This window comes from Schistocerca americana, chromosome 3 (genome assembly GCF_021461395.2).
Source record: "Schistocerca americana isolate TAMUIC-IGC-003095 chromosome 3, iqSchAmer2.1, whole genome shotgun sequence".
NCBI classification, from domain to species: domain Eukaryota; kingdom Metazoa; phylum Arthropoda; class Insecta; order Orthoptera; family Acrididae; genus Schistocerca; species Schistocerca americana.
This window is the reverse complement of record NC_060121.1, coordinates 714,296,796-714,585,153: the sequence shown is the minus strand read 5'-3', so window position 1 is coordinate 714,585,153 and position 288,358 is coordinate 714,296,796. Positions and strand designations below refer to the sequence as shown.

The window sequence follows — 288,358 nt, the reverse complement described above, 5'->3', positions numbered from 1 at the left end:
GGTGCAGTGGTGACATAGGGCTCTAAGGCCAGCCCTGATGTGTCGTAACGACAGCTAGACTTCAGCCTTGCCATTAGTAGTGCTAGGCCTCATAACTGGTGAGACCCTCAGGATCTTTGTCTTTATTTTGTTTGTCTCATGCCATCATTTTTTAAGTATACTGTTAATGTCCCTCTGTCCAGAATACCTATGTAGTTCACGATCTTAAGAATTGATATCTGTAGTCTTAATAATTTGATTCCTCTTGCGATATTTAAATTCACATGCTGCCTTGTTTCTTGCATTAAATGTAGAATAATGGGGGCGTAAGCCACGACCCTGTCATAGACGTTTCTCAACACAAACCTGTCTTTCCTCATTTTCAGATAAGATTTGTAGATACCTCACATTGCTCGTCTACTAAATTTTCCAGGAAACACAGCTGTGTCCTGTACATGTCCCTATTTCTTACTATTCTCTTGTATTCTTCCCGTTTTTTTTAATACTTTCAGCGTTTCCTATTTCCAACCCACAATTGCTGAACCGTATATCTGACTTTGCAATAAGAGGGAAAGAAAGAAAGAGCATCAATTTATGTGCCTAGCTCGATAAGTTGGAAAGAAAACTAACAATGTGACTCAAAGAAACTGTATGGCCGTGTAAACTGTAAGAAAGACTCTAACGTAAATTACTTAAATCAGTAAATTATTTCCACTGGCAAACGAATGGTTGAGAACCCATCCAATTTTATCTTGCAACATTAATTAAAATTTATTGGCCAACAGTTCACGACTAACAAAGAACAATGCACAACATCCCTTACTTAACATAAAAGAGTAAATTTGTACTCTCAGAGCTCCGTTGTAATCTGTCAACACCTGAAGCGTAATCTGTGCATTGTTTTCAGTGAACAAAGCACTTCAGTGGTTAAGGGAATCTGTTTTAAGTTAATATCTGTTAATTCACCAGTGCTTGTGAAAGAAATGAGACTACCTCCCTACCTTGACATTAGTTGTCAATCTATTCCTAGCTCTCAATGTTTACGATTGTGATAAAAATTTCTATACCTTCCGGCGTATGGAGTGATTCACTTATTACTTGTAGAGCTGTCTGTATTATTACAGTACCTACAGTGATCCATCGTGGATCTTGCAGCACTTCTGCCATATATTTTGTAACCTTCTTTAGATTATTTAATCTGCTTACCTGTAACATCTATTGTTGCAGATGTTGCATTCATAAGGAAATAAGAGGAAGATAGAAACCGAAACTATAGAAACATTCCCGTATAAATAGTGTTCAAACAGTTTCATTATATCACTTAGGATATAATGTGATGAAATGTGATGAAATGTGATGAAATGATCATCTTGTAGAAAACATCCTACATAAATGTTATACTTTATTTATTCGGCACTAAACATCACATTTACCCGGTCTTTGTTAACACGCCAATAAAGGGGGCAAATCGATGGCTCTTGTTTATGTCTCGTATGACGGACCCGTCTGTAAAAAGCTTTATATAGGGATGGGCAAAAGATTACAGGATCCTCTCGCTAACTTGTACAGCCATCCGTTTATCCTCGATGGCGATGACACGTGTCCAACATCCGTATATGATATCGGCCTCAAGTAAGACTGGCCTATCTCCAAGCCAAACCCACGTGACTGTAACCCTGAGGAATCGATTGGTAGCTGGCCGCCTACGTACTCATCTACACTGATCATCAAGCTTCAACATCCTGCACTCGTCTCAAGGGAAAATATCTGATGCTACTTACAAACATCCCATTACAACTTTTCCTTTGCCCAACTTCTCTGCATAACTCCGAACTTTCGCAAAACACGCGTGAAGGTAAAAGTCATTGCTACACCTCCCGACCACAAAACACTGATTGCGGAACGCTCCTCTTCTGTGGTGCAAACAGAGAGAGGCGCGGCCATCATTACATCGCAACAGCGGAAGCATATTGATGCGATTAAGCAGCAACCTACCACCGGCGAAGGCAAAGGTGTGTCTGGGTAGATATAGAAATCCCAGTGTTCGCCCCAAATGCTACGTTTTGGGCTACAGTTTGCAGTTAATAACCATTATCTGTTGTTACTGACTGCGGGCGATATCTACGATGCAGATTTTCAGACAGTGATAAGTTTTCGAATGACATTGCTGTGTTGCCCACCATTCCGGTGGGCTACTTTCCATAATGAAAACCGTGTTTGCTGTAGAGTGACAAAGTCTCTACTAACCGCACTTCGAAGAACCTTCCAGATCCTTAAAATGCAAAATTAAGAAGGCATACTGGTTACTGGAAGTAACATTCGTATCCTACATTCTTCATAAAATACTGTAATGTCCGCCTGTATTGTAGCTAAACTTCGGCTACATGGGCCAGTCTAACATACCCGATTCTAAAGCAGATATGACAGTCACCTGTAGTGATACTAAAATAATGTATAACAAATATGTACTAGAAAAAGTGTGCAAGTTTATAATCGATTAGTGGAACACTTTGATTACTTTTTGTATTTAAGAAAGCTAAAGACCAAGAATTTGTGGAAAGGAAAAAATTAGAAGAGAATGAAAATGAAGCTGACATGAAACGTCCTCTTAGAAAAATTATACAAGACTGTGCTTAAACTGACACACAATATTTTTAGCGCAACGCCATCTGACTTTCAAAAATCCCTACAAAAGAATGGCCCTGACTAACATTAACCAATACCTATCACAAATCACTTACCTCACAAAAATCTTCGTTACTCGAACTACTGCAATACAGCGAGCGCCACTACTGCCAGCTTAATAAAAGATTCAAACTACGGAAGCCACTAACTACTGATATGCATTGTTAGCAAATGAAAGATTTTAATAGAGAACGAACAATGTATTTACCTTAATAGTGTTGAAAAATCATAATATACATAGCAGCTCATGACATCCAGTCTTACAAATTTCAAAACTCCGCCATTTCTCTCCCCACATCCACCACTGCTGGCGGCTCACCTCCAACTGCGCAACGCTATGCGCTGTTAACATCCAGCTGCCCAACACCACAGTGGCCAACAACAATGCAAACCAGCCACAGACTGCACACAGCACAGCCAGTGATTTTCATACAGAGCGCTACGTGGCGTTACCAATATAAAAAGCTGAACAACCTACTTACATAGCCCCATGCTCCCCACAAAAAATTTTACAAATTGTTTTGGGCAGTGGCCAATAATGATTTGATAAAATTTTTCATAATTACAATAACAAAGATATGAAATGCACAGCCGGCCGAAGTGGCCGTGCGGTTAAAGGCACTGCAGTCTGGAACCACAAGACCGCTACGGTCGCAGGTTCGAATCCTGCCTCGGGCATGGATGTTTGTGATGTCCTTAGGTTAGTTGGGTTTAACTAGTTCTAAGTTCTAGGGGACTAATGACCTTAGCAGTTGAGTCTCATAGTGCTCAGAGCCATTTGAACCATTTTATCAAATGCACACACTTATTGATTCAATGTTGGTCAAAAGCTAAAATTTTCTCACAGTCCATAAAGACAGTCCTGATTATTCATCACAGTAAAATTGCAGTGTTTTTCTCAAAGTCTGAGCAGTAAAAGAAAATGCACATGGAAGTAGTGGATTTCCATGCAGTCTTGAAGAAGTAGTGTTGTCCTTCCAACGGAGAGACAGTGCTGACTCTCGACATGCAGACAGGTAATGGGCCACAACAGAGCAAACCCACAGCAGAGTCATTCGAAGTTTTGAAGAATATTTGTAGGTAGGTCATCACAGAGTAGACCCACTGTAGTCCTGGTAGAGATTGTGGTATTGATGGGCCACCAAAGGTGCAGACCCACTGCAGTCCTTGTAGAAATAATGGTATTGATGGATCATCAAAGGTGTAGACCCACTGTAGTCCTTGTAGAGATGGCCAGCAGCCATCTGCTGCGACTGTGCAGGTGCACAATCACCATCGAAAAGTCTTGCAGACAATATAGCAAGTCCATAACCACCACTTGTGCCCTCACAAAGTTTTTGGAAACGTCCTTAGAACCAGCAATGCTGTTATCCAGTCCCTTGCTGAATTACTAAAGCACATGCAAACGCTAACAGTCCCTACTTCTCACATATTGTCCATATACTACGACCAACAGAAACGTGTGCAGTGAAATGGAACTTACAAGTTCATAATATGATGAACTGGTGTCAATTACAATTTTATAACATTAGAACACAATTACAAAGGTACAAAATACATCATTAAAGAACATAACAATACAGATAACATTTGTAGTATACGCTTTACAAAAGAATCGAAATAACATATACATCAGTCTTACAGGAATTATGACATAAGTAGATACATAAAAAATCAGAATAACTTTTGAAACATCAACCTCACACATGAGCAACAAAACAGAACAGATAAATAATGTCTAAACATCTTTACAAAGTAAATAACATACTATTAATACAAATTATATTTGAGGATGACAGTATTCCTCATCATAGTGAATGTAGCTGAGTATTAGAAAAATTCTACAACATAAATCGTATCAGATAAACACATAAAGACAGGATGAACACAAATACACAAGGGTACACAAACATATAGCGGAATAATACAAAAGGAAAGGACGGTGTTTGTTTTACTGCAGTATTTTGCAAACAAAACTTTCTTTGCTTCTTGTAGATCTCAGTCCTATCTATACCTGCTTCCAGTATTCTATTCATATTTCTTTCAAAATAATTATTTCTCAGTGGACAATACTCATTTTGGCCCAAATCTTTTTCATATAACTTCTCAATGCATTCTTTCCCTATTGTCCATAGTCAGTTTCTTATATAGTCTACCCCCTCTTAAGCTAACTTAAATCTACTGAACTCAGATGCATAAACTAAGGGACGAGGCAATGCAGCAGCACAAAACAATTAACACAAACAGCAATGACAAAAAATGCAAATTGCCAAACCAAGCAGCTGTAAATCTAAATTAACAGAGAAAATGCAACATTACAACTATTGTGAGCCAATGTGGAGCAACAAGAAAAATAAATCAGTAGTAAAACTGGCTTAACAGAGTAATACAAAGTGATATTCAGAAGCACTATGCCTGGCAAATAGCAGCAGCAAATGCAATAGCTTATATCTAATCATGACAGAGCTCAAGCACAAAAAATAGTAGACTAAAGACAACAATGCAGATAAGAGAAATGTCTATTCACATCTTAATATCTATGTCATTAAAGTGGTGCACCACAAAAACTTATTCTATAAAATAAATTACCAAATACTTGAAAAGAAAATTATGTATGCAGTTCCTGTGAAGGGTAATGTCTTTTTGTGTTTCCTCATTTTCTTTTGGAAGTATCACAAAATTATTATTTACTGGATCTCTAGACAGAAAATATCTATATTATTACATCTATAAAATTTTATTTTAACCAATGCTGCAGAGCAGCTAGAAACTAGATATTAAACAAAATAGGCAAAGCAAGGTGTGAAACGTCATTCACTAGCCATATGGCATTTCATAATGCAGTAAACAATCTTTCAACTAGCAAGACAATAGACATGAAATGTTTCTCATCATTTCATTTCAGTAAATATCATAAATTAAGAACTCTACAGTGTAATCATGTTTTCAAGTTTGAGGGTGTCGTATTTACGATGCTTTCTACAAAGGAATGTCAATAGTGAGGATAATGGCCTCTTTTTTTTTTTCTTCTCCACCTGTGCATCTGAAAGGCACATACTAATGGCTTTTTTCCAGGTGTCTGTTGCGCAGCTGGGTGCCCACCACGCATTACGTGAAGGTGGTCACTTAACTTTCTTACCGAAATATTAACGACAGCAGTTTCCGCTACAGTGACAGTCTCACATAAAAATATTTCACAGGTCAAGAATTTGCGTTACAAATCTGTAGAAAGAAAATCCTATTGATATAACAGTGTCCAAAAAATTTTTTTCGGCATTGTAATACATTCACACATTTACATACATTTCATAACTCTTAAAGTACGATTCTTGGTTTCCAACAACCTTTTTCACAATCCAGAGTCCCTAATCACTACTCATTATTCCTTACCTTATTCGTCAACACTTCGTCAATATTTCATCATAACAGATACGTAGCATAATCAAATAACTCATATAGCAGTAGCTTATTGATCATAAACATACCTCAACAGCATAATACACATAGTCATCGTACTAATAACATCATAACACCTCAGTCAACTCTCAAAATCGTCATAGCTTTCTCCAATAATTTCAAAACCAAAAAAAATTCTCTGCTCATGTCAAAAGTGTCATCTGCCTCAAATGTACTTTAAAAATCGTGATCCCATACCAAATGCATCATTCAAAGCTCTCATAGTATCACAATGGTTCCGAAAAAATAAGAACATTTCACAAAGTACAGACAAAGTACATTTTCATAAGTGTGAAGTTATCCAACCGTGTAATTACGTAAACATCTGTCACTGATGTAGAAAAAAAAATGTTTGTTTCTCTGTTAAATAATCAGGTAACTGTATAATTCTGTGTTGGAGAAATATGGTACCGATGTGTAAAGTTCTATAAGCAAACACCATATTAGCTAGGGCTCCTTGTGCTTGCCAAACATATGGTACACAAAGTAGGTGTGTACCCCCTGAGGATAAATGAATAATACCCTCAGGTGTTACAGATTACAGCAATGGAACGAAATGTACCACGGAAAACCTTTGTATCATTGTACTTCAAATATCTTTAAAAATGTTTTAAGTACAAAATTAATCACTCAAATACATGTACTGTAGCGCTAAACTGTGCGTCTTGTAAGATAATCTCTTTGGAAGTATCGTAGTTATCCTCCTCCAAAAGCTAAGTTCCGCAAAAGTCAATGTACTTACCTCATGATAAAAGTGAAATGCTTTGCGCATAGATATCTTAGTTATTACGCTTATTGCCGTGGTGAAGAAAGTACTGTGATGTAACATATTGTTGTGCTATGGAAAAGTCTGTCTCATTGTAGCTATACCACAAAAGTTACTACTGAAACATGTTTTACTTTCCAGAATAATACAGAAAAACTGTGCAGATATAAAACAGAAACACTGCAAAAGCAACATTGTAAATTGTCACTCATTAGTAGCATCGTGATACAATCGTGTAGCTGTCACATAAACTAACCACTGTGTCATCTGGTATCTCACAGAAAGTACTTTAAATCCAGAATGTATTTTCAAGTAAACCAAAATGTTGCATTAAAATCTCATTAGCAGTACCAGTGTATGTTCTAAGTATGTAAGCCTTATAGTCGTTACGTAATCGTGCAACTAACAATCAAGAATTTACACACACAATAACACTGTGACGTCTGTTCACTACAACAATGCATTCGTAATTTCTGTTTAAATAAGTTCTCTTGGTTCTCATTGGATATTTAACTTCAAACATTGTTGCATGGTAACAGTTTCTAAGTCTGACAATGCATACTATAAATGTGAAGTGAAAAGTTTTGTGGCAAAGACAAAGTTAAAAAGTAGATTATCTTTCAATAAACGATTTTACATGTGAAATGTGGTGTAAACCTTTACTCTTCTTAGTACGCAGTGTTTCAACTTCAACGTAATTGTCATGTGGTATACGTCGGATTCTGTAAACTAGAAAGAATTTGTGACTCATATGTTTCTTCTTATGTGACAATGAATGAGCTTTAATGAGAACTTTCTGACCAATATATAACTTCTTTGCATTTGCTTTACCGTGTAGTTTTCTCCTTTTGTCTGCTGCAGATTTTATATTTTTAAGGGGCAAATCAATTATATCTTTGTGTCGAAGTTTACGTGTATTCGGGAAAGGTACAAGCTCTCTGATTCTGTTCGGTGGTTCTTTATTCTTCAGTACAAGAGTAGGTGGGAAAGCAGTGGAATCATGAGGCATTTCATTCAGCACATTTTGAAATAAGTGTAAATATATGTCCCAATGCAGATGCTTTCTGTGACAATAAAGTCTGCAAAGCTTATTGATTTCTTTCACAATCCGTTCAGACGGGTTAAATGTGGTGAGTACAATGAAATAAAAACAGGTTTGATTTTATGATTCCAAAGCATGCGTGACCAAACAGCAAATCTGAATTGCGGTCCGTTATCTGAAATGACTTTACTAACGTGTCCAACTTCACGTAAGAAATTTTTAACAATGGCGTTGGATACTGACCGTCAAGTGGCTTTACGTATCGGTGTCAAAGAAACAAATTTTGAAGTAGGTTCAACAGCGACTAGAACGTACGAAAATCCATTAGATGTTCTGACAAACGGTCCCAAGAGATCAACAGCAGTAAATTCCTTTAATTTAGAAGGAATAATAGGAAACAACGGAGCACGATGTGAGACAGTAGATGGTTTCGCCTTTTGACAAAGTTTAGAAACAGACAAGACTCTTCGAATTCTCTTTTCCATATTGTTAAAATAAAAAGTCGTTCGAAGAATATGATAACGTTTTCGTAGACCAAAATGTGCGTAGCTGAAATGAATGTACCAAATGAGCTTATTAACATAATCGTCTGGAATGCAAAGTACCCATAGCTCGTCATCAACAGTGCAGCGTTTGAAGAGTATATTGTTTCTAACCAGGTAATAATGCTGAATCTGAGTGTGTGTCTTTTCATGCCATTTACTTTTGATGTCTTTCCAAATCGGATCTTTATCTTGTTCATGAGCAATGTCCTTTAAAGATGCGGTGATGAAGTTTTCAAAGGCGACTTTCTGAATGTAAAGAATACTGAAATTTTTCTCGAGGTTGCTTTCTGTGTTACTTTTCTCAAGCCCAGCCGGTGCACGTGATAGTGCGTCCGCAACAATGTTTTCCTTGCCGGGAATGTAAACTATTGTGAAGTGGAATTCTTGCAGAAATAAAGCCCAACGTTTTAACCTGTCATGATTTAATTTTGAAGACATAAGAAATTGTAATGCACATTGATCACTGTATACTTTTACGTGCTTACCAGTAAGAAAGAAACGGAATTTGTTAAATGCCCAAACGATAGCTAAAGGCTCTAATTCAGTAACGGAATAGTTTTTTTCAGATTTTGTTAGCACTCGGCTAGCAAAAGCAATGGATTTCTGAACGGCAGTGTCATTTTCTATGGCTTCTTGAAATAAATGGGCACCAAGACAGACTTAAGAGGAATCCGTACTAAGGCAGAAATCTTGTGACAGATCTGGATGAGCTAGTATTGGCGCGTTAAGTAGCGATTCTTTCAAAGAATAGAATTCCATGTGTGCTTGTTCGTCCCAGTTCCAAATAGTATTTTTTACAGTGAGAGAACAAAGTTTTGGTGTAACAAAAATTTGCATATTCTGAAAACGACGGTAAAAACTTACGAGACCTACAAAACTGCGGACTTGTTTTTCTGTGGATTGAACTGGAATGGCTCTGATTGCTTCTAACTTTTCAGGATCCGGCTGAATGCCTTCAGAAGAAATAATATGTCCCAAAAACTTCACCTTTTCCTACCGAATTCAGACTTTTCCAAGTTAACTGTAATTCCAGATTCTGCAAAAATATGTAACACGCTGTTGAGGATGCGATTATGTTGTTGCCATGAGGCTTCTGCTATCAGAATATCGTCCACATATAAGGTGATGTGACGTTTTAAGAACTCAGGTAATATGGAATTTAGCCCGCGATTGAATGCTGCCGAAGAAATCTTCAAACCAAAAGGAAGTTTCCGAAACTGATAACAAACGCCGAAACAAAGGAAAGCTGTGTATTTTCTACATTCTGGATGAAGTTCTATCTGATAAAAGCTGGATCTGAGATCAATAGAACACAACACTTTTACACCATTAAAGTTTTGAAGAAGTTCTTCTAACGTTTGCGGCCTGTCTGTTTCAGGAATGATGATAGTATTGATTTGTCTCGAATCTAAGACAAGCCTGATCGATCCATTTTTCTTCTCAGTATCATGTAATGGATTGATGTATGAGCTTACTGCAGGCTCAATAATGCCCTCGTCAAGCATAGATTGTATTTCTGTTCTAACACGGTCCCTATAATGTGCTGGAATTACGTATGGTCTAACACGAAGTTTAGTATGCTCACGAACACGAAATTGGTATTGAAATCCCTTGATTGTTCCTGTTTTGTGAGTAAAAACTGTGGAATGTGCTTGTAAAATCTCAAAAAGGTCTTGCCTATCACTGTCATTACAATTCTCAATTGTTTGAATTTTATTCTGAATTAACTCATTAGTGTCAAATGCGCCGTCGATATCATCCCTATCAGTACTTGCAGAGTGATTGTTAGTGTCAAGTTCCGTCGAAAATTCCGAATTGTTGTCTAACAGGAGGTAAGGCCGATTAATTTCTTCGTCATGGTTTGAGAGCCAATCTTCAAATTTCAAAGCTATTGACCTACCTTCTTTCTCTAAACTTATTTCAGCATCGCGAAAGTTTAAGATTAATTTGTATTCATTCAAAAAGTCTACTCCCAATATAATTTCCGTCGCAATAATGGAACAATAAGAAAGTTCATACACAAGCTGTGGCTTTGACAAAAGAATTCTAAGTTGGTTTGTTGGCGTACATCTACACTTTTTCCAAAGGTTGCACCTTGTAATTTAATCTTACGTAACGGAAGTGTGGGACAATCGTTCGATTTCTTGCATTTGCTAAAGGCTGTTTCACTAATTACTGAAATGGGACTGCCAGAGTCAAGTACTGCCGTAAATTTTACGTCATTTACTGTAATGTGAATCACAGGATATGCAATGTTGTTATGTTTTACGTCGTGCTCCTGGAGTAAGATGTCCCTAATGTCTTCCATTTTTACGTAATTACTAGCTACGGCAGCTGCGTCGTCAGTTTCATAAGTACGTTTTGTGGCAGCCAGCGATATGAGTCATTGCCTATTGTGTCTTTGTTGGCGCGCATCGTTATTGGAATTTGGAGACCTAACTTCTACAAATTCACCTTGTCGAGAGGGCCCTGCTCTGTTTGAATCCCGCCAGTTCTGATGCAATTCAGGTCTGTCGTTACGATCATATCGTCTGTCGTCATGTCGGTAGATTACATAGTATTTTTCTTGTCTGTCACGTGGTGGAGAATTTCTCCCTGAATCACAACTGCGCGCTGGACCATTGCGTCTAAACTTATTCTGTCTACCTTGGTAATATTTATTTTGGTTCCCAAATTGTCTGTTTCTCTGATTGTCTCTGTGATAGTCACTACTCTGCCAACGGTTGTCATATGGGTGGTGTCTGTTTTGGTCACGATTTGTGTTGTGAGAATAGCCTTGTCGTGTCCAGTTATTATTTCTTTCATCGCGGAATTGCGACGGATGTGACCTGTAATTGTTGTGTTCCTGTTTTCCCATTCCGCAATTGTCAGTGTCAATTTCTAATTCTTGTAAGAGTCCCTGAAAAGCTTCAATGTCGTCTTTGCAACGTCCTGCCAAAATAATATGTCGTAAATGTTCAGGTAATTTGATTAAGCAAATGCGGATGAGTTCTGAGGGGCTGTATGGGTTTGACACGTACTGATTCTCGTGCAACATGTCTTCAAAATATTTCACACGACTGGAAAATTCAGATTGTTAGAAATGTTTCATCATTATGATGCTATGTTTTACTCGGTCTTGTGTAGCTTGAGTCCAATATGCTGAGAGGAAGGCATGGTAAAATTCTCCTTCACTGTGACAATCGTGAATGACCGATCGCATTCTTACAGCTGGTTCATTCTCTAAATAGCCAAACATAAATTCTAATCTGTGCTCTAATGACCAGTTGGGAGGAAAACAATGAGGGAATTGATGAAGCCACGCTTGTGGATGAATGTCGTTGCCAGAATTCTTAAACGTTTTAAATTTACATGTAGTAATGAACAGCTTATAGTCAAAATCGTCATGTCGGCGAGTCGCATATCGGTCACTGTTACGTCGTTTCGGCGGTTCCATCCTAAAGTATGTTGTACCTTGCCAATTTATTTCATCATTTCCGAAATGCCCTGTGTTATTGTTCTGTGGTTGTTCCGTATTTCTATGTCCCTCTTCCCATATTGGGGCGCGAGTGTCGTCTGAATTACGTAATTCTTGTATTACCTGTGTCAGCTGATCTTGTACTTCCCGGATTTCTCTTTGGTGTTGCGTATTAATTTGATTCTCATTTTGTTTGAATTTCCTAATTTGTTCGCACTCTTCTGTGTCATTAAAGACTACCGGTTTTGTGTCATTCAGATTATCATCTACCTTCGTAGATAAATTATTTAGCTGATCCGAAAGTTCAACTACTTTCTCTGATAATGAACTAATTTCCTCCATGTGTCTTTCTGAACCAATTTTCAGAGTATCTACTGTGTCCTTTAAGTTTTCCTGAGTTTTTGCAAGTTGTGTAACCAAATCGGTAGATGCAACTGAGTCAATTTTAGCTTGCAAGGTCTCATGATTTTCATGAACAATAGTTTGCAGTTCTTTTATGGCTGCTTCGTGATTCTGTAATGCATTCTCATGACGCGAAAAAATAAGTTAAAAATGCTCACAAATTTGTGTTTTTACATCATTACAGACTTTTTGACATTTCGATTCGATTTTATGTAACTCAGTAGTTAAATCTTCACGTGTTTGTTCAAGCGTGGTGCGAAGATTTTGTTCCATTGCGTCTAATTGTTGCTGTGTTTGTCTCTGGTGTTGTTTTATTGTGTCTAACTTTTGAAGATTTTGTCCCATTTGTTTCTGATTTTGTTCAAGCGTTGTGTCTAACTTTTGTAGCCTTTGTCCCATTTGTTGCATTAACTGTAATAACAATGCACTGGTGTCTGAAACATGTTCCTCAGTGCTTTTCGGCAGCGAAGTAGCACCGACAACATTCACATTTGGACAAGCAGAAAATGTGTCTTGACTTATTTGAGAAAACGGTGAGGACACAAAACCTGAATCTACAGTATTTGCAAGATTGTGTCCTGTCATTTCGGATTCCTGACGCGAGCTCTTGCCGACCGATCGATCGATAATGCTTCCCTGTTCACTAATTATTTCACTGCCTACACCATTATTTGCAACCCGCTCCATTTCCCTATGCACAATTACCAAATCACTTTGAACATTAGTTAATTCATTACTCGGCGGCGCTAACACACTGCTTTCGTCTTCACTGTCATTTCTCAGTTTACTTTGGTGCCTAGTATTACGATTTTCACACGCCATTATTGTCACAATATTTCACACGACTTCACAGAAAAGCACAATTTGAAGAGCAAAATGAGAAAACACATTAACATAGCACTGAAAATAATATCTAGTTAATTGCAAGCGCAGCTGCGAAATACTTGGTGCAAATCTACATGCATGCCACAACAACAATGAAAGACTGCAACTACAAAGGAGATTCTCTCCACAATTACGCGCTAGCAATAAACAGTAGCTACACTAATTACACAAACTACAAGAAAAAAATCAGAAGATTCCAGTGAGGTATCCTCGGCTAAGGGTCGACATATGAAACGTCTCCTTAGAAAAATTATACAAGACTGTGCTTAAACTGACACACAATATTTTTAGCGCAACGCAATCTGACTTTCAAAAATCCCTACAAAAGAATGGCCCTGACTAACATTAACGTATACCTTTCACAAATCACTTACCTCACAAAAATCTTCGTTACTCGAACTACTGCAATACAGCGAGCGCCACTACTGCCAGCTAAATAAAAGATTCAAACTACAGAAGCCACTAACTACTGATAGGCATAGTTAGCAAATGAAAATCTTAATAGAGAACAAACAATGTATTTACCTTAATAGTGTTGAAAAATCATAATATACACAGCAGTTCATGACATCCAGTCTTACAAATTTCAAAACTCCGCCATTTCTCTCCCCACATCCACCACTGCTGGCGGCTCACCTCCAACTGCGCAACGCTACGCGCTGTTAACATCCAGCTGCCCAACACCACAATGGCCAACAGCAACGCAAACCAGCCACAGACTGCACACAGCACAGCCAGTTATTTTCATACAGAGCGCTACGTGGCGTTACCAATATAAAAACCTGAACAGTCTACTTACAACCGGTCTTAGAAGAACCCTTCAGATCCTTAAAATGCAAAATAAAGAAGGGATACTGGCTACTGGAAGTAACATTCGTATCCTACATTCTTCATAAAATACTGTAATGTTCGCCTGTATTGTAGCTAAACTTGAGCTACATGGGCCAGTCTAACATACCCGATTCTAAAGCAGATTTGACAGTCACCTGTAGTGATACTAAAATAATGTATAATAAATATGTACTAGAAAAAGTGTGCAAGTTTATAATCGATTAGTGGAACACTTTGATTAATTTTTGTATTTAAGAAAGTTAAAGACCAAGAATGTGTGGAAAGCAGATAACTAGAAGAGAATGAAAATGAAGCTGAGAGCCATTGATGCTCAAAAATTATGTTTCCTGATGATTCTACAGTTAACAATCTGTTTGTGTTAACATTTTTTACTTATGTCAGTGAAAAGTGGACATTTAATGAAAAAATGACTAAAATTCAAGGATAGCCAGATAGTAAGGGTAGCTACATCTTTCAGATGAAAAGCAGTAACAGGATAACAAGGAATTGGATCAGGGAGTTTGAGATATGGTACTGATGTGCTATCACATTGACCACACTCAGTTCCTAACGCGAATGTTACATAATCAAATCAATAGAGATTGAGAAGAATGACAGTTGAATAGAGCCTCTTTGTGTGCTCTGTTTAATGTAACATTGATTGATGCATACCCTATTAAACCCAATCTTTGAATAAGATGACATTTGAATTTTAATTTACGTCCGCATCAGAATTTCTTGGAGTGCCCTACAGCTGTGTCCTACAGTTGCTGAGCGCCGCCGAGCGTCTGATAAAATGCGTGTATATCCATGGCGGGAATAGAGCGAAAAGTTAGGATGTCTCTATTCCCGTAGGGATAGTACCGGCTGAAAAAAAAACTAAAAGTATGTTGCTGTTTGGTAGAGCGCACATCCCTTAGAAACAGGCCGTAATCGCAGGTACTAAAGAGAGGGAAAGCATACAGAAAAATACGTTTTTTCAAGAGGTAGTGAACACGTTAACTACGTTCACAGGCTCTGAAAGGGACATCACTATTGACTGACCGCCGTGTCATCCTCTACCAACAGCGTCAACGGATGCGGCATGAATGGCCGTGGGTTCAGCACATTGACGTTGTTATGGTTCTTTATCACGAATAAATACTCTCTCCAGTATAATCTTTGTATATTGACGTGACGACTTAATCTACAGGGTCTAAATTTTAAGTTGAGAAACTAGAATAACTCGAAAAATAAGCTTCACTCGAAAAAATGTGTAGCATCCAAAGTTGATTATTTTCGAGGGGGACATCTGCTGGTGATAAAATTGCCCACCACCCCAGCCCCCTGGGTTTGGGGCGGGAGGCAACTTTAAAATTTCAAATAGGAACGCCCATTTTTTATTGAAGAATCAGATTCTACATAAAAAACTACGTACATTTTGTATTAAATTTTTTTTTCTTCATAGTTGGCACTGTAATACAAGAAAATCTTTGTTCTACTTTATGCATGGAAAATGGTTACGGATAAATAAAAAATAATTATTTACTTCGTAAATTTTGATTCGCTAAAACGAAAACTCTCCCTCTCTCCCCATAGGGTGGCGTTTGAGGGAGAGGACTTAGAGTTTTACAAATGTTGACCCAAATATTATTTTTTTCTGTAGATTCGGATAACTTTTGTTTGTTTCGTGGTCATGAGGCCACACAACTTTTAATTATCAAACAAATCATCTGACAAGCTAATTAACTAGCCAAACGAAGTAAATAAGTATTTTTTATCTATCCGTAACCATTATCCACGCAAAAATGAGAACATGGATTTTCTTGAATTACAGCGCCAACTACCAAGAATCAAAACAAATGTTTAAGACAAAATGTACGTAGTTTTTTACGTAGAATGTGATTCTGCAATAAAAAAATTTAACTTGCCTCCCGCCTCAACCGCAGGGGCCTAGGCTGGCGGGCTAATTTTAGCGCCAGCAGATATCCCCCTCGAAAATAATCAACTTAGGATTCTACACATATTTTCGTGTGAAACTTATTTTTCGAATTATTCTGGATTTGTCAACTTGAAAAGTACACCTTGTATAATATGATATTATAGCAGTGTATTATTCATGGTTTTATCATCTGAGGATAACTACTTTATGTTTCGTCTAACATGGTACTGTGAGTACTTTTATGAATCTGATGATGGCCAGACGACTGAAACTGGTTGTGTAAATAAGGTGTTCTACCACTATGTCAAGAGAGTAAAATGGCATTTTTCAATGATTTTATGTTCGCTATTGACGTAAAGAGCTACAAAAAAGAACTATGTACACTGGTAATCACTAGTTGCTCTTTTCGTTCCAATAACGGCAGGTTAAGATGAAAACTTAGTGAAAACCATAATTAGTGGATTCGTCTTCTTGCTACGGTCGCAGGTTCGAATCCTGCCTCGGGCATGGATGTGTGTGATGTCCTTGCGTTAGTTAGGTTTAAGTAGTTCTAAGTTCTAGGGGACTGATGACCTAAGATGTTAAGTCCCATAGTGCTCAGAGCCATTTGATTCGTCTTCTCCGCACCAATTTTACCAGTTCAAATATTACCAGCTGTAGAAGTCTGAAACCGGAATTTGGCTGCAATATTAACACGTCTGTCGTTTAAAACTGGTAAACAATATTTTATTCAAAATAATCTCTATTGCTATTTATATATTTCTCCCACCTCTCCGGCAGACTATGAATGTCACTCAAAAAAAAAAAAAAAAAAACAGTTCTTCTTTTGAAGCGAACCAGTCAGCGAGCCATCCTCGTACGTTTTCATACGAATTGAAGCGTTCTGCGAGAGCGTGTCCCATTCATCCAAAACTGGAGAATAAGCCACATGGTCTAGTATTTCCCAACTGAACGCCTCGATCGTTTCCCTGATCAGTTTTTCTGCGAGTGATTGGGCGTTATCATGGAGGAATATGACTTTGTGTTGCCGTTTTCCATATTCCGGTCGTTTTTCACGTAATACTGGGTTTAAATCGATCATTTGCTGTTGGCAGCACTCAGTGTTAACGGTTTCACCAGGTTTTAGCAGCTCATAATAGATGACACCCTTCTGGTCCCACCAACACAGAGAATTGCTTTTTTTTCCAAAGCGATTTGGTCTTGCAGTGGATTTCGATGGTTTGCCTAGGTTCACCCATGTTTACGACTCTTTGGATTCTCAAAATATATCCCTTTTTCATCACCTGTACTATTCGATGGAGAAACGATTTTCTTTTGTATCTGGCGAGCAGCATTTCACAAGTGGTCTTTCGACTGGCTTGCTGTCTTTCATTCAGATCATGCGGAACCTATTTTCCCACTTTGTGCATCTTTCCCATAACCTTCAGCCGACGAGAAACGGCTTTCTGCGTCACATTCAATTGCTCCGGGTGTTACTGTTCAGTCTAAGTATCATCTTCATCCTATAATGCTTGCAATTCATCGTCTTTGATCATTTTCGGTGGTTTCCCGCGCTCGTCGTTTCTCAAGTCAAAATCACCACTTTTGAATTTTAGAACCACTCGAAACACTGTGTTGTCACAAGAGCATGTTCACTGAACGCTTCGACGAGCATTCGATGCAATTCTGCAGTATTTTTCTTCAAATGATAACAGAAAACCTACACTCTCCGCAAATCGTAGTTCGTAAGCACAAAACTCGACATGTTTACGGGTTTGCAACAGATACCGATATGTGAAACTAGGATTACTATGTGCTGACATACGTTGTCATCCATTACAGGGAACAGATGGCGCTGCAGAGGCGGTCTCACAGGCCCTATAGAGACGGCTAGCACTATCTATGGGGACGTTCCGGTTTCATGCTTCTACACCTGGTAAGTTTCCATTTGTAGCTTATTCCTGTATTTAACACTAATTATTTAACACTAATGGATCATGAAACGTAAGATTACATCTTCTCTTCCAACCTTTGTCTAATACTTCACGTAGCTACATGTCATATGTATCGCCTGTAGAAATAGCAAAGCTGTAACAATATAACTGGCAGTAGTTAACCATCACGAAAGTAGTCACTATAAATAAATGCTGCTGAAAATGCACACTTTATCGAACAATATAATAAAAGTGCTTGGGTAGACATTATACCAGTAAAATATAATTAATTCTAAAAAAAGACTCAGTAGAGTTTTCCGAGCTCACCACTGGAAGAGAACGACAACTGAGGAATTATGTTCACATTCTTCTCGCATAGGAGGAATTAACTGAGACACAGGCTTTGAGGTCCATCAAGCCAGCCTAACAGGAATTCAGTGAAAGGCTAGGCCTCAGGTTATGACGGCATTCATTATTTGCCAAATGAATCACATTTATTCAACAATATTTTTTTCAGAAAAGGAACAACATTAAAACACAAAAAATCTTTTAGAAATCACCAGTTCTTAAAACAGTGAGTGTAATGCTTTGAATTCAAAAAGCACAATATCTTAATCAATTGAACAACGATAGCTAAACGATACCAGGCTAACACAATGGTTTTAAATTACAAACACAAGATTTAACCCTGTCCTTGAAGAGGCTTGACAGATTTAAAGCAAGATTTCTAAAATTCAAGATTAACAGAGACTAGCACAAATTTGGTAACGTGTAAAATGTTTAAACACATTTAAGTGTACAAGTTAACAGAGTGGTTTTAAATTACAAACCAAAATTTAATACTGTTCTTTTAGAAAGTTGACAAATTTCAGAACCACTAGTGCCAACAAATGACGCTGCTGACTACGGAAAACCTGATACAGAAGAGCACGGCACCAAAATGCATCCAAGCCAAAATACAAAAGTACGGTAACTCAGCAAACATTTAGGACCACGCGAAACAATGAAGAAAAATTTTTAATTTATACAGCAGTTGCCGTGCCGTAGATCTGCTTCACACAAGGTACGGCAGCGACGATGATGGTGTTTGCTTCGTGGGGCGCTAAACTGCGCGGCCATGTGCGCCCGTACGAGGTCTCAATTCATACACAGTCCAAATTCTTCCACAGTCCAATCTAGCCACTGTCACGAATGATGATGATGATGATGATGATGATAGAACGATGAGGGCAACACAAACACCGAGTCCCCGGACAGAGAAAAATCTCAACCCGGCTCGGAATCGAACCCGGGACCCCGAGATCCGGAGGCAGGAACGCTAGCTACTAGACCACGAGCTGCGGACGGCAGCATCAAATCTCATGTGCTAAACTGTAAATTCATATCACTCGTGCCCTCGTCCTTGTCAGTCCAGGCCAAATGACGCATAGACTACAGAAACAGTAGCTGACCCCCATCAGGCAGCAGTAGGGCCCTCATAAAATAAGTGTCAAGAAGATGGCTAGAAATACCAGCAGGTCAATTAGAACGATAGCACACCTTCGCCGTCTGAACAAGCTATCCAGAATTAGTCACAACAACCAGCAAACTGCTGTCAACAGGCTACAATAAGAATTACAGTAATAGTACTAAAGAACCAAGAAAAAGTATTTTAATATTACCAAACTAATGACATAGTGAAATTCGATTTTAAATAACAATTTTGAACTTCCCTTCCGGCTTGAAATGCTTGTTCTGTCAGTAATATAATGTTCAGTTACCAATACAAGACGGACCGTAGACCCAGTCAGCCTCCTAGAATTAGATAAAGAATCTCGCCTTACAACACCCAAGCGTGCCAATATAGAACGTTACACAGCTCTCTGGCAGCGCACCCCGTATACTTATATATCAAGCCAGATCAGAATCTAAAACGTAATTAAAAGAGCACGTTAGTCATAAAGGTTCAAGACAGCATCAGCAGCACCTGCGACCGTCGTCACATGTCAACCCCTTGCACAAACAGAGGAATAATTTTAGCCATAATGCGACAAGGATAACACTATTAAAATCAAATAATAAATAAAACTATCACCACAATCGTCACACACTGGGATAACAACTAAGTCACTTTTCAGGAAAGCAACACAAGGTGCTCAGCGTACACCGCGGTGGTAAGGCTCAAACAGTTTCTGTAGGCGATAAAAACTACACTAAGTGCGGATTCAAACGTCCTGGAAAACACAAAATTAAAACTCATCGAAGGATCGCACAGGGCAGGCCGCCAAACTGGACCACACAACACGGCTCAACAACAGGATAGAGGTGCCCGTTGAGCGCGAAGAAATCAGCTAATCGTACTCAAAGTCGTTCCGTTGCAACTGTCCTCTCAGAGTGAGTCGGTCAAGACACAGATTACCGGCGCGTTACAACACACGTTTTCTCCAGTCTTCCTTCCTCCTCGTCCCTGGTGACAGTCCGTTCCACACTCGTCCGCGACGGGAACATTGCAAACAGTAAGACAAAGCGCAAGAGCGCCGCTCAACAACCAGAGGGTAAACGAACCAGAGATTCGATGTACAGACTGCAATCGATACGAGTTGATACGGCTGAGGTTTAATGTTCCATCAACGAAGCGAGGCCATGGAATATGTCGCAAGATCATATTCGAAAGTCTGGTAAAATAACTTTGTCATCTATATTTGAAAGGAATTACGCCAACATTCGTTTTATAGAACCAATAGAGGACGAAAATATGGAACATCATAGCATACGCAAACGGCATACCGAAATAGAACTCGAATCTAAATCTTCGCCTTTCGTCGCAAGTACGAATATGAATTAAAAATAAATCGAAGATAATGAGAAGTAACAGAAATGAGAACGTCAAGGAACTTAACATCAGAATCGGGAGTAACAAGTAGACGAATTCTGTTGCCGAGTCAACAAAATAACCCAGGAGAGACGGAGGAATGAAGATATAAAAAAGTATAATGCCACTGGAAAAAGGTATTCCTGGCAAAGAAAAGGTTAGTAGTATTAAACATAGGCCTTAATCTGAGGAAGAAATTTCTAAGAAGGCACGTTTGGAGCACAGTGTATGGTAGTTACACATCGACTGTAGGTGAACCTGAACAGAGCAGATGTATTTGAGATGTGGTGCTACAGAAACATGTTGAAAATTAGTAGAACTGGTAATGTATGAGGAGGTTCTCCACAGAATCGGCGAGGAAAGGAATGTATGGAAAACACTGACAATAAGAAAGGACAGGATGAAAGGACATGTGTTAAGACAGCAGGGAATAACTTGAATGGTGCCAGTGAGAGCTGCAAAGACTGTAGGAATAGACAGAGTCTGGAATATATCCAGCAAGTTGCTTCTCTGAGACGGAAAGTTTGGCCCAGGAGACGAATTAGTGACGTGCCGCATCAGACTAGATAGAAGAAGCGCAAGTGCTTTACTGACAAAGCTCTCCAGAAACGATTCCCGTTCCCCAAAGCTCGACTTCTATCAGTACCTGTCTTCCAACATTCGAAGCAGCGGAAGTAAAGCTGCGAGGGCGGGCTGTGGATAGTTTAGTTAGTAGCGCAGTTGCATATCAAAGGCAAAGTTCCCACATTCGAGTCCCAGACTGGCATACAATTTCCACCAGGAGTTTCAAATCACACTTGTTGCAGTCTGAAAATTCATTCCGAAGATATAAATATGGATGGTTGGATACGTATTCGAGCTCTGATATCGCAGAATGCGTATCCGTTATGTTACCCACTGGGCCACATCTCTGATTTTCTCAGGTGAGGAAACTTACAAGTACATGAGGCGATAACTGCACTTTTCTTACCTACAGGTTTACTCACAAAGTATTTAACGTTGCTTCATATTCGATCTTTTCTAAGGTGACCTAATTTTCCCCACATACGATGTTTGGAAATGCTGTACAGAAACGTAAACTCCTTAAAGTAGTACTGCTGCAACTAGATTAAAATTAAACTGCAGCCCTCACCGTCTCTTCAAGTCGGCATAGTAATATCTGATGCTGTACGATGCAGCGGTATAGATTTATGTCGTATTCTGATTTACCAGGCACGATGCGAAATCGGATCTACTGCGAAGCTTTGACGCGCACTATCTGGCTCACCCTTTCGACTGCGCGGCTCCAAATCAGCCGGCTTCCTGAGGATTCCTGCGGCGGGGTCCCTCGTCATGCTCAATTAAGGGCGCACTTAATTAGGCGCACTAGCTCCCTCCCATCCTGCGCTCGGGGCGCTCCATCTGGCGATAGCTCCACTGGTTTAGGTCACACACACGTGCACCTGCCTGGATCTGACGGGATCAGATTGCACGTGCTAGCAACATGCCTCACCTAATCCACTTCAGACTAATTAGTCTCGTGCTGGGCAGACCAGCACACGGACAGGCTGTTTAACGTATGAGGTCTCCTGGCACAGCAACAACCCGTTCGGTGTACATCATTCACAGGTGCAGCTAGTAGGAAAGGGGTGTGAGACGGATTCGACACAAAATATGTTTTTAAATACATTTGTCAGTAATGGAATACCGAATTAAAATAGACAGGACGCATTTCGAATACATCTCAATACATAAAAGGTCAACGTTTTTGCAACTGTCGATATATAAAATCAACTAATGTTTTTCAAACAGGTAATACGAAGGCAGGCTGCGTTATGAAATGTCTATTACGCTGTAAGTAGCAGTGGTTTGGGCGCGTGGACTGTACAAACCCTTGTACGCCTCCCAAAAGGCTCAGTCACTTCAGCCTAGTTGTTCCACTTCATGCCTACGTCAGGTCTACTCACAAACAGAACTTAGGCGTCACCGTATTGGATTTCTTTCCAATTATTTGTTGATCATATGTGCGTGTCTTATATAAATTTTACGCTCTGTGAATATATGCTGTTTCAAAGCACCAGTACGTAAAGGATCTCTTAAAAACGTGTCCGCCCCTGGTATATGAGTGATCAGAGCGACGAAATGTCATGCCTAACGGCCCGGGTTTGATTCCCGGCTGCGCTAGTAGTTAAAGGCTGTGAGGCGGATTCGACGCAAAATATGTTCTTAAATACACATCTCAGTAATGGATTACAGAATTGAATTAGACAGGATGCATTTCGAAAACCTCTCAATAGATCAAAGGTCAACGTTTTTGCAACTAACGACATCTAAGATCAAGTGATGTTTTTTAAACAGGTAATACGTAGGTAGGCTGCGATATGAAATGCCGATTAAGCTCTAAGTAGCAGTGGTTTGGGGGCGTGGACTGTACAAACCCTTGTACGCCTCCCAAAAGGCTCAGTCCCTTCAGCCTAGTTGTTCCACTTCATGCCTACGTCAGGTCTACTCACAAACAGAACTTAGGCGTCACCGTATTGGATTTCTTTCCAATTATTTGTTGATCATATGTGCGTGTCTTATATAAAATTTACGCTCTGTGAATATATGCTGTTTCAAAGCACAAGTACGTTAAGGATCTCTTAAAAACGTGTCCGCCCCTGGTAGCTGAGTGATCAGAGCGACGAAATGTCATGCCTATCGGCCCGGGTTCGGTTCCCGGCTGGGTCGGAGATTTTCCCTGCTCAGAGGCTGGGTGTTGTGTTGTCCTTATCATCATTATTTCATCCCCAGCGACGTCCAAGTCGCCGAAGTGGTGTCAACTCGAAGGACTTGCACCAGGCGACCGGTCTACCCGACGGGAGAACCTAGCCACACGACATTTCATTTCTTAAAAACGTGTCGCTATTGGTAAGATTTGTTTTATAAATTTAATGGGAAACATAACATTGATGGTTAAAGATTCTTCATATTTCATTGTTACCCTAACTTGAGTGCTACGAAAGTGTGCTCTTTTAAGGCAATGATGTGTTGAAGAAGAATCAAAAACGAGTTATTATTGGTACGATTTGCTACAGTTAAATGCCAGTTAAAGACATAGCAGTGGTTAAAGCCTTATTATGTACTATAAGGCACGAATGCGTGGTTGCGTGTGGCAGACTAGTACATAAACAAGTGATTTTTGATGTAAAAGTGAGATTTGTTGTGTACTCCGTTCTCCAGTTTTATTTCGACTCGCCTTTGTGGTCTGTTAAAGACGCTTGGACTTCCTTACTGATGTAAAAGATTTATGTTCTATAATGTTAGATTTATGGAAATATAAGGTCTCTATCTCTGTAGCGAGTTTGTTTCATTGCGTAAGTACTCCAGGGAATGTGGACCACCGAATTGTAAGATTAGTCTCTACGTCACTGCATGATTCGATCGATTTTAAATACATTTATTTCTCCAAAAACGACTATCGCCTACAGCACCCATGGCGTGACGGGAATGTCACTGTCTCGACGTGTGATTCTAAAGGCTGCTGTTTAAACAAACAGAAAACATTAAACGTCTCGAGCTTGGAGTATTGAAAACAAGAAAAACGTTAAGCATTCAGTGAAGCTAAGACATACAGCATTAAAGATCTCTCCAAAACGCGTCTTTTAACTTGTTTTCTTGTGATATTCGGCAGGATATGAGACGTCGATGGATACGTATGCTACCCATAGATCTCATCTTGGAGTTGGAATTTGGTGTCACTATGTTAATAATTATTAAATGGAACTTTTGCCTAGGGTGTGATATTGGTTTTGGCGAAAGATTGATCTGTAGCGTAGCCCGATGTCTACGTTAGTTCCGATCGATAAATGCCGCAATTTTCCCCCATGCGGAATACAAGAGATGCGCTTGTTCATTCGGACTATTTTCGCATCATTGCTCCTCCACCAGTGCTTTGTGGCGAAAAACGGCTAATCCCTTCATTTGGGGAAAGTAATAGACGAAAACATTTAAGATGAACCGACTAGCTAACCTCACACTATATGAAGCAGCCGGAAACTAGGTCTGAACTAAACCATCTTTACAATTTAAACAGAGAAACTGGCAAAACATTAATAGCTATGATCGAATTCACTAAATAGTAGGTTGCGAATCTTTGTAAGTAGATTTCCGCGGTTTAATCTGAGTCAATCGTCAAGTGTCTGCAGGATCATTTTTTTTTTCAACATTTCGGCGAGTCTCTCACGTGGGTCAAAAAATCTGTGACTGTGGGCGCCGCCTTTCTTTGTGTACGCTCGCTGCCGATGTGTCCGATCGGTTCTAGGCACTACAGTCTGGAACTGCGCGACCGCTAAGGTCGCAGGTTCGAATCCTGCCTCGGGCATGGATGTGTGTGGCGTCCTTAGGCTAGTTAGGTTTAAGTAGTTTTAGGGGACTGATGACCTCAGACGTTAAGTCACATACTGCTCAGAGCCATTTGAACCATATTTTTTTTTTTTTTTTTTTGTGTGTGTACGTTCGGTATTCCATATTTAGTATGTGCCCCACACACATGAATAATGTTTTACAATACGACCCAAGTTGTTTGTAAGCAGTCTCTCGTCTGTACGACCATGTATACATAAGTTAGGAGAAGTAGGCTACACAGTGCTGTGGCGACTACCGTCGTAGAAAGCTGAATAAGAGCAGAAACGATTAGTGAGGAAGTAACACAGCAAACGAAAGATTTACTTAACCTGTATTTCTCCTAAGGCACGAAGTCTCCTCCAAATGATGCAACAAGATATAGAGCTCAGCTATCACGATGTCCTCAAGGGATATTCTCTCTGTACTAAAGTACGAACGATAAAGACACAGCCACGACCAGGAGTAATTTGCGTAGAACCGTATTGCAAAGTGGCTCCCAGCGCGAGTGTGGCCTCCGAGTGCGAGTGTGGTCGTTCTGCACTGTGGCGGCAGGGTGGTACAGAGCCGCTGGATGTGTTACTAAGCTGGCGCGCACGGTTGGGTACGCCAGATCCCGCACGACAGCCGTCGTCGTCAGACGGAAACTAGCGATTCAGTTGCTACGACGCCTGTGGAGTGGCATCGACACGTGATACCACAGTCTCTATTGTAGTCTGCATTCTGCCAATCAAACTGCCATCCTTTTGCTCTACCTTCGACTAGGCCCATGTCCTCATTCTATTTCACATCCCTCGAAACACGTAAACCCAAGTATTAGCTGACAGTTGAGAATCGCTGATATTATAGTCACAGAAACGTAGCGTTTTATGTTCTACGAAGTGAATACTTTTAAAATTATGTATAATCGCGAGGAAACTGCCATTCGTTTCACCGCTCTGAAATCTTATCAAAATCTTACTGAAAATTTTTGTTGTATTTTACTGACAACACTGGGGCGATCAATAAGTTTCCATTGAGGGCGTTGTTGCATCGTACATGCAACCTAGAGTGAAATCGATGTGAGTAATGTGGTGTCACCGCCAGACACCACACTTGCTAGGTGGTAGTTTTAAATCGGCCGCGGTCCATTAGTACATGTCGGACCCGCGTGTCGCCACTGTGTGATCGCAGACCGAGCGCCACCACAAGGCAGGTCTCGAGATACGGACTAGCACTCGCCCCAGTTGTACGGACGACTTTGCAAGCGACTACACTGACGAAGCTTCGCTCCTTTGCCGAGCAGATAGTTAGAGTAGCCTTCAGCTAAGTCCATGGCTACGACCTAGCAAGGAGCCATTAGCCTTACATAGCAATTGATACTTATCGTATAAAGCATGTCTCATCAAGAACTATGTATACAACAAGGGTGGATTAAAGTTAAGTATTCCAAAAGCTACGTACTTTTCTTTATAGCATTCATTACGTATCCTGTTTCAGACCTCACGCCATCCTTCGTGTGTTTATAGCGTGCATTGCGGTCCCCTAAAATCACACTGTGTCGGCACTTCTGTCGACACATCAAGTACACTCCTGGAAATTGAAATAAGAACACCGTGAATTCATTGTCCCAGGAAGGGGAAACTTTATTGACACATTCCTGGGGTCAGATACATCACATGATCACACTGACAGAACCACAGGCACATAGACACAGGCAACAGAGCATGCACAATGTCGGCACTAGTACAGTGTATATCCACCTTTCGCAGCAATGCAGGCTGCTATTCTCCCATGGAGACGATCGTAGAGATGCTGGATGTAGTCCTGTGGAACGGCTTGCCATGCCATTTCCACCTGCCGCCTCAGCTGGACCAGCGTTCGTGCTGGACGTGCAGACCGCGTGAGACGACGCTTCATCCAGTCCCATACATGCTCAATGGGGGACAGATCCGGAGACCTTGCTGGCCAGGGTAGTTGACTTACACCTTCTAGAGCACGTTGGGTGGCACGGGATACATGCGGACGTGCATTGTCCTGTTGGAACAGCAAGTTCCCTTGCCTAGGAATAGTAGAACGATGGGTTCGATGACGGTTTGGATGTACCGTGCACTATTCAGTGTCCCCTCGACGATCACCAGTGGTGTACGGCCAGTGTAGGAGATCGCTCCCCACACCATGATGCCGGGTGTTGGCCCTGTGTGCCTCGGTCGTATGCAGTCCTGATTGTGGCGCTCACCTGCACGGCGCCAAACACGCATACGACCATCATTGGCACCAAGGCAGAAGCGACTCTCATCGCTGAAGACGACACGTCTCCATTCGTCCCTCCATTCACGCCTGTCGCGACACCACTGGAGGCGGGCTGCACGATGTTGGGGCGTCAGCGGAAGACGGCCTAACGGTGTGCGGGACCGTAGCCCAGCTTCATGGAGACGGTTGCGAATGGTCCTCGCCGATACCCCAGGAGCAACAGTGTCCCTAATTTGCTGGGAAGTGCCGGTGCGGTCCCCTACGGCACTGCGTAGGATCCTACGGTCTTGGCGTGCATCCGTGCGTCGCTGCGGTCCGGTCCCAGGTCGACGGGCACGTGCACCTTCCGCCGACCACTGGCGACAACATCGATGTACTGTGGAGACCTCACGCCCCACGTGTTGAGCAATTCGGCGGTACGTCCACCTGGCCTCCCGCATGCCCACTATACGCCCTCGCTCAAAGTCCGTCAACTGCACATACGGTTCACGTCCACGCTGTCGCGGCATGCTACCAGTGTTAAAGACTGCGATGGAGCTCCGTATGCCACGGCAAACTGGCTGACACTGATGGCGGCGCTGCACAAATGCTGCACAGCTTGCGCCATTCAACGGCCAACACCGCGGTTCCTGGTGTGTCCGCTGTGCCGTGCGTGTGATCATTGCTTGTACAGCCCTCTCGCAGTGTCCGGAGCAAGTATGGTGGGTCTGACACACCGGTGTCAATGTGTTCTTTTTTCCATTTCCAGGAGTGTATATAAGCACCGACATGTTGACCAGATCTTAGTGTGGCCTTAAAACGGTAAACTTTTGATCGCCCCTTATAGATAAAGTATAATCAGTGAATAGTCTAAGGCTGAATTGAATTAATTAATTCTGAGCGAAGATGCTAATGGAACTCTGCGTCTCCATCGTTACATCGTCCGGCAATAATGTTCTGAGTATTTACTGAACTGATATTTCGCAGTTTGTGGCCATCGTGCCGTTGGATCTTCTCATGGTTGGTAATACAGTGGGTGATAGAACCTTATTTCCGGCAATTTTGTATGGAAAACCCGAAACAGCTGTTACCATTTGGTCTTCAATGTATGCTTCCCATTTCTCTATTCTTCTTTGGTGTTGAAGTTCTCTATATTGTTGTTTAACAGTAAGATAGTAAATCAGCCTTCTTTGTCGTTCTGTTTCTCCTAAGGATTTTTGGTAGTATCTCCTCACCAGCGTTGCTCTACATCTTAAAGACTGTAGGACGGGACTCCAGGGAATTTTAAATCATATGGACTCCCTAACAATTGCTGGGATCGCCTTGTCTTGCGCCATCTGCAGCCATTGCACCAATTCGTCCGCTTTGGAGTCAACATGAAATCCGCTCCATTGCAGTGGTAGCACCTTGAATCCTGCCTTTAAAAGTTCCCAATTCGCACTGTGTAGATTGTATAGTCGCTCGGGCTGGATGTTAGCGCTAAGTCATTATCTGTGTTTGTAATTCTGAAGTAAATGACTTTATGGTCACTTATTGTAGGTCCGTCACAGACCTTCCAGTTTGGAATGTGGCCAATAACTTTCGAGTTTACGAGGGTAATATCTATATTAATTGATGCACCTCCGCAATTTGGGAAAGTGAGTGGCCCATTCATGACATGAAGGTAAAGCTCTTGTATAATGACCTGAAGGCAGTGTCCTCTTTCGTCGGTTACTCTGATATGCCACAACGTTTGATTTTGCGTCTGCGTCCACTACGAAAATGTGTCTGTCGCGTAAACCCCTATATCCTGACTGTATTGAAAATATTGATCAGTTACGTAAAATTTTCTTAAGGCAGTCATTATTTCTAATGTCACCGCGTGTTCGTCACAGAGCTGATGTACCTTCGCCATTTTTTTCCCTTTATCTGGTACCGCAATCGCATCATTTCATGTTGAGCTGATATTGTGATATGTGCTATAAATGAAATTTGGGCTAACGTCCAGTTTCCGAAGTGTGGCTTCTGTATACATAGAACGTGCAAGTCCTACTCCTCTAATAGTTTCCCTGGTTCTTGCAGCATCATAGAACTGCGGATTTCATTTATCAGGCTGATTGTAACCATTTGTCTCTGTTCCATTGCCGTTGGGTTGCGATTTCATTGCAAGTGAATGCAATGGGAATCTAGTGAGCACGTAGCTATGGGGTCAGTGTAATTTATAATCACATATAATTGGACTATGAGTCATCACTATTTGCCTGTACAGGTGCTCTGTATCCAGCGCCTTCTGTCTCCTCTTAAAGACAATATCACGTAGACAGCAGTTACTTCAGATTTATAGGCAAGTTGTTGACACTGAGCTGAGTACGATCAACTTCCTCCATGACACGAAAATTTATGGTACAGCCTTTTGGATGAATGTGCCTAACCAGGTGTCTTACTACTGTGGTTAACACATGCATATCTTCCAATTTAGCTAATATTATTGTGTCTTAATGCATTTCGTATATAGGCCGCTGGTCCGACCATAAACGTCTTTCATTTTGCGTGTCATGTCCATCACTGTTTGTATCCTTTTCGTAATATCCGTTGCCACCGGTAGGTTCTATGATCAGTGTATTTTCATAATCTTCCTCTATTTGCTGTCGCGTTCTCATACTCCACTACCGCAAACTGTTGCACCTCACATTTATTGGTCTTTCAGCTTTTTCTGAATTTGATGTTTTTCTTTGTCTACAGGTAGGCATGCTGTCCGCTTAGCTGCATCTCGCTTTCCTTTCGGTGGAATTGACGTTTCTTACAAAAAAGACACGCTATGTTATACTCCTTTTGGTAACTGGGCTAGGGTTTAGTGATTTCCATCCTGGACAGTGTTTCATCTTTTTCGACTGCCGACGAGATATTTACTCTATTGATTCCTCGCTAGCGGATTACAAAGTGGTTCAGAATCCGTATTCGGTTCTTTGAATTTCCCGCTCCAAGAACATCTGGTACGTCGCACAGTCTTTACCTCCTTGGCTACATGCCTTATTCGATTGCGCAAATAGAATGCACACTGGAGCTCGCTTGATATTTTTACAGTTCTTTCTTAGATGATCACACGGCACATATTGGGAGCATGTCGTTTCCTTTTCCTTGCGGTATTTGCAAATTGCACGTTGTCGTGGCATTTATATCATTTACTGAATGCAACGCAGTCCTTCACACTGTTTGATCGAAATAAAATGTGTATGTTTTTCTGCGTACCTATTGTACTCACAGTTTTAGGTGTGCCTCCAGTACATAATAAATTTAGTGTTAGTTTCTCCCGTGAGCCTGTTATAAACCCAACTTTAGTTTCTTCTAAGAATTGCTTCCTATCCTTCATTCCCTTCAAGTTGTGTTCGTACAATTACTCAATCAATTGACTTTCTGGTATGGTATCTGGGAGTCATACACTTTGACTTTCAGCCTCGTATAACATTTCTTTATTTAGCTATGATTTTTGTTTCAGCTTCGTGATTTCCTCATCAGTTTCTGTTCCAGGTATGAAGACATTGTCTGCTGTCTTCTTTTTCTTGATTCTTACAAATTCTTTTTTCGGGTCAATTAGCTCCGTCAAATGCGTCGTATTTCCTTGGCGTCTTTCTTGTCCTTGGGTATGATGAATAGTGTGTTACTTTTCTTGGACTGTGTGGCCTCAATCTTTGATTTTGTGGGGACATTCTAAACGAGTGGAGCAGTTGCTCTCACACTAGCAAACATTGGACCACCTTGTTTTTGTTTTCTTCCCAATGCCTGGCATTTTTCTTTTCTGATTGTTCCATACGCCAAATCAGTTTTGCGTGTGATATTGCTCAGTGAGTGAATTTGTGTCTCAACTCTAGTACTTTTTCGGAATTTCTCATCAATGTGTTGTACACACATCAAAAGAAGTTTTCCATCACCTCGGTTCCGAAACTTCCGTAACCTGTACAGAAAACTGGCATAGAGATCAACATAAACTCCATTTCCGCCCTTTCTATTGCTCATGAAAACCATACATTGCATACCATACAGCGAGACCTTCAGAGGTGGTGGTCCATACTGATGCGCACACCAGTACCTTTAACACCCAGTAGAACGTCCTCTTGCATTGACGCATGCCAGTATTCGTCGTGGCATACTATCCATAAGTGCGTCAAGGCACTGTTGGTCCAGATTATCCTACTCCCCAACGGCGATTAGGAGTAGATAACTCAGAATGGCTGGTGGGTAACGTCGACAGTAAACAGCCCTTTTCAATCTATCCCAGGCATGATCGGTAGGGTGGCACTCTAGCCGAGCGATATCGTTATCCTGAAGGAAGTGATTCACAAGATATGCACGATGTGGGCGCTAACTGTCGTCCATGAAGACGAATGCCTCTCCAATATGCTGCCGATATGGTTGCACTATCGGTCGGAGGATATATTCACGTATCGCACAGCCGTTACGGCGCCTTCCATGATTACCAGCGCTGCAAGTCGGCCCCAAAACAGCAGGAAACCTTCAGCTTCCGGCACTCGATGGACAGTGTGTCTGACTGGGTTGCCTCCAAACACGTATCCGACGATTGTATGGTTGAAGGCATACGCGACACTCATCGGTGAAGCGAACGTTATGCCAATCCTGAGCGGTCCAATCGGCATGTTTTTGGGCCCATCTGTACCACGCTGCATGCTGTCGTGGTTGCAAAGATGGACCTCGCCATGGATGTCGGAAGTGAATTTGCGCATCATGCAGCCTATTGCGCACCGTTTGAGTCATAACACGGCGTCATGTGGCTGCACGAAAACCATTATTCAATATGGTGGCATTGCTGTCAGAGTTCCTCGAGTCATTAACCTTAGGTAGCGGTCATTCACTGCAGTAGTTGCCCTTGGGCGGATTGAGCGAGGCATGTCGTCGACAGTTCCTTTCTCTCTGTATCCCCTTCATGCCGCAACAAAGTCGGTTTGCTTCACTCCGAGACGCCTGAACACTTTCCTTGCTGAGAGCCTTTCTTGGCACAAAGTAACAATGCGGACGCGATCGAACCACGGTATTGACCGTCTTGGCATGATTGAACTACAGACAACATGAGCCGTGTATCTCTTTCCTGGTGGAATGACTGGAACTGGTCTGCTGTCTGACCCCCTCAGTGTAATAGGCGCTGCTTATGCATGGTTGTTTACACCTCTGTGCGGGTATAGTGACATCTCTGGACAGTCAGAGGGACTATGTCTGTGATACAATATCCACAGTCAACGTCATCTTCAGGAGTTCTGGGAAGCGGTGTGATGCAGAACTTTTTTTTCATGTGTGGAGTATGCCCACAAGTTTGTCCGATTGTACTTTACTTGAGTGCTCGGAAAATTTTTCAGGGCTTTCTTGCACTCTCTATATTGCTTTTAGCCTCATCCATTTTTCATAATGTGTGGATGACATACCTGCGCCTACCTGTGTTACTCAGGTATAGTACGGACGCCGTTGTTGCTGAAGCTTCTGTTGTCGCTGCAATCTCCGACATCACACGCCTCCTACGCCGCCGAAGACGATGTCCCCGATGGCCAGCGGTGTGACAGCTGGTGTTGCTGTTGCAAGCTGTGCTGCACTTGGCCTGAATGCAATCTTACGCGGCGTGAGGCCGCTGCCGCTGAGAACGACTGTTACACTCAGGCGAATACACGAAGAGTATTTATTCCTCTCTTATTATCACAGTAACCACCGCACGGATTATAATTAGCCACAGCGAAACTGATGCCGTACTCTCTAACGGAACGCGAATGTTAGTGAATTCCGTTTCTCCACCGAAAGCAACAAAGCCCAGTGTTGCAATTTGGGGGGGGGGGAGGGGGGTTGCATGTAGGAACTGGATTTGTCGGATGAAACAAGGACTGCAAAGGTTTGCGATCTGTCAGTAAATAGAACTTCCGACCATACAAATAGTGAAGAAATTTTGTCACACCATACACGATAGCGGGAGCCTCTTTTCAATTTGACAATGTGTTTGAGTGAGCAACTCAGTGCAAAAGCAATGGATCTGTATTGCGCACCAGTTCTGTGTGGAAGCGCAGAGCCGATTCCGTAGGAAGAAGGGTCGACGTGCAAAACCACTGGCTCGGCAGGCTCAAAATGAGCTGAACATCTGTCACTAAGTAAAGCGTTTTTCAGTACCTGAAATGCAAAGGCGCTACAGCCTGGAACCGCGCGACTGCTACGGTCGCAGGTTCGAATCCTGCCTCGGGCATGGACGTGTGTGATGTCCTTAGGTTAGTTAGGTTTAAGTAGTTCTAAGTTCTAGGGGACTGATGACCTTAGAAGTTAAGTCCCATAGTGCTCGGAGCCATTTTGAAGTACCTGAAATGCGTCTTTACAGTCTTTAGTCCACAGAAGAGGTAGGTTTTTGCGACACAAGTGATGCAATTTAATCGCGATTTGAGGGGCATTCGGTATCAAACGAATGTAGTATGTCATCTTCCCTAGTACTGACTACAGTTCAGATACATTGCGAGGAGCAGGCAAGACACGGACTGCAAGCAAATGAAATTGGAGGGGCTACACACCCTGACCCTGACAATTTATCACGTGAAGTAAGTACTGTAGTTCAGTTTGGAAAAAGTAACACATTTCGAAACGACACTTGAGTCCTGCTTCTGACAACGCTCGGAGAAATAGTACGCAGCCGGGGGTGGGGGGTTTGCCGAGCGGACTAAAGCGCTGCAGTCATCGACTGTGCGGCAGGTCTCGGCGGAGGTTCGAGTCCTCCCTCGGGAATGGGTGTGTTTGTCCTTAGGATAATTTAGGTTAAGTAGTGTGTAAGCTTAGGGACTGATGGCCTTAGCTTTTAAGTCCCATAAGATTTCAAAAAAAAAAAAAAAAAAAAAAAAATACGCAACTTGCCAATGTGTTCCTCTGGCATACGACCTGAGACGACAATATCGTCAAGGTAGTGGAACAAAATGGCACTTTTGCAGCCTGCTGAACCAAGTAACTTTAAAAAATGGATGGTGCCGCAGGGCAAACGCAATTGCTTGTACAGTCCTCAGTGTGTATTTACAACATCCAATGGAATTTGCAAGTGTGCCTTAGAAAAGTGACGTCCTGCACCAAGCCTGTCCATGAGATCCTCAGGGCAAGGTAAATGGCAATTGTCAACAACTGTCTGTGGGTTGACTGTAGACTTGAAGTCAACAGGAATGCGAATGTTACCAGAAGGCTTAAAGCGAGAGGATATGCCCATTGACTAGCTTGAATGGGAGCAATTAAACCATTATCTTGCAATTCTTTCAATTCACTGGCTACTTTGTCTCTTGAACCAATTTGAACGGGGTGGACCAAGATAATCTTAGGCTGTGCATTCTCTTTTAATGTTACATAGAGGGTGTTACAAACAGGTACGGCCAAACTTTCAGGAAACATTCCTCACACACAAAGAAAGAAAATATGTTATGTGGACATGTGTCCGGAAACGCTTACTTTCCATGTTAGAGCTCATTTTATTACTTCTCTTTAGAATCACATAATCATGGAATAGAAACACACAGCAATAGAATGTACCAGCGTGACTTCAAACACTTTGTTACAGGAAATGTTCAAAATGCCCTCCGTTAGCGAGGATACATGCATCCAACCCCCGTCGCATGGAATCCCTGATGCGTTGATGCAGCCCTGGAGAATGGCGTATTGCATCACAGCCGTCCACAATATGAGCACGAAGAGGCTCTACATTTGGTATCAGGGTTGCGTAGACAAGAGCTTTCAAATGCCCCCATAAATGAAAGTCAAGAGGGTTGAGGTCAGGAGAGCGTGGAGGCCATGGAATTGGTCCTCCTCTGCCAATCCATCGATCACCGAATCTGTTGTTGAGAAGCGTACGAACACTTCGACTGAAATGTGCAGGAGCTCCATCGTGCATGAACCACATGTTGTGTCGTACTTGTAAAGGCACATGTTCTAGTAGCACGGGTAGATTATCCCGTATGAAATCATGATAACGTGCTTCATTGAACGTAGATGGACGAAACTAAAATGAGCTCTAACATGAAAATTAAGCGTTTCCGGACACATGTCCACATAACATCTTTTCTTTATTTGTGTGTGAGGAATGTTTCCTGAGAGTTTAGACGTACCTTTTTGTAACAGCCTGTCTACTACAGAGTTGTTAGCTTTTCCCATTCCTTCTGAAATTAGTTCAGGAAATTCTTTAAGCAAGCTAGCTACATTGTCTTCTGGGTCAAAAGCCGATACTGAAAGTGCGTTGTCTTGGATACTAAGGCCAAACAAATCAAAGGCATCTCACTATCTCTTGATTCAAACACAGAAAAATTCACTGTCCTAGTGTGATATTTGCAAGTGGCAGGCACAATACAATATCCAAGCACTGGAAATGTTTGTTGTAAGCAGTGATGTACTTGCTAGATTTAGAAAGCCATGGTGAGCCTGACTGTTCGTACGTGGCACGATTAAGCAAGGTTACTGAAGCGCCTGTGTCTAACTGAAAGTTCACACGACGGCAAGCAATTCGTAACGTGACAAATAGCTTGTTAGAATGTCGTTTCACAGCAGTAGGGCGAGAAGGAGGCGCAACCTTAGTCTTACTTTTCTCAGAACCTGTTGTAGGTTTCTAAAACACAGCGTTCACTGCCTGTGCACGAGCCTGTTTTTTCTGGGAGCGAGAAAATTTGGCATTTTTTAGTAGTTCCAGACAAACTGCTTGTTCATGGCCCTTCCTTCCACACGTGTAATATGTTGCGTTAAATGAAGGGCAATCCTGCCTCTTATGGCGAGCAAAACATCTGGGGCAAGACTTAACTAAATTCACAGATCTGTTTACATGTCTACGTGTCTGTCCACGCGCCTGTGTACGCGCTCGTTGTTGCGGCTGCTTGGGTCGGTAGCGAACAAGGGGTGCCTAGACCAGGCAAATCTGGGCCTGGTCAAACTTATCGGGCGCTATGGCACCGGAATCATATTGCTCTAACATTTGAAATACCTCGGGAGTGACGGATCAGAGCGCTTTAAGACTTGTTTCTGTGTTTTACTGCCTGTCGCATTGAACGTTATAGCATTCCGAATCATTAAATCACTGCAAAAGTTGCCCCAGCTACACTTAAATTTAGGCATCCTAGTTACGCACGTCAATTCTGTGCACCACTGACGGTACGTCCGTTCCGGCTTTTTCTATAAACGACAGAACCGATATCTAGCTGCAGCTACTTGCACTTACTGGTCATAGTACTGAGTTAAAGACGCGATTAGTTGGTCATAGTTGAGTTTGTCGAGAGATGCGGCTGGGAATAGTTTTTGTTTCAACCCAAACACTGCACACACCACAATCGAAAGAATTGTAGCTTTACAGTACCTAGAACACGATGAATTTGACAATGTGCTTGGAATTGAGGTATTCGAACCTTTCTTCTTCTGTGTCGTTAAATTGCCGGAACGTTAGTATGCTGGTCGGCTGCTCTTGTTGGGCTGGTTGGTTGTGCGGCCGGCGCAGCTTAAGCAGCCGGCAGTTGTTGTACCGTCGTCAGCAGGATAGCAGTTTGTTAGTCAAAACTGAAAATCTCGTGTTAGATCCATCACATTTTCCGTCTGCGGCTGAGGTGCGGAGGCAGGGGTGGAGGGAGGTGACAGGGAATTTATGGTTTACACATATACCCTATAACAAAAAGCAAGAAAAGCCTCTGAAAAGAGAAATTTGGTTAGTTTTGCGGCTTCCTTCCTGGAATACATGCAAGCACATAACAGCAACTGAGCAAATAGAAATGAGCATCCTTGCAAGCTAAGACACAAGTGAAACAAGCAAAATCTTCGGCAAAGTTGGTTATCTTCGATGTGCACTGAACTATCTTCGTCGCCATTGTCGTGTGCTTCGCAGTTACTGTTGTACTCTCGTCACCAGTGTAGTCTTGTATCATAGTTCGGCCTCTCTCCTGACAAGTGCGCTTGATCCAGCACCTACTATCGATCTTCTTGTTACATCTTTGCCGACTGGTGCGCTGGAGACAGCTTACACCACCACAGAAGTGAACCCTTCACTCCTGGAATGTTAGGCCACTCACGATACACATTTGCTGTGGTGACATGTGCCGTCTTGCTGTGAAAATGATAGCGGCCTGACAACACTGTAGAATAGTCTAGTAACACTGCAATACGTGAGGTAGTTCCTGGAGTGACAGTCAGCCTTCTAAACTCATTTGACATTTTCATGATGTGTCATTTAATGTTATGAAAGAATTTCAGCCGGCCGGAGTGGCCGTGCGGTTCTAGGCGCTACAGTCTGGAACCGCGTGACCGCTACGGTCGCAGGTTCGAATCCTGCCTTGGGCAGGACCTGTAGTAAATTATCTATGAGTTTCAAACAGACCATGTGTGTTTTACTAAATCCTAGCAGATAGCGCAGGGCAGTAGCTCAAGTGGGAGAGAACTATTTCTGCGAAAACTTACATCTCCAACAGTTTCAGCTACATGTCTAGATGGCCGTTATGTGATTTTATTGCTATGACTACAAAATCGAGTGCAATTTTGGCATTATAGTGTCTGAGGCAGCTGGTTAATAGTGACTGTGTCAACAAGGAAATGAATGCATTGAATAGGCTCTAATAGGCTATAGGTGCGAAGGAGTTATAATTCTCATCCAAACATACAACATAATTACCAAGCCACATGAGCAGTTGATGGTTTGATGTATCGATGGTAAGTTTGTATACTTAGGCTGTGGTTTCGATTCCCACCATAGGCGAGGGTACTTAATAAATCCTCTTCGCCTCTGGTAACGTCAAGAGAAGAATATAATGTTCCGTGATTGCACCTTGATGCACATTCCCTACCGACTAAATGTTAAGCTCGGCTATTTCACAAGTGGAAATGCCAGCATGTAGAAACTCTAACACTAGTAACGCTACTTAAATTTATTCAGTGAACCAAACGCCGCGTCTAGGGTCTATTTTAGTATTCACTACTGGAGGATTAACAGGTTTAGTATCAGCAAACGCATCACTTGGTATTGTACTTCATGACATTTGAGCTGAGATTTTGGAAGTATTGTTTATGTGCTGCGATTCAAGTCCAGATCTCCCCTTGTGTAAGATTTGATCCCCTGGTGATGATACAGTTTCTTCAGTTCTTTGCTTACTCAAGTTTCCAAACTCTTGACTGTCTTCACGGAGATACGTGGTTGGGTTCCAATCTTGGTCCAGTGCAAAAATTTTCATCTTGAAAACTTTTCGTCACGTCGTTTAAATCTCAGTTATTGTTTGTGAGTTATAAGTCTCCTCCTCGAATTCCTCTCCTGCGCCAACCTCTTGATCTCAGAGAAGCACTTGCAACATACATTATCTGCTGGATGTATTCCAATCTCTGTCTTCCTGTACAGTTTTTGTCTTCTGCAGCTTCCTCTAGAACCACGGAAACCATTCCTGACGTCTTAACAGATGTCCTATCACCCCGTCCCATCTTCTTGTCAGTTGTTTTTAACATATCCTTTTCCTCTCCGATTCAGCACAGAACCTCCTCATTCCTTACCTTATCAGTCCAACTAATTTTTAATATTCGTCTGTAGTACACATCTGAAATGGTTAGATTCTCTTCTTTCTGGTTTTCCCACAGTCTATGTTTCACTACCATACAATGCTGTAGCCCAAAAGTACATTCTCAGAAATTTCTTCCTCAAATTAAGGCCTATGTTTGATTCTAGTAGACTTCTCTTGACCAGGAATTCCGTTCTTGCCATTGCTAGTCTGCTTTTGATGTCCTCCTTGCTCCGTCTGTACTGGTTATATTGCTGCCTGAATTCATCTACTTCGTGACCATCAATTCTGATGTTAAGTTTCTCGCTGTTCTCATTTCTGCTCCTTCACATTCCTTTCGTCTTTCTTTGATTCATACTCAGTACATATTATGTACTCGTTACTCTGTCCATTCTGTTCAGCAGATCACGTAATTCTTCTTCACTTTCATTCAGGATACCAATGTCATCAGCGAATCGTATCATTCATGCACTTTCACCTTGAACTTTAACTCCATTCCTGAACCTTTCTTTTACGTCCACCACTGATTCATCGATCTACAGGTTGAACAGTAGGGGCGAAAGACTATACCCCTTTCCTACACCCTTTTTCATAAGAGAACTTCGTTTTTTGTCTTCCACTCTTACTATTCCCACATGGCTCTTGTACATATTTTATATTACTCGTTTCTCCGTAGAGCTTACCACTACGTTTCTCAGAATTTCGAACAATCTGCACCATTGGACATTGTCGAACCTTTTTTCCAGCTCGACAAAACCTACGAAAGTGTCTTGATTGTTTTCTAGTCTTGCTTCTATTATCACCCGCAACGTCAGAATTGCGTCTCTGGTGCATTTACCTTTCCTGACGCCTAACTGATCGTCATCTAACACCTCCTCAATTTTCTTCTCCATGATTCTGTATATTATTCTTGTCAGCAACTTGGATGCCTGAAATTTTAAGCCCGATTGCGCGATAATTCTCGCACTTGTCAGCTCTTACATTCTTCGGAATTATGTGGATGATATTTTTCCGAAGCCAGATGGTATGGCGCCAGACTCATACATTCTACACACCAACTAGAATAGTAGTTTTGTTTCTACTTCCCCCAGTGATCTTAGACATTCTGAGAGAGTGTTGTCTATACCTTCTGCCTCATTTGATCTTAAGTCCTCCAGAGCTCTCTTAAATTTTGATTCTAATACTGGATCCCCCATGTCTTCTAAATCGACTCCTGTTTCTTCTTTTATCACATCAGACAAATCTTTCCCTTCATAGAGGCCTTCAGTGTACTCCTTCCTCCTATTCGCTCTCTCCTTCGCATTTAGCATTGGAATTCCCATTACGCTCTTAATGTTACGACTCTTGTTTTCATTTCACCGAAGCTTGTTTTGACCTTCCTATATGCTGAGTCAGTCATTCCGACAACCATTTCTTTTTCGATTTCTTCACATTCTTCATGCAGCCATTTCGTCTCAGCTTCTCTGAATTTCCTGTTTATTTCATTCCTCAGCCACTTGTATTTCTGTATTCCTGAATTTCCCTGTGTATTTTTGTTCTTTCTTTCATCTATCATCTTAAATATTTATTCTGTTACCGATGGTTTCCTCGCAGTTACCTTCTTTGTACCTATGTTTTTCTCTCCAAATTCTGCGACTGCCCTTTTTAGAGATGTCCATTCATCTTCAACTGTAATGCCTACTGAGCTATTCCTCATTACTGTATCTACAGTGTTAGAGAACTTCAAGCGTATCTCGTCATTCCTTAAAACTTCCGTATTTTAATTATTTTTTCACATTGATTCTTCCTGACTAATCCCTTAAACTTCACCCTACTCTTCATCACTACTAAATTGTGATCTGATTCTATATCTGCTCCGGGGTAAGTCTTGAAATACAGTATCCTATTTCGGAAACTCTGCCTGACCATGATGTAATCTAACTGAAATCTCCCTATGTCACACTGCCTTTTCCTAGTACAGCTTCTGTTCTAGTGACTCTTGAATAGAGTATTCGCTATTACTAGTTGAAATTTATTGCAGAACTCAATTAGCCTTTCATCTCTCTCATTTCTTGTCCCAAGCACATATTCTACTGTAACTTTTACTTTTACTCCTTCCTCTATAAGTAGATTCCAGTCCTCCATGACTTAGTGTGCAGTAAACGATTACACGTGCGTGGTTCGATTCGCAGTGAGCACGGAACTCTTAGTTACGTTATTTCCAGATAAAACATGCGTACATCTCGATACCCCTGAAAGAAATCTACATATAATGTCCACATGCGCCAGAAAACAACGCTGGTAGGTACCTCGTTCGAATGATATGGAGGTAAAAATTATTCGCTCATGTCCGCATTTCAAGTACAGAAATCTCAGTACCGCAGAAAAATATTGATAACTAGTTTTTGATTTGTTAATAATTGGATTAGGTGCTGGGTTCAATTCCTCGTCCACCACAGTACTTTACGTCACTTCATTTCAAGTTTGTTACTTGCGAATGAAATGATATTTAACATCTATCGTCGACAGTTAACAGGCACAATAGTTGCTGCATAGGAGTCACGGCCCACGTAGAAAGATTTTCGTCACGTTTTTCTAGTTCTGATTTACTAACTAATGCTACTTAAAAATTATGTTATCATGTCTCTTTATGTCTAGTAAGGAATGAAGATCAGTCCTATGTTCGAGTCTCGGCCACACTCGAAATCTGTGGTTAGCCTACACTGCCTACAGGTGCTGCGTTTGAATGAATATCCAAAAAAAGTTGATCATACCTTTTATAATTCAAAAATACTCACAACGTGCTGCTCATAATTTTTAATGTCACTTTCTGTTGGATAACAAGGCCGGTGGATGATTTTCGTAGGACATAGATTGGATTAATGTGTAAGTTCGAAGCGTTTTTTGGTAATTTTTATAAACACAACAGATATACGTAACAGACACTTTAGTCATCAGCATATTCTCCTATTTACCAAAGAGTGCCAATGCTAAAGAAAAGTTTCGATTCTGCAAGCAAATGACGTGGTTTTGAGGCAAAGAACTTGTCTAACTGTATTCGGTGTGTGTTTTCATCTGGAAAGGAAGTTCGTCGAAGGTTGTTCAGTAGAGAGTGGAAAAGGTAAATATATGATGGCGTAATATCAGATGAATTCGGTGGAAGCGAAATGACTTCCGAACCCGACTCCTGTACAGCGCTTTTTGTTAGTTTAGCAGAATGCAGGCGGACGTTATGGCGGAGGTGCGTCACTTCTCACACTATTCCTGTCTTGGACTGCGTCTGCAAGATGGCTCAGTGGTTGACCATAAATGTCGACAGCGATGGTTACAACTCGGGGAAGCAAGCCGTAATATACCATGTCGTCGCTGTTCCACCTAATCCATAACATTGTCCTTTATGGATGCCTGCAGGTCCTTTTACGGAGAGTTGATGCTTTGTTTGGGCTCAACCATTCCTCTCTTTTCCCTTATATTTATTTATTTATTTATTTATTTATGCATTTATTTTACCTGGCAAGATTAGGGCCTTCAGGCCCTCTCTTACACCTAACCAGGCATACTCAGATTCAACAAATATCAGTGTCTACAGAAAATTAGGACATATAACATGTTATACAGTATTAATGTTAAAGAAAAAAAATAGAGATTATAAAAGTAGTACAATGATAATTATAACAATCAAAAAATAATTATAACAATCAAGAATAATAAAAATAATAATAATAATGATAATAATAATAATAATAATGACTATGTATATGAAAGTAAACATAATTTTCTTATATGAGTGTCAGTCCTATTGCTAGTTGGGAATTTTCTCGTTATATTCTTGCAGCTTGTGAGTTATTCTCATCAAGCAGAGACATAAGACGATGGAATGGGGTGAAAGAGATATAGAAGAGGTAGATAGGTTAGAGGAAGAGAAATAGATTGGTAAAATTCGAAGCTATGATGGAGAGGAGAAAGAAAAAGATGAGGGGGGGGGCACAACAATGGTGGCTATACCGTCCCTAATATGTAAGTCTTAAGTTCCCTCTTGAATGTTGAGTGGTTTTGGATAAGACGCAGATCACAGGGGAGCGCGTTCCATAGTCGTATGGCTGAGATGGAGAATGACACGGAGAAAGATTTTGTGTTATGTAAAGGTACAGCCAAGATGCTAGACGTATCCGATCTGGTATTGCGGTTGTGGAATGATGATGGGTGTTTAATGTGAGAAGATAAGTATTGGGGGCACCAGTGGCTAAGAAATCGATGAAGTAAGCACATCGTGTGGAGATCGCGTGCCTTATGTGGGCGTATCCAACCTAGCTGGGAGTATGAAGGACTGATATGATCATACAACCGTATGTTGCATACGTATCTAACACAAGCATTCATCACTAGCTCGAGGCATCTCGAATTTTCATTATTTGTGCCATGTTGAACTACATCACAGTAGTAAAGATTAGGGAAGACTAGTGTTTGGACTAATTTTTGTTTAACATGGGTTGGAAATATTTTTCTAAATTTTTGAATTGCATGTAGGGAGGAGAGCGATTTCCGGCAAGCTGTGACTGTTTGTTCTTCCCAGTTTAGGTGTTCATCCAAGATTATTCCAAGGTCTTTTACTGTTTTTTGGTATGGTAGTTGGGTTCCATTGAGGAGTATTTGAGGGACTGTTTCGCGAAAGTACCGACTGATTAACTTTGGATGAGATATAAGTATGACCTGGGATTTCTTGGGGTTTAGTTTAAGACCTAGGTTCTGTGCCCATCGAGAAACAGAGCAAAGATCTGCGTTCATACTCGCTACTGCGTCAGCAATGTTCTTGGGGCTTGCACTTATGTACAGTTGGATGTCGTCGGCGTATAGATGGTAGTTGCAGGAGTGAATCACTGAAGAAATATCATTAATGTACAGTGAGAAGAGTAATGGACCAAGGACGGAGCCTTGGGGAACTCCAGAGCGCACGTTTTTCCATGATGACTTTTCCGACCCACAAATGACTTGTTGACTTCTGTTTTTGAGGTAGCTGTCGAACCAGTGTATTGCGCTGTTTGAGAAATTCAGCTGCTTCATTTTAATTAGTAATATATCAAAGTCAACTGTATCAAAAGCCTTGCTAAAGTCAAGCAGTGTTAGGATGGTAGCTTCACGTCTGTCCATAGCATGTTTAATGTCATCAGTTACTTTGATTAATGCAGTTGCTGTACTATGGTGCTTTCGAAAGCCTGACTGATATTTGTCGTGCATGTTATGAGTTTTGAGGTAATCCGTCAGCTGTTCATGGACGATTTGTTCTAGGGCTTTAGATATTGCAGGAAGTATGCTGATCGGCCTGTAGTCACCTGGCTACTTAGGGTTGTCAGTCTTGGGTATAGGTTGAATTAAGCTTTGCTTCCACTCAGTAGGATATGTACTACTGACAAGAGACAGGTTGAAGATGTCTGTGATAACTGGAGTAATAGTGTTTACGACGTTCTTAATCATGCCAGTGCTCACTCCATCATTTCCTACTGCCTCGGAAGAGATTCTCATAATTGCCTTGTGTACTGTGCCGGTAGTGACATGTTTTAGGAAAAACTTGTCTCTCGAGAGATTGATATCTTGGGGCTGGTAATTTGTCGCTGCGTGGCAGTTTACGGCTGTTGAGAAGAAATCGTTTAATTCTTCTGCAGACGCTTGATAAACAGCGTCAGATCTTCGCTTTCCTATACCGAAACTGCGCAGCTTTTTCCACAGTACAGCAGGTTTTGATATGCCGCATACGACAGAGCGGGCATGTCTGATTTTGGCATTCCTCACGCTTTGCTTCGTTCTATTTCGGAGTTTCCTATAAGCTTCGTACGCCTCGGGAGTTGGGTTACGCTTGAAGGCCCTATGTGCAGCATCACGTTCATTCATTAACTGGCGTAATGCAGTGGTGAGCCACGGAGCGGGAGGTCTCTTTACCTTGACAGTGCGTTGAGGAGCATGTTTATCATACAGTGCAATAATTTTGCGACATAATTCCCGAATTTTTCCGTCTAAAGTCGGTTCATTGCTTATATCATGCCAAGGGATGTCTGAGCAATCCTTTTGAAGAGCGTCATGGTTAACATTTTTTAGGTTTCTGTAGGTTACCAGGTGAGATTTTTCTTTGGTAGTATGTACTGAGTAATTTAAGAAAATCACGTCATGAGCAGAGAGTCCTGGAGCGGATGTCTGATTGGCGCGAATTATCTTATCTGGTCGCTTTGTTGCTATTATATCTATGAGTGTATGGCTGTGTGGCGTGTGATGAGTTGGGTCCAGCGGTGCTAAACTCATATCATTGGAGTGGAACAGTCTCCTAAGTTTTTCTGCAGAGGGAGATTTTAACTGTAAGTCGATGTTTGTGTCGCCCATAATGATTATGTGTTCATACAGTGTCACGAGCGAGGACAGGACAGACTGAAAGGAGGACATAGCACCGACGTTTGGAAGTTTATAGATTACTCCAATTAGCAGTTTCTGATTTGATGTATTTATTTCGAAAAACAAGAACTCTGCTTCTCCTTCGCCCTTTGCATCCGATGTGCATAGTATAGTAGGTCTCAGATCAGAGCGAATATAGGCACCCACACCACCCCCGCGTCGTGTTTCACGATCTGCCCTTAGGAGAGAGTAACCAGTGATTCGGATAGCGTCGGAAGAAATGTTTGGTTTCAACCAAGTTTCAGAGACGAGGATAATATGGAACAGCGATTGGCAGAACAGGTCACAGAACTCGTCGAAGTGAGCCGTTAGCGACTGAGCGTTCGCGTGGGCCACAAAGAGCCCGCCGCCGGAACCGGTCCGTCCCATTGTGGCCGCCTGTAGGACCGAGCGCGCTCCGTCTACCTGCTGGCCGGAAGAGGGACAAAAGCTGGATTTCGCGGGGGAAGACATATTTACAGGTGTGTCCAAGGTCGTGACTGACTCAAGCGTCTGTGGGCTAAAGGTGAAAGACAGGCTGGTGGTATCGGAGAAGGGAGCGAAAAGAAAGATGGAAAGTGGCAGTAGTGGTTACGATAAAGATAATAGTAGTAGTAGTGGTAGTGACGAGGATGAAAATAACAGATATAGAAAGGCGGTTTTAAGGAGATTCCTGTTAATGGAGAATGTTAATTCCCGTTTGACTGACAATATGAATATAAATGAGCACTTATGATAGGCAACTAAAGAAGCAATATTTATGTGAAACAATTGACTGATTTTAAATAGAGTACTTATGGTACATATAGAAATAACAAAGCAATATTTACGTAACAAAAAAAAATGAAAAGAAAGAATAAAAATTAACTTATATTAGACAGAGTAAAATATGAGACTGTGTCTCGCGAGATTTCGCTCAGTCTTTCAGTTCGGACATGTTCGTCACCGTTTTCCTCCCTCCTTCCGTCTTGACTATGATCCTGCCATCCTGGGTCCATACATTTTGAAGGCCGAACTGTGTGATCGCAGTGTTCAAAACTTTTAGTCTTTCGCGTGTCAGATCTTCCCTCAGGGTAACCCCACTCTTGGCGAGTTTTCTTTTCTGAGCAAACACTTCAGCTCTTATCCGGTATGACACAAATTTAATTATTATGGGCCTGGGTTTCATCGCACCTGGTATCCTGCGCCCAACACGGTGGCTTCTGTCAATATCGGCCACGTCGATCTGCACGCCAAGTTTCTCACGCACAAGGCTAATGGCCAGGTCGTCGGTGTTTTCTCGATCGTTTTCAGCTACCCCGAACAAGCGCAAGCTGTTCCTTCGCTGATACTGCTCAATTTCATCGGTGGCCGCAGACAGTTTAGCTTCTAGGTCGGCGGCTTTTTTCTCTTGTGCGGCCAGGGACTTTTTAAGAGACTGGATTTCGGTGCTGTTGCGCCCGACAGACTCTTGCAGTTTGTCCATGACCGCGGCCGTCACAGAGTCCGTGATGGATTGCACTATTACGTCTAGCGTGTCTTTACTGTGCAGCGCCGCACTCACCTGGGACCGGACGAGCTCCCCGATGTCGGGAAGCGAGGCCTCACCTGCCGCCGGAGACCGGGCGCCCGCGCTGCCTGCGCCCCTGTAGCCTCGCCTGCTGCCGCTTACTCGTGCTCTTCCCATTTTTCACTCACTTATCACTTATCACTTGTGGTAATCAACGGAGAACAACACACCACGGCAAGTAACACTTGTTTAGTCGGGTGTACACGTTGTGGACTGCCGCACTTCTCTGTAACACCTTCAATGAGCGGAAAAACTCGCGAGCCAAAGAAACGCGCGTCACTCAGTGGCCGCCATGACAAAGCTACAATTTATCCTCATCATTAGCGATATAGGGTAGAAATATTTGATGTTTTTCAAAAGCCAATTGACGATGACCAAGCAGAGATGCAAACATGGCCAACCGTTGATTTTTGGGGTTTTGGCTTAGAGCATGCGGTGCCTACACACCAGAGTTTTTAATTTTCACCATTGCATGCAAATGTCACCCGATGGTTAAAAGGTGACAGGTCACCGAATTTCCCAATTCTTGAATACACTGGCGAGGATGATTGTGGATTAATGCGTTCAAACGATCTTCACGAGACCCGGGATGACTTCCTGAGCGTGGAGAGTCAGTAATGCCAAAGTGGTCGTTCTTACAACCAGGAAACCATGTTCTTGCCATGTTCTGCCCAGTGACGTTATCCTCATGCGTGGTGCGAATGTGTCTGGCTGCCTCCGCTGCTGTCACCCCTCTACTGAATTCAGACAAATGAATATGTCAGAAAAATCCCATTTCACCACTTGGCACTAAATTTTGTAACGTATGACAATATGTAACCTCAAATAGCAACAGTAAAGTACAATTAAAAGTGACAATAATAATAAACCCATACCAATTAAGATACCAATATGCAGAACAAAACGTTACTAACGATCCCACCAAGTAGTAGAACCACATGCAATTATTTATACATTGAAATTACTAATGCTATTTTGTTGATGTTGAAGTGTCTGTGGAGCACCTGACACTGTAAATTGCCATTTTCTATCTGCTTAGTTCATTGACCAGTTTACGCAAAGGAACGCTAATAGGAGGTTGTAAAGCGTTTTAGAGAGCAAGAATACTTCGATTTATCATGTAACTACGAGAGTCCACGTGTTCTTGAATAACCTCTTATTCGCAGTAAGGTTTAGTATCAGGGAAGAATTACGGAATACGCAGTATCCTTCGACGTGCACACATTAGGGGTCAGTAGAGGGATACTTATTCGTAGATATCTTCCTACAGTAAGTCACACAATCGCCTCAAATTCTACCGAGCGAACAGTTTCTGGTCGAGAGCCATAGCTCTCTCTCTGTGCCTTGGACGACTCAGATTCTGGTTAGATGCAGTCCTTCATGTTAGGACACTGTCCTTAAAATAGTTGTCCAGTTGTCTGAGCAGGATTTACTACTGCATCGGAATATGTTTTTATAAATATGAATTTTCAGTCTTTCAGAATGTGTCATTAAATGTAAACAGCCGTGTACTCCACCATGAACACACGTAAGATAAGTGTTTACTGTTTTTCAGGTATCGCCACCGTCGACATGACACGCAATTGTTTGACATGATATATAAAGAAATTAGACCCAAGTACCTCAAACGTGATCATGATTCAAGACCTTGCCCACTATGGAATATTCGTATACGAACATTGAGCCACATCAAAGCAATCATTTTACCCTCATAACGTCTGATACGGTTGAGCTGTGTAGTACCCGATGTGATCGCTGAAGTTTCATTAGTTTTGGTCAAAAATTAAATTTCATATTGATGGTATCGATTGCTAGCCATTAATCCTCAGATTTAAAGAGGAATGAAGAAGGAAATTCCATCCATATCTGTCTAAAAACACAGGATATAAAGAACAAAGAAATAGTAACATTAGGAATGCCATAAAACAACTCTGTTATGATAGATGTAACTTCTTCTGCAATGTACAGGGGACCCACTTTAACTAAACGCATTGAAATATCTAGAGAACTACACATCGGATGACAAAAAGTTTTATTTCCAAATTTCTTTGTGTCGGAGAGGGACATCCAACGATACCACAATCGACCAGCCACCCCACCCGACACATCAGACACAGGACCACTAGTCACACTATGCTGGCTGTGTAGCGAACTACAATGGATCATAGCAGGCAGTACACAGCGACCCGACCACACATATCGTCCAGACATAGAACAGATAGCGGCTCTAAACATTACAATGCTTGCGCAGTATACGTTGTCTGCACACCTGTCGTTCGAAGAGCAGACGTGGAAGCACAGAAGAAACAACTCTAATGTTCCTGATTTACAGAGAATGTAGGAGACATGTTAAGACTGCCGATGCCTTGTATTTCGATCGTTTTCCAGACGTAGCTCACTCTAGTTCGTTCTTTTATGGGGTTGTGAATGCCTTTATGTCTGATGGCAGTACACAGAGTGGCAAAAGGAAACGAAGCAAACCTGTTATAGGAAAAGCTACCGAAATAGCTGTACTAACAGCAGTGCTCTACAACCCATGGATAAGCGCCCGCTCATTGCATCGCTTCTCTGATATGTCTGTGGGTAATTTTGTCACAGTAATGCACCTTCATAAGTATCATACATACCATGCGTAGCGGCAACACCGTTAAGATAAGAAAAGGTTAGCTTCGGTGCAAAATATCTGAGCACACCAGTTAGAGCCAGGCATGGGCCTGGTGACAATAAATTGCACTACCAGCGGTTGCGAAGTAGCATGGAGGCCACAGGGCCATAGATCCGCTGAAAAGAGTAAACGGAGCGGTTTGCATGGCGCAAGTTCAGGCAGAAGGGGCCCAATGGCCTTCATAGATGTTATGAGTACATGACTCATAGCGGCGCTTTAGCAAAGCAGAGGCACACATCAGCGTATAAATAGGCGCAGTTTAACTAACAAGGCATTCAAGTGTGGCAGCTCTCTTGGATGGTGGAGCGTGCCGTACCACTGGTTACATGCAGCAGCAGACGGGGCGCCAGCGTTCTAGTCCATTGCAGGTCGCTGGTTCGACTCTCTGAGGCCAACGCGAGATCTGCAAGCAGCCTGCAGCGGGCCATGCCATGGCTCACTAGCACGGGCAGTCTTGATGGTTTCCAACTCACGCCAGAGGCATCACAAGGCGAGGGCCGCAGATTCGGACGCCGGATCGTGGTTCCTGGTTGTCGTCGCGATCTTAGCCACGCCAGTGAGGAAGCATGCCCCGGGCCTCATTGCAGCTCCTAACGGGCGGTGCTGAAGCAACAGGGGCGATGACCTCTGAGTCGACTGCAGACGCTTCCTGACGTCATCACAACTCCATGGCTGTAGAAGGCCGACACATAGCAGGGTGTTGCATGGGTCACTGAGGCAGCCATTCTGTACCAAGCTGTTTCGCAGACTGCGAAGTGGTGACCTCAGCATTGCGGGACCCAGTGACGCAGACTGAGAGGAACAGGGGCACCGTATCTGGAAATAATAGATCACTTGGGACACTCGTACGAGTTTTAATACGGTGCACCCTTACGGTTTCCATCCTCATCCAACACACCATATACACATGGGTCATTGCATCAAGAACTTCGTGGTGCTAATTTCCATTACTGGGTAGTGTTATGTGAATGGACATATCAACAAATGCAAAATCCGATGTGTTTACTGAGTTACTATTTTCATATTGGATTTTCGAGGGCCATTGAGTAGCTTGTCGTACATTACGATTGTGTACCAATTTTTTTTTCCTCCACTTACATGTCTGAGGCAATATAAGGAAAGTGCTTCAAACAAGTGTCTCCTGACCTAAGCACTTTTGCAGATATGAAGGTCTCTGTGCATGAATTCCTCCACATCCTCAGCAAGATTCATCCACTTTATCTAATAATCATCAGTTTCACCTTAGAGGTTGAAGAGAACAACTGCTTTCAGATTTCTGGATGTCCACATGCAGATGAAAAGTGACGCCGATCTGGTACATAAAGAATATAGCAAACCCATACAAACTGACCAGCAACTATGTCCCATACCCTGGACAGAAATTCTATTGTCTCACGTCAATGAACACAGACTGAAGACAATATGTTCTGATAACAAGTTAGTGATGGAGCTGTGTCTAAGAATGCTATCAAGCCCACATTTCTAACACCTGCAGAAATAAGGAACCTTCAGGGCTGTGGAAAGCTAACCTCGGACTTCGACTTAGGCACATCTTAATCCAGGTGAATGTGATACATCTTATTCGGACAGTTGCGCGCGGTATCTCCTTGTGTTGAGTATATATGCAATATAAAACTCGGTCAGGAAAATAAGTCTGCACTGACGGAACACTGTTTGACGGAAAAGCACACGTTTGATTTCGAAATGACGACTGCGCAGCTAATGGTTTCGGGGGCAGCATTGTTGTTAATTTACAGGGTACATCTTTCAAAGCATATTGGCTACCAGCCTTTAAAGCGATAATAGGGAGAGGCAGTAGCCTTTATTACAGAATTTTAGTGTTCCTCTTATAGGGCAGAGATGGATTGCGGATGTGTGTTGCCAGCTGCCTAACACTCGATTGGATCAGCTGTAAAACTGTTGTGAAACGGTCGTTGCGAGATTTAAATGTGCACCGCCAGTACCTATAGAAAGAGACGCCCTGTGATACATCTTTCCAAAACATAGCCCGCATGCGTGATCTCATGCAGCAAGATATCTGTGAAGATATCATTGTATTACTCTGTTTAGGATTCTCAGTCCTCCGCTAAGTTATAGCCATAAAGTGAATTTGACCTAAAGCGTCATATCAAAGAGCAAAATTTATTCTGCCAAACCTCCAGAAATACTGCTATGTGTAATAGTTTCATGGAATGTAAGTTTGTACCAGATCTGGAAGACAGAAATAGTCTCATGCAGCCAACCAAACGAGATACATCGTGAATGAGATTTTTACTCTGCAGTGGAGTGTGCGCTGATGTGAAACTCCTTGGCAGATTAAAATTGTGTACCTGGCCGAGACTCGAACTCCCGACCTCGAGTCTCGGTTCGGCACGCAATTTCAATCTGCCAGGAAGTTTCAAGGTAGATCCCTTTTTATGGCTCTTCAAAATATTAAGCCTTAAGTGGAAGAGCAATCACAATACAAAATTCGGTTTGTCTACCAAACTTGAATGAAACTTTATTTAGGAATAAAAGGAATGGAGAATTATTCGAAGTGGTAAGCAGGATTTTCTGAAAACATGAGAAGTGGTGGTACTTAGAGAGTTTTATCTTCAAATGAAAGTAATGCAGACTTCGTGTCAGAAGTGCATTAGCACAGTATCACTTATATTTTCAGTATTTTATTTAATATGGGACATCTCAGACAACGTGGCCTTTAATATGACGTTGAAGGAGACCTTAAATGAGTAGTTCAGTAGGAAAGAGCCCAATGGGGGAATGGAAAATGAGGGGGGGAGGAGTATTCAGCAATGTCGCGTTTTTCAAGAAAGCTATTCGGAATTTGTAGGTGATAAATGAAAATAAATGAGAACTTAAATCTGAATAGTCTACAGGAGATCTGAAGAGTCACTCTCCCAAATGAAAATTCATTGTCACACTATTGCGCCAAGTATCTCGGAACAAGGACATCATGCGTCCTATCACTAGTACCGTGAAGAGTATATGTAAGTACGCCAATATTATTGCCTGACTGGACAAAAGTATTTCATAACGAACACATATTGCTCAATGCAGTGAACACCAGCGACGGATTTTCGGAGACTGTCTTATTATGGACAAATTATAAACGAGACGGATGAAAAAAAAACCAAGTAAATTTTCATTTCAAAGGAACTAAATTGTCAATTAGGTTATCCCATTGTGAGACGGTCAATACCGTCTGGGAAAAATTTTTGCAGCTGCCTATAAGATGCACTCTTCATCCGAAGCAAATCGACGGTCATGAATGTCTTTCTTCAGGGCTCAAGAATATGTAAATCGAATGGGCAGGGTTCGGGACTGACGGGGTAGTCCCGCCCACTTATTACCAAAGTTATTTTGTGTACGATGCAGAAGTTTCGCTGGGGGCCCTAACACACCCTCCATCCAGTTTCCGATTTATTGCAATGCGTTTTCCCTATTTTTGGAGCCCTTAAGAAAGACATTCGAGGTCAGGTGCATACCTGGGTACAATCGTGATTCCTTAGGCAACTGCATGAAGTCACTGACCGTCTTGTCTCACAGTGAGACAACTTTATTACAGTTATGGCGATTACTATTGAAATAACTTCGTTTCTTCCATCTGTCTCGCCTTCATTTGACTGCCCTTGTACACCGAGATGACAAAACTCATGGGATACTTCCTAATATCGTGTCGGACCTCCTTCGGCCCAGCATAGTGCAGCAAGTTGCGTGGCATTGACTCAACAACTCGTTAGAAGTCTCCTGCAGAAATATTGAGCCATGCAGCCTCAATAGCAGTCCGTAACTGCGAAATTGTTGCCGGTGCATTATTTTGTGCTCGAACTGACATCTCTATTATGTCCCGTACATGTTCGATGAGATTCGTTTCGGGCGACGTGGGTGGCGAATTCGTTCGCTCGAAGTGTCCTGAATGTTCGTCAAACCAATCGCGAACAACGCTGGCCCGATGACATGGTGCAGTGCCATCCATTAAAATTTCATCGTTGTTTGGGATCATAAATGGCAGCAAATTGTCTCCACGTAGCCTAAAATAACCATTTATAGTCAATGGTTGGTTCAGTTGGACCAGAGGACTCGGTCCTTTTCATGTAAACACAGCCCACCCAGCTTTCGAAGTGCCTTGGTCACAACGTGGGGTCTACAGCACACGCGACCCCTACCATCAGCTCTTGCAACTGAAATCGGGACTCATCTGACCAGGTAACGGTTTTCCAGCTGTCTAGGGTCCAAACGATATGGCCACGAGCCCTGGAGAGGCGCTGTGGACGATGTCGTACCATTAGGAAAGGGGCTCGCGTCTATTGACTGCTGCCGTAACCATTTAACTCCAAATTTCGCCGCATGTCCTAACGGATACGTTTGTCGAGCGTCCCACAGTGGTTTCTATTTCACACAGTTTGCTGGTTTGTTAGCAATATAAATTCTACGCACACTTCGCTTCTCTCGGTCATCACCACTGCGTTGGCTGTGGTTCAAATGGTTCAAATGACTCTGAGCACTATGGGACTTAGCTACTGAGGTCATCAGTCCCCTAGAACTCAGAACTACTTAAACCTAACTAACCTAAGGACATCACACACATCCATTCTCGAGGCAGGATACGAACCTGCGACCGTAGCGGTCGCGCAGTTCCAGACTGTAGTGCCTAGAACCGCTCGGCCACCCCAGTCTGCGTAGGCTGTTGTGAGAGGCAGTACCTGGTATTTGGTTACCACGTCACACTTTTGACAAAGTAGATATCGCGATATTGTATTTCCAAACGATTTCCGAAATAGGATGTCCCATGTTTATAGCTCCAAAACCATTCCGCGATCAAAGTCTGTTAAATCCCGTCATTCTACCACAATCGCGTCGGAAATCTTTTCACATGAATCACATGAGTACAATAGATAACTTCCCCACTCCACCATTCTTTTATACCTTGTGTGAGGGATATTATAGACCTCTGTATATATGAATATAGCTATCATATGACAATAGTCACCACAGTGTATAAGAGCGATCATAGAGTTTCCGTTTGAGGGTGTTCCTGCAGCAACATGCAACGTAGCGTGACTCCGATGAACATATACACTCCTGGAAATAGAAAAAAGAACACATTGACACCGGTGTGTCAGACCCACCATACTTGCTCCGGACACTGCGAGAGGGCTGTACAAGCAATGATCACACGCACGGCACAGCGGACACACCAGGAACCGCGGTGTTGGCCGTCGAATGGCGCTAGCTGCGCAGCATTTGTGCACCGCCGCCGTCAGTGTCAGCCAGTTTGTCGTGGCATACGGAGCTCCATCGCAGTCATTAACACTGGTAGCATGCCGCGACAGCGTGGACGTGAACCGTATGTGCAGTTGACGGACTTTGAGCGAGGGCGTATAGTGGGCATGCGGGAGGCCGGGTGGACGTACAGCCGAATTGCTCAACACGTGGGGCGTGAGGTATCCACAGTACATCGATGTTGTCGCCAGTGGTCGGCGGAAGGTACACGTGCCCGTCGACCTGGGACCGGACCGCAGCGACGCACGGATGCACGCCAAGACCGTAGGATCCTACGCAGTGCCGTAGGGGACCGCACCGCCACTTCCCAGCAAATTAGGGACACTGTTGCTCCTGGGGTACCGGCGAGGACCATTCGCAACCGTCTCCATGAAGCTGGGCTACAGGGCTACATCCCACAGGACTACATCCCGCACACCGTTAGGCCGTCTTCCGCTCACGCCCCAACATCGTGCAGCCCGCCTCCAGTGGTGTCGCGACAGGCGTGAATGGAGGGACGAATGGAGACGTGTCGTCTTCAGCAATGAGAGTCGCTTCTGCCTTGGTGCCAATGATGGTCGTATGCGTGTTTGGCGCCGTGCAGGTGAGCGCCACAATCAGGACTGCATACGACCGAGGCACACAGGGCCAACACCCGGCATCATGGTGTGGGGAGCGATCTCCTACACTGGCCGTACACCACTGGTGGTCGTCGAAGGGACACTGAATAGTGCACGGTACATCCAAACCGTCATCGAACCCATCGTTCTACCATTCCTAGACCGGCAAGGGAACTTGCTGTTCCAACAGGACAATGCACGTCCGCATGTATCCCGTGCCACCCAACGTGCTCTAGAAGATGTAAGTCAACTACCCTGGCCAGCAAGATCTCCGGATCTGTCCCCCATTGAGCATGTTTGGGACTGGATGAAGCGTCGTCTCACGCGGTCTGCACGTCCAGCACGAACGCTGGTCCAACTGAGGCGCCAGGTGGAAATGGCATGGCAAGCCGTTCCACAGGACTACATCCAGCATCTCTGCGATCGTCTCCATGGGAGAACAGCAGCCTGCATTGCTGCGAAAGGTGGATATACACTGTACTAGTGCCGACATTGTGCATGCTCTGTTGCCTGTGTCTATGTGCCTGTGGTTCTGTCAGTGTGATCATGTGATGTATCTGACCCCAGGAATGTGTCAATAAAGTTTCCCCTTCCTGGGACAATGAATTCACGGTGTTCGTATTTCAATTTCCAGGAGTGTATAAGCATCGACTTGTAAACAACGGAGCAGTGTGGCATTCATGTGTTTACGAATTGCGTGCAAAGAATGCGGAAATGGCAAAGTCATTACAGGGTGACAATTATTGAAGTATATGAAAAAAAAATCGTCGTAACTTCTAATCTGTTTGGGCTAAGACGTTCAAAGTGCACTGTTGGCCAGAGGCCATGATGGGAATTAGTGCGCGCATGCACCGTTTGATTCAGTGACAAAGCCCACTTTTTTGTGGATGGGTTCGTCAATAAGCAAAATTGGAGCATTTGGAGGACTGAGAATCTATAGTTCGCGGTCGACATGTCTCTTCACCATCAACGGGTGACTGTGTGGTTGCTGTCCAGTCACGGAATAATCAGTGCTATATTCCTTGAAGGCACGGTGACTACCGAACGGTTCTTGAAAATTTTGAAAGATGATTTCAGCTCCATTATCCTAAGTGACTCTGATTTTTATAACATTCGGTTCATGCAAGACGGAGTTCGAAACATCGAAGCAGCAGAGTGTTAGATGTTCTGGAGAAGCGCTCTGGGGATCGCATTCTGGCTCTGGGATACCCAGAGGCCACTGGCATGGGTCTCGATTGGCCGCTATATTCTCCACAATTAAACACATGCGACTGCTTTTTGTGGGGCTATATTTAAGACTAGGTGTACGGCTGAAAACAGCCATTCAGAAGGTCATCGACTACATTGATGTTCTGATACTTCAGCGAGTCGCCGGCCGGTGTGGCCAAGCGCTTGTAGGCGCTTCAGTCTGGAACCACGGGACAGCTACGGTCGCAGGCTGCAATCCTGCCTTTGGCATGGATGTGTGTGTGATGTCCTTAGGTTAGTTAGGTTTAAGTAGTTCTAAGTTCTAGGGGACTGATGACCTCAGATGTAAAGTCCCATAGTATTCAGAGCCATTTTAACTTCAGCGAGTCACACAGAAATTCGCTATTCGTCTACGCCACACCATCGCCAATGGTGGCAGGCATATCGAACATGTCATAACATAAATCCGAATATGTGTAGTGACGTTTACAAGTTAAACGAAGTGTGTGCACACCGCAGTTTGTAAATAATTTAAGTTTTTTTCATACAGTTCAGTTATTGTCACTCTGTATTAGATGCATCCAAACAGGATCAGCGTGCTGCTATACTTTTCGTGACTGCCGAAGGACAGGCACTACTAGACATTCATCGGCGAATGAACTACGTGTATGGGGCAGCACATCTGTCCGAAACCGCCGCTATGGACAAGGCGTGCGGCTGCTTCAAGATAACGGCACGATCCCATGTTTCAAATGTCACAACCGGCAACTTACGTGATCTCAAGTGACAGACACTCAGCTAGGGTCGTATAGTCCTCTCCCTAAGTGATTATCACACCTTCGGTGACGTAGGAAGCGCATTGAGGGGTCGACGATTGTGTCGGACGTGAATGTGCAACATGAAGTTACTGAGTCCGTAAGGCAACAGGACACGGTGTTCTACCAAACGGGTATCTTCAAACTCGTGCACTGTGTAATGTTTGCCTCAGTGCTCATGCAGTTACGGTAATTGCTGTTGATAACAAAAATGCCTGCTTTACTCTTCGCCTTCATAATCCGCCTGGTTTCTGGCTTATTTTCCTCGCTCTGTTAGTTATAAATTAACAATAACAGACAGCAGTACGCATAGTTTTATTGATGAAGAGTTGGCCAATGTGCATATCGTGTACGAGTTCACTGTGTGTGATGTAAGAAGAGCATAACGATCTTACGCTAACCGGTTTCCGCAGCGATGGCAACTATGTCGCAATACCTGTCTATCTCTTCACAGACGCCTGCGGGACATCGGAGACCTTCATGTTGCAATTCCAGATACTCGTTCTTGACGTGCTAGGTAGGTCAGAACACTCGATCTGGAGAGGAATGAGTTACACGGGTATTGTGAAATTCGCGCATGAGCTCTGAGCGCAAGCCAAAAAAATATTTTGAAAATCTTATGTGAACAACACTTGTATCATCCATGGCAGGTGCAGCGGCTACAGCCAACGTAATTACTCTCTGGATTGGCGTTTTCAAACACATTCTTACGTTAAAATGCAGATAATCACAGTTTCCTGGTTTGGTTCAAGTGGCTCAAATGGCTCTGAGCACTATGGGACGTAACATCTGAGGTCATCAGTCCCCTAGACATAGAACTACTTAAATCTAACTAACCTAAGGACATCACACACATCCATTACCGTGGCAGGATTCGAACCTGCGACCGTATCAGCAGCACGGTTCCGGACTGAAGCGCCTAAAGCCGCTCGGCCACAACGGCCGGTCCCTGGTTTGGTGCTCTCTGCAAACGATGTTACGTTTAACAGTATGAGGGCATGTTTAACAGTCGAAATAGCAGTGAATGGGATGACTTACAGGTGGTGGTGCGTAGATCCCCGTACGTACACAAGATCGTTGTGTATCTGTTGAATAGTATTGACAATATTAAACTTATTTTCCGTCATACTTCCGGATAAAGTGAACGTCGTCATGAACAAAACACACGTTAAAATGTCTTCCCACTTTTCGAAGAATACATTGCGCTAAGGAATCCCAACGTAAATAGTTTCATCGTGCGGGAGAGCAGCCGGAGTTTGCGCCACATTAATATACAGTTCACTTGTCATCAGATATGATGCCAGTGGACATCTCCAAGTGAAGAGCATAATTTATGAAACTCAGTCAGATATTCACATGAAGTTAGAAGTTTCGTAGTCACGAAAGTAATTTGCCAAAATCCTGGGGTTGCTCCGAATGTGAAACTGTCAATGATGTGGCGCTGAACGTACTGCCTTCAAAATGAGCAACACCTGTAACAGAAAGCTCTTCATTCGCTATGTGCTGCACTGTACACTGTGCTGAACAGACTGAATACACTGTGAAAAATGTCTACGAGTTTCTTCTGCGCTCTGATACATTATTCTATGATCTGTATTGTACATTATGTGATGACATGTGGCAGAATTTTTCTCTGTTGTGAAGATATTCCCAAAAAACAAGGACCATTTTGACAACAGAGTGAATAATTCAAAATTACTTAAGTGCTCTTTAGCGAACCATAGAGTTTCTTCTTTATTTTCTTTCTGCAATGTAAAATCTATAAGACAATCAGCGCCTTTTAAGTTAGTGAGAGCGTGTGGTCGTCCTGTGCAGCACCAGAGAGAGAACATTATAGTTCCGTTATTATCGTTCCGTAAACCTGGCTGTATTTTGTATGTGACTTATAAAATTATTTAGCAGTTTCAATTGTTTATTTTACATTTGAGGACGGTCGATTGTGACGGAGAGAGCTAGTTATGTGAAAATATAATTTTGATTGTTAATTAAATAAAAATTAATCTAAACGTTATATAAGTTGTATTGGTATTTCCACTATCATCCTACAGTCAATTAGTCGAACTGAGACTTCTAACGGACCTGAGACAATCGGCAGGCGTCCTTTCTAGTCTACATCGTATTTGTTATATAAATGCTAGTAAGAGAATTACTTCATATAAGAATTAAAATCATAGAACTGAGATGAAAAGAAAACTCTACGAGAACTTCCTAACCTTGCAGTCCTCTCTTACTGAGCCTAAAACAGAGGTGTTTGTTACAGTGCAACAACCTATTTAAGCAACATAGACAGGCCAGGCGCCACCATATTTGAATCGAACTGAAAATTCGTCGCCACGTTTTACAACGTCAGGCTGGATGATTGTAACTGTGTGGTAGTACGAAACCACTTGTTTGTTTTTGTTACACAACAGGATTTGCTGTTGCTGGCGACAGGAGCGAGGAGTTTCGGTTATCGATTACTACTATGAAGTGTGTTTGTCGTGTATTGTGCCATCTTAAGCATGATATTTGTGATGTGCCTCATTATTTTGGTGACTTTACTGCACTGTAAATGAGCGTATTTTTGCAATTACTCATGTATCTTACACTATTAATACATTTGGTTATTGTACTTGTGATTCGAATGCCATTTAATGCTCGAAAGTGCCATCTTACATAGTTATCGGAAATAAATTTAACAGGTCTTTGGTATTTATAGTTACGGTAGGCTCTGAACTAACATTTAAAAACATGGTTCGAAGGCTTAATGATTCTTGCTGTTGATAATTCCTGATATGTAGACAAGAATTTTTTTATTCCGGTTTTGTCTTATTTTTGTGTGGCTTCGAGCAGTTCTAATGGAAGTCAGGATAGTCATGTTTTACGTCCTTCTGATTCACGATATCTGTTTCTCGGAAAAGAGCATTTACTAGATCCCTTAAGATCAATTAACTTAGGCCGAATATTTTTACTTTTATGTAACCTGCTGCATGATGACAAATACTACAGGCCACCAAAAAACTGATGTCAACCTGCTGCTGTCATTATATAAAAGAAATTGTTACTGTTTAACAAGCTAACCCATTGTTTTTACAAGCGCAGGGTTTTAAAAGAGTGTGGTAATATGTGAAATAAAGCTGAGTGATATTATTGTACGTTTTTCACTGTTCTAAAACACAAGCCCCTAATGAAAATTTGATATTTGTTGTAAAGCTAGTAGGAATGAAGAGAAATGAAATAAAACACATGTATGGTATAGAGCAACTGTCAAGTTTAATAATAAATTGTCTTTTGTTATCTAGGCTTAGATTAATTCGACAGCTAAATGTACCCGAGACTGTATTTCTGCATCACGTAGGCCAATTTCAGGATAGGCTCACTGTTTTCCTTTAAACAATATGAAGTTAGTGTACATTTGTCTGACCAGTTTCCCTCCGTCAGTCAATGATTTAGATTTGCACAAACGACGTACTGAAACCTAGAGGTGAAGTAATGATTTAACAACAGTTTTATCATAGTAAAATAAAAACATTCCGCTTCAAATTCAGAGGAAACGATTAGATGATCAAACACAGTGAATTAACTCAATCTACGTTCGAACATAATGAATATACACTCTTGGAAATGGAAAAAAGAACACATTGACACCGGTGTGTCAGACCCACCATACTTGCTCCGGACACTGCGAGAGGGCTGTACAAGCAAAGATCATACGCACGTCACAGCGGACACACCAGGAACCGCGATGTTGGCCGTCGAATGGCGCTAGCTGCGCAGCATTTGTGCACCGCCGCCGTCAGTGTGAGCCAGTTCGCCGTGGCAGACGGAGCTCCATCGCAGTATTTAACACTGGTAGCATGCCGCGACAGCGTGGACGTGAACCGTATGTGCAGTTGACGGACTTCGAGCGAGGGCGTATAGTGGGCATGCGGGAGGCCGGGTGGACGTACCGCCGAATTGCTCAACACGTGGGGCGTGAGGTCTCCACAGTACATCGATGTTGTCGCCAGTGGTCGGCGGAAGGTGCACGTGCCCGTCGACCTGGGACCGGACCGCAGCGACGCACGGATGCACGCCAAGACCGTAGGATCCTACGCAGTGCCGTAGGGGACCGCACCGCCACTTCCCAGCAAATTAGGGACACTGTTGCTCCTGGGGTATCGGCGAGGACCATTCGCAACCGTCTCCATGAAGCTGGGCTACGGTCCCGCACACCGTTAGGCCGTCTTCCGCTGACGCCCCAACATCGTGCAGCCCGCCTCCAGTGGTGTCGCGACAGGCGTGAATGGAGGGACGAATGGAGACGTGTCGTCTTCAGCGATGAGAGTCGCTTCTGCCTTGGTGCCAATGATGGTCGTATGCGTGTTTGGCGCCGTGCAGGTGAGCGCCACAATCAGGACTGCATACGACCGAGGCACACAGGGCCAACATCCGGCATCATGGTGTGGGGAGCGATCTCCTACACTGGCCGTACACCACTGGTGATCGTCGAGGGGACACTGAATAGTGCACTGTACATCCAAACCGTCATCGAACCCATCGTTCTACCATTCCTAGACCGGCAAGGGAACGTGCTGTTCCAACAGGACAATGCACGTCCGCATGTATCCCGTGCCACCCAACGTGCTCTAGAAGATGTAAGTCAACTACCCTGGCCAGCAAGATCTCCGGATCTGTCCCCCATTGAGCATGTTTGGGACTGGATGAAGCGTCGTCTCACGCGGTCTGCACGTCCAGCACGAACGCTGGTCCTACTGAGGCGCCAGGTGGAAATGGCATGGCAAGCCGTTCCACAGGACTACATCCAGCATCTCCACGATCGTCTCCATGGGAGAATAGCAGCCTGCATTGCTGCGAAAGGTGGATATACACTGTACTAGTGCCGACATTGTGCATGCTCTGTTGCCTGTGTCTATGTGCCTGTGGTTCTGTCAGTGTGATCATGTGATGTATCTCACCCCAGGAATGTGTCAATAAAGTTTCCCCTTCCTGGGACAATGAATTCACGGTGTTCTTATTTCAATTTCCAGGAGTGTATAAAGAAATAGTTTAAACAGAAAATTTTGTGTGACGTTTGACAATGCCTTATACCCTTTGAACATACACTGGGCATGATTTACGATTCAGAATAAATACTTTTACGGTAGATTTCGAACACAGAGTTTCTCCTGTCTCAAATTTACTAACTTGTTAAGTGTCCCGACGCTATAAAGTATAGCGCCCAGTGTTGCTTGTTACTGCCACTAGGAGCGCTGTTCACACATAGGTGCCTCCTTATGTTAATTATATGCCTGTTTGTTCCAGGCTGTAGATTGATTGAGAAATATTTCCACTAGCGTTTTTAATCCATCTCTGCTATGTCGGAAACAGTGTCACGTCTACCTGACATCATTCATCTCTTCGCGAATCTTGCCACAGATGTGACTGCAGTACCAAAATCACAAGCCAGTGAACGCCTTACCCATCAGCCACACGAATTTCGTAGACGAATCCGTGCCTAAATGTATTACGTGGAATAATTCCGTTCCTCTGCTGTGCTCTGCATACTGATCGTCGGCCGCTGTGTGAGAGAGAAACTCTATCAGCTTAAAAGAACCTTCAGTAACTGTGCCGTCTAATGAGAGTATTACACACACTTTTCTGAGTTGTCAGATCTGCAATTTGAGCCGGCCGCGGTGGTCTAGCGGTTCTAGGCGCTCAGTCCGGAACCGCGCGGCTGCTACGATCGCAGGTTCGAATCCTGCCTCGGGCATGGATGTGTTTGATGTCCTTAGGTTAGTTAGGTTTAAGTAGTTCTAAGTTCTAGGGGACTGATGACCACAGATGTTAAGTCCCATAGTGCTCAGAGCCATTTGAACCATTTTTTGCAATTTGAGCCATTGCTCAGAGTAATTCAAATACTGTTTTCCCCACGTAAAATGCCGGATGTTTTAATCTGGTGCACCACATTTATGGGAGTAGCTTGAACTGCCAGAGCGCTACCGAATTTACTAAGGTAATTGCTACAATAGTAGCAAACTTCATGCTCCATTCCTTGAATGTTAGATTCAAGACTAGTGTTTTATAAAGTCACTGAAATTAGTTGAAGCATGTATAATAATAAAGTGATACCAGTACATCATCGCAAAATACTGTAGATACTGTAGTATGATGCCGTACGCTACATGAGGTAGCACGCACAAATCGGTATGTATGAGATAAATAATGGATTATTTTAACAAGGTGAGGGAATAACGTTACTGGAATATTGAACTAAGCTATTTACCACCAGCTCACTAACACCTGACACGAGGAGAACACTGTCAAAGCACGGTGCTCAGATAACTGCCAAGAAAGTTTTACATCATGTTAGTGGAAAAGTAGACACCATTTTGAAACGTAACCACAGCAGCTGTTGACGTTATTCTACTCGAGTAGGTCACACTGGAAGGAATATTAAAACTAAACAAATCGTCGGCACCAATGAAGGGAAAAATGGCTGCAGCCTATTTAGGGGAATTTGTCCTTAACTGCAGTACCTCTGGAGATACACCACATACTACTCGTAGATTAAATGTAAAATTTGTTTTTCCCCCACTTTGCTGACAACAGCCGATGACGGGTTCCGTTATTGTTAGCTCTCGAAGGCACGCAACATCCTTTTCTTGTTATCAGTTTCCTGCCTGGGTTGAAGCGATCCGTTACGATTTTTTCTCCTGTGTCAACCTGTTAGTCACAGAGTGACATTCAATTATCTGTTGGATATATTGAGTCTTCGTCTTCCCACACATTTTTTACCTTCTACAACTCGCTCAAGTACCATATAGTATCCTTAATGACTTAAGAAAGTCCTGCCATCCTTTACCTCCATCTTACTAATGTTTCCCACGTGTCCTGATGAGAGTCTCCACATTTCTTATCAGTCAAGCTAACTTTAAACATTGTTCTGCAAAACCACGTCTCAGACGTGGTCTCCACGTTTTGACTAGAGTGATGTAAATCCTTCGCAGCCGTCTGGCAACGTTCTTTGTCACCATTTTCCTGTTACATAGTGCCTTCTTTTCTTGTTATCACTTCCATAAAATGCTGTGTTCCAAACGTACATTCTCAGAAATTATTTCCTCAAATTACATCTATTGCATGGGACCTGTTGAAGGTGGCCATTGAAAATCGTCCGAACTCATGTGACAGTATTCAGGACCTCATTGAAGCTACCACTGCGGAGTGGGAACCCCCCCCCCCCAGATAAACTTGATGATTTTACGCAGAGCATGACTCGCAGAATGGAAGAACTCACCCGTCTGCGGGGGCAACATACTCACTACGAAAGACCGATAATCATCGTTATGAGATAAAGGTTTTCACTGTTTTTGTTTTCAAGATGTACGCCTAGGAGAGGGACTGCTTTGTTTTGTAACGATTTTTTGTAACCAACCGGAATCGTTCTTGTTTTAAGAAGGAATTATATTTGTTTTTTTAGTAAGGTATTGTGCAAATCTCAGCGGATTTACTATAAGAAGCCATTGTAGTAAACTCTATGATAATCCAAACTTTCGTCGAGGTGTGTAGTAGGCATTTTTGGCCACGAATTGACTCTTTGATGTGCTAGTTTGCGTTGAATGTCCTCCTTGCTTCTTCCGTCATGTATTATTTTACTTCCTGATTCACAACTCCGTAATCAACATTTTCGGTGTTAAACTTGTCGCTAATCTCTTTACTGCTACTCATCATTACTTTTCCTTTCGTTGCTTTACTCTCAATTCAGATTCTGTGTTCATTATGATATTCGTTAGTTTCTTGTAACTCATGCTCACTGTCGTTAAGGATAGAAAAATCATTAACGAATGTTACCACTGACTTGAATCTCTGTATGTGCTCGACTTTCTGTACGCCCCTCTTTTCAGAGATGGTTGCGGAACTCGGAACGTCGCTACAAGATGTGAAATCAAACACCTTACAGCCGTCTAAATTCCTAACCGTTATTTTATTTCGCTATCACTTTCGGCGGTTTACTACGCCATCTTTAGGTCCCTGACCGACCTCGGTTCCGGCCAAAATAGGGGCTAGCATTCAGATACTGGTATCTGTAGATCACATACAGCGATCACTTCAACTGTTTTTACCAGAACCGAGATCGGTCTTCCTACACGTCGGTCAGGGGCCTGAGGATGGCGCAGCAAATCACCGAAACTGATAGCCAAATGAAATAACGGTTTGGAAGTTAGACGGCTGAAAGGTGTTTGGTTTGACGTCCTTTCTTCTTATAGTTTACTCCCATTCCTGAAATTTTACTTTCGTAACTTCTTCTTCGATGTATGATTTGTACAGCTGGGGAAATTGGTTTCAGCAGCGTCTTCTACCATTTCTATTCCGAACATATCGTTCTTTTACGTTTTTACTCGTCCTTCCTTACTGATAATCCCTGTTTTCCTCAGAATTCCGACTACCTTGCAGCATTTTACATTGTCTAGCGCTGTCTCTAAACCCTGAATCCGTCTTGATTTTATTTGAACCTCACTTTCAGCTTTAAGTGCAAAATCAGAATTGGAGAACTTAGCTAAAGGGAAACTGATCATCATATAACCTACTCTGTTTTCGTTTCAGTTCTTCTGTACATTATTCTTGTGAGGAACTTGGATATATGAGCTGTTAAGTTGATTATACAATGATGGTCACACTTACCTGCATAGCTACCTTAGGGGTTACGTCGATATTATTTTTCCGAAACTTTGATAGTACGTCTCCAGACTGCTGATTCTAGAAACCATCTTCCCTACTCATTAGGTGCATCCTCCCCCAATTATTTTAGAATTTTCAAGAGCATGGTACCTACGCTTTCCGCTTTATTTGATTACAGCTCTTCTAAAGTACCGTACTGTTAAACCCTGGCTCTATTACTTCATCCCCTACGTTTTCCATATGGGCTGTTACATCCTATTCAGGGACAAAATCAGTTCCTCCCCCTCGAAGAAACTTTCAGTGTGCTCTTTCCATTTATCCGTTCCCTGCCTTTGTTTCAACAGAGGAATTCATATTGCTTTCTTTATGTTGAAGCCCCTGCGTGTAATTTCACCGAAGGCTGTTTTGACCCATCTGTATGCTGAATTAGTCTTTGTGATGGTCACTTCTTTTTCGATTTCTGTTCATTTGTTCACTTCATATCTGAATATCACATGCAACCTACGTCCTCAATTATTTGCTCGATGTATTCCAATCTCTGTCTTCCTCTACTGTTCTTATCCTCTACAGCTCCTCCTAGTACCATTGAAGTTATTCCCTGAAGTCTTAGATGTCCTCGCCGATTCAGCGGATGACCCCGTCTTTCATCACATTATCAGTCCACCAAATTTTCAAAGTTCTTCTGTAGCACCACATCTCAAATGCTTCGATTCTCTTCTCTTCCAGTTTTCCCACAGTCCACGTTTTACTGTACTATGCTGTGTTCCAGACGTGCAGTCTCAGGAATTTTTTCCTCAAAGTAAGTTCTATATTTGGTACTAGTAGATTTCTCTTGGCCAGGAAGTCCATATTTTGCAGTGCAAGTTTGCTACTTATGTCGTCTATGCTCCGTCCGTCTTGGGCGTGTTTTGCTGCCTAAGTATCAGGATTTCTTTATGTCATCTACTTCGTGATCACCAATCCTGATGTTAAATTCCTACCTGTCCTGATTTCTGCAGCTTCTCATTACTTTCGTCTTGCTTCGATTTGCTCTCAATCCATATTCTGTGTGCTCTAGACCATTCTATCCCACACGTCCTTTAATTATTCCTTACTTTCACTGAGGATAGCAATGTGATCAGCATATTTTATCATTGATATCCTTTCACCTTCAATTTCCATTCAAGTCTCAACCTATATTTTATTTCCGTCACTGTTTCTTCGATGTATAGATTGAACAGTGAGGGCAGAAGACCATCTTCCTGCCTTCCACGCTTTTTCATTGGAGCTCTTCGTTCTTCTCTTCGTACTCTCATTTTTCCCTCTTGTTTCTTGTACATACCGTATATTGCCCGCCTTACCGTGTAGCTTACCTCCATGTTTCTTAGAAGTTTGAACGTCTTCAACCATGTTACCTTACTGGACGCTTTTTCGAGATCGACAACTTTTATGAACGTATGGTTGTTTTTCCTTTGTTTTTGCATCCATTATCAACCCCACTTTGAGAACTGCCTCTCTGGTGCCTCCACCTTGCCCAAGACCGAATTGATCTTCAGCTAACACATCCCTAATTTTCTTTTCCTTTTTTCTGTACACTATTCTTGTCAGTAACTTAGGTGCATGAGCTGTTAAGCTGATTGTGTCGTAATTCTCGCACTTATCGGCTTTTGCAGTGTTCGGAATTGTCTGTATGATGCTATTCCGAAAATTCGATGGTATATCGCCAAAGTCGTACAATCGACACACCAGCGTGAATAGTCGTTTTGATGCCATTTCCCGCAATGATTTAAGAAATTCTGTTGGAATGTTATGAATCCCAGCTTTCTTATTTGTTTGGAAGTCTTCCAAAGCTCTTTCAGATTCTGATACTGGATCCCCTGTCTCTTCTATATCAACTCCTGTTTCTTCTTTTATCAGACAAGTCTTCCCTCTCACAGAGGCCTTCAGTGTACTCATTCCACCTATCCGCCCTCTACTCTGCATTGAACAATGAAATTCCCATTTCAATGTTACCACCCTTGCTTTTAAGTTCAGCGGGGATTGTTTTGATTTTTCCGTATGTTGAGTCAGTCCTTCCGGTAATAATTTCTTTTTCGAGCTGAACACTAAGCGATAAGAGTATGTTTGCCAGCTACTCCAAAAAACACGGCTGTTGGGTATTTCTCCCTCGTGGCGATTGTGTTCCAGGTATGTGAGGTGTGAGATGAGCAAGTGTGTTACGGTACTGATCGCCTCATAAGCGACATCAGTAGCACCACTATTTGTGGAGCTGCATCGTGATGATTGTCGGGGGCTGCGTTCACTCAGCTCAACGCCTATTCGTATGCCACTAATCGTATGACATCAAAGGCAAAATATGTTACGTAGTTGTTATTGGAATTAAATCTGTTCGTCTTTCATAACGCTCCGTACTTAATGTGCTTCATTTTATGTACTCTGACAAAAAAAATTCCTTTCAATTTCCTTTCAATTCAAGGAAAAGGAAACGTAATCTGTAATTATTATATTCAACAACGCTGTCTCTTCGTACAAGAGTATTTTATGTATTACGCTGTGGTTATACAGCGCGACTTGTAACAAAACAATGTTCATTAAATCCAGAACATCCTCATTATTTGCATCATTAAACAGTCACTATTAGTTTGTAGTAGCGATACACAATTTCTTACATAGCAACTCACACGACTGTAATTCATTGCATTTGAAGGATTTAAATCTATATTTTAGAAGACTGCGTAACTCTTCAACGTTACATATTACTATTTTAAAAAAAATTGGTTCAAATGGCTCTGAGCACTATGGGACTCAACTGCTGAGGTCATTAGTCCCCTAGAACTTAGAACTAGTTAAACCTAACTAACCTAAGGACATCACAAACATCCATGCCCGAGGCAGGATTCGAACCTGCGACCGTAGCGGTCCCGCGGTTCCAGACTGCAGCGCCTTTAACCGCACGGCCACTTCGGCCGGCTACTATTTTAAACTGTAAGTATTTAACGGACATTAAAAAGGTACCGTAAAGTAGTAGAGACGGGGAACAACTGAATACAACGAAGACAGACGTCCTGAGTTATTGGATATCGTTGAAATGCGGAAGCGCTGTGACGTATATGTTTGAGAAGCCCGGACGCAGAATCGCATTTCTGGGAGGTGTTGCTGAATGATTCTTATGTGAGCTAGGAACATGGGGTGATGAGTATCTGATTTAGCCCGGACCATCGGCCAGATGTACAGCCAATGCTACATCTTTCTTACTGTAGCAATGTTATTGTACGTGAAGCAATATTTGAACGACTAATCGAAGAGAGCACCCAGACAAAGTGAGCGGGTCGATTAATTCCCTTTTTAAAAGATGTTAACTGGGCTGAAATTAATTCTCAGCGAATTGCATCACCTGTATGCTCACCGTTCGGATTACCCCAGCAAGTACGTGTAAAACATACGTTTTTCTGGTGGTTTTTTGAAGCACGCCACATCTATACCTTAAAATTGTACGCATCGCTTCAAACTTCGCGCTAAGGCGGCCAAATAGATGAAGTCCAAACAAAATTTTTTATCCAATAATCTTTATGCGTTGCCAAAATACGATGGTTTAAATTCTAGGTAAATCTAGCATGTAAAATTCATTCTTAAGCGAACTGAATGCCCAGAAACGCTTTAAAGTGATTCTAGCAAATAAAAACAGATTATTACTGCAAAAGTGAAAACTTGCATTCAAGAATCTACTTTCATTCGGATTTTATGTCCAAAAAGTAGGATTTTTTTTATCATTTTTACCGTTTCCACGTCCATGTTGAAACTTGTGAGAATCGGTTCCAATTTCGTGAAGAGGCACACAAATACGTGTAATTAATGGTCGTCCTGTACTCCTTGCCACGATATAAACAACATGGTCCGTAAGACAATACCCAAACCTATACCGGGTCAGTCGTATCCGGATTCAAGCTATGTCTTATGTCAGAATTATGGTAGAGTAAACAATAGAAACCGGAGTGAAAAATGCTCCTGTCATAGCACAAAAAAACGGGACTAAGTCCTGGACAGAGTTAGGGATGGAAAAGAAGGGAACTAGCTTTCCGACTTGTCTAACACCTTCAAAGACTTTTAAAAACATCCACGAGTTTAACCTACTTCCCCAGCTCAGTGAGCTATCTTAGCTGCTAGGTGTTGGCACGAATACAACTTCCAATTTATAGGTCTAAGTTCCTGACCCAGTGGCCAGAATCTAAACGACTGGTTACCCGTACTAATTAATCTTTAATATTATTTGGCTGAAGAGCATACATGTAATGTAAAAAAAAAATCTTGAGAGGAGAAAATTTCTTGGGGGTGGTTTGTTTCTGGGATAAACACGTGTATCATGTTACGTTACTTGAAACGGTACATTACATTACGTGACATGAGTACTAATACTAACAAGTAAAAGAATTCGTGTATGTCAAGATATTTGATTTATATGTTTTTGAAGATGCCAGAAAAGTCGGGAAGCTAGTTAAGTTCTTTTGCACCCCTAACTCCGCGAAAGACATACTCGCGGTTCTTCTGCTATATTGGGAGAATATTTCATTCTGGTATCACAATAATTATAAATAGGACATATGATAGTAATTAGATATGACATTTATGAAGATGTCCTTTACATCGATTATCAGGTGATTTACTATTTTTTTTCTTAGATTTAGGACCTTAGTCAGTAAACATTACGCATTTTCTTGGACTAGATTATAAAAGTTCTTGTTTCCCTATTTCTTTATTTTTTTATATCTTCATTAGTGCTTGGATCCTTTCGAACAAGTATTTATAAAATTTTATTATTAAAAAATAACTCCCAAATGTGTCTGTGTAGTTAAGTAGTTGCACAAGACAAACGTTTCTTCAATATGCATCACGCTTTAAAGTGTGGAACCTATATTTTAGTACAAAATTATTTAGCCGTTAAAGATAATTAATTTATATGCTTGGAAACGACACATTAATCACTTGTACAAGTGTATACGTTATGATAACCTGTTCATATGCATTAAGGTTTAAATTATGGAAAGCTGAATTTCTCTTCGTCTCGACAATGGAATGTTGTAAAAATAAACTTGAAACTGTATACAAAATTGTCCAACACAAGCTGGTGTTGATCTATCGTAGATTAGGAGTGACAAAAAGAGCGAGGTAAAGCAGCTTTTTAATGGTTTCGCTTTACAAATAAAGGCAAGTGGTGGGCTTGTTCCCTTAAAAAGTACACAGCAGCAGTAGTTGGGAACTAACGACGTTATCCAATTTGACCTTGAAATGAACAAGGCGATCACACTATCGTCATGTTTTCCTGAGGGTCATGCTTGACGTCATCATTGAACGAAAACAATCAATCGATCAATCAATAAAGTAGATAAAGTAAATATAAACAAATACAAGACGGTGGAAATAGCTCTGTTAAGTTAAACGTAAATTAAAATACCAGTCCTCCACCCCATTTCTACAACAGAATCATAGTACAAAAAAATCCAGGATTAGGGATGTAGGCAAACTGTGTCAGTGGAAAATTTAAGACCGACTCAGTCAGACAATAGTACTGTATGGATGAAAAACTGGTATCAAACTGTATTACATATGACGTACATATCAAGTAACCGGCTGGCCACCTCTCCTCCCTCTTAAGGCCTGCCATTAGCTGCACAGTATTAAAAATTACACAGTTATTGAAATGGATCAGTTGGGTGGTCTAGACATCACGCTAATCTCTTTCCAGTCAGTAAGACTGTGGCATTATAAGATGGCGCCAAAATTCAACAAAACATACGTAAACTCAATATCCGGTCAAATAGATCGATTATGTAAGTAGAATGGCGCACACACACTCCACCTGTGCCGATTCTCAGAAGTATCTGAACGACCCAATTCTACTTCCTCTGCTTTTACACCCTCATTGCACCATTTCAGTCAATCATTTTCTCATATTTATTCAGCAGGTTATCTTTCAGAATTACCCATTCAGTTTTCATTCTTCCTGATCTCTTTTGTCGTTCCTCATGTGTAAGATTTATTGTTTGTCGTTTGTCTATTTTTGGTTTCAATGATATTTTTATTTTTATCAGTTCCTTTAATGCTCTGTTTGGTTTGGCAAATCAACCTCCGTTAATTCTAGTTTTTTCATATCCTCCCTAATTTCCTTTTCCTCCCTACTTGTTGTTTCATGTTTCAAAGATTCCCTATAGTTTTTCTTGATAATCTGTTTTGATTGACCTCAGAATGTGACAACAAAAGAGAGCCTTTTTTCCATATACTACCTGTAATGATCTCCAATACCCTAGAAACCACTTCAATAGGCATTATCCACCATTGTCAATCTTTTTTGATATTTCTTTTTCATGCGTGTCCTCTCGACTTTCAGGATTTTGCCGTTTCTGTTTCTGCAGATCGTAGAGCTGAATTAAATATAAAAAAGTAAAATTTTTTTCTCCACACGTCCTACCAGAAATCAGGATTAAAATAAAAGAGCCAGTTATATTGTAGCCGCACCTGGGCTGCGCTCAAAAGTATCTGCAATATTTATCAAGAAGTATGTCAAAGTAAAGGACTTCAAGATCATTTATGATGACATTCAGAATAACGCGATGATTACCCGATCACGTTGTTGGTCATTTGTAGGTCAAACTGATTCAGGTAGTTGGTATCCCTACAACTCCCCGTATGTTATTCGTATTCAAGGTTGTATTCCATATGTACTGATTTCATACATTCTGAATGTTAAATCCTCATCTTCTTCTTTAATTTTTTATTCAGAGGGAAAGAATTTTACACGTCCATCACTGATAGCGTGCCCTCTTGTATAGTGATCCTTATTATCCATTTGTCGTTATACTTAGAGAAGAGATATCTGTCTTTTTACAGCAGCCAATAAATGGGACACTTGTCTTCACAGACAGAATAAACGTTTTTTGCTGTTTGTTGCTAAGTACGATAAATTTGAACCTCTGGATCGCGGTAGTGGGTAAAGTATCGAAAAAACTTTAATATTTCACGGAGAAAATCATCCTAAGAAAATATGGTAAAAATTTAGACTTTTAGTAATGAATAAAAGGCATCAAAATGGCCATCCCCACAGTTATGATGTTGCAGTGTCTGTATTGTTAAGAAGTATGGACATGAATGTATGACAAGCAGAAATTTTAATGGTCATCATTCCTTTATAAAGTCCCTTAAACGGGACTCGTTACCGGATTTCCCGCTTTGCGTGAGTTGTCACATTAATCGATTTGGTTTCCCGTTCACTACCCACGACCAGGCACAAACTTCATGCGCCACGACCTGTACTCGTACATATTACGTAATTCCTGTACGAGGGTAGAGCATTTGACTGACAATCGCTGCCTGGCATTAGCAGACAAATGCGATATTGCAGTGCCTCTACGCTGAAGAAATAAAGCGCGAAATCCGCGTTCGAGACCCAGTCCGGCACAAATGCTCCTTGTCGTCACTCCACTATACAGTCGATAGTTGTCCTTATTCGTAACTTCGAACACGTTTCATATGTTTCACGTCGGCTGTAGTTACCATAGTGCTGGTTCCTACAGACATTCTTATCTACATAGGCCCAGCAATATCGGCGACGTTCAAATAAAATGTCCTCCCCCTGTATGGAAACTACATAATGTGAGTACGAGTGGAGGTTGTGAGGTATGAACGACGACTTATGGAAGTTTCTGTCTGGACCTGGATTGTGCACACACAGCAAAAGCGGTTAAGGCGACAGCTCGCTGAAAGCGGGGAATCTCGTTTCGAGTCCCGTTACGGTACAAACTTTCACCGTCGTCATTCTGTCTTATTTGCAAATATGAATACATTTCATGCATCTCATGACGTTTTCTTGGGACATGCATGTTTATCCGAAAGAATATTCCGTGGTACTTCTTAACAACACAGACAGTGCACTATCGTAATTCTAATACTGATTTCAACGTGCACACTGGCTATGATAATGCTTGATGTCTGAGGGTGTTGTAATGACACAGGAGTTGATAGTGTTACAGTCCTTCCCTGTCTATGATAAGATATACAATAAAGTGTGTACTCATACACAAAGTGCCAGCGTGGAGACTATGTGTTATGTTGATCGACGTTTTAGAAATGATGGTACAGCAGTAGATAGTTTTACAGTATTTATCTTTCTGTGATATAAAATAGTTATTAAATACATTAGTGGTGGATTACTAGAGGTTGTAATTATTGCGCATAGATAGAAAAGGGAGTCCTCTACTTTACTACTATGATATTAATGACAAACTGCTGGGAACAGCATCTATTGTATAATATCAAGGAGTAGCTATCCAGAGTGACCTTACGTGAAATAACCATATAAAATAAATAGTAAGGACAGCAGATGCCAGACTGAGATTCTCAGGAAAAGTCTTAAGGAAATGTAGCTCCTCCTCGAAGGAAGAGGCTTATAACGGGTTTTGTTCTACCGATTCTTCAGTACTGTTCATCAATACTGAATTCTTAGCAGGTAGGACCGATAGGCCAGATAGAGAAGAGCCAAAGAAGAGGTGGGCATTTCGTCACGGTATAGTTCAGCCAATGCTAGAACGTTGCAGAGATGCTCAACAAACCCCAAAGGCAGACGTTACACTTTCCAGGAACCGTCGGACAACATATAGCTTTCTCCCACATACATCTCCCGAAATGACTACGACGAGAAAATTCGAGACAGTGGGGCTAATACATGGGCTTCCCACTCGCGAATACCGAGAGGACTAGGGAAGGGGTGAACGGTTAGTGGCACAAGAAGTACCCTTCGCCACATACCATTTGGTGACTTGCGGAGTCTAATGTAGATATAGGTGGCAAGCAATGGGACATTCTGGTCCGAGCTGCCGGAGTTGGGGGTCATGTGTGCGTGAGGTGCGCTGTCTTGTGTGAATGAAGAGTGCGTGTTTCTCTTTACTTCTGGCGAAGGCCGAAAGCTAATGTGAAAGTTTCTTTTAATTGTGCCTGCCTGCACGTTAACGTGTCATTTTTACCATAAGAAGCAATCTGCCCCTTCCTTACTTTGCATATATAGATGTAATTCTTACGTGATTTTCTTGCTAATAGTAACCATCAACGAACTTTTCCAATAATAATGCAACTCATCTTGTGTGGATGTAGTTTCCGTGCAGTAATATTTTAACTTTTACAATAACAACAGAAGTCATTTAACTCTTGAGACTTTCCTGACGATCTGTTGACATCTAGAATTGTCGATTATTCTGATACAAGAAGAATACATGACATCTCAAGATGGAGTTGTGATACATAATTATTTTGTCAGTAACACATACAAAGGAATCAAACTGACAGTCAAATCTATATTTTTATTTCAGTTAAAGCTTAATGCATTTGTTGTGCTGAATAATTTAATAACATAAATAATGGTTTTTATGACTGAGACATTTACAGCAGAATTACTGTATGTACACTCTTCATTATTTTTATGAATTGAAAATTTTATATTATGTGTTTTGCTGATTTTAATCTTCAGGCAACTTAAAGTGTTTCTGAATGTTGGTAAACTAGTACGACACCCATGAATAAACAAGATTTTCAACTCTCACGAAAATAGGTATTTGGTATTGTACATAACAAACTAATATAATAAGTTTATAATTTCTTTAGAATTGTTTGTGTTGTGGGACATGATAGCATGTTTAGCGATCTTCTTGGTGTAATAATGTATTCATTGTAGCACTTTGTCTTTTACATTTTTTTGTTTGTGTGAAGTTGGTGTTTAAGTTATAACACGTAAGAGTATTCATTGGTTCTGTAATGTACCTTTGGCTACCATTCTACCATCATTGCAGAAATCTTTGTAATTGAAGGTATAATGCCATTTCAGTTTTGCCATGTGATTCGCCACATTACCTCGTATGTGCTGTACGAGTTCCAGGATTAGGGTTGGTTTTAAGACGTTGGTTGATAATATGATGCTTGGTAGTAGGCGTGATTTGTTTGCATCTGATTATGATGTATCAGTGTAAGTAGACAATAGATTGTGTACGGTGATCAGTATTTGACGAATGTTTTTGTAATAGCTCACGGCGCCTAATTGTTTCTCTCTTTATTCGACGCAGATACCTCAGGATGTTCCGTTTATGAACGAAAATGGTTGTTTAATAATGTGACGATACAGCCGTGTGCAGACCATGATTTTCCAAAAAATACAAAATAACAGCATTACAGTAATTTTTCATGTATGCTATAGCACAAAAAAAGCACTTGGTAAATGGAGATAGTTTAATATTTGCTGTTATGAAAACCAAGAGAAAAAGCAAGACAAGAGTTTGATTATTAGAGTAACGTTAGCTTTCTTAATACAGTCCCAACAAGACACTTTTGCTAATTATGTGTCGTTATGTGAATTAAAACTGACTGTGAGAAACTAGAAGTATAATTTGCAACCGGAACTGCTACAGCATTCCATATTATACGCACAAACGATCTAGTGTCCTCTCTCCTTATTGGACCAGTCGCTATATTGAACTCTGAAATTTTAGATCATGAGCGTAAGACATGCTTGAAACCATCAATAGTAGTATCTGTTTTAATTTCTGATTTTTAATAATAAAAGTAGTTACCTATGATTTGTGATCTCTGCATATGGATTTTCAATATCATTTGTGCGAAAATATGACGCCACAAAATATGTAGCGTTTACGTCTAAAATACAGTTGTACCGTCCAAGTTATGATATAATGCAGGCGCCAGCAATAATGAATCTACATCTACTTACATACGGCACAAGCCGCCGCTCGGACCATGGCGGAGAGTACCACGTACCACCACTACTTTCCTGTTCACTCGTGAAGGAAGCGAGGGAAAAGCCACTGTCAAAAAGCCTCCTTACGAGCCCTAATTTCCCTCGTCTTTATATGCATGGTCCTTGAGCGAAATCTACGTTGACAGCGCCACAGTTGTTCTGCAGAGTCGGCCTCAAAAGACGGTTCTCTAAATTTCAGCAAATGCGCCTCGCGAAAACAGCGTCGTCTTCCATACAGAGATTCCCAGCTTCGTAATACGTGCATGGTGATCGAACCTGTCGGTAACAAATCTAGCAGCGCGTCTCTGGATTGCTTCGACGTCTTTCGTCGATCTCACCTGGTGGTGATTCCAGGCACTCGAACAGTGCTCAAGAATGGGTCGCATATGCATTCGTAGGCCGTTCCCATTATTCTTCCAATAAAGCGGAGCGAGCATTCAGTTTCCATAGTACTTACCTAAAGTGCTCATTCCATTTCATATCGCTTTTCAGTGTTACGACTAGATATTTAAAGGACGTGTATGTGTCACTCGGCACCCTACTAATTCTGTATTCGAACGTTACAGCATTGTTTCGCCTACTCATCCGCATTTTTTCGACATTTAGAGCAAGATACCATACAAACTAGCAATTTTGTCTGAGTTATCCTGTATACTTCTACAGCCACTCAACGACGACACCTTTCCGTACACCACGGAGGGGTCATGTCAAACTTCCCAGGGGCACTCCTGACGATACCCTTGTCTGAAATGTACACTCGTCATCGAGGTCACCGTACAGGCATCTGTTACATTAACAGTCGTCTCGCCGCGCACGTGTTTGAGAACATAACCGCATGCTCGGACATTCGTCTACAGTCTGCAGTGCGGCACTGTGTCAAACGCTCTCCGGAAATCTAGGAATATTGAGACTCTATGTGACCCTCCATGCGCAGTTTTATATCACGTGAAAAAGGGCAAGCTGAGTTGTTCATTAGCGATCTTTTCTATATCCTTGCTAATTTATGGGCAGAAGCATTTCTGTCTCAAGCGAATTTGTCATTTTCGAACTCAGGATGTGGTCAAGAATTTGGAAGAAAAGCGATGTTAAGGATATTGCTCTCTAATTATGAGAGTCCGTTCGTTTACCTTTCTTATATACAGCAGTAACCTGCGCTTTTTTTCAATCACTTCTGACTTTTCGCTGGGCGAAAGACTCACGACAGGTGAAGTTTAACATCTGAACAGTTTAATCCGACATGTCGAAACCTGTCTTGAAAATTTTTATACGATAAGAATAAACCCGTAGGAAAGCAATGTCAAAATTTTAGCTGCTAGGAGACATTTCAAACATTGAAATAAATGTTTGAAATTGCGAAATTCGTAGCTCGTCAAGTAACTGGAGGACCGTGTACCCCTACCGTAGCTGTAACAGGCAGCCCATATGCAACATGGAAGGCACGGAGCCTTTATTGACGGCACTTCGGTGAACAGATAACAGGGCACAACCCGATCTCAATATTTGAAGCGAACTGCAGTTTCCATTGACTGTTTCAGTGACATAGTTGTTCATAGTTATTATTCGCTCAAATTTACAGCTCACTTAATATCTATGATGCTGTAATTGGCAGCTCCCTTTGAGGTATCGCTAAGTGGTAACATCGGAAGTAGAACTGAATTAATTTTCTTTGTGTTTTCTTCATATAGGCTTGGTAATAGCATCTGTCTTTGTGCAGGTTCACAGTATTGTGGTATCCAATTCACGTTTTCAACATCGCAAAGATAAACGTGCAACTGCAATCGACATTACCTACTTCTATTGAAGACTTACATATTATTATTTATTAGTGAAGTTCGTGGATGGTGCCGACAATTCGTTAGAAATTACGGAAACGTGAGAAGAAAGAGGCACAAACTCTGACGATTCTGCGAATTGCAGTTAGAACGATGATTGTGGTTCTAATTAAAGTACGGAGCAGAAATACGGTACCTTCCCAGCCCAAAGAAAACATGGAGAGAAATAGTTTTCTGCGACAAAAGGCTGCAATGTTTTCTTATTAATGAAGGTGGAGAAAACGCTTAAATGTTATGCCGCCTAGAAAACCAGTTTCATTTTGTAAATTTTGAACGAGAACTGTGCAAACGGTAGAAAGATTTACACGCAGTGCGAAATATCCACGAAAATGAAACTCGCAAAAGTGTGGAAGAAAAACTATTCGAAAGACTTATAACTGTTCGTGAGATTCAGTGCACTGTTGCCGTGGGAATCTCTGCGTGAGATGAACGTGTAGAGGAGGTCACATTAACGGGTTGTCCTAAAGACAGATCGCATCTCTGTGCTATCCCCTAAAATATTTGTGAAGTGTGCCACTCAGGATTCGTAAAAGAACTGCGTGCAAAGCGCTCTCTCTTCCACCTCTGACGACATCGTGACGCCGGACACTAACTCCTAACGTTCCTTCATATTAGCGGCTACTTTGCTATGTTGTTTCTACCACTATGTACTGCTTCAAAATTAAATTGTCGGACACACCTTTAATGATGTACACCAAATAAGTTTGTAAACTTATTGTGTTGCTGTATGCCTTCAGATTCAACGAAAATTGCATTTCCTGCTTTCTCACAGGCAATCCACCTTCTGTAGTGAGAATGATCAAAAAGCAACATTTGTGTAGCGTCCTTAATTTGTTCTTTATGAACGTTCCCACTTCCATCTAATGCAGTTCATTAGCCCTGCAGAGATACAAAATTGTCAGGCTTCTCGTGTGAAACGGAGAGTCCGTTCTCTTACAGAAGTAGAAAACTGCCTCACTATGATCGTGGAAAGTCAAAAACATTACATTCACACCAGTGTAGCCCAAGTGAAATACACTACTGGCCATTACAATTTCTACAACACGCAGATGATGTGCTACAGACGGGAAATTTAACCGACAGGAAAACGTTGCTGTGATATGAAAATGATTACCTTTTCAGAGCATTCACACAAGACTGACGCCGGTGGCAACACCTACAACGTGCTGACATGAGGAAACTTTCCAACCGATTTCTCATACACAAACAGCAGTTAACCGGCGTTGCCTGGTGAAACGTTGTGGTCATGCCTCGAGTAAGGAGGAGAAATGCGTACCATCACGTTTCCGACTTTGTTAAAGATCGGATTGTAGCCTATCGTGATTGCGGTTTATAGTATCGCGACATTGCTGCTCGCGTTGGTCGAGATCTAATGACTGTTAGCAGAATATGGAATCGGTGGGTTCAGGAGGGTAATACGGAACGCCGTGCTGGATCCCAACGGCCTCGCATCACTAGCAGTCGAGATGACAGGCATCTTTTCCGCATGGCTGTAACGGATCCTGCAGCAACGTCTCGATCCCTGAGTCGACAGATGGGGATGTTTGCGAGACAACAACCATCTGCACGAACAGTTCGACGACGTTTGCAGCAGCATGGACTATCAGTTCGGAGACCATGGCTCCGGTTACCCTTGACGCTGCATCACAGACAGGAGCGCCTGTGATGGTGTACTCGACGACGAATCTGGGTGCACGAATGGCAAAACATCATTTTTTCGGATGAATCCAGGTTCTGTTTACAGCATCATGATGGTCGCATCCGTGTTTGGCGACATCGCGGTGAACGCGCATTGGAAGCCTGTATTCGTCATCGACGTACTGGCGTATCACCCAGCGTGATGATATGGGGTGTCATTGGTTACACGTCTCCGTCACCTTTTGTTCGCATTGACGGAACTTTGAACAGTGGACGTTACATTTCCGATGTGTTACGACGCATGACTCTACCCTTCATTCGATCCCTGCGAAACCCTACATTTCAGCAGGATAATGCGTGCCCGCATGTTGCAGGTCCTGTACGGGCCTTTCTGGATACAGAAAATGTTCGTCTGCTGCCCTGGCCATCACATTCTCCAGATCTCTCACCAACTGAAAACGTGTGGTCAATGGTGGCCGAGCAACGGGCTCTTCACAATACGCCAGTCACTACTCTTGATGAACTGTGGTATCTCGTTGAAGCTGCATGGGCAGCTGTACCTGTACACGCCATTCAAGCTCTGTTTGACTCAATGCCCAGTCGAATTAAGGCCGTTATTACGGCTAGAGGTGGTTGTTCTGGGTACTGATTTCTCAGGATCTATGCAACCAAATTGCTTGTAAATGTAATCACATGTCAGTTCTAGTGTAATGTATTTGTCCAATGAAAACCCGTTTAACATCTGCATTTCTTCTTGGTGTAGCAGTTGTAATGGCCGGTGGTGTATTTGAACGTCTGTTAAAAAAGAATTCCTCTCTTTACCACTACCGTGTTCGAATATAACTATAGGCCTTAGCAATGAGGATAAATAACTGAGTAGTTTGGACGATTATGCAACACGGTATGAACCAGACAGCACATGTGAACAACCGTGAAACCAAAGAGAAATAATTTACAGAATTTGTAGGCTGGGTGTAAGTACTGCAAGCAAGCAAGACCATGTGAAAATTGAGTATGAAATGAATGAACCGAGGGAAATGTAACACTACAGATATCTGCTAAAATTTGGAAACAACTTTTAGGAGAATGGTATCTGTTAATTCGTTGCCAATGCTGGTATAACTAAGATTTTCTACAAAACAGTCGTCCTCTGCATGAGGCAGTATCACCAAACGTATCACCACTGAGTATGTGTTGACCGTGATGCATCAGCGTCTACTCCGAAATGTATTGACTTGTCACATTACTTTAAAACGAGATAGAAAAATACTTTGATGAATATGACACAGACCTTCTCTCTCATCTATCCAGAACGTATGGACTGATCTATAGGAATATAATGCAAATTCACACAATTAGTATAAAATGTGACTGACAAAACTCTCATTTGATCTGGAAATATTGCTTCAAATTAAGCGTCATTTCACACATCGAGTTTAACTGGAATTCATAGTAAATGTTAGTAAAATAGCAAATAAATCCGACACTGTGTCATGGGTTTCTTGAAATAAAAGAGAAGAACTAATGCTGAAGACCAAACACTAAATGCCTTTCTGCTACGGCAAGTGTTCTTTTAGGACCGCCAAAACACTCGAGAGTGCTCGAATGTGAAGCATGGAGCTCATTTAAGAACCGTTTAGGTGCCACTGCCATTCATCCTCGCGAAATGGTCTGCTGCAATAGGCGGGCTCTCAATCGATGATCTGTCTGGTATGTCGATGGTGGGCTGTTGCTTCCTGCTGTCAAGCAGACGGGCACTTGACGCCAGCTGCCGCGCGTTTGAATATTCATGAAGGCGTATGTGAGCCGGTGTGGGCACATCACTGGCGTGTGTTGCAGTACCTGCCGTATAGCCGGAGGTATTGGCAGTCCGCGAAGCGCCCTTGCGTCAGGCTGAATACAAAGTTAATAAAACTTCCTGTAGACAGTAGAAGACTCATCGTACCTCGAATAAAAGCTTATAATTGGGGTACTAGCTCAATGTGAATTTTTGTCGGCACTTTTATTTTTTTACTGTTGAAGCTTGGAGCGTTGTAGACTAAGGAAAACCAGACGATTGATGCGTCAGGTTTCCTTTCTCCGTAAGTTCCCTGAACAAAACTCGGGTCACACCCTAAATCTCTTTAGATCCGCACGCAGGGAAAGTTGTTTGCCCATCTAATATTACTGTTACATTTAATCAGTTTCCCAACAAGTTTAAGAAAATGTCATTGTTTTCCAAACTTATTGGCTAGATTTTCCAATAAACGATGTGTCGTGTACGACGCATTGGCATTTGAGGTAAACAAACTTGGAAAATGGCGTTAAGTAATATACTGTTTTTATATTTTGCAAACTTGTAACGGTAAGGAAACCAGTACACAGAAATCATTTAATTACATATCGGTTTATGTAAACGTAGTTATACTGAGATACAGAGGACGTTGTGTGCACTTTAGGATAGCTAAGACAAGACATCGTAATAGATATTTCAAAAATTACATTATTTTTTCAGCTGTTGTATTTAGTGACTTGCTAGTACTCATAAATGACATCTGGTTTGTACATGTGTAGACCAGATCAAAAATCTCTCCTGCTATTTTTATTTTATGAAGTACCGGATTGGTTGATCTTCTTTTCCATCCCAAACTGCTTCTTAGAAAGCTGGATCAGGTGGCAAGGTTTCAAAAACATCTGTATGGCGCCAAGGAGGATTACTGTGTCACTAGGTGAACACGAAGGTCTCATCACCCTCACCATCGCTTGACATTTCATTAAGTACTGGTAGGTTTTCACCAAAGTCGATTGGCTTCTCCAGCTCGTGACCTATCTCTGACGACAAGGAAAACTTTTATTGGTTCAAATGGCTCTGAGCACTATGGGACTTAACGTCTGAGGTCGTCAGTCCCCTAGAACTTAGAACTACTTAAACTTAACTAACCTAAGGACATCACACACATCCATGCCCGAGACAGGATTCGAACCTGCGACCGTAGGGGTCGCGGGTTCCAGGCTGTAATGCCTAGAACCGCTCGGCCACTTTTATTAATTTTACCTTCAATCAGGATATTATTTCTTTATTACTACTGTTGCTATTATTATTATTATTATTATTATCATTATCGTTATTTATTGTTTATTGTTACTATTAGAGCTATTTCACTTATTGTCAGTCAACAATATCGACTTGTGCCAAAACTGATAAGAAATTACTGATGGTTATATGCAAATCAATAAACATTTTACGGTGAAAAAATCCACTGTGCCATATACAACACATATGAAATTCGTAAAATAAAACAATGGAAAATGTTATCCTCCTAGTGCAACAAGGGGCCAATATTGAATTAAAAGCCTGCTAAGAACAAAATAGCGTAGGTTTAAGGTAGTTAGGAAGTGAATAAATGAGTAAAAACACACAATAAACATAGGCTCAAATCGAGTGTGTAAAGATGCTCCGCGTGTGGGGCAGGTATATGCATCTGTTAGGTGAATGTTTGCGCATATCATAGAACATAATGAGTACACAGAACACATGACCAAAACTCTAAGCAAAATGTTTTATTGGCAGTAAACCAAATAACAGGCTTACTTACAACAATTAAAATACAAAATACAAAAATTTCACTAGCCGTACAGAATTTTTTGGCGATCTTTTACTTGTTAGCATAATATCTCAATAGAAGTTCGAATATTAACTAAAGGCTTCTTCATTATCATTGTACAAGTTGCAATTTATGCATACTATTATTGTGTTTTCTGCTGAACTTGAGCCATTCTTGATGTCTCTTTGATTGGTTGTAACTTATTAAGCAGTAGACAAAAAGGCCATTTTCATCCTCTTCGTCAGATTGCTTCAGGCTATAAGAGAAGGGAGAACTGTACGGAATATTCATTGAGGTGCGAGTGCTTGGTGACAGACTCTTGGTAATGTCTAGTTTGTGAAAGGATTTGTCTCGCTCTCTTGCGTAACTTCGCCTGTGAGGGCCGGGAGGTATTACTACGTCCGGCCGCCGTTTGGTGGTGACATTTGCTTCTCGTGTCGCAGCTCGTTCTGAGCATTTCGAATTTCTTCTCGCAATGCGATCGTTGTGCGGCACGATACTGGGGGGGTAGGCCACGTTGAGGCTGTCACCATCTACCCCAAAGAAGATTATAGATCTAGTCAGAAATATGTTGATAAACAGGAGATTCAAGGTATCTCTGAATGGGAAAACAAGCAGCTACAGGACACTACAAAATGGTCTCCCCCAAGGGTCTGTGCTGGCTCCATGCCTTTTCAGTTTATACATAGCGGACATCCCAAACCTGGAATCTCGTTCTTTTATGTATGCAGATGACATCGCTATCGCGGCTCACGCCAACACTTTCGAAGAACTGGAAGAAATTTTAAACAGGGATCTGGAACGACTACAACAATATTATGACAACTGGCACCTCAAAGTAAATCCGACTAAATCCGTGGCATCAATAATGCACTTGTGTAACAGAGATGCAAACCGTGAGCTAAAAGTGCAAATAAAAGGTAAATTGTTGAAAAACGATAGAACGCCAAAATATCTGGGTGTTAAGCTAGATCGCACTCTCACATATAAAAAAATGAAAACAAAAAAAAAATGAAAACAAGAAACAACATCATAATGAAACTGGCAGGAACAACCTGGGGATGTTCCACTGAAACTCTACGCACATCAGCACTGGCACTTCTGTATAGTGTAGCGGAATATTGCGCACCCGTCTGGGCCCGCAGTAGGCATGTCAGATATATTGATGTGCAACTTAACGAGACAATGAGGCTCATAACAGGAACAGTAAGACCCACCCCGAAACCTTGGCTGCCCGTCCTTGCCAATATCGAACCACCCTCGATTAGACGTGAAAGAGCAATCCAGAGGTACAAAGAAAAGTTCAGGGACCTACCTCCTCCCCCTGACAGATTGATGTCAAGAAATCCCTTCTGGAAAGAACTCAAACAACAGATTGATATCGATAACCTGTGGAAACAGCAATGGCAGGAAAGCAAAGTGAATAACAGTTTCCTTATTGAGGACCCATCTCAACGAGTTCCAGGCTTCCAACTCCAACGTAGAGTGTGGGTAACTCTAAATCGTCTGCGGACAGGTGTTGGTCGGTGCGGATATTTGTTGAAAAAGTGGGGTTTCTCCCAGGACCCCAATTGTGAGTGCGGAGAGAGTCAAACCATGCAGCATATAGTTGAGTGCGACGTACACGGACTTAAGGGAGGAAATCTGATGGACATACATGTGATAAGTGACCAAGCACTTTTGTGGCTGGAAACCCTGAAAATTTTATTGTAAATCATTGTTAATGTTAATTTAAATTTTTATGTTGATGTTTGTAAGTGTATCACGCTTTTCCTGTAGCTGAACGAGAAATAATAAATGTGAAAGGATCTCGAGAGGCAGGAAGCGATAGCTGATTGACAATATAAAGGGACGCAGTAGTAACGGGGATCTGAAGAGAATGGGAGAAGACAGGAGAGCACGGAGAGTTACAATGTGAAAACCTGCTCTTGGGCAGACACTCACTATGACATGAGAAGTAGGCCTGTCCGTATGTTATCTTGCTCTGTATTTCAGCAATTTTTTGCCCATATCAGTAATTGCTCTGATAAATAATTATTTCTTTCACGTTCAGATTTATTAGGTTCAAATAGCTTCTTCAGCAATTTCAATCTTTTATTGATCTGACCCTTCAATTTTTTGGACTGCGTTCCAAATGCAATGATCTTACAGTTTCCTTGATTGGAGTATCAGGGTGGCAATGAAAAATAGTGCATGCCCCAATAGAACTGTTTAAATGTTCATCACATTGTTTCTAAAATACAGAAGCCACTTTCAGGATTTCAGATTATACGCATGTGTCTTCTAAAGTAGAATAATTTCCTTTAAACGAAGAAATATATATCTATACTCAGTTATAACAAGTATGCTTCCTAGAAACTTCGATATTTAAGTAGGTACCGTGCTCAGTAAGACAAATGTGGTCTGTGAGCTAAGATGTCGCTCAACTTGTGCCATGAAGTTTATAAGAGCCATCAGTAGATGCCACTACTAATATTCCATTGTCGTTAGCGCTCTAGTAACAATGTCTCCCGAGAAAAGTGGCTCTGAGCACTATGGGACTGAACATCTATGGTCATCAGTCCCCTAGAACTTAGAACTACTTAAACCTAACTAACCTAAGGACAGCACACAACACCCAGCCATCACGAGGCAGAGAAAATCCCTGACCCCGCCGGGAATCGAACCCGGGAACCCGGCCCGAGAAAAATGCTCCACGTATATGGGCTCCACACAGTACCCATGTGTAAGCATATCCAGGTCTCCCCTACATGAATTGGAACACGATATATCACTTCCGAGTATGGGTGACTGAATTTCGTCGGAAACGGCGTTTGATCTGCGTGCGCAGTAGCGCAGACTGTGCGAGCGTGCCTGTGACGGGCAGTTGTGGCCGCGTCGGCGACCCACAAAGGAAGAGTGGATGGTCTGTGCGGCAGCAGCTGGGCCATGGGCTACCGTCAAAATAGAAAAGAGGCGCGCATGACGTCAGTTCTGCCATTAGCGCTCACTTGCAGCGCGAACTATTATAGGTACAGAGAAGGACCATACGTCGTGTTAAATAGGAGGTGAGTACAATTCTGCAAATCTCTACTTAGGGCCACACTATGTATTTAACGACCAAAGTTATAGCACCGAAAAGATTTATTTTAACTGAAATGCAACAATATTTTTTAAATTTTATAGTATTTACCCTATCAGTCAAATCGACGTATCAAACTAAGGCAGTCGTCATTGTGTAATGACCAAACTACACATTTGTATCACAATTACTTAGCCAGTGACACAATTAATATTTGAACCTGTAATTATACCTGACATAACACATTCGTTAGTCTTAGTGCCTGACACACCAGATTCTGTGACGCAAGGTCGTCGATGAACTTAGCTGCCACAAAACATCGATGCCTAAAGACAGGATATTCAATTGGTGAAATGTAAATTAATTACTAATCATGGCCATGACCGTAAAGTTATGGATGATAGTCACAATAGCTACAATACTACAATTATTATAGTGATATCAGATCGATTAAATGGAAAATGAAATCCATATAATCGTTTATTTATCAAATGATACAGTGTAAGGGTTGTTTGTGGCTTCACAAGCGTCACATACTTTTGAAAGAAGGCTGGTGTCAGTGAAACATATGAACTTAACAACCAAGCGATACAGATAGAAACTGACAATAGCTCGTGACTAATGGAGGAAAGATTGGGGTGGTATTAATGAAGTAAATCAGCACGGTTACTAGTGTTCTAACACAATCACAAATGTTCTCGCAAATTTTATCCACAAAATGAGTGAGCACTTAGCTCTGACGGAATAAGAAAAGCAACGTAGAAGATTTGCACCTTTTGCTCCAGCTTGGTTCCCCATTTCACCCATATTTACGGTGGTAGTGGGGTGGGGGGGTCGATGAAAAAGTTTCCGTTTGAGGGCGTATATATAACATACAGTGATCCCGACGTACAGTGATCCCGTCGTCGTTACTAAATGCGTCCAAACAATACCAACGTACGTACTATTAGTCTCCTTTTGGTTTCCGAGGGACAAACACCGGTATATATCCACCCGCGAACGAAAAATACATAAGCCTATGTGGCAGCATGTCGGACGAATGCAGCCATTGTGGAATGGTGCGACTAGTAGTGCTGCTTTATGAAAATGCCTGTCCCCATGTCGCAAATTTCGTAACGCAGAAGTTACGCCAAACCAAGTTTGATATACTCGAACATCCGCCCTATAATCCTGATCTCTCCCCATGCGATTATAACGTCTTCGGTAACTTTAAAACACACCTTGAAGGGTCAAATAGTCACGTCGGACGAAGATGTGCTGCAGATAGTTAAGGATTCCTTCACGCTGCAGGACAAGGTGTTTTTCCCAACGAGTATCTTCAAACCGGTGCGTCAATGGGGTGATTGCCTCAATTAGGACGGCGATTTTCTTGATTGAGATACCGATTCTGGACTGTACGGCCCTCGAACGGAAAGTTTTGATAGAATTTTCTCATCATCAGAGTACTGAAGAGCGATCTATTTTAATTGCTGAAAATCATTCAAAAGCCAAGATCGCACAAAATATTTTTTATTCAAGACAATCGGTTTCAGCTGTCTAGCTGCGATCTTCAGGTTTTAAAATTTTTTTCTGTAGTACAACTTGTTCATTTTATGCTGAACCTCATGTACCAATGTGAGGACAAAACTCATAACATTATAAAAGTTTGTCGTCACTAAAATATTTAAAAACGCACTGCACCTTATCCAAAACTCCATGTCGATGTACTTATTGCTCAAAGATGCTTGTTACATGATACAACTACAGTACACAATAGCACTTGTTTACGAATGCTGGACATATACTAAACAATGCAGGTTTTTTACCACCCTTTATATATTATCACCATTCTGACTTGCATCACACCTCCCTTCCTTCCGATGTGAATTCTATGCTTCCAACGCACAGTTCTTACCGTGGCTGACTCGTTGTTTACGGCAACAGAAAGTGCAGTGAGTCTGCAGATCTCGCCCTCGACTTAATCCCCAGCAGCGATTGCAAATGTGATGCTACCACAGTCGGCTTCCCTTGTCCATTAGTGGCCCGGTGTGAAGTCCGCAGGATCACACAGTTTCAAACAGCATATTTCGGCTGTAAAAGTTGCGAGTTACAGATAAGCGAAAACATAGTTCCACAACATGAGCAGTTCGTTACCGAAATACGAAGACTGTAGCTGACGGAGTCTAAAGACTGAGCCCTTCCTCTGCCAAGTACTAACCCCAAATCGAGTTACTTGCCGACTCCAACTGTCCCCCTTGCCCTAGAGCAGTGCGTCATAGCCTCACCCCTCTGTCCAATCGCTGGTCAGCACGAAACACATCTCCTAGTCGAATTAAATTGCAGAGAGTTTAAGTTTAACCAGTAAGATCAATAAATATATGACAATCAGGTACGCCCTGGATTAAGGCGGAAGGTGCCTAAGATAGAAACCATCCCTCCAGCGACAAGTTGACAACAGGCATCCAAAAGAATTTAGTCAATTACGAAACACTCTGAGTGGTTATTTTCGAAAGAACAGTTAGCAGACGTAGAAGTGTTTGCACCTTGACGGCAATTGTTGATCATTTATTGGAGATACGCTCTTCGTCCAACCTCTTGCAGAAATCAGCGTGAGGCTGCGAGCAGTGAGGCTGATGGACAGGGAATTTTATGCTTGTGATGTTCCACAGAATTGGAAGAAGGCCCAGGTCATAGCAATCTATACAAAGGGTACAAAATCGGATGCACATAATTACCGGCCAATTTCACTGACATCGATTTGTTGTAGAATCATGGAACATGTGTTCAGACATAATGACCTTTCTAGACTCTGAGAAGCTCATCTACAGAAACCAGCACGGTTTTAGGAAACAGCGGTCATGCGGGGCACAGCTGGCCCTATTTGTGCATTATATGCAACAGGCTCTAGATATCGCCTCCCAGGTTGAAGGCATATTTCTCGACTTTCGAAAGGCTTTCGACTCAGTTCCTCACCGTCGCTTGCTCCAAAAAGTGTGCGCCTATGGACTTTCCGATGACATGCGGTTGGATAGATAGTTTTCTAAAAGACGGGGAGCAGTATGCCGTCCTGAACGGGGTGACTTCAACAGAAACAAGCGTAACTTCAGGTGTGCCCCAGGCCAGTGTAATAGGTCCGCTGCTTTTTGCAATTTACATAAACGATCTGGTTGATGGTACTGACAGCGGTATTAGACTGTTTGCCGATGATGCTGTAGTCTACAGAAAAGTAGTATCACACGAAAGTTGTGAACAAACCAATGATTATTTGCAGAGAATAAATGCGTGGTGTTATGACTGGCAGTTATCTCTCAATATTAGTAAGGTATAGTGGTATAACAAGGCGAAAATCCCCGTTAATGTACGAGTACAAAATAAACGCCCAGTCTTTGGAAGCGGTAACATCCGTCAAGTATCTGGATGTGACTATTCGAAATGATCTCATATGGAATGATAAGGTTACACAAGTAACGGGCAAAGCGAACTCTAGATTGCGGTTTATTGATAGAATTCTGAAGTGATGCAGTCCTTCAACAAAGAAAATAGCTTACAATACGTTAGTTTGTCCAGTCTTAGAGTATTGATCTTCTGTATGGGACCCTTACTAGTTGTGTCTGATTCAAGAGATTGAGAAGGTCCAAAGAATAGCGGCAAGATTCGTGACTCGTACAATTAACCATCGGGAGAGCGTTACAAATGTCATAGAAAGTCTGAAGTGGGACACATTTGCAGATAGACGGCGCACTAAGCGGAAGGAGCTGCTCACTAAATTCCGAAATCCGATATTCACCGAGGATTTAGAGCATATATTATTACCACCAACTTTAAAATCGCGCAGAGATCACCATTCAAAACTAAGGGAAGTTAGAGCTCGTACTGACGCTTTCAAACAGTCGCTTTTCCCTCGAGCGATCCGCTACTGGAACAGACGGGGGGAAATATGAAGTGTGCCCTCCGCCACCCACGGCTTGGTGGTTAGCGAAATATATATGTAGATGTAGATATAGATGTGTGACAAGTTGCCAGTCTCAGAAGCCCACAGAAGATGCTATCAGGCTTGTAGGGTCGGCCACCTGCGTTCCTTCATCTTCGGCTACACTTGAAAATAGCGTTTTCTGTCATCCATTCGTACGATCTCCGAAAAATAGAACATAATGGCTTGATGCCCTCCGTATTTTCTGTGTATGGCTTCTAAGGGGAAAGAGGCACCGCCTGTCTTGTACAGACACAAAACAAAGCGGCATCTCCTGCTACTTGCATACACTGAATAGGCTCACTCGCCGGCCAGGGTGGCCAAGCAGTTCTAGACGCTACAGTCTGGAACTGCGCAACCGCTACGGGCGCAGGTTCGAATCCTGCCTCGGGCATGGATGTGTGTGATGTCCTTAGGTTAGCTAGGTTTAAGTAGTTCTAAGTTCTAGGGGAGTGATGACCTCAGAAGTTAAGTCCCATAGTGCTCAGAGCCATTTGAACCATTTTTGGGCTCACTCACAGTTTCTGAAGCTGCCTGTTCGACACCCAGGAGCATTCCTGTGGGCACCAGCCCTGTACGTCTTGTACAATATAGGCGAGTGAACCAAGCCTTGGCCAGAGGACTACACCCAGATACTGCATGCACCATTTGTAATCCTAAATGCAAGATAAAATTATGAAATGAAACTACGGAAAGAACTATTAACCTGAGTCATTGTAGCCACTTACTTATTTACGTTGACAATATTCACTAGAATACTCTCTTTCAAATTCTAAAGGTGGCAGAGGTAAAATACAGGGAGTGAAAGGCTATTTACAATTTGTACAGAAACCAGATGGCAGATATAAGAGTCGAAGGGCATGAAAGGGAAGTAGCGGTTGGGAAGGGAGTGAGACAGGGTTGTAGCCTGTCTCCAATGTTATTCAAGCTGTATATTGAGCAAGCAGTAAAGGAAACAAAAGAAAAATTCGGAGAAGGTATTAAAGTCCATGGAGAAGAAATAAAAACGTTGAGGTTCGCCGATGACATTGTAATTCTGTCAGAGACAGCAAAGGACTTGGAAGAGCAGTTGAACGGAATGGACAGTGTCTTGAAAGGAGGATATAAGATAAGCATCAACAAAAGCAAAACGAGAATAATGGAATGTAGTCGAATTAAGTCGGGTGATGCTGAGGGAATTAGATCAGGAAACGAGACACTTAAAGTAGTAAAGGAGTTTTGCTATTTGGGGAGCAAAATAACAGATGATGGTCGAAGTAAAGAGGATAGAAAATGTAGACTGACAATGGCAAGGAAAGCGTTTCGGAAGAAGAGAAATTCGTTAACATCGAGTATAGATTTAAGTGTCAGGAAGTCGTTTCTGAAAGTATTTGTATGGAGTGTAGCCATGTATGGAAGTGAAACATGGACGACAAATAATTTACACAAGAAGAGAATAGAAGCTTTCGAAATGTGGTGCTACAGAAGAATGCTGAAGATTAGATTGGTGGATCACATAACTAATGGGGAGGTATTGAATAGAATTGGGGAGAAGAGGAGTTTGTGGCACAACTTGACTAGAAGAAGAGATCGGTTGGTTGGACATGTTCTGAGGCATCAAGGGATCACAAATTTAGCATTGGAGGGCGGCGTGGAGGGTAAAAATCGTAGAGGGAGACCAAGAGATGAATAAACTAAGCAGATTCAGAAGGATGTAGGTTGCAGTAAGTACTGGGAGATGAAGAAGCTTGCACAGGATAGAGTAGCATGGAGAGCTGCTTCAAACCAGTCTCAGGACTGAAGACAACAACAACATACTTATTTATATAGAGAAAATTAATCGAAGGAAACGAAGTCCTACAAACTCAATTTTATATTAGTCTGGAAATAAAATGGGAGAGCGAGTCTAAACTAGGTCGAGACAAAAAAGTGAGAACAATGGGATCAAAGGACTTTTATTGCTGATAACGAGAGAATCTAAAGAGAGGTGTGGAAAAAGGAACGCATATCACAAAAAGAGCAAGGTGGAGTCAGACAGACAAGAGGCGCACAACACGGAGATTAAAGTGATTAGATAGGTGGGAGGAAAGTTTGACGGAAGTGAGCATGAACAGAAATAGTCCTCAACCATGGAATTACCAACAAACTATACTGATGTTTGAACAGTTTCAGAGGAAACAAGTAAAGAATCTATAGCTATGCGTCACACATTATATACCCAGTTGAACAATCAACGTTTAACTCCAGTGGCGTCACAGAGATTAAAATATCCTCTGGTAGACCATAGGTGGTTCCACATTTAGTTAATGATAATGTGAAGAATTTAATTTCTAGTTAGACATCTGAAGACAGACCACAGGAGAACTTGCGTGTGAAAATGAGTAAGGTACAGAGCAAAGTAGTTCCCGAAGCAGACAACGAAGACGACAGCCTACTTTTGTCTGTTGTCAGTGATCGAAATTTGACAACTGATGAAACGAATATAGACCCTGCTGAAGAGATCTCGAGCGCAAGCACTATCTAAGAGGTAGCTGTGGCCGAAAATGATATCTCAGTATCAGTCAAAGCCAGTAGCGATACGATTGTTAATACTTCTAATGATAATTCGATAACAGCACACCTGCACACGAAAACGATGATTCTGGCAGACCCATGTGTCGAGTCTTTTTGTGGGAGGTGTGAGCAACAATGACTAGACGTGGCCACGTAGCCAAAAACTTTATTGCGTAGCGCCTGAGCAAGGAAGAAAAAAAAACATGCAAGGTCAGCGGTGACCTGCAGCCAAGGGCAGCTTCACGCAGCATGGCCTGGTGGGGACAGCTTTGGACTGGAACTTCTACTACTCGAGTTGTCCTGAGTAGGTGCGGGACCCGAGGAGGCAGCTTGACTGAGGGGATGCCACATCCCGATGAAGTGCCAGGCTCTATGGAGGCCGGGGGTTGAGCAGGTATCAGGGCGTATAGAGATGCCAGACTTCCTGAAGTGCCAGAGCCTATGGAGGCACTGGGGCTATGGAAGTGACTGGGCCAGTGGAGGCGTTAGGACTTGAGGAGATGCTGCAGTCAGGGATGCAGTTCAGTAGGTTGAGCTGCAGGAGACAGCCAGAAAACAATTAATGGAAAACGCAGAGTGTGGGAGGAGGTGTGTTAGCTGCATGAGAAAGACTGGCCTAAAACCCAGGATGTCTTCGAAATCTGGAGGAGATAAGGGCTGCATTGTCCATGCTGGGGCCAAGGAAGTTTCGGGACAGATCAGCTACTCAAAGAGAGAGAACCTTGGAGGTACAATGTAAGAGTTGGACTTGAGGGCAAAACTGTGATGACGCATCCTGCGCTCGAAGTGGTGCTGCGTTCGCACATTTAACCAAACGAGTGAATGTGTAGAGGAACTGTTGCGTCAGTCGACTCATAATATCACAAGCTGAAGAGACAGTTCTGACTGTGGTTCAGCCATGAGAAATGAATATTGATATCCTGAATGAGCCTTTCTGGAGACTACTGTACCACATACTATTGGAGAATTACGATGGCACGACTGAAAACCGTCCCATAATCTAACTGTCAAAACAGACACACACTCTTAGTCAACTGACGCCGAGCTGTCAGCAGCTACCAGTGACAAATTGTTCATGTAGCATTATTTACGTGCAAAGAGTTTCATGAAAGGAATATCGAATGTAAACAAAAGGTTATCCCCATTCACACAGCCCATTAGAATACAAAGATATGTAAACAAAACCTGAAATCATCACTTATAAGACAGAGTTACCATCATTTACAGCAAAGCAACAGATTTCGAATATAGCGCAGTGAGCAGCGCTAGAATGTATCTCAGGAAGACACTCTAGTAAAGAAAATAATGTGTACCATTGCTCAACAGACACAAAGCAAAATAAGGAGTAATATGGCATACGATTATGGAACACAATAAATAGAAAACTGGGCGCACGCAAATGAAGAGCTAAGGACTTTGACCTAGGAGCAGAGAGTAAATAACGCACGTAAATCAGTGTTTGTTGCAGAACATATCGTTAAGAAAGAATTGGAAAGCATGTAATTTGCCATAACCACGTGTAACGTGGAAACATCAGATAGTGAAATCAACTAGCCACAATGACACATAACGTGAGGACGGAACATGAAAGTGCAACTAAAGAAAGATCCAATAACAACAAGTCTACGTCCGAATAGGGAGTAAAAGTATTTGAAATATGGCATGGAGGAACACAGAGCAAGGCTACCCGGTTCAGCACAAAGATACAGGAAATTAGTCCTACAAGCAAAATAGTCCGTGCTGAATGATTACCATTTTCCCCTCTGTTGAATTGCATGCGGTACAGGAAACAAGCTGTTACCTGATCGCCACTCTTGAATTCCATTTTGGGAGGTGCCAAATGTAATGACTAGATGTACCCATGTAACCAAAGGACAACAGAACTTTACTACACAGTACCCTCAGCAAGTACAGCAGAAAACAGTTTCAAAAGTACTACAGCTAAAAGATTGTTCTAATCTAACAAGGCTTGACACCAAGCACAGTAACAGTCCCTTGAACGTAGGAGCAACAGTTATGCTAACGTAGGCAGGGAGTGAAGTACACTGTCTGCCCTAAAAGAGTAGCACTGAAGCAGCCAGGAAGCGTCCGCAACTGGGCGTCGTCTGTAGTTGAAGCACTCACAAAGACTCGACGACTTAGATAAAGCATACGAGGCTGCAGGTTCCGTCTGCTATACAATGCTCTCCGAACCCTGATTTTGGGACCGCTTGCGCGGTTGACTCCTGGACCAGAGAGCCGTTAGCTGTGAACGAACTCGCGCTGTCAGCCGAATGGCAGTCGGCTTGGCAACAACCCATAAAGCTGTCTCGCAGAAGAATAACAGGAAATCTGGTAGTATCACGTGATCCGTGGAGGTGAGCTAGTGCCGACGATAGCGGCGGTGTATCCGTCGGTTGTGTCGCCATCAGAGACCAGCAGCTACTGTAAGTGCGAAGTGCTGCAGCCATGTTGCAGCCGTCTTGGAAGGGCTGCAACCCCGCGGCACGCTACTGTGTGGTAGGTGGATGGATGAAAAGCGGCAACCATGGTTACTGCGCCTTCAGTCCGTTCACATCTGGCGGGTTGTTCAAAGAATGATGAAGCCACTGTTGCATGGTTAGAAGATCTACTGTCAGCCGTTGACAATAGACGCAAAAGAAAATTTTAGTGCTGAGCGTAGGTGAGCCTTGGTATGGATAGACCTGAACAGCTGTTGACTGAAACGGGAATGGAGAGCAATTAGAAGCGAGTGAGGCTGAATCTGAAGCAATATTCTGCCCTCAAAAAATAACGACAGTCTGGTGTGCGTAGTGCAGTAGTGCGTAGTGCAGTTCTTTTCGCGTTCGTGGTAATATTTTATATGTAAAAAATAATTTTATGTAATGAGGGAAATTTGTGCTACAATGGTCAATTCGTATCCATCACTCTATATTTTGTGAGTGTGTCACTTACAGTTGAGTGTTTGTCCTTTTCATTAAGCAGTTAATGAGAGGTAACTACGAGCCCACAGACAGTCCAGAAAACAAAGGAGGCAATGTCAAAAGTTCTTCTCACTGTGCGTCGAGACATTACATGTCAGGGAAATTGTCCATCGGAACGTGGTAGAATTAGAATCAAATAAGACTGGCAAATAGAATGGCAGAAACTATGTGGATTAATTCACCCATGCAAGTGTTCAGGATCGATCATATGTTTGTGACTTTGCTATACGTACGAGTACGTGTTGACCTTCCTTCCCCAGGGCAGCAAACGGGTTGTCCCGACCTCAGCAGAGTAGTCGAGCTAGCCGAAACGGTTGTGTGTTGGATGCAGTATGGGCAGTGTCCTTGTTCGTTGGTTTGATGTGGTACGTGGTCATATTGATTCCTGTTGTGACCGACCAGTAAGCTTCTATTTGATGTCTTTCTTTCTGATGCGTTTGTTGCAATCCAGGTCTGCCTTTTGACTTGGGGAAGGGCCTAAGGAAGGACGTGAGTGCGAGCGCATTGGCATATGACACTAACAGGTACTAAATCGTTGTTCTAGGACGGTCATACAGGGAACCTACATTGGTAGACACGTCATGTTAAAGATTCTCCATTCGAATATCACCAGAGATTAGCATTTAACTTTACCATATTGCTGTTAGACAGGGTGGATGTTTTGTGTTATGTTCATCAGTTTGATTTATTCTGAGTGATAACACTCACTGGTCTTCTTCTGAGCCGTATGTTAACTTTAGCAAACTGTGTTTCCTTTTCTTCATTACCTCAGCTGTGGTGCCCTATTTTAATACAATTATTATTTTATAGGTTTTGAAAGGTAAAAAGCAGAATATAATTAACAGCACTTAACCATCCACATTTTAGGTTTTATTCTGTTGTATTTTCATGATGTTGTAATGATCTTTGATGATGCAATTCGGAAATGTGTTTGTAAAAATGTTTTATGTGTCATTTACTATAAGAATACGTTAGTGAAGACTTTGTACTAATATTCTGGTTACAATTATCCCTGGTACAATACCACATCCAACCCCCTCATCCTCAGTCAGCAAAGCTGACGGTTGCACTAATGAGAGATGTGGTTCACAAAAGAATTGATCTTGATTACAATTTCGTGATTCTGTGTGATACAACATTTCTGGTTTTAACTTTGTTTGTGAGTAATCATTGCGATTAACAAGGAATAGGTTAGATTCAGTAACTTGAGTCAAGTGAAACTAAGGTTTTGATGTGGTAAATCTAGCCAGGCCCATCGCGAGTTGCATAATTCATCGTAGACTTCATTGGTTCTGGTCCACATTGTAAAAAAAAAAAAATCGCGAAATTGAAATTTCGACATCAGCTACAATCGAGGATTGAAATAAATTCTATGGTGACAAATGAAATTATGTGCCGGAGTGGGACTTGAAGACGGATTTCCGCTTTTCACATGAGCGGTCGCCTTAACCGCTTCTGCTACTCGAGTATGTTTGACGTCCAGCCTATATTTCCTACTTGTCGCACGCTGCACACGTATCATCGCTTGTCCATCACCCTTATTGCTCGCAGCCTCACGCTGATGTCTGCAAAACGTCGCACGAAGAGAGTATCTCCATTGAATGATCGTTAATTTATGTACATATTTATATGTGTGGTGTTCTGCCTTTCGTAAATAACCACTTAGCATAATATGTTCGGTATTTGGTTAAAGTATCGTGAGAGAGAAAGATTGGTATCAGGTTACCACTTGAGTGGTGGTTTCTGCCTTACGTACTTTCTGCCTGAGTCGAAAACTATCTGATCGAGACCAACCTGTTGGAAAGCTAGTCGAAGCTTAAATTCTACATCTACATCTACATCTACATATATACTCCGCAAGCCACCCAACGGTGTGTGGCGGAGGGCACTTTACGTGCCACTGTCATTACCTCCCTTTCCTGTTCCAGTCGCGTATGGTTCGCGGGAAGAACGACTGCCTGAAAGCCTCTGCGCGCGCTCTAATCTCTCTAATTTTACATTCGTGATCTCCTCGGGAGGTATAAGTATGGGGAAGCAATATATTCGATACCTCATCCAGAAACGCACCCTCTCGAAACCTGGCGAGCAAGCTACACCGCGATGCAGAGCGCCTCTCTTGCAGAGTCTGCCACTTGAGTTTATTAAACATCTCCGTAACGCTATCACGGTTACCAAATAACCCTGTGACGAAACGCGCCGCTCTTCTTTGGATCTTCTCTATCTCCTCCGTCAGACCGATCTGGTACGGATCCCACACTGATGAATATATATTGGCAGAGAGCTACGTCTGAAAGATTCCCAGAGACTGGACAGGGACGAATCGACAATTGACTGCTCTGGGGCTAGGTGGGAAGTCGGAATCTTGAATTGATTTGGAGCTAGGTCTTGGCAGAGGAAGGACGCACAGTAAGAACCTCATCAGCTACTCGGCGTTCAGAATTCTATGAGCAACTGTTCACTAATGGAACGTGGAAAGTTTTCGATAAGTTATAGCTCGCCACTATTAGAAGCGAACATTTGCCGTTTGCGTTGAGTGATATTGCAGACTACACACTGGACCATCAACAGACGACACGAGCCGACTGTGAGAGTACCACATTTACATCCACTAATGGGATACTAGACGAGGGTGAGATTTAGAACCTCACAGCGTTGTCTGTTGACATAACCAAAGAGCCAGGCAGGGTAGGAAATGCAGAATGACAGCAAAGAGTTCACCTCGGAAAGAAGAGAGATTAGATTAAACACCTTAAAGATAGGTTTTCTTTGACGTGCATCATGCACTGGTGCCGACCCTAACAACACTTACACTGCTTCATTTGATAAATTAACAATTACCTGTATCATGGATTTTCTTTTACCAGATTTTACGTCACTTATATGATTGTAGCTAGTTCAGTGTCCGCAGGAACTTAGGCGTTCGGCCTATGATTAATGACCAGTTTACACATCACCAATTTCGTTTTGTGATCGCTAACTTCATGGAGGCCCTACATCATAGGATCCAGAGTGCCACGGACAAATATGCTGCGCTGTGATCTCTAAGACGGGACGGGACGGAAATCAGAATATTATTTAATCCAAGACATCTACACAACTCACAAGTGGCAAGCTAGTAAGTGTTGGCAGACACGATAACACACCACATGACATTTATTTTGTAAAATTTATAATTTTTATTATAATACTTTATTAATTTGTTTAGTAATTCACATAGATTTGCCTGAAATTCAGAAACGATAACAACTCTATCAATTTTGATTGTAAAATTAGAAAGAACAAAAACTTTCCTTCAAGGAAGTAGAAGTAAATTTGTTTGTGTTGTAATAATTAGCGGTACAGTGACCGAAACTATATTAGTACAAAATTTTTGATTTTTTGGCAAACCTATGTATGTGACGGTCAAACTACAAACATCTTTGCGTACATAACTCGTTGGAAGAAAACCAGTTTGACATGTCACGTAAGTTACAATCTAACGCATATCCGTAGTACAACCAGTTGTTTGTAAACGTGAATTATTGTTTACGCTAGACCAACTCACCAGCACATTAATGTGCCATATATTTAGACAAAAGCATGAACTCTCTGTGACGAACCCTACGATTTCGAAACCTATAACGGTACTTTCTGAATAAAGTAACCTAAAGACAGTTTGAGTGTGATTGTTGTACACCATAAAACTTTTATTACATATAAAGCCCACGGTCTCCACCCACATCTTTATTTGATAAAATTGCATTTTCACTACTGGTGCTATATTTGAAATTGTTAAATATTAAATTTTGGGCATGCCGCATGTAGAATATAGACTAATACATTAGTTATATGTAGGTTTTCAACGTCTGTCTGATGTCGAATTCAGATTTTAATTACATATTTACGTAAAATGTTGTAAACGAATCTAGTGCAAGCATGAGGTTATGAGTGACGTAGACGCATAGTTTGTACGTGAAAGGGAGAGCGGATGCCATAAAAGAGCAGCGGCCCTGTCGTTCGTTTGCATTTTTCAAGTCAGAATTAAAAGGTTAGAACTATCTTGTCTCGGCGGCGACTGAAGTTTTTCGCGTTGTCGGTCGCCACAGATTGAAATATTTCGCGTCAGTGCAGTGGGGACTCTGTTTTATTTACTCAACAGAACTTGTATTATTTATGTGAAGCCGATTTGCACTCTGAATTACCCGCACCTCGTTTGATTTTTAACTCATTTCGCCAGTGGGGAGTTAGATTATTTTTCTTTAATGGTCGGCACATAGGATTAACACGTCGTGTGTCGATTACACTTCTGTCAATTTGAATTCAGGTTAACTTACATTAAATTTTACCAGTGAAAACCACTTTTGTTTTCTAGTTATTTTATTTGCGTTGTTTTTAAGTAGTTTGTCCGCTAACTCTAACTCGGGGGTTGGAACGAAGTTCAGTGGACGTAATTACGTAGTAGCTTATGGCGTCTGTGATTAACTATGTGATTTAGCAACAACAAACTTTAGTTGTTAAACTTAACCCACCGTAGTTGGGATACATTATTTGGGTTGGATGCATCTACAATCATTAATGTATCTGATTAATACATCGAGAGCAGATTCATTATTTATTTATGTTTAAAAAGTGATCAGCACTCAGGGAACAATCATTCCCACACTAGACAGTAAGAGGTCATTTAACGGACCGCAGTCAATACAGTCAATTTATTGTCGTAAGATGACCTGCAGACAGTCTATAAAGTAAATAAATTTACCTGTATTAACTATTTCATAAGCATTACATTATATTAAACACATTAGACAAGCACAGATATTCGGACGTGTTGCAGTAAAACGAGTGGAGGTGAAATGGACTTAGAACATTAGCATGGCAAGAAGAATAGGCACAGATCCTTCAAAAATGACTGCACCACGAGACAATTGCAGAACTTTTGGAGTGCCTCTGACGAATACGAAAATGGCAACAACTGAAATCCGGACAGAGGTAATCACAAACGATGGAGAACAGACTAATTGAAGCTGGTTGAGTTGCAATGAGTTCTTTAACACTGACATCATAGCAAATGCATAGTGGAGGTTGAAAATACCGCTTCAGTTGTAAATTTCATTTGTTATCATGACCGGTTTCGGGTCCTCATAAGCCCTTCCTCAGGTGTCGCACTGAAAATAGCAAGTGGCGGGAAAAAATTTCCCACGCCACAACACATATAAAAAACAAATAAAATTCATAAAAAAGTTTTAGAAAACTTTTAAATAACCATTTAAAAACCGTCGGTCGGGCTAAGTGCTGTGAAACCTATGACAGTGCGAAAATAACACCAGACAGTACTACGGACGACTGCCTGGGTAGGCAGTAATTTGAATGGTCTACAGTCAGAAAGCCGGAACAGAAGAGAATCAAAGCATTTGAGATGTGGTGCTATAGACGAACGTTGAAAATTAGGTGGACTGGTAAGGTAAGGAATGAGGAGGTTCTACGCAGAATCGGTGAGGAAAGGAATATGTGGAAAACACTGATAAGGAGAAGGGACAGGATGATAGGACATCTGCTAAGACATGAGGGAATGACTTCCATGGGACTAGGGGGAGCTGTAGAGGGCAAAAACTGTAGAGGAAGACAGAGATTGGAATACGTCAAGCAAATAATTGAGGACGTAGGTTGCAAGTGCTACTCTGAGATGAAGAGGTTAGCACAGGAAAGGAATTCGTGGCGGGCCGCATCAAACCAGTCAGTAGACTGATGACCAAAAAAAAAAAAAAAAAGAAACAGCCAGAACCAACTGGGGTACTGAGTAGTATTCTCTGATGTTCAGCGATTTGTGTGGAAATCAGATTGACGCGAGCGTGTTCCTAGACGGCATGGTATATTGTCACTCGAAGCAGCGACTTCAGCTCCGTACCTTCCCAATTCCTGAGACTTAACGTTGGGAGGTATTGGGTATGACAGCACGGCATTTGATAACTGATCATTGTAAGATGAATGCTCCGAAATATGTGGCAAAAACAGGAAACCTTGGCATATTCGAGGAAGACAGTACGAAACCTCACACTGCAGATCATACCACGGGAGCGTTGAGGAATGTGTGGATAAAGATTTATATTTGTCCAGTCGTTTGATTTCTCACGATACATTATGGGAATATCTGTATTTTCGTAACAGTTGAATGCTTACTGTTCCGTCTTTAAAATCCGGCCTGGAAGGAAAGCTTATCTAAAAGTACATCTCTCTAGAAACTAACGTGTTAAAAATAGCTTCTACTGGGGCAAGATAAATATAATACTGAACTCCAGCATGGAGCCCGAGCCCAGCTTACTCCTCTGTCACTTTAGAGATTGGGATGAGCGATTAAGTCGCGGTCCAGATAGTAATCATCAAATGTCGTACCATATAAACTGATTCTAGCACGCAGTTGTCACAGAGGTTGACATGGAACAGATTGCAGGTTTGCTTTCCCATCACAGCTGATCCACATGTCGTACTTCATCATTAGCAAATCGGAAATACGTGGACACCTCCAGGATAACATCACAAACAGTGGATGATCTGCAAAAACACGCCACTAGGCATTATCTGCTTAAGACAATAAGTCTGTAAAGGCATTGCCAATACTCTCATGTCATGAGGAAAAACAAGAAAATGGCGTAAATTCGGTCGTCCCCACAACAGCAGAATATGTCGCACACTCAATTCGATGGATTTAACGACATCAGTCAGGCGCTGCAGCGGCCGCATCGCCTTCATCTGTCCGTGCCCCGTACTTGCTTCTAACTCATTCGGTGGTCCATAGGAGTGGGGAACGCAAACGCGTCATATTTGAAAGTGACCAATCGTATTACTCCCCGCCTTTCTCAAGGCCTGTTCTATCTTCGTCTGAATCTATCCCTTGCACTGTCGTCTGCCGCCTCCCCCCCCCCCCCCCCCCCATCTCCCCGCACCCACCACAACTCTTTCGTGTCTGTAATGTTCACAACCAAAGGGAGAGGGCAAAAGTCCGTTAGATTTGAAACTGTCCTATTATCTCAAGGTTTACAACCCTCTGCCTCTGTCACACTTGTCACTCTCCGTTTCCCCTCATATGGCGCTCGCTCACAAGTAAAGGAAAGGAGATGTTTGTTGGATTTGAAGCACTCCAATCTTGGGCCATTTTAGGTACGCGTCTTTCTGTACCCTCTCCATCCTGCATTTCTCTCTCATGTGCCGAACTGGTTCTCTCTATCTCTCGTGTGTTGGGGAGACGATTTCTTTAGAATTTAAACTCCTCTATGGTTCTCTCGTTTTCACCTCAGCGTTTGGCCGCCTCCCCCATCCAATTATCTCTTTGTCATGTCCGAAGTAACACACGTTTGTAAGGAATGGGGAAAAGTTTAAGTTCGCCCTCTCCCTCAAGCTAGGCGCTTCCTTTTCGCGCTCTAAGCTACTTTATTTTTCAATGTAGGGAATTCTTCTTTAACAGTTAAAAAACCAAACCACCATTCCTCGCTGTACCGTATTTTTCCGTCGTCTGCGTCCATGGTGCATTAATTTCCCACAAGCCACACAATCACTCAACTGCAGTCGCACGTGAAATATGGTGTGAACGAACGTACACGAAACAGAAACACTTAGCACGTTTCGTTTTCCCTCCATTAGGTGTTTGTGCAGACCCACTAACGTAAAATTTTGCATCACAGACACTATATGTACATTGTCATCGCATGATGGACAGATGAGACATTTCATCAATCTATATGAAAGGAAACCGAGAATATCTTTGATAACGATCAGTTTGACTTTAGGAAAGGTGAGGGAACAAGAGAGGCGGTTCTGACGATGCGGTTAGCAATGGAAGCTAGACGGAAGAAAAATCAAGACGAGTTCATAGGACCGGTCGACCTGCAAAAAGCGTTCCGCAGTGTAAAATGGTGCAAGACGCTACAAATTCTGAGGAAAATAGGGGTAAACTGGAAGGAAAGATAGGTAATATATTCGTAAGAGCCAAGAGGGAACAATAAGAGTGACGGACCATGAACAAAGTGCTCGGATTAAAAAGGGGTGTAAGACAAGCTTGTAGTCTGTCACCTCTACTGTTCAATCTATACATCGAAGAAAGAATGACAGAAATAAAAGAGGTTAAAGGATAACAAAAATAACATTCGCTGATGACTATACTACCCTCAGTGAAAGTGTAGAAGAATTACATGATAAGTTGAATTGAAAGAAAGGTCTAATGAGTACAGAGAAAGGATTGAAAATAATTTGAAGAAAGTCGAAAGTAGTAAGAAGTAGTAGAAAGATAATAACGAAATACAAGGAGTTAACGAATTCGGCTTCCTAGGCAGCAAAGTAACCCATGGCGGATGGGGAAGGATAATACAAAGAGCAGTCTAGCACTAGGGCATTCCTGCCCAAGAGAAGTCTACTAGTATCAAACATAGACTTTAATTTGAGTAAGAAATTTCTCAGAGTGTATGTTTTGAGTGTAGTTTTGTATAATAGTGAAATATGGACTGTGAGAAAACCGGAACAGAAGAGAATCGAATCATTTGAGATGTGGTCCTACAGAAGAAAGTTGAAAATTTGGTGGTGTTGTAAGGAATGAAGACGTTCTTGGCAGAATCGGTGAGGAAAGGAATGTATTTGAAACACACGAAAGAAGAAGGAATATGATGATAGGATATCTGATAAGACATCAAGGAGAAATCTATGTTACCTGAGGGAGCCGTAGAGTGGAAAATTTTTAGAGGAAGACAGAAATTTGAACAGAAAGTGCTACTCTAGATGAAACATTTCGCACAGGATAGGAATAGAGAGAGAAAGGGGAGGTGGCTACAATTACCTTTCACTTTCCTGAGCAAGCAGTCATCATGAACTAACGCAACAAATGTTTCAGGTGTCGCTGGAACACCTCTTAAGATGATGTCATTCGGAGAACAGTCACAACCAGTGCATGAGAGAATCTGTGCTCAGCATGTCTTTATGACTTTTGGAAATTACAGAATATTTTTAGGCGTTAAAAATGATAAATATATACGTATACGTAAGTTGCACATCTTGCTGCGAGCTATCAGATTTTTGATAAGTAGGAATATTTGGCAGTGAAGATCGCGTAATGCAATATTTTTATTTTATTTTCTCAATGACTGTTTCCGACAGTGTAGCTGCCATTTTCTGATCTACAATGTACCAGCGGAAAAAAATTCCTATGACAATCCGGACAACCCTCCAACCAGCATGCAAGTGGAAAGACAACGTTTCACGATGCTTCTTATTGACCTTCTAGAAATAATATTACTGCGCATAAATCGAATGAATATAACGAGAGAACGCTCCACTGTAAGAGGCGCCACATGACCTTATCAGAGTAAGTAAAATGTGCATAACAACATCAGTGTGCCCCGGAGTGAAGGTGAATCCGACAGTGTGGAGCCATTATAGCTACGACACATCACGAACACTGTCAAACAATATGTAATTAGTGTCGTGACTATTCATTTATGTCACTTGTAGACCACCTATCGACACATCTACTTTCGTGCCAGCTCGATCTGTTTTGACGTGACGTATCTATAACGGCTTCATCGACGAACTTGCCTCCACTGCAGGCCACGCTGCTAATGCCACGGCCATTTACTTAGTCAGTTTTATGTGTCTGAAAAGTTAATGTGGCGTCTTTGTTCTATGTGTGGAGTGTGCTGTTGTTGTTTTTGTGCGCTTTATGCACACTAGTACTATTTCTAGGAGGTATGTAGAAAAGCCTGTGATATCAGGGTATTGAGTTGTTTTTACACTTGTATACTAGTTGTACAGTTTCGCCGATTGCACAGTGTTTTCCTCGTGGTATATTGCAGATCTGAAGATGACAGCTAGACTTTGTGGAAAACGGTCATCGAGGAAATAAAATAAAAATAGAAGTATTACAACACGCGACTTTTGCTGGCAAATATTCTCATTTAAGTTTAGTTAGAGATTTATAAATAAATTGCTTATTTCTGCTCACTACATGTCCACCTAGATCCTGTCTCTACATATGTTCTCGAGAAGAACAATAAATGAATTCTATCTTTTTGTGAATAATGTAATATCCCTTTAAAGCCCGAGTTCGGGTGTGAAAATATGCAGTACGAATAATTGTTGCTTAATCGGAACACTTTCGTCTGTTAAACAAAATATACTAAGTGTTTCTACTAGTGACAAGGTTAAGTGGTTCTTTTTTAAATAAAAAAAAACTTTATTCTTGATCTTTATATTATACATACAAAACCCACCACCTTATATAATTAGTGGGTCCTTTAATTGTTACAATATTATTAGCAGCTATTTTATAAGGATTAAAAGTGCGCTATAGTAGTGTTACAATAAGCAAATTATGTACTATTAATATTACTCTAATTATTCTAGTGGTGTACTTAATAGCTAAACCTCTACACTGCCTGCAGCGACTCAGGTGTGTCAGTGAAGTACACCAATCTTCTGCACCGTCTTGCCCACCGAGCTAACCCCGATGAGCGTGCCCCTGACACTAGTAAGGTCAAGGATAACTTGAATTTTTGCTGCAGGTTCCTGTTATAGGTTTCCTAATTCTAAGTTCTGCTTACTAAAACACTAACCTACGTCATTTCCGGTGCTTGTCTTGGTTCGGTATCGTTATACTCCACTCCCCCCTAGTCTTACACGTGGCGGATGCATACTGTAGTGGTAGTCTCACAGGCGATATGGGATTGGGGTACTGGGACACAATTAGTTATTTGTTGCTACTCAGGATTGTCCCTCAGATATTACGAAAGAATTTTTCGTGATACCTCGTTAGTCAGGATTTTTAGTGTCCGAAATGTATCCTCTCGCCTCAGTAGTGTATGCATGAGGTTGTTCGATAGTTGGAGTCGTTATATCACTGTAAAGGGGGCACTCGTAAACCACATGGACGGGAGTACCCTCCGATATACCACAGTCACACGAAGGCGTAGCTCTCCTCCCAACCGAAACATATGTCGGACAGGGCCAGTGAGAAAATGGAACAGTCCCCGATTTGGCTCAAAGTATCTTAGACTTAACCGTTCTTTCACGTCTTCGGCCAGTGTTATCGGCTTCCCATGCCTCCTGCCACTGCTCGTAACCTCTTCACCTAATCGTACCCTTGTAATGCCAAGAAGACAGAGATCCATTATTACCAACAGGGCCCACTTGGAGATGTCCTGTAGGCCCCCACTGACCTTAATATCATGTTTCCCTGCACCCTTCTCACTGTCATGGCGGAGAATACCCTCGTGAGCTTCCCATGCCTCCTGCCACTGCTCGTAACCTCTTCTCCTGATCGTACCATTTTAATGCCAAGAGGACAGAGATCCATTATTCTGAACAGGGTCCCACCTGGAAATGTCCTGTAGGCCCCCACTAACATTAATATCATGTTTCCCTGCACCCTTCTCACTGTCATGGCGGACAATACCCTCGCGAGCTTCCCATGCCTCCAGCCACTGCTCGTAAGCTCATCTCGTGATCGACCCTTTTAATACCAAGAGGACAGAGATGCAGTATTACCAACAGCGCGCCATCTGGAGATGTCCTGTAGGCCCCCACTGACCTTAATATAATGTTTCCCTGCAACCTCTGACTGCCATGGCGAACAATACCCTCGCGTGCTTCCCGTGCCTCCTGCCACTGCTCGTAACCTCTTCTCCTGATCGTAACTTTTAATGGCAAGACGACTGAGATCCATTTCTACCAACAGGGCCCAAAATGGAGATGTCCTGTAGGCCCCCACTGATCTTAATATCATGTTTCCCTGCACCCTTCTCACTGTCATGGCGGACAATACCCTCACGAGCTTCCCATGCCTCCTGCCACTGCTCCTAAGCTCTTCTTCTGATCGTACCCTTTCAATCCCAAGAGGACAGAGATCAATTATTACCAACAAGGCCCCACCTGGAGATGTCCTGTAGGCCAACACTGACCTTAATATCATGTCTCCCTACACACTTCTAACTGTCATGGCGGACAATACCCTCGCGAGCTTCCCATGCCTCCTGCCACTGCTCGTAACCTCTTCTACCGCTTGTACCCTTTTAATGGCAAGAGAACAGAGATCCATTATTACAAACAGGGCGATAAATGGAGATGTCCTGTAGGCCCCCACTGACCTTAGTATCATGTTTCCCTGCACCCTTCTCACTGTCATGGCGAAAAATACCCTCGCCAGCTTCCCATGATTCCTGCCACTGCTCGTAACCTCTCCACCTGATCGTACCCTTCTAATGCCAAGAGGACAGAGATCCATTATTACCAACAGGGCCCACCTGGAGATGTCCTGTAGGCCCCCAATGACCTTAATATCATGTTTCCCTGCACACTTCTATTACGGCGGACAATACCCTCACGAGTTTCCAATGCCTCCAGCCACTGCTCGTAACCTCTTCACCTGATCGTACCCTTCTAATGCCAAGAGGACAGAGATCCATTATTACCAACAGGGCCCACCTGGAGATGTCCTGTAGGCCCTCACTGACCTTAATATAATGTTTCCCTGCACCCTCTGACTGCCATGGCGAACAATAACCTCGCGTGCTTCCCGTGCCTCCTGCCACTGCTCGTAACCTCTTCTCCTGATCGTACCCTTTTAATGGCAAGACGACTGAGATCCATTATTACCAACAGGGCCCAAAATGGAGATGTCCTGTAGGCCCCCACTGACCTTAATATCATGTTTCCCTGCACCTTTCTCACTGTCATGGCGGACAATACCCTCACGAGCTTCCCATGCCTCCTGCCACTGCTCCTAAGCTCTTCTCCTGATCGTAACTTTTAATGGCAAGACGACTGAGATCCATTTCTACCAACAGGGTCCAAAATGGAGATGTCATGTAGGCCCCCACTGACCTTAATATCATGTTTCCCTGCACCCTTCTAACTGTTATGGCGGACAATACCATCGCGAGCTTCCCATGCCTCCTGCCACTGCTCGTAACCTCTTCTCCTGATCGTACTTTTTAATGCGAAGAGGACACAGATCCATTATTACCAAATGCGCCCAACATGGAGATGTCCTGTAGGCCTCCACCCACCTTAATATCATGTTTCCCTGCACCCTTGGCACTGTCATAGCGGAGAATACCCTCAAGAGCTTCCCATGCCTCCTGCAACTGCCCGTAACTTCTTCTCCTCATCGTACCCTTTTAATGCCAAGAGGACAGAGATCCATTATTCAGAACAGGGTCCCACCTGGAGATGACCTGTAGGCCCCCACTGACCATAATATCATGTTTCCCTGCACCCATCCCACTGTCATGGCGGACAATACCCTCGCGAGCTTACCATGCCTCCTGCCACTGCTCTTAAGCTCATCTCGTAATCGTACCTTTTTAATACCAAGAGGACAGAGATCCAATATTACCAACAGGGCCCCATCTGGTGATGTCCTGTGGGCCCCCACAGACCTTAATATCATGTTTCCCTGCACCCTTCTCACTGTCATGGCGGACAATACCCTCGCGAGCTTGTCATGCCTCCTGCCACTGCTCGTAAGCTCTTCTCCTCATCGTACCCTTTTAATGCAATGAGGACAGAGATCCATTATTACCAACAGGGCCCCACCTGGAGATGTCCACTGAAATTAATATCATGTTTCCCTGCACCCTTCTCACTGTCATGGCGTACAATACTCTCACGGGCATCCCATGCCTCCTGCCACTGCTCCTAAGCTCTTGTCCTGATCGTACCCCTTTAATGCCAAGAGCACAGAGATCCATTATTACCAACAGGGCCCCACCTGGAGATGTCCACTGACCTTAATATCATGTTTCCCTGCACCCTTCACACTGTCATGTGGTACAATACCCTCGCGGGCTTCCCATGCCTCCTGCCACTGCTCCTAAGCTCTTGTCCTGATCGTACCCCTTTAATGCCAAGAGGGCAGAGATCCATTATTACCAACAGGGCCCCACCTGGAGATGTCCACTGACCTTAATATCATGTTTCCCTCCACCCTTCTCACTGTCATGGCGTACAATACCCTCTCGAGCTTCCCATGCCTCCTGCCACTGCTCGTAACCTCTTTACCTGATCGTACCCTTTTAATGCCAAAAGGACAGAGATCCATTATTACAAACAGGGATCCCTATTGGAGATTTCCTGTAGGCTCCCACTGACCTTAATATCATGTTTGGCTGTAACCTTCTCACTGTCATGGCGGACAATACCCTCACGAGCTACCCTTGTCTCCTGCCACTGCTCGTAACCTCTTCTCCTGATCGTACCCTTTTAATGCCAAGAGGACAGAGATCCGTTATTACCAACCGGGCCCCACCTGGAGATGTCCTACAGGCCCCCACTGACCTAAATATCATGTTTGCCTGCACCCTTCTCACTGTCATTTCGGACAATACCCTCACGACCTTCCCATGCCTCCTGCCACTGCTCGTAAGCTCTTCTCCTGATCGTACCCTTTTAATGCCAAGAGGACAGAGATCCATTATACCCAACACGGCCCCACCTGGAGATGTCCTGTAGGCCCCCACTGACCGTAATATCACGTTTCCCTGCACCCTTCTCACTGTCATAGCGGACAATGCCCTCACGAGCTTCCCATGCCTCCTGCCACTGCTCGTAAGCTCTTCTCCTGATCGTACCCTTTTAATGCCAAGAGGACAGAGATCCATTGTTACCAACAGGGCGCAAAATGGAGATGTCCTATAGGCCCCCACTGACCTTAATATCAAGTTTCCCTGCACACGTCTCACTGTCATGGCGGACAATTCCCTCACGGGCTTCCAATGCCTCCTGCCACTGCTCGTAAGCTCTTCTCCTGATGGTACCCTTTTAATGGCAAGAGGACAGAGATCCATTATTACCAACAGGGCCCCACCTGGAGATGTCCTGTAGGCCCCCACTGACCTTAATATCATGTTTCCCTGCACCCTTCTCACTGTCACGGCGGACAATACCCTCGCGAACTTCCCATGCCTCCTGCCACTGCTCGTAGGGTCTCCTCCTGATCGTACCCTTATAATGCCAAGAGGACAGAGATCCATTGTTACTAACAGGGCCCCAAATGGAGATGTCCTGTGGGCCCCCACTGACTTTAATATCATGTTTCCCTGCACCCTTCTCACTGTCATGGCGAACAATACCCTCGCATGCTTCCCGTGCCTCGTGTCACTGCTCGTAACCTCTTCTGCTGATCGTACCCTTTTAATGGCAAGACGACAGAGATCCATTATTACCAACAGGTCCCTAAATGGAGATGTGCTGTAGGCCCCCACTGACCTTAATATCATGTTTCCCTGCACTCTTCTCACTGTCATGGCGGACAATGCCCTCACGAGCTTCTCATGCCCCCTGCCACTGTCGTAAGCTCTTCTCCTGATCGTAGCCTTTTAATGCCAAGAGGACAGAGATCAATCATTACCAACAGGGCCCCACCTGGAGATGTTCTGTAGGCCCCCACTGACCTTAATATCATGTTTCCCTGCACCCTTCCCACAGTCATTGCGGACAATACCCTTGCGAGCTTCCCATTCCTTCTGCCACTGCTCGTAATGTCTTCTCCTGATCGTACGCCTTTAATGCGAAGAGGACACAGATCCATTATTACCATATGGGCCCAACTTGGAGATGTCCTGTAGGACCCCACTGACCTTAATATCATGTTTCCCGGCACCCTTGTCACTGTCATGGCGAACAATACCCTCACGAGCTTCCCATGCCTCTTGCCACTGCTCGTAACCTCTTCACCTGATCGTACCCTTTTAATGCCAAAAGGACAGAGATCCATTATTACCAACAGGGCCCCACCTGGAGATGTCCTGTAAGCCCCCACTGACCTTAATATCAAGTTTCCCTGCACACTTCTCACTGTCATGGCGGACAATACCCTCACGAGCTACCCATGTCTCCTGCCACTGCTCATAAGCTCTTCTCCTGATCGTACCCTTTTAATGCCAAGAGAATAGAGATCCATTATTACCAACAGGGCCCACCTGGAGATGTCCTGTAGGCCCCCACTGACCCTAATATCATGTTTCCCTGCACCCTTCTCACTGTCACGGCGGACAATACCCTCGCGAACTTCCCATGCCTCCTGTTACTGCTCGTAACCTCTTCACCTGATCGTACCCTTGTAATGCCAAAACGACAGAGATCCATTATTACCAACAGGGCCTCCTCACCTGGAGATGTCCTGTAGGCCCACACTGACCTTAATATCACGTTTTGCTGCACCCTCCTCACTGTCATGGCGGACAATACCGTCACGAGCATCCCATGCCTCCTGCCACTGCTCGTAACCTCTTCTCCTGATCGTACCCTTTTAATGCCAAGAGGACAGAGATCCATTATTACCAACAGGGCCTCACCTGGAGATGTCCTGTAGGCCCACACTGACCTTAATATCACGTTTTGCTGCACCCTCCTCACTGTCATGGCGGACAATACCGTCACGAGCATCCCATGTCTCCTGCCACTGCTCGTAACCTCTTCTCCTGATCGTACCCTTTTAATGCCAAGAGGACAGAGATCCATTATTACCAACAGGGCCTCACCTGGAGATGTCCTGTAGGCCCACACTGACCTTAATATCACGTTTTGCTGCACCCTTCTCACTGTCATGGCGGACAATACCCTCGCGAGCATCCCATGCCTCCTGCCACTGCTCGTAAGCTCTTCTCCTGATCGTACCCTTTTAATGCCAAGAGGACAGAGATCCATTATTACCAACAGGGCCCCACCTGGAGATGTGCTGTAGGCTCCCACAGACCTTAATATCATGTTTCCCTGCACCCTTCTCACTGTCATGGCGGACAATACCCTCGCGAGCTTGTCATGCCTCCTGCCACTGCTCGTAAGCTCTTCTCCTCATCGTACCCTTTTAATGCAAAGAGGACAGAGTTCCATTATTACCAACAGGGCCCCACCTGGAGATGTCCACTGACCTTAATATCATGTTTCCCTGCACCCTTCTCACTGTCATGGCGTACAATACTCTCACGGGCTTCCCATGCCTCCTGCCACTGCTCCTAAGCTCTTGTCCTGATCGTACTCCTTTAATGCCAAGAGCACAGAGATCCATTATTACCAACAGGGCCCCACCTGGAGATGTCCACTGACCTTAATATCATGTTTCCCTGCACCCTTCTCACTGTCATGTGGTACAATACCCTCGCGGGCTTCCCATGCCTCCTGCCACTGCTCCTAAGCTCTTGTCCTGATCGTACCCCTTTAATGCCAAGAGGACAGAGATCCATTATTACCAACAGGGCCCCACCTGGAGATGTCCACTGACCTTAATATCATGTTTCCCTGCACCCTTCTCACTGTCATGGCGTACAATACCCTCTCGAGCTTCCCATGCCTCCTGCCACTGCTCGTAACCTCTTTACCTGATCGTACCCTTTTAATGCCAAAAGGACAGAGATCCATTATTACAAACAGGGATCCCTATTGGAGATTTCCTGTAGGCTCCCACTGACCTTAATATCATGTTTGGCTGTAACCTTCTCACTGTCATGGCGGACAATACCCTCACGAGCTACCCATGTCTCCTGCCACTGCTCGTAACCTCTTCTCCTGATCGTACCCTTTTAATGCCAAGAGGACAGAGATCCGTTATTACCAACCGGGTCCCACCTGGAGATGTCCTACAGGCCCCCACTGACCTAAATATCATGTTTGCCTGCACCCTTCTCACTGTCATTTTGGACAATACCCTCACGACCTTCCCATGCCTCCTGCCACTGCTCGTAAGCTCTTCTCCTGATCGTACCCTTTTAATGCCAAGAGGACAGAGATCCATTATACCCAACACGGCCCCACCTGGAGATGTCCTGTAGGCCCCCACTGACCGTAATATCACGTTTCCCTGCATCCTTCTCACTGTCATAGCGGACAATGCCCTCACGAGCTTCCCATGCCTCCTGCCACTGCTCGTAAGCTCTTCTCCTGATCGTACCCTTTTAATGCGAAAAGGACAGAGATCCATTATTACCAACAGAGCCCCACCTGGAGATGTCCTGTAGGCCCCCACTGACCTCAATATCATGTTTCCCTGCACCCTTCTCACTGTAATGGCGGACAATACCCTCGCGAACTTCCGATGCCTCCTACCACTGCTCGTAGGGTCTCCTCCTGATCGTACCCTTTTAATGCCAAGAGGACAGAGATCCATTGTTACCAACAGGGCGCAAAATGGAGATGTCCTATAGGCCCCCACTGACCTTAATATCAAGTTTCCCTGCACACGTCTCACTGTCATGGCGGACAATTCCCTCCCGGGCTTCCAATGCCTCCTGCCACTGCTCGTAAGCTCTTCTCCTGATGGTACCCTTTTAATGGCAAGAGGACAGAGATCCATTATTACCAACAGGGCCCCACCTGGAGATGTCCTGTAGGCCCCCACTGACCTTAATATCATGTTTCCCTGCACCCTTCTCACTGTCACGGCGGACAATACCCTCGCGAACTTCCCATGCCTCCTGCCACTGCTCGTAGGGTCTCCTCCTGATCGTACCCTTATAATGCCAAGAGGACAGAGATCCATTGTTACTAACAGGGCCCCAAATGGAGATGTCCTGTGGGCCCCCACTGACTTTAATATCATGTTTCCCTGCACCCTTCTCACTGTCATGGCGAACAATACCCTCGCATGCTTCCCGTGCCTCGTGTCACTGCTCGTAACCTCTTCTGCTGATCGTACCCTTTTAATGGCAAGACGACAGAGATCCATTATTACCAACAGGTCCCTAAATGGAGATGTGCTGTAGGCCCCCACTGACCTTAATATCATGTTTCCCTGCACTCTTCTCACTGTCATGGCGGACAATGCCCTCACGAGCTTCTCATGCCCCCTGCCACTGTCGTAAGCTCTTCTCCTGATCGTAGCCTTTTAATGCCAAGAGGACAGAGATCAATCATTACCAACAGGGCCCCACCTGGAGATGTTCTGTAGGCCCCCACTGACCTTAATATCATGTTTCCCTGCACCCTTCCCACAGTCATTGCGGACAATACCCTTGCGAGCTTCCCATTCCTTCTGCCACTGCTCGTAATGTCTTCTCCTGATCGTACGCCTTTAATGCGAAGAGGACACAGATCCATTATTACCATATGGGCCCAACTTGGAGATGTCCTGTAGGACCCCACTGACCTTAATATCATGTTTCCCGGCACCCTTGTCACTGTCATGGCGAACAATACCCTCACGAGCTTCCCATGCCTCTTGCCACTGCTCGTAACCTCTTCACCTGATCGTACCCTTTTAATGCCAAAAGGACAGAGATCCATTATTACCAACAGGGCCCCACCTGGAGATGTCCTGTAGGCCCCCACTGACCTTAATATCAAGTTTCCCTGCACACTTCTCACTGTCATGGCGGACAATACCCTCACGAGCTACCCATGTCTCCTGCCACTGCTCGTAACCTCTTCTCCTGATCGTACCCTTTTAATGCCAAGAGGACAGAGACCCATTATTACCAACAGGGCCTCACCTGGAGATGTCCTGTAGGCCCACACTGACCTTAATATCACGTTTTGCTGCACCCTTCTCACTGTCATGGCGGACAATACCCTCACGAGCATCCCATGCCTCCTGCCACTGCTCGTAACCTCTTCTCCTGATCGTACCCTTTTAATGCCAAGAGGACAGAGATCCATTATTACCAACAGGGCCTCACCTGGAGATGTCCTGTAGGCCCACACTGACCTTAATATCACGTTTTGCTGCACCCTTCTCACTGTCATGGCGGACAATACCCTCGCGAGCATCCCATGCCTCCTGCCACTGCTCGTAAGCTCTTCTCCTGATCGTACCCTTTTAATGCCAAGAGGACAGAGATCCATTATTACCAACAGGGCCCCACCTGGAGATGTGCTGTAGGCTCCCACTGACCGTAATATCATGTTTTCCTACACCCTTCACACTGTCATGGCGGACAATACCCTCGTGAGCTTCCCATGCCTCCAGCCACAGCTCGTAGCCTCTTCTCCTGATCGTACGCTTTTAATGCCAAGAGGACAGGGATCCATTATTACCAACAGGGCCCCACCTGGAGATGTCCTGTAGGCTAACACTGACCTTAATATCATGTTTCCCAGCACCCTTCTCACTGTCATGGCGGACAATACCGTCGCGAGCTTCCCATGCCTCCTGCCACTGCTCGTAACCTCTTCTCCTGATCGTACCCTTTTAATGCCAAGAGGACAGAGATCCATTATTACCAGCAGGGCCCCACCTGGAGATGTCCTGTAGGCCCCCACTGACCTAAATCATGTTTTACCTGCAGCCTTTTCACTGTCATGGCGGACAATTCCCTCGCGAGCCTGTGCGCCCAGACTTCCGATGTTAATATCCTGTTATGGTATACTTTTATGAATTGAGGAGAAGATGAAATATTTGATGACCAATGCAGATGAGGTTATTGAGTAATTCTAGGTCTGTTTGGGCTACGGTTTCAATGTGCATTGCCAACATCTATCTTTCATCAAAGATGACTTCCAGATAACAGGCCTCACGTCGCCAAAGATTTGGGGAGCCCCCGGTTCTCACTGTTGGATTCCTTGATAGTGGCCTTTTTAATAAGAGATAGGTCTACTCGTTTGGTGAAATATCCATTTTTGTGTTTCGGCACCGTAGTTGTAGTTTTTCGATAGCCCTTTCGATCTTTGTCTCGATATCTTCGCGGTTACGGCCGCCAACCTATAGGTGCAAGTCATCCACGTAGCCTTTCACCTCTAGCACCTCTTCGCTCTGTTGTAAGCTGTCCAATAACGGGTTCTATGAGGATGGCCCAGAACAAGGGGCCTGGCACAGAATCCTGGAGGCATCCTTTTGTAATCGTGTTTTTAATTCTCCCTCTAGGGTATGATAGCCAGACTTCCCGATCCTCGCAATAACTCCTCAGACAATCGTATAGCGGCCCTGGACGCTCCTTCTCCCGTAAACGGTAGAAGAGCGAAGGCCACCACAGGTGGTGAAAGGCGCCACTGATGTCTACCATCATGCTCAAATGGTTCAAATGGCTCTGAGTACTATGGGACTTAACATCTATGGTCATCAGTCCCCTAGAACTTAGAACTACTTAAACCTAACTAACCTAAGGACACCACACAACACCCAGCCATCACGAGGCAGAGAAAATCCCTGACCCCGCCGGGAATCGACCCGGGAACCCGGGCGTGGGAAGCGAGAACGCTACCGCACGACCACGAGATGCGGGCTCTCTACCATCATGCCAACTATGTACTTGTACGGTGCTGAATCACAGACATTGCGTCAGCCGCCGACCGCCCAGGCCTAAAGCCGAACAGCCTGTCACTCATCCTGCACAGCACCCTGTCTGTCAGCCGACAGTTTCTCAAGTAGGTTTCCTAAAAGGTCTAATAAACAAATCAATCTATATGATTTAGTTTCAATCTGGTCTTCTTCGCGTCATTTCTTTATAATTACTGTGGTGTCACCGCCAGACACCACACTTGCTAGGTGGTATCTTTTAAATCGGCCGCGGTCCGCTATTATACGTCGGACCCGCGTGTCGCCACTAAGAGTGATTGCAGACCGAGCGCCGCCACACGGCAGGTCTAGAGAGACTTACTAGCACTCGTCCCAGTTGTACAGCAGACGTTGCTGGCCATGGTTCACTGAGAATTACGCTCTCAATTGCCGAGACGATAGTTAGCATAGCCTTCAGCTATGTCAATTGCTACGACCTAGCAAGGCGCCAATTACCCTTTGCTATGTATCTAATCAAGCATGTAAAGTAACAAGACCAATGTTCACCAATTGTGGATTAAAGTTAAGTATTCCAGCAGCTCCGTACTTTTCTTTATAGCATTCATTACGTATCCTGCTTCAGGCCTCACGCCAGCCTGCGTGAGTTTAAGCGCGTGCCTTTCGGTTTCCCGTCACTGTCGATTGGCTGTCTTGCCAGTCCACAACTATTACCACGTTTGCGATTTTCCAGATTTTCGAAAATTTTTGCTGCCTGAGGCACTCATTATCTAGTTGGGTAAGTGGTGTTAAAAACTAGGGGGCTAAGAAATGCACTACCTCCGCGACAATTCCGTCTAGCCCAGGGGCTTTCCCTCTCTTTAACTATTTTATTTGGGCAGATGGTTCAAATGGCTCTGAGCACTATGGGACTTAACATCTGTGGTCATCAGTCCCCTAGAACTTAGAACTACTTAAACCTAACTAACCTAAGGACATCACATACATCCATGCCCGAGGCAGGATTCGAACCTGCGATCGTAGCGGTAACGCGGTTTCAGACTGAAGCGTCTAGTACGGCACTGCCACACCGGCCGGCTTTATTTGGCCGGTCACCTCCTCTTCAGAGAAGGGGTATACTGCCCTGTCATTGGTGTATCTAACAATATCGTCAGTTCTCATATGGCGCTGACCCTCAGTTTCCTCTTCCGCACTGTCGTCAGGCAGCAGGGACCGAAGGAGGACCTCAGCAGTTTCCTGCCAGGATTCCGTCACCCTGTCCCCATGCCTGACTGTGGATATCACCATTGAAGGGCGGATTTTCTCTCCTACCAGTTTTGTAGAGCAGTCTTCATGGGTCTATAGTTAATTGGTTTATCACATACCTTTTTCAACTTTGTTCCCTAACCGCCCGATGTTCATTTTGGAATGTCTCCTTTGCTTGCCTGTACTGTAGCAACCATCGTTGCCTTTCCCACCAGACGACACAGCGCTGGCAGTGTCTCCTTCGTCTTCTGACAGACTAACGCATATGCTCTAGTTTGGTTGACCATGGTGATGGAGGGGCCGCCATGGCCCTCCTCACGGTTGATATGGCTGCTTTCACCGCTCTGGTAATCGCACTCACCAGCTGTTCGGCATATTTGTCCACATCTATATCTTGGTGTTGGTCACCCTCTGGTAATTCAGGAATGTCGCACTCCCTTGCCAGGCGTTCTCAGTCTGCTTTATTACAGCTCAACTGGACCTCCCATCCCAAGGTCAAATAGCCCTTTCTGTCACCTATCGTGAATGTAATAAGACTGTGATCACTTGTGGTGGCATTGTCTTCTACCTTCCAGTTTTTTACAATACTGACGGCGTTTGGTGTGGCAAGTGTCACATAAATGTTTGTGCATTGACCCCCTCCCTCTGTATACATGGGATTGTTACCAGGCTTGTTGTTCACCACAAATTGCTAGGCCATAATTGTTTCTTCTGCCTTTCCTCCATTTGGGTCTCTTTTGCCAGTATACCGTTAAGGGGGATTTTGCATCTATATCAGCAATTACAATCTCTTTGAGTCCTCCCAACGCCGTGATTACTCTAGTGAGGTGGTCCGGATTTTGCTCAATATCATCTCCGTACTGTTAGTACATATTAACGAAAGTTAATACTCCCGCCGGAAATTGCATTTCCACGACGTTGCAGCGACTGTTAGTGAACTGCGAGAGAACTGTTAGCCGCAATGATTTGTTATTATTACTGCCGCTCTCGGGTTGTCCCCGCTGCTGACTAGTTGCCGTGTTGCGGTTGCGAAAGCTATCTACTCAGCTTGGGAGTACATCTCCTGCAGGCAAAGCACATTTAGTCTCTTCCCCTCCACCACCTGGGGCACCTCCTGCATCACGAGTCTGCTATTGTGTGTGTTTAGTTGAACAATAGTTATTATTGTCATTGTGGGTAGTATGTGTGTATGTGATTATCTAGCCAGTTCTTACACCAATCGAAAGCAATGCGTCCGCTTGCTAGGACTGATTGTTTGTAGATATCATCAAGATAAACTTTTTCACCTTGTCTTCTAACACTTTCTTGAGCAGATCCCGCAGGCCTCCGAAGTCGTAGGGGAGATTCATTGACTTGGGCTCCATCACCGAGAAGGTGGCTTTGCTACCACATGTATGCCCTGGCCGGATCACATGTCGGAACGCAGTGATCAGGATAGTCGGTTACTGCAGCCTTGCCAATTGCATGGCCTGTTCTAATATCGGATATACTCTGACAGGGTCTGCAGGCGGCCTTCTGACTGGAGTGGATTCTTGTATAGCTGGGAGAACCCTGGTGTTTGTTATTGTTTTCTTGAACTGGATACTGTTCCATTCTGGGCGATTCGTCTTTCAGCGTGGCCACTCCCACAGGATGCCCTTGCCGCTGTAGGTCTTTTGTCGGCTTATATCCCCGACTTTGGGGAGGAGGAAGCTGCAACCAGCATTGGAAGCTCCGTCTGTATCCCGAAGTCACCATTTCAATTTCTTGGGTGCCTCAAAGCGACCTCAAAAATTCTTTGATTTTGCTTGCCCACATAGCGTCCCTCCTCCTTTTGCTCGGGGATTTTCTCTTTGGCATTCTGTTACCATTTATATTTTCAGTCATAATCTGTTCTTGAAATGAGACACTGTTTAAGCATCCTGTATGCAGTTCAATTTCGACCAGTGACACCACATGATCTTTTACCTCGCTTTTTACATGGAATGCATACCCACGCCTTGCAGTCTTTTCGTGTGTGATTTTCCTCACCACAGTTGGTGCAAGCCGACCCCTTACGCAGTGCTTGAGAATGTGGTCCAGGTCCCCACAGTTACGGCGACGAGGTACCATGAGATAGTCCCGTACGTTGACCGAGTGAAAACCAATGTAGTTAACTTGTTTGCATATACTGTTTAGTTGGCATTGATATTGCTCAATTAGATATCCTCCGTCACTATTTTCGTACCCCTCGCTTGTTACCAAGGATGCGTTCGTAAGGTGGACGGTATTTTAGCGTAAAAAGGTGGAAAAGGATGAGATCGATCGTGGCCAAGTCATTCAACCACACGGACGTGAAACGAAAAGAATGAGGATGACCATATGTGGAGCTAGTCAACATACTGTGAATCTGTCTTGAGACGTAAGCAGTACGCCAGTTCAGCCGTTAGTTAGATACAGCATTTATTATGTAATCTTTTAATCTACAAGGAAAATTGTGACTCCTTTCATAAAGCTGAGTACGCCAGTGTCGTACGTTTAAAGTATGCTACCTAATCGCCACTTACACACAACAATTATACAAGTAATTCGAATTATCTGAGATACCTGGGCTAGCAGGACAGGGCAGATGCGGTTATATTTGTGGAAAGGGGACAAAATCAGTTACTGTCAGTTGCATTCAACATATAAACTTTATTTCTTAAAACACACAATCACACAAGCAAGATTAAAAAACTCTCAAGGATTTAACGAAAGACCTTCTTTCTAGATCGGCTGAAGGCCACATCGAGAAACCAAGGCACAATGCCTAAGCAAGGAATTGAGATACAGGAGTATTTCTGGAGTTTTCACTTCTGAAAGCCTTAGCTTAAATTTTTCTCATAGAACTCGGAGGTCACATATTAATCAAGAGGAGTGTTACAGCTTAAGGCCGAGACAAAGATTTTCAATGTTTAATCTAAATAGTTTGAAAACTCGGCTGAGGGCCGCATATCAACAACACAATTTACGGCTTAAGGCCTAGGAAGAAGTGCTTTCAATTTGAAAAGGCTGAAGGCCTTATCTTAAAATATTTCGTGTAAAACTCGGATGAAGGCCTCATACTAAACAATAACAATCTTATGACATAAGGGCACGACAAGGATGTCGAATTTTTATTTTAAGAGAGATTAAAACTCAGCTGAAGGCGCCACACCGCGCAGAAAAAAAAATTACGGCTAAAGGCCTAAAGGGAATAGTTCTAAATTTCAACTAAAATAGGCTAACGGCTGTATTCTAAATGCTTCACATAACACTCGGCTGGAGGCCACATACGAAACCCAAACAACCTCACAGCTTAAAGCCCAGACAAATAAATTTCCAATTTGTAATTTAAGCTGGAAAACTTGGCTGAAGGCCACACAGAGTACTTAAGACTAAAAGGAAATCACAATGTAAAACACAAGGAGCGGCGCTCAGAAGGTTCCAAGGATCAGCCTGGGAAGTAACATTAATGCACGTTTAGATGAGGCAGGCGACCAGACCAACAACCTCTTAATCGGAAGGCAACCCAACCGTAAGCAAGCCGACGAACTAACCAACAAGATCAGTTCCGCTCACCCGACCAGCAAAACGATAACAAGATGTCAATAGCACAACGTTTTGGATACTGGTTCCCAATCCAGCCAAGTCAGAATAAACGCCCAACACTACCAACACACCTCAAGTGTCGAACAACACGCCGTACTGGACAGCATCAACATGATGAGGAAAATACACTGCCGGAAATTACGTCAACGCACAGGGCAGGTAACCGGAATGTCAACGACCACAAGGCAGGAGATAACGCTGGTACACTCCATTAATGAAGGAATGAATTAAATTAAGCTAAACGCCACACAGGAAAACGGCTGCAACTCTAGCCGAATTCAATGCACATACATTGTTGCTCGCGGGAATCTCCCAGAAAGCGACAACCATGATGAAACGAAGGGATGCGATAGCAGTTGAGGCTTGATAGTAGGTTAAGTGAGCACTTAGCTATAGTGTCCAGGACTGGTGGGCGACGAACTTCGTAACCCTAGCAAGAAGCGCCTCACAACTCGAACCGCGCGTTACGCCGCCAGTGGCTCCGGCCTGACAACACGCCACGGAGACTTCCTCGCTGCTCTGCCCAAATCGACCAACTGCCCAACACCCGGAAATGGTCAAAAGATCAAATACACGTCAGCCGATGAGATGACCGGCCGAACGACCAAGAAACGGTCGTTGCCGGTCCAGTATTCTTCAGTCGGACACGTGGCCGGCCGTTGTGGCCGAGCGGTTCTAGGCGCTACAGTCTGGAACCGCGCGACCGGTACGGTCGCAGGTTCGAATCCTGCCTCGGGCATGGATGTGTGTGATGTCCTTAGGTTAGTTCGGTTTAAGTAGTTCTAAGTTCTAGGGGACTGATGACCTCAGAAGTTAAGTCCCATAGTGCTCAGAGCCATTTGAACCATCTTTTTCAGTCGGACAGTACACGTGTGTCGTCAGTGGTCGGCAACTATTGGCTGTCCGCACCTCACTGGCGCTGGGTGCCCAACGCTGCTTCCTCCCCGACTGTACTGCTGGTCCGTCTGCAATTGACTTCCAGACACACGACGATGCTGAAATACTACCGGTCGCTCCAGAGATGGTACGACAGTGCACTTATCGATAAGCGCTACCGCTGCCACTCACGGACAAGTAAGGCAGAAGGTTTGTGAAGCCAGTAAATGGAATAAGAAAACGAGGAGGCAGTACCGTAATAGGAGATGACAAACAATAAATGACATGAATACTAGCCGTGCGCGGCTCAGTATCCTGAACAAAAAAAAGTCTTCTAAGACTGTGCATTTAGTGAATCCAAAGAGATTATTTACAAGAAGCTTCTGTCCCCCAGGAATATCAAAATTTAGACTATGCCCAGGTGCTCTTTACAGATATTAGTTGGGTAAAAAATGGTTCAAATGGCTCTGAGCACTATGGGACTTAACTTCTGAGGTCATCAGTCAGAACTACTTAAACCTAACTAACCTAAGGACATCACACACATCAATGCCCGAGGCAGGATCCGAACCTGAGACCGTAGCGGTCGTGCGTTTCCAGACTGTAGGGCCTAGAACCGCTCGGCCACTGCGGTCGGCTTAGTTGGGTAATACTGCGTGTTATTTCCTGTACCGTTTTCATAAAAGGGAATGTCAGTAGACAGTGTCCAAGTCTCTGTGGACTGATAATTGCTAGTCGACAGACAGGTAAACAGAAAATAAAGAAAGTATGTATCAGTCAAAGAGAAGTTCAACAAACATAGAGAAATCTGATGGTTTAACAGCAACTAAGACACCTGTACTAACACGAGTGAAGGAACACAAACGTGGACTTTTGAGAAGAAATCGTAACATGATAATATATTTGAAAAAACATTCCTACAAATAAATGTAAGTGACATTACTTTAGTTTACTGTTTTCTTCCTCACCAATCTTCCATATTTGAAGAAAAAAAGAACTTAACCTATTTACAGTATCTGACTTTTTGAAAGAAAACGGGAGAAAGAAAAGCAGTTGCCATTCATCCTGATTAAATAAACAGCTCATGTGCTTTGTTGTCTTCGAGAATTCTCTGATTATTTACGATTGCATTTAGCGATTTTGCAAGGCATCTGGGAAATTATATACAGCTAACTCGGAAGTGTATACGTTTCTTTCACTAATGTGTACGACATCATGTACAACAGTCCTTAGTCTGTTACTGCTTTGATAAATAACCATTTGAGGATATTAATTGGAGGAAATAATGTGTTTCACACTTGTAAACTCCATTGCAGAAAGACTGCTCTCCTAGGGTGAAATGAAGTCCTCGGCGTTGTGTTGTGGTCAGATTCGTAATTTCATTCATTCAGAAGCCAAAATAAATTGGAGTCATCTCTAAAACAAATATAGTGAAAGAAAATCCTATCAGATTAAAACCTGGTGTCGAACCTAAGAGCTTTAAAGCTATGGCGGTGGGTTCTCGTTTGTGCTTGGGTAGCTCAATCGGTAGAGCTGCTGTTCGTGAAAGGCAATGGTCCGAAGTTCGAGTCCCGTTGGGCACATACGGTTTTAACCTGCCAGAAAGATTTAAATCGGCCCACACTCGCATGCAGAGCGAAAATTGATTCTGAAAATAAAAGGTATAATACCAGTAAGAGCTACAGACTGTGAAGTTGGGTTTTGTACGTTTTCATGTGAGTTTATGTCTTTCAAATTCTAAAGGTGGCAGGGGTAAAATACAGGGAGCGAAAGGCTATTTACAGTTTGTACCGAAAGCAGATGGCAGGGGCATGAAAGGGAAGCAGCGGTTGCGAAGGAAGTGAGACAGGGTTGTAGCCTGTCTCCGACGTTATTCAATCTGTATATAGAGGAAGCAGTAAAGGATACAAAAGAAAAATTCGGAGTGGGTATTAAAGTCCATGGAGATGAAATAAAAATGTTGAGGTTCGCCGATGACGTTGTAATTCTGTCAGACATAGCAAAGGACTTGGAAGAGCAGTTGAACGGAATGGACAGTGTCTTGAGAGGAGGAGATAAGATAAACACCAACAAAAGCAAAACGAGGATAATGGAATGTAGTCAAATTAAGTCGGGTGATGCTGAGTAAAGTAGTAAAAGAGTTTTGCTATTTGGGGAGCAAGATATTGATGATTGTCGAAGTAGAGAGGATATAAAATGTAGACTGGCAATGGCAAGGAAAGCGTTTCCGATGAAGAGAAATTTGTTAACATCGAGTATAGATTTAAGTGTCAGGAAGTCGTTTCTGAAAGTATTTGTATGGAGTGTAGCCATGTATGGAAGTGAAACATGGACAATAAATAGTTTGGACAAGAAGAGGATAGAAGCTTTCGAAATGTGGTGCTACAGAAGAATGCTGAAGATTAGATGGGTAGACCACATAACTAATGAGGAGGTATTAAATAGAATTGGGGAGAAGAAGAGTTTGTGACACAACTTGACAAGAAGAAGGGACCGGTTGTTAGGACATGTTGTGAGGCATCAAGGGATCACAAATTTAGCATTGGAGGGCAGCGTGGTGAAGCAGATTCAGAAGGATGTAGGTTACAGTAAGTATATGGGAAATGAAGAAGCTTGCACAAGATAGAGTAGCATGGAGAGCTGCATCAAACCAGTCTCAGAACTGAAGACAACAAGAAACATATTTCCGTGTAATTTTCATGTCAATTTATAAAGAAAATATGGGTAAAACTCTACTACCTTCCGTATTTTTTTTGCGACGAACGTCATTCCCAGCGTCGTACTCTGCTGTGTTAAGCATCAGGTGGTTGTACGTCATACCGGACACGAGATCCAGTTATACGTCTCGACGCATTCACAAAAGTTAAAAAGAAAAGTTGCGTTTTGTTTTGTTACGTGGGGTAGTACTAACTGCGTGCAAGGTTCATCGCTGCGTGAGCTGTCCAGTGACGTGCAGACAGCGACGTGGAGAGAAGAACGCACGAGCGGGGCGCATGCGCGACCTCTTCCCCTCCCCCGCCCCCGCCCCACCGTGACGGCGTCGTCACATTTGAGCCGGCAGCGGCGCGCGTCCGACGCCGCGGACCAGAGAGCGCCAGTGTTCCAGGCGCCGCCGCCTTCTGCACGCGTCGCTGCCTCGCCGGCGCCGCCTCATCGCCGCAGCGGTCAGCGCTCCTTCGCAGCTGCGCCCCCTTGGGTTCTCTTCCGCCGGGGAGCCATGTCTCCAACTCATCCAAGCTGCTGTCGTGTTGAAACTCGCTCCTGGTTTTACCTCTGAGACTGACTTCAAATGTGCTGACTAGCAACAGGTAGGTGCACAGTGTCACAATTTCAGTGATACAACCAGTGTCACTCGAGAGGAAATCGTTTCAAAGATCCGTTTTACAGCATTCTCTGTTTCTAGCTTCTTATTCATAGGACGTTATGCTGCGATTCTGGACTGCAGCATAATGCTTAAAGTTACGCCGTTTTTGTGTCGTGTTTGCAAGGTATTTTGCGCATTAGATCCATTTCATTTATCTTCTTGACTGCTACGCTATTACCGACAGGTTAGTGTACTATTGGACAAGTATTTCCATATAAATTCAAGTACTAGCCGTATTTCTGTCCTAAATACATGTCTGGTTTTCTGATCAGAGACCGTAACCCACAATATGCCTCGTGGTGAAGGTTAGGAGGTTTTATAGGTTGTGAGCAATATTTTATTGGCACGAAGTAGATTTTTGTATCCGGAATTAGTCTTTTAAGAATGCACTGTTTCAGAATAATCATCTCAATAGGTATATACTAAGCTTCTCAGCATAAATCGTATTGTAGTGATTACGTATGTCAAATACTGGTAAGTAAAAATAGCTTTTCTTAATTTATAAAGGCTGACAACTTACAATAGCATTATACCAACAGCGGTGTTGTATTTGAACAATGAACATGATCAGTATGTGTAGGGTCATCTTCACTATTATTTTATGCTCCTTCACGCATTTCGTCAATTTCGAGCGATTTTCAGTTAGTTGTTTTCAAACAAAGAACTGCTATTTTCGACAGTTATTTCTCTTTCTGGGAGAAAATAACAGGTTCTCTTCACAATTAAAGCGGATGTGAATTAATGAAAGGAAATATGTCGATTGTTCAAATTAATTTTTCACAAGTGGGAAGGCGCTATTATGAGAACGCGTGTTCTTCCAAAACGTGTACCGTCATTGAAATTCACCTAGCGAAAAATATTCAAGAACTGTCATCAAAAGCATGCAAAAATGAAGCACGCGACACTTGGTTGACTACTTTCGTTAATTGTATTAATCTATGCCGACGATTACTTTTCGCATTTGTGTTAGATTTAACGAATCCTATGTAATGGCTCAGCAGATATCTGTGGAATATAATAGTTCATATACCTTAAGACTGCAACTTTTTCCTCATAATACATGATGTAAATTCTATTTTATAAGGCACCACTCACATCCATATCATATTATTACATCACAAACACAAATACAAACAACTCGCTTTCCGAATTTGTGACTACAAATGGGCTAACACAGGCGCTTCCCGAGAGAAGTACTGTCAACAACTGCCTACAGAACAAGAAATTTCTACTCGGCGTATATCTTGACTTAATACTGTACACTGTCACCACAGCCACACAAAAAATTTTAAAATATGAAATCATCTTAGCTTTTCTGTTACTTTGTATTACACAGCTGGTATTACTGTGCTGAATACGTACTTTGTGAAGCTGTGTGTAAAGTAAGGGAACGTTTAGGTACACTCTTCAAGATATATGGTAGAACGACAGCATCCAGCTCTAGCTCGCTAAAATTTAATTCATGTTTCAGTGTTGGCAAGTGAAATTCGCTTGGAACATGATGTGCGCAAAGTAAGCCGTAATCACGCATTACTGATGACATCACCTACTACCACCAACATAAATGGAAAGACATGGTCTTACAAGGAAAATAAATAAATAAAATTAAAAAAGAAGCTACATGTGTACTTCGCACAAATATAGCTCGCAGTTTCAAAATAAAATCTCCTCGACAGGTTCAGTATTGCCTGTACTTTTAGGATATTAGAAGACTTATAGAAACACACTTTCCTTTACGAGTTAACAAAGACTTTAATCATGAACTCATGGATGGAAGTATTTGTCGGAATATTCGTAGCGGTTCTTCAGGAGACCAATGCGTAATCCAAGTCATGAAAATGAAATTCTATCACACTATCGCGCCTGAGTTACTCATAGCTCAAAAATAGATCTATTACTCTCGTTGCTGTGTCAACAGTTATTTTTACATTATGATTACTAATACCTGTATGACAAAGCGATCTTCCGAAACAAAGGTGGTTGTCCGACACTAACAATATACACACTTGTGGCATTGGGCTTCACGGTCTGGGTAAGTATGAAACTTTAGAGAACGAACATTCCACGGGGAGTCAGGTAAAATATAATTGTCTCCTCATATGTGGTATCAAAAGAACGTAGTGGGAAACTGAGAGAAACTAGAAATCTTATGGGATCTTGCTAACAGTCTCTTCTCCTAAACAGTGTTTGGTAACAAAACCAGCATGGGTGGGGGGATGATAATTCCGTACGACAGATAGCCTCCCGTAGACAGCGTAAGATGAGTTGCACCTTGAAGATGCAGATGTAGATCATCTAACAGAATTTTCGGTGACATGTACCCACAGCCGTTGATGTACGACTGTATATATTGATTTTGAAGCTGACCTTAACCACATTTAATTCAAGTGGTAAAAAAGAATTCAGGATCGTTATTTGACTAATGGGATGGCTTGAACGACAATGTTTTTTGACCACCGTTCGTTACTAGCAGTGAGATGCGGACCCTATTGCTGTTTAGTTTACAGGAATATGTCAATCAAAAAATGGCTCTGAGCACTATGGGACTCAACATCTTAGGTCATAAGTCCCCTAGAACTTAGAACTACTTAAACCTAACTAACCTAAGGACATCACACACACCCATGCCCGAGGCAGGATTCGAACCTGCGACCGTAGCAGTCCCGCGGTTCCGGACTGCAGCGCCAGAACCGCTAGACCACCGCGGCCGGCGAATATGTCAGTCCCTACTGCGAGTGTCATTCCACATTCCAGATTAAAAAGGAAACGTCCGATTTGTCTACCGCCTATACATTAATGCAATGTGCAGCTTTGGTCGGTAAAGAAACTCAGCATATCATCCCCACAGAATTCACCTCGTTCATTTAAGCAGGTACAGATTAATCAGAGGTGTTGCAATTCCCATCGTTTCACTTGCTCTTATGTATCAGCTAATTTTGTGTTTGACTACTCATTGAAACTAAGCAAGTGAGACTATAAACGTAAACGGTTTCTGGAGCAGTGAAACCCAAAACGAAAGAAGCGTCCAGATAAATTGTTTCGAAACTGACTATTGCATGAGTCAAATATTAAAATGCTATCTAGTCAAGGTAGATATCCAACAAGTCTTTAAGCCTCTCTCTCTCTCTCCCTCTCTCTCCCTCCCTCTCTCTCTCTCTCTCTCATTTCTTCTTATCGCGGTGTTAAGTGACGGGCTACTCAAAACGAAATTCTGAAATACAGTTTCACTCAACGACAGTAATTTCATTTTTTTTATTTACATTTACAAAGCTCACTTTGACAATGGCACGCAATCATGGAACATACCACTATATTCAAAGGAAAAATATTGACTGCATCTAGTGTGCTAGTACAAGACGCGAATTTCGAATTATTACTAGCGGTTAGGTAGTGTGGCGCGCACTTCTCAAAATGTCTGCACGGCGTTACAGCTCAAGTCATTGCAGCAGTTTTAATATCCTAAATAGTTCCGTTATAATAAATCACAAATCACTACTGTAAATTTATCTTACATATTCTTACATCGAACAGGAGTTTTCAAAAGGAAGCGCTATCAGTCTTTGTTTCAAGATGTGCTTCACTACCAGTCTTCAGTTGTTTAGAGGTCCTTTGAAATGTGCCGTGTAAGGCGCACGATTTCTCGCCTACAGAAATGACATCCAATGCCTGTTGAGTTATTTACATTATTTATGTAATTAATATTGGAGTGCGTTTCTGGGTAAAAATCAATAACTATTGTAGACGATTGGTTAACTCTTCCTGTTTCACATGTCGGAAAGAAAGTCTGTGAGTTTTCTATATGAGAGCAGATAAGCCACATCCTACTCACTGTTAGACGTATAAAAATTAGTCAGTGAGAATTAACTGCATCTCGCAACAGACGACTCTTCCTTCTTGCTTTTGTTTATACAAATGTAGCCGCGAAGTGCCAAGGAGTGTGAAATCGTACATTTTGGTATACAAAACGTTACCCTGTACACAGCTACGTAGATAATCACAACCTCTGTCAACAGTGCTTTTGATTCGTTCGAAATGTCTTTTGAACCCATTACAGAGGTGGACGAGATGGTGTCAGGCCTTACAAAATGTAGAAAAAATATATAAAAGTTATGCCCCGTTCACTTGAAAAAGGAAAGTTGAACGAACATATTTCTCGTTATTGATTACAGCGATGTTATCCTGCAAGGCCTTTCTCAGGAAAGCTCACAGCGTCTGCAACTGGTTATAACTGCCTCTGTACGTTGTATACGTGATGATGTACTCTTTGATCATATTTCACCATTATATACACCGACATTCTGGCTGCGTGCAGACAAGCGCCGAGATTTCCATACCCACTGTCTTCTCTACTGTATCTCATACACCTCTTAGATCTTTACGTTCTTGTCGGAATAACACAGCAGAAACAACCTTTCCCATTAGAACAATCTCTTTACGGTCCCACTCCTTTCTTCAGCCACTTTCTTGAGGTCCTCAGTAACAGGAACCTTATTCTGGAGTGAACTTTCTCATTACATTAGAGAACTGAATAGCCTCTCCAGGCCTACCAGAGTGGCCGAGCGGTTCTAGGCGCTACTGTCTGGAGCCACCTGACCGCTGCGGTCGCAGGTTCGAATCCTGCCTCGGGCATGTATGTGTGTGACGTCCTCACTTAGATCTAAGCAGTTCTAAGTTCTAGGGGACTGATGACCTCAGAAGTTAAGTCCCATAGTGCTCAGAGCCATTTCAACCATTTGAACCATCTCCAGCTTTAAAAGGTAGCAATTAATTAAATATTTACTAAAGCAACAGTAAGGATTACTATTGTCCCTGAATGCACTCGTTACCCTTGGGCGGCCTTCTTTCCCACCACATCTCCCTCTTTTCCTAGCATTCTTAGTTGCTACAGTCTCCTTAAACTTTCTTTCCCCAGAATTCGCTATGTCAGATAACATTGTAACATTGATCTTGTACACCTTATATTTGCCACTATTATTATTTTCATTAGTATTTGTTTTTCAATAAGCCCGATGAGCAACGTCTCTGCGCTGGTAGGGAGCGCAGTCGTCGGGAAGTGGAGCGTGCTGATAATTCCGAGGGACCAATAACAACTCATCATTTATTATAGACACAGAGTCTGAACATTTTACTTCACAAAGAGTGAGATCACCACAGCTCATCGAAACACAGTTTAATCTCCAGACATATTTTGTCTCTATTGGCACGAAGAAAATAAATCTTTCAACCTACATTAAAAAATATATGGCTGAAATTCTTCAGATACATGAGAAGCAACACTCGCCCTTACACAGGGCGTCCATCAGTAAAGCTTCAGTTTCAAAATGCTGTAGAAAAAGGACCCACTGCTCAGAATGACGTCAAATTTGAACTGCATATATTGCCGCAATGGAACAAGAAGAAGAAAAAAAACACCAATAGATGGCGCTGTAAACATCTTAACATAAATGGGGTCGGCTACAAACGTCAGATGAATCGCAATACGACGGCCATGGTTTGAGTAGCACATTAAACCATGTGTACTGTACAATGTCTATGATTGCACAAATTCGGTATTCAACAGTTGTAGCATTGGTAGGTAAATTCATCCACCACTGCCATGTCCAACCACATCCGATGGGAAAAATCGGTTTTGAACAGTCCTGAGGCCAAATACCGCATAAATAGCCAAATTACATCAGTTGTTAAATTCTCCGGCGCCACAAAACACATAAAAATAAAAATTACATCGCTGATTGATTTGAGAAAATCAGCTAACCAGTTTCTCGTATAAAGGTCAATTAACAATCCTTGAACATGGTTTCAACAACCGTAAAATTTTCTTCATCAGAAGTAAATGGTCACGTAAAACTGTAATAGTCCTGTGCCCCTGGCGAAGAAAAATCTGAATGCAAAGAAGCTCATGTCAAGTAACATGGTGTATTTGACTATCAGTAAAACTAAGTAAAATTCATTGGAGGTGGGCTAAGCGTAAAGGCCTTCAGATCCAAATGTAGATCGAATTGAAAGGTAGGGTATCCTTCACTTCGATGTAAATTGTAATTTGAAGATTTTTACGCTTTGGGAACGTACGACATGAGCTTCTACGCTCTCAGATTTGCTGTCGCCAATATGTGATTCTATTTGTTCGTGTACTTCTGAAGAATACAATATCAGGGGTTGTTAATAGAACTCTTTATCTGTAACTGGTTGGATGATTTGCTCAAATCATTCATCCCCATTCACCATTGCTGAACTGTAGCTTTGTTCAAAATTTTAATATGATGTCGGTTTTTAATTGTTCTGGATCCCAGAAAAGCGTAGTAAACAAAACGACATCGGTTTCTAATTGTTGTGAGACTGACGCAAGACGTCTTCAACATGCTGTCCACCGTTTACTGTCAAAAGCTGAAATCGAGGAACAGCATATTTCACAACAGATCGGAGTGCCTTCAATTCGCAATTTTCAGATACCGCCAAAGCGACAAGTCACACGGATTAAAATCAGGCTGTTGGGAGATGACGGCTGATGCTTCTAGCTTCTCTGAAACGCCTCCGAAGGAGCCGCTTTACTAACTGTGCCACGTAGGAAGGAGAGCCACCTTGCATAAAAATAATTCTACCCACACGTCCGCGCTGTTGATGCGCTGGAATAACGTCGGTGCTAAATGAATCTCGAAGCATTTACTAGTGGCGGTACATGAGCATAACCCACATGACTCGTCTCCTAAAAAAAAATGCGACCATACGATAAACGATGCCGTTAGCCCGCACCACGCAGTCATTTTCGCAGAATGAAGTCGTACCAATTATGCGTGTGGATTTTCCGTTGTCTATATTCTGCAGTACTGCGAACTGACGTTTCTTTGGAGACGAGAATGGGCTGCATCTGTCCGCAGAATATTCCATGACCATTCCTTGTCCTCGTCCATGCGGGTAAGAAATTCCAGACCTAATGTTTGTCTTGCTGGCACGTCAACTGAAAGCAAATCTTGAATGTGCGTGATTTGGTACTGATAGCAATGGAGAATCTTTTGTTGGGTTTTATGCACCGTGCTCGCAGGGATGTCGAATGTACGGGCAATTCCTCGAGCACTGCAAGTTTGCATACTACCGCTCAGACCCCCCCCCCCCCCCCCTGCTGTGCCAACATCTTCGAAAGACGTCGGATCAATTGCTGTCCCCCCCCCCCCCCCCCTCTGCCACATTGCACTGCAAAAGAACCTGTCTTTACGAATTTTGTGATCATTTTCTCCAGACCTTCAGCAGACATCGGGCCATTGCCTTTTTTTATATTCTTGAGTGTACAGACCTTCTGCTGCGCTACTGATTCACAGTTAGCGTTTTTGTAAAATAGTTTTACCAGCAGCGCGTGGTCCTTCATGCAGAAAGCCATGTTGGGCGCCTCGGACGCAAATGAGGAAGAGTCGTGTGCCGCACTTCCATCGATGTGCATATTCTGACGCTTACGGCGCGTTACGTTGGTAACTTTTTCGTTACTTTTTTTCTTTTTTTGTTCCAAAACGTTTTCCCCTGAGTCAATAATACAATGTTCAAATTTGACGTCATTCTGAACACTGGTTCCCTTTTTATGGCATTTTGACACTGGAATTTTGATCAGGGCATTGTTCATCATATCTGATAACAAAACTGGATGTTGCCGTCTCACTTTAAAACAAAGAGAGTTACGACGAGTATTTAAGGTTTCCGTAATCGTAACTCCTTGCCCGCCGGTTTAGCCGTGCGGTCTAACGTACGACTTTCCGGATTGGGAAGGAGCGCCTGGTCCCCGGCACGAATCCGCCCGGCGGACTTGTGTCGTGGTCCGGTGAGCCGGCCAGTCTGTGGACGGTTTTTAGGAGGTTTTCCATCTGCCTCGGCGAATTCGGGCTGTTTCCCACCATTACGCCTCAGCAACACTATGTCAGCGATTGCTGCGCAAACAAGTTCTCCACGTACGCGTACACCATCATTAATCTACCACCCAAACACAGGGGTTACGCTCGTCTGGTGTGAGACGTTCTCTGGTGGCGTTCCACCGGGGGCCAAACCGCACAATAACCCTGAAAGAGTGGTTCGGTGTGGGGCGGCAAAGGGGTGGACTGCGATAGTCGTCGTGGTGTTGTGGACCACTGCGGCTGCGGCGGGGACGGAGCCTCTCCGTCTTCTCTAGGCCCCCGATTAACATACAGTACAATACAATACAACCCTAACTCCTCAACAATCACGGATATTAGCCTTTCTTTAAAAATAAATCTTCGAGACGAAATTACCTAAATGCTTACATGAGAAATAAAGATCAGTTAGCTTGACAGATATTGAACTCTTCACACAACCTTTGCACATGTGGCTTAACCCTACAAGATTAAATCGTGGCAATCTTAAATCAATAGCTTTCACATACATTGAACCATCTGTTACAAAACATCGGTCCTACCAGCGAAATATTTAAAAGCAATGAGAAGGTGAGAAGCTTTGTACGTTACTGAGAAGTTTCATAAATTAACCTAACACAATATCATAGTCGTTTGCAGGACTTAAAAGGAATGACGGTTACAGACATAGGCAAACTGAAAACAAGCCTAAGTTAATACTAATTTGGACCGGAGGTCGAATGAGAATGAACCGTAGCATTCAACACAAGCCACTCAATTTCACTACAGACCAGTGCACTTTCTTAATTTAATCGTATGGCTAGGGCCCCCCCCCCCCAACCCCCGTCGGGCAGACCCTTCGCCGGGTGCCGGTCTTTCAAAACATGTTCAAATGTGTGTGAAATCTTATGGGACTTAATCGCTAAGGTCATCAGTCCCTAAGCTGACAAACTACCTAATCTAAATTATCCTAAGAACAAACACACACACCCATGCCCGAGGAAGGACTCGAACTTCCGCCGGGACCAGCTGCACAGTCCATGACTCCAGCGCACCAGACCGCTCGGCTAATCCCGCTGGCCCGGTCTTTCTATTTGGCGCCACTTCGGTGATCTGCAGTCGATGAGGATGATAGGATGATGATGAGGACAGCACAACACCCAGTCCCTGGGCGGAGAAAATTCCCCAACCTATGCGGTAACAGAACCCGGGCCCAGAGGCTTGACAATCCGTCACGCTGACCATTTTCTTTTTTTCATTTTGTTCGTCATTATTTCGGAGTAGCGGACGTCACATGACATCCGTTGTTGACCTTTTCCCTTTTTTTTTTTTTCCGAGGCCATACAGCTCTCTGACCGAATACGCTGAGCTACCGTGCCGGCTGTCCATTCAGCTACTGGAGGCGGACTACTAGTGCACTGTCATGCACAGTTTAACAAGGGCGCAAGGTCACACAAGGATTCAGCATTGACGCGACCAAATGAATGACACAAACTGACAGAAGGGAACCAAATAAAAGGGCAATGGCGTAACGAGCCACCATGACAATCCAAAGCAACGTCGATCGTACACTGATCAGCGACAATGTCTGACCAGTGATGCCACCCAAATACTGATAATGGTTAATGTCTGCCTTAAAAACATCGTGAGGAACTACAGTTAAACCCGTCAAACTGCTGTACCAGTATAACAGCGGTAAAGAGGAAAATAGTAAATAGCCTCTACCAAAGCAGAACGGACGGTGAAGCACTGCCAAGAGACCGTAATTTCAACTTCAGAGATCGCTGGAGTGATAGCTCTTTATCCACTCGCAAACGCAGCTGAGCAGCTCCTCCGACATAATCCCCTCACTTCCGCCTCCATCCTTATCGTAACGTGGCAGGCGCAGCACCCACCAGGACATTGTAACCCATCAACAGCGGAGAGAAAGGGAAACAGCCAGACAACCAGCACTCATGCCTGTAGCTTGGTACTGTGCCCTCACTGCTCAGTGGTCTTACGTGCAGTGCACACAGCCTGGTTGCTCACATACCCATTCCAGCAGACGGGCCATTTTCTGCCTTCTTCCCAAGTAGACTGTGTTTGCGGAGACTTCGCCCTACATCTTTTTGCCTCACTTCCTCCTTTAACACCGTCCAAACAGCGCTCACAGCAAGGCTTCTCTGACAAGGATAGCCAGAGATATTTCTGGAACAGCACAGATTTCATATTCCATTTCATAGCTGTATAACCAGTTTGGAATTCGTACATTCGTTAGTCTGACATTTTGTGGATGTATTGTACTCCGGACATCATAATTTATCGCCAAGGAAGATAATGTTATAAAACTTGGATTATCCTTTGCGGTTTTGGTGAACCTCACATGCGCATTCATCAGCAATTCCTTCTTTCCTCTGGACAAGGTCACCATTACAACATTTCCGTACACAAACACACACACACACACACACACACACACACACACACACACACACACATGCGGAACGGCCAAAAATAGCACTAGCACATTATAGGGAGAATAATGTTATATTGCTACTAAACCATCGTAATGTTTATTACTGCGCGTTTTATTCAAGGAAAGTCGTAATACACTCCTGGAAATTGAAATAAGAACACCGTGAATTCATTGTCCCAGGAAGGGGAAACTTTATTGACACATTCCTGGGGTCAGATACATCACATGATCACACTGACAGAACCACAGGCACATAGACACAGGCAACAGAGTATGCACAATGTCGGCACTAGTGCAGTGTATATCCACCTTTCGCAGCAATGCAGGCTGCTATTCTCCCATGGAGACGATCGTAGAGATGCTGGATGTAGTCCTGTGGAACGGCTTGCCATGCCATTTCCACCTGGCGCCTCAGATGGACCAGCGTTCGTGCTGGACGTGCAGACCGCGTGGGACGACGCTTCATCCAGTCCCGAACATGCTCAATGGGGGACAGATCCGGAGATCTTGCTGGCCAGGGTAGTTGACTTACACCTTCTAGAGCACGTTGGGTGGCACGGGATACATGCGGACGTGCATTGTCCTGTTGGAAAAGCAAGTTCCCTTGCCGGTCTAGGAATGGTAGAACGATGGGTTCGATGACGGTTTGGATGTACCGTGCACTATTCAGTGTCCCCTCGACGATCACCAGTGGTGTACGGCCAGTGTAGGAGATCGCTCCCCACACCATGATGCCGGGTGTTGGCCCTGTGTGCCTCGGTCGTATGCAGTCCTGATTGTGGCGCTCACCTGCACGGCGCCAAACACGCATACGACCATCATTGGCACCAAGGCAGAAGCGACTCTCATCGCTGAAGACGACACGTCTCCATTCGTCCCTCCATTCACGCCTGTCGCGACACCACTGGAGGCGGGCTGCACGATGTTGGGGCGTGAGCGGAAGACGGCCTAACGGTGTGCGGGACCGTAGCCCAGCTTCATGGAGACGGTTGCGAATGGTCCTCGCCGATACCCCAGGAGCAACAGTGTCCCTAATTTGCTGGGAAGTGGCGGTGCGGTCCCCTACGGCACTGTGTAGGATCCTACGGTCTTGGCGTGCATCCGTGCGTCGCTGCGGTCTGGTCCCAGGTCGACGGGCACGTGCACCTTCCGCCGACCACAGGCGACAACATCGATGTACTGTGGAGACCTCACGCCCCACGTGTTAAGCAATTCGGCGGTACGTCCACCCGGCCTCCCGCATGCCCACTATACGCCCTCGCTCAAAGTCCGTCAACTGCACATACAGTTCACGTCCACGCTGTCGCGGCATGCTACCAGTGTTAGAGACTGCGATGGAGCTCCGTTTGCCACGGCAAACTGGCTGACACTGACGGTGGCGGTGCACAAATGCTGCGCAGCTAGCGCCATTCGACGGCCAACACCGCGGTTCCTGGTGTGTCCGCTGTGCCGTGCGTGTGATCATTGCTTGTACAGCCGTCTCGCAGTGTCCGGAGCAAGTATGGTGGGTCTGACACACCGGTGTCAATGTGTTCTTTTTTCCATTTCCAGGAGTGTATATTAGTGTCTGTGTGTGCATGAATTCCTAAGGGACCGAACTGCTGAGGTCATCGGTCCGTAGTCTTACACACTGCTTAAACTAACTTATGCTAAGATCAACACATACACACACACACACACACACACACACACACACACACTCACACCCATGCCCAGGGTAGGACTCGTCACTCGGGGGGGGGGGGGAGGAGCTGCGCATGGCGCCTCAAACTGCGCGGTCACCCCGCGCTGTAATATACAGTGTGGTTCATTGATCGTGACCGCGCCAGATATCTCACGAAATAAGCGCCAAAAGAAAAAACTACAAAGAACGAAACTCGTCTAGCTTGAAGGGGGAAACCAGATGGTCGGCCCGCTGGAGGGCGCTGCCATAGGTCAAACGGATATCAACTGCGTTTTTTAAATAGGAACGCCCATTTTTATTACATATTCGTGTAGTACGTAAAGAAATATGAATGTTTTAGTTGGACCACTTTTTTCTCTTTGTGATAGAAAAAATTGGTGCAAATGGCTCTGAGCACTATGGGGCTTAACGTCTGAGGTCATCAGTCCCCTACAACTTACAACTACTTAAACCTAACTCACATAAGGACATCACACACATCCATGCCCGAGGCAGGATTCGAACCTGCGACTGTAGCGGTCGCACAGTTCCGGCCTGTAGCGCCTAGAACCGCTCGGCCACCACAGCCGGATTTGTGATAGATGGCGCTGTAATAGTCACAAACATTTGGATCACAATATTAGACGAACAGTTGGTAACAAGTAGGTTTATTAAATTAAAATATAGAACTTAGGTACGTTTGAACATTTTATTCGGTTGTTCCATTGTCATACATGTACCTTTGTCAACTTATCATTTCTGAGAACGCATGCTGTTACAGCGTGATTACTTGCAAATACCACATTAATGCAATAAATGCTCAAAATGATGTCCGTCAACCTCAATGCATTTGGCAATACGTATAACGACATTCCTCTCAACAGCGAGTAATTCGCCTTCCTTAATGTTCGCACATGCACTGACAATCCGCTGACACATGTTGTCAGGCGTTGTCGGTGGATCACGATAGCAAATATCCTTCAACTTACCTCACAGAAAGAAATCCGGGGACGTCAGATCCGGTGAACGTGCGGGCCATAGTATGGTGCTTCGACAACCAATCCACCTGTCATGAAATAAGCTATTCAATACCGCTTCAACCGCACGCGAGCTATGTTCCGGACATCCATCACGTTGGAAGAACATCGCCATTTTTTCATGCAGTGAAACATCTTGTAGTAACATCGGTAGACCATTACGTAGGAAATCAGCATACATTGCACCATTTAGATTGCCATCGATTAAAAATGGGGGCCAATTCTCCTTCCTCCCATAATGCCGCACCATTCATTAACCCGCCAAGGTCGCTGATGTTGCCCTTGTCGCAGCCATCGTGGATTTACCTTTGCGCAATAGTGCATATTATGCAGGTTTACGTTACCGCTGTTGGTGAATGCCGCTTCGTTGCTAAAGAAAACGGGTGCAAACATCTGTCATCGTCCCGTAATTTCTCTTGTGCTCAGTGGCAGAACTGTACACAACGTCCAGTGTCGTCGCCATGCAATTCCTGGTGCATAGAAATATTGTACGGGTGCAATCGATGTTGGTGTAGCATTCTAAACACCGACGTTTTTGAGATTGTCGATTCTCGCGCAATTTGTCTGCTAGTGATGTGCGGATTAGAAACGACAGCAGCTAAAACACCTACTTGGTCATCATCATTTGTTGCAGGTCGTGGCTGACGTTTCACATGTCACTGAACACTTCCTGCTTCCTTAAATAACGTAACTATCCGGCGAAGGTACGGACCCTTGGATGATGTCGTCCAGGATACCGAGCAACATACATAGCACACGCCCGTTGGGCATTTTGATCACAGTAGCCACACATCAACTCGATATCGACCTTTTCTGCAATTGGTAAACTGTCCATTTTAACACGGGTAACTTATTACGGAGCAAATACCGTCGGCACTGGCGGAATGTTACGTGAAACCACGTACTTATACGTTTGTGACTATTACGACGCTATCTATCAGAAAGCGAAAAAAGTGGTCCAACTAAAACATTCATATTTCTTTACATAATACACGAATATGTAATAAAAATGGTGGTTCCTATTTAAAAATCCGTTTGACCTATGGCAGTGCCATCTAGCGGGCCAACAATAGCGCCATTTGGTTTCCCCCTTAAAGCTAGACGAGTTTCGTTCTTTGTAGTTTTTTTCGTTTGATGGTTATGTCGTGAGATATTTGGCCCGCTCACTATCAGTGGACCACCCTGTATAGATAATGGATTAGAATTACAATTATTAAATATCGAGTAGTAAGTCACATGGCAAATTATGCACAAAATATTCTGTTTCATACTCTAATGCAGTTGTACGCTTTACAAGAGTTTAGTAATCTGTAGTTAAGGAGAAGGTCTCCCCCTACCTGATGATGTCCTCCTCCCCTCCATCTACCCCTGCTATCAACTTTGATCATCCCACCCCCCCACTTCCTGTGTCCTTTCCTTCAGGCACCCTCCCTCCCTTCCCCTCCCTTCTCTTTCCTTTTCCCCCCATCCCCCTTCCTCCACCCCTCTTCCCCCGGGCTTCCCCTCCCCCTTCCTCCCTTCCCCCTATCTCCTCTGCCCATGGCATCTCTGCTCTCCCGTCTCCCTCTCCCACTACCCCCCCCCCCCCCCCCAACCCTCCACATCTCCAGGCAGGTCCCCGGACTCGCACACGCTCAGTGGACTTTCGCGCGCCGGAGATCATCGCCATCAGTGTCTCGTGTGTGTGCCTTCGTTTTGTGTTTAGTGTTTTTTCGCAGTCACACCACTACTGTTCACGTGTGCCGTCGCAGTCATCCGTGTTATGTGCGCCGTGTCGACAAGTGTTGGTGTTTTTCTCGTCCAGCGTGAACGGCTTCATATTTATTGTTTTTTGTATCTACATTTTTTGCCCGCCGTTTTTATTGTATTGTCTGTGTCACCTATATGTCTTATTATGGTACCACTTGAGGCTCAAGAGCAGCCTACTATGCTGCTGACAGCCCGCCTGTATAAGGTGATTAAAATTACAATAAAGAAAAAAAAGGAGAAGATAGAGTGTTTATCGTCTGCTGTTGAAGTAGTTCATTGCTCTCCATACAGTCGAGACAGAAATGAGTTCCTAACAGCGCACATTCCAATAAGTGGCTACCTGAACAGAGCAGAGCAGAGCAGAGCAGTGCGTAGCTGACATGACGTCAGTTCCCACATGCTAGTGGTCGTCTGATTCAGTGACTTACGCCTGTGGGGATATTTCGTCTATGATACCCTATACACGTCGAAAATCCAAATTAATGTGCAATTTCTGATATGCTAGGAACCATGACCCTTGCAACGATTATCATCCCACGTTCAATGTATGTCGCATACACACCAGTATGTAAAAGACCGCTCGGATACCGTGTTTACGCTCGCGCGCGATACGGCACACTTGCCCATACTACAACATCCAGGCGACACACACGACACATGTTCAAATTGAACAGTCTTTCCCCTGCCTTTTTTCGCTCAGTTTCTGCAGGAAAAACAGTCTTACAAATGCGCAGCTCCTGAGCTGTCTTACGACAGATCAAACGTCGGTCTTGCAGGAGGCGATCTTGCTCCCTTTGCATTATTTTTTTGTCGTTTTCATCGTGTAATGACGCCTCACGGTGATTTATTCTCAACCGAATGTCATCCCTCGCGAGATCATTACTTGTACCATCACCTAGGACACATATACTATCTTTGCTGTGCCGTTTCTTAATTACTAATTGGCTAAGGACGTTTGCCACTCCTTGAAATTAGCTAAACGTGTCAAAAACCGAATAGTGCCGAGTAAGGGGTCATCCTCACAGACAATTATAATATTATTCTTCAGATTCACAGCAGTTTTGTAATGGAGTACTCGTTTCCATATCACACATTTAGATTATATCCAGATTTAGCAGTTGTGAAAGTCCGTTCATTTCGTGTGCTTGAAAACGTGGTCTAGTAAAAAGAACCGTACAGCAGAAAATAATGGTTGCTTGACAAGACGGTCATCAATTTTCTGTCTTATCTGATGTGAACCGCCTCGTCTTCCTCTCCTGTGCCTAACTCTTTGTCTTACAGTAGCTTTTACATCAAAATTCCTGAATTATGTGCTGAATATATTCCAGTTTCTTTCTTGACTTACAGTATGTAATGCTATGCAAGCTTTTCCCTGATGTTTCAACACATTTCGCCGTCCGAGGTGGCCGAGCGGTTCTAGGCGCTAAAGTCTGGAATCGCGCGACCGCTACGGTCGCAGGCTCGAATTCTGCCTTGGGCATGGATGTGTGTCATGTCCTTAGGTTAGTTAGGTTTAAGTAGTTCTAAGTTCTAGGCGACTGATGACCTCAGAAGTTAAGTCCCATAGTGCTCAGAGCCATTTGAACCATTTTTTTTTCAACACATTTCCTGTCCTCCTGGTCCTCCTACAAGTCATTATTTTTTAAGTAAAACAAACTTTATTAACATATTAACATATTACATCTTAATTCGCCATGTCTACGTACTTACTTCTCAACGTAGTCGGCCTGCAGACGAACACGTTTCTGCCAACAAGAGACCAGTTCTGCTTTACTCACACAGTCACAACCACACCTCTGCTTCCACCGTTTCATCAATATCAAAGTTGAATCCTGGAAGACGCTCGTAAACTTTGGAAAGAAAAGAAAGGGAAATGGGGAATAATCGGAACTATATAGAGGATAATCGATGATAGTGAACGCAAGGCTTCAGATTGTCTTGGGTGTTTCAGCGTTCCTCTATGGTCTGGCGTTGTCACTCCGAAGGAGAGGGTGCGTCATGTGTGCACGAACTTTTGGGATACGAAACTCATTTCAGCGCACTGTTCATCACGCACCGACATGGTTACGTTACACACAGCCATATTAGACATCATAATTTGCAGCCCGCTTGCGAAAAAAAGCTGAAAATATGTAAAGATGAAGAATGAGGACGTAGAATGTTAATAACGTTTGTTTTATTAAAAAATTTCAAGAGTTTTCACATGAAAAATTCAGACGCATTACTTTGCAGTATGCCCTCGTACGTTTCCTCTCCTCTTTTGGTGAGAATCCTTACATTTTCTCTGCCCACTTAGTTTTCAACATTCTTCTGTAACAGCTGTTCTTCAGCGCTTCGAGTCTCATTCTCTTGACTTCCACTCTCAGTCGTTCGTGCCACTGGTATCCTCACAATACACATTCTCAGAAATTTCTTCCTCACATTAAGGGTTATGTTTGTTAATAGCAAGAAATACCCTCTTTGCTTTGCTAGTTTTCTTCTTATATCATCAGTGCTTCGCCCATCACGCGATCTTTTGCTTCCACCATAGCAAAATTTCTTCATTTCGTACGAGAATCCAAATTCTGATGTTAGATTTACCACTAATGCCATTTCTACTACTGAACGTCACTTAGTCTTTCTTCGGTTTAGTCCCAATGAGTACTATGTCCTCAGTCGACTATTCAATCCGCTTGTCAGGTGTTTTTCACATCCACAGAGGCCCTCGATGTCATCAGTGAATCTAATAACTGACATACTTCCACCAAGAATATAAATCACTCTCCAGAAATTTTAGTTTTATCGTCATTGCTCCTTCGCTGGATATGCTGAGTGGTTGCGGAGGAAGACGGCAATCCTGTGTTAAACACGATTTAATCTGTCCATATCTATCACCGCTATCCGTGCTTACTGATACCTCTTGACTCTTCTCGTTTATTTCGCTTTTTAATCTGTCCTCAGAATGTTACGATGCAGTCCGCCACGAATACCTCCCTTGTGCCAAAAGCTCCATCTCAGAAAACCGCTTGCACATTCTACCTTAAATTATTTCTTGTATATAGCAATCTCTTTCTTCTCTACAGTTGTTACCACATACAACACTCTGTAGGCCATGGAAGTTATTCCATGAAATAAGCCATCCGGCCCCTTCTTCTTGTCAGCGTTTTTCAAATGCTCCGCTCTTCTCCAGTTCTGTGGAGAACCTTCTCATTCTTTATCCCTCCAGTCCACCTAATTTCAAACAACTTTGTGGAACGCTTCTATTATCTTTACCGATTTCCCCACTATTCACGATTCATTACCAAGATGTTGTGCTTCAAACCTGCATTCTCAGAAATTTATTCCTCAAATTAAGACCGATGTTTGACGCCAACACACTTCTCTTGGTCTGCGATACCCTCTTTACCTGGTGTTGCTCCACTCTTAATGTCTTCCTAGCTTCGTCCCTCATGGGTTGATTTGCTTCCAAAGTAGTCGAATTTTTTCACTTCCTTTACTTCATGGTCAGCAATTCTGATGTTAATTCTATCGGTAATCTCATTTCTGTTGCTATTCATAATTTTTTGTCTTTCTTCGGTTTACTGTCCGTCCATATCCTGTAGTCACTTATGTTCATGCCATTCTACTGGTACCGGAAATTCTTGCTCTCTCTGAGCACAACAGAGGCAACGGTGGTTCCTACTGTTGCTAGCCTTCGCTCTGAATTTTAATCCCACTCTTCAATTTTTTTTTCTGTAATTGCTTCTTCGATATATAGATTGAACAGTACGGCCGAAATACTGCATCCCTGTCTTACATCCTATAAATTCCAGCACTTCGTTCCTGGTCTTCCGTTGTTACATCTTCGTTCTTTGTGCTTATTGTTTGCTACTCGTCTCTCCAAATAACTTACTCTTTCTTTCACAGAATTAGAACCACTGCGTGTTGCACTTTATTGGTCAATACAGCGACGGCCAATGCAATTTGTAAATGACGTTGGAGTTGTCGTCCCACATGTGCTAGAATGGAGACAGATCTGATGATAGAGCAAGCAAGGGCGACTGGTCGACACTTTATACAGCATGATGGATTACATCAGCGGCATTAGGGCCAGCGTTATCCTGCTAGAAGACACTTTCTAGATTGCAGATCATAAATAGTAGCTCAACAGGTCGAATCACGAGACTGACATACTATTTTGGGGCGACCACGAGAGGGCTCCTGCAGTGTCATGCGAAATAGCACCTTCGGCCCTAACTTTGGGTTCAGGTCCAGTGTGTTTAGCACGGTTTGTGGCCCTCAACTGGGGTCCTTCTAACCAACAAACGACCATCACTGGCACCGAAGCAGAACCAGCTTTCTACAGAAAACACAACAGGCCTCCACCCTGCCCTCCAATGTGCTCTCGGTTGACACCACTGACGTCGCAAATGGCGGTGATTGTGGGTCAGCGGAACGCATGCTACAGGGCGTCTGGCTCGAAGCTATTCTCCATGTAACCGATTTGTAACAGTTCTTTGTGTCACTACGGTGCCAACTACTGCTCAAGTTGCTGCTTAAGATGGAATATGATGCACCAGAGGCATACGCCGAACAGGATGGTCTTCCCTTTCGGTAGTGCCCCGTGGCCGGTCTCCTTGCGACGGTACATTCTCGCAACCATCGCTGCGGCTACGTTCCTTCTAAGTTTTTCTGCAAACTAATACACGAGCTAGTTCAATATCATGAGGTGTTGATAATGGCTTCTTTTTCGCCAGAAGGGCATTCTTGCCTAGTGCTCACGACCGTTTCAGCCTGTGTTTAAGCAAACCTGATTTGTATCCTCAAAGTGGTGCTAATAGCGTCATTCTTACGCGTCTAGAGCGAAATATCGTCTTTCAGATGTAGAAACATGCCTACCAACTTTCGGTTATTTCGCGCAGCTCCTTCTTGGTGTTGCGAATTTTATTTTCGTCAGTTTATATTCATCGGTCTGTGTTGCAGTTCGCTTTTTCTAGTTTGACAAACCAATCTGAAGGTGTCTAGGGTATTATCAGTTCTGTCCTAAATCAATAAGCGCCATGTCAGGATGTTATTTAGTGCCTCTACCTATCAGAAAGCAAAACTGATCTTACAACAGTTTGTATTCCTGCCTGTATGGCTGAAACAATTCCTGGACAACTTGTTCCGGAGACCTTAGACTGCGTATTACGGGTAGCATCTGTACAGCAGACCCCGCATCGTCCGCCGGTGCTCTATAAATACGCGTCCTGCGGTCGCTGGCGGCAGCTGTTGGCCGTTACTCAGCTACGCTAAGCCAGGCTGGTCTGCTGTCGGAAACAGAATTAGTTTTAATTCTGAAGAATGTGGCTAGCAGCAGTTTAATGTCGCAAAAGTTTGGCACTTGTTCATAATTATAATACGTAGGAATCGATGAGCACGGGTTTAGTTGAAAATAGGTCTATAAAACATCCAACAAGATAGCTGACGTTATTGACACTAAAAACATTGATCATTACTACACGGTGAGAGTGAGCAACGTGACCTTTGATGATCGAAAACCTTTTTAGTATGAGTAAACACCTATCCTACGTACAGCATTCCTGCCAATTTCGGCACGTACAGTCGTTTGTTACCTGGGTTATGTGGCCATTAGCCTGTTGCCTTAGGCATATACCTGTGCATAACATTTCGTCTCCAGTGAAAGACATCCTCAGAATTGAGGATCCCGAGCACACAAACGTGCCTTTGTAGGCCAAATAGTCATCAAGAATATTAAAATACTGGCCGTGACAGCCTACAATGTATGATAAGCACGTTCCGTTCACCGATAATATCTACATGACATTACGTAACGTGATCCATGATGATGCCTTGTACCATGACTCACATCAACTGCGAGATGCACTTCCACACAAGCGGACGAGATACGAACTAACGGACTGTTTACATGCATTTCGAAAAGGACAGACATTATTGCCTGTACACAGGTGTTCAAAATACGCGTAAATTAGTCTGCTGACTGCGAATTTCTTATTATCAGCTGTCTTTGGCATATATCTACCGCCCTTTGAAGACTTCACCAACTTCAGAATTGGATTCAGGATTTCCTACTAGACAGAACTGTTTAGTGACGAAATATCGCCAAATGGAAAATGAAATTCAAGCATGCCACTAAGTAGCTGACTGTGATATTATTTATAATAAATTATCTAGTGTACAAACTTGGCTTTGCTATTACGTACAAGGAAATGACAGAATCACCATATTGTAATGAAAAGCTAGATAACCTGTAAAACGTCGATATCTGGTTCAAGGAATGGCAGATGACTCTAAACGTAAGCGTATGTAACCAATTACGCATAAATTGGGGGATATTACAGACTGTTCGATTACATGTTTGGTGATATTTTGCTTTGTAGCTGCAGCAACAGCGAAAAGGGTGACTTTGCTGCGGAGGGAGCTAAAGCCACAGCGGCTATTTTTCTGAACTAACGTACAGCCAGTTTCTCGATTCCCCCGCCCGCGCCAAGCCTACGAGAGCTGCTGTATATGGGAATTTGAATCATATGCTTGCAGTATGTTCTCCCCAATTTGCCCAGATGTGTTCTACACTAAGTGACCGTCACTGACTAAGCAGCTCCCACAACTGTTCCTCCTAGATTTTACGGAATGGGTTTTTTTCGGTTTGGAGGAACCTACGACGTACCTGATACGCGCGGTACTTGGACAGTGCACTGCTCCACGTACAGTTGTGGCTTGATATAGTCGAGTCCACCTCACACGTCGGCGTCAATGCCCAGAATCTAAACTCCTTGCCAAAATAGTTATACCAATGAATCTGCAGACTAATTACCTAAGCACAGGCATGTAATGCGAATTATTAAGTCAAACAAGTTGTAATAAACATTAATAACAATAATAATTGTAAAAATGGTTTGATTCAAATGAGTAATTGATGTGGACGAGACCAGAATGTTTAAACTGAATGAAATGATGTATTCCGTCAGTTAAACATGGAAAACGTTGTAAATGGTGGTCCTAAATAAATTATTAAAATATGAAAGAATATAATAATATTTTTCAGATGAGATGAAGCTTGTGTTTACCCGTAATTGCAGAATCCCCATGTGCTACCTACACAAGACTGTTACTCAAAAAACAGAGGTCCATCCGTTAACTGCTCACTCATAAATACTCATGGCAATCAACGTATAAACAAACGCGAATTCACGAGACGATATTAGTTGTCTATCCAGCGCGAATTCGAAAAGATCACGCGAAATAAATTTAAGTTAAATCTTGCACATCATACAATGCTCAGAAAAGTTTAAAGATCCAGTCAGCTCTCATATTTGAAGTCACACTTGACTAGTCAGTTTTATAAGTACGAACGAATGTTACAGTATTCGTGGTATTCGTGTGCAAACTACCGTCTAGAAGCCAACTGTATCGCGGCAATTAGCCGTGTAGAAGCCAACTTATAACCCGCTATGAGGTCTAGGTGTGTACCTGAAGAAATTCCTGCACCAAACTTCACTTCTGAATTTTCTCCCAGCTGGACAAAAGAGTCTCTCCCTGCTCACTCCTCGAAGCCTTCCTTTCTCTCAACACCGACTCAGAATGCTTCAGCACCCCTCCAGTCTCGTCAGTAAAATCATACGTTCTGCCACCATAAATGCACAGGTTAATTTAATTGTGGGAAATAGACCACTATTTGAATAATAACAAGGATACTAATCGGGCAAATGTTTAAATAAGAGGCCATGTTTGCAATTCAATAGAGATCAAACACAATACTCTACATGTAAGAGCTTGGACATAAATAACTAAAAATGGGTCTAGGGCATGCACGCCTATAACAAACAATAAATAATACACATTAAAACATACGAAAATAATAAATTGGCTTTTTCAACTGCTGCCTCTTTTGACGCTCAATATAGTGATGATATTAAATTAGACGGAAAATTTGCCGTTATCAAAATACAAATGTTTTTAGTATTGGCCAACCTAAACTTTATTAAATAAATCTCAGACAGTTAATAAATTAGATAAACATAACATTGCAGCCTACGGCGAGATTTGAGAACTGCCGTATTGCTTTCACCTGCTGTAGTATAACTATGAGGACTCCGTAGGTCTAAAACATCGATATAATAAAAAAATATAGAAACGTAATAACTCAATACGTGAAATATGTGCCTTTCGAGGAAGATAGCTCCAATCCCAAGCTATCGTGAAATACCTTGTTTACTAAGATCGCATGAAACATTCAGCAGTTATTAGTTTTCGATAATAATAGTAAGAATATTTATTAACTGTTATCATCTAACTTCTGTAGCTTCTATTCTAACGTTATTGTCTCTAAACTACGCCTCAGTGCCGTGAATATGTTGATATGAATGGATTTTCACGATGCCCGCCTCCTCCCCGCACATCTTTGCATCAGAGGTGAATTGCCGGAAAAATCGAATGAACATCACCCATATTATCCTCAGAGGACGCCGGTCCTCCCAGATCTGAAACTGAAAATATTAAAATGATAATAGTAAACTGCAACAGATCCCAGAATTAGAATCGCTTAATGAAGGCAATAATGCACAGATAGTATTAGAAACAGAAGATTGGTCGAAACGGGAAGTAAATAGCAATGAAACCCTAACCTGACGTTAGACACCAAAGATGGGAGTCATTGCAATAAAGAATTCGATAGGGCAGAGGAGCGGACGGAGGTTCAAGGCATTCTCTGGTCCTTGGCGTGGGAAACTGCCTTTAGAGGCGGAAGAATTAGCAATGATCAACGGTATGGGGACGCAGAAGGCAATGGGAACTACAGTATTGAAGACATGTAACGTGTTTCCACAGGACACGTGGCCTGTAATTGAAAAAGTGTCATGATGATCTCTCTATTGGCAAAAGGATCTCCGGGAGTGAACTGCCAAGGGGAGGTGACCATGACAAAAAGACTGAATAACCAACGAAAGGATAACGTTCCACGAGTCGCGGCGTAGAATGTCAGAAGCGTGAAAGAGTAACAGCTCAGTCTGTATATGGTAGGTATCAGTGAAGTGAATTGGAAAGAAGACAAAGATTTCTGGTCAGATGAGTATAGGGTAATATCAACACTAGCAGAATATGGTATAGTTGGAGCAGCATTGGTTATGAACAGGAAGGTAGGGGCAAAAGTGTGTTACTGTTAACAGTTCAGTGATTGGGTTGTTCTTATCAGAATCAACAGCAAACCAACACCGACAACAATAGTTCAGGTATACATACGGAAGTCACAATCTGAAGATGAAGAGATAGAGAAAATATATAAAGATATGGAAAGGCTAATACAGTACTTAAAGGGAGACGAAAATCTAATAGACATGATGGATTGAAATACAGTTGTAGAGGAAGGAGCAGAAGAGGTGGTTACAGGAGAATAGCGGCTTGAGACAAGGAATGAGAGAGAAGAAAGACTAAATGAGTCTATAATAAATTTCGACTCGTTATAGCGAATACACTAATCAGTAACCGCTAAGGAAGAGGTATACTTGGAAAGCACTGAGTGATAACGTGAAAATTTCAGTTAGATTTCGTCTTGGTCAGACAGAGATTAAGAAATCAGATACTAGATTGTAAAGCGTATCCAGGAGCAGATACAGACTCAGATCACAATGTAGTAGTATGAAGATTAGGCTGAAGTTTAAGACACTGGTCAGGAAGATCAATACGCAAAGAAGTGGGATACGGAAAAACTAAGGAATGTCGACATACTCTTTGAAGTTCCCTAATGCTATAGATATAGCAATACGAAAAAGTACAATTGAAGAGGAATGGACATCCTTAAAATGGGGAGTCACTAAAGATTGAAAGAAAAGCATAGGTACAGTCATGCTCAAAAGTATCCGAACTACCTGAATTGCATTTCGCCTGATTCGCATGCAACCCGCATAACGTGGCTGTCTCGCAGGTCCTCTAATCCCTCCTCAGTGGGTAAGTCAACTCATGGGTTGGAGGAAAGCAACGGCATACCACCTCCAACAAGACAATGCCTATTAAAGCACTGTGGGGTTCAAGCCAATCTTCCGACTGATGACTGCTTTACATTACTATGGGTTAAAAAGTTAATGATCTTTGGGTTATTACCATTTTTGTGTTTTCATGCGGTAGCTTTGATACCAGTAAACGCAAGTAACCAGCTGTCAATTCGGTAGGCGACGATGCTGTCGACCCCAGTTACAATCTTGGTCATGGCTATGTGCCTTTCTGTGTATTTCAAGATATACTATTAAACATTTGGTACGTATCCACGTTGATATCTGACAGGGCTGTATTTAGCAACATGAATCAGATATGTTTTCCAAGCAATATATCAGACAACACGTCAGTGCTGCGAGATTTCGTTTGTGTGTTGCACATGGTGCAACAAATATTTGTGTTTTGCTTGATACTGTGATGGGTTTTACCCCAATGAATGCGAGCGAGCTCACGGATAGACTGTCAGTAATTGGAATTACGCAACAATACACTTAAAAGGTATATTTTTGCATTATGTATCCGAATGCAAATAACTGTAAATAGATTTTATGCTTAATTGCTTATTACTCGGGCTTCTCAATGCTTTCCTCAAAAACTAAAAAGAAAAATAAAGAGAGACAGAGAGACAGGGAGACAAAACACAAATGTATTTCAAATGTCAGCTCGGTGACACCATGTTCGTCTCGTGATGTAAAGCAAGGATAGTTGGTAGGTAATATCTCGTTGTGCTAGCGATGTGTATGGCTACACGGTTCTTTCTTTTCTCTTCGAAAACAACCAGAACAGAATTCTGTAACACAGTGGTAAGAACACCTAAGCTGTGCGCCAGTTAAACACTCATCCATTCCTGGTTATTTTGCTAATCGTTAACAATTGTCTGTAATGCAGTAAACATCCTTGATTACTGATTTGTTATTACTACCATTGTTATTGTTATTCCTTATCTCTCAACAGCTTTCCTATCACTCATTGCTGCTGATGCACGTTACGAATGGATCAGGATGAATGGAATGTGGGATGTTTCGTCACGGAGAATATACACATTTATCTCGGCGTCTTGTGTTCAGGGTGATACGAAAATCTCAGTAAGGGAGGACGACAAGGCGATGCCGGTGCTGCAGGCAATACCACCCAACTATTTCTTTCGACATAACACCATGACGACTGACAAATTGGCGTCTCAATGTATTTTGATTATGATTCGTTAGCCTTCTTGCGACCTCGTTCTAATACCTCTTGGGAGCAGGCATAATATTTTGCTTTTTGAACACCTAACAATAACACACAAAGATATTAGATAGAAGGATACAAAGAAACAATCAGACTCATGGTTGTGGATCCAGTTCATCATTAGAAGCCTAACAAGAGGGAAACATTACGAAAGCAATGAATACGCTAGTCAGTATACATTACTTGTATAGATCTGAAGAAGAAAAAGCGCAGATCTGCACAGTGCCCGCATCTGCACTTTAGTTTCTGTGTTAAACGGCATAATTTTTAGTTTCTTCTATTCTGAATTATCAAATGAATTTATTATAACGGGGCACAGAATAATTAGTTAACTGTGTTTCTTGAAGCTTCCATTCGCACCAACATTTTTCTACATTCTCGTGCAATTCGTGAAATTCTACTTGCATGATCACAAGACTGCACTTAGGTGCCATCGATTTCAACGTGCAAAGTGTTTGTTATCTTACTTTTCGTGACAGGTTGGCAAAGTTGATTTCCAAAGACTTTTTATTGTACTGAAATAATCTTTTGTCACAAAGTAACAAGGTAAGTGTGTTATTCGTATATACTTCGTGGGAAACTGTAATCATGCTGGAAGATTAGACACTTTAATGTTTGACACAACTGGTAGGCGAAAACGCAGCATATTAACCAAACCTCGCAACTCCTCTCCGTATCCTTCTATGACATGAGCACGGGAATCTCCTCGCATACCGCTACAGAGCTGTTCCTAGCACAGCTGAGAATTGGCAACATTGTCACAAACATTTAGCAACGCTGTGGCAGTGCAATCTCTTCCACATATGATACTGAACTGACTCGCTAAATTCACTTGATACTCCCTTTCCATTTGAATGACTCATGCTATATAATCCTCATGTAAACTAAGACACTGAGACTGAAAATTCAGTTTTTTGGCTCAAGAAATGCTATGCTTCACATAAGTGACAACTTTTACTATCTTTCACGATGCGTTATGAGGCTGAGCGACCAATACCATGATCAAGGTGGCGTGCTGGCAGCAGTGTGTCCGTAGCCCCGTGGTACCACCTGTGTCTCGTGCCGCAACGCCTCAATGAGTCGTCAGTTCTAACCGTGGTAGGGGCCAGTGTATGCGAGCTTTTTTTCTGAATTATTGTATGGAGCTACGAATTTACAGAAAAAATTCTGTAACGAAATCGAAAGAAAACCTTTACACATCAAGTCCTCTTGGTACCTCAACTCACTAAGTTGTGTTAATGGTAATAGATCTTGGCTTTCTGACTGACAAGCTGTTTCACAATAGAAACGTCTCTGGATAAATTCGAATCGACCGTCAGTAATATGAATTTCAATATTGTTCTTCACTTAAGACTCACATGCCAGGATGATAAGTATGAAGGAAATGAACCTCTTGTTTATTATAGCGCCTCTAAGCTACATTTCCACAGTAGCAATTAGGAACTCTCTGCAGACATTTGCTAACATCGGCTCTAGCAACTTACTTTTTCTCTAGGTATCTTCAAAAATGGGCAATTTTGTCGCCTTAAATCCAATTGAATATTTTAAATACCACTTTTGAACAGCGTTCACTTCTCCATTAATTAATGTATGTACCTCAAAATAAGCAATTTGCCTGAGTAGCTATAGAGCAGTTTCTGAAATGTATTGACACAATGTTTCGCATCCATTTACCACAGGGAATCAAAGAAAGAAACCAAATACATTACACTGCATTTACTCTCTGTGCCTTGGGTAACAAATATGAATCCATGACAAAAATAAATTATTTGAAGAATCTCCGGTGAAAGGAAAAAGAACAGAATGTGACGCTTTAATTATAGCGCTCATCAAATAAAACCGGTTTTGTGCCTCCGTTGCTATCGAGTGTGAAACACAAATAGTAGACATACTTTATGAGTCACCTCTCAACAACATTAAAGTATTTTACACCGTCGAGAGTGAAGAGTGGAGCAGACGTTATCGGCAGAAGGCGCAAGGCAGTGCAGTGTCTTAATCCCCGCCGGAAGGCAGCAAACGGGTCCCAGAGAACTTAGACCGCGTGCGGTGTTCAGAGGCAGATGGTCGGCCATGAAATCTCTCGCTAAAATATTGTAAACGAAACTGTTATTATCAATGTGACAGAAGGCGAAATATATTGTAGATTCGCTTGAATTACACTCATAGCTTCAACACCGAGAGGAAAGGGGCGACAAAAATTCTGTCGACATGTACTTTTGGTTGCCAGACGTCGTATTAGCTGGACTCGCGTTTTACCTCAAGGCTACGGTAGTAGTCAAGAGTCATGTACTCAAGACTGTAGTCAAGACTTCCTCCGGGAAGTGCCGCAGTCTACAATGTTGCCAGATCGAGCATATTTCCGGACATGGAATTCTGACGGGAGCTCGACTGTATTGTCCATCTTTCGTCAATGACTCAGCGGGAAATTTTTTTTGTCTAAGACTGTATCTACAACACATATTTCACGCTGTATACGTGTGTGTAAATGCCTTCCAATGCCCACTCAAGGAAGACAAGGATACACAGTCTAGCTGCACTATTATAAATACACCTCAGTTTGTGGATGAATTCAGACTTAGGTTGATAATAATTTTGAATACTTAGCAGTACCGTACCCATTGGTGCTAAACCCGTTTTCAACCAATGATATCCACAGCTACAGGAACACTACTTGCGATACCACTTGGACAAAAAACTTACGCACTGCTATCAGACGAAAAGATCAAACTGTGGAAAGTTTTTTTTACAACCTTCGTACCTGGATAATGAGCTTTTCCTATTTCAGATATCTGTCAACGTTGCTGCATAAGACGAAGTAAAAGAAATTTCTTCAGTTGCGACAATATTTAAGGAAATAGTCTTAACGGTACTAAATTGTGGTTTGTGAATCACTTACCAGCCGTACTCTGCCGCATTTCGCTGGTTGGAAGGCAAAAAGCATACTGACAAATTTCACAGAAGGTAAAGGGGGACGAAATGTCTCCCACTGGAAGGTCATGTTGTTTTTATGTAAATGATTACAAAATCAGGAAAAACGTACAGCGAGGTTGTCAGTATAAGCACATTACTGTTGTCAGTATGATGTTGGACTGCCCAGGACCTGTAATGATAAAGGGCCCGTTTAGGTCTGGCATATTGTATACGGAAAGTGGAAGAGAGAGTGGAAGTTGTGTTAATGGTAATAGATCTCGGCTTTCTGACTGCCAAGCTGTTTCACAATAGAAACGTCTCTGGAGAAATTCGAATCGACCGTCAGTAATATGAATTTCACTATTGTTTTTCACTTAATACTCACATGCCAGGGTGATAAGTATGAAGGAAATGAACCTCTTGTTTACTATAGCGCCTCTATGCTACATTTCCACAGTAGCAATTAGGAACTCTCTGCAGACATTTGCTAACATCGGCTCTAGCAACTTACTTTTTCTCTAGGTAGCTTCAAATATGGGCAATTTTGTCTAAATTCTAAATTCTAAATTTGTCTAAATTCTAAATTCTACAATCGGTATGCATTGCATGCACACATAAATTACTGTTACAGTGTACTTATGGAACCGAATGAGTGAACTGCGTATTTTCCGGTGAGGAAGAGCACTGGCAAACAGTCTTCGCTACATTAGGTTACTTAAACTGGAGTCACTCTGAGCTAGAATTAATGATCAGCGACTAAGTGTAAGATCTGGGCCGGATGCGGGTTTTGCAACTGTGAAATACTTTCCCACGTTACAGAAGCGAATATTAAATTTGAACTAATACTGCAAAAATTTTGAACTTGGATAGCTTAGAATGAAAATCTTTCTGTTCATTGCAAAGGAAAACAATTGATTTTCTAAAACATTCCTTGTCATACAAAACTTGAAACAGGTCACGTCGACCAAATCATATGGAAGAACTGACAGCGACATATATCGAAAGGCAGTAAGATCCCATGGCTTTTTGGCAGTATTCGACAGCCATTTCTAGGCGCAAGTAAATGGAGAAAGGCAGCGCGCTATTGTTATCAAGTAATGTCTTCAAGAATTACTTTAGTTTTAATGTAATCTACGAGTAATTGCTGATGTTTGATATTAACATAAAAAGGATTCCGTTGACGGAAAGAACCTGTTCCTGGGCAACTCCATTTATAATGACCAAAAGGCATTAAATGATCTTCAACCACATGCGCTCTAGCAGCGGTATGAAGAAAATGATAGTAATAATGACGGTAATAATCGAATAATATTGTAACTTCACACTTCACAGTGGATTTTCTCGAACTAAGAAATTTGCTGAATTAGTGAAAATTTCAAAATGGCTTCACATCGAGGCTATGATGCCTAGAAGAGTCTTTACATCCTGCTGACATGAGAACAGCATAATCTCCGCGTTAGAAGCTTGCTTCTACTTAGCCATTTAATAGACTGGCATTGCACCAGAATTTCTAAAATCATTGGGGTAAGTGGCAAGAAAACGACTGTTCACGTTGTTGTGAAGAATGCATGAGTCTCGGGACATACCACACAATTACGAAGACGGCAAGACCTGACAAGTGCGAGAATTATCGCACAATCAGCTCTTGCATCCAATGTGCTGACAAGAGTAATATACAGACGAATGAAAAAGAAAATTCAGGATATGTTAGGTGACGATCAGATTCGCTTTAGGAAAGATATAGGCACCAGAGAAGCATTTCTGACGTTGTGGTTTATAATGAAGCAAGACTAAAGAAAAATCAAGACTGATTCCTGGATTTGTCTATCTGGAAAAAGCGTTTGATCATTTTAAACGGTGTAAGATGTCCGAAATTCTGAGGAAAATAGCGATAAGCTATTGGGAGAGACGGGTAATATACAATACGTACAAGAGCAGAGAGGGTATAATAAGAGTGACGACCAAGAACGAAATGCTCAGATTAGAACGTCTGTAAGACAGTTACGTAGCCTTCCGCCCGTACTCTTCAATCTGTACATCGAAGAAACAATGATAGAAATAAAAAGAAAGGTTCAGGAGAGGGAGTAAAATTCAAGGTGAAATCGTAGCAATGATACAATTGGCTGGTGAAATGGTTTTCTCAGCGAAAATGCTGAATGGAATGAACAGTCTAATGAGCACAGAATGTGGACTGAGAGTAAATCGAAGAGAGACGAAAGTAGTGAGACGTAGCTGAAATGAGAACAGCGAGAAACGTAACATCAGGACTGACTGTTACGAAGTAGATGATGTTAAGGAATTCTACTACCTAGGCAGCAAAATAACTGACGGACGGAAGAAGGAGGATATCAAAAGCAGACTAGCTATGGCAAAAAGAGCGTTCTTGGCCAAGGGAAGTCTACTAGTATAAAACATAGACTTTAATTTGAGGAAGAAATTTCTGAGAATATACATTTGGATCGCGGCACTGTATGGTAGTGAAGCACGGACTGTGGGAAAACTGGAACAGAAGAGAATAAAAACATTTGAGATGTGGTGATACAGACGAATGTTGAAAGTTAGGTGGAGTGATAAAGTAAATAGTGAGGAGGTTCCGTGCAGAATCGGAGAGCAATGGAATATGGGGAAAACACTGACAAGGAGAAGAGACAGGATTATAGGACATCTGTTACGACATCAGAGAATGATTTCCATGGTACGAGGTGGAGCTGTAGAGGGCAAAACTGTAGAGGAAAACAGAGACTGGAGTACCTCCAGTCAACAGTTGAGGAAGTAGGTTGCAAGTCCTACTGTGAGATGAAGAGCTTGGAACAGGAGAGCAATTCGAGGCGGACAGCACGGAACCACTTACAAAGAGACCGATGACAGAAAAAAAGAAAGAATTTGATAATATCTGATCAGAGCATTATGGATTCCTACCGCGACCTTCGACCGATGGACCGCCTGCGTCAGGAGCTCTATGGGTAGAGCACTTCAAGTGAGAACGTGTAGAATTCCGTGAATACGTTTCCTGATTGTACAGCTGTAATAGGGGGAGACTTCAACTTTTCAGGTATAGAATGGAAAAGTTACTGACGCGTCTTGTGGGCTGTATGGCCATTGTCGAAGGAACTTTTCCGTTCTTGATGTTTCCTCCAGACCTGCTGTAGACGTATTCGGAGGTTGTCCTGGCGAGAGTTCCAGTCGGACCTCAGATAATAACATAAATATTCTATAAAATGGGAGTGGTCGAGTTTACAAGTGGTCAACGGAGATCGTCCATGTTGGAGGTAAAAATTAACTATCAATTATACGGATAAATATTTGCATAAGAATTCCAACCATCATCCAAAAAAGAAGATAGGTGTCATTAAAAGTCATGTTGACAAAGCCAATAGAGTTTGCACACCGGAACACCTGGACGCCGAATTAAAACATATAAAGGTTTCTGAGGGGGATGGCTATTGAGGCAGAGAAGTAAAAAGGGTTCTGCGGCCAAATAGCTTAAGAAAAAGGGCAACGATACTACACGTGGGTGGAAGAACACAGTTTCTCTCCCTTTTATCAAAGAAGTCATTTATCAGGTCGACAAGATTGTATGGAATCACGAAATCAGAGCAATACGATCTGTGAAGGACAAATGCCGTACTCTCTGAGCAATTGTCGAAAGGCCTACCTTGGGACTACCGCGAGAAGCGTGAATACAAGAGTGCAAGAACACAGAAGTTTCTGCAGGCCAGGAAAAACAGAAGAATCAGCTGCAGCAGAATATGATGTCCTGTCAGGAAATCATGAATTTTTCCTAAACCAAAATTGTATCTACTACGACAAAGTATTATTCACGACCATATAGAAAATCCATCGAAATTTACATGCATAGTGATAATTTTAACACAAAGAAACAGCCATGAAACTCAATGATGTATGGACAGTGATTCTGCACAATCTATAGATTAGTTTTTATCCCTGACAGGTCTACAATCGATAGGTTAATTTATCTCTGACAAAGATTATCACTGCGTGTAAGCTCGACCACGTCCACTTCACGCAGTATTTATCTCGTTGTCCATCGTCCGATATGTGAGTTGGCAGGACTCAATGTCGCCAGGAGCAGCTCCGAAGATATCCAACGCAGCTCTGGACGAATCGCCAGAAACCAAAAAAGTTTCTTCGACCACGTCCATACATCCCAGAAGACGCGTCAGCAGTTATGGCATCCGGCCGTTGAAGCTTCCATTGTATCGTAGAATGGGAGAGTGACGCTCTCAAAATTGGTGCCAAAGACAGGGATTAGTATGACATGATGTCTCGTCCCAGAATTATATCGAACAGATAGTTAGAAAACCAAATCGTGAACATAACGCCTTACACGTCCAAGCAACTAACAGACAAATTTTCTTATCATTTAACTTAGAGGAGAGTATCAGTGATCATAAAGCAGTAATAGCATCTACGACTATGGTTACTACAAGGAATATAAACATGATAGGTAAATAGATTTGATTAGCAAGAGTGAAAAGTTACGAACTGCTTAGTATTTGAGTAGACAAGATCAAACATTCAGTGCTGAGCACGAAGACGCAGAGCGCTAATGGATAAAGATTGAAAGGCATCGTTTTTTAATCCTTAGACAAGTATGTTCCGAGAACGGTCTTAACCGATGGAAAAGACTTACCTTGGTACAATAAATGTGTCTGAAAATCGTTACGTAAACCGAAAGAGTTTCATCGCAGCTTACTTACTTACTAGGATGCCCACACAAGCCGTAATCGGTTTTCGGCCTCCCCAGTGAGCCTCCTCCATGTTCCTCGGTCGACGTCGTCTTCTCCGGCTATTCCCAGGTAGTCCCATCTTACACGGGTCCTGTCTGATCCCGTCAGTCGACCGCATCCATGGCCGTCGCCTCGGTCTTGTTGCCTCTGGTGTCTTCTTCCACCACTTGCCTGGTTATGTCGACTTCTCTACGTGCACGTGCCACCTCAGTCTCCTCTCTCCAATCAAGGTAATTATATCCACCAATTCGTACAAATTCTGCAGTTCGCGGTTCTTCAAAAAAATGGTTCAAATGGCTCTGAGCACTATGAGACGTAACTTCTGAGGTCAGCAGTCCCCTAGAACTCAGAACTACTTAAACCTAACTAACCTAAGGACATCACACACATCCATGCCCGAGGCAGGATTCGAACCTGCGACCGTAGCGGTCGCGTGGTTCAAGACAGTAGCGCCGAGAACCGCTCGGCCACTACGGCCGGCCGCGCTACTTCCTTTTTCACCAGCTGTCTTCATCCTTCACTGGCCCACAATCTCTCTCAGAACGGCATTCTCAAATTATTTCTGTCATAGTCCAGGTCTCAGCTCCGTATAGGACGACAGGTTGTATTACTATCCTGTAGATTATAATCTTGGTGGATCTCGATTATTTCCATTATTTCTTGGTCCATCTCATTCCTTTCACTGGGCGCTGCCCGAAGAAATTTGAACGTTTTATCCTTTTAAAGATTTTGTCATTTTCAGTCATAATATTACTCCAAATTAGTAGACATTTAATGCACGAACTGCAAAAAATCTTTTGCTCTGTTTTTTCATTACACATGCACACAAAGAGTAAAGAGATATGTGATGCAATGGAACTCACTACAATCGAAATTAAATGTAACACCATCCTGTGTCTGGAGTGCGGGACTTCGGCTGGTCTGTTTCCAATAACACAATACTAACAGCCGTTATTTTAGTTTTATTTGTTAGGCAACCAGTTTCGACACTACATTATGTCATCTTCAGGCCTGCGTTTATTAAGTAACCCTCGTGTTACAAACCAGTGCGGCATTGGTTTGTAGCACGAGGGTTACCTGATATACGCATGGCTGAAGATGATATAATGTAATGTCGAACCTGGGTGGCTAATAAATAAAACCAAAATAACGGCTGTTGGTACTGTATTATTGGATACTGATAATCGGAATTATGTGTCCTTACAGAGCCAAGAAAACGCAACACTCACTGGTTCCTGCGATTTAGTTATGTATAACTGCATCACAAACAATCTCAGTACTACACTGTGCACTTCAGTGAAAATGTTAGTAGTTGCAAATGGTTCAAATGGGACAAATGCACAGGAAACTTTTTGCCAGGCATAAAGATGATACATACTCCTGCTTGTGAAAGAAACGTAGATAACATATTAACAAATCACTAGCATCCAAGTCATTAGTGAAATTCTTACCAAAAGGAGTTTTGCAGCTATTAAGGACCGTCCGTTGTGGCCGAGCGGTTCTAGGCGCTTCAGTCTGGACCCGCTCGACCGCTACGGTTGCAGTTTCGAATTCTGCCTCGGGCATGGATATGTGTGATGTCCTTAGGCTAGTTATGTTTAAGTAGTCCTATGTTCAAGGGTCTGATGATCTCAGATGTTAACTCCCTTAGTGCTCAGAGCCATTTGAAACATTTTAGCCTCGTCAGAGGCAACTTCAGTGTTTGCATCGGTTCTGTAAACAACTGATTTTAGTACCTGTTACGGCAACGAATGACACAGCGTGAAATTCGCATCACTTGCAAGATCTGGAGTATGTCATGTTCATCTCATCACTGACGGGCTAACCACCTTTTGAAAGGGCAGACTGGATCAAAAGTGCCTAGCACGGCGAAGTGTCAACCTGGAGGCGGTCGTTTAATGGCATATCTCCTTAATTACTACGTAAGTTGAAGTTGGAGGGAGGAGACAGGAAAGGAAGAGGAAGGAATAAATTATATCGGCTGCATCGGGGGTATATGCCGATTCAGTGGCGACTAGTGTAAATGCACGTCGGACCGAGACTCGAACCCGGGATTTGCTTAACGGCAGTTGCGTTCATCACTGTTCCACCCAGACACAATGTTACTGCAAATGCGCGGACTGTCTCGGTACGCTTCCCAGCCCACTCACACTCTCACCGTCTCTTTCCACGTCATCCATGCTATCTAATTTCAAATTCCCCCAGGAGGTTGAACTTAAATGTGCCTCCGCAGAAGACTGTGAATTCTCTTCCAGTCGAGTCTGAAAGAACAGACATCACGCATTCATTTAAATGATTATGTCCGGATGGCGAAGTGGTTGTCGCAACTGCTAATAAACAAGACATCCCAGAATCGAGCCCCAGTGTGGTAGACATTTTAGTTCGTGATTCCACATAAAGTCCCGATCCTACTGAGATCATTTATTCCCTACCTTTCCTTTCCTTCCCCCGCCCCCACCCCACCCACTCCACCACATCCAGTTTACATAATATGTATCACAGCTGTGGATTCCACGTGGTGCCAGGTCTTTCGGACATTACGTTTATATAATATCTCCTTATAAACGTAATAACGTTTACATAACATCTACTTAGATATGATACTGCGTGAAGAGTTTGACAGAGCACTGAAAGACCTAAGTCGAAACAAGGCCCCGGGAGTAGACAACGTTCCACTAGAACTACTGATAGACTTGAGATAGCCAGCCCTGACGAAACTCTACCATCTGGTGACCAAGATGTATGAGGCAGGTGAAATACCCTCAGACTTCTAGAAGAATATAATAATTCCAATCCCAAAGAAAGCAGGTGTTGACAGATGTGAAAATTAACAAAGTTTAATAAGTTTCGGCTGCGAAATACTAACACGAATTCCTTACAGACGATTGGAAAAACTGGTAGAAGCCGACCTCTGGGAAGATCAGTTTGGATTCCGCAGAAATGTTGGAACACGGGAGGCAATACTGACCCTACGACTTTTCTTAGAAAATAGATTTAAGGAAAGGCAAACCTACATTTCTAGCATTTGTAGACTTAAAGAAAGCTTTCGACAATGTTGACTGGAATACTCTCTTCCAAATTTTGAAGGTGGCAGGGATAAAATGCAGGGAGCGAAAGGCTATTTACAATTTGTACAGAAAGCAGATGGCAGTTATAAGAGTCGAGGGACATGATGGGTAAGCAGTGGTTGGGAAAGGAGTGATACAGGGTTGTAGCCTATCCCCGATGTTATTCAATATGTGTATTGAGCAAATAGTAAAGGAAACAAAAGAAAAATTCGGAGTAGGAATTAAAATCCATGGAGAAGAAATAAAAACTTTTACGTTTGCCGATAACATTGTAATTCTGTCAGAGACAGCACAGGACCAGGAAGAGCAGCTGAACAGAATGGACAGGGTCTTGAAAAGAGCATATAAGATGAACATCAACAGAAGCAAAACGAGGATAACGGAATGTAGTCGAATTAAATCAGGTGATGCTGAGGGAATTAGATTAGGCAATGAGACGCTTAAACTAGTAAATGAGTTTTGCTATTTGGGGAGCAAAATAACTGATGATGGTCGTAGTAGAGAGGATATAAAATGTAGACTGGCAATGGCAAGGAAAGCATTTCTGAAGAACATCGAGTATAGATTTGAGTGTCAGAAAGTCGTTTCTGAAAGTATTTGTATGGAGTGTAGCCATGTATGGAAGTGAAACGTGGACGATAAATAGTTTAGACAAGAAGAGAATAGAAGCTTTAGAAATGTGGTGCTATAGAAGAATGCTAAGGATTGGATGGGTAGAGAGGGGGGAAGAGAAATTTGTGGCACAACTTGACTAGAAGAAGGGATCGGTTGGTAGGACATATTCTGAGGCATCAAGGGATCACCAATTTAGTATTGGAGGGTAGCGTGGAGGGTAAAAATCGTAGAGCGAGACCAAGAGATGAATACACTAAAGAGATTCAGAAGGATGTAGGTTGCAGTAGGTACTGGGAGATGAAGAAGCTTGCACAGGATAGAGTAGTATGGAGAGCTGCATCAAACCAGTCTGTGGACTGAAGACCTCAACAACAACTATATCTCCTTCACCGGAAACACGTCTATTCATAATGGAACTATACCCATTCTTATTCATCAATCCTTTTTTTACTATTACTATTTTTAGAGTGAATTTACCATCAGTTCTTTTTGCATACATTTATAGAAACGCCATGATTATAACGTATATTACGTGAATTCTATGGTATTTCCAGGGTGTGGGGTCGGGGGGTCTTCGGGAGGCAGTTCGAATACTTCTGACAGTCTTGGTTGACTGTTTTCCTGCACTAATCGAACGAAAGTGTCGTATAATGTCCGTAATTAGGATAACAGCGACTACGCTTCGTGACTTCGTATGTGTTCATGATGGGTGAAAGGATACAGAGCAAACAGCTACGCTTAATGAGAGAGCCTGGCTGTGTTTCCCAAAGTTAAAATAAACAGCTGGTGATTTAGCTTTGCTCGTAGCCTAACAGAAGCTCATCAACTGTAACACCTTCACTGTTTATGGCTACTCTGGGGATCTAACACCGTTAACGAAGTTTTGACATTGGAACTGCCATCTGAACTTGTTTTTTCGTCTGTGACTTTGATAACAATCGCAGCGAAATTTGAATAGCCTTCTTTTTCATCTTGATGTTCAGACATAACGACACTTAAACTTTTGCTAGGTTACTTGCAGTAAAATTTAAATTTCATGATATTTTTAGGAATACCTTAAGTGAAACAAGAGAGCTCCGCAGTTGACCACACGCGCAAAATGAATGTCCACCTAAACACCGTGCCGTGTTCTAATCCGCATCGTGGCCCACGCTTGTAACGGTTTCGGACTACCATCGATGAATACTATTACGGAAAAAGGACTTATTTATAAAAATAATTTTTAATTTAATTTAATTTCTAATAACAGGTTTGCTAAAGATTAGAGAAATAATACTTTACTGGCCTCCACTGACTGAAGTGAAAGTATTTTAAGATTTTTAAAGCGCTACAAGTACTCGTGGTAGAGATTTTCAGTTCTCTGCTGTCAGGGACTACTGGAGATTTTCCATCAGGGCCAGAGATACCTAGTAAGACCCTCACAAATAGCTAATTTTGCCTCGGAAGGAACAGTGCAGATGAAAAAAAGATTAGAATATTCCAAAAACACCGACACAGAAAAAATCGCAACAGTAACAAGGAGTTGTGCGACACAAACGTAAGTAGGTAGGCGAGTTCTTACTTATGGATGATGGTGTCTTAATAATTCACGCCACTATGAGAATACAAATCAGGTTGGCTTTAAATAAACGCTGTAACAGTCGTGTGCGTTAGTTACCTTTGAGAGAGAGGACGTGGTGAGTCGAGGGCAGGGAAGAATGCTTTCGAGGTGACAAAGACGCCATTATCAGCACCTCACTGACTTTGAACTACATAGTTTATCAGGATTACGAGAATCTGGATGTTCCATGTGTGATATTGCAGAAAGACTTGGCAGTAATGCAGACACTGTACATGAGAGCTGACACCTTTGGTCACGGGAACTTACTGTCGCAAGACGACCAGGCTTCGGACGGCCACGTGGCCTTAATGAGAGGTGAGACCATCGCGGCCGGCCGGAGTGGGCGAGCGGTTCTAGGCGCTTCAGTCCGGAACCGCGCGACCGCTACGGTCGCCGGTTCGAATCCTGCCTCGGGCATGGATGTGTGTGATGACCTTAGGTTAGTTAGGTTGAATTAGTTCTAAGTTCTAGCGGACTGATGACCTCAGCAGTTAAGTCCCATAGTGCTCAGAGCCATTTGAACCATTTTAAGACCATCGCGTTCGTCGTATGGCTCTGGCCCATCGTACTGCATCTGCATCAGCAATTTGAACAGCAGTTGACACCACAGTCGATCAACGAACAGTTTCAAATAGGTTTCTTTAATGAGAGCTCCGAACCAGACGCCCTGTGCGTACATTCCACTGACCCCAAACTACCACCATCTGCGGCTTCTATCGTGTCAAGTGAGAGTTCATCGGAGAGCAGGGTGGAGGTCCGCTGTTTTTTCTGATGAAAGCTGGTTCTGCCTCGGTGTCAGTGATGGCCGTGTGTTGGTTAGACCGAGACCAGATGAGGACCTGCAACCAACCTGTATGCGTGCCAGACGCGCTGGATCTACGCCAGGTGTTATGATGTGGTGTTCCACTTCGTGTGGCAGCAGGAGCACTTTCGTGGTTAAAGCACCCACCCTTACTGCAAAATTATACATCTGTCTGATGAATCGATCTGTCGTGCTACCATTCATGAACAGTAATCCATGTGGTGTTTCCCAAGAGGATACCGCTCACCCGCGTTCTGATATTTTAACCAATCATGTTACACAGAGTATCGACATGCCTTGGCCTGCACCAGATGTGAGCACATATGGGACATCAACGGATGACAAACCCAACGTCAACCACAACCAGTATTAACCGGCCCTCTATTGACCAACCAAGGATCAGGCATGGAACTCCATCGCACAAAATGATATCCGGCACATGTAAACACAATGCATGCATGTTTCCATTCTTGCATTCAATATCCTGGCGATTATCCTGGGTGTTAAAGTACCACCATTTCACTTTCTAAATGGCGTATGCCGCAGTTACATTAACCTTTGATCTTCCAATGTTAATCACTTACATACGTTACACATGGTCGTTACTCCACATTAATTATTTCTGCTGTTGCAATTTTTTTCCGTCAGTGTATATTATAGAAAATACTGGCTGTTGGAGTTACACGCTGGTGAAATGATTAGCACAAGACCGGAATGATGGAGGACAGCATCAGATCAGTCGCAACATTTACAGCATTTTAGAAGCGAGTTAAGTCCCTGTAATGATTAATTTTGTAATCACTAGTTTCTTACGCCATATACGTACTATGGTGGTAATGTTCAGTACAATGGTTTCACAATGATTAACTTTACGAGTAGAATTGTTTGTATGAGCAAAATTAGATAACTAATGTTACCATGTTAATTCAAAGATTGAATTATGAGTACAGAAAGGGCTTTCTCTTGATATCATTGTAAAAAGTACATTGACTGTAACAGAGACAGACAGACGTTAACATCGATAACAGCTAATTTCGTTTCTTAGACCACTGTGCAATTGCAATTCATTCTCAAAGAAAAGTATGATACTTAAAATCACGTTCGTAAGCGTGCGAGTTCATGGTGATTAATGGTCAGCTTGTTTGATTTGATTAGATTAGAGATTAGATTAGATTAGATTAATACTAGTTCCATGGATCATGAATACGATATTTCGTAATGATGTGGAACGAGTCGAATTTTCCAATACATGACATAATTAGGTTAATTTAACCACATACTTAAGTTAATATAATAACTTTATTTTTTGTGTTTTTTTGTTTTTCTTTATTTTTTATTTTTATTATAATTTTTTTTATTTTTTTACAATTTTTGTTTTTTTTCTTTTTTTTCTTAATTTATATCTAAAAATTCCTCTATGGAGTAGAAGGAGTTGTCATTCACAAATTCTTTTAATTTCATCTTAAATACTTGTTGGTTATCTGTCAGACTTTTGATACTACACTCCTGGAAATTGAAATAAGAACACCGTGAATTCATTGTCCCAGGAAGGGAAAACTTTAATGACATATTCCTGGGGTCAGATACATCACATGATCACACTGACAGAACCACAGGCACATAGACACAGGCAACAGAGCATGCACAATGTCGGCACTAGTACAGTGTATATCCACCTTTCGCAGCAATGCAGGCTGCAATTCTCCCATGGAGACGATCGTGGAGATGCTGGATGTAGTCCTGTGGAACGGCTTGCCATGCCATTTCCACCTGGCGCCTCAGTAGGACCAGCGTTCGTGCTGGACGTGCAGACCGCGTGAGACGACGCTTCATCCAGTCCCAAACATGCTCAATGGGGGACAGATCCGGAGATCTTGCTGGCCAGGGTAGTTGACTTACACCTTCTAGAGCACGTTGGGTGGCACAGGATTCATGCGGACGCGCATTGTCCAGTTGGAACAGCAAGTTCCCTTGCCGGTCTAGGAATGGTAGAACGATGGGTTCGATGACGGTTTGGATGTACCGTGCGCTATTCAGTGTCACCTCGACGATCACCAGTGGTGTACGGCCAGTGTAGGAGATCGCTCCCCATACCATGATGCCGGGTGTTGGCCCTGTGTGCCTCGGTCGTATGCAGTCCTGATTGTGGCGCTCATCTGCACGGCGCCAAACACGCATACGACCATCATTGGCACCAAGGCAGAAGTGACTCCCATCGCTGAAGACGACACGTCTTCATTCGTCCCTCCATTCACGCCTGTCGCGACACCACTGGAGGCGGTCTGCACGATGTTGGGACGTGAGCGGAAGACGGCCTAACGGTGTGCGGGACCGTAGCCCAGCTTCATGGAGACGGTTGCGAATGGTCCTCGCCGATACCCCAGGAGCAACAGTGTCCCTAATTTGCTGGGAAGTGGCGGTGCGGTCCCCTACAGCACTGCGTAGGATCCTACGGTCTTGGCGTGCATCCGTGCGTCGCTGCGGTCCGGTCCCAGGTCGACGGGCACGTGCACCTTCCGCCGACCACTGGCGACAACATCGATGTACTGTGGAGACCTCACGCCCCACGTGTTGAGCAATTCGGCGGTACGTCCACCCGGCCTCCCGCATGCCCACTATACGCCCTCGCTCAAAGTCCGTCAACTGCACATACAGTTCACGTCCACGCTGTCGCGGCATGCTACCAGTGTTAAAGACTGCAATGGAGCTCCGTATGCCACGGCAAACTGGCTGACACTGACGGCGGCGGTGCACAAATGCTGCGCAGCTAGCGCCATTCGACGGCCAACACCGCGGTTCCTGGTGTGTCCGCTGTGCCGTGCGTGTGATCATTGCTTGTACAGCCCTCTCGCAGTGTCCGGAGCAAGTATGGTGGGTCTGACACACCGGTGTCAATGTGTTCTTTTTTCCATTTCCAGGAGTGTATTTGGTAAGTGACCAAAGACTTTAGTGCCAGTATAATTCACCCCTTTCTGTGCCAAAGTTAGATTTAATCTTGAATAGTGAAGACCATCCTTTCTCGTAGTATTGTAGTTATGCACACTGCTATTACTTTTGAATTGGGTTTGGTTGTTAATAACAAATTTCATAAGAGAGTATATATACTGAGAAACTACTGTGAATATCCCTAGATCCTTAAATAAATGTCTGCAGGATGATCTTGGGTGGACTCAAGCTATTATTCTGATTACACGCTTTTGTACAATAAATACTTTATTCCTCGGTGATGAATTACCCCAAAATCTGATGCCATATGAAAGCAATGGGTGAAAATAGGCGTAGTAAGCTAATTTACTAAGATGTTGATCACCAAAATTTGCAGTGACCCTTATTGCATAAGTAGCTGAACTCAAACGTTACAGCAGATCATCAATGTGTTTCTTCCAATTTAATCTCTCATCAATGGACATACCTAAAAATTTGGAATATTCTACCTTAGCTATATGCTTCTGATTAAGGTCTATATTTATTAATGGCGTCATACCATTCACTGTACGGAACTGTATGTACTGTGTCTTATCAAAATTCAGTGAGAGTCCGTTTACAAGGAACCACTTAGTAATTTTCTGAAAGACAGTATTGACAATTTCATCAGTTAATTCTTGTTTCTCAGGTGTGATTACTATACTTGTATCATCAGCAAAGAGAACTAACTTTGCCTCTTCATGAATATAGAATGGCAAGTCCTTAATATATAATAAGAACAACAAAGGACCCAAGACTGACCCTTGTGGAACCCCATTCTTGATAGTTCCCCAGTTTGAGGAATGTGCTGATCTTTGCATGTTACGAGAACTACTTATTTCAACTTTCTGCACTCTTCCAGTTAGGTACGAATTAAACCATTTGTGCACTGTCCCACTCATGCCACAATACTTGAGCTTGTCTAGCAGAATTTCATGATTTACACAATCTAAAGCCTTTGAGAGATCACAAAAAATCCCAATGGGTGGTGTTCGGTTATTCAGATCATTCAAAATTTGATTGGTGAAAGCATATATGGCATTTTCTGTTGAAAAACCTTTCTGGAAACCAAACTGACATTTTGTTAGTACTTCATTTTTACAGATATGTGAAGCTACTCTTGAATACATTACTTTCTCAAAAATTTTGGACAAAGCTGTTTCTGGTTCTCTGGTTACACATGTGCGCCATAAAGACCCTAGTGTTGTAGACTAAGATAAGTGAAGCGAATCGTTAGCGCATGTGAATTTTTAAAGGATGCAAGGAGATTGGTAAAATTTGGTATAACGAAGGAGTATCCTGTCCATTATAATTACCCGGGCCGTTATGCCGTGCTCGGTTGATGAATTCTTTGCCAATTTCTAACATTTTGTCCCCGTCTGCGGAGGACACCTTCAAGAGGGTCTGTAGCTCGATGGAAGGTCAATCACACCCACTGGCTCTTCCATCGAGCTACACACCACCTTGAAGATGTCCTCCGCAGACGGGGACGAAACGTTGGGGATTGACACAGAATTCATCAACTGACCACGGCATAACAGGCCGGATAATTGTAATGGAAATGACATTTTGACATTTCCGGCCGTAAAAGTCTACATTTTAAAAGGACTATCCATTAATGCATTTATGTTCTCGTTGACAATGAGGCCATGGTATGGACAAGAATGTGACAACTGACCTCGATGCATCATGAATGTCTCAGAAGGAGAATGATTTCAACCCCATTTTTATGGAACCTCACTCCAACATCGTCACATTGAGACCGTATCAGGCGTGTGAAGTTGCGGAGATCGAGGTGGGCAGATAGTGCAATTCAAAATAATGGGTAATAACCGACATGTCCAACGTCAGCGCTTGTTAGCAGAAAAAAGCTTTTACCTACTGAGCTTGTTGTAATGCTGCTTTCATCTTTACGATCTCAGAGGCAGGAATATGTAAACATCTATGATTACTCGTGGACACTCCCTAAAAAATCCATATTACTTTTCTAATTAAGTTCCGGTGATACGCATGGGGTCTGTTTTCAAGCGTCAGCGAGCTACCGTGACTATATATCCCATCTTTCGAAAGAGAAACCTTAATTGTCTAACGTAATACGTGCGCACTAATACCGGACATTTTTTCATAGGTAGGTCATAGGCATATTTAATCAGTAATCACTTTCGTAAGTGAACTGTTGCCGCAAGTACAGCGAAGCTTGCTGTTTACTGTATGTACAATGAAGCCTATGTAAGCGTCACATATAATGACCCCAGAGGCAAGTACTTGTGGTGGAATGAGGGCTTCAATTAATAGTGCATTTAAACTGAATTACATTGCTTGGAATTTTAAACATCACTCTCGTATTCATCAAGAGTTAGTTGAAAGTTTTAGCATTATTCCACAAATATAGCCGCGTCAGCTGCAAACCCTCTAAGAGTACAATGCACAATCTAAGCAAAGTAGTACACACATCAGCCAGAACATTATGGCCACCTATCTAATAGCCGGTATGTCCATAACTGACACGGACAGCAGCGGCGACGCGCCGTAACATGGAAGCAATGAGGCCTTGGTAGGTAGCTGGAGGAAGTTGGCACCACATCTCCACACACAAGTCACCTCGTCGCTGTAAATGTCGGGGCGTGGCCGAAAAGTTCTGACCAACTTTCATCATATGTTGGATCGGGTTCAAAGCTGGCGAGTGGGGAGGATGCCACATCAATTGGAACTCACCACTCTATGACATTCCTGGCCTTGTGCCATGGCGCATTTGCTTGTTGAAAAATACCATTGCGGCCGGGAAACATGATGGTCACGTAGGGGCGTATCTGGTCAGCAGTCAGTGTACGATACTCATGATCCCTTGCTCGTGTCCGACTGGATCCAGGGATGCCGACGTGAATGTTCCCCAGAGCATAATTGAGCCAGCTTGTCTCCCTCCCCAAGTACGGGTGACAATGTCCTGTTCACCTAGAAGGATTCGCGGCCTCCCATCGCCATGATAAAGAAGGTATCGGGATTCACCACACCATGCAAAGCTCTGCAACTGTATCAATGTGTGTGTGAAATCTTACGAGACGTAATTGCTAAGGTCATCAGTCCCTAAGCTCACACACTACTAAATCTAAATTATACTAAGGACAAGCACACACTCCCATGCCCGATGGAGGACTCGAACCTCCGCCGGGACCAGCGGCACAGTCCATGACTGCAGCGCCTTAAACCGCTCGGAACTGTATCAAAGTCCAGTGTCGATAGTCACCTGGCCATTTCAGTCATAGCTCCAGAAGTCGGCTGCGGAGGTCCATCGCTAGGAGTATTCGGTGCACTGTGTGTTCAGACACTCTTGTACTCTGCCGGGGATTAGAGTCTGATGGTAGTTCTGCCATCTTTCGACACCTGTCCTGTTTTATTAGTCTGCTCAGCCTACGACGTTCGACATCTGTAATGGAGGATAGCCGCGAAACACCATGACGTCTAGGCGTGGTTTTGCTGCGTGTTGAAGACACTCATCACAGCATTCCTCGAACATCCAACATATCGGAAATGCTCGTGCGAAGCCTCCGATCACAATCTGTCCTCGATCAAACGCAGATAGATCGCGCGCCTTGGCCATTCTGCACAAGGATAGCGCGCTCACTGACACTACATTCAGAGTGCGTGTGTCTGGCTTCAGTTATTCCGTGCCAGGTGACGCTAATATCGCCTGGACTTGTTTATGTCGATGGTAGGTCGATGTTCATAACGTTGTGGCTAATCACTATACCTAACTCAAAGGTTAATCTCCCCATTACCTTCCTGTCTAAGAAAATACTAGTATAATTCATTTTATTATGCCGATCGAGACGTCAGAAAACTAGTCCATTGCGCAGATGGATATTCCCTACGATTTTATGTTCTATATATCACCTTTAAACACAAAATCCTCCAATGTCTTTGCATGGCGCATTTAGTGTGAACTTTCGTTAGGCTTCAATAGTGTTTTTGCAGTCCTTACTGGTTGCTGTAGGAAAATGGCTCCACTGGGTCGTTACATTTGAGTACTGTCTCCCAATGCGGCTTTTCTATGGGTTCACTGACTTAAAGTAATCTATAATCAAATACCAGGTGCTAAGTGTTTTTAATCTACGCAGCGTCATTTAGATAAATAAACTGTAGATATTGCTTTTGTTGCCGTTGAGGGCTTTAGTCCAAAGACCGATCTGGTGTTCCAAGATAGCCTGTCCTGTACAATCCTCTTCATCTCCGAGTAACTACTGAAAACTGCATGAGTTGTAACCTGCTTACAGAATTCACCCTTTGATATCTCTCTAGAATTGTTATCCGCCACATTTGCCTCTATTACCAAATTGACGATTCCTTCATGCATAAGGACGTGTCAACCGATCCCTACTTTTAATGTTTGGGCTATAATTTTCTTTTTTCCCCAGTTCGATGAAGTACCTCGTCATTAATTACTCGACAGACCGACTGAGTCTTCATCATTCCACTGTAGCACCAAATGTGAAATCCTTTTATTGCGTTCTTGGCTTAACTGCTTATCGTCCAAGTTTCACTTGCTTACAAAGCTACATTTTGAAATACACCTGTAAGAAAACATTTAGAACGCTTAAATTTACATTGTCGCAAAAAGATGCAACATCCTCAAGATCATTTTATTGACAAGTAAGGCGACAGGGTATAAGGTGACACGTGTTCTATCATTATGGAAGTATACGATAAAAGGTTCAGGTAAAGTGAAGCGCACATGTCACAGCAAAGGGTAACCGGACAGTAACATCAACACACAGTGCTTCCACCACTGGTGACAATGCAGTGATATATTGTCGCGTGCAAATGATCGTGAATGTGCAGAAAGTCATGCTGCGATAGATAGTCCCAAGCTTCTTGCGCCTTTTGCTTCTATTCGGCAAAGGTTCGTGCAGATCCTGGGGAATGAATAGGTTCTCGTTTCAGTAGAACCCACACGTATTCAGTCTGCGAAAGTTCTGGTGATCAAAAAGCACTTTGCTTCACAGCAGCCTAATGTGAATTATCGAGCAAAAAAAGCAAATGCCTTTCCTGTCGAAGGTATGACAGTAGCATGGGCGTAACAGCCTATGCGATGTGTAGGCCACTGGTTGCTTTATCCTGCAGAAACGTTGATTGTCACCCCGAGTTTCAGCTGATTGCGCACCAGACCATGATGCCTTGGATGGGACGTGTATGAGTGGGGCGAATGCACTCTGGAACAGGCAGCTCGCTTGGTCAACGCCTTACACCTGTACGTCCATCACTCGCATACATACTCCCATCATCGAAGTAGCCGTGGTCTGGCGGTGTCGTAGTGTCAGCGGTAGCTCAGCTAGAGGCACAAACGATCTTGATCCTTCGGCGCGCAGGTGCTTGCCAAAGGTCCCTCATGACGCAGCACGTGCAAACGTGCAATATGTACCCACACGTTCAGTCGGCAACCGCTGCTCGCACAATTCGTCGATCTTGACGTGCGCCTAAATTACGCAGACTTCCAAAACCTGCTCTGGAGGTAGGGGAATGTTCCACAGACCACTGTTGAAAGAGCACCACCGGTACATTGCGCCCAGCATGTGCAGCAGTCCATCGATACCTTCATGCAGCATCCTGGAAGCTCACACTATGACCCCATTCAAATGTCTGAAGCTGTTTAACAGGAGAATGTACTCATCGGCGTAGCATACTTGTACCTTAGAATAAATGTTGCGACCACTATTCACCTCTCAAGCTCAGCGCAGTTACTGCCTGCTGAGTCAAAACAGGGTGCACAGACAAAGACCTGAACGCCATCTGATTGCTAGTGACCGTGACAAATAAATCACTAACTCTAAAACATCTCAGTGTACACATATTACGAGAGTGTAGCATATTTTTTCCCCCAGTGTTAACAGATGTTAACAAATTCTTAATGTTTTGAACAAGGCTGTGTTGTCAGCGACAGTTTACAAAGTAAAGCAATAACAGCCCTCGGTAGCAAAAATGAAGTCTTTTGACCTAGGTTTCGGCAACTGCTAAGAGTGCCTTCATCACAAGTAATACATTCAAACTGGCATGCCACGTATCAAATGAATATCAAGCGATACAGCTTTAGTCACAAAATTTTAAAATAGAAAACATAGAAGGGAAGCCACTATGGGCTGCACACACATGTTGATCTGCGATACCATCAGACAAAAGCGTTATCACTTGATATTTATTTCATACATGACATGCCAGTTTCAATGTTTTTCTTCTGATGAAGGCATTCTTAGTAGGTGCCGAAACCTAGGGCAGAAGACTTAATTTTAGCGATCGAGAGCTGTTATTGCTTTCATTTAAATCTCTTTTCCAGAAAAAATTTTCTTTATATAGCTACTCTGCATTTTATATCCTCTCCACTTTGAGAATAACTAGTTATTTCTCTGCCCAGATGCCGAACTCATATACTTCTTTTGGGTTGTAATTTCCTAATTCCCTCAGTGTCAGCTGATTTCGTTCTACTACATTCCATTGTCACTGTTTTATTGGTGTTCATCTCATAACTTCCAACCTAAACACTATGCACTTTGTTCAACTGAGCTTCTAAGGTATTTCCTGTCTCCGATACATTTAGAATGTTGTTCACTAACCTTAAAGATTTTATTTAATTTCACTGAGATTCATTTCCTAATCCTAAAATCATTTTGGTTTTTTGCATAATCAGTCTGAAGTTTGGACATGGGGGATGGGCTACATAACTGTCTTACTCTCTTCCCTTTCAGGCTTTGAATTACAACTACCATATGCTTTCTCTTCAAGTTGTAAATAGCCTTTCGCTTCCTGTATTTGGCCCCTGCTACATGCAGAATATGCCAACGGCCTTGCCGCAGTGGTACCACTGGTTCCCGTCAGATCACCGAAGTTAAGCCCTGTCTGCTTTGCTACAACTTTGATGGGTTACCTTGCGGTTCGCCAGTGTCCTGTTGGGTGCACTCAGCCCTTGTGAGGCCTACTGATCTGTTACTTGATAGAGAAGTAGCGGCACCGGTCACAAAAACTTACAACGACCAGGAGAGCGGTGCGGTAACAACATGCCCGTAAGTATCCGCATCTGGTGACGCCTAAGGACTCTGGATGACATGGCGGCCGGTCGGTAATGTTGGGCCTTCAAGGTCTGTTCGGACGGTGTTCTTTTGTTTTACATTCAGAATATGAAGAGTGTACACTGTGGTAAAAATTTTCGAAAGCTTCCTTTAAATCTACAAATGATATTTTAGTGCTTTCAACACGAATGGAGATGGAAGTTATTACTATGCGAAGCGATCGGATATTCTGTAACTAGATTAGTAAGTCGAAGATGGTTTTGGTATGGAACGAAATGACACAGGTTTGTCCAATAACCTCGAAAGCTGGAAAAGTTTCTATAGAAATATCAAAAGAACAAATAACTCACATGAAATGTATTCTCAAATGTGAATATGGACAACCATGAGCTCTATAATGTAATGACGAGTATGGAAACCCGTGCCGGACCGGGACTCAAACCCAGATATCCCGCTTATCTCGATAAGCGGGAGATCCGTGTTTCAGTCGCTATCCGGCACAAATTTTCATTGTCGTCATTCCATTATACAGTTGAGTGTTGTCAGCATTCGCAACTACGAATACATTTCACGTATTTCATAAGGGCTGTAGTCGCCACTGTGCCTGTTACTTCGGACATCCATGGATGTCCAAATGAACTTTGCATCGTTTTTCGGAACAACAAAGGTGCTTCCATTGGAAAAAGCTTGTATGACCTTTCAAATGTGGTGGATTTAGCTGGCGTGTACCTAGAATCGTTAAAGTGCGGCACTAAACTCAGTGTTGCACTATAACATCATAAAAGTGTTTTATGTCATTTACAGTCCAGAGAGCGGGTAACAGCAGGGCTGAAATATAATAAAAATCCTTTGCTGCTTCATAACATCTTCAGTTTTTAATGGTCCATAGTGGTTCCATTCTGTATACCAGAGCAAAAATTGTGATTGCAGTGCACTCCTAATGGACTAGATACCGTTTAACGAGGTTACAGCACCACGATGTTGTTACGGAAGCCGGAGTGATTTCAACGCTGGTTTATTTGGTTCCGACTCGATCGCAGAAGCGTCAAAAAAAGGGATGAAATGAGAGTAACAGGATGTTTGGTGACCTCCCCATTGTATGACACCTCCGACATGACGTTGAGCAGAATTGTGGTGAATTGTGATGCCAACGTGACCAACCTTACATCCCAAATGAATTACTGCCCTGCGACCTTTTTCTCGAATGAGTTGATACCTTTTTGTTCGAAGCGTCGATGAATTCGAGGGTGACGTCGCAGAGGTCACAGGGCACACCGATTTTCCACCATTAAAGGGAACGTTGTACGCGACTCTGATACAAATTTGAAACATGGGTTGCGACAGGAAACAATTACGGGGTTTCGAAAAAGTAGTGCTTCAATATTTTGCACAATGCAAATGTTTGTATAGCAAGCATGTGAAGCGGGACATGCATACCAGTCCGGTATTCACCTACCTGGATGTGGGAAACCGCCTGAAAATCAGACCCAGGCATTTGGCTCCCCAGCCCTCGCCATTAATCCGCGTGGCAGATTCGATCCACGGCAGGCTTGCGTCCCCGAACCTTGGAAGAAGCGAACGAACGCGCTCGGCTCTTCTGGCGGGTTAAGACCTCACATTTCTATCCTAAATTACCGTATCTATGGTTGTTACAATCAGTCGAGAGATAAAATGAATTGCAGAACAAGCAGAAAGACTCTCACTTCTTCACTCCAGCTGCCATCAGGTTGCCGAATAAATGTAAATCAGTAGCTACAACAATATCTAAGGTTTTGCAAACGTTCCTAAAGGCGGTCTTCAACAACAAAGAAAAACACATTCATTGAAGTCTATATTCCTTAACAGTGTGCAAATAAAATGGTCAGATCTCACAATGTGCAAGTCTGAAGAAGTCTAGAAGACGCCAAGTTGATTTCTAGAAAATTACATTATTCGAGGGCTGTTCAATAAACAATGATAATAATTTTCGTGGTCCTTCTCAAAGTGGTCACCCATATATGTGATTCACTTGTCCCAGCGTTTCTGCCACTCTTCAAATACATGTTCGCAGCCTTCACCACTGCTTCTGATGATTGATAATGTCTCCCACGGACTATAGGGAGGGTGAGTGATGGACTCCACGTTGATTTTTGCAAGATATTCAGCAATAACATTGGCAATATGTGGCCGCGCATTATCGTGATGCTCCATCCAGCCTGCTTCACGGAAATGTGGTCTTTTGCGCCTGATATGGACTTCCAATGTTTTCAGGACACCCATGTAGTATTTCGGGTTACTGATGTGTGTGCAGGTACAACATTCTGATTCCATGAATATCAAAGACTGAGATGACCATAACTTTCCCAGCAGAAGCAACTACTTCTGCTTTTTTGGGGGTTGGTGCTGAAAGAGATTTCCACACTGAGCTTTGCTGTTTGCTCTCAGGATAAAAATGATGTATCCAAGTTTCATCGGTAGTGATTACATTTGAAAGAAGCTCCGGATCTTCCTGTAACATCAACTTTAAGTGAATGCTAATCTGCTAATCTCCTTTTGGTCGAGAATCAACAGACCTGGAACCCATCGCGCACAAACACGTGTCATGTGTAAGTTTCCTGTCATCAAAGTGTGGGTGGCCCCCAATGAAATGTTCAGCATTTCAGAAAGTGATCTTAAGGATATTCGTTGATCCTCTCTCACAATGACAGCAGCAGTGTTGATGTTTTCTTCCGTAACAGCAGTAACTGGAACACCTTCGTTTAAAATTGATTGTTCCCCCTCTTTAAACATTTTAAACCTCCTTCGAGCTGTGCTGTAGGGAAGAACAGACTCTCCATTGGCCTCCTGTAACAATGTATAGGCTACAGCTGAAGATTTGGAGAGACGAAAACATAATTTCAAACCCACATATTGTTCCTCGCGTGTTACCTCCACTGCAGCGGTAGGCACTACTGAACACGTCTGACCTTGCTTGCCTCTCACCGGCGGGAACCAGGAGTCCCAACAACGAAACTACTATGGCGTGTTTGTTGCACATTACGCTAATAGAGTATCGTATGACTAAAGATCGGCCGAGAAATTACGACCATAAAAAAAATTATGAACTTTCTTTATTGAACAGCCCTCATAGTAGGGGAATATGCTGTACCTGGAGAATGTGTATCGAGGAACACTTGATGTTTCGTGATCGGTGTTTGAATCCATTCCCCGATTTTAGAAACAGATAAAAGAACGAGCAACAGACACCATCATAAGAAGTCTCCGCATTTTCTACTGTTTGTGTAGTGAGATATAAATTTGTAATTTGTGCATGTTTATGAATGTTACGAGCTCTACATATTTAAGTGCTGCGTAATAAATTAACGCCATTTTGAGGAAATTGTTTAATTTTTAGATACAGAGTTTAATAGTGAATATAAGCATGTACATTCTCAAAACTGAGTAGTAATATAACGTGCAGACAATTAAGGCATACTTCGTCATCGTGCACCATGTTGTACCTATAACGGAAAGTCCCTTTAACAACAAACACGCGATATTTGCAAATGAATCGAGTTTCTTGACTGTCTTAACAATTTTCCCAGCCTTGAGAATTAAAATACATGTAATTTACCGATAGCTTCTCTTTCAAAATATTTTTCAATTGTATCTGGTATTTCATAATGTTTCTTCTTAATTTGATTTCGCTTACTGATTACCGGTGTGTGATACAGTAATAATATAACATATAGTATGTTAAATACTGTGTCAACTAAATTTTCTTGATTGCAACACTAAAGTTTGAGTGGAATATGTGTTCCTAGCTACATGACCGTGTTTCACCGTGGAGCACTGTGGCACATCTGGAGGACCCTACTTTCCAGGACTAGTTTCTATAATTTCAGTAAAAGGCTACAGCATACATAAAGTAAATGCTATCATTTCAAAATGAAATAGAAAAGTATATCGACCTTGTGTTACAGGACTAACTGGAGGCGAACTTCTGAAAGATGGTCCAACGTGCAACACCCTCCATACAACCTCATTTATTTCCGGCAACATAACCGAAGGTCTCCACAGAGGATCTGTTTGAAAGACTTTTTTCTGCTTTCTCATTACAATCATAAATCTCTTTACGCGGTTAGACATTCCATCAGTTAATTGCTTTTGTAGCTTTTGCCGAGGTCTTCTAATGCCGCAGTATTACGTGAGCGCTATGGAGCTTATATTTTAATGATCCCTCATTAATGTCTTCCGCCTATATTCATAACGTTTTTTTTCTTTCTATTATGTCTTGGATTTTTTCAGCAATGTGCGTGCGTGTGTTTTTGGTGTTTCTTTACTCTAGTTTGAATACAGCCCCCAACTGTGTTTCGCCTTTGCTGTTCCACTGTGGTTAAACTTGGGCCTACATCCTCATACCGTAAGTGTAACACTGTGTCAACAGTTGTTTGCATTAATCTGTTTCAAAAATAGAGCGATCCTGAAAATGAAAACTAATCCTGGCAAACTGTTACATTTTGCTCATATATTCTTTCTTTCTTTAGGCACTAAATATCTCGAAATGTGTAAAGTAGTTACTCACGAAAGACTTTAAGGAAAAAGATTTTTATGTCCATATTAGTTTTCCGCTTACGTTTCTGTTAAAGGAAGTGTTTAAATGGGTTACACCTTTCAGATTCAGGTGTACATTTGTCAATACCACATATCATATTTTATAATGTCGCTTCGTACTAACTTCAACATCAAAATTCTCAAGTGACTGCAACACAGACAGTGAATATAGTCGTATCATTTTCTAAGATTTCTGTGAAGATTGATACTGAAAATATGGGATAAAATCTCGTCGGAAGTTTTTAACAAGTCTATATTAGGAAACGTGAGACATGGCGGTTAGTCAGCTGCTTGGCCTTGACTCTGTCGAAAATGTAGAACTAATTTTTTGTTCCCCGGTAATTGATTACTGCGCGGTAGCTGATACGGATTTCCCGTTCTTTGCCAGGAAGTGGTTTTATAAATGATTTGCTCTCGTAATCGGAATGTCACGGCTTTGAAATAAGAGACTTCAGAAAAAAAATTACGTTTGAGACTTCCTGCAGAATCACTTCCCGCGCAAACTTCCTTGCAGTTTCGTCGGACAACATAGAGTACAAATAAATTTCGACTTAAAAAAAAACCGCTGGTCACAATGGCAGCAAATCTGAACGGAATATTATCGAAGAAGTGGGAAACGTTACGAAAAGAAATTATGAAAAATTTCCGACTAGACGGAGCAGTAAGCGTCATAAAGTAAATGTGTTGAGCTACAAATTACAGATGAACCGCAGTATGGTGACTATACTCTGAGTTGCACATTAAACCAACTGTACTGTGAAGATGTGCATGACGGCACAAGTTTTCCATTCAAAAATGGGAGCACTGTTAGTTAGGTAAGCCCATCCATCACGGCAAGATCGCACCACACCGGGTGGGAAAAATCGGTCTTTCATTGTCCTGAAACTAAAAATCGCACAAAATGTAAGAATGACATCAGTTTTTAATTTGCCTGAGGCAAACTAAGGAACAACCCTGTACCCCGCTTCTGTGATTTTGCATTTTCTGCCGCTTACAGCTAGGAAGCTATTCGTTACACTATTTGTGTCCATAACTTTTCCCACTTCTTCCATAATACTCATACTTGACGTCATCTGAGCAGCTTTTTTTTACAACATCTTGAAACTTGAAATTAAATTATAATCATCCTGTACATGAAACACCGAGAATCATAGGGGCTTAAAGTACCTCATCGTCGATTGTGAGATTATAGGATTTATTCGTGCTTGTGGCATCTGTTGATTTTGTGGTGAGTCAGGTTTATCTGCGCTATAAGCTCGCATTGTACGAAGAGTCCCTTCCCCTTGTCAGTGTTTTCCACATATTCCTTTGCTCTTCAAGTCTGCGCAGAACCTCCTCTTTCCTCACCTTACCAGTCCACCTAATTTTAACATTCATCTGTAGCACCACGGTCCATGTTTCATTACCATTTAACACTGTGCTCCAAACGTACATTCTCAGAAATTTCTTCCTCAAATTATGACCCATGTATAATACAAGTAGACTTCTCCTGCCACAAATATCTTATTTGGCAGTGCTAGTCTGCGGATGTCCTCCTGGCTCCGTCCGTCATTGGTTAATTTGCTGCCTAGGTAACAGAATTCCTTAACTTCATCAACTTCTTGACCATCAATCCTGATGTTAAGCATCTCGCTACTCTCATTTCTGCTACTTCTCATTACTTTCGCCTTTCTTCTATTTACTGCATTGCATTGCATTGTTTGGGGGGAAGAGACCAAACAGCGAGGTCATCGGTCTCATCGGATTAGGCAAGGAGGGGAAGGAAGTCGGCCGTGCCCTTTCAAAGGAACCATCCCGGCATTTGCCTGGAGCGATTTAGGGAAATCACGGAAAACCTAAATCAGGAAGGCCGGACGCGGGATTGAACCGTCATCCTCCCGAATGCGAGTCCATTGTGCTAACCACTGCGCCACCTCGCTCGGTTTCTATTTACTCTCAATCAGTATTCTGTGCTAATTAGACTGTTCATTCCATTCAGCACATCATATAATTTTTCTTCACTTTCATTCAGGAGACTAATTTCTTCACTGAATAGTATCACTGAAATCCTTTCAACTTGAATTTTAATCCCGCTCCTGAACCTTTCTTTTAATCCCATCTTGGCTCCTTCGATGTACAGATTGAACAGTAGGCGCGAAAGGCTACATCCTTGGCTTACAGAATTTTTAATCAATGCACTTCGTTCTTGATGGTCACTCTTATTATTCCCTCTTTACTCTTGTACATATTATATATTACCCGTCTCTCCCAGTAGTTTACCCTTATTTTCCTCAGAATTCTGAACATTTTGCACCATTCTACAGTGTCGAACGCTTCTTCCACTTCGACAAATCCTATGAACCTCTCCTGATTTTTCTTTAGTTTTGCTTCCATTACCAACTTCAACGTCAGAAATGCCTCTCTGGTGCCTTTACCTTTGCTAGTGCCAAACTGATCGTCATCTAACTCATCCTTAGTTTTCTTTTCCAATCTTCTGTACTCCACTTCCGTCAGCAACTTGGCTGCATGAGCTGTTAAGCTGATTGATTCTCGCAGGTGTCAGCTCTTCCAGTCTTCGGAACTGTGTAGGTGATATTTTTTCCGAACGTCAGATGGTATGTCGCCAGACTCATGTATTCTACACACCAATGAAATGATTTTAGCATTTCTGGTGGAATGTTATCTATTCCATCTATCTTAACTCCTCCAAAGCTCTTTTAAATTCTGATTCTAATACTGGATACATATCTCTTCTAAATCCACTCTTGTTTCTTCTGTCATATCAGATAAATCTTTTTCCTCACAGAGGCCTTCAATCCACTCTTTCCATGTATCCGCTCCCTCGTCCGCATTTAATTCCCATTGCACTCATAATGTTACCACCCTTGCTTCTAATTTCACAGATGTTTCTTTTGAGTTTCCTCTATTCTGACCCAGTCCTTGCATCAGCAATTTCTTTTTCGATTCCTTTACATTTTTCATGCAGCCATTTCGTCTTAGCTTCCCTAAACTTCCTATGTATTTCATCCCTAAGCAATACGGTTTCTACTTCTGAAGTCCCCTGAACAATTTTCTACTTCCTTCTTTCATCGATCAACTGAAGTATATCTTCTGATACCCACGATTTCTTCGCAGTTACTATCTTTGTACCTACGTTTTTCTTTCCAACTTCTGTGATTGCCCTTTATACAGATATCCTTGCCTCTTCAACAATACTGCTTACTGTTCTACTCCTCACTGCTGTATCTATAAATTTAGGGAACTTCAGGCGTATTTCGTCATTCTTTAGTACTTCCGTATCCCACATCTTTGCGTATTGATTCTTTCTGATTAATCTCTTAAACTTCAGCATACTGTTCATCACTACTACATCGTGATCTGTGTTATTATCTGCTCCTTGCTACGTTTACATTCCAATATCTGATTTCGGAAGCTCTGCCTAACCATGATCTAATGAAACTGAAATCTTTCCGTATCATATTCCCCTTTCCTAATTTACGTCCACCCTTGTGTTTCTTGAACACGGCTGAAATTTGATACAGAACTCAGTTAGTCGTTCTCCTCTCTCATTCCTTGTCCTAAGTCCATATTCTCCAGTAACCTTTTCTTCTTCTCCTTCTCCTATAACAGCAATCCAGACCCCCCAAGGGCTATTACATTTTTACTTTCCTTCACATACTGTATTTCCCTCTCAATATTCTCATATAGTTTATCTCTTCATCTTCAGTTTGCGACCTCAGCATGCATACCTGTACTATCGTTGTCGGTGTTGGTTTGCTGTCGATTCCGATATGAACAATCCTTTCACTGAACTGTTCACTGTAACACACTCTTTGCCCTAGCTTTATATCCACAATGAATCCTACGAGCGTTATACCATTTCTGCTGTTTTGATGTTACCATATACTCATCTGACCAGAAATCTTCTTTCCATTTCATTTCAGTGACACCTACTGTACCTTGATTGGGCCTTCGCATTTCCCTTTTCGGATTTTGTAGTTTTCCTACCACATTCGAGCTTCTGTCATTTCACGTCCCGACTCGTAAAACGTTATTCTTTGGTTGGTAATTCAATCTTCTTCTCATGGTCACCTCACCCTCGGCAGTCCCCTCACAGAGATCCGAATGGGCGGCTATTCCGGAATATTTTGCCATTGGAGAGATCATGATGACAATTTTTCAATTACCGACCATATGGCCTGTGGATACTCGTTATTTACCTTTAGTGCAGTGTTTTCCATTGCCTTCTGCATCCAAATGCCGTTGACCATGGCTTATTCTTCGCCCATTGTGAGCAGTTCCCTACCCCAATGGAAAGATTGTGCCCTTAAACTCTGCTCGCTCCTCTCCGCCCCCCCCCCCCCCCCCCGCCCCCCGCGCCCTCCCCCGCCCCTCTCTGACAAGGCTGTTGCCAGAAGGAGGGTAACTTCTCATGCCAGAAGCCTTTGGCCGCCAGTGCTGATTATTAATCAAAATCTAAGCATTGGAAGGTTCAGAATCCTGAACCGGAAACACTTGATTACAATCAAAGACGCTACCCCTAGACCATAAGTGGTTATTTCCTACATCAGGAAATTCTTTCGTTTTTGTACCAAGCATGTCTCCAAATTTTTTTCATTTTCGAAGTCACAATTCCAATTTGCATTACTCTTCACTACTTTTGTATTTGCGTTCATTATTAAGTCCCAACGTGATTTAGTTATTGTTTACACTGAGTTTAACACCTCATCTAAGTCTTAGTAACTCTCATCCAGGATACCAATGGAGCCAACGTCACCGCTGCTAGATGCTCTCCATATGCCTTCTCAGTCGAACACTAAAACAGACTTTTTCTTCCTTCTCTGCTTTTTGCACAGCAAGTACGCAAACCGAAACAGACGTACAGTCTGTAAATGTGCCTCACCTCCGTATTAACGTGGGTATCTTGATTTTCTTCTTATTAGCTCTGTTGATTGCGAGAACAGTGTTATTCTGGTAATGTACGACTTTTCGCCCGGCAAAACTAAATAGGAGAAAATAGCTATCATTAAAAGTAATAACAGCGTGAATAGGAGAAAATTAAATGGTTGTTTCTTTTTATTTTGTGTTCTGTCAAATATCACGTGTGTTTCTGCAAACAAATGGAAAAACAAATGTAGTAGGTAAATAAGAGAGGAAGGAGGAAAGGGAATCATTCTGCACTGACGGAGAGTAAATTACTTTTTACCCCACTGGAAAAGTAAGAACACTCAAAGGAGTTACTGAATGGGGATGCTGCAGTATATAATACATTTCCTTAGAGCAGATGACAATTTATGTCACCTGTGCTTTGTGATAGCTAAATTATTTGCACTAAAATATATGTCGGCATATTGGAAATCATTTATTGAATTTATCAACCGTTTCTGTTCCTCTTCTGAATTAGTTGGTACTTATGTTTCCGCTGAATAATACACTCCTGGAAATTGAAATAAGAACACCGTGAATTCATTGTCCCAGGAAGGGGAAACTTTATTGACACATTCCTGGGGTCAGATACATCACATGATCACACTGACAGAACCACAGGCACATAGACACAGGCAACAGAGCATGCACAATGTCGGCACTAGTACAGTGTATATCCACCTTTCGCAGCAATGCAGGTTGCTATTCTCCCATGGCGACGATCGTAGAGATGCTGGATGTAGTCCTGTGGAACGGCTTGCCATGCCATTTCCACCTGGCGCCTCAGTTGGACCAGCGTTCGTGCTGGACGTGCAGACCGCGTGAGACGACGCTTCATCCAGTCCCAAACATGCTCAATGGGGGACAGATCCGGAGATCTTGCTGGCCAGGGTAGTTGACTTACACCTTCTAGAGCACGTTGGGTGGCTCGGGATACATGCAGACGTGCATTGTCCTGTTGGAACAGCAAGTTCCCTTGCCGGTCTAGGAATGGTAGAACGATGGGTTCGATGACGGTTTGGATGTACCGTGCACTATTCAGTGTCCCCTCGACGATCACCAGTGGTGTACGCCAGTGTAGGAGATCGCTCCCCACACCATGATGCCGGGTGTTGGCCCTGTGTGCCTCGGTCGTATGCAGTCCTGATTGTGGCGCTCACCTGCACGGCGCCAAAAACGCATACGACCATCATTGGCACCAAGGCAGAAGCGATTCTCATCGCTGAAGACGACACGTCTCCATTCGTCCCTCCATTCACGCCTGTCGCGACACCACTGGAGGCGGGCTGCACGATGTTGGGGCGTGAGCGGAAGACGGCCTAACGGTGTGCGGGACCGTAGCCCAGCTTCATGGAGACGGTTGCGAATGGTCCTCGCCGATACCCCAGGAGCAACAGTGTCCCTAATTTGCTGGGAAGTGGCGGTGCGGTCCCCTACGGCACTGCGTAGGATCCTACGGTCTTGGCGTGCATCCGTGCGTCGCTGCGGTCCGGTCCCAGGTCGACGGGCACGTACACCTTCCGCCGACCACTGGCGACAACATCGATGTACTGTGGAGACCTCACGCCCCACGTGTTGAGCAATTCGGCGGTACGTCCACCCGGCCTCCCGCATGCCCACTATACGCCCTCGCTCAAAGTCCGTCAACTGCACATACGGTTCACGTCCACGCTGTCGCGGCATGCTACCAGTGTTAAAGACTGCGATGGAGCTCCGTATGCCACGGCAAACTGGCTGACACTGACGGCGGCGGTGCACAAATGCTGCGCAGCTAGCGCCATTCGACGGCCAACACCGCGGTTCCTGGTGTGTCCGCTGTGCCGTGCGTGTGATCATTACTTGTACAGCCCTCTCGCAGTGTCCGGAGCAAGTATGGTGGGTCTGACACACTGGTGTCAATGTGTTCTTTTTTCCATTTCCAGGAGTGTATATAAACTGTGAATATTTTGTTTATAGACTGGTTGCAGAGAAAACGAGCTGTTTGACGGTGCTTCCATGACTGACGAGACGATTGTAGCTGCATTGCTGTTGAAAAACGTCGTTTGATAAACCAGAGTTGCAGCCTCATTTCTTCCGTTTTTCTCTTCTTTCAGATTACCAAAACACTCAGCGGGAAGAGCTCATTCCAGAGCGAGGCTCTGCAGAAGGCAGAAGACATGCACAGCCCAGGTGACAGGGTACGTGGAAGCTGTGCATATAGCTGCTCGCAATGCGATGATCCTTATCTTGATGTAAGTAGTGATCTCTGTAGAACGACAGGATGTGATTATGTTTTGCCCTCATTCTCCTGAGTGGCTTCATGCGGGCCGAAACGACTGTCTCTTTAGCGCTAAACTCTTCATCTGAGATCAGTACCTACATGCAACGTCCTCAGTATCTTAATTGCGCTCTTACTTGTTGGATGTTTTCCAATCTGTTTTCGTCACGCTTCTTGACTTCTACGAACCCCTCTCATACAATGAAAGTTCTTAACTCATATCCTATCATCGTTTGACTTATTCAGTTGTTTCCACATATCCCTTTCCTCGTCCATTCTGCAGGCAACTCTGCATTTATAACTACTCCATTTCATTATCGTTTTGTAGCACCATGTCTCAAACGCTTATATTCTCTTCCTTCCAATGGTCCCAAATCCCGTGATTCATTGCCATACCAGAAATTTCTTCCTCAATAAGACCTACATCTGATGCTTTTGAGAGGAACGCTCACTCTGTTTGTACTAATCTTACGTTTTCCACGCTTCGCCCGTTATGCTTTACTTTGCTTCAATGGTAGAAAACTGGTACACATTGTCTCCTTCGTCGTCTTCAAGTCTTATGTTAATCCTACTGATAATCTCATAAGAGCTGCTTCTGACTACTTTCATCTTTCTTTTGTTGCCTGTCAAGTTTTATATTGTAGTCAGTAAACTGTTCTGTCAATGCAACAGAATCTGCAATTCCTCTTCAAGTCCACTGATGGTAACAGTGATACCAGCGAATTTCACTCTGAATTTGAATCCTTTGCTAAGCATTTCTTCGTCGATACAAATTTTAAATTGCAGGAGAAAAAGATTTCATCTGATAAGCATTTTAATACGTTTGGCTCTAAATCTTTATACTCTTCCCATTCTATTTCTTTGACTCCTACTCCATCCTGACTGAGGCCTTACTTATCCATTTTAGACTTATGGCCTCATTGTGACCTTTTGCTTTCCGCTACACAACGCTTCGACTGGTAGAATATTACAATGCCGTTAGTTTTTCAGTGTTTCAACCTTGAACTCAAGATGACCGAAATTTTTTGCTAATGATAAAATCTAGTGGCACAGTTTCTATTTCCAGTCACATTTCCTGGGATTCATATTATGTACATTCAATGCAGAGGTTTCCATTGTATTTAGAATCTTCATCCTGTTGATCTTTGATGATTCTTCCGTGTCTTAGGGGCACTTCCAGATGCCCCCCCCCCTTTCCCTATGCCCAAGAACAAGAGCTTGCCATAATTTCTTTCCGCCTCTTCCCACTCTTTGTTGGGGCTGTTGGCACCATGAGGGTGGCTCACAACGCATGCCTTTAGTCGTCATTACTGATAATTTCAAGTAACTGGAATCTGGGATCTGAGATCGAGGACACTTTCATTAGCAATCACCGAGTCCTTGACATCATCTACGGATTCCGGTTTTCTCTTCTCGTAGTACTGCACAGCATTTCTCTTAGAAGCCGTACATCGAACAGCGATTTATTCTATCGCTAGAAGCAACATATAAGTTGAATGAACTCATTTCGGACCCACAGCGTTTAATAAATAGTGAAAACAAAGTCAAAGCCGATGACTGGAGCAAATTACTACCAGCATCAAAATTTTAGGATACTGTTGGATGCCTTACCTATAAACAGCGTCTTATTTTTGCACTTATAGAAATGACCGTAAATACTGTGGGACATACAACACTGTCCAACGCGTGGTTCCACAGAAATGATTGTTCTATGGGCGACCATTTTTCATGCCATGCCAGTAATTTGTTGGTAGGCAATAGCAATGGCCAGCTGATGTTGCACCGCGCCATTTTCCTGCAGAACGTCATCAATGGCATACAGCAATTGTTTTCCAGCTGCTTATTTGTTCTGGAACACCGGAGCGTGTCCAGCTGCTGCTCGGTGAACATGTCTGATCCAAATGATTGGGATCGCTGCCAACCAGTATGCTGTCCTCCTGTAGTCATCTTGCATGTTCATGTCTTTAACTATCTTGGTATTTTCTCCCATTTTTCGTTACGTCATCCTCGATTCCCTGGCAGCAATACGGCGTGTTGGGGTGTGATTCAGCGTTCTCGTGGTTTTCGCCAATATTGTCAATTTGCTGTTGACTTAGTAAGTAGCAAAAGCGAACTACCTCTTAATCGCGTTACAGTTCGTATTTCATACAGGTACGAGTTACCTTCTACATTTAGAACCGACATATCATTTTGGTTAGAACACTACTGATATGACTATGTGATCAGCAGTTAGTGCCTCCTGTGTGCCATTGTTAGAAGTTTGAAGTGGACTCGAAAATCAGAATCTTACGATACTGCGCAAGGAACCGGCAGGACATACCTATAGACAGGGGAGCGATAGAGTGCATTGTAGAATGTGACAGACAAAAACTGAAATTATCATAACAGTTGCAGACATAAATTTTGTGGTAGGTATAGTTTTTATTCACAGTGTAAACAGTTTTTTTAATTACTGTTGCTAGTATCACGTGTTTTCTCTGTGTCAGTCAATGCAACATGGGTCTCCAGTCAAACCTTTTTTGTATTTTTTACTTATTAGTTTCATAACGGAGTTGCTATCCATTTCTGACCTTCCTGCGCGGAGTGCTGCTTGCTCTTCTCGCTGCTGGTGACTTGTTTATCAGACATTTATCAGATCTGTCAGTACCTCCGAATACAATCTTATAACGGAAGGGACCACTACTAGTCTGCTATAGTTAGTTGGGTCATTTCGAGACACTTGCTTACGCACCGTTGTTGTGTAGCACGTATTCCATTCTGTTGGAACATCATCTCCATTTAATAATCTTTCAAACAGTCTCCTTAGCATCTCCAAAATTTTCGGTGGACCAAACTTCGCCAGTGCTGTATATATGGACCCAAGCCTTAGTGCATTATTCATCTTACAGCTCCTCCCCCCCCCCCCCTCCCCCGCCACGCGTGCAACTAGGATCTTGCCGTTGGTGGAGACTTGCGTGCCTCAGCGACACAGGTAGCCTTACTATAGGTGCAACCACAATGCAAGGGTATCTGTTGAGAGGCCAGACACAGGTAGTTCCTGAAGAGGGGCAGCAGCCTTTTCAGTAGTTGCAGGGGCAACAGTCTGGATGATTGATAGATCAGGCCTTGTAACATTAACCAAAACGGCCTTGCAGTGCTGTTACTGCGAATGGATGAAAGCAAGGGGAAATTACAGCCGTAATTCTTCCCGGGGACTTGCAGCTTTACTGTATGGCTAAATGATATGGCGTTCTCTTGGGTAAAGTATTCCGGAGGTAAAATAGTCCCCCATTCGGATCTCGGGGCGGGGACTACTCAAGAGGACGTCGTTATCAGGGAAACAAATTTGTCGTTCTACGGATCGGAGCGTGGAAAGTCAGATCTCTTAATCGGGCATGTAGGTTAGAAAATTTAAAAAGGTAAATGCATAGGTTAAAGTTGGATATAGTGGGAATTTATGAAGTTCGGTGACAGGACGAACAATAATTTTGGTCAGGCGGATACAGGGTTATAATTAGAAAATCGAACACGGGTAATGCAGGAGTAGGTTCAATAATGAATAAAAAAATAGGAACACGGGTAAGCTACCTGCAACAGGATAGTGAACGCATTATAGTAGCCAAGATAGACACGAAGCCTACGCCAGTATCAAGTAGGTAAAAAGACGAGGGCTGGTTGAAATCCTTGGGTAACAGAAGAGAGATGAAAGAAGAAAATATAAAAATGTAGCAAATGAAACAGGCGATATGGAATACAAACGTGTCAAAAACGAGATCGAAAGGAAGTGCAAACTGGCTAACGAGGGATGGCTAGAGGACAAATGTAAGGATATAGAGGCATTTCACTAGGGATAAGATAGATACAGCCTACAGGAAAATTAAACAAGCGTTTGGAGAAAAGAGAACCGTTTGTATGAATATCAAGAGCACAGATGGGAAACCAGTTCTAAGCAAAGAAGGGAAAATAGAAAGGTGGAAGGAGTACATAGAGAGCCTACACAATGGCAATATAATAGATATGAAAGAGGATGTAGATGATATTGAAATGGGAAATAACATATTGCATGATGAGTTTGACACAGTCTAACATTCTGCGTGGTGTCTGTTGTTCTATGTCGTGTCTCCCTACCACTTTCACGCAACGACGCTCTGAGTGTGTTTTTTAGGGAATTGACTAGTTTGAGCGTGGTACCTGTTGCTGGTAAGGAGACGCCAAACCACACATGACACGTAGAGTTCAGAAGAGTTCAGTGAGACTAGCGATGATATAAACAAATACTTCATGATTTCAGCGTCAGCTCCACTGCACTACCTGTAAAAGAATCTTAATACTAACTAAATTTTGTGGAAGGGGTTCAAGGCTTTCCTATTTTTAGTTAGCTGGTAAAATAACGTCGAAAAAGCAGTTAAGTTTACGACTGGAAATTTTATTCTACTCACAAAACATTGTTTATAAATTGCACTATTGATAAAAGGAAATGTTTTAATACAGGATGGTAAAAAACAACTGCATTCAACAAAAATGTGAACGAATATTCCCTGAATGGGTTTCCAAGTTCTACAATGAATCGAAGGATGACCTATGCCTTTTCACATCTATAATCTAGGTTTAAATTAAGTTTCACAAAAGAGAAAACTATCAAAGTGGTCTACAGTGACCCGCAATTATCTTTTATTACTTATCTAAATTGTCGTAAATTACAGTGGCTGATGTGGCTTCTCAATGATTGTATAACATAAAAATCATCACGTTTCAGATTTTAACTTACGTAGCAAATGTGAATACCATGAGCTTCAATTGACGATCGACACTAGTATTACGTAAAAAGTGGATGTAACAGATGAGACTTCGGTAGTTGTGAGTGAAGCCTAATGCGCTCAAAAATGTGGCATTGCGTGCGTTCATTACCTTGTCAGGGTTCGTCAGGAGGCGGCGGCCGGCGCAGCTCCATACAGCTCGCCGTCTCTGAAGCAACTCTTTTTTAACTTCTCCTTACTACAATTTACCGAAGTTGGTATAAAAAAAACTATCTGGCTATGTTTTCATCTGACCAATCAGGGTCTCAATGTTAACCTTAAGCTCCACCTACAAAAATTCTGTCTATCCAATGAGAAACGTTATACTTTTCGTGGTGGGGCAATGTTTTTAAAGTTTGCAACGTAACAGAGACGCAAAAAAGTCTCACGCTAAAACTTGCGGCTGGTGTGGCCCTTTTTGTGTTATCGTAAGATCTATACTGTTCTTCTGGAGGGCTCTAGCTTTTAACATGGGCTTAGCGGAGGTCCTAGCGGTTACTTTTCGTGGAGGGGAAATGTTTTTTAGGTTTGCAACGTAACAGAGACGCGAAAAAGTCTCCCGCTAAAACTTGCAGCTGGTGCGGCCTTTTTAGTGTTATCATAAGATCTGTACCGTTCTTCTGGAGGGCTCTAGCTTTTAACATGGGCTGGGGGGTGGTCCTGGTGGTTGGCTGGCGACGTGGGTGTCCGTCCCTTATCGTAGGTCCTTCTATCATAACACGGTTCTGCTCTCGGCTTCTGTTCTCGTTTCTCCCCTCGGAACTGCGTCCGTCTCACGGTGGGTAGGTATGACATGCATTTAGGCATTCTTGTGTTAGTCTGTGGTATTCCATTTGCTCACTCATTACTCGTATTATTTTGATTAATTTATTGTCACGATTTATTCGGAGCTATGTGACATACTACTGGATTTACTCATCATGTTAGGGTTTTCATGGAAGGTGTTGGATTTACCTGACACCTTGCATATCACCACCCTTCGAACTTAATTTTTGCACTGAATTTAGGCATTGATTGAATCGTTGTCTAAGTCAGTCAGAAATTATTCCTTTATCTAAATTTTGTTGCCTCCTGTATAGCCACGTTAATCTGGTTCTATGCTAGTTTGTATTACTAATTTATATTTTTATATTCTTCCGCATTATTCTCAAATTATGTTTGTATTGACAAGAGAAGAATATTTTTATTCTATTATAATTATTATTTTTTAATTATTTTCTTTCTTTATGTAAGTGTGAAGTTTGGTTTTTAAGAAGTTTGTTATCGAAAGTGAGGTGCCTTGCACATCGATTTTCTTAGAAATATTTATTTTATATAAATAGCACTGAAAGATCTCAGCCGAAACAAGGCATCGGGAGTAGACAACATTCCAAGAGAACTACTGATAGCCCTGGGAGAGCCAGCCATGACAAACCTCTTTCATCTGGTTAGCATGATGTATGAGACAGGCGAAATACCCTCAGACTTGGCGAGCTAACATACCGAAGATGTTCAGGCTCACATGCGGTTCCTCTTCGTTGAAATGTCTTGGCTCAAACTCGTCTAGGGGTTGAACCGTACATGTCGCATTACACGACCTAAATTATACACTTGTGGCCGTTTGGTTAAATTGCCTGACTGATGGCAAGTTTCCGAAGTTGTATGAAGTTAATATGACATATAGTAACAGTAATAGTATTATCGGGAACTAAATTAACGACACATAAGTGATAATGGCCAGATAGTTGCGATATTGTTAGAATAACGTTTATTGAGAAAGCAACAGCGAAAGTGGTCTTATTTAGAATTACTGTTACACTCGAGCGCATAACCATTGGACACAGTTCCATCAATCACAATCTCATCGCGAAACACAAGTCCAGTAGTCTACCTTGATATTTACACGAAAAATTAGAGTACACGCCAGGCACACGGCTGCTTACCACTCAGAGACTAAGCCCTGCGGTACCACACAAAGCGAAATTTTCTAAGTTGTTACACTTTCTAGCTGCCTAAAGACCGACTGTCAGCTTTCGCGTCTCAATACCAACTGTATCCTTTGGTGTCTGCAGCCGAACTTTCCTCTTTCGCATCTGAACCAGTACTGTCCCTTGGCCCATTCCTCGGATCGTATCTGGCGTACCGAGCAGCATGGCTTTTTTTGTTGTTTTTTTTGTTTGTTTGACAGTTCCCTTTCCTGAAGCCGTCCATCTCATTGGCTACAGCTTATTCTGCATTATTTAACATCTTAACATATTTAAATAATCAAAGCCAGACCACTTTCACGTTCTCAATAATGTAACAGTAATATCGATTGTTAAATTCTTTTACATAATACCAATACAATTTCCTTCTTAACTTTGAATGTCACAGCCAGTAGCCTTGCACCAATGTGCTTTCTGATAATTAAATGAAGAACAAAAGTAACTATTATGCACTGAACTTTACAACAAATATTCCAATGATTGATTAAAGTGTCATGCTGTCATCGTTCAATTTGTTTTGTGTGGAGGAAATGATGATCTGATGCTTAATTGTAAATACTGATAATTTAAAATTACTATATCTTTTATAAAAATAAAGTTACAGAGCTGATATTTACAACGTTTACCATTTTAATGATGCATTTATATGTAAAATGTCGATCGGTAAGATAGACCAAATCATTCAGACTTTAGCTTTCAGGTATTTGTTACAATACTTGTTAATTTAACTTCAGCAGTAAATCCCATACTATTAGAGATATGATCAATATTCAAGTTTTATTGGGACTGCGTCTGTCTCATGGTGGAAAGGTATGACGCGCATTAGGCATTCTTGTGTTACTCTGTGGTATTCCATTTGCTCACTCGTTACTCATATTACTTTGGTTAATTTAATGTCATGATTTATTCGGAGCTATGTGACATACTACTGGATTTGCTTATCATGTCAGGGTTTTAATGGAAGGTATTGGATTTGCCTGACACCTTACATATCACCACCCTTCGAACTTAATTTTTGCACTGAAGTTAGGCAATGATTGAATCGTTGTCGAAGCTAGTGAAATCTTATTTCATTATCTAAATTTTGTTGCCTACTGTTCAGCCACGTTATTCTGTTCTTTGCTAGTTTGTATCACTAATTTATATTTTTATATTCTTCCACATTATTATCAAATATATGTTTATATTGACAAGGGAAGAACATTTTAATTCTATTATAATTATCATTTTTTAAATTATTTTCTGTCCTTATATAATTTTGAAGTTTGTTTTTTAAGAAGTTTGTTATTGAAAGTGAGGAGTCTTTCACATCGATTTTCTTAGAAATATTGTTTTTATAAATGTAGTAATTAAGTCAAATCTATTCCTAACACATTTTCTAAATATCATGTACAAGTAAAATGTCTTTGTTTATAGACACTCATTTCAAGATTGTTACACTAACAAATAAGAATTATTTCCAAGAATTGCTATGACAAGGAAATATACATGCACAAGTATTGAGATATTATCCTTAAAAATGGTGAAAATGTTTAAAAAAAAAGGGAAATCATTCAACAAGATAATTTTTTATTCTTTGTTTTTATAAGGAGAAAATAAGTAAAATATAGCTATTATTTTATTTTCACGAGGAGAAAATAAGTGGCATATAGTTTTAGTGTTTATTATACCTTACTTTTGTTCTTTATATACTGTCTATTTCAGAACTAATGACTTATTTTTATCGATAGTCTATTTTTTACTTAAGTTCATAGTCAAAGACTGTTATTTTGTAGTTTATTAGCTGTCTAGTGTACTTAACTTATTTAGTTTTTCACACATTCCTATTTCACAATTCCTACATCACATAATTTGATTTCACACATTCACACAATCCTATGAATGTTTAAGTATGAGGTTGGCGAATGTTTTTTGCACGAAGGTGATGGACTTGAGAGAGATGGATGTGGGCAAGTATTTGATGTATCACTTCGTTCGTCATTCCTTGTAGGCTTTGCAAGTGTGTTGCTGTTGTGGAGGTCCCATAATGGAATGGAGCTGTGAGTGCAGAATCTCGTGGTTTACTGGCTTTGTATGCATGAAAGTCATCGTTATGTGTCGCTGAAAGCGATCGTTTTCCATTGTATTACTTCGCAGATGACTAGTTTACAGTAGGATAGGGATTTGGGAAGGTATGTCGTCCATTCTTCACCAATCTTCTTTCTTGGTCTCAATCTTGCGAATCTTCAACTTCTGTTCTTCCAGCTTTTTCTCTGCTTCTTACTTGCTTCTTGGTTCTTCTCTTTCTATATGGAAATATTTATTGATAACTAGTCGCTTCAAAGTTATCCTCTTAGTAACAGTTTGATAAATTGTTTGGGCATGTCATTTTTCTTTGTGGAAGTTTTCTTCACTTTCGTGCATCAGCGTGCTGTTTAATAGCAGTAGTGTGACATTTACACATTTTTTTTGCCAGTGGTGTCTTGCCCAAGCGGTCTTCTCGTCGGGCCGTTTTTTGCTCGCTCCGCTGAGTTGGGGCATTCAGTGACCCTTCTGGCATTCTCTGTCCTGTCGTGTCTCTGCAGGGTTCCGCCACTGTGTGGTTCTGTGTTCTGTCCCGGCTGGGTTCCACCACCCTGTGGTTCAGCTTGGCAGCAGATTTATTTACTGCCCACTTCCTCTACAAGGGCCTTCTGTTGGTCTCGCTGTCCTTTCCCTTCTCTCGATGCTTCTGCCCTGTAGGAATCGTGTCTTGCTAATTACGTCCTTTCCTTCTTTGATACTTCTTGCGTTGCAACTTGTGGGTCGTTGCATCTCGTCCTTGCTGGAGTTTTTACAATGGTTCTTACAAAATGTTTTACTTATAATCATCTAACATTTGTCTAAAACCTACATTGTTTAACGCCTTCTTAAAAGCTTTACAAATTGTGGCGCCCTTTCCATGTTACAATTCTAAGATATTTTGAGTCTTAACGTCTACAAGAATCCTCAAATTCGTTTTTTATTTTTGTGTAGTGTTGTGGTGTATACCATTTTAGTATTTCATGCTGTTAGACTATCTATGCTTTATCCCTTCACCTTAATCTATGGTGCTGTTGGTGTTATTATTCTTTTTGTTTTATTGAAACTACTTTCTTTTTCCCACCCTCCTCTCTCTTCTTTCTTCTTTCTCCTGACGGTCTTATCTGCAACATAATCTTGAAATATTGTGCTGATTATTTACCAGTAACAAAATTAATCTTCAAACTTTTTGATATGGCTCACATGGTGAAGTCCTAAGGTTTTGCCTGTTTTTGGGTTCATTTGTTCCACAGCATTATCATGAGCAATTCGGCTAATTATGACAGATCCTTTGCATGCAGCGTAAAACTTATATATTTTGTGTTTCTGTCTGCTGGAGAGATGGTGTGTTTTTACAAATACTTTCTGGCCTACTGAGAATGTTCTTTTAATTGCTGTTCTATCTCCTCTTTTTTTTCTCTTAATGGCTGCCTTCCTGATGTTAGAGGGTGCTGTTGCTATGACTTGTTTGTGCTGTCTACGTGGTACAATAGGAAATCTAACATTTTCTCTGGTTATGTTTGGCAGTTCAATATTTTTGAGTACAGTAACTGGAGGTAGTAGTGTAGCGCTATGTGGCATTTCATTTATTACTTCTTGAAAATCTTTAAGGTATATATCCCAAGTGTGGTGTCTTTTGCCTGCATATAATCGGCATAAAGTGCCTATGTCGTTCATAGATCGTTCTGCTGGATTTACGCTAGGTTTATACTTGGATATGTAGATGGGTTTTATTTTGTGTTGTTGTAACGTGGTCTGCCATTGCACTGATTTGCATTGTGGGCCATTATCCGAAATTATTCGTTCCACTCTACCTACGTGTCTGAGAAAATCTTGTCTAAATGCTTTACTTATAGTAAGACCTGTTGCCCATTTTAATGGTGTCAAGGTAGCATATTTAGAAGTAAGTTCCAAAACGACATATATGAAAATATATCCATTTCTTGTGCGTGGGAGGGGCCCCATCAAATCTGTTGCAGCTATTTGTTTTAATTTTTTAGGGATTATTGGGAACATAGGTGAGTTGGTTTGGAAAGCGATGTGTTTAGCCCCCACACTCTTTTTGCATTTGACTAATACTGTTCTAATTCGTCTTTCCGTATTAATAAAGTGGCATGTTTGTTTTATTTTTAAAAAGCATTACTTTGGTCCAAAGTGGCCATTACTTAAATGTGTATACCATATGTACTTATTAATTAGTTCATCTGGGATATAAATTAACCATTCATTCGTTGCAACATTTCGTCTAAAAAATAAAACATTGTTTTTTACGAGATAGTGCTGTCGAATGTCTGGAAAATCCTTACTTCTCCACTTGTGTTTGATTCCTAGTATTTCGGGATCCTTGTCCTGTTCTTTGCTTATGTTTTTCAATGCTGGGGTAATGTAGTTTTCGAAAGGTACTTGTTTCATATAGTACATTGTAAACTGGTCTTCTGCTGCTTCCAAACCTATGTTATTGGATGCACCCTGTGGACATCGTGATAAAGCATCTGCTAATACATTCGCTGGACCTGGTATGTGTGTAATACTGAAGTCAAATTCTTGTAGTATTAACATCCATCTGGCTAACCTCCCACGTGTTAGTCTGGCGGATAACAGAAATTCTAATGCTTTGTGGTCAGTGTATACTTGTGTTTTTCTTCCGAATAGGAAGTATCGAAAACGTTGGAAGCCCCATACAATGGCCAATGCTTCCAGCTCCGTGACTGAATAGTTTTTCTCGCTTTTTGTGAGTACCCGACTGGAAAATGCTTTTGTTCGATATGATCTTAGCCCTGCCTGTTCGTATTCTTGGAATAAAACAACTCCTAAACCGGTTTTCGCGCTATCAGTGGACATACAAAAATTTTGTGTTAGATCAGGATGTGCTAAAATCGGTGCTGTTGTTAGTGCGTTTTTCACTTTTAAAAATTCTTCATTGGCTTGTTGATCCCATACCCATGGCGTGTTTTTTCCAGTCAATGCACATAGGTGTGGTGTTGCGAGAGAGTCGATCCGAATAAATTTTTGATAGAATCTGGTGAGACCTAGAAATCCTCTGAGAGTTTTCTTATTATATGGAGTACAGAATTCTTTGATTGCCGTTAGTTTTTCTGGGTCGGGAATTAGCCCTTTCTCTGAAATTATGTGCCCTAGAAATTTGACCTCTCGCCTTCCTAATTTGGATTTTGTTGTATTTACTGTGACCCCATGCTCTTTCATGATCTGTAAAAACTGATTTAATGTGTCGTTGTGATGTTCCCAAGAGGGTTCTGCTATAATCACATCATCAACATAACAAGTAATTTTTTGTAAAATTTCAGGACTGAGTATAGTATTAAATGCCCTAATAAACGCTGCTGATGATATGTTCAAATCAAATGGCAATCGTTTAAACCGGTAACATCTACCGAATACGATAAATGCTGTAAATTTTCTACATTCTGGGGCCAATTCCATTTGCCAAAAACTACTCCGTAAATCAATTGATGAAAATATCTTAGAACCGTGGAAGTTTTGTATCAATTCCTCTAATTTTTCTGGGCGATCTGTCTCAGTGAATATGATTGTGTTGATCTGTCTGGAATCAAGCACTAACCTGATGCTCCCATCTCGTTTTTGTACAATATGGAGCGGGCTGTTATATGTGGAGGTAGCTGGTTCAATAATATCGTCATCTAACATTTTAGATATCTCCTGGAATACTTTATTCCTGTAGCTTAATGGGATTGTATAGGGTGGCGCTCTAAATGGTTTGTGCTGTTTTACTTCAAGTACTGAAAGTGTTTAATACTGCCAGTCTTAGGTAAAAATACTTCTGCTTTATCTCGTAAAATACCCTCTAATTCTCTTTTACTGTGTTCCGAAATACCTTGAACATCTTGCAATTTTTCGTCGATTTCTTTATGTATTTCTAACATGAGTTGAGGCGATTCCCCCTTTTGTGCATACCATTCTAATTCTTCATCCTCTTTATCTCGCGTCATTCTTAATTGTTTGTTTATAACTGGTATTCGTTCTAATTTTAGCTTTTGCTCAAAGAGAAGTGTGACATTCCCGAATGTTACGCTACCTTTCCCCATATCTATTATCGCTCGTCTCTCATTTAAAAAATCTGCACCTATAATCAAATGTACAGTTAGTTTAGGTGTAATCACGAAGTTGGCTTCGATCTTTTGACCTTGACACGAAAGAGTTAACCTTGTTTGTCTCGTAACTTTCGCTGAATTGTTTCTAATAGGACCTCTTACTTTAATCTACGTGTCTTCAGAACTGGCAATTCGTCATTGGCATTACACTGCATGAATAAATTTTCTGAGATCGCAGTCAGTTCACTTCCACTATCAATTACAATATTGACTGGGATATGCTTTACCATGGCCTTCACAATTGGCTGAATTTGAAAGGGTTGGTTCTGTTCTTCTTCTTCTTGCATCAACGAATCCTCCACTGAATCATACATGACTCTTTTTAGGAATTTCCCTTGTGAATTCGAACTTTCTGTAGGATAAGCTTCGACTGCTACTTCTCTCTCTTTTATTTCCTCTTCTCTATTTCTTCCTTCATTTACGCTTTCTTCAACATCCTCTACTTTCTCCTCATCCTCGTCTATCTTCTCCTTCTTCGTCGCTACTTCCACATAATCGCATCTAAATGCTGTAATTATCGCTTCGTAACTTCATTATATACGTTGGGTTGTGTGCCCACTCGTAACCTATTTTCAACTTCTGTCGACTGCGCATTATCCTCATTGAATTCGTTTTCCCTAGTCTCCATCTCAAATAGCTCTGCAATACTCATTACTTCGTCCTTTCCTCCTAAATTCGTTTTGCATGCCTCTGGTAATTCATCTTCCTCGTCAGTATTCTCCCAATTAATTTCGTCCCAACACGATATTGTTATTTTCTTGCTTTCGTTTTCATCTGGTCCCTGCGGATTTGTTTATTCCTTCTTCTCTTCTCGTGATAAGATTTATACTTCTCTGTTCAAGGTGATGCAATTGTCCTGGGTCGGTGCGTCATTCTCTTTGGCATGGGCGCTTAGCTGTCAATTCGAACGTTTATCGGGGTTTGTTGGTCTTACCTCCACCTCTTCTATCTGTAATCTCTTTTCTTGTTCAGCTTGTCGATAGTGGTTTCTTTGTTGATAATTTGTCGGTCAATTGGTTCTCCAGTACCCTTTCCGGTTGTCGTTATTCCGTCTGTAATAGTTGTTGCCGTTCCTGGGTGAATTATAGTTATTGCCATATTCTCTTCTAAATCCATAACCGGTTCTTTGTTGAAATCTATTGTCGTTTCTTGGTGCGAAGTTATCACATGGTTCGTAATTATTGTTTCTTCTTACTGTGTCTTGTGGATTCCACTGCTTTGTGCTTTCGTTTTCAAGTGCGCTTCGTCTTCTTCTTGCGTCATCTTCCGAAAATATGAACTCTAGTTCCCTTAGAATACCTTTAAATGCTTTGACGTCATTACCTCCGCTCCCTACTAATGATTGCTGGTATTTCAATGGTAGCTTCATCGCGCATAATTTTATCAACTCTACGTCACTGTATGGTACATCTAAGCTTTGATTTTTCTTTGCCACTAATTCGAAAAATTTCACAGAACTCTTCTCTCCTGAATTTTCAAAACATGTGTTCTGTAATAATTCGTACTTCACTCTGTTTCGTGCATCGCTGGACCAATATCGTGAGAGAAACTTCTCTCTGAAATCTTCGTACGATCGGCATGTCGCTGCAACATTCTGCATGGTGTCTGCGACTGTTCCTGACATGTGTGCATATATAAAGTCTACTTTGTGTGCTAGCGTCCAGTGTTCTGGTAATCCTACTCGGAATTGATCAATAAAAGTTCGTGGATGTAATGAGTTTCCTTCTCGAAAGTGTTGAAATTTTGTGACTGTGAGGAAATGATCGTTGTCGTACTTCGTCATAGTTCCATATGAAATTCGCGATTCTTCAACACTTTAATTTCTGATCATTTCTCCCGTCGTTCTTTCCGGCTGTGGTAGATCCATTGGATATTGTCCACTGTAACTTTCGCCTACCCTTGCAAGTATCGTTGGAGTGATACGCAATAATTTTCTTTCATCGGTTGTGAACGTGTAGCTGAATGCTTTGCACTGTAATCTTCGCGACCTGGATTTACATTGTCAGGTATTGGTTCGGTATCTTGTCTCGCTAACCTTGCTGCTTCATTGCACGATCCAAACTGTCTTGAAACATACATTTGTGGTTCCACATGTGTTTGTGATGACGTTTGTTCATCAAGATTTTCGAAACGTGTTTGTTGCTGTGCAGGCTGTCTGATTTCACGTATGTTACTTTCCGCCTGTGATTGGAATCACAAATGCGTAATATCTTCGTTAATTGCTTGCTTTTCCGGTGCTGTTACAGGTACGGATGTGGTTGCAGACTCTGTGCTTGTTCGATCCTGTTCACTACGCTCTTCAATGGTTTGCAACAACTCTGTTCGCAATTTCTGAAATTGTCGCTTCGTTTGCGCTTCTATTTTGACTTTGCGGTTGTCATATCTTTTCAGCGCTGCTTTTGTGATACGTTTGTGTAACACACTGTTTTCAACAACTTCATGCGCTGTACCTGCTGCTTGTCTAGTAATTTCGTTTATCTGTTTCTCTAGTTTCTTGACTTCTCCCTGGGCGGTGTTACGTAATGTTTTGATCTCGTCCTGAATGTCATTACGCTATGTTTGTACGTCCGCTTGTACCTTGTCAATGTCTGTTCTCAACTGATTGTGACCTGTTATTAAGTTTCCCATCACTTCTCGAGATTACGCATTTGTCTCGTGGTTACTGCATTCTGAATTTGAATTTGGTTTGCTATGTCTTTATTTTGCTTTGTCATGGTTTCCGTAATTTGTTGTAATAATTCTGCCAGATTGGTGGGTCCTATTGCGTTTTCTTCCGACGTCCTACGCTCTGTGTTTTCGCCCAAGTGTTGATTCGCAACGGATTGCATTGAACTGTGCTGTGACACGTTTCTGCTCGCATTCCTTGTACTCTGTGGTGAGGGAGCTCTGATTACTTGTACTATGGGTTCTACATATTCAAGACACAAGTTAGAATCCTCATCGACTGTCTCTCTACTCTCCTGCTCCTCTGTCGTATGCTGACTTATGTTTTCTATGCCTTGACGTACATTATCCTCGTTATGGTGCGTTATATGTCCTATTTCTCGCGATGCTGCATCGTCTTTTGTACTGTCCTCTATTCTTTGTCCATTTTCATGTTGGGTCTCTACCTAAATTCAGTCAAGGTCTCGATCTGCCATTGCTAATCTTTCCGAATCCCTTATTTTCTGTTTTAAAAGCAATTCACGTGCTCATACGATCTCACGCGTTTCATAAACTTTTTGTTCACACGACGTTTACTTATTATACCCAAGACTGACAATCCATTCACTTACTTGTTGGGTCAGAACCAACTTGTCAACGATGTATCCGCCACCTGTACGCTTGCATTGAGGAGGAAACTTAATTCTAACAATTTTTAAAATTCATAACTCAATTATGCTATTGTCTCTGCTAGAATGTCTCACTATCTATCGCTGCAGCTACTGTTGTGAACTATTGAAGCCTTTCAAAAAAAATTATTTTTTATTACGAAAATTTTTTAACAGGGTATTTTTCTGACCTAGTTAGGCATGTGGTCGACCTTCAATCACGGTATTTTAAAATCCTGGCAGGGTCGCCATTATCTAAAATTCTGCATGGTGTCTGTTTGTTCTATATCGTGTCTCCCTACCACTCTAGCGCAACGACGTTCTGAGTGTGTTTTTTAGGGAATTGACTAGTTTGAGCCTGGGATCGGTTGCTAGTAAGGAGACGCCAGACCACACATAACATGTAGAGTTCAGAAGAGTTCAGTGAGACTAGCGATGATCTAACCAAATACTTAATGATTTCAGCGTCAGCTCCACTGCACTCCCTGTAAAAGAATCTTAATACTAACTAAATTTAGTGGAAGGGGTTCAAGGCTTTCCTATTTTTAGTTAGCTGGTGAAATAACGTCGAAAAAGTAGTTAACTTTACGATTGGAAATTTTATTCTACTCACAAAAAATTGTTATAAATTGCACTATTGATAAAAGGAAATGTTTTAATACAGGATGGTAAAAACCAACTGCGTTCAAAAAAATGTGAAAGAATATTCCCTGAATGGGTTTCCAGTTTCTACAATGGATCGAAGGATGACCTATGTCATATCACATCCATAATCTAGGTTTAAAATAAGTTTCACAAAAGAGAAAACTATCAAAATGGTCTTCAGTGACCCTCAATTATCTTTAATTACTTATCTAACTTGTCCTAAGTTACAGTGGCTGATGTGGCTTCTCAATAACTATATAACAGAAAAATCATCGCGTTTCAGATTTTAACTTACGTAGCAAATGTGAACACCATGAGCTTTAATAAACGATCTACACTAGATGAGACTTCTGCAGTTCTGAGAGAAGCTTTATGTGCTGTTATGCGGCATCGCGTGCGTTCATTACCTTGTCGGCGTTCGTCAGGGGGCGGCAGGCAGCACAGCTCTGCTCACCTCGCTGTCTCGGAAGCAACTCTCCCCTAACTTCCCCTTACTGCAATTTGCCGAAGTTGGTTTAAAAAACCTATCTGGCGGTGTTTTCATCTGACCAATCAGGGTCTCAATGTTAACCTTAAGCTCCGCCTACAAAAGTTCTGTCTATCCAATGAGAAACGTTATAGTTTTCGTGTTGGGGCAATGTTTTTATAATTTGCAACATATCAGAGACGCGGAAAAGTCTCACTTTAAAACTTGCAGCTGGTGTGGTCCTTTTAGTGTTATCGTAAGATCTATACTGTTCTTCTGGTGGGCTCTAGCTTTTAACATGGGCTGGGGGGTGGTCCTAGCGGTTATCTGGCGACGTGGGTGTCCGTTCCTTTTCGTAGGGCCTTCCAGCTTAACACGGTTCTGCTCTCGGCTTCTGTTCTCGTTGCTCCCCTCGGAACTGCGTCCGTCTCACGGTGGGTAGGTATGACATGCATTTAGGCATTCTTGTGTTAGTCTGTGGTATTCCATTTGCTCACTCATTACTCGTATTACTTTGGTTAATTTAATGTCACGATTTATTTGGAGCTATGTGACATACTACTGGATTTGCTTATCATGTCAGGGTTTTCATGGACGGTGTTGGATTTGCCTGACACCTTACAGGAGTACAGCGATGTATGGAAGTGAAACATGGACGATAAATAGTTTGGACAAGAAGAGAATAGAAGCTTTCGAAATGTGGTGTCACAGAAGAATGCTGAAGATTAGATGGATAGATCATGTAACTAATGAGGAGGCACTTAATACAATTGGGGAGAAGAGGAATTTATGGGAAAATGGTTCAAATGGCTCTAAGCACTATGGGACTTAACATCCGAGGTCATCAGTCCCATAGACTTAGAACAACTTAAACCTAACTGACCTAAGGACATCACACACATCCATGCTAGAGGCAGGATTCGAACCTGCGATCGTAGCAGCCGCATGGTTCCGGACTGAAGCGCCTACAACCGCTCAGCCACCGCGGCCGGCAATTTATGGCATAACTTGACTCGAAGAAGGGATCGGTTGGTAGGACATGTTCTGAGGTATCAAGGCATCACCAATTTAGTATTGGAGGGCAGCGTGGTGGGTAAAAATCGTAGAGGGAGACCAAGAGATGAATACACTTAGCAGATTCAGAAGGATGTAGGTTGCAGTAGGTACTTCGAGATGAAGAACCTTGCACAGCGTAGGGTAGCATGGAGAACATGGAGAGCATGTGGATTGAAGACCACAACAACAACACAGCTCTTCACAACCCAATGAAGAACTTTAAGCGCAGTAACTCCTCGTGCTGCATCCTCACCTCACATCTATGTACAAATTCTTACTAGTTTCCCGGAAAAGATCCTTAAAATATGTTTTACATTGACCATGATTAATATTATAATGAAGTAATATTTATTTTTCAGATCTTCAGCTCTTGTCCTTTTTTCCACGTTTGCAGTTAAAGCGTAGGATACGGATTCCGCTCTTTTGCAAACACACTTTTTTTTTTTTACCCAAACATGTTTCAGCATATTGTGCTATCATCAGTGGGTTTTTGTTTATTGAAGACGTAATTTTACATTATATGGTTTTGCAGGGCTTACTGTATGATGTCCTGCACTTATAGCTTGTCTCGTTTTGCTTTGACAGATTCTTCTTCTTTTGCGTTCTCAAGACACTGCACACACATATTAATGTAGTTTTTGTAATTTCATCTTTATAAACGCCCTGTTGCTTCGCGTTTTTCAGGAATTAATCGGAGGCCCTATAGTCAGTGGAACTTGGCAGCCAATTACCATGAGAATTTCCTGAAATTATCCACTCACTGAACTGTGCCTGAGAAGGTTCACTGTGTCTCTGTCTGTATGGTGGTTACCTCATCCTGCTGACAACAAATTGCCACCGTTGTCAGTATCGAATCGGTAACTCCCGATAACTTCCTGCTGGGTCACCCTGCGGTCGCGCGGTTCCTTTATGTCCTTTTTACCATGACCTACCTGTGAACTCGTTGCAGCAGATCACCGGTAGGAAAGCCGAGCAAAAACCTGTCGTACTGCAACCCGCACCAGGCTGCATACAACGTAACTGTTCTCAGAATCTGCAACTCGCATCACGCTGCAAAACCGTAACTGCTCTAAGAATCTGGAAGAGATCCTTATTTTGAATGAAAGGTGAAAATACTGGAAAAACTTCAGTATATTCTGAAGTTAAGAATTAAACGTTCACTGCCAAGCCTACGCTAATACTAACACAGTCGTGCAAAAATCCTTTCATTCACATTAGCAATTTTATGGTATCGCATTTCCCGAAATCTGAACAACTACAAAACACTGATTGTTCTGAAATGAAAATTCTCGCCACACTATTAAGTTTATTGGCGTCTAATGAACTCAATTTTTCGGTCACTGATCTCCTCAATATGCCACACCAAATTACTTAAAAAATCCGTACATTCTAAAAAAAAAACACTTTTGAGGCATGTAGCACAGCTAAGCTCGGCAAGCTTCAAAGCTCACTTTACACACGACCGCACCATTGCAAGGCTGGGCTCCAATAACTTAGACTGCCGTAAGCATTCTCTGTCTCAGGCGCGAAAAATACACCGTCCTAACTGGTCAGTTTTTTTTAAGGCCAATAGAAAAACATTATTCTCCCGCGTTAGTCGGCGTTTTTCATGACCAAACAATCAACAAAAAACACATCTTCGAACTGTACCTTTTCCCTAAATAAATATTTAACTTCCTAATATTTTGTTTACAATTTACTTTATTATTTTCATTTGCACTCGAATTAGCTTTCCTTTTATAATAAACTTACTTAAAATATTATGATACAAAATTCCCCGTCATGTGCATTCACACTGTCTTAAAAATTTCTCACGCTTGTTCGTATGGCGTTTGTCAATATAACAATGATCTACATATTTACTTTAGACCACATTCAAGCATTATTCATACTACTAAAGTCATTTACAAAACTGTACAAACATAAATAAACAAAAAAGCCTTCAATAAAAAAACAGAACAATTCCCACAAACATTCTTTTGACATGTTTCTTCAATGTCTCTGTCCGCTACTGTACTCTGGTGGATGAAAATTAGAACTACGTACTCGACTGAAACAGCTTCAAATCATCTGTAGCACGCATGAGTCATCGTCCCGATTTACAGGCTCTAGACACGAGCGATATAAGGCGCCAGCCCTCAACCCCACACCAAACTGAGCACTTAATGGGATACATTTGGCGCTGACGAATTATCCCTGGATTTCCTGTACCCCAGAAACGACGGGTTTGTTTATTGATGAAGGCATTCAAATGAAAATGAGCTTCGTCTGACGTGACAAGTTGATGATTAAATTAATTGATTTCTCTGGCTAATTGTTGGATGCAAATGCAAATTTTCGGCAAATTTCGTGGTCCACGGGTTCCAGTTACAGCACTAACTGTATTATTTGTGGAAAATTTTTTAAATCATGTTTTAAAATTCAGAACATTCCTAATTCCCTACAAAGTCTTCTCGCCGATGTTTCTGGTTCTTCTTCGACATTGGCGCTAACTCTTTTAGTGTTGTCTTCCTTGCTAGCCGAGCGTAGTCTGCCAGTATGTAAAGGGTTCATCACAGAACCATTGCCGCCCGTTGTGGACGAGCGGTTCTAGGCGCTTCAGTCCGGAACCGCGCTGCTGCTGCCACGGTTGCAGGTTCGAATCCTGCCTCGGGCATGGATGTGTGGTGTGTCCTTAGGTTAGTTGGGTGTAAGTAGTTCAAAGTCTTTGAACAGAACCATTTTCCTCAAAACCTACGATCAGTTTCTGAATTATCCTCGCTGCTTTTATATCCAGCGAGTTTAATGGCTAGGAGTGTATGGTAAACTCATTCTGGTGGTCTTCGAGCCTCGTATGTACACTGCGGGCTGTGTGACAAGTTATATGGTCGTGCTGGTCCATATCATCGTAACAAGTAAAAAGGAAGTGTACTTAGCTGCGGACATGTCCCCGAGGATACTTGTGTTGATCCATTATACCTTCCATAATTACGGTATCGCCCAGAGGCAATGCCACGAAAACATTCACCCATTCTCCCTCTTATAACACGCCCTCCTCTGGCTCGCCACCGTCCGACGATTATTGCAGGGTGTTTGCTTTCAGACATTTGACGCCCTACGTGCTGACGGGGATCTGTCCGACGGAGCATATGCCACAAAGGCTGCCTGTTGCCACACAGTGCGGTAAAGGCATGCCAGTTGTAGCCTTCATCGCCGATGAACCGGATTCAGCACAGGTGCATGAACAAGGCGCCTGCTGCGGGTGCCCATACGTGGTAAAGTTCAGTGACCGGTCTTCGAGAAGACGCTGTTGGTATTCCCTCAATTCATCTGGGCGGTCAGTTGCTGCAACACTTGCACGTCTTTCGCTTGCGCACATCTCCGCACCCATCGTTCACTACATATATGTATGGCCCGTGGTGCACCATATTTGCCTCGGCACCGGTTTTGGGTAGCACCATTTAGCCGTGCACGGAATACTTTAACATCAGCATCACACAAGAAATCAACAAACTTAGCCGTTTCGGAAATGCCTTTACTTTGGCAAGAAAGCCAAAACCCACCACCGCTTGTATTTTGATTAATAAGCAACATTGTAGACAAAAGACTTCCGGAATAAGAAGTCACCCTCCTCTAATCAACAGCCTTGTCAAAGAGAGCGGAGGAGCGGACAGAGGTTCAGGACACTCTCTTGGCCTTGGGATGGGAAACTGTCACAAAAGAGAGACGAATCAGCAACGTTCAACGGCAGGGGGATGCAGAAGGCGCTGGAAACCACTACACTACAGACACGAAATGTAGTCTCTAATTGAAAACGTGTCATGATGGGCTCTTCAATGGCAACAGATTCCGGAATAGTCCCCCATTCGGATCTCCGGAGATGACTGCCAAAGAAGAGATGACCATGACAAAGATTGGGTCACCAATGACACGATAGACTTCTCTGAATCGGCGAGTGGAATGTCAGAAGCTTGAAAGTGGCAGGGAAGCTAGAAAATTTCAAAGGGTAATTACAAAGATTCAATCTGATTATAGTAGGGATCAGTGAACTGAAATGGAAAGAAGACAAGGATTTCTGGTGAGATGAGAATAGGGTAATATCAACAGCAGCAGAAAATGGTATCAAGGGAGTAGGATTCGTTATGAATAGGAACGTAGGGCAGAGAGTCCGTTTCTGTGAATATTTCAATGCTGGGGTTGTTCTTATCAGAATAAATAGCAAACCAATAACGACAACGATAGGTCAAGTATACATGCCGACGTCGTAAGCTGAAGATGAACATAGGGAAAGTATATGAGGATACTGAAGAGGTAATACAATACTAAAGGCATGATGGACTGGAATGCAATTGTATTGGAGGGAGTAGAAGAAACGATTGCAGGAGAATTTTTATTTGGGACAAGGAATGAGAGAGGAGAAAGGTTAATTGAGGTCTGTGATAAATTACAGACAGTAATTCCGAATATTCTGTTCAAGAATCATCAGAGGAGAAGGTATACTTGGAAAAGGCCGAGTGATACGGGAAGATTTCTGTTGGATTACATCTTGGTCAGACAGAGATTTTAAAATCAGATACTGGGTTGTATCGCGTACCCAGGACATAGACTCAGATCAAAATTTAGTAGTGATGTAGACTAGGCTGAAATTTAAAATATGAGTCAGGAAGCCTCAATACGCAAAGAAATGGGATACGGAAGTACTATAAAATAATGTGATGCCTTGAATTTCTCTAAGCAATAGATATAGCAGTAAGGAATAGCTCTGTAAGCAGTACAAGGTATCTCTAAAAATGGGCAATCACGAAAGTTAAAAGAAGAAACGCAGGTACATAGAAGGTAACTGCAAAGCAACCGTGGATAGGAGAGGAAATACTTCAGTTGATCGGTGAAAGGAGAGAGTGCAATAATGTTGAGGGAAATTCAGGAGTACAGGAATACAAGCCGCTGAGAAACGGAATAAATAGGAAGTTGAGTGAAGCTAAGACTAAATGGCAGCATGAATAGTGTGAAGAAATCTAAAACAGAATGAGCGTCTGAAAGACTGGCTCAGCATATAGAAAAGCCAAAACAACCCTCCATGAAATTAAAAGCTGGCTGGTAACATAGAGAGGTTTGTTAGAAATCCACTGTTAAATGCAGAGGTAAGGAAAGAGTGGAAACAGTACAATGAAGGTCTCTGGGAGGGGGAATACTTGTCTGATATGATAGAAGAAGAAACTGGAGTCCATTTAGGAGAGACAGTTGATCCTTTGGAGGAATTAAGGTCAAATAAGGCGGATGGGATGGATACCATTCCATAAGAATTTCTAAAATCACTGGGGGAGGTGGCAAAGGAACGATTATTCACGTTGGTGTGAAGAATGTATGAGTTTGCCGACATACGGTATGATTTTCGTAAAATCATCATCCACACAATTCCGAAGACTGAAGGTGCTGACAAATGAGAAAATTATTGCACAATTAGCTTAGAAGCTCATGCATCCAAATTGGTGACAAGAGTAATATACATAACAATGGAAAAGAAAATCGAGTCTGTGTTATATGACTATCACTTTGGATTTAGGATAGGTGAAAGCACCAGAGAGGCAATTCTAACGTTCCGGTTGATAATGCAAGCAAGACTAAAAAAAAATCAAGACACTTTCATAGGATTTGTCGACCTGGCAGAAGCGTTCGAAATGTTCAGTGCTGTAAGATATTCGGAATTTTGGGAAAAAAGGGGTAAGCTATCGGGAGAGGCGGGTAAAATACAATACGAGGGTAAAGGGGGATTAATAAGAGTGGACGCCAAAGAACCAAGTGCTCAAATTGAAAAAAAGGTGGAAAACACAGATGTAGTCGTTCACCCAGTCTTACGGCCCTACTCTTCAATCTGTACATTGAAGAAGGAGTGATGGAAATAAAAGTAAGGTTCAGCAGTGAAACTAAAATTCAAAGTGAAAGAATATCAATGAATGGTTCACTGATGAAATTGCTATCTTGAGTGAAAGTGAAGCAGAAAGAAATGATCTGCTGAATGAAATGAACAGTCTAATGAGTACACAGAATGGATTGAGAGTAAATCGAAAAATAAACGAAGGTAATGAGGAGTAGTAGAAATGAGAACAGCGGAAAACATAACATCAGTTTTGCTTGTCACGAAGTAGATTAAGTTAAGGAATTCTACTACAGCAGCAAAATAACCAATGACGGACAGAACAAGGACATCAAAAGGAAACTAGCACTGGAAAAAAGGGCATTCCTGGCCAAGAAAAATCTATTAGTGTAAAACACAGTCCTTAATGCGAAGAAGAAATGTCTGAGAATTATCCCTGGAGCACAGTGTTGCAAGACAGCCAGAGTGGCCAAACGGTTCTAGGCCCTTCAGTCTGGTACCGCGCGACCTGCCTCGGGCGTGGATGTGTGTGAGTTCCTTAGGTTAGTTAGGTTTAAGTAGTTCGAAGTTCTAGGGGACTGATGACCTCAGATGTTAAGTCTCATAGTGCTCAGAGCCGTTTGAACCACAGCTTTGTATGGTAGTGAAATATGGATTGTGAGAAAACTGTAACAAAAGAGAGTCAAAGAATTTGAGATGTGGTGCTACAGAAGAATGTTGAAAATTAGGTGGACTGATAAGGCAAGGAACGAGGAGGTTGAATGCTGAATCAAATATGAAGTGATATAGGAAAAACGCTAGCAACGAAAAAGGGCAGGAAGATAATACATCTGTTAAGGCAGCAGGGAATGACTTCTATGGTACTAGAGGAAGTTGTAGGGAGAATAAGCTGTAGAAGAATAAAGAGATTGGAATACAACTAGCAAATAATTGAGGTCGTAGATTGCAAGTGCTACACTGTGATGAATTAGTTGGTACAGGAGAGGAAATTGTGGCGGACCGCATCATATCAGTCTGAGGGCTGATGACTCAAAACAAAAATGCTTGGTTAATGACATCTCCTATTTATTTTCCAGTGCTGAAACAGAATTGGTATTGGATCACACCCCTCATAGCTCTGCGGGTTTGCAACCGCTTACACAATAGCTTTTCCTGGAACTTTGCTAGGGTGTTTGTTAGGCATATTGGCCTGTATGTCTTTGCATTTGAGGGACTCCTGTCTGCTGATTTCTTTCTTTCGGCAGCAGACAGCTATTTTTTTTACAGTGGTAGCTAAATTGCGCCTTCAACTTAACATCATTATTCGCGAAACATATCTTCAAATATGTAAACACTCTTACTCAATTACACAGCAGTCCCACTGAGGACATGACCTTCAATATTACAGTTCTTAATCCAATAACCACCGAAACAGGTACTAAATGCTCTAACTAATCCCATAGCGCCTTACAAAGCGAGCAACCGAGCGCCACCAGTGGCACGTCAAAGCCGCATAGCTGTCCATCTAAACAGCCATCCACTCAGCCCCCAGGACATCATGCTGAAGTGGGCTCTCCCTATACCTGCTCTCCAGCTATTGTCTAACGACATACAGTGCACAAATGGATTACTGAATAGCGCAGATCTCTATCTCCCCCTTGCATCTCCAACAGGACATGTAAACAGTGTCTCCCCCAGCCAGCGAACCCGACGTCATTCACCCTTTGCAGAGGATTTCTGCTCACAATTCTTAAACACCTGCATATATGAAACCATATTCACTCCTGCCAAAACTCACTTAATAATAAAAAGCATGCTCTCTTTCTAAGCATAGATGAGTATGCATTTATCTTCAATCATCTGATATCTGCAATTTAAGTCGGAGAAAGACATATCTATTACCTTCTAGCAACCTGTCTATAAACAGAACGATCTCAGTTACTACAACAGGACCTTGTTTTGATCATTCACTGGAAATGAGCGCAATGTTGTACGCCTCAAACTAGGTACAAGTACAACAGCTCCTCAACACCCTATCATCTTTATCCTCTACCACCAAACAGTGAAAAAGTCGTGAAGGCACCAATGCGATCCACTTCCACTGCGGACAAACGGAAATCACAATACTCTCCCTGAATAACTCAGAGTGCGACCATCCAAGAATTCCTAACAGCTCGCCAAGTCCGACACCTCAAACTACAGATGCCTATATGAACAAGATCATATTAAATATACACACGCTGCAGAGACCCCTTTAAAGTTTGATCACCCATACTCTAAGCGAACGAGAAGCTGCCTCTGGCTCTTGTTCAAACAGTGTTTTGTAACAAGCTTTTGCACACTGTCGAGCATTTCGTCTTTCTGAAACGACTTCGAAGTCAGTGTCTGATTCTAAACAGACATTAACAGGAACTGATGCGCGGCCTCTCACAGGAAACTATACCTTGCACCTTTTAAATCATATTCCTACAGTCGATAGCATAACATTGAATGATTTTAAATAAAGGACAGCCACAATACAAGGAAACTAGAAGAGCATGGTGGTCATGTAGCTACTTCCCTCGAAAGTGATTGACCACCTCTAAATTTAAACTCATATGTCTCAGTGACCGAATAGTTTATAACTCTGCATTCCATTTGTATTGGTTGGTCATTTTCGCACACAAGTACGGGATCACCATTTTCGTCGCTAGCAACCCTGGACGTTGCGTTCATCAACCAAACTTTGTCCCCCAACTCAGGCAAGCATTGTCAGTCAATCATTATATTGTACCCAATGCACAGATGCGTTCTCGCTTGCACAGGGACACGTGGTGGACGGTGAGCAGTCGGCATCTACAGGTTTGAGCGTGCCCAGGAAACCAACTTTGGCGCCAAAAGTGTGGCAGGGAACGGCCGACCGTTGTGTGATTCAGCTCCGAGGCAAGCAATTTTGCCGGGAAACGTGCGGAGGCGACGAATACATGTGGTGAGCGGACAGGGGACCGCTATGACATCAAACTCTGCAAATTCCAGCGTGTCCAGCGAAAACATGTTTACGACGTGGGAGCGATCGCTGGGCTCGCCCCCAGCGCACCGCCAGTCCAGCGAGTGGCCGGCCACCTCACGTGACAGGCGTTGGCAGTGTCTCTACGCGCTGTCCAGGGGGTGGCGAAGATTTCAACTAATTCAGTTGGAGCGCGGACGTCGTGGCGACTGCACTTCGATATCAAAGATGTGTGTGCTGACTGTGTTGGAGAATAAGTGATGACCATACGGCTTGAAATAAAGTCTTCAGTCCCTTCCCCCCTGCAAAATCAAAGGACGTGATTATGAAAGGCTACCAGTGAAAAAGGATACTTGACAGAGAAAGTTCGTACATGTGATAAATTATGATGTTGGGACTTGAACTTGTGATAGATTTTTGTTATTGATGTAAGGAAAATGGCTTTCTCGTCAATAAAATTGGACATCTTGAATAAATAATAAATGATAATAAGAAATAGAAGTAGAGTTTTCGAGACATTATCGTGTTGGAATTTCAATTAGACCCAATTTTCTAGTGGAGGTAGGCCTATAATAATAAATAATAATAAATGATAATGAATGATAATAAATGATAATGTATGATAATAAATGATAATGAATGTTAATAAATGATACTGAATAATAATGAATAATAATAAACAAAAGTAAGGTTTTGCAGCCATTATCATGTTGGAATTTGAATTTGGGGGGAATTTTCTAGTGGAGGCAGGTCAATAATAATAAATAATAATAAATGATAATAAATGATAATAAATAATAATAAATGATAATGAACGTTAATAAATGATAATCAATAATAATAAAGACAAGTAGGGTTTTTGCATGCATTAATGTTCTGGAATTCAAACTTCCCACCATTTTTTTCTTCTCTTAGTGGACATAACCCAACTGGTGTATTTTCCTGCCAAAATTGAACATTCCCGCCATATTTTCTTGAGGTTAGGTTAGTGGACTAGCACAAGTGTCATATTTTCCCACCAAAAGCCGCCATCTTGGATGATGACATGCACTGTTGCCAAGTCTACATGCCGCCGTCTTGGGTGACGTCATAGACGCCATCTTGAATAAATTTGGCAACGATGGAGACTGGGGTGACGTGAAGGTTGCCCCACTACTTACATCCTCAGTCATCTGTTCTGTTTGAGTTCCAGATGGTGGATATTGAGTTAATGTCACTTGTCACAAATTTTTTGTCTCTGATGTTGTCTGTGTAAGAGTTATTTTATGACTTTATTGGGCATACATGGACGCAACCACCAATGTAACGTTCGCACTTGTTATCTCTATGGTAACTAAATGTTGACTGCATAATTGCTTACCTTAATTATGTTGTAAGTTCTATTCAATAATACTGTTGCAGTCTTACAATTATTGCTGCCTGTTATTATGGCAGCATATTTTGTTAGACATATTAGTTTCCCATATGTATTATAAGAATCTTGTAAGCACATGATGTCTGGCTGCCAGTCTTGTGTTATTTTCGGGAGTTTTTTGCATTACTTTGTCAGATATTCATTTTAGTTTATGTGTTCTGGGTGTTTTATATGGACAATCCATTTACTGCCCGTCTGTGAGCAATTTCGGATGACACAGCCTAAGTAACGTCCGTTACCCCGTTTGCAATATACTTGTTTTTTCTCTAGGCAACTTATAAGTAAGTTAAATTCTAAATTATGGTAATCAGGTGTACCTGGCTTCTTGCTGGTGTTAGTTTCTGTTACGATTTTTGCGTTGGTCACTAATTGAGACACATTTTAAGATATTTTCAGGATATCGCATCATTACATTTCATTTTGTCATACACTTCTTATCATCTATGTCCTCCATATTGGAAATGCGACAGAGCTGACATCGAAATGGACCCACAAAATTCGTATCGAGGAGTATCTGTAAATCAGGGAGATAGTTCATGTCATGTGGGTACATGTGTATAATCATTTTCAGTTGAGAAATAGGACCACGAATCTGCCGCATGAAGGGTAACACATGTGGACGCAGGATGGTCTTGGAGTACCACTGTGCTGTCACAGTTCCCTCAGTCACTGCCGACGGTGACGTGAAGCTACGGTTAGTCAATTAGGTGCGTGTTACGTAGATCATCTGAATGATTCTTGTATCGAAATGATGTGTAGTGAGTCAGTTTGCGGGATACGTACACATTTTTTGAGCTGACATTAATGAACAAATTACATTTACCTTGCTCATGCAATTAAAAATCAATCTTATTATCCATTAAGCCAGGAGTAACACCGCTCTCCAGATCATTTGAAGAAAGAGGTGTCTCCACAAGTCGCCACCATACTCGCCGACTGTAATGCCGAACCGCGATTCATTTCTGAACACTGAGCGACGCCCTTCACCTACAGTACAAGTCTCTCGCTCACGACAGCAGTCCGAAGACAGGGGTCTGTCTAGAGGTGTTGAAGGAGGCGTATGCGTTCGATGGAAAATCGCTAGTGCGGCTCCTGCTAGCCGCGCACCAATTGTGCACAGATTGTTCTAGGGAGTTCAGTACATCTTCTACAATAGCAGGTGCAGATATGAATGGGTAACGATATGCTTGCTGCATAACACAATATTCGTCCCTTGAAGTCGAAGGGAACTTTAACGACTAATATGCCTTCCCTCATGTTCCCTTGTAGTCCAACGTAAGGCCACTGTCACGTAAGAATGCCCCATGGATCTGGATATTGCACTTTTCGACTAGCCTCCCAAATGATGATCCACAGTGAGGCATCTTTGAAACTATACTAGGTGCTGATAATGCTGTTTCACACGAATAGACGGTATCCCTTCATCCTTCATAGCGATTACTCAACGTCCGACGATGTTTGGACCCCTTATGCATCCTACACGCCTGGTAACAAAACTCAACATGAAAAACACTTGCGCAGTCTACTGGCCGTTCCACTGGTCACAGAGAATTACAACTCTCATCATTCACACACCCGACGATGACGTACGAAGTTATATTGACATCCAACGATGTCTTGTGCATACTTAACCTCTCTGGTAGGCAGTATACTACCAACCTGTTTCTACAATATGTCTACAGATTTCTATTATGTTACACTCAGACTCTACTTCTGAAGCACCTAATGCAGAACACATGAAGTTCAGCAAATTGTCCAGGGGAGTGACTCGTAACACGCGGAGAGATATTCTGGCTTTATCCTGTGCAGTTATCTAACGCTAGCTACTCTTAACACCGTACATGAATTAGAATATAATTCACATCAATTATAACAAATGTTGTATATCCTTGGACTACCGGTATCGGTCAACAATAACCATCTTCAGATATGCAGCAAAACACAAATACAACTAGTGGATGTCTACACCTCAAAACAATAAAACAGTTGACGAAGAAAAGTATTACTGACACGCATGTGAAAATTATGCGCTTGAAATAGGACGAGGCACACCTGTTATACGTATAAAAAGGATGTCTTAATACACTAGTGCCATGGTGGCATCGTCAAATGCAGAACACAAAATCAGCCCCAGCATCGTCACACATACACAAAATATGGTATGTACTAGAGTCATCTTGTTAGCAGAGCTACTGTTCAAAACAAACCTGTACAGCAGCCACAAAATGTTTGTGTCACAAGCTCGCCAGATGTCGCTGCTGTAGATGTACACATATTCTTCAATAATATATGATGCGAAATAAAAAGAAGAATACAATCTGTAAAGCCTTTATTAGGTTATCCAGGTGTAAAAGTCATTACGGTAATAAAATGCAACAAATTAAGACACAACAAAAGTTTGCTTGTTAAAAATGGCTCTGAGCACTATGGGACTCAACATCTTAGGTCATAAGTCCCCTAGAACTTAGAACTACTTAAACCTAACTAACCTAAGGACATCACACACACCCATGCCCGAGGCAGGATTCGAACCTGCGACCGTAGCAGTCCCGCGGTTCCGGACTGCAGCGCCAGAACCGCTAGACCACCGCGGCCGGCTATTTTTAAAAAGGATAAAGTTATGTGACATAAATTCTGATAACCTCTAGCGGCGAATTTTAGATGGAAATATAAAGGCATAAGTAATAAACAGCTGATGGAGTATAGAGAATAACATAAAAATTACAAAAACAAATAGCGAAAGAAGCCCATTGAATGAAAATAAACTGTAGCACATAATCAGCGACCACTGTTGCTGCTTCACCAGAATGCCACATAGGTGACAAGTACGAGTATTATTCACAGTTATTGTAATCAATTCTCTATCCTCCAAGGTCGTTACAATTGCCACACCCTGTTTTCTGTTTATATTTTACTTAGAGTTGTAAGTTGTTTTTAGCTTGAGAACCTAACATTTCCTGAAACATTTTCCTACTTGCAGGGACACTTTACTGTGAAATTTCATCGAAATGATTGTCGTTCGTTCCTTATTGGTTCCATTTTTCTGGGTAGTATGCGTCTGCCTGCCGTTTATTATACGTTTCTTTAGCCTACTGTAAGGATGCATGACGTCATTTACAGAAAAGCCGTTAGTTGTTGCAATTTGCTTTGAAATGCTGAGTTCTTCACGCATTTAGCTTTCTCCCAAAGGTAGACGAAGGACCCGATGAATATTGAGGCGAAGAGGGCTTTTTTATATCGTGGAGGATGGCATGATACTATTTGTACAAGTAGATTTTCTGAACATCGAAAACGTACGTTTATTGTCAGCTTAGTTAATAGGAAGGTCGAGGTAGCAAATGCAGCTCTCTTTTGAAACCTCCGAAGTGAGAGTTATTTTTGATGCATGCGGCCAATTAATTGGGCAAATGCTTTGAGCTCACTCTATCAATAATAAAATGTCCTCACCATAACGTTTATAATACATAGTTCGTTCTTCTAACTGTGTAAACTTGGCAAAGAATTTGCATTCTAAATCGTTCACAAAAATTTCTGCTAAAGTAGCAGCTAGACTATTACCGATCCAAAACCCATCTTTTTGATAATATGTTTTGTCACTGAGAGTAAAAATATTGTAAGCTAAAACAAAATCTAAAAATTTAATTAGTTCTGTACACTCTGCAGTAGTGATCTTGCTGTTGGCTAGCAGATTACGTCTAATAATTTCGAGAGTTTCTTTTATCGTGTCATTACTGTAGAGGTTTTTTACATCCAAGGATGCTAATATTGCATTATCAGTTATATGTATACCCTTGATTGCACTTGCAAACTCAGAACTGTTTTTGACCCCAGAAGAAACACTGATAGTGTACACTGATTTTAATTTATTCTTAAGAAACCTCTTTAGTTTATTACATGGTGATGACATATTATTAACAATCGTCCGAACCGGATTGCCATCTTAGTGAATCTTGAGATCTAAGGTGGGGCAGTTTAGCATTCATCATTTTAAGCGATTTCTTCCCGTAATCGTTGAGAAGAAATCGGAAGCTGTCTCTGCTTTTCTACGCAGAATCTGAAACTACTCAATTGGAGCTTTGTAATTTCTGTAATATAGTTTTCTGCAAAAAATAAATAAATAAATAAATAAAATAAAAATAAATCCGTCTCCCTGTCGTATTTCTCTTTTCTGTCGAATGATCATTGCTTTCTCTTTCTCTAACTTTGTAATGGGAATTTCTAAAGTACGGTTCACGTGATTCACAACTTAACAAGAGCTCTTTTGACCTGATAAAACTTTATTGACCTTACTCAAGAACATGACCGTTTTGGCGATCCAGATGCTATGTTATATGGGCCTACTCATCCCCAGAGAGTTGAACATGAAACAATCGTCTATAAACATTATTATGACACTGTACTCTTTGCCGCGAAGGGCGACCGCACAGTTTGAGGCGCCGTGTCACGGAATGCGTGGTCCCTCCCGCCGGAGGTTTGAGTCCTCCCTTGAGCATGGTTGTGTGTGTTGTTCTTAGCATAAGTTAGTTTAAGTAGTGTGTAAGTCTGGCGACCGATAACCTCAGCAGTTTGGTCCCTTAGGAATTCACACACACACACACACACACACACACACACACAACACACACACACACACACTGTACTCTTTCCACACTTGCGGCTTTCCAGAGATGACAATGCGCCACAGAATGGAACAATGCACGTAGAACGAGAGAACGCCACATGAATGGTATGACTTGTTCAATCCCGAGACTTAAATGCCATCGAAGACGTGTGGAATGCTTTACGGATGCATATTGCAGGACGTCCACATGCACCAACGACCATCCAGCAACTGTCATCCGCCCTGGTGGAGGATTGGAACGCTCTAATACGAGAACTCAATATCAACCATGTGGCAAGCACTGGCTCAAATGGCTCTGAGCACTATGGGACTTAACATCTGAGGTCATCAGTCCCCTAGAACTTAGAACTACTTAAACCTAACTAACCTAAGGACATCACACACATCCATGCCCGAGGCAGGATTCGAACCTGCGACCGTAGCAGTCCCCCGGTTCCGAACGGAGCGCCTAGAACCGCTAGACCAACGCGGCCGGCGGCAAGCACTGGAGTATGTTGCAGACCGTGGTCATCACACACACTCGGGTTTTGTAACGTCCAGGGCACTGCCACAAGCACGATGACTTTAGTGTAATTATCGTCTTGGAATAAATGTGTCGTTTCTGTTCGTCCCACTGTGCACTTCTTTCAATTTTCTTCTGTACTATAACAAAGAGGTTCTTTCGATGTATGGTCTAAGTTTCATAGAGCTGAGTCAGTTGGCAGGGACACAGCATACGAAATTTACTTTCGTTCTTAGGTGTCGAGCACCTTTGTATGACATCACGTTCAGATGGAAGTAAGGACAAGAAAGGCGGTTGTTGAGATGGAGAAAGGATTTGACCTAGATAGGTTTGGCGTTTAGTTGGCCCAAAACAGGTTTTAGAAACCTGGAAGCTAGAAACATCAGAAACATTGATCTGCACTATTCTCCCCGAAAGTTAGTCTCCGGCTTCTTAACCTCATAGTATGGATGTACTGATTAACAAGGTGTAGAGACACTTTTCCCAAACTAATCCAAAGATAAACGTCAATTTTGTGGCAGTTGAATATCTTTGAAACAACTAGCGAAAATATAAAGGTTGAATTCGATTTTACACGTAGTATTCTGTCTATCTAATATTCTGGTAGATAAACTCGGTGCAATGTGAGCTGGAAAAAGTGAAAAACGTATTTTATCCATCCTTAGCGACTGTGGTTGTATATTACCAAATAATAAGCTACCAGTTGCCCAAAACAAATGTAAGTTCTTCGCAGGTTTCGGGAACCTGGTGTCCTTCTTCAGAAGGTTATACCTATCGCATTGTGTTACTTATTGCTACTGTATTTTTTTAGGACCACGGTATTTTGCTATTTCATTTTACTGTTAACACAAATACTGCGATAGGCATAACGTTCTGAAGAAGGGGACTAAGTGCCAGGAACCGGTAAAGAAATAAGTTATTTTATGCAACTGGTTGCTTACTATTTCGTTACACTTGATAACGAAGCTGTCAGCACCAGCGTCTCATTTTCCTTAATGCCCCTTCCCCTCTGGTCACCTCCAGCCCCCCCCCCCAGGACCACGTTATTCTGAAACATAATAAAACGCTTCTGAGGATGCCTAGCTGTCGCTGGCAGCGGAGCGCTGCAGCTATTGTATTGCAGTGCCTGTGGTTTTTTACAGACTGGGCTGGAGAGGCGGAAAGAGTCGAGTGCGGCACCCCTGGCGGGCAGTGGCTGCACTACACCCGACGAGCCGCCGCTTTTGGATGACCCTTATCCTTTCGCTCTGGTACTACGGCTTCGTGTCCTCCAGGTACAGTGGACAGTTTCTGAGGCATTGTACATGCTGATACGTCAGTAATCTATCTGGTGTAACAATAATTCGTTTCATTAATACGCAATGTTTGCAAGCAAAGTGGCACATGTGATTGAAGAAGATAGGTAAGGACTGAGATCCGTGTGATCGAATTCAGTTTTATGGTGGTCCTAAAGTGAGAAAATATCACCATAACCTGCATCTAAAGCATCTCCATATCCTGACACTTAATCTAAGTTGACATAAAATCAACAAGCATATCTTAGTCGGGTATCACTTCGTTGATAGTTCCATCGGCGTCAGAACTTATCGACCATTGTCCACCGCTAGATTGTGGGCCACCTGGTGGAGATGCGGGCACATGTCCCGCTAAGTAAAGAATGTAGCATGGGTCAGCTGCCCATACTGCTGGGTTTTATGCAACCCACAACGCCTTCAAATATCAGGCGCAAGACTTTAATACTCTCTCGATCTCTACATGCAAACTATTAAATACAGAAAACTGAACACGACCTTTTTGTGGGAAATGTAATGTAGTTTGATTTCGTACTGAGATAAGTTTTCAGCCGGCCGCTGGTGGCCGAGCGGTTCTAGGCACTTCAGTCTGGAACCGCGCGACCGCTACGGTCGCAGGTTCGAATCCTGCCTCGGGCATGGATGTGTGTGATGTCCTTAGGTTAGTTAGGTTTAAGTAGTTCTAAGTTCTAGGGGACTGATGACCTGAGATGTTAAGTCCCATAGTGCTCAGAGCCATTTGAACCATGAGTTTTCACTAGAAGCCGTAGTACTAGAATGATCCAACAAAATTATACAAAACTGATTTTCAGACACGTATTTCTTGAATAACTCGAAAACTGTGGGCTCCAGCGAAAACGTGTCCCAGATAAAAATATAACTAAATAAAATTTTCTAGAAAAAGGTCCTGTCCTTTTTTTCTGTAGGACTAATAGATTCCACGTAGCTAGAGAATAGGAATACCTTGCACCTTGCATTTTAAGGCGTTGCAGAATGCAAAAAAAACATCAGTAGGGCAGCTAAATCTTCCTTTAGAGATAGAAGAGAGACAAATGGGGAATCATTCTATCAACGATACAGACTGCGTATGGAGAAATCAACTGACATAATCGATTTTGACTAAAGGCAGACTTTTATTTCTCAGCACCTGGAAACGAGCATCTCGGACACGGTGAAACAGGTCGATTGTTCTCGTGCATGTATGGAAAGTGATTAGACAACGGTGAGAACACGAGTAGGCAATAAGGTATTCCATGTCAAAGTCACATCACAGAACGTTTAGGTCAGAGGCTTGCCCTCCCTGTAAAGGACAGGCGGTTGTCTGTGAGGGATATGTCGACACACTACATTGCTCGTGTTGGTACAAAATTTTCGGAGCACACCATTCAGCGATTTTGTTGAACATTGACTCCGCAGTAGTCTACCTCAACAAGTTCACATGTTAACTAGATGACATCGCTAATTACCACTGCAGATATCACCATATCTTCGACAGCGAATAGCTACTCGAAACATGCACCGCACCGCAGACTCAGGCTGATGGAAGCACTCTTATACCATGGAGAACATTCATCTGCGCTTCCAAGTACCTGTGGCACTAATCCGAAGGTACCAAGACTGTTGTGAACTACTGCGAATATTATTACGGACCACTTGCATCCCTTCATGCTTTGGCCATCCCCTGCGACAAAGCTACCTTCCAGCCGAATTATTCTCCTTGTCACGAGGTCATAACCGTTCCACAGTAGTTTCCGGTGTATGAGAGTGAACTTACGTTGACGTGTTGCAAACATCGACGTGATTCGCCTTAGCAGGATACGATGGAACACATCTGAGACACCACTGGGATGCAGCTACGCGACCACAAACCACTAGTTCTTAACGTTTGGTAATTGCGTAACCTGTTCTTTTACATGTGGTGCCACATATCTTCCGGAAACGACTAAGAACTTTGTAGGAGCTCTGATATACCGAATTTGCAAAGGTGGACAAACACGCCGTTAATCAGATAGTTATACTGTTCAGGCTTACCCGTGTACATAGAGCATCGCTGGCCTCCCTACCGAGTCCTCCGATGTTTCTGATAAACGTAAATAATATTCCGTTAGGGTCATCTCTAGATTGAAAACAGTTTCTGTAGATGATATGAGAATAGGTTGTACAAATTGTACCAGGCCTCATATTGAGAAAGCTAACTTATAAAATATTTGACAACAAGGACAGAATGTTGAAGGTAAATCGAATATTACTAAAAATTAGCACAAATCAGTACATGAAATTCAGTGATTCTCATAGAACTCCAGAAATCATAAAAATGTTCAATTCGATCAATGACTTAGATTGTGTTCAGTGTTGGAAAATACAGGAAGATCGAAAACTGGAATGGATAACCCAATCTGTTCGACTGCTGGCACATCCTTGGCGTTGTGTGTTTTTTGGCTGAAACGGTGGAGCCCCCTCTAGGCCAAACTTGGGAGGTGTGAGCCTGGAGCGAGGCAGTCGGTGGTGAACCAAGGACGAGACAGTTCGGCAGGCACTTCTAATGTGTGCTGTGAGTTGGCGAGGCGGTGAAGGAACTGTGTTGTGCTCGGCCCGGTATACGGTCTGGTGACTTCGCCGCTGAACTATGTAGTTGGTGTTCCCGGTTCCTGTTGGTGGACGTGGAAACGACGACCCCACCGTAGTGGATTCAGTCACAGCCTGGAGGGAAGTTACGTCCGTATACAGTCTATGGCAGTATCAGGATCGGTGAAATTAACGGTGTGTTTCTTCTGAATTTAAAGTGTCGGCCGGCTAAGTTGTACTTCAGTGTTATGCGTCCTCTTGTTAACTGCGGTAATGGTGTCTGAGATGTGTGACTAATTCGACCGTTTTTTTAAACGACTCCGATACTGAGCTCATTGGTGGCGCCTCCGTATAATCCTTGTGTAGTTGCTTTTATTAGTAGAGTTTGGCACTTGTATTTTGCGCTTGTTGTAAATGCCAAGGAAAATACCTGCAAGTTGGCAAGACTAGTGTATGATGTATACGTGCAAGTGAGATAAGGTTCAGTGAGTTTACGGGCAATTACTATTAAAGTGCTTCTGTGATACGATGGGTTGGCTATCTCTCGGATTGTCAAAACTTAACTGCCGCCGGCCGAAGTGGCCGTGCGGTTAAAGGCGCTGCAGTCTGGAACCGCAAGATAGTTACGGTCGCAGGTTCGAATCCTGCCTCGGGCATGGATGTTTGTCATGTCCTTAGGTTAGTTAGGTTTAATTAGTTCTCAGTTCTAGGGGACTAATGACCTCAGCAGTTGGGTCCCATAGTGCTCAGAGCCATTTGAACAATTTTTGAACTTAACTGCCGAGTGTGAATTGAGTGATATATACTCTAGGTTATGGTAAATCATGGGAACTAAACGAACTTCTCCTTTTGTAATATAATAACGATTGTCTTCTGTTCTTCCTTATTGCTAAGCGTTGTGACCCTATCGGGATAAACGTAATAAATCAATAAAATAAATTGGAACGGCATAAATAATAACGGTTATTGTTAAATGCCAACTCAGATTTATTTACAGTTAACTTGAGCTCTTGTTGTATACACCATTATTTAGCTGTGCCAGTTGCACAGTGAATCGTGTGGCTCATGATGTAGTCCAGTAAGTAAAATTATGAGCCACTGTAATATTTGACTGTGCGAGGTGGTGCGATGGTTAGCACATTGGATTTGCAATCGGGAGGACGACGTTTTGAGCCCACATCCGGCCATCCAGATTTAGGTCTTCCCTGCCTTTCCTAAATCGCTTAACGCGAGCGCCAGGATGGTTCCATTGACTGGCATGCCTATTTCTTTCCCCATCCTTGATACAAACCGAGCCTGTGCTTCGTGTCTAACGACCTCGATATCGACGGAACGTTAAACCCAACCTTCCTCTCTTCCTTCTGTAAATTTTGACCACATGTACGTTCCATAGACGGAATAAACCATCTGATTGCTGGAATTTATTTCTAAATGAAATAAATACTGTAAATGTCAAATTTTATTGGTGTATCTAGGTATTTTAGTGGCATTAGTTCAACTATTAGTTGAATGTAACGTCATTTACTAAATAATGGTGTACTGTGTATGCTTAAACTGTGAATCGTTAGCCTGCTATTCCTTTTAATTTAAATTGAAGCTACTATTTAATATTACAGTTTAGTCTTAAATACTCCTGTATTTGGATTGAAGTAAAGCATTAACCAAATATCTGGCCATATTTAAATACAGTATAAACAAGTGGCTGCTTAAGTAAAAATTTTATCATATTTAAGTTTTCCTAAAGTTCTGTCGTAAGGAACTAATATTTATCATGGTCTTAGTTTTGCTAAATTACATTTTTGCATATAGTTTTTTTACGTTATGATGCGGTACGATATTCAGAAAGCTTTTATGTCAAATATCTTAACGAGCTGTACAATTGTTTAGTCAAGCTTGACTTGGAAAATGAGCAAATACTCTTTACATTAGAATATTAAATTCTTGTCTTAGTGTGTGTGGTGTTATTGATAAATGTATCTAAATGTCATTTCGCACATTATTCACTCAGACCTCAAATCATACTCCCATGTGTTACATACCAAAGGAACCCTGTTGTTGGACTACATTTGCGTTATTCACGATCATAGCCATATGTGACTGTAGATGACAATCTTAGCTTTTTTGCGTCATTTCCTTTAGTCGTGACTTTTGGAATCAGTTTTGGGAATGTCGACTAGTGGTGTTTACGCATTTAGAATATTGTAGTTTATTGTAAGAATTAAAGCTGACTTAGAGTTCAGTAACATTCTGCAGAGACCTCTGTCAAAGAAGAAAGCATGTTGTTGTTGTTGTTGTTGTTGTGATCTCCAGTCCAGAGACTGGTCTGATGCAACTACCCATACTACTCTATCCTGTGCAAGCTTCTTCATTTCTAAGTAACTACTGCACCCTACATACTTTTTAATCTGCTTAGTGTATTCATCCCTTGGCCTCCCTCTACGATATTTACCCACCACGTTGCCGTCCAATACTAAAATGGTGATCCCTTGATGCCTCAGAGCACGTTCTTCCAACCGATCTCTTCTTCTAGACAAGTTGTGCCACAAATTCTTCTTCTCCCCACTTCAATTCAGTACTTCCTCATTAGTCACGTGATCTACCCATCTAATCTTCAGTATTCTTCTGTAGCACCACATTTCGAAAGCTTCTATTTTCTTCTTGTCTAAACGATTTATCGTCCACGTTTCACATCCATACATGGCTGCAAAAGAAAGCATGATACTCTGACAATTATTTTATAAAACAAATATTCAATAGTGGCCATCATTGTTAGCAAGTTCCTTTCTTGTAAAAAGCCCATGCGTAACTAGGTGTGCACACATATGTACAGCTACCTGACAGAGCGAGTTAAAAACCTCATTGGTGATATGGAGGATTTAAGAGTGAATGTAAGAGCATTATACTGAACAAGGCCTTCAACGCAATTGAAGAGCATTTCCACAGGGACTCTGTGGAGCCAATTATTAGTTTATAATATAGTTATATTCAGAAATGTGTTACAGTACTATTTCATAAAGATAAATCATTCTTTTGGACTAGAATTTAAACAAAATCTACGTCCTTGAATCTTTTTCCATTTTAGAAATTCCTTTCCACAAGTCCATTGAATATAATTCTTGTAATGCTGGAATGACATGAGAGCTTCCGGAACGTGTTACAGATCGTGTGCGGCATCTCCGCGATGGTGATGGGCACGGTGACGTTCATCGAGGAGCAGGGCGCTCTCAACCTTGGTCTCGGTATCCCCGCAGGGGCGGCCACCGTCGCCGCTGCAGGTGAGGCACAGCAATAGATGACGTCGCCGACAACAGCCAGTATTTTGACAGGGCTATACCCTGCCATTGTAAAGGCAAAACTGCAGCAAATATCCTCTGTGCAAAGGAATTGAAAACCTCGGTTTGAAGAGAAACTACGGAAAGATAAAGCGCGCGCACGCACACACACACACACACACACACACACACACACACACACACACAGCACTGACGCCATCATAAGCATAAGCGTCACACATGCCTACAAGTTCCTAGTAAATCCACCATTGCTGACTATTGTTTTGGCACCTGTCAAAAGCAGACAGAGTTAATGCTACTTCTCTTGTTAATTATTAATTTCACTGTTGTTTGCCACCTTCGGTTTGTGATGGCGCTGTTGTTTACTCTGTGTGTGAGTGTGTGTGTGTGTGTTTTATCTATCCGGAGTTTCTCTGAAAGCCGTTTTAAATCTCTTATATAGCGCTTACTTGCTGCAGTTCTACCCAGAAAATGTCAGGGTGTGCTCCTGTCGAACTATCGGCGGTTGCCTTCACCATTACCAGCCTTCATTCTCTTACGTTTATTTGAACAATAGAGCCTTGTTTGTTTATTTGTTTACATACAGCCACAGATTGTTTGGATAAGCTACGTCTTTTACTGTGGCTAACATGAAAACGTGAGATGACACTCTCATTAAAAGAACTCACGCAGCATTAAATGTACTCATTCTACATAATATTAGTGGATTTAATCCCTGTCGTGGCAATGAATAAATACGGGAAGTGCTTTTCACCTTGTTGAAACTGATGTCTAGTTATATTAAGATAGGGAGCAGACAAAATACTAAATAAAATGGACGAAATAATGGGTTATTTTGATTCTGGATGTACTGGTACCACAGCGAAATGCGATATTTCAGACTAGAATTTGTGCTGTATCTCCCCTCCCTCCCCCCCCCCCCCCCCCCCCTCAATACATCATTCTCATGTAATTTAGGAGAACGTAATTGTACGGATGAATGTAAGCGCGAACAAGTTCTCGAGAGGGAGTAAATTTCTACTGTTTACTTTCTGTAGATTTACGAGTAAAGCTTTCTTCTATGTATATGTAACATATGTAATTAATAAAAGGTGCAGGAGATATTCGTTTCGAATGTAGATGTGCAACAAACCTCAAACAAAACTACGCGTGAACATCTCTTTATCTGTAACACAAGAATAACCCATTCTACACTCTCTCTCTTCAACAGTACATTCACATATGAAATACCCTAACGCATAAGCCACGAGTGGCCGCTCTACTTGGCATATACAATCTGTCTGCCGATTTAGGAAACCAAGCAGGATTTTTCAGTTTTTACTTTTACTGGCAATGCTCTACGAACTGAGCTACTCACACAGGCCTTGGCAACTTGTGCATACCTTGTGTCGAGTCGTACATTGTTCGCAAAGTGACAGGTAGACTGAAGCTTTGGTGCAAGTTGTGAAATGAATCACTGTAGCTTAAACGGTAAAATGTCAACACAAAAAAAGGCTTCGAACTGACATAGTTACATTATAAAGAGTGGGCCTAGGGGTAACAACTTTGATTAGTTATCAAACGTCCTCAGACCCGGGTTCGAAACCCACCACCGCATAACTTTTGATTAATAATCAGCAGTGGCTGCATAAAACTTCCGGCATAAGAAATCACCATTATTCAGCCAACGCCCCTGTCAAAGAAGGGCGGAGGAGCGAACAGAGGTTCTGGCCACCCTATTGTCCTTGGGGTAAGGAACTGCCCCTAAAGACGGAAGAATGAGAAACGATCAACGGCATGAGGATGCAAAAGGCAATGGAAACCACTACATTAAAGACACACAACGTGTATCCACAGGACATCTGGCATGAGAAAGTGTCATGATGATCTCTCCATTTGCAAAAGGTTCCGGGTATGTCCCCCATGCGGATCTCCGCAGGGGACTGCCAAGGAGAGGTGGTCATGAGAAAAAGATCGAATAACCAATTAAAGGATAATGTTCTACAATTCGGGGCGTGGAATGTCGGGAGCTTTAACATTGTAGCGAAGCAGAAAGTCTGAAAAGAGAAATGCATAGGTTCAATCTAGATACAGAAGGCGTCATTGAGGTGAAATGAACGAATACAAGTATTTCTGTTCAGATAAGTAAACGGTAATATCAACAACAGCAAGAAATGGTATAACAGGAATGAGATTCAATATGGATAGCAAGATACGGCCGAGAGTGTGTTACCATGATCAGTTCAGTGATAGCGTTGTTCCTATCAGAATCGAAAGCAAGCCAACATGGACAACGATAGTTCAGGTGTAAACACCAATATCGCAGGCTGAAGATGTGGAGGTAGAGAAAGTACATGAGGGTATTCAAAGGATAACACAGTACGTAAGGGAGATGAAAATCTATTAGGTATGGGTGAAAGAATCGCAGTTTATGGAAAGGAGTAGGATAAGCGGTTGCAGGAAAGTATAGGCTTTGGACAAGGAATGAAAGAAAAGAATAGCTAATTGAGTCCTGTAATACTCTTCAGCTAGTAATAGCGAATAATTTGTTAAAGAATCACGGTAAAGGCCGGGTAATACGGGCAGATTTCAGTTAGATTACATCAATAGCAGACAGAGATTCCAAAATCAGATTATGTATTGTAAGGCGTACCCAGGAGGAGATATAGACCCAGATCACAGTTTAGTGGTAATGAAGTGTAGGCTGAAGATTAATGGGTAGTAAGGAAGAATCAATACGCAAGGACGTGGGATACAGAAGTACTAAATACTGAAGAGATACGCTTGAAGTTCTCTAAGGGTATAGGAATAGCTCAGTAGGCAGTACATTTTAAGAGGAATGTACATCTCTAAAAAGGACAATCACAGAAGGAGGAAAGAATATCACAGGTACAAAGATGAGAACTGCGAAGTAACCATAGGCAACAGATGAAGTACATCACCTGCTCGATGAAAGAAGAAAGTACGAAAACGTTCATGGAAATTTAGGAATGCAGAAATACAGGTCTCCGAGGAATAAAATAAATAGGAAATTCAGGGAAGCTGATACAAAATGGCTGCAGGAAAAATGCAAAGGAACTGAAAAAGAAATGATTGCCGGAAGGATTGACCCAGCATATGGGAAAGTGAAATTAAAAGCAGGAGTGGTAATATTGAGAGTGCAACGGGAATTCCACTGGTAAATGCAGAAAAGAGAGCGAATAGGTTAAAAGAGTACACTGAAGGTCACTATGAGGGGGAAGATTTATCTGGTGTGACGGAAGAAGAAGCAGGAGTCGATTTAGAAGAGACAGGTGTTCCCCAACTAGGATAAGAATTGTATTACCCAGCTTAACCATATCAAACTTTATCAGGGTAAACTGAATGCTTTGATATGGATCAATGATTGCATGCGAATATTCGATAGCTTGAAACGTCTTAAATCAGCAACACGTCTAAGGCACTTGGATCTAATTTCGTTATATGTCATGTCAAAAAATTGTCTGTCATTTCGACGGTGGCGCTATCTCAAAAACAGTAAGCACTTACCTTACGTGTGTGCATGGTGAAGTATACAGCTGTTTACATTGAATGTAGCATTCTGGACGACGTACTCCCACGCAGTAGTGAATAGTGCTCAGACAACAGGACAACTATAGTAAGGAAACAACATGAATCCTTAATTTGACGTTGAGGACTGCAACTAACCATAATCTGAGTCGTCCAAGGCACAGAGAGATAGGTAGGGATGGTCTCGAGGGAGAACTATTCTCTCGGTAGAATTTGAGGCGATAGTGTCAGTTATTGCAGGAAGATATCAGCGAATAAGTATCCGTCTACTCACCTCTAATGTGTGCACGTCGAAGGATATTGCGTATTCCGTAATCCATGTCTAATACTATAAGAGGTTTTTCAAAAACACGTGGACTCTCGTAGTTAGATTACAAATCGAAGTATTCTTGATGTCTAAAATGCTTTCCAACCACATATTAACCTTCGTTTGCATAAACTGGTTAATGAACTAAGCAGTTAGGAAATCGCAATTAACAGCGTCAGGTGCTCCACAGAAACTTCACCATCAACAAAATACTATTAGTAACTTCAGTGTATTCTTAATCGCACGTGATTGTACTTCGTTGGTGCGTGCGTTCGTTGCGTTCTTGTTCTGCGTGTTGCTATTCTAGTTGCTATGGGTTTATTTATTATTGTCACTTTTACTTGTACTTCACTATTTCTATTTGAGGTTACATATTGTCATATGTTACAAAATTTAGTTTCAAGTGGTGAAATGGGATTTTTGTGACATATACTTTTGTTTGAGTTCACTAGAGGGGTGAAAGCAGCGGAGGCAGTCCGACACATTCGCATCGTGCATGAGGATACCGCCACTGGGCAGAGGATGGCAAGAGCATGGTTTCCTGGTTTTTAGAATGACCATGTTATACTACTGGCTCTCCACGCTCAGGAAGACATTCGGGGTTTGGTGAAGATTGTTTGAACGGATTAATCCACAATTATCCTCGTCAGTGTATTGGAGAACTGGAAAATGCGATGACCTATGAAAATTTCACTTATCGTTTGTCATTTTCATGCTAAGGGGAAAATTCAGAAAACTGGTGTATAGGTAATGCATGATCTAAGCCAAAACAACAAAAATCAACGGTTGGCCATGTTTATATCTCTGCTTGCTCACGTCAATTGGCTTTTAAAAAACATCGAATATTTCTATCCTGTATAGTTACTGATGAGGATAAATTGTGCTTTATCATAATAGAAGGAAAAGAGACGAATGGTTGAGCCCAAACAAAGCAGCAACTCCCTATACAAGGACTTGCACACATCCACAAAGGACATTGTTGTAAATTAGGTGGAGCAGCGGAAATGTGGTGTTCTATGAATTGCTTCCCCGAGGTGCAACCATCGCTGTTGACATTTATGGTCAACCACTGAGACATCGTGCAGACGCAGTCCAAGACAACGATCAGGAATACCGTGTGAAGTGACGCTCCTCCACTATAACTCCTGCACGCATTCCGCTCAACTAACAAAAAGCGCTGTACAGGAGTTCAGTTCGGAAGCCATTCCACACCCACCAAATTCATCCGATCTTGGGCCGTCACATATTTACCTTTCCCACTCTCTACCGAACAAACTTCGACGAACTTCCTTACCAGATGAAAACGCTCACCGAATACAATTCGACAAGTTTGTTGCCTCAAAACCACGCGATTTCCTTGGTCGCGGAATCGAATCTTTACTTCAGCACTGGCACTCATTGGTAAATAGTGATGGAGAATATACTGATGACTAAAGCGTCTGTTATGTGAATCTGTTGCGTTTACAAAAATTACAGAAAATCGCTTCAAACTTACACATCAACCTAATATATGCACTTCGCAAATCAGCCACCGCCCTTGTTAGCTAACAGAAAGTGGCTTCAAAATTATAAGCATCAAGTTATGCGTATGTTTGAACTATAAAAGAAATGATAAACATTTCTGGATATGCATTCAGACACAGCTCCTGTAGGCAGTGTAGACCAACAACAGGTTTCGTATGTGACTGAGACTCGAACACAGGGATGATGTTCATTGTTTACTAGACATAAAGAGAATTGATAACGTGATTTTTAAGTAGCACTAGTTAGTAAATCAGTTAGTAAATTAGTTAGTAAATCAGAACTGCTCCAATGCAGCAACTATTGTGCCTATTAACTGACAACGATAGATGTTAAACATGATTTCTTTCGCAAGTAACAACTTGAAATGACGTGAATTAAAGTTCTGTGTTGGATAAGAATTTCAACCCAGCATCTAATCCGTTTATTAACTAAGCTCAGACAAAAACTAGATATAAATTTTTTTCAGCAGTAGTGACATTTCTGGACCTGAAATGCGGACATGAACGAATAATTTTTGCCGTCATGTCATTCGAACGTGGTACCTACCATCGTTGTTTTCTGGCGCATGTGGACATTATATGTGGATTTCTTTCAGCGGTGACAATATTTACGTAGAAGATAAGATTACAGAAGAATTTGGATTTAGGACAAGGAATGAGAGAAAGGTTAATTGAGGTATGTAATAAATTTCAACTAGTAATAGCGAATACTCTGTTCAAGAATCACGAGAGCAGGAGGGATACTTGGAAAAGGCCGAGTGACGGGAAGATTTCAGTTAAATTACATCATGGTCAGGCAGAGATTCGGAAACCACATACAGGATTGTAAGGCTACTCAGCAGACTCAGATCACAATGTAGTAGCGATGAAGAGTCAGCTTAAGTTCAAGAGATTATTCAGGAAGAATCAATATGCAAAAAAGTGGAATACGGATGTACTAAGGAATGGCGAGATAAGCTCGAAATTCTCTAAGGCTGTAGATACATCAGTGAGGAATAGCTCAGTAGGCAGTACAGTTGAAGAGGAATGGACATCTCTAAAAAGGGCAATCACAGAAGTTGGAAAGAAAAGCACGGGTACATAGAAGGTAATTGTGAAGAAACCATAGGTAACAGAAGAAATACTTCAGCTGATCAATGGAAGAAGGACGTACAAAAATACTCATTGAAATTCAGGAACATAGAAATGCAACTCGGTGAGGAATGAAATGAAGAGGAAGTGCAGTGAAGCTGAGACGAAATGGCTGCATGCTGAACGTGAAGAAATCGAAAAAGAAGTGTTTGTCGGAAGGGCTGACTCAGTATGTAGGAAAGTCAAAAGCATCTTCGGTGAACTAAAAACAAGAGTCGTTGCACTAAGAGCGTAATGGGAATTCCACTGCTAAATGCAGAGGAGGGAACGGATAGGACGAAAGAGTACATTCAAGGCTTCTATGAGGGGAACTAATTGTCTGATGTGATAGAAGAAGAAACATGGGTCCATTTAGAAGAGATAGGGGAGCCAGTATTAGAATCAGAATTTAAGAGAGCTTCGGAGGACTTAAGATCAAGTAAGGCAGAAGGGATACACAACACTCCATCAGAAATTCTAAAATCATTGCGGGAAATGGCAACTAAACGACTGTTCAAATCGATATGTAGAATGTATGAGACATACCATGTGGTTTCCGGAAAAATATGATCCACACAATTCCGAAGACTATAAGAGGTGACAAGCGCGAGAACTACAGCACAATCAGCTTAACACCTCTCGCATCCATGTTGCAGCCAAGTATAATATTCAGTAGAATGGAAAAGAAAATTGACGAAGTGTTAGATGACGATCAGTTTGGATTTAGAAAGGTCAAAGGCAATGGAGAGGCAATTCTGAAGGGGCGTTTGATAATGGAAATTAAAGTAAAAAAAATCACGTCTCTCTCATACAACTTGTCGACTTGGAAAAAGTATTCGACAGTTAAAAATGGTGCACAGTGTTCAATAGGGGTACGCTATAGAGAAAGACGGGTAATATACAATAAGTACAAGAACCAAGAGGGTACAATAAAAGTGGACGACCAAGAATGAAGTGCGCGGATTAAAAATAGTGTAAGACAGGGGTATAGTCTTTCGCCCCTATTGTTCAATCTGTACATCGAAGAAGCAATGATGGAAATAAAAGAAAGGTTTAGGAGTGGAATTAAAATTCAAGGTGAAAGTATATTAGTGATATGAATCGCTGATGACATTGCTATCCCGAGTGAAAGTGCAGAAGAATTACATAATCTGCTGAATGGAACTGACAATCTAATGAGTACAGAATATGAATTTAGATTAAATCGAATGAAGACGAAGGTCATGAGAAGTAGCAGAAATGAGAACAACGTGAAACTTAACATCATAATTGATGGTCCGGAAGTAGATGAAGTTAAGGGGTTTGAAGTTAAGGGATTCTACTACCTAGGCTGCAAAATAACCAATGTCGGGCGGAGCAAGGAGGACATCAAAAGAAGACTAGCACTTTCAAAAAGGGCATTCCTAGCCAAGAGAAATCTACTAGTGTCAAATATAGGCCTTAATTCGAGGAAGAAATTTCTGAGAATGTACGTTTGGAGCACAGGGTAGTATGGTATTGAAATAGGGTTGGGGAAACCGGAACAGAAAAGAATCGAAGCATTTGAGATCTGCTGCTACAGACGAATGCAGAAAATTGGGTGTACTGATAAGGTAAGGAATGAGGAGGCTCTGCACAGAATCGGAGAGGAAAGGAATATGCGGAAAATATTGACATGGAGAAGTGGCAGGTTAACAGGACAACTGTTACATTAGGTAATGCCTTCCTTGGTACTGGAAGGAGCTATAGTAGGCAAAAGAAACCAGTCAGAAGACTGATGACTGAAAAGAGTCTGTTTGGTTATCTTATATTGTCGTAGTCGCTGTTACAGTATTGAAGATGCAATCCACAGCTATTTTCCAACCTTGCAAACAACTATTTTGCACTGTCCTACATGTGTGTGTCTTACATTATTTGGTTTCTTGAAACGTTACTTTGCTTTTTTGGAGACTCTCTCTTTGGTTGACTCTGATTGTGATGGAATTTATCTTAGAGTCGTGTTAACAGTTATGCCTTTTCCAAAATCTGATGATTTGTGTTTACGCACTCAAAAATATTCAATTTAAATAAATAATAATAAAAATCAAATCTGAGAGGTTCCATTAAGTACACTAACACCTAAGTTATTCCCTTAAAAAGACCTACAATAATTACAAAAAAAAATCATGAAAAGAACAGATGTAATATAGAAAAGGAAGCGAAAGAATAAATGAGGTCTGTGGTAGTGATAGGGGCTACATACAGCCTACAGTCTCGACTATGTCAGTTTTAAACTTAGGGCAGCTTTCAGCTGTAAAAATTGCTATTTATGCATAAAAAGAGCAGATGAAATGCGGAATAGGAAGCTAATGAATGAAGGAGGTCTGTGGCGATGATTGGGGGCTACGTACACCCTACAGTCTCGACTATGTCAGTTTTTAATTTAGCGGAGCTTGGACCTGTAAAAATTGCTGTTTATGACCTCACCTCGGAAGGATAAAAACTGTAGTTGCAATGCATCAACAAATAGAAACAGAAAAAAATGCAAGACAGCAGATGCATCGTAATACAAAATAATAAAATGACAATATGACAGGCGATGCTCATCAAAAGAATTCGAAGACCATGCAATGCACAAATAAAACTTTCAGTTCCGTCGGAGAAGGAGAAGCGAAAACTAATGACAAAGCATCTGTGTGACGTTAAGTCCAGAAAGCAAACACGTGTGTACACGTCTGCCACGGCACAGCACTGGCTCTTTGTGCTCGATTGGCGAACTCGCATCTTGTGTGTGTGGCTTATCTTTAGCTTCTACCAAGTCCACTTTACAACCCGCAGAATCAGTGGCGGATTTACTCATAGGTCCACTTGGCAAGGGCCTATAGGCAGCATCTTAAGGGGGACGGCATTTTTTGCTCTGAACTCATTTTAACCTTTTACATTTTAAAATAACTGCGCTTACGAACGACAAAAATTATTAATATTGTTAAACAACTTGCTAATTTAAATAAGCCTTAAGAATTAAATTCGACAATACAAGCTTGAAAATATATATAATTTCCTTGGTGACTGAATGGAAGCTTAAGATTAGGTTTCTGTGTGATATCATCTTCATGACTGTTCAAAATATTTAGCGGTTCTCCAACAAATGCATCGTTGTGCTCGTCTTGTCACTTCAATTTTGAAAACCAGCCATCGCAATGCAACACGAAATCAGAAGCGCACTGCACTGCTACGTTGTTACTTCTGTTTCCGAAACTCCTTACCACTGCTACACAACAGAAAATGTTTTACGTATTTGTTGCAGGGGCACACTAAGTTATCGTCAGTGGACAGTGCACAGAATCACTTTCCAGTCTTACTCCCTATTTCAACAGTATTCGTGACAGCACTCACGTATTTCATGAGTGTATTTCACTCTCATTTAGCCTTAGGTCTTTCTTCCGCCAAAGGTATTCACCTTAGCTCTGTTAGACCAGACATTATAAGATATTTTGCCAAGTTAAAGACTATAAACGCAATTAAAATTTTTGTATGTTTAATAGAATATGTTACATGTGTGCCTCTTATAGTGGTACATTCTGCGCTATATGTTGTTGGTTTCTAATATTTAGAAAGTCATACAAACTTCATAATTATATCCTGCAATGTTTGCTGAACATTAACTCTCCCCGAGCAAGCTGATCGCGAACATTCCTCATTTAATCTGTGGTTCGTATAGTCTCTACTAGGTACCATTTAGAGTCCGTCTCTCTCCCTCTCTCTCTCTCTCTCTCTCTCTCTCTCTTTTTCTCTCTCTCTCTCTCTCACACACACACATACACACACAGACACACACACACATCACGATTATACATTTCAAGATTTCATTTTACAAATCACGTAAAAAAGTTGGATATTTAGGCGAGAGAGGGCTGTCATTTTAATGCTGACACTCCGACCTAGCAGTTTAAGGCGGGGGATGTTTTGGGCCATGGTTGCGTAAGATATCTATGGAAATCAGCACACGACACCTCCCTCCCTTTTTCTGCCACAGTGACAACGCAGGCAAGTAAATGTGTGGTACCTGTTAAAAAATGCTTCTTGTACTCCACTTAGCTTTGGCTTTGTGTTGTGCTTTGCTGGTTCTTTTCTTTCATTTTCTTGTTCTGAAACGACTGAAGAGTTGCTGGTCCATCACAGAGTTCGAGCACGAGTTTCAGAACACCAGAGGGGATCGGCGATCCCTGCGACGTAACGCCAGCTGTGCCTTCACAGAAGCAGTGAGTTGCCTGCCCTGCCACAGGCAGAGGCGGGACTTGCAACCTCTCATCGCTCCTCTCTCCTCGGGCGGTCTAAGTTCCTGTTTGTCTATGCTCGCAGCCGACGGCCACGTTGTGGGGTTCGCCCTATAGTATCTCGTTCCCACTGACAGCAGTACATCTCCTACTTCAGTTTGGCACTGAACAGTGGTTCAGATCCCTGTATGGTTATCCTGATTTCAGTTTCCCTTGGGTTCCCCACTTCGCTTTCTGCAAATGCTTCAATGACTCCCTCGATTAGGTCACGCCTGGTATTCTTCCGCAACCCTCTCATACCCGATCCTTGTATCGTTCTACCACTGAAGTTTCAAACATCTTTCCGTTTATCTCTTGTCGTAGGTGTGTGTCTAATAGACGACTGGGAGACCGAGGCACATACACACGTATTTGGTTTTGGAATTTTTTAAATTTGTTTGGTCACATTTATTGGGTTTAAAATTCTTTAAATTTTTGACGTTATTATTAAAATATATCTTGTTCTACATATAATTCTAACTTAGTGACATTTTAGAGTTCAAAATAATTTTGCATAAGCTGAATTCGAGAGTATAAATGTGCCCCAGTACGGACAAGTTTACAGAATTACGACTTACATTTACGTGAAAATATTTTTTGTCGTTAGAAAATTACAGACCTTTTTACACCAATCGACATGGTAGAATACAAAAATTTTACTAATAGCAAACAAATTTTTTGCTGAACTTCACCTATTATCATAATATGGCATAAACAGAAGTTATAGTGTTAATTATAGACCATTTAATCATCACTGTCTGAGTTGGAACTTCTGTACACAAAAAATAATGTGGTTCCTATGACAAATACATCGTGAGCCTCCGCTCTACATATAAAAAACTGGACTCGTTGTTGATTACTTTTTGACAGGATGTACCGTTTCAAGCAGAAAATGCAGAGGTAGTTTTCATCCTCCTCATCAGACTGCTGCAGGTTATAACAGAAGTGAAGAAGAACTGGGTGGAACGTTCGTTGAGAAGGGAGTGCATGCTAATAAGTGCATTAGAAGGACAAGTTTGTGAGTGGAGGTTGAGAGGAAGGAAGAGATACAGGATGATAGATGACATACACGGAAGAGAAAATTACGTGTAGCTAAAGAGGATACCAGGAGAGCATCCAGATATACCATGTAAAAAACCGCTAATTATGACATCAGATGTAGGTGAATCCATAATTTTCTTGTTCTGACTTTTAGCAATTTCTTACGCATATGAGTCCTTGATCTCATAGAATTAATTCTTGCTGTTCATATAGCATGTTTAACAGTTTCTGTGTTCATTAGTCTTATGTCTTCATTTTTTAGATTGCGTTTTGTACTACTCTTGTCTTGAAGTTTGCTTCCGAACGGTGTAAGGCAGATGGCAATGCTAAAGAGTCAGTAAACGTACCCCAACAGAACTGTGTAAACGTCCCCGATCGCCATGTTTAAAACAGACTCAAAACTACATTACTACGTTTCAGGATTTCGAATTATACAAATGTGATTCTTACAACTGAATAAGCTCCTGTAAACAAACATTATACATTTAGCTATTGTAATCCAATAGCGAATGTTCCATAAGTAACAAAACTTACTCAGATTCCACAAAAACACAAATATTTGTTCCGTATTCACTCAGTTGGTGCCGCGAAATTGGTGAGAGACCTCAGTAGATGCCAGCGCATTGAAGGTAGCTCTCTGGCACGAATGGTTCCCGAGAAAAATGCTCTGTGTAGACGTGCATTGCATCTCAACTGCTGTCTTCCCTAATCCTCTTTGGATAATTACAATCTTTCTGTTTTGTAAATGGGCTTTCAACCAATTTCGCGGACACATGTAGACAGGTGTGGACTGCAGCTGACATCTCCTGCTGCCAGCAGGTTACCTTTGCAGACGAGACTTGATCATGTGTAACTGAGCTTCCGCAGTTTCTGCCTATTCTTCCTCTATGTTCCGGAGACGTGCTGCGTTCTTTTCTGATGCCTGACGCTGCTCCCGCGTGTCGGCAGCGGCCAGCATCCACTCGAGCCGCGGCTTCGGCGGCTACCGCCCCCGCGGCCCGTCGCGCTGCCGCCGCTGCCTGGGGCCCAGCACGCCGGCCGCCGCGCTCTGGGGCTGCGCGTGCGCGCTGCACGCCGCGCTGCTTGTGCAGGCTGCCCGCACCGCCGTCGCGGCCAACAGCGCCGCCGAAGGCACCGACCTCACGGTGCTGGCAGCCGTGAGTAACGCACATTCTCAGCCACCACGAAAGCCGTCCTGACAAGTGACCAGTAGTTATACTATTAATTGAAACAATTAGAAATGTTATCCGACCAGGTACATTAGCAGTTCGACTAGCAGCAAATACAGGGTGGTCCATTGATAGTGACCGGGCCAAATGTCTCACGAAATATGCATCAAACGAAAAAACTACGAAGAATGAAACTCGTCTAGCTTGAAGGGGGAAACCAGATGCCGCTATGGTTGGCCCGCCAGATGGCGCTGCCATAGGTCAAACCTATATCAACTGCGTTTTTTTTTTTTTTTAATTAGATCCCACATTTTCATTACATATTCGTGTAGTACGTACAGAAATATGAATGTTTAGCTGGACCACTTTTTTCGCTTTGTAATAGATGGCGCTGTAATCGTCACAAACGTATCAGTACGTGGTATCACGTAACATTCCGCCAGTGCGGACGCTATTTGCTTCTGATACATTACCCATGTTAAAATGCACCGTTTACCAATTGCGGAAAAGGTCGATATCGTGTTGATGTATGGCTATTGTGATCAAAATGCCCAACGGGCGTGTGCTATGTATGCTGCTCGGTATCCTGGACGACAACATAGAAGTGTCCGGACCGTTCGCCGGATGGTTACGTTATTTAAGGAAACAGGAAGTGTTCAGCCACATGTGAAACGCCAACCACAACCTGCAACACTATTGATGATGCCCAAGTAGCTGTTTTAGCTGCGGTCGTGGCTAATCCGCACATCAGTAGCAGACAAACTGCGCGAGAATCGGGAATCTCAAAAACGTCGGTGTTGAGAAAGCTACATCAACATCGATTGCACCCGCACCATAATTCTATGCACCAGGAATTGAGTGGCGACGACTTTGAACGTCGTGTACAGTTCTGCCACTGGGCACAAGAGAAATTACGGGACGATGACAGATTTTTTGCACGCGTTCTGTTTAGCGACGAAGCGTCATTCACTAACAGCGGTAACGTAAACCGGCGTAATTTGCACTATTGGGCAACGGAAAATCCACGATGGCTGCGACAAGTGAAACATTAGCGACCTTGGTGGGTTAATGTGTGGTGCGGTATTATGGGAGGAAGGATAATTGACGCCCATTTTATTGATGGCAATCTAAATGGTGCAATGTATGCTGATTTCCTACGTAATGTTCTACTGATGTTACTACAAGATGTTTCACTGCATGACAGAATGGCAATGTACTTCCAACATGATGGATGTCCAGCACATAGCTCGCGTGCGGTTGAAGCGGTATTGAATAGCACGTTTCAAGACAGGTGGATTGGTCGTCGAAGCACCATACCGTGGCCCGCACGTTCACCGGATGTGACGTCCCCGGATTTTTTTCTGTGGGAAAAGTTGAAGGATATTTGCTTTCGTGATCCACAGGCAACGCCTGACAACATGCGTCCGTGCATTATCAATGAATGTGCGATCATTACGGAATACGAACTACTCGCTCGTGAGAGGAATGTCGTCACACGTATTGCCAAATGCATTCAGGTTGACGGGCATCGTTTTGAGCATTTATTGCATTAATGTCGTATTTATAGGTAATCACGCTGTAATAGCATCCGTTCTCAGAAATGATAAGTTCACAAAGGTACATATATCACATTGGAACAACCGAAATAAAATGTTCAAACGTACCTATCTTCTGTATTTTAATTTTAAAAACCTACCTGTTGCCAACTGTTCGTCTAAAACTGTGAGCCAGATGTTTGTGACTATTACAGCGCCATCTATCACCAAGCCAAAAAAGTGGTGCAACTAAAACATTCGTATTTACTTACGTACTACACCAATATGTAATAAAAATGGGGGTTCCTATTTAAAAAAACGCAGTTGATATCCGTTTGACCTATGGCAGCGCCATTTAACGGGCCAACTATAGCGCCATGTGGTTTCCCCCTTCAAGCTAGACAAGATTCGTTCTTTGCAGTTTTTTCGTTTGACGCTTATTTCGTGAGATATTTGGCCTGGTCTCGATCAATGGACCAACCCGTACAATCCCAGGACACCTAGCAAGCAAAAGGAATCTAATTTCTGTCTCTCTGGGTCCACATCAAGTAAAATGCATTCAGATTCTGGCCGACCAATTTGATGAACGAACCAGGGCGTGTAACAGCAAGATCTTTCGAGTTGAACAAGAAAGGATAACAAGGCATAATTGATGTGAAATATAAACACTGACGGAAAAACTCGCAACTCCAAGAAGGAATTTCTGTGATGTAAATGAAAGCTGGTAGGCGTATTTCTACATCTGAAAGATGATGTCAGTTTAGGCTCACGCCACTATGAGGATGAAAATCATTTTTCCTCTAAGTTCACCGTGTAACTGTCGTGAGCGTTAGTTACCTTTGAGGTTTAGACGCGGTCACTCCAAGTTAGTTAACAAAGCCTTTAAAGCGACAAATCAAAATGGCTCTGAGCACTATGGGACTTAACATCTGAGGTCATCAGTCCCCCAGAACTTAGAACTACTTAAACCTAACTAACCTTCCATGCCCGAGATAGGATTCGAACTTGCGACCGTAGCGGGCGCGCAGCTCCAGACTGAAGCTCCTACAACCGCTCGGCCACAACGGCCGGCTTTAAAGTGGCAAAGACGCAATTATCAACACATCACTAGGTTCGAACGTGGTCGTGTAACAGGATTATGTGAAGCTGAATATTCTTTCTGAGATATTACAGAAAGGCATGACAGGATTGTAGCCACAACTCATGATTTCTGGCAGCGGTGGCCACAGCGATGTACGGTTGTAAGAGGAACGGGCTCCAATGGCCACGTGGCACTACCGAGGCGGAAGACCATCGTGTTCAGCGTATGGCTCCAGAGCATCGTATTGTATCTGCATCAATAATCTGAGCAGCAGTTAGCACGGCAGTGTTAAAACGAGCTGTTACAAATCGGTTACATCAAGGACAGCCCCAAGCCAGACGCCCTGTATCATGCAACACACTGGCCCCAAACTATCGTCGTTTTGCAACTTGGTGGAGTCATTGGAGGGCAGGACTGAGGTCTGCCGTGTTTTTACGTTGAAAGGTGGATCTTCCTCGGTGCCAGTGTTGGCCGTGTGTTGGTTAGAAGGAGACCAATTGAGTGCCAGCACCCTACTTGTCTGCATGCTAGACACATTGGACCTACACCTGGAGTTATGGACTGGTATGCGATTTCTTATGACAACAGGAGCACTCTCGTTGTTACCCTGGCTGTAAATTTGAAGGTCAGCCTGGTGATTCGATCTGTTGTGCTGCCAGTCATGAACAGCATTCCTAGGGGTGTTTCCCAAACTCTCGCCCACAAACCGCTGTACTCTACAGGGTGTCGACAGGCATCCTTTGCCTGCTCGTTCACCAGATCTGTCTCCATTCGAGAACATTTATGAGTTTATCGGACAACAACATCATCCTCCACGAACAGCATTAACCGTCCATGTATCGAACAACAAGACCTGACTCGAAACAAGGCCCCTGAGCAGACAATATTCCATTAGAACTAGTGACAGCCTTGAGAGAGCCAGTCCTGACAAAAACTACCATCTGGTGAGCAAGATGTATGAGACAGGCGAAATACCCTCAGACTTCAAGAAGAATATAATAATTCCAATCCCAAAGAAATCAGGTGTTGACAGATGTGAAAATCACCGAACTATCAGTTTAATAAGTCACAGCTGCAAAATAATAACGCGAATTCTTTACAGATGAATGGAAAAACTGGTAGAAGCCGACCTCGGGGAAGATCAGTTTGGATTCCGCAGAAATGTAGGAACACGTGAGGCAATACTGACCCTACGACTTATCTTAGAAGAAAGATTAAGGAAAGGCAAACCTACGTTTCTAGCATTTGTAGACTTAGAGAAAGCTTTTGACTATGTTGATTGGAATACTCTCTTTAAAATTCTGAAGGTGGCAGGTGTAAAATACAGGGAGCGAAAGGCTATTTACAATCTGTACAGAAACCAGATAGCAGTTATAGGAGTTGAGGGACATGAAAGGGAAGCAGTGGTTGGGAAGGGCGTGAGACAGGGTTGTAGCCTCTCCCCGATGTTATTCAATCGGTATATTGAGCAAGCTATAAAGGAAACAAAAGAAAAGTTCGGAGTACGTATTAAAATCCATGGAGAAGAAATAAAAACTTTGAGGTTCGCCGATGACATTGTAATTCTGTCAGAGACAGCAACGGACTTGGGAGAGCAGATGAACGGAATGGACAGTGTCTTGAAAGGAGGATATAAGATGAACATCAACAGAAGCAAAACGAGGATAATGGAATGTAGTCGAATTAGGTCGGGTGATGTTGAGGGAATTAGATTAGGAAATGAGACACTTAAAGTAGTAAAGGAGTTTTGCTATTTGGGGAGCAAAGTAACTGATGATGGTCGAAGTAGAGAGGATATAAAATGTAGACTGGCAATGGCAAGGAAAGCGTTTCTGAAGGAGAAAACTTTGTTAACATCGAGTACAGATATAAATGTCAGGAAGCCGTTTCTGAAAGTATTTCTATGGAGTGTAGCCATGTATGGAAGTGAAACGTGGTCGATAAAAAGTTTAGACAAGAAGAGAATTGAAGCTTTCGAAATGTGGTGCTACAGAAGAATGCTGAAGATTAGATGGGTAGATCACATAACTAATGATGAGGTATTGAATAGAATTGGGGAGAAGAGGAGCTTGTGGCACAACTTGACTAGAAGAAGGGATCGGTTGGTAGGAGAAGTTCCAAGACATCGAGGGATCACCAATTTAGTATTGGAGGGCAGCGTGGAGGGTAAAAATCGTAGAGGGAGACCAAGAGATGAATACACTAAGCAGATTCAGAAGGATGTAGGCTGCAGTAGGTACAGGGAGATGAAGATGCTTGCACAGGATAGAGTAGCGTGGAGAGCTGCATCAAACCAGTCTCAGGACTGAAGACCACAACAACAACAACATCGAAAACCAAGTGCAACATGCATGGAACTCCATCTCACAAACTGATATCCAGCACCTGTACAATGATGTATATCGGGGGCAAATAAATGGTCTTCAAGCCCCTGTCCAGCTTGAAAGCATGTCGTGGGAGTAGTATCCGTCTTGGCTCTCCTCCCAAACACTTGGACAGATTTCAACCAAATTTGCCACAGCCACAGCAGGCCTAGTTTAAATAGGACTAGAGATATGAGAAAAAAACGTGTCTTTATGGTTGCTGGTGTATAGGCTGTCATGGATGAGAGCATGTTGTGTAGGACCAGTATCGGCCTCTCAAATCAACCTCCTTTGCTGGGCAGTCTGTTTGTCAGGGGCAAATAAATGGCTTTCAGTCGCCTGATGTGTAGTCTGCTCAGTATGGCAGGTGGATTGTGGGAACAGTATCAGCCTGCTTTACTGAACTGTATTGCAGGGGCCATATGTTCCAGTGAACATAGCTGGAGACAGGTTGAGGTGGATAGATGAGCAAATGGACATAATAAGGGAAATGAGGAAATTGATAGAGGGGAGGAGACAGAGATACAAGTGAAAAGTGTAGTGGTGGAAAGGATGAAAGGAAGAATGGGAGGCAAAGAGGGAACAAGAGGAGGCAGGATGATATCAGAGAGATGGGGGAGGAATTTATGATCAGAGAGAGAGAGGGTGGAGGAAACGGGCAAAGAGAGGGGGAGAAGAAGATGAGGAGACAAAAAGTGGGGAGGAGAAAATAGACAGATAGAGAGGTGGCTGGAATGGGCAGATAGAGGGATGAAGTGGTGGGAAAAGAGAGGGGGAAGAAGAGGGGTCTATGTGTGTGTCGAACATGTATTTGGTTGAAGCTGATGGCAGAAGGCTAGTAGCTAAATAAAGCAGAAGCATTGTCTAACGGGAGTGTTTCGTATCTGGACTGGTGTCACACCACCAGTACCTGCCAGTTCCTATAAAAATTCTTCTGCCTAACTGTAATAAACAAGAAACGTAATCAGAAGGAATAATATAAAGGATCCAGCACCACGGCATTTTTATACAGACTGTTTCCATCTACACTGTAAGTTGCACATATTGCTGGGTGCGATGTAATATGACTAGACAAATAAGAATTTTTGCAGCCATGATTGCGTGTTGAAATATTTTTATTTCCTCAATGACATGTTTTGACAGAATCTTGTTGTCATCTTCGGATGTTCTGGAAATAACATTACTGAGCATGATTCGGGCAACCATAATGAGAAGAGCACACTCCATCTACACTCATCAGCCAAAACATTAAGACTACCGACCTACTGTCGGTATAAGCACGTCCAGACGATACCAGCATCACTAGGCTAGGAATGACTGTTGGTCAGACACACACAAGGTGCATGTAGGATCAGTGAGCATGCTGTCCGTGTGTATAATGGGGAAGGTGCGCGATATGTCAGTGTTTCACCAAGGGCAGATTGTGATGGCCCGGAGACTCGGCGCCGGCCCCGGTGGCCGAGCGGTTCTAGGCGCTTCAGCCCGGAACCGTGCTGCTGCTACGTTGCAGGTTTGAATCCTGCCTCGGGGATGGATGTATGTGATGTTCTTAGGTAAGTTTGGTTTAAGTAGTTCTAAGTTCAAGGGGAATGAGGACCTCAGATGTTAAGTCCCAAAGTGCTCAGAGCCATTTGAACCATTTTTCTTTTTTTTTTTTTTTGGTAGATGGAAAAAGCTGTAGAGGAAAACAGAGATCGAAATACATCCAGGAAATAACTGAGGACGTAGGCAGTAAGTGCTACTTTGAGATGAAAAGGTTAGCACAGGAGAGGAATTCGTGGCGGGCCACATCAAACCAGTCAGAAGACTGATGACCAAAAAAAAATGTGTGCAGATGTCGTGGCAGCTCCCTGCGGCGCCCTACCTAGGCGTCATTGCTTCCATTCCACTACGCGTCGCCTCGGTTATCCGTGCCGAGGGTGGACATACCGGCGATAGGTGGGCATAATGTTCCGGCTCATCAGTGCGTAAAACAGAAGCTCTGCTTTATGTACTTGATAAGCTAAGATGGCGCCTCTTTTTAATAAATAGACCTGCTCTCATGACGGTTGTGTGATTCATGCACAGGAATATTATTTCCAGATGAACCGAAGATGACAGCTAGACCCTGTGAAAACCGATCATCAGGGAATAAAAGTATTTCAACAAGCAATCTTGGCTTCAAAAATTCTTGTTTATCAGCGTTTGTATCTACATTACAAATTACATGTTCGACCGTGAAACGCAACACAGATCACTATCATCAAACGTAATACTTGGTAAATCGAATTATAGGGTTTTACGAGGAAATATTGTTAATACACAGCCCATTGAGTGTAATATTTCCGAGTGGCTCAACGGCCTGGTGGAAGTATTTCCGCTGAACGCCAGGTTTGCGACTTGTGGGCCTGCTAATCAGGAGTGCTGCACGCTACCTACACTAGGAAATTCATAGAACCATTTTCAACAAGAAGATCTTAAGAATGTATGTCTATAAGTGGAGACGAAAAATGGTTCAAATGGCTCTGAGCACTATGGGACTTAACATCTATGGTCATCAATCCCCTAGAACTTAGAACTACTTAAACCTAACTAACCTAAGGACACCACACAACACCCAGTCATCACGAGGCAGAGAAAATGCCTGACCCCGCCGGGAATCGAACCCGGGAACCCGGGCGCGGGAAGCGAGAACGCTACCGCACGACCACGAGCTGCGGACTAAGTGGAGACAGATATTTTAAATGTAAATCAGTATCTTTAATTAAGCCTTCCCCTTTCATACATAGCAGATGACTAGATTATAGACTACAAACGGTGCAAATGGCTCTGAGCACTGTGGGACTTAACATCTGAGGTCATCAGTCCCCCAGACTTAGAACTACTTAAACCTAAGTAACTAAAGACACCAGACACATCCATGCCCAGGATCCGAACGTGCGACCGTAGCAGTAGCGTGGTTCCGGACTGAAGCGCCGAGAACCGCTCGGTCACAGCGGCCGGCTTATAGACAACACACAAGGCACTCACGTACAACGGAGTGCCTAAGCTCTCTCACTTTAATGGGGCCTAACCAGTCAAATAGATGCATAATGTCGCCAGGAAGCATGAGTCAATATTTTGTCTGCAACAAAGGTTGTTCTCCATGACATTGCCTCACCGTTTACGTACAACTTTCGGGAGAAACAGAGTACACCTAGGCGATGGAAAATCACGTAGCATTTCATGGTCGAAACACTTTCCTAGTACAGTAGTGACGACATAAAACACAGGAAGGACATGAATAGGGCGACAAATAATGTTCACGCGTAGTACAACAGAAACCAAGGTGTAGAAGTAAAAACCGACAACGATCAAAATCAATGAAGGGGTTAGAAATTACGACTCTGGACCGTGATGCTGGCCGCACACCTCCATTACATTGGCCAGCGAATTCGTCAGACCACACTTGCTTTGACTACTTCCTCTCGAGATACTTCAAGATATGACATATGATACCCACATTAACAGTGCTGAGGAACATGATACACCAATTGTGGAGGCCTTTGATGAAGGGAGGGGCTCATTTTCTATTTTCCAGACAGTCAGATATTCCGAGAGGGAGTACCATCGTCTTCTGCTTACGGCTCTGGTGCATTGTATTGCATCTGCAGCAGCAATTTGAGCAGCAGTTGGTACCCCAATGACAGGCCTAACAGTTACAAATCAGTTGCTTCAAAGACAGCTTCCAGCCAGACACCCTGTAGCGTGCAACCCACTGACCCTAAACCGCCGTCATTTGCGACAGCAGTGGTGTTAAGTGAGAGCTCATTGGAGAGCAGGCTGTAAGTCTGCAGCGTTTTCTGATGAAATCTGGTTCAGCCATAGTCCCACTGATGGCCTTGCATTGGTTAGAGGGAGACCAGTTGTGTGCCTGCAACTATCCTGTCTATGTGTTAGACATACTGGACTTACACCTGGACTTTTGGTCTGGGCTGCTATGTCGTATGAGAGAAGGAGCACTCTCGTGGCTATCACAAGCGGTCCGACAGGTTAACGCTCGCCCACATACCGCTGTTGTAACCTAACATGCTCCACACTGCCGATTTATTGCCTTGGCCCGCACGATCACCTGATCTGAGTCCAATCGAGCACACATTGGACATCGTCGGATGACAACTTCAGCGTCATCTGCCACCACTATTAACTGCCCCTGTATTGACCAACCAAGTGAACAGGCATGGAACTACATCGCACAAACTGGCATGCGGCAACTATACAGCATAATGTATGCACGTCTGCATGTTTGCATTTGACCGCCTGGCGGTTAAAAAAATGGTTCAAATGGCTCTGAGAACTACGGGACTCAACTGCTGAGGTCATTAGTCCCCTAGAACTTAGAACTAGTTAAACCTAACTAACCTAAAGACATCACAAACACCCATGCCCGAGGCAGGATTCGAACCTACGACCGTAGCGGTCTTGCGGTTCCAGAGTGCAGCGCCTTTAAACGCACGGCCACTTCGGCCGGCGCCTGGCGGTTACACTTGTTATTAATATACCAGAATTTCACATTTGCAATGGCTAAACCCACGCTTACATTAACCGGTGATATTCAATATTAATCACTTCGATAATACGAGGGCTATCCACAAAGTACATTACGTTTTGGAATTAAAAATAAATAAAGTATTGGATTTTTTTTTAATTATATACAGATGAAAGCCACACTTGAATACAACTTTTCTACATAGTTGCCATTTAAATTAAGGCACTTATCGTAGCGATGGACGAGCTTGGAAATTCCTTCGTCGTACAATTCGGCCGCCTGCGCCTTCAACCACGTGGTTACCTCTTCTTGAAGCTGTGCGTCGTCATCAAAGTGCTGCATAGCCAACCACTTCTTCATTGCTGGGAATAAGTGGAAGTCGCTCGGTGCTGGTCGGGACTGTGCGGCGGATGAGGAAACAACTCCCACTTCAAAGATTCGAGAACTTCACGAGTGGCATTTGCCGTGTGGGCCCGGGCGTTGTCGTGAATCACCAAGATCTTTGAGCCCAACTTTCCCCTGCGCTTGTTTTGTATTGCTCTTCTGAGGTTGTGCAGAGTTTGGCAATACCTTTGAGAGTTTATTGTAGTGCCTCTTTCCAGGAAATCCACAAAAATCACACCTCTTCTGTCCCAAAAGACAGTCATTATGTGGTTGAAGGTATATAATAAAAAAAGGTATATAATAAAAAAAGGTATATACTAAAAAAAATTCCAATACTTTATTTATTTTCAATTCCAAAACGTAATGTACTTTGTGGATAGCCCTCGTATGTTACTTAGACAAATGTATACCCAAAATGTCAATACTATGCTTTAATTGTTTTATGGTGTTGCAATTTTTTCCGTCAGTGTATTATGCAACATGAAACACCGTCACATATATTTGATAAATATTTCTTCTGCTCATTGTGTTATATTACAGTAGCTTTAGTTTAATATTATATTGGTTACTACGAATATGTGCCACTGCTGATGATGACTGTCTGTATAATGCGCAAATACAAATCCGTGTTACCCCTGTTTGCATTGTACACCACAGTAGCTGATCGGTACGAGACACATATGTCCGTGAGTTCTCAGCACTGGAAGACAAATGAAAACATTTTCTTTACTCGCATAGTGGAACCTAGCAATGACCTCGCTACTCACCCTCTGCCCCTGAGGTAGCTGGAAAGCTTTTATTAGTTCACGGCCAAATTCACCAACGTGTATTGCAATTAAGCACGTCTTAAAATATCATTCTCTATGTAAGAACTGTTTTTCGTCACTGAGCAGGGAAATTACGTTCTTAAGAAGCTCTTAACGTAAGATGAAGATTTTGAATCTAGCTGTTCGTTGCTACATGCGTAAGGGGGACTGGACCAAATTTTCAAGGATGTCTTTTCGGAAGTTCAAGTTTACATGAATCATAAGACCCAATAATGAGTAAACAAAGCACACTACAAATCTTTTCAAAATATATTTTGTTGCAGTAAACAAAATTACACTCTTACACCAAGTACATTAGTAAAACGCAACAATTTTAATGACAGTAATTTCTTTGGCGAACTTCCACATGTTAGCTTATTATAGCCGAATCTTAATTAAAGTCCTATTCAACATCAGTGCGTGACTGGAATTTATACACATAAAAAATTATCCCGTGGCAAAATCACCGTGAGGTTTCTTTTACATCTAAAGTCCTGGACCAGTTCTTGATTTCCTTGTAATTGGTTGCATTGCTTCAAACAGTAAACACAAAGTAATTTCCATCCTATTCATCAGAATGCTGCAGGTTTCAAACGAAAAGGAGACAAACTGGATAGGACTTTCGTTGAGACTGGAGTAATTGCTAAGAGACGCCTCGGAATGATTAGTTTTTGATAGAGATTGAGCGGATGGGGGAGATGCAAAATGATAGACGACATAAAAGAAAGTGGACATAACGTGGACAAAAGGCTGACAGGAGACATGAGGCCACGGAGAGTTACCATGTAGAAACCTTCCCTCCGGCAGATCGCTAATGATCACATCAGAAGTACGCCTACCAATATTTTCCCTAGTTCTTGATTTTAGCAATTTCTTATCCTTTTCAGTCCACGTTCTCGTAAAATTCTTTCTGCTTGTGATTCATTGGGTTCCAATAGAATTTTCAGCATTTTCTACCCTTTATTCTCCAGTATCTTAATTTTTTTTAGATAGCATTTCGAACTGCTGTTGCCCTAGAGTTTCCTTTACTGTGGTATCATTTACGATAGCAACGTAAAATAGTGTGCAAACATGCACCAACAGAACAACATAAACCATTAACATACCCCATAACTATGTTTGAAGAACGTTGTTGTAATTGTCCAACGCTGCAGATGCCTGGATGATACACGCATTCTGGCTGCTTCTCATCGGCAAAGAAGCTGGGAATTAGCATGCTAATACCGCAGCTTCTCGTCCACTGAGTAGCTGGAGGCGACCTTTCCAGATGGCTCTGAGCACTATGGGACTTAACAGCTGAGGTCATCAGTCCCCTAGACTTAGAACTACTTAAACCTAACTACCCTAAGGACATCACACACATCCATGCCCGAGGCAGGATTCGAACCTGCGACCGTAGCAGCAGCGTGGTTCCGGACTGAAACGCCTAGAACCGCTCGGCCACAACAGCCAGCCTTTCCAGATGAATCACGTTTTATCCTCCATCAGACAGATGGCCTTTGGATTGCACGGTGTGAAACGTCTGAAAGCGAACACACTGCAACACAGTCGTCTGAATGGTCCAGCCCGTAGGAGAGAGCGTCACAGTCTATTGAATATTTCCGCGTCATTCACTTGGTGATCTCGTCATTTTGGAATGTACAGTGGATCAATACAACTACGCATCTATCCTTGAGAACCATGTCCACCACCAGATGCAGTTTGGTTTTTCGCGATACGATGACATCTAGCAGCAGGACGATTCAATGTGTTGCACAGCTTGCAGTGTACGTCCATAGTTCAAAGAGCGCCAGGAATAGGTTTCCGTACTCCCCTGCCCACCAGACTCATAGCGCAGTAGAACAGGCATCGCTCGACATTCCTGCTGTTACGTTCCTGCACGTCTCACAGTAGTCCATTCTGCAAAATGTGGTTGTTAACGCCGTTGACAGGTGTCACCTTAATATGACCAGACGGTGTACGTTCTTCGATCCAGTACCTAAAATGAATTAATGCCATGGAGTCTGTGAGAGCCCTCAGTAGATGGCAGTGCTAATGTTTCGTCATCGGTGGCGCTGTTGCGAGATGTTTCCCGAAAAAAGTACTCTACGTAAACGTGCCCCGAGCGTAAATGTTCTTACATCTCCCTTGCTACGATAAACCACTGCGAGAACCACGGGCCGCACGAATGCATCATTTGAGCCGCATGCGGCCAGTAGGCCGCATTTGACCGACCACTGGGATAGACAGCCCATAAAAAATTTTTGAGTCAGGTATGTAAACATAGTAGACCACGATTTTTCATATAAATTTATGTAAGTCAAATAGGATTAAATAATTTTGTGAGGTTGTGTATGTATGTCTGTTTTGCTGAAGTATTTTTAGATGTGGAAATACTGCAAAATAAATTTTTGGACAAATAATTCAGCTCACTCGGGCTGATTTTAATGACAGCTAAAATACTAGGCTGTGATTGCAATACAGGGTAGGGGCTACAAAAAACTGGTTAGTTCCGCTATCTTGAATTTTATAAAATTTACCGCTAGCAGCAGGGGGGTAAACCTGCTGTCTTGGATTTCGATTGGCTGGATGTGGGGCAGAAGAGGAATGGTTTTTGTCAAGTTATGTCATTGATCTGGGTAATGATGTTACTGATGAATGCGATGACTTACTGATAATAGTAATAATGTCTTTCATAAGAATGATGATATTACTCATTAGTGGTCAGATCCGATTTGATTTGGTTTTGACAGGGAAGCTAAAACAGCTTACGTCTAATGCGCCATTGCCCGCACTGAGACCGAGTTCATTGTGCGGTATCGTTCACTGTATATCTAGTAAAGTCAACCAATGCCCTTAAATAGTGCAAGTAGTCCCATTACCAGATTTTTGTTAGACACAACTTCCACACGTCTAGTTTTCACGAAGATTCTGTGTCTTTTGCTCTCCAATGCCACGCATTTGAAGATTAGGTGTGATGCAGTTTCTTCACCCTCATCACATATCCTACATTAACGGCTTTCTTCTGTTACACCCATTGTGTTTAGGTGTTTTTTTGAAATTCCCGTGGCTGGTCATCAGTCCAGTCATGAGTTTGATCTCTTTCCTGTTCAGTCCCAGGATTGAACACAGCTTCTTCTAAATCGTGGCTTGGGTATCAATATCTTACAGTGTTTTTGTTTATGGACCTCGGTCCAGAATTCTACATGCGGTTTCCTAGGCCAGTTCCGTAGTTCTAGTTTGATCACAGCCTTGGTGATCGTCAGGACAGGATCCGGCCAGATAAATGGAGTCGTTGCATCCATCCTGGCCAATCTGTCGTCGAGTTCATTGCCACAGATCCCTGAGTGGCCAGGGACCCACACTAGGTTTACCCTATAGCTTCCCCCTAGCTCCACCAGAGGCCTGTGGCATTCTGCAACAATCTTAGGTCTCCTTGCAGGAGCTGCCAGTGTTTCAGGGCTGCCTGACTATCTGAATAGACGTAGATTTTACAGTCGTTGTAGCACCTACGCATATTCTCCTCCACACATGCCCTGATTGTAGTAATTTCAGCTTGGAATACCGAGGCCAGTTTTCCTAGAGAAAAGACGCCCTTCAGCCTTGGCTGAACCCCATACATCTCTGCCCCAACGCCTTGGTCTGATTTCGACCCTTCAGTGAACCAAACAATGTCCCCTTTACTGTGTTTAACTGTTTTTCCCACTGCTCCTTGCTTCCAATTATTATATTGTAAGGCTTGCTGAAGCAGTTGGGAGTTACTACAGAGTCGGCTCGGATTTCCCCAGCCATTCGTATATTTCCCTCACTCACTATCTTAGTATGTGATTATGAATATCCCGATGAGAGCCAGTTTTTACCAGTTTTTAGTCTGTATGCCCCAGCTGCTGCCTCCATCTTGACCCAAAGGTGTAGTCGATACATGTCCAGCATGGCTTCCATCCCAGCGGTTGGTGTGCTATTAATTCCGCCTATTATGGCTAAGCTGGCCACTCTCTCCACCTTAGCAAGCTCCTTAGCTGCAACCCACTGTTCTACCTTCTTCCTCCACACTATGGCCCTGTAGGAATCCCTATGGGTAACCACTGTGGGTGTATATCCAGTGCATATATCTGGGGCTTAAGCCACAGTTTTTACCACTAGCGCTTCTGGTACTCACTAGAGTACTTTTCGCCTTGGAGCAGATGATCGTAATGTGAGAGGTCCATTTTAGTTTCTCATTTAAAGTTACCCCCAGATATTTCACTATCCCCTTCACAGGCAGAGTTTCATTGAAGAGCTTCAGATTCCATCTTGAGTGTTGGATATGTGTCTTTGTGAATGACACCACAACAGTCTTCTTAGGATTAAGCCTTAGATCCTGAATAATGCACGAGTTTTGCACAATGTCCAATTCTCCTTGTGCCATATTTCTAACTGTGTCAGCAAATCTGCCAAGTATTACCATGACAAGGTCATCTGCATATCCTTGGCAAAAGCATTGTCTGAAATCTAGTTCCTCAATGAGTTCGTTCACCACTAGATTCCACAGTAAAGGGGACAGAATTACTCCTTGTTGGCCGACTCTAGTGGTGCTAATTACCATCATTCCATTCATCGTGGTATCCTCTATCTTCCTTCGCTAAGCATGGCCCTGGTCCACCTACATACAGTGGTCCCTAGGTCATGCACCTCTGCTGCCCTTATCATGGAATCGAAGGTCGTGTTACTGAAGGGCACTTCGATATCCAGGAAGATGCAGAGGGCTATTCCAACTCCCAACGAGCTGATGGAGAGATGCCGCACATGATTTACCTGGTTGATATGGCTGTTGGTTTGAAATTAGAGGGACCTTAACTAGCCTCCTCTCCCCAACGGTTACATTAACCAGTTTTTCCTATGTTTTGAGAATGAAGGAGGACAGACTGCTTGGTCCTAGATCCTTGGCCTTGGTATGATCAATTCTCCATAGTTTTTGAATGAAGACAGCCTTCACTTCCCTCCAAGCATTGGTAATGATTCCTACTGCTAGGCTAAGCCTGAATAACCAGCATGGGACATTTGTGAGACTCTGTCTTGCCTGTTACAAGAGAGCTGGAAAGATTATATATAGGCCAGGTGACTTCAACGGTTGGAATGTTCCCACCGCCCACTGGAGTTTATTGAAGTCCACACACTTCTTGGCCAATTCCCAGTCCTCTCTTCGAGTGCTTGAGAAACATTTTATCTCAGGGATCACATTCTGATCTGTGTTGTCCAACAGAGCATATTGAGGAAAGTGGGTTTTGAGGAGCAGTTCCAGCATCTCATGTGCTGTCTTTGTATATTCCCCATCCTCCTTCCTCAATGTACCTCCTGGATTGGTTGGTACTCTAGTGAGGATTCTGTGAAGTGTAGCTTGAGTAGCTGTGCTTTCCACTTCCTCACAGAATGCCTTCCAGGATGCTTCATTTCCTGATCTAATTGACATGTTGTAGTTGACAAGGGCCTCATGATATTTTTCCCATTCCCCTTTACATCTTGCACGGTTAAACAGTCTTCGTACCTGTTTTATTTGCGTTTCCAAGTTATTACTCCACCAAGGCAAATTCCTATTTGCGCATGTCTTGGTGCTTGTGCAGTTGTTCTGATATGAGGTCACTGTGGCAGAGATAACAGCCTCTGCTACTTCCTCAAACACTACTGGATTTCTTATCAAGGTTTTAATTCCTGTTAAGCTTAAGTCAAGGTCCCTCCTATATGTCTCCCAGTCTGTTTTCCTAGGATTCCTATAGGTCTTGGTCTGTCTGAATCCAATTTCAACCTTGAATTTAATGTACATGTGACTGATGAGGATGGCTCTAACCCCACATACCAATGTTTGACATAGCTGCCTTTCATTATGGAATCAAAAGCTATGTCCATTACTTCTTCCCTACTGTTTTCCCTGAATGTAGGTTCATTGCCCTTATTGAGGACCTCCAGGTTGTTAGCTAAAGGAAGTTCAAGAAGGTACTTACCTCTACTATTGGCGTCCTTGTTCTCCACACTAGGTTGTGGGCTTTGGCGTCAAATCCCACCAACAGTTGGTCACCTTGCCGATGGTAAGCTTCTAACAGTCTCCTCACCTCCGAGGGAGGAGCAGAACTGTCTTTGTAAGGAAGGTATGCTGGGGCCAAAACAATGTCCCTCATGATAACTTCATCAGTTTGCTGCATTGTAATGGTCACTAGATCCCTAGAGAAGAAATCCATCATTGGCATGAAAGAAGTTCCATTTCTTACATAGATACATGTTCGGGAGTTTCTTAGATTCCTAAAGTAAAGCAGCTTACCACAAGTGCCACCGAGGCCCAATAGCCCCCTTTATACGTGTTCTTGTATCAGGGCCATGTCCACTTCCAGTCTCCCCGGGCAGCGGCTCAAGGCAGCAGAGGGCCCCATTACTGTGCTGCAGATTAATCTGCAGCACCTCCAGTCTCCATCTTGCTGCCGTCATTGCCTTTGAGGTCTTTCATAACCCTGAAGGTGACCTGCGAAAACCCTAAAAACTGTCTCATGCTGAAGGGGATATGGAGACACAATATCAGGTCTTGCTCTCGCATGACCCTCAGTGACTTCTCTCTGACCTCCACCACCAGGGTTCGTACTTCCTGTACACCCTTCCCGATGATCACTCTCCAGTCTTCTGTCGAGCCTTTTGGGTTCTGGATCCCTATTTTCTCGATCAGAGTCTTAGGTGAGAAATCCTTAAGGATCTCTGGTATCTCTATTGATACTTTTGCTGTCCTCAGAAGCCCTCTTGACCAGCAGCTTCACATCTTCCCACAGGGATATCATGGGCACCTTGTCCGTAAGCCATTACATTGTGTGCACCCCGTCATAGACACAAATGAGGGCACCACGATTTAGATAGACCCTCCTGAAGTTGGGTCCTGGACCAGCGTCCACCCCCCACCCCCAATATATTCAAAAAAGGCCATCTGTACAAGCTTCTCCTCCTGCAAGGTGATGGCTACCAGTGGATTGCCTTCCTGGATAACTGCCATCTTAAAAACCGAGACTGCAGTAATATAGGTCTGTTTGCCTATTTCTTGCTTTTGTTTTTTCTGGGATCGCTTATCCAGGTAGGAGGCCGGCCGAAGTGGCCGTGCGGTTAAAGGCGCTACAGTCTGGAACCGCAAGACCGCTACGGTCGCAGGTTCGAATCCTGCCTCGAGCATGCATGTTTGTGATGTCCTTAGGTTAGTTAGGTTTAACTAGTTCTAAGTTCTAGGGGACTAATGACCTCAGCAGTTGAGTCCCATAGTGCTCAGAGCCATTTGAACCATTTTGAACCAGGTAGGAGGGAGTCTTAGATTCCTCCCTTATCCTCTTGTTGCCTGCCTTCAACGTTGTGGGGGTCTCCATATCCCCTTCAACATGAGACAGTTTTTTCCTGGGGGTCTTATGTTCAAGTCTTTTTAATTCCCTCCACTTGTCTTTAGGAACCCATTGTTTCCCTTCCTTTTGTCTCTGTTCCCTGAGTAGTTTCCTCCAATGGGCTCTAGACAAGGCTATAATGCTGAACTCGTCCAACTCCTTGGTTACAGTTCCCACTTATGACTCAGGTCTAGATCGTGATTCATTAGTGGGAATGCCTTCCTGACCCAGATGTTCGGATGTCAGAGGTCTCAGTTTGCCCCCCAGTTTATTTTAATTTATTTTCTTAGGTTGTGTCCATCTCGGTCCCATGAAATTTGGGGATCTACATGGTCCACACCACAAATACCCAGTGCAGTGTAAGGAAGGTCGCTCAGTATCCCTGAGGCTCCATTTGCGACACATATTCCCATGTTCCCCACACCCCTCAGCACGGGTCACATAATGTGTTACGAAAGGGAATTGGGTAAGGCCTAGGAGTGGATAGCAAAGATGGGACGTTGTAGGACACCTTAGTCTGATCCATCAGCCGAGGCCCTTCCGGCAGTAGGTACTCTACCTTTGGCATTACCCTCAGCTTCACGTGGATAAGCAAGCTCTCCACCCACATGGACAGTGCTTCGTCAAGGTGGTAAGGAGAGGTGGTAAGGTCTTGTGCATTCCAAAGTGGATTCTCCTGTTATACTGCTGCATAGTGTCGTGGACCCACTGTTAATAACCTGTACTTTAGTTTCAGATGAGGCAGGATTCGCCCAGAGTGGGATAATAATTACCTTTATAGAAAAGTGTGGACAGATGCCTTTCCTGGGATGAAAATGAAAGCAAGGTATCTGGTACATCTTATTACCAGTGTGCGAGCAGGAATGATGTATAACTGACTGACCAGTTTACTGTAGTAAAACACATGTGATGAATGACACATTTTCTTCGTCTCATACTACAGTACCTAACACATGCAGACATTTGATGAGTGACAGTGGGATCGATGGGCCCAGTAACATACCTCCACCGCTCCTACTCTCGCTCGCCATTGGCGTATTCTCTTCCCTCCAACAACATTCTCACATTACAACAGCATGTGTCTAAAGTAGGAGAATGTCAGGTGTGTTGGCCTTTATTTTGAAGTCACATAGTTTATTTACGATAAAAAAATATTGCTTCATGTATCCCCTTTAGAGTTAAGCTTTCAAACATTTCCAAAAACTAAAAACATTTCAGAGGGACCTATTGCTGTTAGTGATACAATCAATCGCCATTTTATCCTTTAGGGATGATAAGATGACTCTGGAATAAGGGTAAGATGACGAAATGAATATTTGATTTAGAAAGGAAAGACAATTTATTGATGATTATTATTTATCGCAAATGTCACAAATATATCATTTCTCCTTTGCTTCTCTATAATTTAATCCTGTACACCGAGCATGAGCCCACTCTTGGCATCGAGAACGTTGATACACGTTTCGGGCTTTCCAACCTCACTGCTATGTGGGTAGTCTCTTTCTTCGACTCAATCGGAATCACTGTTGGCGTACTCAAGTTTGATTGATGAATGTGACGATGAGTCGTAGTAGTTTCTTGTAGGATCCTAACTCTGCTGATTATTTGTAGTTTTTTTAGACTTCCTTTAGCTGCAGCTTCAGGCATCGGAGGTAGAGCACAGGCAAATACGGAGTTACCTCTATTTCACATTTAAGTGCCTGGCAGAAGGTTCATCGAACCATCTTCACAATTCTCTATTATTCCAATCTCATATAACGCGCGGAAATAACGAACACCTATATCTTTCTGGGCGAGCTCTGATTTCCGGTTAGCGTCAACAAAATGTTTTCGCATTCGGAGGAGAAAGTTGGTGCTTGAAATTTCGTGAGAAGATTCTGCCGCAACGAAAAACGCTTTTCTATTAATGATGCCCACCTCAAATCCTGTGTCATTTCAGTGACACTCTCTCCCCTGTTTCGCGATAATACAAAACGTGCGGCCCTTCTTTGAATTTTCTCGACGTACTCCGTCAATCTTATCTGGCAAGGACCCCACACGGCGCAACTGTATTCTAAAAGAGGACGGACAAGCGTAGTGTAGGTAGTCTCTTAAGCAAATGTGTCCTGCCAATATAACACAGTCATTGGATAGCATTCCCCACAACATTTTCTACGTGTTCCTTCCAGTTTACATTGTTCGTGATTGTAATTCCTAGGTATGTAGTTGAACTTACGGCCTTTAGATTTGACTGATTTACCGTGTAATCGAAGTTTAGAGGATTCCTTTTAGCAACCATGTGAATGGCCTCATTTCCGTTATTTACAGTCAATTGCCAATCCATTGAGATATCTTTTCTAAATCATTTTGCAATTTGTTTTGATCTTCTGATGACTTTACTAGTCGATAAACGACAGCGTCATGTGCAGACAACCTGAGACAGCTACTCAGATAGTCTTCCAAATGGTTTATACAGATAAGGAACAGCGAAGAGTCTATAACACTACCTTGGGGAACGCCAGAAATCACTTGCGTTTTACTCGATGACTTTCCATCAGTTACTACGAACTGTGACCTCTCTGTCAGACTATCATGAATCCAGTCACATAATTCAGACGATATTCCATAAGCCCACAATTTCATTACAAGCCGCTTGTATGGTACAGTGTGAAAGGCTTCCGGAAATCCAGAAATACGGAATCAATTTGAAATCCCTTGTCAATAGCACTCAACACTTCGTGCGAGTAAAGAGATAGTTGTGTTTCACAAGAACGATGTATTCTAAATCCATGTTGACTGTGTCAATAGACTGCTTTTTTTTGGATAATTCATAATGTTCGAATATATGTTCCAAAATCCCGCTTCATATCGACGTTAACGATATGGGCCTGTAATTAAGTGGATTATTCCTACTTCCTTTCTTGAATATTGGTGTGACCTGTGCAACTTTCTAGTCTTTGGGTACGGATCTTTCATCGAGCGAACGGTTCTATATGATTGTTAAGTATGGAGCTAATGCATCAGCATACTCCGAAAGGAACCTAATTGGTATACACCCTGTTCCAGAAGACTTGCTTTTATTAAGTGATTTAAGTTGGTTCACTACTGCGAGGATATTTACTTCTACGTTACTCATGTTGGCAGCTGTTCGAGATTCGAATTCTGGAATATTTACTTCGTCTTCTTGAGTGAAGGAATTTCGGAAGGCTGAGTTAGTAACTTTGCTTTGGCAGCACTGCCTTCGATAGTATCCCGATTTTTACCACGCAGAGAAGGAATTGACTGTGTCTTGGCGCTAACATACTTCACTTACGACCAGAAACTCGCTGAATTTTCTGCCAGGTTTCGAGACAAAGTTTCGTGGTGGAAATTATCATCGCATTGAAGTCCACGCTATACTTTGAGCTTCTGTAAAAGATCGCCAACGTCGGAGATTTGGCGTCCGTTGATATCTGGCTTCAGAGGTGGGACAGCACTGATAATACATCAAGTTCGACATGGATAATGGAGATAGAAATAGGTGCAGTGCCTGGGGAAGGCTCTACTAGAAGTTCAGCTTTGAGTAACGGAGGTAAATTACAGGCATTTGTAGAGTTAGATGAAGGCTCGCTAGTGCATCAAATTCTACAGTTGAATTCGCTGATATCCCAGGTAGAGCAACTATTTCGAACGGAATTTCTGAATGGCGTTGTTCGTTGTTAATGATAACGCGAAGTATACGTCTTTAAATGTTTGTGAATTAAATGGCTCAATTCCTTTCATCGCATTGTTTAAAACTGCAGTTTAGCTAAAGGCTGTGTTGAACATTCTTGCAATGTCTTGTATTGTCAGTAGGCCTGGATGATTAGCCAGATAGTCAGTAGAATCTTTGCTACCGACAGTCTTCAGAGATCAATTACATGACACATCCAACTCCTGCGATCTGTGGCTTGTGTGACTTGCGAAACGTAGAAGCGTTATGAAATTATCTCTACAGAGAGTAAAAACTTCCAAAATCGGATGCAATGTATGACAGTCCATAAAAAAAGGATTGGATCTCTTTCCGATGATCTCACTTGCTCAATGCAGTACTCCAGTCATTTTACAAAGCTCTCAGCATTCATCCATCCAGATTTACGCCAATTCCAACAGATACGGGTGGTGCTCCATCGAGATACGCTGGCTGCATTCTAACCCCCAAATACACAACAAACGGAGATATGAACTGTGCTGTAGCACTAACAGAGCAAGCAACGCTCACATTTGTTCCCCTCTTAGCTTAAGTAACGTTTATTATCCTTATTTTGCCAGTAGTGCTCAGTACTGGTGATATCTTTGTGGGAACAGTTGAACGTCGTGTCTCATCTACATTAAAAATATGGTGGGACTAAAATTTGTATTTTATTCTTATTTCTCTGCATTCATTAAAGAATCCCTGTACAGTCACTTTATTAAATGTAGCCATTATAGCTGCAAGTTTTCTCTGCAGTAAATTCTCTTAATATATTAAACAGCGAGGTATGTCTCGTTAGGAAATCTTTGTGGCTTGTGTGCGCTTAATTTTTGTGCTTTCATGCATTTGTGTAGAAGCAGTACTAGACTATCCTGATGGTTTTAAGTTTCATATGGTCGCAGTTTTCTTTGGATGCATCCATTTTCGAAACAGAGAAAGTAGCCATTATCAACCGATGAGAAAGTTAGTGGGAAGTGTTTCTAGCCTTCCACGCACGAAAAATAGGCAAGTTCGTTATCGTGAAACTCTGTTGAAATTCGGAGAAATATACGGAAAAATACAGCAGCCATTATCTTAAATCTCTATCTAGGAAGTTTAGGTTGCGGGTTCAGAGGTACGTTTCACTCGATCGTTTCGTCACTGGTTTTGTACTGAAAGTCACCCATGTTGGTGTAAAGAACTCACCGCTAAGCAAACTACCGTAGTTGGTGGAACTTAGACGAAGAAGTTCATGTATTTGCCTTAACCATGAGTTGAAGCATCTTTTCCAGGTGATTCATGACGTATCTGATTAGGATAACAGGTATTACTGTATATCTGCCTAGTTTTTCTTTGCCCCTTGCACAGTGTGATGGTCTGTAGCAGATGAAGTGAATCCCTACCTGGCCTGTGGGCAGCAGAAATGATCAGCTTCACCTTCATCACTCAGTGCAGTGGCCAAGAGGAATGAAACATTTACGAGGCCCCTCCCGAGCTAAATCTGAAGTCTCTGCTAACGAACGTTTAAATGTTTTACAATACGGCGCTACATGGACCCAGCGACTCCAGGTCACTCTTCCTGTTGGGCAGGCGGCGGACTCCTCCACGCTCAACTCTAACCTCATCACGAAATGCCCATTGCTTGATTTACAGCAGTGAGACCGCGCAGTAAATGCAAATAACGTTAAATCACAAAATTCAATTGAATTTCCGGTGGCCAAACGATATTCTGAGAGACATTGCAAACATAAAGTTGAAATTCCGATATAACATACACTCCTGGAAATTGAAATAAGAACACCGTGAATTCATTGTCCCAGGAAGGGGAAACTTTATTGACACATTCCTGGGGTCACATACATCACATGATCACACTGACAGAACCACAGGCACATAGACACAGGCAACAGAGCATGCACAATGTCGGCACTAGTACAGTGTATATCCACCTTTCGCAGCAATGCAGGCTGCTATTCTCCCATGGAGACGATCGTAGAGATGCTGGATGTAGTCCTGTGGAACGGCTTGCCATGCCATTTCCACCTGGCGCCTCAGTTGGACCAGCGTTCGTGCTGGACGTGCAGACCGCGTGAGACGACGCTTCATCCAGTCCCAAACATGCTCAATGGGGGACAGATCCGGAGATCTTGCTGGCCAGGGTAGTTGACTTACACCTTCTAGAGCACGTTGGGTGGCACGGGATACATGCGGACGTGCATTGTCCTGTTGGAACAGCAAGTTCCCTTGCCGGTCTAGGAATGGTAGAACGATGGGTTCGATGACGGTTTGGATGTACCGTGCACTATTCAGTGTCCCCTCGACGATCACCAGTGGTGTACGGCCAGTGTAGGAGATCGCTCCCCACACCATGATGCCGGGTGTTGGCCCTGTGTGCCTCGGTCGTATGCAGTCCTGATTGTGGCGCTCACCTGCACGGCGCCAAACACGCATACGACCATCATTGGCACCAAGGCAGAAGCGACTCTCATCGCTGAAGACGACACGTCTCCATTCGTCCCTCCATTCACGCCTGTCGCGACACCACTGGAGGCGGGCTGCACGATGTTGGGGCGTGAGCGGAAGACGGCCTAACGGTGTGCGGGACCGTAGCCCAGCTTCATGGAGACGGTTGCGAATGGTCCTCGCCGATACCCCAGGAGCAACAGTGTCCCTAATTTGCTGGGAAGTGGCGGTGCGGTCCCCTACGGCACTGCGTAGGATCCTACGGTCTTGGCGTGCATCCGTGCGTCGCTGCGGTCCGGTCCCAGGTCGACGGGCACGTGCACCTTCCGCCGACCACTGGCGACAACATCGATGTACTGTGGAGACCTCACGCCCCACGTGTTGAGCAATTCGGCGGTACGTCCACCCGGCCTCCCGCATGCCCACTATACGCCCTCGCTCAAAGTCCGTCAACCGCACATACGGTTCACGTCCACGCTGTCGTGGCATGCTACCAGTGTTAAAGACTGCGATGGAGCTCCGTATGCCACGGCAAACTGGCTGACACTGACGGCGGCGGTGCACAAATGCTGCGCAGCTAGCGCCATTCGACGGCCAACACCGCGGTTCCTGGTGTGTCCGCTGTGCCGTGCGTGTGATCATTGCTTGTACAGCCGTCTCGCAGTGTCCGGAGCAAGTATGGTGGGTCTGACACACCGGTGTCAATGTGTTCTTTTTTCCATTTCCAGGAGTGTAGATCACAGATGGCACTACGATCTTCATTTACGCTACATTTTCATATGATTGTACAGGGAATAGCACGTAATACACAAAAGCTGTCGCCAGCATTCCGCGAAATAGTACTAGCGCAAGCAGGTGGCGACCATTACATAACTTTCTGGGTCGTTGCTCGGACAGTGTGGCAGTGGCGTATAGGTTTCAGACGAAATCGAACTAGGTGAGTTAGGAGCGACATTCAACAGGCTCTTGATGTAACTTGTAATGATTTCCCAGTTAGAACGCCGATTCTGTGACTTCACATACCTAGGTGGACATAGCTTCGTCAAAAAAGAAGAGCATTTCACGAAGAACCTATTCGTCACGCACAGACTGCAGTAGCCACTTGCGGCATTTACGTCGAGCAACGGTCGGATTGATCAGTCGATACAAAGGTATCTGAATTCATCAGTCTGTACCCTATCGTTACTTTGAAAGTATCAGTTTGTGAGAATCCGCCACCGTCACACCACTCGTAAGTACAAGATGGTGCCGTTATTTTCTCAGATCATCTTTAACGCCCATTCCTAACTTGTGCAGTTCATACACCTTTCACTACAGCCCCAGCAACGGGCCAGAGTAACATGCAAGGGACGCAGCCTGCGTAGGGAGGTAGCTCTCACGCAAAATGCCCTGTGCAGCGCATCATCTTGCATGAAACACTAACTTGTATTAGAATCTTTTCTAGCTAGCAGTGTCCTAGTCTTTTCTTGTGGAATTAAATCTGTTGGTATTTATCGGTCACATATAAGACAATTTCAGAGACATCGAAAGCCCAAGCAGATGAGTCTGGCATTAACCCTGACGTAATTTCACCTATGTGGATCGAGAGTGTAGAAGGATTGCGTACTACTACGTTGAAGTTCTGCCTTCTGTGAATATTGCCTTCTAGTCCTTAACCGGTTGGGAAGACTGTCAGCTTACGCTAGATTTAGGTCTCCTCATTAGTCCTTAATTTACTTAGACATCCTCTTCTTCGCGTTGATCTGCTGTCTGTTCAGTAGAGTGTTTGTCACGCATGTACTGTTTCTCCTCTACGTCATATCAAGGAGTAGTATCAATTAATCCTGCATTTGGCCAGCGTAATAGAATAACAGTAATATCAGAAATTTAGTCCGCCTTGATGCAAAATACCTTGTTATTCGTTTATTTCTTTATTATCCCAAACTAGTTTCTGCGACAAATATCACCATCGTAAATAAACGAATAATAAAGTGTTTTGCATCAAGGCGGACTCAGTTTCTGATATTACTGTTTCTCTATGCATACACGAACCAAATGGAAAAGTTCCAAGATAAAATCATTGTGATAGAATAATTTTATTCCATAAGGCTTGAAACACCCAGTCTCAAAATATTATTTTCGTGATTTTTGGAGGTAGCTGTCGGAAATATTGTTGACACGTGGAATCTGCACCATAGCACCTTATTCTGAGGACGTGGCAGTTTCACAAGTGAATACTTGCCACCATGATCCGCATGGAGAAGACGTAGTCAATGAGTGACTGAATGCGGGTTATGAACATCTGAAAGCTACATTCCAAACTAAATTTCGATCTCTCTTTGTAACATGAAGAAAGAACACTCACCATTTCTAAAGATTATCTTCGATTAATCTTCAATTCGCTTTTTATACGTCAGGCACCGATCGAGAGTTACTAAAAGTCACACAGTATGCCGGTTGAATAACGGAAAATACGCGATTTCTGGTAGGCGTCTCCGTTTGTTAGTACTTAACGAAGTTGCACAGCTCTTGAGAACAAGTGAAGAGTCTTGAAATCGTCATAGGATCTGTTAGGCAACTGATCCTAACTTCAGAGCAGTATCGACAATTTATATAAATTTCATGTAGCGTTCTGGGCTAGATGAGGCTAGTCATGCGGGCACTGCGCAATACAGGGCCCATGACTGATCGAAACCCATTTCTTTGAGTTTCAATGATTTTCTATTTCCAGCCATTATGAAGAACGTATGTCCTCTGAAGTTGCCCGTGAGCTACTTCAAAAGCGAACGTAGCGTGGAATTAGTGAATAGTTACTGGGAAGTGTATTATGGCTAAAGTACCAGAGACACGTCCGACAGAATCATACTAGAGTCATTCAGGGCGATAACCATCTATAAAAAATATCATCGTTCATTTTTTTTTTTTTTTTTTTTTTTTTTTTTTTTTTTTTTTTTTTTGCTGTAAGTCACAGGGCTTTCTTAAAAAGCTCTCGGTTGCTGTTGTAATATTAAATCTCCCGCTTAGAAACAAAACCTTTTTCTATTAATTTTATTACGTAGTTATTTGTTGGAATGGTTCAAAATTTTTGCTCATTGTTAGTAACCTTCTAAAGTGGCGTGTACCTCTTTTCGTACATTCAGTTTCTTCCCAGGTATGGCACAGCTATGGTGACAACTAGTTGACGTTAGTGTTGGCGCTTGTTAATTGTTATCTCTCGTAATCTTAAAGTCCGTTTCAACTAGCCTTGGCACTGCTCAGACCAGTCGAGATGTAACGGTTAAGTCCTTAGGGAGGTAATCAGACGGAATAACGCGAATGGATTTTCCTGGATAAAACCTGGCGTGTGCTTCATTATGCCGAGGAAGACGTCAGTTTACTCGTCCTGCAGCAACTTTCGATTCACAGGGGAAAGAAGTGTGTTTCATTAGATTTTCAGGTTGCAACAGTTATTTCATCTATGGCACAATGTACTCGTATGTCCTTGGGAATTATGGTGGTCCTCTGTTGAGTGCTAGTAATCCTGGTTGTATTAATTCACCACACAACACACAACGAAACATTATCAACACATATTACCGATTTCCAACATAAAGGTTGAATTTTGGTAACCGTGAGGTGATCTAATACAGACGAATCTTAACAGACCAGTAGGTCGACGAGCCTTTTTTTTCCAGAGACCCTGTTTTATGACTGCTACTTTCAGCTTCAAAGTACGTCTGTGTCAGATCGAAACACGGGTGAAGACATGAGAGCGTGACTCTAGGAACGTACCGCTGTGTCTTAATATTACTTAACAGCCACTACCTCGCATACACATAATATTTATTATAAAGGAAGTAGTCCTAATCGCAGCCCTGGTAGTGGTTATGACTTAATTTTTCCTACTAATAATTCTCATGAAAATGCAGTTTTGTTGATATTCATAATTTTCACTGTGTTTTAATTTTTGTACTAACCCTGTGAAAATGGTCTATAATCATTACCGGTAGTGAATAAATGTATTGTAAAACAGCACAGTGTGTATCATACACTTTTCCAAGTATAATGATTCTGCTGACAGTCGCCCGACAAAATACTGTATTTTTGGGCTATTGACGTAGCCTTTTATCAATACTGTCTCGCAAAATCTCCGTTAGTTGCAGACTTAGACTTTTTGAATCATCAATGTCTGATCCGCTACCTTTACCATATTGTAATCTTCTTCCTATTTTACCGTATTCCTAAAAATCGCGTGCGGAATAGTTAACACATTGAGATCATCAAATGATCTTCTCATCGGGCTGAAGCCAGCCTATCGTTGACCTGCTGACGATGACAATCAGATTGTCTTACGTCACTGTTACCGCTGATTGGATTTCCACCCGACAGGATTACTAAAGAAAACTAGCATGGAGTACCCTTGAAACCTTCGCATCGCTTCTTGAAAATAAATACTAATCTATTAACCTTATTCATGAAGTCTGGTTTCCGTTTAAATACAACTACAGTTGTTATTGTTCTGATATGGAGGCAGAATTACTTTTTCTAGTTTCCCGAGCTTCTTACATTCAGCAGGAGGAAAACGTTTCAGTCCTTCACAGTACAGCATCGGTTGCTATGACAGGACCTGTATTCATTAATCGCCGACTTTTGTAGGGTCTCATACGTAATTCATGTTCTACCCACGTCACGGATCGGATGCCCTCCCCAAAGTCCGAAAATCTGTTTCGACAGTTACTCCTCCAATCATTCATAGTCACGGCTCTAAATTTCTTCCTCCAACTACCCTTCTCCTACTACACTCCACCACCAACAAAACATCATCTTCATTGACTTCCATAATAAACGCTCAGTTTATCCTACATAATCTCTGTACGGTCCATTACCCAGCCACACCATCGCAAAATATGCCTCCTGCCCAAGAAAGCATGACAAAAGCCAGGTTTTGTGTAGACAACGTATCAAAATATTTTCTTATTATCTGAGCTTACCATACAGTATTTGTAAATATTGGATATCTATGCGCAGCGGTACAAAAGCTGAGTAAGAATTTTGCTTATCTTGATTTATTAGCTCACCAACGATTCTGGTGCTACCCGCATTTTGACATTTGACAGACCAAAGGGCTTATGTTCGTATTGATTTAACTGATACTCCAAATTAAGTGATGTTTATGTAATTTAGTATTATCAATTTTATAATATAGTTTTATTATCTGACGTTATTAACAGTTCTATAATATCTGAATACTTAATAAGTAAACACGTTCAAAAAAAGTTTTGCATCACCGTGGTTCCCAAAACGACTGAAGATAGACGTTGACTGTGGGTATTGTATCACAGACACAGTCCCTTTGACTGTTCTGAGATGTCACTGAACCCGGTCAAAGATGTAAACAAGCATGCATGAACAGTGCCTATTAGACGGAAGAGGTCCGCCAGCCGATCAGTTATACTCATTCCACCAGGAAGGAGATACACGGTTCGTGTTGTCTGTAGTTCAACTATGCCTAGATGGTCAATACCGCGGCTCGATCGCGTCCGAATTGTTACTTTGTGCCAGGAAGGGCTCCCAACAAGGGAAGTGTCCAGGCGTCTCCGAGTGAACCAAAGTGATGTTGTTCGGACGTGGAAGAGACACAGAGAGACAGGAACTGACGATTACATGCCTCGCTCAGGCAGTCCAAGGGCTACTACTGCAGTGGATGAACGCTACCTACGGATTATGGCTCGTAGGAACCCTGACAGCAACGCCAACGTGTTGAATAATGCTTTTCGTGCAGCCACAAGACATCGTGTTACCACTCAAACAGTTTGGAATAGGCTTCATGATGCGCAACTTCACTCCCGACGACCTAGGCGAGGTCCATCTTTGCAACCACGACACCATGCAGCTCGGAACAGATGGGCCCAACAACATGCCGAATGGACCGCTCAGTATTGGCATCACGTTCTCTTCACCGATGAATGTCGCATAAGCCTTCAACCAGACAATCGTGGGAGACGTGTTGGGAGGAAACCCGGTCAAGCTCAACCTCTTATAAACACTGTCCAGCGAGTGCAGCAAGGTGGAGGTTCCATGCTGTTTTAGGGTGGCATTATGTGGGGCCGGCGTACGCTGCTGGCGGTCATGGAAGGCGCCGTAATGATTGTACCATAAGTGAATGCCATCCTCCGACCGATAACGCAACCATATCGGCAACATATTTGGAAGGCATTTGTCTTCATGGACGACAATTTGTGTCCACATCGTGCACGACTTGTGAATTACTTCCTTCAGAATAACGACATCGCTCGACTAGAGTGGCCAGCATGTTCTCCATACATGAACCCAGTCTAACATGCCTAGGATAGATTGAAAAGGACTGTTTATGGACGACGTGACACACCAACTCATGTGGGGGATCTACGCCGAATACAGGCTTGCATCAATGCAAGAGGACATGCTGCTGGGTATTAGAGGTACCGGTGTGTGCAGCAGTCTGGACCACAACGTCTAAAGGTCTTTCTGTATGGTACAGCATGCAATGTGCGGTTTTCATGATCAGGTTTTGGAACTCTCAGAACCGAGGTGATGCAGAACTTTTTTTCATGGGTGTATATACAACCGCTAGCTCGACGAGAGATCCATACCTAAATATTGAAAAACTGTACAGGTCACATGGATACTAAGGGAAGCTATTAAGAGCAATCCAATGAATTACAGACTCATATCACTAACGTAGATCTGCACTATGTTTTTGGAAAAATATTATGAATTACCTTGAGGAAATGTTTCAACTGACAGCACGGATTCAGGAAATATTACTCTTCTGACAGCTAGCTCTTTATTCTCATGAAGTAATGAGTGTTAAGGATAGTAATCGCAAACTGATTCCATATTTTTAGATTTACAAAAGGCATTTGATACTGTTCCTTCACAGTAGCTTCTATGGAAATTTATTGCCAATAAAGTGCCATGTCAGTTGTGCGACTTGAGTCGTGATTTCCTGTCAGAAAGGTCACAGTCATCTGTATCTGACGGAAAGCCATCGAGTAAAACAGAAGTGATGTATGACGTACCCCAAGAAGTATTGTAGGCCTACCGCTGTTCGTAACTTACATAAACGATTTAGAAGAAAATATGAGCAGCCTTCTTGACTTGCTTGTAAAGTCATAAGGAAATCAATAACAACTGAAAAATGTTTTAGACAAGATATCGGTATCATGTGGTAAGTGGGAGTTGTCTCTAAATGTTGAAAATCGTGAACTCGTCCTCACGAGTATTCAAAAAAATCGGTTACGCTTGGATTACTTGATAAATCAGATACATTTCAAGCCTGTCAATTCAGCCATATATGTAGGAATTAAAATTATAAAGAACCGAAATTGGATGGTTCGCATAGATAATGTTGTGGGGTGTGGAGTAAACCTAAGACTGCGTTTTAATTGCAGAGCACTTAAAAGCAACAGGACTGCTAAAGAGGCTTGTGCATTCGCTGCAACAGTTTAGCGGTGCAGTATGTGGTCTTTGTGAGATTGAGTGGAGAACAGTCAAAAAACTTCAGAGAAGGGCAAGTCGTTTTGTATTATAGCAAAATAGCGGGAGAGAGAGAGAGACAGATAGAGAGAGAGAGAGAGAGAGAGAGAGAGTGTGTGTGTTACTGAGATGATACGAGAGTAGGGTAGCGATCTGTAGAACAAGGGCTTGTTTGGTTGCGGCGAAATCTTTTCACGAAATTTCAATCTCAAACGGTCTCCCTCAAATGCGATAATGTTTAATATACAAAGAAATGATCATAGTAACAAGGTATGAGAAATGAGAGCTAGTTCAGAAAGATTAATGTGTTCGTTTTCCCCGCACTGTTGGGAAATGGAACGGTCGAGAATAATTGTGAAAGTGGTTCGATGAATCCTCTACCATGGACTTAAGTTTGTACTGCAGAGTAATCCTGTAGATCTAGATTTAGAATAGCGGTACTATACAACTATAAGTTAACTTAATTCATCACTAAATGCGACAAAAATGAAACGGATGTAAAAATTTAAACAAAAATTTACGTTTTGTATTATATTGCTTTTTGTTGTATCAGGAATCGTTCGGGTTGGCCTGAGCTCCCCACTGTTTGTTTTTGGCAAATGAACAACGATGACAGCTAAAATGTACAGTTTTCCACTTTTAGTTACTTGCATAGCTGTTAGATAGAAAGCTAACAGAACTTTCAAACATTTTTTTATGAAAATTTTAAGTAACTGTAAACGATGTGGTGTTGGTGTACATAAGACGTGTGTCCGCCATTGAAATGTCACGCCCATAAATGAATTAGCAACATCCCTGCACTGACAACCTACAACTAGCGGAATAGATAAGAAGAGGTATATAGTGGTGGTGCTATTTCACTCTAGTTTCCTTAAAAGATCGATAATGTTGAACAGACAGAATGTTCAAATGTTCAAATGCGTGTGAAATCTTATGGGACTTAACTGCTAAGGTCATCAGTCCCTAAGCTTTCACACTACTTAACCTAAATTATCCTAAGGACAAACACACACACCCATGCCTGAGGGAGGACTCGAATCTCCGCCGGGACCAGCCGCACAGTCCATGACTGCAGCGCCACAGACCGCTCGGCTAATCCCGCGCCGCACAGACAGAACGAGTGGAAGAAATACCACTAGATACCATCAAGTTACTTATTTTCAAACAACAGAAAAATGCAAAAACATAGAAAGGCAATAAAGAATGTTAAATCACACTCTTCTTCTAGCCTAGGGATTGGGAGGACATCTGTGACTTTACTCACAATTGCTCCCCCATTTATTAGACGGACACACGAAGTTGTCTGTCACTGATTAGCTCCAACAAACGGAAAATCTGCACCCTGATTGGCACTGATAGTAAAAAGCTCAGAGAATAGGCAAACGTAACTCCACACATTTATTGTGATGGGTACCCTATCTGCTGAACGTGGTGCGTATATCAACCGTCACAGTACTGGAAGGGGTGGTAATGCTGCTTCGAGATGCTCGGTGCCCTTCATCGTCACGCAATGGACGTACGTTGCGTACGTATAAATTCTGTCTACACAGTGAACGGAATGTACTGTCCGCAAACTCCTAGAGCTGGAACTACTTCAGTGCAACACAGAACACGAATGAAGACTGCTGTCTGCTCGTAAGCCAGAAACAGAAACACAACACAAGTATTCATTCATAAAGCTGCACCTCAGTATGCTTCAGACTAAACAGAGAAGCAAAGAAATCTCACTCTACTTATAGAGAAACGACTTAACTCGCTCCCAGTAGCGAAATCGACACTTTGCAAACTGTAAAAGTGAGACTCATCACTGACGCTATTGTCAGCAGGGTTTCTAAGTTGCTCCCCGCACAGTATGGCCTCTTCTGACACCCGCCGGAGGGTCACCTTTACACGCCATACACCGGTTGCCAACAAGTCTCGTGGCGTCTGCGTGTGCGCTCCCTCCAATGAATCCCAGCAGTCGTTTCAAAAGCCATGCCTCCACTACACGAGCTATGAAACTGACAGCCGATCAACTGCAGTTCATGCTCCGCATAGAAGACTGTCCTTGAACATCCTACAACTCTTCCTCCCACTAAGGATTCCATATAAATCAAAACCATTTCCCTACTTATTTGGCGGGAAACCTGGCTCACGGCCTCCCGAGAGATCTCGAAAGGTCCACTCGCGCCCGCCGTTCGTGACCCCCGTGTATTCCTCTGTACTAAAAGGATGTCATCTTGTAAGATGCTATCGGTCTCCATCCCTGGCTGCCAACAGCTGGCTGTTTTAATTAATTCTTTTAGTGGCAGGACTGCGTCTCGAATCCGCTCACAGATCTCGCCACTGGGACACTGCCAGCAGGGCTGTAAACCCAACTGTCGCTACTCTGTTCTCTTCGGAGCAGTAAAAACATCTCTCCCCCGGTCGAACACAGCATGGCTTCTTTTCTAACCTCCCTTCCACCGATTGGCGCTTTAATGGTCAGCACTCCCTGGTGTCAGTGTCCAACTCAGATCAGTTCCCAAGTGTACAATGCTACATTATGTTAGTGTGTGGTGTTACCCAGTGTCAACAAAATAAATGATAAATTATCCGATCATCCACTGTAAATCTCGATCTCTGATCGAATAAAATGCGCAAACCTAATAGTGTATAATATTACTTGAATGGGTGCGAAATACCGCCACCTTACTCAATAATATCAGCAGGTTTTTGTGTATGGAGTGTCCAAAACACCTCGCACTGGCACTTTGGAGTTAATTAAGTTCAGTTCGGACTGTTGTTCTTTACAGGATTACCATTTAAATTTTTACTCTTTACTCTGAGAAGGCAATTCTGGATATTTCCCCCCATGAAATTTACCGTAGTTTAGATAAAAATATTGTTTTGCTATTACTCGTCATGCTCATGCTATTTCAAACCTTCCATCATTGAACATATTATACTAGAATCCAGCTTCATATTTATACACCTCTGAAATGCTGCTAAGCCATCGTAAGGTTTACCATCCCACATTTTATTCAAAGGAAGTTATACTTTATAAGTCCTGCATTAGTTAATTACAACTAAACGATGGAAAATCCAGGATGTGATAATGAAAATATTATGAAAATAACTGGTTCACCGTGTAGCATAGATGCTGAGTCGCAGATAACCACAACAAAAAGACTGTCAAACTGGTAAGCTTCCAGCCTATAATATATCCAAAATTACTGTAAACTTCCTATCTCAACCTTTAGTTATTGTTCCACACCTATCTATCCCTTTCCCTGTCCCCATTCCAGCTCTGCACCGCCCTCTATTCCGCTAACAGATCTCTGTACTCTTTTTACTTCTCTCTTTAGCCACTGCCAACCCTCCCCCAAAGCTGGCCGGAGCGTCCGAGTGGTTCTAGGCGCTACAGTCTGGCACCGCACGACCGCTACGGTCGCAGGTTCGAATCCTGCCTCGGGCATGTATATGTGTGATGTCCTTAGAGTAGTTAGGTTTAAGAAGTTCCAAGTTCTAGGGGACTGATGACCTGAGAACTTAAGGCCCATAGTCCTCAGAGCCATTTGAACCATTTGAACCTCCCCCAAACCCACCCCGGTCGTCTGTCTAACCAACCGAGTTCACCTAGCTGCCCTGCCCTCTCTCCATCTTATCCCTACATGCTACCACAGGCAGCACTTTACTGTCCCCCAGCCGTGCAACGCTTACCCTCCCCCTCCCAACCCCTTACCTCCACCACTCAACCCAGAATGCTTCACTCATCATGCACTGCTGCTCGCAATCTGACCTCAGTATCCAAAACAATGTGGTATGCTTGTGTGAACAGACCTTGTGTGCGTGTGTGTGTTTTGTTAACTAATCGGATGAAGGCCTTTTTGGGCGAAAACTTACTTAATGGACAGTCTTTCTCTTGTGCCTATCTGCGTCTCACAATCTCCTCTATATGTTGATTAGCATTCTGCTCTTTTCATAACATAGTTAACTATAATTATTAGATCTCCAGTGGTACGTCACATATCAAATTAAGTACAAAAGTTCTGTTTCATTCAGAACAGCAATCGTAAATTTTACGAGGTTTAATTAGTATTATTCCTCGCATATCACTTCGCTTCTCACTTATGGAAAGCGTTTATTTTTGTTTTATTTCATTTAACTCTCCCAATAATATATAATACAGCTCGGTTCCCCTCCAGATTACGCCTTCATTCACTCCCTAGGCGACATACTGGCTCACTTGGTCAAGAGTCGACTAGCAAGCGTGAGTGGTGGTGAGTGGTGGTGATATTCTACTCTAGTTTCATTAGAAGATCGATAATGATGAATACATATAATGAGTAGAAGTAATACAACTAGCTACCATCAAGTTATTTATTTTCGAACAACAGAAAAATGCAAAATATAGGAAAGCAATAAAGAATGTTAAATCCTACTCTTCCTCTAGCCTTTGGACTGGGAGGACATTTGTGACTTTAGTCAAAATTGCTCCCCCATTTATTAGACGGACACGGTACTCAAATTGTGAAACTCACATTTCCTCATTGACAATGTCCAACGAGTATCTGTCTCACAAAGAACTATGTACATGTGGTACACTTACAGCTAGATATAACTGACATCTTTTCGAGATGCCGTTACGAATGTGGACTGGCGCATTGTGTCTGGCAGGTGCTACTGTGCCTGGCGGCCGGCACGCTGACCGCCGAGTGCGCGCTGCTGCGCGTCGACTGGCGCTACGACCCCGACTGACCCCTGGAGGCGCTGGCGCCGCCGCCGCCAGTGTCTGTGAGCGTCGTGGCGCTGGAGGTCCCCGCCGCGGGAGGGCCTGGATCCGTGGCGCCAGTCGGCACCTCCAAGGTGGCGTGGGCCGTCTGACACCGGGACGAGGGACAGCCCCTTCTGCTCGCGCAGTGCGGGCGCTACGGCTGAGAACCTCTACCATCAGCGGCGCCACAGTGCAGTCTACTACTGCCCCACCTTTTCCGTCGTACCTGCTCTCTCTCTGATGGCGAACGACTCTATCTACCCACTGTCTTCAGCAATCAGGACAACAGAAGTGTTCTAATTCACGTTACTTCTTGTTCCAACTTCTAGTGGAATATCTGTGAAGTTTAGTGCAAACCGAGTGGAGATCGAATCTAACGGCGACAAGATTAAGGGTGGCTGGAACTCTAGATATAAACCAGTGTGTTTCATAAGGGCGTCGCGGAAAATCGCGGAATCTGAAGTGTTGTAGAAGTACCAATCCTCTATGTACAATAACAGGTCCAAAAAGTATTGCGCAGTATACTGTAGCATTAGTAAAAATGTGTGTGAAAGTCCTAGCCGATTAATCCTTTCGAAACGTGTATTAGCTTATGGTCATTTTGAATCACTCCATTGCTGCTACATTTATTTCCACGTCACGAGTGCACGTTCGTTGACCTTTTGGGAGCGGTCATTCGAAAACATTTTGAAAGACGACAGCGATACTAATGTCAAACCCCTTCCCCATATCATCCATACTCACAGAAACCCGATGGAACTAGGCCAGAAGTGTGGGGGCTTCTGGTTTCACAGATGGTATAAGTCCTTTTGGGCTGAGCGGGTACCTACCATTTTTGGTGGTGTAGGTTGAAGCGCCTTAAATCTGGCGTAAGATAATCTGCAGCTTTCGCATGGATTAACAGTACTGTTCTGTGGTAAAGATTCTTCTTCCATCACGAAAGTACGGTTCGGGGTGATTCAAAAAGATAGGACAGCTTTCAATTGTTTATTAGAGAAAACACTGAAACGTAGAAACACATTGCGTACCTCACTGGATGAGAAAGGTTCAGAGTTTTACGATGGCACAGACACTATGCTATTATACGCAACATGAGAACCGTAACTTGCTCGAGAAACATTAAAGCGTTAGTCCATTACATTCCAACAGGACCCTGTTCATTGAATTGACAGCTTCAAGAATTCGATTTCTCAGCTCTTGAAGAGTAGCTGCTATAGGTAGGACAAATACTCTGCCTTTTACTTACACCCACAGAAAATTTTCAAGAAGTGAGGGCCGGTGACCTTGGGCCCAAAAGCAGTGAACAACACTTCGTTGTCAATTTCTTGCAGTCCAACGTTGTGGATTGGTGTTATTAAGATAACTCCGCACCTCAAGCCCAAAGTGAGGTAGGGCAGCGCCATGCATAAAAACGAAAACAATGGAATCTGTGTGACACTGAGGAAACAACAAATTTTGCAGCATGCCCAGGTATTCCTGCCACAGTTTCCTCCGCAAGAAAGAAAATTTCATAAGCTTTGTGAACAGAAACTACACAAAACACGTTAAGGTTCTAAGTGTCTCATGTACGATGACGACCCAGGATTTCGTGATGCCTCTAATTCTTACATTATGGTGGTTTACTTTACTCGATGGATCAAACTTCGATTCGTCCGAAAAGACGAGTCGTTCGGAATAAGTGTCCTCTGCCATATCCTTGAGAAATGAAATGCAAAATTTATACTTTCTGTCATGGACGCCATTTCTGCAGCAACTGCTACTTGTAATGCTTCATGTGAGGGCGTCGTTTCGGAACACGCCACACCGTTGTTTGAGGAAGTTGAAGCTCCTGACCTACCCGTCTTGTGGACTTCCGAGACCTCCGGGTGAACGCACACGCTCGACATTTTCATCAGCAGGGCGTGACCGACAACTACTCTTCCCTTTGCATGTGCAGCCAGACTCCAAGAATTTTGTATGTCAGTCATAATTCTGCTTGTGCAGAGTCGGCTTCTTGTTGAGCCGACGGCAGCATGCACGTTGCATTCGAACAGTGGCTTGACTTAACACAAATTTCAGCACACGAAGTAATTTCTCTTGTGGTATAGTCGCCTTTCCGCTACAAACGAACAACAGCGCACCTGTTTCAAAACTTGCTCTACGCAGTGACATGAGCTATGTGTTTCTGTCTTTAACTGTTTATCTATAATAAACTGAAATCTGGGCATTCTTCTTCAGTCAGTCAGTATATTAATCATCTACAGTTACAAAAAAAAAAAGAATGTCACCAGCGATCAGCTGTGTGACCCGGCACATCGCTACTCTTCTCGAGGAAGAGAAACTATCTGTGGTATCCAATTAGGACTACAAAGAAACTGTCAAGTATGGTCACACGGCGATAATTCCTGAAAGTCGGCCCTAATATTCTAGTGTGACACTGCGTGTCTGTAATTGGAAAGGTGGTAGGGCTGAATAATGGTCGGACTTGGGAATACTTAAGTCTGCCTTTAACATAGCCTTCACCTCTCAGTTCTGAAAATTCTTGAGGAATCACACGTGTCTCGGACTGCACGTGAAATTTTCGGTACCCTTTCCAGGTAGAGTTTCCGGATTAGTTTGCTGACACGCGAGTCGCGAAGTGACGTCCAACCGAAGAACTAACACTGGGTCGTTGAGCAACACGGGATTGTTATCGTTCCATGAAAGCATTGGACACCATTCCTAAGAAAGCCTTGAATAAGATCTTTATGTATCGTCTTCTTCATTTGCAATGTATTGCCCTATCGAGCACAGTTTTTCTGTGATCTCATAGATTAACACCAAGACAGATTATTTTTCTTGTACCGTTATCATCTGTCTCCGGGTGAGGAATTTGTCGTTTGGAAGAAATTCATTAAAGCTTGACCGATTTTATGAAAATGACTGCAGCGGTGTACTGCTCAATGGAATGTCTCTGGTACTGAATGAAGCAACCAGTATATCGAATGCAGCGTCGTAAGAGACAACTTATGTTTCATATGTTGTTTCGAAAGACTGGCAGCAGTTTACTGTATGTAGATGAAACTGAATTCTTCCCGTTAGCAAGTGAATATGGTCGCCATGGTAGGGTCTCAAGTAAATCGACCATGATGGAAAATGTACAGAAACATTAAAATTATATTTGATTCAGTGAATATCCGTTACTTAGAACTAGAAAACTTAATCTCCCTAGTTTTTATCATTCCTAAGCGAAAGCGGCTCTTCTATTTTCCTAACCTTTGTACAAGACAATAACATATAAATGACACAGAGATTGTACTGTTCCACTGAAAATGATCTTGAAGACATTTTTCGTTAATGGGTGTCTGTACGGGAGTGCTTTATTTGAAGAGAAGTTACTGTCAAATGTTAAGTGAAGCAGTATGCGTGACAGTTGATTGGATTGAAGGAACAGTACAAAAACCTAGTTAGTGGAAGTGTGTGTTTTATTTTTAATTCTTTCTTAAGAATAATGTAGTGACTAATATTTGACGGGAATTTCTAACTAACTGTTATGATAAAAAAGAAATATGTGTATTTGTATTTGTGAAGTGAACGTGAATATTTGATCTTCTGCACTTGTAGTGTACGGAAATTCTGTAAGCTGTAGTTCTGCTGTACTATATAGAGAAGAGGACACGCTACTATGACCATATACGCATATCAATATTATATAGAATTAATATATTCGATTGAAGGTAACTCCACTGTGTGTGTACTTCCCACTGTGAAATATACTATTCACTGCGAACCTCGTATTAAAAGACGTTTTCATCTTGAAATGGTTCAAAAAATGGCTCTGAGCACTATGGGACTTAACATTTGTGGTCATCAGTCCCCTAGAACTTAGAACTACTTAAACCTAACTAACCTAAGGACAGCACACACATCTATGCCCGAGGCAGGATTCGAACCTGCGACCGTAGCAGTCGCGCGGTTCCGGACTGCGCGCCTAGAACCTCTAGACCACCGCGGCCGGCCCATCTTGAAATACGACAGGCTTAATCCATAGCAAAACCTATGTGTAATTTTTTTAATGTTACACTATACAATATGTGGTTCTGTTCATGAAACTATCAACACTCTTCATCTAGTAACTGTGGTTTCATCATTATTATTTGTCTGTATTCATCGATTCATAAAAAATTATAAATGGAATTTCACAGAAAGTAAAACAGTCTTACAATTTCTGCACAGTATGTGCTCACATCATTTCGAATTTAGTACAAAGACTGGTTATGTCAATTTGGTACGCACTCGTTGCACAATAATGAGACACCACTGATGACGTCAGAATGTAACACAGGGAACCAGAGATTGACGACAGTCTTAGCCGATCTAACTTGACATTCTAGTGTACCATAATGCGCAATCCGCAAGCTCGCGACACAGGGAGGTGAGTGCGAGAATCGACGCACCGCATCAACGACCAGTGGATGTGGTGCTGGTTACCGTACTGTTCCTTTAGGCGTTACCCCATGCTCCCGCAGTTAACTGCAGCGTCAGTTCCAAATATCAGATTAACAAAACACGACACAGTGTTAAAAAACGATCAGGCACAATAGAGTTACACAATTCTTAAGCATATTAATCACATGACTTTTATTCCTATGGTTATCCGATTACTGTGCTGTGGTCATTGTAGCCAATCATGAAAGCAGGGACCTCTTTCTGGACGGGAAAATAAAAGCGAATACAACGATTAACACACAATCTGTATGGGGAAGAAGTTAAACGAGAAGTGCCCACATAGGTTCCACGAGTTTCAGAGAATCGCCCACACAGTCGTGCGTAAGCGGAAGGCCAGACACAGCGAATCACAGGGCAGGGAGAGGGAACTGGCAAAGCCGGCTGCTAGTTTACAGCAAGGCGTTCCATTCACTTGTTTGTTGTTCCGCTAGCGCGGCACCAGGCGTGTTGGGCACCCAGCTGCTCGCGGGATTGAACCGATGGTTTATTTACTGTGGGCGACACAGCTAGCAGTGTGCTGCTTGCGAAATACTAGCAGGGGCGTAAATCCGCTGGCAGAGACGTGTCTATCACCTGAGGAGGTGTTGCTTGTGTAGACGAGACCGTTACTGTTTGCTTCAAACGGTGTTTAGGGAAGATCTCCGTCCTCAAATTGGCAGAGTTATCCTTTACACTGTTTAATCGGGTAATTCCGTCGTACAATGAAATCGAAAGGTTAAAACTGGCAAACATATTAGCCACATGTGAAGGACGTTCAGTCACCCCTTGCTGTTGTAAACGTAGGAGGCGTCAAACGGATGCAGTAACACGAAGGAAGTAAAATAAGATTGTAGCCTACCCTCCACGTCATTCAATCTGTACGAGTATATATGGCAAGCACTAACGGAAATCAGGGAAAAATCTGCTGTGGGAATTAAACTTAATGAACACGAGAAAGATTTGCCGTTCACATTGAAATTCCATTAGCGACAATGAAATTGATAGTGTTTTGAAACGTTATAAGATGAACATCAACAAAAATAAAACAAAAGTTCAAAATGGCTCTGAGTACTATGCGACAAAACTTCTGAGGTCATCAATCGCCTATAACTTAGAACGAATTAAACCTAACTAACCTATGGACATCACACACATCCATGCCCGAGGCAGAATTCGAACCTGCGACCGTAGCGGTCACGCGTTTCCAGACTGAAGCGCCTAGAACCGCACGGCCACACCAGCCGGCAAAACAAAAGTCATCGAGCGTAGTCGGATTAAATGAGGAGATGCTGTCTGAATTACGTTAGAAAATGAAAAGTTAAAATCAGTAAACGAGTTTTGCTAACTGAGCAGCAAAATGTCTGACACAGATAGGAAGAGAAGAAAAGCAACTGAAATTGTGGGTATAGAAGAGAGCTGAATATTTAGGTGAGTACATCGGGTATCCAATCAAGAAGTACAAATCTAATAGCGGAGAAAAGAAACTTATGACACAACATGACTAAAAGAACTGTTTGGCTGATAGAATACATTTCAATGCAGAAGGAATACGACGGCATGCTGAAAAGTAATAATTCTGAGTTACTTTATACGCTCTTGAAGCTATTTAAATAAAACAAACTTTCTTAACATTTTACATCTTTATTCTTCAGGTCCACATATTTATTTCTCAACGAGAGATGAGTTTGTTCAAAAATGGTTCAAATGGCTCTAAGCACTATGGGACTTAACATCTGAGGTCATCAGTGTCCTAGAATTAGAACTACTTAAACCTAACTAACCTAACGACATCACACACATCCAAGCCCGGGGCAGGATTCGAACCTGCAACCGTAGCAGCAGCGCGGATCCTCACTGAAGCGCCTAGAACAGCTTTTCTTTTTTTTTGTTTTTTTTGCAATAATCGTTATTGAACAAACTAACATTATATATATATATATATATATATATATATATATATATATATATAAAACGAAAAAACTACAAAGAACGAAACTTGTCTAGCTTGAAGGGGGAAACCAGATGGCACTGCCATAGGTCAAACGGATATCAACTGTGTTTTTCTAAATAGGATCACACATTTTTTATTACATATTCGTGTAGTACGTAAAGAAACATGAATGTTATAGTTGGATCAGTTTTTTCGCTTTGTGATAGATTGCGCTGTAAGAGTCACAAACACATGGCTCACAATTTTAGACGAACAGTTGGTAACAGGTAGGTTTTTTGAATTAAAATACAGAGCGTGGGTACGTTTGAACATTTTATTTCTGTTGTTCCAATGTGATACATGTACCTTTGTGAACTTATCATTTCTGAGAACGCATGCTGTTACAACGTAGGTACCTGTAAATATCACATTAATGCAATAAATGCTCAAAATGATGTCCGTCAACCTCAATGCTTTTAGCATTACGTGTAACGACATTCCTCTCAACAGCGAGTAGTTCGCCTTCCGTAATGTTCGCATATGCATTGACAATGCGCTGAGCTTGTTGTCAGGCGTTGCCGGTGGATCACGCTGGCAAATATCCTTCAACTTTCCCCACAGAAAGAAACCCGGGGACGTCAGATCCGGTGAACATGCGAGCCATGGAGTGGTGCTTCGACGAACAATCCACCTGTCATGAGATATGCTGTTCAATACCGCTTCAACCGCACGCGAGCTGTGTGCCAGACATCAATAATGTTGGAAGTACATCGCCATTCTGTCATGCAGTGAAACATCTAGTAGTAACATCGGCAGAACATTACATAGGAAATCAGCATACATTGCACCGTTTAGACTGCCATCGATAAAATGGGGGCCAATTCATCCTTCCTCCCATAATGCCGCACCACACATTAACCCGCCAAGGTCGCTAATGTTTCACTTGTCGCAGCCATCGTGGATTTTCCGTTGCCCAATAGTGCAAATTACGCCGGTTTACGTTACCGGTGTTAGTGAATGACGCTTCGTCACTAAATAGAACGCGTGCAAAAAATTTGTCATCGTCCCGTAATTTCTCTTGTGCCCAGTGGCAGAACCGTACACGACGTTCAAAGTCGTCGGCATGCAATTCCTGGTGCATATAAATATGGTACGTGTGAAATCGATGTTGATGTAGCATTCTCTACACCGACTATTTTGAGATTCCCGATTCTCGCGCAATTTCTCTGCTACTGGTGTGCGGATTAGCCGCGACTGCAACTAAAACACCTACTTGGGCATCATTATTGGTTGCAGATCGTGGCTAACGTTTCACATGTGGCTAAACACTCCCTGTTTCCTTAAATAACGTAACCATCCGGCGAACGGTCCGGACACTTGTATGTTGTCATCCAGGATACCGAGCAGCATACATAGCACACGCCCGTTGGGAATTTTGATCACAATAGCCATACATCAACACGATATCGACCTTTTCCGCAATTGATAATCGGTCCATTTCAACACGGGTAATGTATCTCGAAGCAAATACCACGCGCACTGGCGGAATGTTGCGTGATACCACGTACTTACCTTTGTGACAATTACAGCGCCATCTATCACAAAGCGAAAAAGTGGTCCAACTAAAACATTCATAATTCCTTACGTACTACACGAATATGTAATAAAAAATGTGGGTTCCTATTTAAAAAAACGCAGTTGATATCCGTTTGACCTATAGCAGTGCCATCTGGCGGGCCAACCATAGCGCCATCTGGTTTCCCCCTTCAAGCCAGACTTCATTCATTGTAGGTTTCTCGTTTGATGCTTATTTCATGAGATATTTGGCCGTGTCACTATCAATTGACCACAGTTCTTTAAGGTACAATTTAAGCAAATATAAATGATGGTTAGTTTAACAAAAGGATTAAATACAACAAATGTAACACATTTTGTCTTCTTCCTTATTTTTATGCATGAAAACGTGGATAAGGGCGTTGCATCATGTGACGGGTAGGCATGGCACACCCCAACTTTCAGGGGGTTCAAGGAAGACGCTGCGCAGATAATCGGCAAAAGTTTGCCAGTAAGATGGTTTTCGGGTGAGGGTGCTATGCGCGGTCACAACTTTGTACCAGAAGTCGAGGACTGTATGCGGACCACTCTGAAAGAAAATGATGATGAGGACAACACAACACCCACTCCCTGAGCGGAGAAAATCTCCGAACCATCTGAGAATCGAACCCGGGCCCTTGGGATTGACATTAAGTTGCGCTGACCACTTTTCTTTCGTTGCGTTTGGTCTGGGCGGACGTCACAAGACATCCGTTCAAGTTGATCGGTGATTCCGTTACTCACTTTTTTTATTACAGAGGACGAGTAGCTCTCTGACCGAACACGCTGAGCTACCGTGCTGGCAAAATTACAGTTGGGCGCGGCCACTCAGCTACCGCGGGCGGACTCTCGTCCACAGCGGCCGGCATGAGTTTCTTGGCACCAACACTGCTGAGTGTTTGACTTTGCTGGCATCGCTTCATCACTGTGAGAGTGAAGTCCTGCAAGTTGTTCGTTAAGTTTCGGAAACAGATGAAAATCGGACGATGCCAAGTGGGGACCATGTGGAGCATGGTCAATTCACGTGAACCCGAGGCGTCGGAATGTTACAGATGTCACACCGTTCATTTGCGGTCCGGCCACTGCCATACTGAAGGACAGGGTGCTCCATGCGTGGACGAGCTGTTGGAATTTGTGCTTTCAGGTTTCTGAGGATCTCGCAGCACCTTGCAGAATTTATGGTGGTGCCGACACGTTACGCACCACCGTGTTACATGCTACAATTCTGAGCCCTCCAGAGGCAGAGGGTTGAGGGTTGCAACTTGTCAGAGAAGCGGGAAAGTCGACCGAGCAATATGCATGACATGTAATACTTCAACTGATACCGAGAACGGAGTAATAAATTCGAAGGTATTACCTTTTAGCACGTCCTCGTATTTGATTTGGCAATGGAGAGAAGTGTGCAGAATAAAACCAACAGAAGTCATCGAAGGGTTGACTGCACTTAACAGCCTAAAGTGGCTGTAGTTGTTAGTAATAATGCAGAGATGAAACGGCTTTCAGACGACAGACTGTCGCGTAAAGCTCTGTATAAATATCCGTGACAGTTACAACCACAATAATGGCTTTGCATAAGACCACTAAGGCATAAAAGGAAATGACAAGTTGAAGATGTCGCGGCTATGGGACACGATTTGTTGTGATAAACTCAGTCTCATAATTATTATTCGCTACATCACATCAGAGAGTGTAAACATTTTGTATACGAGACTGCTCTGCTTGCGAACTGTTATTTTTCTCACGGTATCCTAGGTCTTATATTTTCCTATAGGCAGTATCTATTTTACCCCTAGTGAGATAAACCTCTACATCCTCACATTTGTCCTCTATCCAGCCCTGCTTAGCCATTTTGCACTTCCTGTCGATCTCATTTTTGAGACGTTTGTATTCCTTTTTGCCTGCTTCATTTACTGCATTTTTATATTTTCCCCCTTCATCAATTAGTTTCAATATTTCTTCTGTCACCCAATGATTTCTACTAGCCCTCGTCTTTTTACCTACTTGATCCTTTGCTGCCTTCACTAATTCATTCCTCTAAGCTACCCATTCTTCTTCTACTGTATTTCTTTCCCCCATTCCTGTCAATTGTTCCCTTATGCTCTCCCTGAAACTCTGTACAACCTCTGGTTCTTTCGGTTTATCCAGGTCCCATCTCATTAAATTCTCACCTTTTTGCAGTTTCCTCAGTATTAATCTACAGTTCATAACC

At 42.7% G+C, this 288,358-nt stretch overlaps 1 protein-coding gene across 2 annotated transcripts; it reads left to right on the top strand.

Annotated features, from left to right (window-relative positions):
• Nucleotides 1-126,242: 126,242 nt before the first annotated feature.
• On the top strand, nucleotides 126,243-281,928 carry LOC124605389. 2 transcript variants are annotated; one of them, XM_047137031.1, is made up of 6 exons: nucleotides 126,243-126,452; nucleotides 187,794-187,877; nucleotides 222,843-222,974; nucleotides 228,718-228,832; nucleotides 241,582-241,790; nucleotides 278,084-278,299. In XM_047137031.1, the coding sequence occupies exons 2-6, from the start codon at nucleotides 187,857-187,859 to the stop codon at nucleotides 278,162-278,164; spliced, it is 558 nt and encodes a 185-aa protein (XP_046992987.1). In that variant the 5' UTR covers nucleotides 126,243-126,452; nucleotides 187,794-187,856; the 3' UTR covers nucleotides 278,165-278,299. The 2 variants fall into 2 exon arrangements, with proteins under 2 accessions (XP_046992987.1, XP_046992985.1); XM_047137029.1 differs by lacking the exon at nucleotides 241,582-241,790 and having other exon boundaries at nucleotides 278,084-281,928.
• The last annotated feature ends 6,430 nt before the right edge of the window (nucleotides 281,929-288,358 follow it).

Excerpts from the sequence above, each read along its gene's own strand:
- LOC124605389 (XM_047137029.1), top strand. The coding sequence starts at position 187,857 with ATGCACAGCCCAGGTGACAGG. Across the intron at positions 187,878-222,842 it reads TGCACAGCCCAGGTGACAGG|ACTGGGCTGGAGAGGCGGAA; the intron begins GTACGTGGAAGC and ends GGTTTTTTACAG. Across the intron at positions 222,975-228,717 it reads TACGGCTTCGTGTCCTCCAG|ATCGTGTGCGGCATCTCCGC; the intron begins GTACAGTGGACA and ends AACGTGTTACAG.